Source organism: Chiloscyllium punctatum, chromosome 10 (genome assembly GCF_047496795.1).
Source record: "Chiloscyllium punctatum isolate Juve2018m chromosome 10, sChiPun1.3, whole genome shotgun sequence".
Lineage (NCBI taxonomy): Eukaryota > Metazoa > Chordata > Chondrichthyes > Orectolobiformes > Hemiscylliidae > Chiloscyllium > Chiloscyllium punctatum.
In genome coordinates, this window is record NC_092748.1 from 50,283,057 (window position 1) to 50,571,414 (window position 288,358).

The 288,358-nt window shown below is 40.7% G+C and overlaps 1 protein-coding gene across 3 annotated transcripts; it reads right to left on the reverse strand.

The window, feature by feature from the left end:
* Window positions 1-48,450: 48,450 nt before the first annotated feature.
* ube2e3 (ubiquitin-conjugating enzyme E2E 3 (UBC4/5 homolog, yeast)) lies at window positions 48,451-186,943 on the reverse strand. 3 transcript variants are annotated; one of them, XM_072579093.1, is made up of 6 exons: window positions 186,889-186,943; window positions 185,753-185,942; window positions 185,272-185,322; window positions 78,979-79,111; window positions 77,220-77,367; window positions 48,451-49,094 (listed from the first exon to the last, which is right to left on the reverse strand). In XM_072579093.1, the coding sequence occupies exons 2-6, from the start codon at window positions 185,935-185,937 to the stop codon at window positions 48,997-48,999; spliced, it is 615 nt and encodes a 204-aa protein (XP_072435194.1). In that variant the 5' UTR covers window positions 185,938-185,942; window positions 186,889-186,943; the 3' UTR covers window positions 48,451-48,996. The 3 variants fall into 3 exon arrangements, with proteins under 3 accessions (XP_072435194.1, XP_072435192.1, XP_072435193.1); XM_072579091.1 differs by lacking the exon at window positions 186,889-186,943 and adding an exon at window positions 186,619-186,878; XM_072579092.1 differs by lacking the exon at window positions 186,889-186,943 and adding an exon at window positions 186,032-186,401.
* Window positions 186,944-288,358: the final 101,415 nt, after the last annotated feature.

Here is a 288,358-nt window from a genome sequence, read left to right on the forward strand (position 1 = left end):
TACACTCCTTCCTAATTGTATCAATATTACTAAATCTGTCTCCTATGTTAATCCTTTTTTTTACATGTTTTATTGTTTATCCTCACAATATTTCCCCATTATCATCTTTAGTGCACTTTGTCTGTCCAGCTGAAAAGTAACTTTAATATAATTAAATTCAACTCCTCACAAAGGAAATCCTCTAACCAAGACTAATCTTGTAAGTACTTGACTTTTATACCAAAGGATAGGTTTTTGACAAGTGGCAACAAAACTTCCAAAAAGACACCTATGCTGACTTCAGAAAGGTGTGAAATGCTACAAATTTAATATAGCTTTTTAATTTTTCACCTCAACATTGGGCAAAAGGACCAGAGGGAATGTAATTTTATTTAAAATGTAGTGAATTGTAGTGACTTACACTGTATTTTCTGAAGGGGTTTTGGATCCAAATTTAAAGGTAGGTTTGAAAGGAATTTTGATAAACATTAGAAGGGAAAAATTTGTGGAGTAAGGGGAAAGACCAGGAGAGTGGAGAACAATTTGTATAGGTATGATGGAGCACTTGTGCTCCTCCGGTGGTGCATCATTGTATAATTCCCTTCAACATTTGTTCTTCATTCTAAACTTTACAGAATAAAAATGATCAGTTGACTGTTTTCTGCATTTTACATTAAAGTCTGTAGATCATATATTGTTGAGTTTATTAAACTCTCAATCATTTACATATTATTGATGAGTTTTATAAAATGCTGTGTTATCACATAGCTTCATAATTCTATATCATTTCTGAGGAATCCTTCACACCAGCAAACATTTACTGTCATATGGGTGTGCTGAGAGGTAGCAGCAATGGAATGTGAGATTCAAGAGGTTTCTCACAAAGTACAGAGAAAGATTTTGCAATGTTCAGTAAGGAAACACATATACAGTTGTTTGCTTGTGTAAGCACAGCTTAAGATGTATTATACAAAGTCTTTCATTTGTTTGCTTAAGCGTTTGATGCATTTAATAATACCATTGTGAACGTAGATTTGTTGTCATTTCATGCACACTTGTGCAATCTCAGCATATCTAACTTGATAAGAGGGACATCAGGAGAATCACGTATGAAACATAACTCCAAGTCATTGCAGTCCTAGAGTTCAGTCTCATGTGATTTGCTGTGGCCTATTCATTCAATAAAGTAATTGCCTTTTGTATGTGAGTTGCATCACCTTGATAATGACAGTCCAAGAGTGTCAGGTCATTCACTTATTTATAGCAATGAATAGAAGAATTACTTAATTGTTTCTTCACAGTAGCAGTGTGTATATTGCAATAGCTCAGAAATGTATTTACTAGAATCTTCACACACTTATTATGAAGCGCTTGTGTTTCAGAATGGTGTTTCCTTTGCAGGGTGTCAGTTACACACACTTGCATCGTCTGAGATAACGTAAACTGATCAGTTTGGGGTTACGCATGCAAATCCTAAAATTAAAACCACTCAGTGAATGCAATAATAACTAGTAAAGGCCTTGAGTATAAAAAAAAGAGAAAGGTGAAAGCTAAACAAGGAAGCTGTCTCGAAAAATTAACAGACATACCACAATACTCTTTTGGAAAAGGTTCAAGTTAGTCTTGGGATGCAGGTCAAATAAGTGTTTAATGTAATAGTTCATCAGTCAATGCACAAAAGAAAACATTGTATTGAAGCCAGACAAATCCAAAATCACATGTTTTAAATTATTTTGTATGCTACTATATGACATTGAAAATTGAATTCTATTGTAGCTCATTAGAGGAAATACACTTAGAGTATTGATTGCACATTTGAGAAGCACTCCATCAAAAGGGCTTCAAAACTTGAAATGGAGATTTGGAAGGAGTAACAAGAAAGATTTGAGCTTTTGTATACAATCAGTTCATTGATGGTTCCGTTCTTGTGTAACCCCCGTGTTATAGAAAAATTGTGCTTTAGAATCAGCATTCCGAATTCATCAATCGCGTTACAGCGAATTTGTGTTGTCAAAACATGCATTATAGCAGAATGACCTGTATTAAGTTAGGAAGAAGGGTCAATTATTTAATTGGAGTTTCTTTTGTTACAGATTGGTGAATTGACCACTAGATGGCAGCATGAATTATAACTCTTAAAAGTAAATTGGATTTCAAGGTGTTAAGCCAATATTTTTTTGGAAAAATAACAGCATCCCTTATCATTATACAAAGCAATGAGGAAAATTAGAAGGGAAGGGAAACATGAGTTGCAAATCTCCAGAATGTGTTGGTTTACTCTGCCCTTTCCTTTGAACAAGTAACATCTTGTCCTTCATCTTCCCAATATGTTTAATAACTTGCTACATTTTTAATCAACCTGTTTGGACAAGTTCTAATAAGTCTCTGAGGCAGATGGGACTTGAACCCAGGATCTGTGGCCCAAAGATAGAGTCACTACCACTGAAATACAACACCCATATTTAAGAACAAACCAGACCTGCAATATTAATTGTGCATTTAACTGAACCAAAAAAAGTTATGTCTGATTATTAATAGTTCGTGTCTTTTTAAATCATATAATAATTATTATTGCAATATGTCAATCAAACATCTAGCCTAGAAATTGAACAATTTAAACTACAGAGTTTCAGTCTTTTGAGTGATCAACTGTTCTTAGAAGATTATAAAACATTAAAATCTTAAGTATTTACATTTTGCTTTCATACCTGACATATTTCCATTAAGTATAACTGGATAGTAATCTGAAGTAGAAAGCTTCACCTTTTTTTTAAACACACATATAACTGTAAACAGGGACCATCATGTACCTGCATGTAGCTTGCATTAACTTTTCAAGACAAGATGGAGGTGTCACTATCAGAATATTTGAGTTCTTTTCTGCATTGAAGCAATTGAGCTATATTTAAATATTGTGTTTGAGATTAAGAATTTGTGAACAGGATTAATTTAAGCAAATGGCTTGCATGAAATTTATTGCACAGTCATTGAAATTTACAGCACAGAAACAGACCCTTCGGTGCAACTCGTCCATGCCGACCAGATATCCCAACCTAATCTAGTCTCATTTGCCAGCACTAGGCCCATATCCCTGAAAACCCTTCCAATTCATATACGCATCCAGATGCCTTTTTAATGCTTTATTTGTACCGGCTCAACCCCCTCGCCTGGCAGCTCATTCCATACACGCACTACACTCTACTTGAAAAAGTTGCCCCTTAGATCACTTTTAAATCTTTCCCCTCTAACCTTAAACTTACGTCCTCTAGTTCTGGACTCCCCTACCCTGGGGAAAAGACCTTGACTATTCATCCTATTCATGCCCCTCATGATTTTGTAAACCTCTATAAGGTCACCCTTCAGCCTCTGATGCTCCAGGGAAAACAGCCCCAGCCTATTCAGCCCCTCCCTATAGCTCAAACCCTCCAATCCTGGCAACATCCTTGTAAATCTTTTCTGAACCCTTCAAGTTTCACATTTTCCCTATAGCAGGAAGACCAGAATTGAAAGCAATATTCCAAAAGTGGCCTAACTAATGTCCTGTAAAGCTGCAACTTGATGTCCCAACTCCTATACTCAGTGCATTGACCAATAAAGGCAAGTGTACCAAACACCTTCTTCACTACCTGTGTAACTGCAAGTCCAGTTTTAAGGAACTACGAACCAAGGAACTCCAAGATTTCTTTGATTGACAATACTCCCCAAGTCCTTACCATTAAGTATATGATCCTGCTCTGATTTGTCTTTCCAAAATGCAGCACCTCACATTTAAACTCCATCTGCCACTCCACGCCAATCTGATCAAGATCCTGTTGTACGCAGAGGTAAACTTCTTCGATGTCCACTACATCTTCAATTTTGGTGCTATCTGCAAACTTACTAACTATACCTCCTCTGTTCACATCCAAATCATTTATATAAATGACAAAATAGGTCACTGCCAAATGACCCAGCACTGATCCTTGTGACTCACCACTGATCATAAGCCTTCAGTCTGAAAATCACTCTTCACCCTCTGTTTCCTATTTTTGAATCAAATTTATATCCAAATGGCTAGTTCTCCCCTTATTCCATGTTATCTATCATCTCAAATGCTTTACTGAATCCACATATCCTCTGTCATTTCCGCCACCTCCAAACAGACCCCACCACCAGGGATATATTTCCCTCCCCACCCCTATCAGCTTTCCGGAGAGACCACTCCCTCCGCGACTCCCTCGTCAGGTCCACACCCCCTACCAACCCAACCTCCACTCCTGGCACCTTCCCCTGCAACCGCAAGAAGTGCAAAACTTGCGCCCACACCTCCCCCCAAGGCCCCAATGGATCCTTCCATATCCGTTGCAAATTCACCTGCACCTCCACACACATCATTTATTGCATCCGCTGCACCCGATATGGCCTCCTCTACATTGGGGAGACAGCCACCTACTTGCGGAACATTTCAGGGAACACCTCTGGGACACCCGCACCAACCAACCCAACCGTCCTGTGGCTGAACACTTTAACTCCCCCATGCAGGTCCTTGGCCTCCTCCATCGTCAGACTCTGACCACACGATGCCTGGAGAAAGAGCACCTCATCTTCTGCCTAGGAAACCTCCAACCACATGGGATGAACGTAGATTTCTCAAGCTTCCTCATTTCCCCTCCCTCCACCTATCTCAGTCCCAAACCCCGCATTCACTGCCCTCTTGACCTGCAATCTTCTTCCTGACCTCTCCGCCCCCACCCCCTCTCCGACCTATCACCCTCACCCTGACCTCCTTCCACCTATCATATTTCCAGCGCTCCTCCCCCAAATTCCCTCCCCCCTACCTTTTATCTCAGCCAGCCTGGCACACCAGCCTCATTCCTGATTCTCCTGCTCCTTGGATGCTGCCTGGCCTGCTGTGTTTTTCCAGCACCACATTTTTCAACAACTGAAATCCACAGACAACATCCACTGCTCTGCCCTCATCAATCCTCTTTGTCACTTCTTCAAAAAACTCAATCAATTTAGTGAGACATGATTTCCCATGCACAAGGCCATGTTGACTATCCCTAATGAGTCCTTGCCTTTCCAAATGAATGTAAATCCTGTCCCTCAGAATCCCCTCCAACAACTTGCCCATCACTGATATCAGGCTCACAAGTCTATAGTTCCCTGGCTTTAGATTACCAACTTTCTTAAATAGTAGAACTATGTTAGCCAACCTTTAGTCTTCCAGCATCTCACCTTTGGCTAAAATTATACAAATATCTCAGCAAGGGGTCCAGCAATCACTTCCTTACCTTCCCACAATATTCTAGGGTACACCTGATCCAGTCCTAGAAATTTATCCATCTTTATGCAATGTAAAACATCCAGCACTGTCGCCTCTGTAATATGGACACTTGCAAGATGTCACTATTTATTTCCACAAGTTCTCTAGCTTCCATATCCTTCACTACAGTAAACACTGATGGAAAATATTCATTTCGTATCTCACTCATCTCCTGCAACTCTACACATAGACAGCCTTGTTGATCTTTTAAGGGCCCTATTCCCTCCCTAGTTACCTTTTTGTCATTAACCATATGGCAAAAACCCTATGGATTCTCCTTAACCCTATTTGTCAAAGCTATCGCACGTCCCCTTTTTGTCCTCCTGATTTCCCTCTTAAGTATACTCCTACTGCTCATACTCATCTAGGGATCCACTGTTTATACCTGACAAATGTTTTCTTTTTCTTGATTAGAACATCAATTTCTCTAGTCATCCAGCATTCACTACAACTAGCAGCCTTGCCCTTCATGTGTAATAACCACTAACATGTCACCTTATCTTACACTTTTAAAAATCCAAATGCATAATGCCACCTGGTTACCCTTTCTCCAGCCTTCTGGGCACAATCTTGAAAAAGTCTTTGCTGTTTTGTCAAACATGATTTCCTTTTCATACATCTCTGTTGTTTCAACTTCATGACCTAAGTGCCTTGTTAACTAAGTAGTAGATTTTAACATATGCCTGCCAGTGATGTAAGAATAAGTGGTCAAGTGATGCGTATTTTTGTCTTTTCCACTTTCTTAAATAGTGGGATTAGCTTCACTACCTTCCAGTTCTTGAGAACTATTTTAAAGACTTCTGGAAAATCACAATCAAGTGTTAACTCTGTTTCTCTCTCCACAGATGCAGCCAGACCTTCTCAATGCTTGTAGCATTTTCTGTGATTTTTTTTTAACGTATGCCCTATATATTCTGAATTGGTGTTAATTACTGTAATAGGAAGCTGAATTAATAGTTCTAACTTCAGTATGAGTCATAAGATCTGTACTGCTAAGCAGTATTTGCTATCAGAAAGGGAATGATCAGAGTTATCAGTGCTTCATAAACAAGAAGTGTTAACATCAGGAATTCCGTGCAGATGGAAGTTGTGCTGAGTGGGAGAAGACATTGCTGTTTATTCTTCTCTTGTCTCCAGTATCTAGTGTTTTTCTTATGAGTCCAAGTTAGTACAAGATTTGAAAACACAGAAGACATAAAGATCGTGAAGCAAGGATTTTTAAAATTCCATATGCTCTGAGTTTATTGCAATCCTGAAGGGAAATTAAAATTAAACAAGGAAGTGTTTAGCGTATTTACATTGAAATAAGCCTGTGGCTTACAGTGGTTGAAGAATCTTTTGTCTGTCGGATTATAGCCTCCTTCCTCCAAGGACACACATCTTTATCTGAGAGGCTCTGTTCAACTGCTCCACATGCCCTTTATGACCCAGGCCAGGCCCCCTCAAAACATTTCAAGAAGGTAGCCCAGACCCTAAAATTGCTCGTCGTTTTAAGGAGATATAACACGTGTATTCCAGGAGGGATGCAGCTGGTCAAGCCATTTAGTTTTAAACAAAACAGAATTTATTTACAAGATTACCAAATGAAACACAAACAAAAGAGAACAGAATACTGAATAACTTAACTTATCCAAAAACCCAGTAGATCATCCCAAATTATTGATGCTGTTCCAAATACTTAGAACAATCCCCATAAACACCCCTTGGCACAAAAGATAAAATCAAGCACAGGGTGTTACTGGAGAGATGTCAGAGAACTTAAAACTGTGTTGCTGGAAAAGCACAGCAGGTCAGGCAGCATCAAAGGAATAGGAGAATCGACGTTTCAGGCATAAGCCCTTCTTCAGGAATCAGATGTCAGAGAACACCAGCCTGGATCTGCTTCTTTGGGTCCAGCAGCTTTTTCAACTGCCTGACCGCTTTCAGTGAATAACCAGACTGACAAAACTAAATCAAACCAGAAAGAAGCTGAACTGAGAGAACTGGTCACTCTCCTCTGAAAACTTGAAAGCCTTTTCTGAGGCAGTATCTGTTAGCTATAATCAAATTGGCCCTAAAACCCATCCAATTCCAGACCTTTCAGAGTCTGTCTTTTATGATTTCTCTGATAACAATGCCAAAGACAATATAACCTTGTTAAATGAGTAGCATCATCACACCTTGTGCACTGCTGCTAACTGCTGGTTGACAACTGCCCATTCTCCCCTGTTCAATGCCCTCAATCATATTGCAGTCAATCACTGGAGGTTCCATTACACGATGAAACTGTAATTTTTAATTATTCCATTATATTAGTAACTAGATAATCAAAGAGTTAAATGAATAAAGTTATATAGGTATAGCAGTGCTATAGTGTCAAGAGTGTGGTGCTGGAAAAGCACAGCAGAGCAGACAGAATCCGAGGAGCAGGAGAATCAGCATTTTGGGCAAAAGCCCCGCATCAGGAAAGTACGTGGAAAGTATTGGGAGATACAGTAAGTGTCAGCAACTTGAGAAAATTTAACTCAGTGTTGTTGCTCAGGGTTCTGAGCTGCAGACATTGCGGTGCTCTAGTGCAGGGAGAGGTAATTATCCACTTTGCTCCAAAGAGTGTGAAATCCCTGAGGATGAGTAGAAATTTAGAGTTGGTCAGTGTGTGTATGAAGGGCGTTTGCCCGAAACATCGATTTCGAAGCTACTTGGATGCTGCCTGAACTGCTGTGCTCTTCCAGCACCACTAATCCAGTGTGTGTCTGAGTTAGACAATTGTGCAGATCCAGGATGCAGTGATGAAAGACTCTCAGTCCTTGATTTTGACCATCAGGTGCGAGGTACTTGCAACCTAAGTGAACAAGGACATGAAATGCAGGATGGCAGCAAGTACTGACCATAACATTAAGGTTCGGGAAGATAACCAAAGTGTAAAGGAAAGTGTTAGTGATCAGGGATCATTTTGACAGGGAAATGTACACTGTCCTCCGCAAGCACAACCTGGGATTCCAGGATTTTGTTGCCTAGTCGATGTCAGAGTTAAAAAAAATCTACTCAAGATGGAGGTGCACTTGGAATAGGAAGGGAGACATTGGTTGTTGTGGTCTGTGTATGAACCAATGACATAACAGAACATAATTTCTGGTTCTGCCTAAGAAATGTTGTGCATTTGGGTCCATATCAAAGGGAATAATTTCCTGCCTGAACCCTAAACCAACCAGCAGACGTACAAGCAGATGGGTGATTATCACATGGCTCAAAGAGTGGTGTGGGAAGAAGCAGTTTTAATTCATGGGGCACCTGTACCATTTCTGAGGAAAGACAGCACAGTTCTTCAGAATAGGCTCCACTTAAGCAGGCTAAGCGTGGGAAGGCACAGAGAGTTTAATGGAAACAGTGGATCAGCAAATAATATCCTTGTAAAGAACAATGGTTTTTTAAAAATGCTTTATATCTGAGTGCAGTAATCACTCATAACAAGCTGACTCATAACATGGATGCAGAAAGGTTGCTGTCCCTTGTAGGAGAGTCTAGGATGAGAGAATAATATCGGAAAAAGGGGTCACACATTGAAGAGTGTGATGAGGAGGAATTTCTTCTCTCAGAGTGTTCTGAATCTGTGAAATTCTTTATCACATTAAGCTGTTGAGACTGGGTCATTTAGTATATTCAAGGTTCCCATAGACAGATTTTAAATCAGCAAGGGAATCAAGAGTTATGAGAAAAAGCAGGAAAATGAAGTCAAAGATGACCAGATCAGCCATGATCTCCATGAATGGCAAAGCAGACTTGATGGGCTGATTGGCTTACTTCTGCTCCTATGTCTGATGGTCTTAAGATAGACAATCTAGCAACAAATATGGAGGTGAATCACTTTGATAATAATTACTGCTAAAGTGATATGATTGCAAAGACCAAGGATGGGTAATGAATATTCCAGAATGCAGAACAATAGACTGAATAGAAAAGGAGGACTAGCCTGGATAATAAAGTATGACAACGACACAGCATAAAGAAAGGAACTTGACGCAGGAGATCAGAAAAGAGAATCAGTATGGAAGCGGTTTAGGATAGTTTAGGTTGCGGGGATCGTTTATAGGCCTTGTAACAGTTATTATACCATTGAACAGAGCACTAAGCAATAAGAGTTACCACCAAAGCCATTATGATAATCATGGGGGCATTAATCTTCATATAGGCTGGCCAAATCAAATTGGCAAAGGTAACTTGGAAGATGGGTTTGTAGACTGCAATCACAACTATTTCCTTGAACAATTCATTATGGAAACAGTTTGAAATATAGCTATTTTAGATCTACAGATGGGTAATGAATCAGAATTAAGTTGTAGTCTCACAGAACAAGTGTTTCTGGAAAAAAAAGTGTTCATAATATTGTTGAAATTCCTATTTAGCTTGAAAGTGATACCATATCAAAAATAAGGAATGTTAAATATAAAAACAGCCAATTACATAAATACAAGCAAAGTGACTAAAGGTAAGTGAACAACTAAAATAAAACATTTGACAGTAAATAAAGAATGGAAACATTTAAAGAAATAATACAAATTTTCAACAAAAATTATTCAACAGGAAGCAAAAGCTCAGTGAGAAAAATCCATCCTTACTTTTTTAGGAAAGTTAAGGATAGCATCAGATTAAAGAGAAAGAGGTTTTCAGAATTTTGAAGAGTATCATGAGGTTTGGGAGAATTTTAGAAACCAAAGTGTGACTGAAAAGTTGACAAAAATACAAAAATAGAATGAGATTAATATCACCAGGAATATGAAGGTGGATTATCATAATTTTTATGAGTTTATGATGTTAGAATAAACTTGCTAGAAGCAAAAACTGGAGAAGTCATCATGGGCTATGAAGAAATGGCAGAAATATTTTTATTCATCCTCACAATCAAACAAAAAAAATAGAAAAATCTGGGGCAAATAAGAATAGAAGACATAAAATAATTAACAATTAATTAATTAACAATTAATAATAACCAAAAATAGAGAGAAACCTAAGAGAATACAAGTCAAAAGGTCCTTCTGACAGCCAAATTCTAAGAGAGACTCATATGAGATAATGGATGGTGAGATAATGGCAATGGTTTTGGTCAGGTTAGATTTAACTTTTTTCAGCAGAGATAAGGGAAGTGGAACATAAACTATGGAATTCCCTACTCCCAGCATTCCTGTATGTCCACCCAAGTATTGGATGACTAATTAGTGGCTATTCAAAAGGAAATAAGCCAATCATAAACGCAAAGGAAATTTACTTCCGAACCACAAACCTTTCCACTAGCTCCCTTCCAACCTTGTAGTTGATGTCAGAATCAATTTCTTTCATTGTCCTTATTTACTCATTTGTGGGAGGTGGGTGTCACTGGCTGGCTAGCATTTATTGCCCATACTTACTTGCCCTTAAGAAGGTGGTGGTGAGCTGCCCCAGTCCATCTGCTGTGGGTTGACCAAAATGCCATTGAGGAGGGAATTCCAGGATTTTGACCCAGCAACAGTGAAGGAACAGTGATAACTTCCAAGTCAGGATGGTGTGTGGCTTGGAGGGGAACTTGAAGGTGGTGGTGTTCCCATATATCTGCGGCCCTTGTCCTTCAACATGGAAATAGTCATGGGTTTGGAAGGTGCTGTGTGAGGACCTTTGGTGAATTTCTGCAGTGCTTCTTGTAGATAGTACACACAGCTACTGAGCATCAGTGGTGGAGTGAGTTGATGCTTTTGGATGCAGTGTTAATCAAACAGGCTGTTTTGTCCTAGGTGGGGTCAAGCTTCTTGAGTGTTGTTGGAGCTGCATCCATCTAGGCAAGTGGGGAGTATTCCATCACAATCCTGACTTGTGACATGTAGATGGTGGACAGGCTTTGGGGAGTCGGGTGAGTTACTCACTGCAATATTCCTAACCTCTGACCTGCTCTTACAGCCACTGAGTTAATATGATGTGTTCAGTTGAGTTTCTTGTCAATGATAACACCCAGGATGTTGATAGTGGGGAATTCAGTGACGGTGACACCATTGAACATCAAGGGGCAGTGGTTATGTTGTCTCTTATTGGTGATGGTCATAGCCTGGTATTTGTGTGGCTTGAATGTTACTTGCCACTTGTCTGCCTAAGCTTGGATGTTGTCCAGATTTTGTTGCATTTGAACACAGACTGCTTCAATATCTGACGAGTCACAAATGGTGCTAAACATTGTGTAGTGAACATCTCCACTTCGAAACTTATGATGTAGGCAAGATCATTGATGAAGCAGCTGAAGATGGTTGGCCCTGGGACACTACCTTGAGGAACGGTGGGCGGCACGGTGGCACAGTGGTTAGCACTGCTGCCTCACAGCGCCTGAGACCCAGGTTCAATTCCCGCCTCAGGCGACTGACTGTGTGGAGTTTGCACATTCTCCCCGTGTCTGCGTGGGTTTCCTCCGGGTGCTCCGGTTTCCTCCCACACTCCAAAGGTGTGCAGGCCAGGTGAATTGGCCATGCTAAATTGCCCATAGTGTTAGGTAAGGGGTAAATGTAGATGTAAATGTAGATGTAGATGTAGGGGTATGGGTGGGTTACGCTTCGGCGGGGCGGTGTGGACTTGTTGGGCCGAAGGGCCTGTTTCCACACTGTAAGTAATCTAATCATCTAAAAAAAAACTCCTGAGGAAATGTTCTGGAGCTGAGATGACTGACCTCCAAGAACCATGACCATCTTCCTATGTAGCCTCTTTATAGATACTTTATGTTGCTATGATAAAAATGAGGGCCTGAAATTCTCAGTAGAGATAATGTTGAGTGGACTTCTACTATGGCCAAATCTGTTGCTTCAGAATCTTCTGTTTGGAGTGGAGGACAGCTGGGTAAAGGCAGATTATTCTTTTTACAGCACCAGCTGCCATCTGATAAGATTAAAGGTCCAGTCATTGCATGTGAGTGAATGGATGAGTGGATGAATGAGTGGTGGAGTGATTGGATGAGTGAGTGGAAAGGTGAGCAGCTGCTGTGGTGGGATTTGAACCCATGACCCCAAACATTAGCTCTCGATTACTAGTCCAACAGCATCTTTAAGGATCAGTGGCATAGTGGTTAAGTACTCGGAGATCAGTGTTGAGACTTCAGCTATTTGCAATTTTTTTTATGACATAGATGAAGAACAAAGAGTAAAATATCCAAATGTGCTGGCATGACATAGTAAGTTGAAAGTTAGAACATTAACGTCACAGAAGGAGGTCCTTAAGCCAATAAGGTCTATGTTGGTCTGGAAAGAGTTACCCATAATTAGTAAGTCCATAACCCGGCAAGTCACAATTCTTCAAGCAGACACCAAACATACTTTATAATTGCAAGGAGACAATAGGTTCCAACATCCACTGGATGAAAAAATGTTTCCTCATTTCTCCTCTTAACACTCTTACTAATTACTAATCTCATTAAAACATACAAGATTCTGACAGGGTAGACAGGCTTTCTCCATCTCAGAATCCAGAACATATGGGTACAGCCACAAGATAAGAGGTCAACCATTTAGGACTGAGTTGAGGAGAAATTCTTTCAAGGTAAAAACAATGACTGCAGATGCTGAAAACCAAATACTGGATTAGTGATGCTGGAAGAGCACAGCAGTTCAGGCAGCATCCAACGAGCAGCGAAATCGACGTTTTGGGCAAAAGCCCGCTTCCTGAAGAAGGGCTTTTGCCCGAAACGTCGATTTCGCTGCTCGTTGGATGCTGCCTGAACTGCTGTGCTCTTCCAGCACCACTAATCCGAGAAATTCTTTCACTCAGGGGATTACGAACATAAAACATTACAGCGCAGTGCAGGCCCTTCGGTCTTGACGTTGCGCCACCCTATGGAACCAATCTGAAGCTTATCTATCCTACAATATCCCATTCTCATCCATGTGCCTATAAAGTTGATGAGTCTACAACTGTTGCAGGCAGTGCGTTCCACACCCCTACTACTCTGAGTAAAGAAACTACCTCTGACATCTGTCCTATATCTATCACCCTTCAATTTGAAGCTATGCCCCCTTGTGCTAGCCATCATCATCTTCGGAAAAAGGCTCTCACTGTCCACTCACTCTTACCCTCTAATTATCTTATGTGTCTTAGTTAAGTCACTTCTCAACCTCCTTCTCTCTAATGAAAACAGCCTCAAGTCCCTCAATCTTTCCTCGTAAGATGGTTCCTCCATACTAGGCAACATCCTAGTAAATCTCCTCTGAACCTTTCCAAAGCTTCCACACCCTTCCCATATTGCGGTGACCAGAACTGCACTTAATACTCCAAGTGTGGCCACACCAGAGTTTTGTACAGCTACAGCATGACCTCATGGTTCCAAAACAGTCCTTCTGTTAATAAAAGCTAATACACCGTATGCCTTCTTAACAGCCCTATCAACCTGGGTGGCAATTTTGAGGGATCTATGCACATGGACACAGAGATCTCGTTGCTCATTTCCACTACCAAGAATCTTACCATTCGCCCAGTACTCTGCACCTTTGGAATTGTCTACCATGGAGGGTTGAGGGTCATCTTTGAGCATATTCATAGCTAGACTAAACATAAATTTGATCTCGCAGGGAATCAAGAGATATAGGGAGCTAATGGGAAAGTGCCGCTGAGGCAAAAGAGCAGCTAAAATCATTTTGAACGGTGAAACAGGCACAAGAGACCAAATGATTTACCCCTGCTCTTATTTCTAATGTTCTGGTGCTCTTGCCAAATGATCAATTCCACTTGAGTATTATTGCTGCTACAATTTGTTTTAGTTCCATCATTTTGCATACTAAGCAGAAAAATCCTCTATAGATTACAATTTTTTAAAATTTTGGCTATGTGCAGCCTTGTTCAAATAAATTAATTTTGGTGCTGTAAAATATAAATTAAAATCTTGGAATAACAGTCATTATGTCACATTACAACATGTTTGGGATACTTAGTCATAGTGGTGACTATTAAATAAACCTTTATGCAAATGACAGGTAAGGGCTGTGTCAATTACATGTCAGTCTGGTTGGTATTTTAACAATAATGCTATTTATTATTCTTATGTTCTTTCTTTAAACAATGTTTCCATAACTTTCTTTAAACAATGTTTCCATAACTTTATTTTGCAAGGCTTAGTATCTATTAAGCAATAGCAGCATCAAAAATGTCAAAATATTGTTAATCCAGCAAACTGAGTCAATTAGAAAACCAAATTTTAAGCAACAAACTACAAGTTCTCACTGAGGAACTTATCAGTGCACTAATTAAGAACATTTTAAAGTATGCAATATGTTACAATCCCATAAAGACCAACAACAAAAAAAGGAATCCCCATGAAGCCAATGTTAAGAAAACTGCTGAACAAGATTCCACTTTCTAAAATGTGTATTGAAATAATTCAACTAAAATCCATTTATTTAAATATTCATTAACAGATGGTGATTTCAAATATCAACATAAATTTCACTTTAAGCAGTGGATAAAACAAAGATCTACCTCACAAACTTGTAAGCACGTGTGACAGCAAACTCTCTGTCTTTCCAACACAGCCTTCATTTTGCTACATTTCTCACTTCCTATCCAATCATTTCAGTCTTTGAGTCACATTTGCCAGCAGCCTATATAAGCCAAAGCCTCCAGATATAGCTATCACCTGGGTTATAGCGATCCTGATGATACAAAATTCCCAAAGTTTCCCTTTCCTTTAAATAGTCTGGTATACTCCGATAATCCTTCAACAATTGCAGTTAGTGTTATCCAAACCATTATTCCTCATCATTCTTGACTTGAGTGTTCAGTCCTTTCCAACAGTACTAACTCACCAGAATCTTCTATTATGTCATGTAAGTCTAGAGGTGGGCCTTTAAGTGGGTGTCACTACTGCTTGGAAAGTCGGGTTGGGCTTTCTCACAGAATCATATGGCATTCAGCTTATTACGTATGCATGTCTGTTTTCTTTTGTTGGAGAGTGTACCTCCAACCTGCTATTGTTGAATGCGCAGACAGAGAGACAGATTTAGATATGGGTAAGTGCATGTTCAGCAGCTAATTCTTTCTCTTCTCCACCCCAAGTGCTAACAGCAAATGAAATAAAAAGATGACTTAGCCTCCCTCCACCATCACCATATCTGAGGATGATGTCCCCATGAACCTCCGGATCCAATGGCATGGCAAATCTCTTGTACGCTCCACCAGCTCAGGGACTTTGATTTCAGTGAATCAATTGTATGGATCAGATTCAGGGGCAAAACTAAAAAGCATGCCACTGACACTGGTCCACAGCTACTGGAGTAAGCAAGGGTTGATGTCTCTGACACCTAGAGGACAGCCTTAGCTCAGCTATTGTAGATGACCAGCCTCTGTACTTAGACATAAGTGAATATTGGAGGTGTGAAAACAGCCAGAGGTTCCTTCACCTCAAGGAGGTGCCATTGAGCACCGGGGGTGAGGGGACTGGGGGAGTAGCAGCCAGACACTTGAGGAGATTCACCACAGGATACTGCACTGGCTGTCCACCTCCCCTCGAGCAATGATTCTATTGCCTCAAGCAAATCAGGCCAAGGAGTGTGTAGCAGCATCTGTGCAGAGGTTCGAGCAACTGGTGCCCTCTTTGTCTCAAGTCCCCAGAGGTCATCCATTAAAGTCAGCGTGAATCAGGGAGCGTCAGGTCAGTGGGGCCATGGATCCAGGTGGAGAACTAGGTATCAATATTAAATTGGGGGAGGGGGGTGGGAAATGGGCCAAGTTAAGAATTATTCAAGTGTTGGAGCAGATTTTAATCTCTCTAAATTGATCTCGGTAACTATCCAGGTGAGTCAGTCAGAACCTTCCAAAGTTTCCACCTTATGATTCAGAATTGAATTCTTCTTTACTGAACAATTCCAAGAAGTCTGTGCATCAGGAACTGAGAGTTTCCAATGTGGTCAGGATACTTCGCTAAACTGACTGTTTGCCAATCTGAAGATCCGGACCACTGATGCACATCCCAAATATGATGCAGAGGGCTCCCAGAAATTGGGTTTTAAATGCCATAACGGAAGCAATCGGTGTCTTTAGCTCATTTGGCATAGAATTTGACACTGAGTCTGCCTGCCTTGTCTGACCATCACCATTATGCCTGTCTGGCAGAAAACATGGCTTACATCATGCCCACTGCCTTCCCCTCCCATCTCTTTCTCTCCAAAGATACCTCCCTTATGTTGAGCAAAGCTGCGTGGTGGGTGCAGCACACCACAATGTTGTAGGAGATCCTTTCTAAGGTATATAGAGGGATATGAACAACATTCCAATTATAGTTCTAAGTCAGAAGGTGGAAAGAGAAACAACTCAGTGAAATTACAATCACTATGGACTTCATTTTCAGTCTTGAAGGTGCATTCATTAAATTTTGGAAAGCTATCATCAGACTGGCAAGTAACAAATGTAACTCCTCTTTTCGAGAAAGGGAACAAGGCAGTAAACAAGAAACAATAGGCTAGTTAATCTGAGGTCTGTTACGAAGACCACAATAGAATTGTTCAATGAGGGGGCTATATCTGGGCACAAAGAAAACTGAAGCTGATTGGAAATAGGTAACATGTTTTTCAAAGGGGAAATCATGTTTGACCAATGCAGTAGAATTCTTTGAAGGAGTAGCATCCACTGAGGATATTGGGGAGTCTGCAGACACTATGTTTGGGTTCTCAAAAAGCATTTGACAGGCTATTACATAAAAGGCTAATGTGCAAAGTAGGAGCTTATGGTTAAGAGGGTAACAGAGCAGCACAGAAAGAAGATCGGTAGGTTGGCAGAAAACAGAGTAGGCAAAAGTTTTTTTTTGTTTGGTAGGACGTGACAAGTAGAGTCCCACAGAGGTCTATGCGAGGATCTCAGCTTTTTACAACTTATATCGATAACTTAGATGAGAGAAGCGAAGGCATAGTGGCTACCATTGCAGATGATATAAAGATAGGTAAGAAAGTATGTTTTAAAGAGATCATCAGGAGGATGTAGCTCGATATAGATAGATTGTTTGAATGGGCAAAAATCTGCCAGATGGAATGTAATGTGGGAAGATATGAACTTGTTCACTAATTGGCTGGAAGAACAATAAAGCAGAATATTACTTAAATGGAGACCAACAGCAGAATTCTGAGCTGTAGAGAGACCTAGCTGTTTTAGTCGCAAATGTTTGTTAACAGGTAATTAGGATAATTAAGATGACTATTCGGATGCTAGTCTTTATTACGCGAGGAATTGAACATAAAAACATAAAACAAAATGCTGCAGATGCTGGAAATCTGAAACAAATGCAGAGAACACTGGAAAAATTCAGCAGATCTAGTGCATCTATGAAGAAAGAAGCAGAATTAACATTTCAACTCTGTGATGACTATTTTTCTGAAGAAGACCTGTAACCAAAAAATGACAATAGAACCTTCACCATGTATGAGTGATCCAAAATGTAGGAATTGAGAAAGCTCTTGTCCCTGTGATAGTAACACAGTAGTTGCACATTATAGGATTGGGAACCTTTTCTGTTCACAAAGATAGCTGGCTGATCTCAGGGAATTTTAATGGCATTTTCTGAAAAGATCAGTGACCTTCCAGATACACTAATGATTGGCTGACTGTGAGATTCTGCAGAGTTCCCAGTGGAACCCTGGAATGAACAACTTCTGAAGAAAGTCTGTGGCTACCTTTAAAGCAAACAGCATAATGTTACGACATGGAGGTGAACGCCTCTGTTAATTAAGGTCGAGAGTGTGGTGCTGGAAAAGCACAGATCAAGCTGCATCCGAGGAGCAGGCAAGTCGACGCCTTGGGCAAAAGCCCTTCAACAGGAAGTCCTCACTTTTGCCTCTGTTAATTAAACCAAACACCCAGAAAAGTTCCCTTTTTTCATAATTTGTTAAAATATGAGTGACAGAAAACTCACAAATTCCACTATTTAAAGAAAATAACATCAATTTATTCTTTAACTCTAAAAGTGAACATTAAACTATTCACAACTCTAAGCCCCTCTTTCTCTTAACTGCTTATTATCTGCCTCCAACTCTATAACAATATGCTGTTCCAGTAAGACACTTATTAAAATTACATTAACTTAATTTCAAAACCACACAGCCTCTGTCACCTTCTGTGTCTGTCTTCTTCTGGCCAAAGATCTCCCTGGGTCACCTTCTTGCTTTTTACTGCAAGTATGTTTCATGTGAAAAGGTATTTTTGATAGAGAATGTTTCCTAATCTCTTGGGTCTCTCTCAATGGCAGTTGCTCTCTCTACAATTTTCAAAATGTCTGCATTTTTATATCCCCAAGACTGGATTGTCTTATTGGTTTGATGTTGGCAAAACAATAAATTCATACTTGATTGGGTTTTATTTCCTGGGGCATAATTTAAACTGATTAGTTAAATTCAAATTGTTGTCAAAACAGCAACCAAAACTCAGGTATCAATTTCACAGCCAAATGTTACATATTTTCAATTTTCCAGTCCACTCCAGTCATATACACAGGTGCTTGTAACCTCTGTTCAGAACAGCATTCACTCTCTTAAAATTACAGTACACACCTTCAACTTTATAACAATATGACTGCCTTTCAGTGCTCGTGCCTCTGCAGTCCTGTCCCACTCTATGACTGCAGTTGCTTTAACTCGATCCTTCTATGGCACTACCCTCAGCTGCAAAACGGCCTGAATAAAATGATAAATATTGTTCTGACAATATAGATTAGATTTGATTACTTACAGTGTGGAAACAGGCCCTTTGGCCCAACAAGTCTACACCGACCCGCCGAAGCACAACCCACCTAGACCCATTCCCCTACATTTAACACTACGGGCATTTAGCATGGCCAATTCACCTAACCTGCACATCTTTGGACTGTGGGAGGAAACCCACGCAGACACGGGGAGAACGTGCAAACTCCACACAGAGTGGTGTCTGAGGCGGGAATTGAACCCGGGTGTCTGGCACTGTGAGGCAGCAGTGCTAAACACTGTGCCACCATACCACAATACTGCAGATTTTAGGAATACATGCATTGAAGCACACAGTCATTAATTTACTTTGATGTTTGAACTCCAAACCTGCTCTAAAACACCCCAAATTTCTCAACCTAGCATCGTTCCTCCTTCCCACCCAGCATGCCCATTACGGTGAGCTCCACCTTGTGCAGTCCCAGACAAGACTTTCAAGAATATGGAAATATTACTCACTCTCTAGAGTACTAAAAGCATGTATGCCCACTTCCCTGTACACAACTGTCAGCTTCTCATCAGAGGGGTTTCAACACAACCTTTGTAAGCTTGCCTAGTCACGATAGAACTATTCCCTTCATCCCCCTTACCAACCCCATCCCCAGTTTCCAGTCTCGGAGATTGTTGCTGCCCAACATCTGGGCTCTTTAAGATCAGACAAAAGGAAAATACATGCTCCAAAAGCACACTGGTCGTGACAATTAGTGAAAGTTAACTTAGTGACTTTGTAATTCTTTTCTAATTTTCCAATGAATTACCAAAAGATTGCTTTACTCTCAATCCCAGCACATCTTCACTTTGACTCAGCCACTGCTAAAGCTATTTTCCCTCAAAATTGATTATTTTAAAGTAGTACTGGGGAAATCTGTAACAAGAAAGAATAAATTAGTTGTTGTAAAACAGACATTTTAATTTGCTCAATCTTTTCTATCAAGTTGTGACTTGAACTTTGAAAGGTTTGTAGAGGATTTTTGTTGGCAGTGATATGGAGTTCAGTGTTCTCAGAATTAGCACTGGGTTGCTGAATCTGTAATTTGTCCCAAAGTAAACTAACCATAACTACAATGATAGTTCCTACAAAAGAAAAAATTCTGTTTAAGGATTATTATGCCACAGATTTTGTAGACATCTGTCTGTAATCACAGTAAAATTGGAAGCCAAAATCTCCAGTCTATAAGATTTTTAGAAAGGGCATGGGAATTTGGAAATGAGTGAGAATATTGATAAAAATTTAATTAACATAGCAGAAAGAAGGTAATTCAATTAAAAATAATCCAGGCAGTGAAAACACTATGAGTACATTTAAGGTGCAATCAAAGTTCTCAGATGTTTCCAGGCTTACTGATAGTGGTGACGTGATAGTTTTTGGAGGTGCAAGGGATGGGGTGGATGTATAAAGTGAAGTTATGGAGAAACAAAACAAAAATGATGTCATTATATGGGAAGATATTGAAACTTTTAAGCCCCAAAGTGTGAAAAGGTGATGTCCTACCCACCTTTCTATCAAACAATGATTACACAAGAGAAGTCAGGAATGTCAAAAGGTTGATTGGCCCATTTGAAGCTTGTTTAGAACAGTGGCCAATAAAATGGTATAGGCTAACAAGTAACAGATGTTGTTAGCTGGATTTATCATTTTCATGTGTTAATTAAATATTATTACTATTCAATGTTATTCCAAACAAGTTGATGGAAATGTAGTAATACTCCCTACAGGACAGGTGAGATCAGAGCGAACAGGCATGTCAATACTGTGGCTAAGGTACAAGTTACCATTGTCTTCCCAAAACAGCTGACTGCTCTCTGAGACAACTGGTGATGCTTTAACCTGAGGGTCATCATGCCTCAGAGATGTGGAGAGGTTGAGAAGGAGAGTACTTCATGGTAACCTCAGCCATCATGGGAATTGAAACCACACTGTTGATATTGCTAACAAGCCATCCAGCTAACTCAGCAAACTGACCCTCTTTGTGCTTAAGGACATGTAATTGGATTAAAGTTTTGCAAAATGAGATCTGAATAGGAAGTGCAAAGATAAGGTGGAAAGATTTAAAGAGGATCTAGGGGTAATGTTTTCATGTAGAGGGTGGTGAGTGTATGGAATGAGCTGCCATTTGAAGAGGTGGAGGGTGTACAGTTACAACATTTAAGTAGCATTTGGATGGGTATTTGAATAAGAAGAGTTTAGAGGGATATGGGCCTAACGCTAGCAAATGGGACTAGGTCAGTTTGGGATGTCTGGTCTGCACTGACAGGTTGGACCAAAGCGTCTGTTTCTGTGCTGTACGCACCTAAAACTCTATTTAATTTTCATAGTCTAGAAAACATAGAATAGCTCACCTTCATTGTATTTGGGACAGTTTTTGAGAACAATATATTTTAGAACTGGCAAGCTATTGCAAATTCCTCATCGCTTCTATTTGTCTCTCCAACCGATCCACTCAATCTGATAAGATTTGCATCCAACAGCATTTATGGCAGATATAATCCGCAGTAACTCTTAAACTCTCTTTAAACTCCCACATCCGACAAGAAGTACATATCACTGCAAAGGCCATTTTTGGTCCTTCACAATCTACAGACCCAGAAAATAACATCGTCTTATTCCTCTACAAACACTGCCCCAGGTTAAATTAATAGCTATGATTTATATTTTAAGTTTAATCAAGAGACTTATCTCCTAAAACATATATCTGGATTAGAGGTGCTGGAAGAGCACAGCAGTTCAGGCAGCATCCAAGTAGCTTCGAAATCGACGTTTCGGGCAAAAGCCCTTCCCTCGTTTTACCTCCAAAAACATATTATCAAGAAAGAATCCACTATACTCACTACTGCAGTCTTTCTCTTGGACAGACTTAAAACAACAATTAACTTATCTGATTTTGTGCTGTGAACTTCGCCCAACAGTTCCTCCAAGATTAGTTGTGAATTTCACTGTTCGTTAATTTTCCCAGATGCACTCCGATGTCCAGCGATACACGAATTCAAACAGCAAAGGCGGTAACTGTGCAGGTTTTCTCTTTCTCTCTCTCTCTCTCTCCTGGACTGTCCTCACCATGTGCTTCCTTTGTCTGCCCTTCTCTCTTTTAAACTGGTGTTATTTTGATATTTTTTTTCCCAAAGTTCCAAAACAATGCAACAGCAAATAAACAGTAATTACTGCTCCTGGAATTTGAGGAAATCACCTCCAACACCTAAAATGCCTCAAAAAAAGGAGCAGCTCTTACAGCCAGAAAATTTTCACGTCCTCCATCTTGGATTATCCAGAATTCTGATCTTATGTCTTTTTAAATATCTCTCCTCTTGCTTTAAAAATGTGCCCACTAATCTTAAAATTCCCCATCTTTGGGAAAAGACTCTATCTATACCTCTCATGGTTTTATACACCATTATCAGATTATCTCTCAACCTCCTGTGCTCCACCAGACTTGTAGACTGCTCATTGCAGATTGTAACAACTTGTTGAAAAATTGTCTCCATATTTCCTATATGAAGAGTTTGAAGTATTCAGAATCAAAAATGGAAGACTGTCTTCATTATCTGTTTAATTTGTATCATGCCTAATATCCACACATTGCCACAATACCATGGATGTAGTGTGTACTATTTATAGGGTGCAATAACAGCTAATTTTGACAGTGATATCCAAAAATGATTTTATTTTAAATCTTCTGAGTATTCTCAACCATTTATCCATTGAATACCTTGAGATGTTTCATGACATTAATGGCGTGACACCAATGCAAGTTGTTAATACTTCAACCCAATACTGTGGTCAATCTATTTTTAATTTATTTGAAATTTGTCTTATTTTAAATTTGAAGCATTGTTTTGAGAGTTTTCTCTCACATCTGTTATCAAATTTAATGATGTTTTGGGCACTTGATATTAGGAAAAATGCCCTTTTATCATTAGATGGTGAACTAATTCTTATTTCTCATCACTAAATCCAGCATGTCTACAGTTATAGAAAAGGGGAAAGTCTCAGATAGATTTTCCACTGGTTTTGTGATTGGAAACCTCATCCTGATCAAATTAATCAGATTTTGTATTTCCCACGAGTAGTACTTGACTACAGCTCTTCAAGTTGTAGTTATAGGAATGGGGGAAAGTCTTAGGTACAGTCACAGAGATGGGTTAACTCCAGGAAGGGTGAGAGAGGTCGGCATCTAGGGCAGGAGTCTTTTGTGGATATACCCATTTCAAACAGGTATACTGTTTTGGAAAATGTAGGGGGTGATGGATTCTCAGGGGAACGTAGCACGAACAGCCAAGTTTCTGGTATTGAGACTGGCTCTAATGCAACGAGGGGTACGTCGGCTTCCAAGAGATCAATTGTGTTAGGGGATTCTGTAGTCAGAGGTACAGACAGACGTTTCTGTGGCCAGCAGAGAAAAAGCAGAATGGGGTGTTTTTCCCTGGTGCCAGGATCAAGGATGTCTCAGAGAGGGTTCAGAATGTTCTCACGAGGGAGAGGGGCCAGCAGGAGGTCATTGTCCACATTGGAACCAACGACATTGGAAGGGAAAAGGTTGAGAACTCTGAAGGGAGATTACAGAGAGTTAGGTAGAATTTTAAAAAGGAGGTCCTCAAGGGTAGTAATATCTGGATTACTCCCAGTGCTATGAGCTAGTGAGGGCAGGAATAGGAGGATAGAGCAGATGAATGCATGGTTGAGGAGCTGGTGTATGGGAGAAGGATTCACATTTTTGGATCATTGGAATCTCTTTTGGGGTAGAAGTGACCTGTACAAGAAGGATGGATTGCACCTAAACTGGAAGGGGACTAATATACTGGCAGGGACATTTGATAGAACTGCTTGGGAGGATTTAAACTAGTAAGGGGGGGGGGGGGGGGGGGAGGGGGGGAACCCAGGGAGATACTGAGGAAAGAGATCAGTCTGAGACAGGTACAGCTGAGAACAGAAGTGAGTCAAACAGTCAGGGCAGGGAGGGACAAGGTAGGACTAATCAATTAAACTGCATTTATTTCAATGCAAGGGGCCTAACAGGGAAAGCAGATGAACTCAGGGCATGGTTAGGAACATGGGACTGGGATATCATAGCAATTACGGAAACATGGCTCAGGGATGGGCAGGACTGGCAGCTGAATGTTCCAGGATACAAATGCTACAGGAAGGATAGAAAGGGAGGCAAAAGAGGACGGGGCGTGGCATTTTTGATAAGCATTATCAAAATTTTGTTAAGCATTACAGCTGTGCTAAGGGAGGATATTCCCGGAAATACATCCAGGGAAGTTATTTGGGTGGAACTGAGAAATAAGAAAGGAATGATAACCTTATTGGGATTGTATAATAGACCCCCCAGTAGTCAGAGGGAAATTGAGAAACAAACTTGTAAGGAGATCTCAGCTATCTGTAAGAATAATAGGGTGGTTATGGTAGGGGATTTTAACTCTCCAAGCATCAACTGGGACTGCCATAGTGTTAAAGGTTTAGATGGAGAGGAATTTCTTAAGTGTGTACAAGACAATTTTCTGATTCAGTATGTGGATGTACTGACTAGAGAAGGTGCAAAACTTGACTTACTCTTGGGAAATAAGGCAGGGCAAGTGACTGAGGTGTCAGTGGGGGAGCACTTTGGGGCCAGCGACCATAATTCTATTTGATTTAAAATAGTGATGGAAAAGGATAGACCAGATCTAAACGTTGAAGTTCTAAATTGGAGAAAGGCCAATTTTGACAGTATTAGGCAAGAACTTTCAAAAGCTGATTGGAGACAGATGTTCGCAGGTAAAGGGATGGCTGGAAAATGGGAAGCCTTCAGAAATGAGATAACAAGAATCCAGAGAAAGTATATTCCTGTCAGGGCGAAAGGGAAGGCTGGTAACTATAGGGAATGCTGGATGACTAAAGAAATTGAGGGTTTGGTTAAGAAAAAGAAGCAAGCATATGTCAGGTACAGACAGGATAGATTGAGTGAATCCTTACAAGAGTATAAAGAAAGTAGGAGTATACTTAAGAGGGAAATCAGGAGGGCAAAACGTAGACATGAGATAGCTTTGGCAAATAGAATTAAGGAGAATCCAAAGGGTTTTTACAAATATATTAAGGACAAAAGGGTAACCAGGAAGAGAATAGGGCTCCTCAAAGATCAGCATGGTGGCCTTTGTGTGGAGCCACAGAAAATGGGGGAGATACTAAATGAATATTTTGCATCAGTATTTACTGTGGAAAAGTTTAGGGAAGATACAGACTGTAGGGAAATAGATGGTGACATCTTGCAAAATGTCCATATTACAGAGGAGGAAGTGCTGGATGTCTTGAAACGGTTAAAGGTGGATAAATCCCCAGGACCTAATCAGGTGTAACCAAGAACTCTGTGGGAAGCTAGACAAGTGATTGCTGGGCCTCTTCCTGAGATATTTGTATCATCGATAGTCACAGGTGAGGTGCTGGAAGACTGGAGGTTGGCAAACGTGGTGCCACTATTTAAGAAGGGTGGTAAGGACAAGCCAGGGAACTATAGACCAGTGAGCCTGACGTCGGTGGTGGACAAGTTATTGGAGGGAATCCTGAGGGACAGGATTTATATGTATTTAGAAAGGCAAGGACTGATTTGGGATAGTCAACGTGGCTTTGTGTGTGGGAAATCATGTCTCACAAACTTGATTGAGTTTTTTGATGAAGTAACAAAGAAGATTGATGAGGGCAGAGCAGTTGATGTGATCTATATGGACTTCAGTATGGCGTTCAATAAGGTTCCCCATGAGAGACTGGTTAGCAAGGTTAGATCTCATGGAATACAGGGAGAACTAGCCATTTGGACACAGAACTGGCTCAAAAGGTAGAAGACAGAGGGTTGTGGTGGAGGGTTGTTTTTCAGACCGGAGGCTTGTGACCAATGGAGTGCCACAAGGATCGGTGCTGGGCACTCTACTTTTTGTCATTTACATAAATGATTTGGATGCGAGGATAAGAGGTACAGTTAGTAAGTTTGCAGATGACACCAAAATTGGAGGTGTAGTGGACAGCGAAGAGGGTTACCTCAGATTACAACAGGATCTTGACCAGATGGGCCAATGGGTTGAGAAGTTGCAAATGGAGTTTAATTCAGATAAATGAGAGGTGCTGCATTTTGAGAAAGCAAATCTTAGCAGGACTTATACACTTCATGGTAAGACCCTAGGGAGTGTTGCTGAACAAAGAGACCTTGGAGTGCAGGTTCATAACTCCTTGAAAGTGGAGTTGCAGGTAAATAGGATAGTGAAGAAGGCGTTTGGTATGCTTTCCTTTATTGGTCAGAGTATTGAGTACAGGAGTTGGGAGGTCATGTTGCGACTGTACAGGACATTGGTTAGGCTACTATTGGAATATTGCGTGCACATCTGGTCTCCTTCCTATTGGAAAGATGCTGTGAAACTTGAAAGGGTTCAGAAAAGATTTACAAGGATGTTGCCAGGGTTGGAGGATTTGACCTATAGGAAGAGGCTGAACAGGCTGGGGCTGTTTTCCCTGGAGCGTCGGAGACTGAGGGGTGACCTTATAGAGGTTTACAAAATGATGAGGGGCATGGATAGGATAAATAGACAAAGTCTTTTCCCTGTGGTCGAGGAGTCCAGAACTAGAGGGCATAGGTTTAGGGTGAGAGGGCAAAGTTATAAAAGAGACCTAAGGGGCAACCTTTCCACATAGAGGATGATACGTGTATGGAATGAGCTGCCAGCGGATGTGGTGGAGGCTGGTACAACTGGAACATTTAAGAGGCATTTGGATGGGTTTATGAATAGGAAGGGTTTGGAGGGATATGAGCTGGGTGCTGGCAGGTGGGACTAGATTGGGTTGGGATATCTGGTCGGCATGGACCGGTTGGACCAAAGGGTCTGTTTCCGTGCTGTACATCTCTATGACTCGACGCAAATGTTTTACACAGAGGGTGGTTCGAGTGTGGAATGAAATTCCTGAGGAAGTGGTGGATGCAGGCACAATTACAACATTTAAAAGATATTTGGATGGATACATAACTAGGAAGGATTTGGAGTATTATGGACCAGGAGCAGGCAGTTAAAACTAGTTTGATTTGGGATTGTGTTTGGCATGGACTGGTTGGATTGAAGGGTCTGTATCCATGCTGTACAACTCTATGTAAGAAAAAAAGCTTCAATAGTAACTTTCAGATGGAATTAGAATAACTTTCATAAGGGAATACTTTGCAGGGTTACAGTAAAAGCAAGGGCACAGGAGTAATTAGGTATATCTTTCTCAGAGCTGTCACAGGCATATTGGGCTGTATAAAATGTTTTTGCACTAGATGTTTGTATTCTCTACGTTGGGGCGCAGTATAAATAACTTTACCATTACAGAAGACAGCCTTCCCCACAGAAAACATATGCTTTTGTTGTAGTAAGTAATAATTTAACTTCACCTCAGCAGTTCCTTAATACAAAGCATTTCCCAGAATGAAACAACAGTCTAACAAAAGAAGTGGGAAACCAGTGATCTTTTGGTCAGTGGAAGATTTAGACTTAACATAAGTTCATTGGAACTAGACAATAACAGGATCAGAATCAGGTTTCAACTTTTCAATTAGTCTCATTTCTAGCACTTACAATAAACTCTAATGTATTGTCAAATTCCAATCAAAATATAAAAGAATTTCTAAAATGTGACTTCATGTAAACCCAATTTAAAAATTAACATTCTTGATATTACTGACACCAATAACTAACTGAAATGTAAAATGGTACTGCATTTTCAGTGAAATTGACTGATGAGAAACAGAAAGAAAATAGTATATTTTTCCACAGTTTAATATGACCCCCAAAATAAACTAAGATATTTTAACAAAAGTATGATTCTGTCCGTATTGGAAACACTGAAAAAAATCATTTTTGTGATTGCATATAATTCATCAAACCCGATAACAAGAAGGCAAGATGCTCTGAATATTCCACAGCTTTACAATTTCTGTGCTCCATCATGAATTAAGATTCTGAAAGGGAATGTTGTGTGTAAATTATCACAAGCTACCTTTAATTCAGCTACTTACTAAGAAATCTCACAATCAAATACTGAAACAACGATTTAAACTTTATTGCATTCACAACCAAAATAAAATCCTCAAGTAAGCAAGTTAAGCCCCACAATCCAACTTGGCTAATACCTAATTAATGGTGGAATTTAGCTACAATTCCAACCGTCCGTCTGTCTCTGAATGATTCCAGGGGTTGATTCTTGTGCAGTGTTGTTCTTCGAAGGTCTGCTGCTGGTAAGTTCTGAAATTGAATTTTTATACAACCTTCTATTCTTTATGTTTATGGTGTGACATTAGTATCGTTTAGATTCTTTCATCCACAATATTGCAAGTCTGCAGCTTGCCTTCTTATCAGGACTAGTTCCTCTGTTCCTTGTTACATTCAGTATTAGCTGTCTGAAAACTCAGTTTTTCTGCAATTAACTCATTAAATTCTTTTGCAGGGCAATCACTTGTCCTTGTGGCATTGGGCAGCCAGTTATCAAGCAGGTGTTAAAATAGTTTTGTTTATGTAGCTTCGACTCCTCCTTCCAGGCACGGGCTAATTGCTTTCAAATTCCTGTACAACCGTTTGTCATAGAGCCATACAGCATGGAAACAGACTCTTCAGTCTAACTTGTCAATGCTGACCAGATATTCCAAATTAATCTAGTCCCATTTGCCAGCCATTTGGCACATATCCATCAAAACCATTCCTATTCATATATCCCATCCAGGTGTCTTTTAAATGTGGAATTTACACCAGTCTCCACCACTTCCTCTGGCAGCTCATTCCATACATGTACCTCCCTCTGCATGAAAAAGTTGTTCTTTCTTATCTTACCTTAAACCTATGTATGCTCTCTAGTTTTGGACTCCCCCACCCCAGGGAAAAGTCCTTGTCTATTCATTCTAGCCATGTCCCTCATGATTATATAAATCTGTATAAGGTCACCCCTCAAACTCCGACACTCCAGGGAAAAGAGCCTCAGCCTGTTCAGCCTCTCTTTACAGCTCAAACTTTCTAAATCTGGCAAAATCCTTGTAAATCTTTTCTGAACCCTTTCAAGTTTCACAACATCCTTCAGAAAGGAAGGAGACCAGAATTACATGCAGTAATCCAAAATGGTCTAACCAGTGTCCTGTACAACCGCAACAGGACCTCCCTACTCCTAACTCAATGCATTGACCAATAAAGGCAAGCATACCAAACACCTTCTTCACTAACTTGTCTACTTACAACTCTACTTTCATGGAACAATGAACCTGTATTCCAAGATCTCTTTGTTCAGCTACACTCCCCAGGACCTTCCCATTAAATGAATAATCTCCTGCCCTGATTTGTTTTATCAAAATATAGCATCTCAGATTTATCTAAACTCCATTCTCCACTCCTCAGCCCATTGGACAATCTGGCCAAGGTCCCATTGTACTCAGAGGTACCCTTCTTCGTTGTCCACCACACCACCTATTTTGGTGTCATCTGCAAACATACTAACCATACCTCCTACATTCACATCCAAATCACTTATATAAATGACAAAAAGCAGTGGACCCAGCATCAAACCTTGTGAAACATCACTGGTCACAGGCCTCCAGTCTGAAAAGCAACCCTTCACCACCATCCTCTGTCTTCTACCTTCAAGCCAGTTCCATATCAAAATGGCTAGTTCTCCCTGTATTCCATCTAACCATGCCAACTAGTCCTTGTCCCTTTGCAGTTTATTCCAGATATAGTTAATGCTGCTTCTTTAATCCTTGAAGTTATTGAAGTTCTGAGGTTTATGGTATCACAGGAGTTTTAATGCTCATCTTTACCACTTCAACTAACCAATGTGATTTCCCGAAGATGTGTGAACAGTGCTCCTTAGTGATCACTTAAGAGTTCCATGATCTGTAGGAAAATGATCAATTCACGTCCAAGTGCAAGGCAAAGAATTGCAGTTCATTAAGAACATCATTAAACTTTATCTAAGTTGATGTTGATTGCCAATTCAATATTTAAACTGGCAATAGTGTTCCTTTGCAATACTTGATAATATCTTGATTCAATGTTTTGAAGAAGTGACAAAGATTAAACAAGGCAGAGAGGTAGACATTGTCAATATGGACTTCAGCAAGATGCTCGACAGGGTTCTACATGGTAGACTGGTTAGCAAGGTTGGATCGTATGGAATATATTCCCACTTCCCTTTTATGTGAACCAACATTTCACTTAAATGCATCTATACTATTCAGATCAACCAATCCCCTTCGTAGTGAGTCTTGCATTTTCTATTGGAATTAGAGTCATAGAGAGGTACAGCATGGAAACAGACCCTTCGGTCCAACCCGTCTTATGCCGACTAGATGATATCCCAATCCAATCAAGTCCCACCTGCCAGCACCCGGCCCATATCCCTCCAAACCCTTCCTATTCATATATCCATCCAAATGCCTCTTAAATGTTACAATCGTACCAGCCTCCACCACTTCCCCTGGCAGCTTATTCCATACGCGTATCCTATCTGTGTGAAAAAGTTGCCCCTTAGGTCTCTTTTATATCTTTCCCCTCTCACCCTAAAACTATGCCCTCTAGTTCTGGACTCCCCCACCCCCAGGGAAAATACTTTGTCTATTTTTCCTATCCATGCCCCTCATCATTTTGTAAACCTCTATAAGGTCACCCCTCAGCCTCCGATGCTCCAGGGAAAACAGCCCCAGCCTGTTCAGCCTCTCCCTATAGCTCAAATCCTCCAACCCTGGCAACATCCTTGTAAATCTTTTCTGAACCCTTTCAAGTTTCACAGCATCTTTCTGACAGGAAGGAGACCAGAATTGCACGCAATATTCCAACAGTGGCCTAACCAATGTCTTGTAGAGCCGCAACATGACCTCCCAACCCCTGTACTCAATACTCCGACCAATAAAAGAAAGCATACCAAACACCTTCTTCACTGTCCTAACTACCTGCGAATCAACTTTCAAGGATTATGAACCTGTACTCCAAGGTCTCTTTGTTCAACAACACTCCTGACCATTAAGTCTATAAGTCCTGCTAAGATTTACTTTTTCAAAATGCAGCACCTCGCATTTATCTGAATTAAACTCCATTTGCCACTTCTCAGCCCATTGGCCCATCTGATCAAGATCCTGTTGTAATTTGATGTAACCTTCTTCGCTGTCTACTACACCTCCAATTTTGGTGTCATCTGCAAACTTACCAACGGTATCTCCTACGCTCACATCCAAATAATTTATGTAATTGACAAAAAAGTAGAGGACCCAGCACGAATCCTTGTGGCATTCCACTGGTCACAGGCCTCCAGTCTGAAAAACAACCCTCCTCCAACACAACCCTTTGTCTTCTACCTTTGAGCCAGTTCTGTATCCAAATGGCTTGTTCTCCCTGTATTCCATGAGATCTAACCTTGCTAATCAGTCTCCCATGGGGAACCTTGTTGAAGGCCTGACTGAAGTCCATATAGATCACATCTATCGCTCCACCCTCATCAATCCTCTGTTACTTCTTCAAAAAACTCAATCAAGTTTGTGAGACATGATTTCCAATGCACAAAGCCATGTTGACTATCCCTAATCAGTCCTTGCCTTTCCAAATACATGTACATCCTGTCCCTCAGGATTCCCTCCAACAACTTGTCCACCACCGACGTCAGGCTCACTGGTCTATAGTTCCCTGGCTTGTCCTTACCACCCTTCTTAAACAGTGGAATCATGTTAGCCAACCTCCAGTCTTCCAGCACCTCACCTGTGACTATCGATGATACAAATATCTCAGCAAGAGGCCCAGCAATCACTTCTCTAGCTTCCCACAGAGTTCTAGGGTACATCTGATCAGGTCCTGGGGATTTATTCACCTTTATGCATTTCAAGATATCCAGCACTTCCTCCTCTGTAATATGGACATTTTGCAAGGTGTCACCATCTATTTTGTTACTTTCTATATCTTCCATATCCTTTTTCACAATAAATACTGATGCAAAATACTTATTTAGTATCTTCCCCATTTTCTGCAGCTCCACATAAAGGCCGCCTTGTTGATCTTTGAGGGGCCCTATTCTCTCCCTAGTTATCCTTTTGTCCTTAATGTATTTGGATTCTCCTTAATTCTATTTGCCAAAGCTATCTCATGTCCCCTTTTTGCCTTCCTGATTTCCCTCTTAAGTGTACTCCTACTGCCTTTATACTATCCTCACGATTCACTCGATCTATCCTGTGTATACCTTATATATGCTTCCTTATTTTTCTTAACCAAACCCTCAATTTCTTCAGTCATCCAGCACTCCCTATACCTACCAGCCTTCCCTTTCACCCTGACAGGAATATACTTTCTCTGGATTCTCATTATCTTATTTCTGAAGGCTTCCCGTTTTCCAGCCGTACCTTTACCTGTGAAAATCTGCCTCCAATCAGCTTTCGAAAGTTCTTGCCTACTACCGTCAAAATTGGCCTTTCTCCAATTTAGATATTCAACTTTTAGATCTGGTCTATCCTTTTCCATCACTATTTTCAATCTAATAGAATTATAGTCGCAAGCCCCAAGAGTAGGTCAAGTTTTGCACCTTCTCTAGTAGGTACATACTGAATCAGATAATTGTCTTGTACGCACTTAAGAAATTCCTCTCCATCTAAACCTTTAACACTGTGGCAGTCCCAGTCTATGTTTGGAAAGTAAAAATCCCTACCATAACCAACCTATTATTCTTACAGATAGCTGAGATCTCCTTACAAATTTGTTTCTCAATTTCCCTCTGACTATTAGGGGGTCTATAATACATTCCCAATAAGGTTATCATCCCTTTCTTATTTCTCAGTTCCACCCAAATAACTTCCCTGGATGTATTTCCGGGAATATCCTCCCTCAGTAGAGCTGTGATGCTATCCCTTATCAAAAACACCACGCCCCCTCCTCTCCTGCCTCCCTTTCTATCCTTCCTGTAGCATTTGTATCCTGGAACATTAAGCTACCAATCCTGTCCATCCCTGAGCCATGTTTCCGTAATTGCTATGATATCCCAGTCCCATGTTCCTAACCATGCCCTGAGTTCATCTGCCTTCCTTGTTAGGCCCCTTGCATTGAAATAAATGCAGTTTAATTTATTAGTCCTACCTTGTCCCTGCCTGCCCTGACTGTTTGACTCGCTTCTGTTCTCAACTGTACCAGTCTCAGGTTGATCTCTTTCCTCACTATTTCCCTGGGTCCCACCTCCCCCCACCTTACTATTTAAATCCTCCCGAGCAGCTCTAGCAAATTTCTCCGCTAGTATATTAGTCCCCTTCCAATTTAGGTGCAATCTGTCCTTCTTGTATAGGTCACTTCTACCCCAAAAGAGATTCCAATGGTCAAAAAAATGTGAATCCTTCTCCATACACCAGCTCCTCAGCCACACATTCATCTGCTCTGTCCTCCTATTCCTGCCCTCGCTAGCTCATAGCACCGTGAATAATCTAGATATTACTACTCTTGAGGACGTCCTTTTTAAATTCCTGCATAACTCCCTGTAATCTCCCTTCAGAATCTCAACCTTTTCCCTTCCTAGGTCATTGGTTCCAACGTGGACAATGACCTCTTGCTGGCCCCTTTCCCCCTTGAGAACATTCTGCACCCTCGATCTTGGCACCAGGGAAGCAACATACCATTCGAATTTTTCACTTCTTGCCACAGAAATGTCTGTCTGTACCTCTGACTAGAGAGTCCTCTAACACAATTGATCTCTTGGAACCTGATGTACCCCTCGTTGCATTACAGCCAGTCTCAAACTTGGCTGTTCGTGCTATGTCCCCTGAGAATCCATCACACCCTACACTTTCTAAAACAGCATACTTGTTTGAAATGGGTATAGCCACAGAAGGCTCCTGCACTAGCTGCCTGCCTCTCTTACCTTTCCTGGAGTTAACCCATCTATGTGACTGTATCTCAGACTTTCCCCCCTTCCTATAACTACCATCTGTCACATACTGTTGCTGTTGCAATTTCCGCATTTATTCTAAACGTCTCTCCAACCGATCCATTTGATCTGATAAGATTCGCAACCAACAGAGTTTATTGCAGATATAATCTGCAGTAACCCTTAAAACTCCCACATCTGACAAGAAGTGCATATCACTCTGCTAAAGGCCATTTTTGCTCCTTCACAATCTACAGACCCAGAAAATAACACCGTCTTAGTCCTCTACAAAACACTGCCCCAGGTTAAATTAATAGTTATGGCTTATATTTTAAGTTGAATCAGGAGACCTATCTCAAAAAACATATAATCAAGAAAGAACCCACTCTCCTCACTACTTTCTGTAGGTTACACTTAAAAACAATGCACTTATCTGCTTCTGTGCTGTGAACTTCGCCCAAACAGTTCCTCCAAGATCAGTTGTGAATTTCACTGTTTGTTAATTTTCCCAGACGCACTCCAATGTCCAGCGATACATGAATTCAAAGCAGCAAAGGCAGTAACTGTGCAGGTTCACTGCTGTGTCAGTTTCTTTCTCTCTCTCTCCTGCACTGACCTCACCATGTGCTTCCTTTGTCTGTGCTTCTCCCTTTTAAAATTGCTGTTGTTTTGACTTTTTTTCCCCAAAGTTCCAAAACAATGCAACAGCATATAAAACAGTAATTGCTGCTCCTGGAATTCGAGGAAATCACCTCCAACACCTAAAATACCTCAATAAAGGAGCAGCTGTTACAGCCAAATATTTTTTCCCGTCCTCCATCTTAGATGACCCAGAATCCTCATGTTCTTTGTGATTATCTGTTGATATCCATTTATACTCTTCGCTACATTCGGCCTTTTGCACAAGAGGGAATATTCTCTCCATATCCAGTCTTAATAAAACCTTTTAAATCTTGAAGACCTCTCCTATCAGATCTCTATTCAGTAAAAAGATCAAGTCGATCAGTCCTTTCCTGATATGTACACTCATGCATTAATCATTCCTGTAAATTTGTAAAATCTGGAGAACTTCTATATCCTCTCTCATATGTGATGATCGGAACTACACAATACTGTCAAGTATGGTTTAACCAAGGTTTGATATAGGTTTTGCATTTCCACACTTTTTGAAATCAAAGCAAGTTGATTGTTATGTCTGTTTTGTGGCTTTGCTAACCTGTGGTGCAAGCTTGTGATTGATATCAATGTACTCTAAGATTCTCTTGTTTCTTTATCCCAACTAGCCTTACACTTTCCAAAAAGGTAACTATATTCTCCTTATCAGAATGGACTAGCTCACTTCAATATTTTGAAGTTTATTTGCAAAATATTGCTTTATTATTGTCTTCCTAAAATGTGTTGCTGTCCGTTTCAGTATTCACAATGTGCTCCAATTATTTGGCATCCATAAACATAAACATTGTAGGCTGATTTTTTTTTAAGCTCTGACGCAGGTTGAAATGTGGTTGGGAATCTTGTAAAACTTGGAGGCTAGTCCTGGCACCTACTTGCTCACTCCTCTCTACCGTAGGGGAAGCATCAGCAAACTCACCCTTCCATGGTCCCAACTGATACCAAGGACCAATTCCCGCATAACTGCATTTTGTCCCATGGTGAATGGAGGCCAATGCCAAATGTGAAGCCAGGAAACCTATACTGCTAAGGCTGGTGGGCACGCAATGTCAAATGATCTCTTTTGCAGGATGCTTTTGGAGTTCCCACCAAAGTTTACTCCTATCTCCCATTTCCCCCTTCACCCCTGTCCCCTCACACCCCACTTCCTGTGTTCTGCCAGCCTGGCCCTAGCAGTAACCACCAAACATTTAACCTGGTGTCCTTGATCACCTTTAGGATGTGATGGTGAACCAAGCATTGTTCACCAATCCTGATAGCACTGCTTGGAACAGAGAGCTGCCAGCCACTTGGTTGTCTAGTAGCTCTCCATGATAGTACTGTCTTCACAAATGGGGGTGGAAATCCTACCATGAGCTAATTAACTTTAAATGAAGCATCTAATGACTGTGGAACAAGCTGCCAAAGTTCACCACAACATTTACATTGGGATGGGAATTGCAGAAACCCCAGCAGTGTGTAAAATTCTACTGTGTGCTTTTGGTTTTAAAGTCTGAATCATCAACATAAATTGTGAACAGCAGTAGCCACAGTACTGATGCTAGAGGACCAACTCTTCCCACCTTCTGCCACTTTGAACTCCTACCCTTTATTTCCATTTTTTGCCTTTCTGTCTTAAAGCCAGCTGGAAATCTATTCAGTTACTGTATCTGTTTGATATTATTCATGATCATATTCATTATTGGGCATCTTAAGCCTTTTGAAAATTTACATAAACTACATTATCTCTGTCAACTATATCTGTCTTATATATGTATAAAAATTCAATGACATTGGACAAGTAAAGAGTTACCCTTTTAAAATCCACGTTGACTGTTCACTATTGCAGATGATCTTGAGTTTTCTTGTGTTGAATCTCAGGATTTGGCAATAATCATATTTCCCCCATTTCACGTTCACTGAACCGTTCTAAAAAAATCTGGAAGATACTCATCATTATATGTTTTCAAGCACCAAAAGCACTTGTACCAGCTCCTCCCTGCGCTAAAATGAAGTTGAATATTTAAAGTTAAGTTAAAATTGAACAATTTTACTCTGGGAACATTGGTAAGTGCTTGCTAAACCTCCATATACAACCTAAACTATTAATAGATGGTTCCTGGCATGTAGCAAATAATGCACAAACATGTTTGTATTGACAGAAGGATAAATCTGAATAGAGCCATAAAATTTACCAATGCAGAGGGCAATGTCAATTTGCATGTGTGCTATTTAATAAAATGTACAGAGGATAACAGTGTGGAAAAAAAAAGTTTCATGGCATGGAAACAGACCCTTTGGTGCAACTCATCCATGCTCACAAGATATCCTAAACTGATCTAAGCCCAATTTGCCAGCATTTGGCCTATATCCCTTTAAACCCTTCTATTCGTGTACCCAGATGCCTTCTAAATGTCATGATTGTATCCGCCTCCACCATTTCCTCTGGCAGCTTGTTCCGTACATGCATCACCAATGCTTGAAAAAGTTTCTCCTTAAGACCCTTTCAAATAAAACATAAAACAGGCATATCAATTAATTTGCTTTGATTTCAAAAGATATGGAAATGCAAAACCTACATCAAACCTTGGTTAAACCACACTTGAAAATGTTTTGTGTAGTTCCGATCATCATGTAAGAGAGAGGATATAGAGGTCAATGCATGGGTAAACATACCAGCAAAGGATTGACAGACTGGATCTTAGTTCTACTGAAGAGGTCTGATAGGAAGAAGTCTTCAAGATTTTAAAAGGTTTTGCTAGTATTGGAGACAGACAGAATATTTTCTCTTGTGCGAAAGGTCTTCAGGTGGGGAAGAGTATAACTGGATGCCAACAGATAGTCACAAAGAATTCCAATAGAGAATAAACAAACAGTGGTGAGAACTCAGAACACGCTACCATGAATATGTTGATGAATAGTATTTAAGTGAAACCTTGGTAAGCATTTATGAGTGATAGAAATAGATGGTTACAATAATAAGTTTAGATCAGTACAGAGGGTAGGAGACTCAAGTGCAGAGACAATGGCATGGGCTGAACGAGCTGAGTGGCCAGTTTCCGTGCCAACGGAACTATTAATTATCAGCGGTAAGATGATGATCTTCTGCTTAAAAGTATAAAGTATTTCAGTATTCAGCCAGGGACAGTGATGCTCTCTTCTTTGCAGTCACTATCAATTCTACTCATCAAACTAGTAAACAAATAAAACAGAAAAGGGCTATAAAAAGAGTGAGTTCAGCAGTATAAATACACATTCATCTCTTTTGCTACTTTCACTTAGGTTCAAACAAAATACCCTTACACCTTTCCTATAATGACCTCTGTTCAAGGAATTTATCAACAACTACTTGACAAAGTTACGTTCCCTGTTGTAATTTTTGTCATAAAAAGAAGTGATGATTTTCATGGGCCCCTCATTGTGTGAACCTGTTTCTGTGTAATTATTGTGTACAGTTTATAACTATTTTTCTGATCAAAGCAGTGCATATTCAACTGCTAAAATTTCCACTTTATATCTATTCCCAATTATTAATAGATTGTAAGTAATACAACTAAGAATGATTACAAAAGAATTAAACTTCTGTTAGGTTGACATGGATATTACATAGCAGCAAACTAATTTTATTAAATGAACAAGCGAATTTCCAGAATGATAACAAATAACGCTCTTCAACACTCAGTGTCATGAAATGGTATTACCACTATTCATTCAACTCCAAAGATTTACTTTTAATGTTGTGCACTTTAGAATTAGCCAGTTTATTCAACTTACAGCAATGTATTTCAATTAAACTCTACAGCAAAGACAAACTTTCAGATCACTTATAGAATGACTAAACAAAGATGTACACTGCTTTGTTAAATTCATTAATGGGATGGGAGCAATGCTGGTAAGGATGGGTTTTATTGAGAATTCCAAGGTACTCTTAAGAAAGCAGTGAGCTGTCATCTTGAACTGCTGCAGTTTATATACATTCACAGTGTATATACACAACATTGTATTGTTAGGGAAACAGCTCCATAAAGAGGCTTGATTGGTTAGATGCTGAGAATTTGTTTGTCAGGAAATCTAAAATATGGGCGCACAGTCTTAATATAAAGGGCTGATCACTGAGTACAGAGAATAGAGGAAGTAACAACCGTCACAAGTCTGTAAATCTCTGGAATTATCTGTCCCATAGGGTCCATCATTAAATACATTCAAGGTTGAGATACAAAGATTTTTGGTCTCTCGGGGAATAAAGGAATATGCAGAGTGCGCAGAAAAGACAACATGAAGCCCAAAAATCAGCCAGGATCGTATCAAACGGCAGTGTTGATTCAGCGGGCCACATAGCCTGCTTTTATTCTTATTTCTTGCATTCTGGCCCAGCTGGCTGTTGGGTCCTGAGTGGGATTGAATTTCTTGAACGTTTCAGAACAGCATTCATTCAGGCAAACGGCAAGTTTTCAGAAACCAACGTGTGTGTGTGTGTGTGTGTGTGTGTGTGAGAGAGAGTGAGAGTAAGCTACATTTTGTACTCTAATGTCTTCAGAATACAACTCAAACTTCTGAAATCATAGGTTTGTGTTATTATAGCCATTGCTGATACTTAAAATCACTTAAAGTACCCCTCTGGTTCAATACCTAAAGCATTGGAATTTAATTACAATAGAGAATGATTGTATGTACTCTGCATTCTCACTTAATATTTTCCATTGTTAATCAAGATTCCAATAAACTTTCTTCAAGTCTCCAATACCCAAGTTGAATAATATAATTTAGGTAGGAGGACATTATGTAAATTGAACAATAGAAAAATATAGGGAATTCTAAACAGATATATTTTGCACTATTTCTTCATCAGATTTCAGCTGAAGTCAATTTATTTACTCCTTCCAATTGTATTGAGCCTGCCCTTCTAAATCACAGCTCATTTCTTGCAAAGAGCTGCAGATCAAAGACCTACCGACATACATCATCTTCAAATTCAAATTGTAGAGTTTACATCCTCTGTTCAATTACAAGGAACTTGAGGTATATTAACAAAAACACATGGTGCATGCCTGGTGAACAGTTGGAAAATTCAGTAACAAACCTAAATCAAAAATATCTTCAGATAACATTATTTGGTTGTCGCTGAGATTGTAGACTCAATTGTTTATAGGGACATTCTAAAGTACTGATGTATATGTGTATTGTTTAATATTCATGATTTCTCAATAAACTGCACTAAAAGGACATCTTGCCATTTGACATCTCAAATGAATACATTGAAGTTCCTGCACCAATATTGAAGATACTATATGGATTAAAGTTGCCTCAATAAATTAGGCTCACCTATTCCAATCTAAACAAACAGTTAATTGTGCACTCAGTTTGAATAACTATTCTGATACTAATAATTAACTTTTAAAATGCAATGTCCCATTTATTCAGCTTTTAATTTTAATGAACAGTTTGAAATGTTTGTCCCTTAATCTCTGAATCAAATCTTCCTTTGTCTAAAGTTAAAAATCACACAACACCAGGTCATAGTCCAACAGGTTTAATTGGAAGCACACTAGCTTTCGGAGAGTCGCTCCTTCATCAGGTTGCCCAGTCCAACAGTGGCATCTCCAAATCATGACTTCCTTTGTCTCTTTTTGTTTACTACACTTGATGCAATTTAATTCACCATTCCAACTCTCACTTCCCGCACATACTCTGTGTGTTAATGACTCTCAGTTTGATTGGTTAAAGAAACTCATAGTTTTATCCTCTCTTCACACAGGTCTCAGATTTCCCACTGAGGGTGCAACTCTGTTTGGATACCCCTGTGACGCCATTTGCCATTTAAAACTCCAAAACAAGTCTATGAGTGAGTGAAACCAAACACACATTTAACGCACAATAAAATCAGGACCGCTGTGAATAGAATTTGCAAACACCTGATATGTTGAACCAACATTTTATATTTATGCCTGTCATTGGTGACACACAATAAATGTTATTAACTTATCTGAACAATACATCAGTACTTGTCCATACTGGCAGTTTCTTCTACTGATTATGTTTTCAATATTTATTCTTCAAAAATGAAAGATTTGAGAGAATACTTCAGTCCTTTTCTAAAAAAGTCTTTTGATGAGGCACACAATTCAATATTTATCTTACTATTGTGGAACTATGAATTTTATCTGAAGAATGAAATAAGGACAAGGTCTATGAACAACATAGTAAAAACATTAATTGCAACCAATCACGAAATAAAAATAACTTTAAAAACCAGTGCTGTTCAATGATATTTACATTGCAAAATAACCAATTGCACAACACTTGGGCATATTCAATGATGTGTATCTGAAATGAGAATTTCAAGTAATCATGAATCAAGGGAACATCATTCACTCTTTAGTTCAAAGGCTTACCAAGAGCTGCATGTCCCAAGGAAGTTACATGCAATGATATTACGTCATTGATGATAAATTGATGTTCTATTGTCAGGAACCAACAAACATCTTAAGAGGGAGAAATCTTCACCAGACAGTTAAAGTACAGCCGTGATTTCAGTTTAATTGTTACATGTAGGTTTTCAAACCTGTCTAGAAATTGGATCACATTTTTAAAAAGATAGTTCTATGCAATTTCACCAGCAGTGATCTTCTTTAATCTTTTGCTCTGGATGACAGAATTTCTCAATCAAACAGCATGGTCCAAAGTCTGGCTGCTGGTAAAGTCAGTCTTGGTTGAATGATGGAAAGCACAACAGAAATTATCTATTTGATTTTGTCATTCCTGGAAGATTGGAATTTCAAGTTTACATGCTTTCTCCATTGTACTATATTTTTACCAATGTTGAAACAAAAAGGCAGCTTATCTTACACAAGTAAAGTAAAAGAAGCTTTTGAACCTCACACTTACATCACCAAAGCAGTATTTTATCACAGTTACAATAAGATATAGTTTTATGCCATTATCAAGATTCAGACACACTGCAAGCATGGGCTTGATCTTCTGAATCAGCATAAATGAGGCCACCTTATTAGTTTTATTTCATGCTAGCAAAAGCATGCACTTTTAATCCTACCTTTTACTTTTGGGAAACACATTAGCGGTGACATTTTAATATGTAGGAAGTTCAACAGCACTGCAAGGAGGCAAAAGTGAGGACTGCAGATGCTGGAAACCAGAGTTTAGATTAGAGTGGTGCTTGAAAAGCACAGTAGGCAGCAGCCGAGGAGCAGGAAAAATCGACGTTTCAGGCAAAAGCCCTTCATCAGGAATAGAGGCAGGGGCCTCTAGGGTGGAGAGATAAATGGGGAGGCGGGGGGGGGGGGGTGCTAGGGAGAAGGTCGCAATAGGTGGATGGGGGTGGGGTTGGAGGTGATAGGTCAGAGGGGAGGGTGGAGTGGATAGGTGGCATGGGAGATTGGCACCTCTTTGCTACCTTCCCCCACCCTCGCTTTTGACCTATCACCTCTGTCCCCACCCCCATCCACCTATTGTACTCTTTGCTACATTCTCCCCAGCTCACCCCTTCCATTTCTCTCTCCACCCTGGAGGCTCCCTGCCTCTATTCCTGATGAAGGGTTTTTGCCCGAAACATCAATTTTTCTGCTCCTCGGATGCTGCCTGACCTGCTGTGCCTCTCCAGCACTACTCTGATCTAAGTACTGCAAGAAGCCAGAATGTATTCAATGCATGCATTTCACATATATTCAGAATGCTGTGACACTTCCATAATTTGTTTCAGAATCCATAGACACACATATACTGCCAAAGATCAGTATATTCAACAAGATATTGGTCTTTAAAATTTATAGACAGTTTGTTCATTTTGTTTTGGCTTAAAAATACATTTAACAGAATTATGATAATGGGACAGCAGCTACTTAGGTTTAATTGTTTTAAGCATACTAAAAACAAAAGCATTTATTCAAACTTAATTACAATGTGAGAGTGGCACATGTTTAGACTGAAGCAAAAAACAAGGACAATACACGAAAGTGAAAACTTCATCTTTGAAAGGAAAATCTTTTCACGAATCATTTACATTCTATAAATACAGCAAAATTAAAATGGCAGATAAAAGTAATGGCTTATCATGACAATCAACATTGAACTTGCCAAACAGTTAAACAAAGGGCTGCAACAATTTTAATGAATCTAAAGTGTCACAGAAGAGATCGGTTCAAAGCTTAAGATGCATAGCATTGGAGTATGGTGGTGGTCTGAAGGAAAATGACTGGATTCTTCTTGGATTGATAAGACAATGTTAGTGCCCAATGCGTGTATCTTGTTTCAAAGCTCATGACTGATTTAAATATCAAAAATGAAGGAAGATCATTCAGCAAGTGGCATAGCAACTTCAGACAAAAGTACAGGAAACTGCAGGACTTAGATCATGCAGTGGATAGATGCATTATAAATGCAGTTAGTTCAATTATGAAAATATTGCAGTTATGAAATCAAATTCTGGAAAAATATCCAAAACTGTAGAATTTTAAATGGAGGGACCAAAAGATTTGCAGAGACACCAGGCAGAAACCTGAAACACAGACTGTCAATGAAAAACACTATATAACCTGCCACCGTACATTAGTGGGTAACCTCCTTACAACTTATGGTTCACAACAGCATATTTTGAGCCAGCATGAGACACTTTACAGTATACTAAGCAGAATAAACTTGGTTAATGATGAGTTTGAATGTGAAGTACAACCAGATGAGACAGACTGCCTGACAGCATCAAGTTCTACCTCTTGGGCCCTTTGAAAAAGAAGTCTAAAAAAAGTCTCGCTCCTTTAACATTATTTTATCTACGAAAGTCAATCATGGATAAGATTGCATAACATGTGTGTTCCCAAATCATTTGAAGAGTCATGCAAACAATTGTGGGTGTTTACTTCAAAGCTATATTCCTTAGCTAACATCTTCGGCCCTAATTGGTCTCATCTTTTGAGAAGACCAGGATTTATCAGCCATTTTCTTTACTCTAATGGACACCTCTACCTATGTTTATTACCCTTGCCCCAAAGCTGCATTTTAATAATTTATGGTCAATATTATAACTACCTTACATTTCTTTGCACCAGAACCTTTTGCTTCAGACAACAAGCTGTGCATTACTCTCGTGATGCTTGAAAATCAGCCTGATCATTTTGGAAAAAACCTTTTGCCTGCTCCAAGATACAAGGGGAAGGCAGCTCATAGCAGTAATGACACTGGACTGATAATATGCTGATACTTTGGTGAATGGGCTCAATTGCATGTCAGCTAGTAAAATTAGGAATTTAATTTAACAAATCTGCAATTAAAAGTTAGCCTAAGGGCAATCATATAAACATTATCAATTGAACCCATTTTGTTTAATGAGTGTCTTTAAGGAAGGAAGTCTGCCATTTTGATTTGGCTTAGATATGGCTTAACCCACAACCACGTCAATGTGGTTGATTCTTAACTGTCCCCTAAGGCAATGAAGGATGGTCAATAAATGTTGGCGTAGCCAAAGATATCAACATTGCATGAGCAAATAGATAAAAGTATTCAAATATTAACCGTCATCTTCCCAACATACATTTCTTCATGGTGTCCACCACTCATTTCCAGACTTGGATCTCAATTTCACTTTCTGCCAAGTCTGCAGCACTGAGACAATCTAGCCCAACTCAGGTGATGTTCTTTACAATTGCAATCATGATGCACTGAGTTTTGTTTGGTTATAAATGCTTGCAGCATTTGACAATCCCACTTCCTACCACAACTTCTCTTTCTGCCCTTCCACAGTTAGACTAATCTTGACTGTTTGAGGGGCTAACAGTGCAACCAGAGATTTGTCTTCAATCCCCCAAACTGTCATTTCTATATTATCACCAGCATTCATTCTTGGCACATTTCTTTCTTTACATTATCTGTAGGCACATGTTTAGTTATCACACATATGCTGATAATGCTGTTTCTTCTGCAAAAACAGACTGCAGATCCAATAGTAAATGGATGAGCCAATCCTCCTTCCCACTTTATTTGCATTATAACTATAGCCTTGCCCTTGAATCTATCCCCTGTAACTCTCAAAACACACACCAAACCTTGATCTCTGCACCATCCACTTGAAATTGAGCAACTTTACCCCATTTCCAGCTCCAGACCCGATTTCTCCAATATACTACCACCATCCAAAAGGTTCACTCCAATGATCTCTAACATGCACCCAGTTCTACAACCTGCAACTATCCCCAGTCATCTATAGTCTGTATGACATCAATTTGCGATCGCAGTGAAAAAAAAAGAGTATGAAAGGAGACTACCAGCTAGTATAAAGGGAAAGCCAAGTCTTCCATAACTACACAAAAGAGTACTAAGAGGACAAACTGGGTCAATCAAAATTCATTTATTAGTGAGGCAAGTGGTATGGCTGAGGTACTGTTGGAGTACTTGACATCTGTTTCTATGATGGAAAAAAACACTGCCCAAGACTCAGTGAAATAGGAATTAGTGATATACTAGAATGACTAAAAATTGATAGATGTTTTAGAAATCTGCAGTTGAGGTGCATAAACCAACAGGACAAGCTAGAATGCAGGGAACCTTAAGGGAAATAAAAGTTAAAAATTGGAGGTACTGGCCATAATTTACAATGGATATGGAAATGGTGTCAGAGTACTTGGGAATTGGAGTGATGCCAAATAACTGGAGAACTACACATGAAGCATTCTTGTTTTAAAAATGTGCAAGGATAAATCCAGCAACTAAGACCAGTCAGTTTAATCTCATCTGTAGAAATCTTGGTGATGGTAAACTGATACAAAATTAGCAGTGCCTTGGACAAGTGTGGATTAATAAACGAAAGCCAAAAGAAGTTTAGCAGTTAAGTGTTAGTCATCATTAACAGGTGCATTCCCCAGAGTTCATTTGCCACTTGGCACGCTGCACATGAAAATGTTGTCTCTCTTTACTTTGTTATTTCCCAGATAATTGTCCTCAAGCACAAAGCACAAAATATCCTTTTCAGCAATTTTCAAACTTGCAAGTATTGAAAACTCTGCAGATATTGATAGATTCAAAAGATGATATACTGGTGGGCTAGGTGTCACATGGCAGCTGAAATTTAATGCAGAGCTGTGTAGTGTTACACTTTGTAGAAAAAATGAGAGACAATGTAAAACTTGAGACAATTCTCAAAGGGTAGCAGAACAGAACAAAAAATGGATTTGCGGATGCTGGAAATCAGAAACAAAAACAGGAATTGTGAGAAAACTCAGGTGTGCAGCATCTGTGGAGAGAAAGCAAAGTTAATGATACAGGTAAAGTGACCCTTCTTCAGAACGCAATGGAGTAGAATCGAAAAACCTGGATCGCATGCGCATGACACATTGAATAAGGGGTAAGTTAAGAATGCAGTTAGTAAAACATTATAAGAATATATATTGCTCATAAAAGCAAAGACAGTATGATAAACTTGTGTTGAAAGCATTGGTTGGGCCTTAAATTGAAGAATTCCATCTAAACCCAAAGAACCACACTTCAGGAATGACATGAAGGCTTTACAGACAATTCAGAAGGAATTACAATATGAATTCATGGGATGAGGGATTCTGTTATGCAGACAATTCCGGAGAAACTGGACTTATTCCCTTTGGAGAAGGCTGTGAAAGTGATTTGGTAGAGGAATTCAAAATCATTCGAGGCTTTTATATGCCAATTCAAGATTTTCAGTCATACATTCCTTCATGGCTTTATCCCTTTTTACGATTTGAACATTCTCCACCCCAAGGTTTCGATAACTATTTAGTGGCCCTCCAGCTTTGTCTGTTTATACAATTTAGTTCTTCTTTGCTCCAATCGCCAAATTCTCTGCAACAACTCCCCAAATCCCACCATCTTGCTTCTCTTCCTGTAAGCTTCAAAAGCCTCCCAAAATACATTTCATGGCCTATAAATATGTGTATCTTGCCACCTTCATGGAAATGCTTAAGACATAATAAAAATAACTTGCTGAAAGCACTTTTATTTTTTACCTGTTGTCTTCTTTCTCAGCAAATGATTACTTTCCTTCAGGCCATCCACCTCATTTCTAGGATAGATTTAATGTTTTTGGAATAACCATGTATCATGAAGGATTAACTCCACTGTTAATTCTTAATAAACAATTAACTATGTTCTATGTCTGATTATAACCACAATATCTACAAAACAAAATTTCAAAGCACTCCCCGTCCACACCCCCCCATACAGAATTATTGTTTAATGGTGTAAACCACATTAAATGTTAAAATTGACTTTTTTTAAAAAAAAAATCATCCCCAGTACTTATATCTCATTTATTTATAAATGCCCAGTTTAGATTTAGTGTCAGATCGGTTGTTGTGGTTCAGTGTTTTTTTTTAGTTTCGTAATAGTGCCTCTTTCTCTCATTTAAAAAACAGGAATTTGATAAGATCAGAGAGGATGGGAAAACTTCCTATAGGCATTTGTCAAATGAAACAGTTGATGGAGTTTGTGTACAAATTTCAGGAGCATGTAAATTTCTGTGTCATTATACATGTTCTGAATTTTATTGACTGCCTTGAGTAAGGAGTTGACAATGGAAGCCTTCAACAGTCCAAAAATAAAAAAAAGTTTTAATAATTTTACCTGGTTTGAAAGCAAAGCGGATCATTTCGATGTGCTGGGTCATTGCCAAATGGTAACTTTTTATCTCATTAGTTCAATAATTGCGAATGCTTTACATTTAGTTATGGGAATGGTTTAACAAAGTAGTATACCTAACCAAATCGACTGATTATTTCAGCCAAAGGTAACTGTTTCTCTATGGAGGCACTTTTTGTGTGAATTCCCTTGGGTATTGTGACCACAGATTCAGGGACAGAGATTTGATGGTCATCCACTCAGTTTTACTACATAGGTTCTTCTGCTATTTACACTGAATTATGCTGTTTGAGTTGAGTTGGAGCAAAGGTTACAAAATCAGACGAGGTGGATAAGCACATTGTGCGAAATCCAAATAACCTTTTCTGAAGTGCTTCATACATTCACAGAAGCAGCTTGATGTAAGCTTAAAGAACTGTACTTTATCTTTCAATTAAGTACTTTACAGTCTGCTGGATTCAGTATTGAGCTCAATTGCAGACCATAAATTCAGTCTCCCATTTTGTTCCCTTTCTTACACTTGTTTATTTTCTTTCAGTCAGCTTATCTGCTCTAGAGACATCTTTTGATTCTTTTCTTGCTTCACCTCCATTCCTTTAGATCCTAGGAGGGGTAAATTTTGTCATTCACATTTTCTAAAAACTCTCTTCCACCCTATCAGACCTCCCTTTGTCCTAAACCCATCCATCTCTTTCTCAAAACCTATTAGAGCTATGAATTTTTCCTGGTTCTGTATCAAGGTCACAGATCATTCTCTCTCTTGAAATAATGCTGCCTAAACGACTTTTGATATGTAGCATTTTCAGAGTTTTGTCCCCAGCACTTTTGTTTTTTTTAAATTGCAGATTTCCAGCATCTGCAACATTTTGCTTTGGATTTCTGTCTATACCCCCTGTTCAGTTACAACACTTCTAGAGCTACAACACATAATAGTTATGTTAGTCTACTACTGTCAGTATGCATCCTAACAGCTGCATTAAAGCAAAGTTGGTAATAGCACTTGCTCCTTCGTATCAGTAAAATTTTATTAGCACATAATAAAAATAGATAGGGATATGTCCTAAATTATGTTGAGCATAAAATATTGTTTTGCATTAACAAGGAAGTGAAGACACAACTGCCAGCTTGCATGAGTCTTCTGCCACTTATCCACTGTCAACTACTTGCACCAGAACGTTTTAATGACAGCATCAAACCTTAACTTTTCACCCAATAGTCATTTTGAGAGTTATTCTATTCCACCTCTACTTGTTTTTCAGCAGTATTGCAATCTTGAAGAGATCGCCAAACTACATCCAACAATATGACTCAATAACACTATTCTTCCCATCAAAGAAACACACCAAATGTAAAATAAATAAATAACCTCGGAAACAGTTTATTGTGTTTTGAGATGATACATCATATGCTCATTATTTAGAGCTACAAAGGTTTAAATGAAATCTCTTCATTACAAATTGACAAAAAGGTAAAACGGATTCACAACAGCATGTACCACATGATCAGAAATGGAACTGGGTTTAATACGAATGCCAAAATTCTAATAATCTACAGCTATCATAGATTTCATACAGATAATGGATTAGGCTAAAATGCACCATAATATTTGGTTGACTTGAGGAACATTTTCCTTATTACATCACAAAATACATTTTGATATCCCAAAGAAGCAGACTTGCAAGTAGGCATTTAACATAACTAATCTACTGCTACAAAGATCTACTTCAATAGCTTTTACCTTTTATAGGGCCTTTCCCAATCTTCAAAGATAAAAGCAGAGATTAGAATCAGTATAACATATACACAGAAGTCCGTATTGTAAAGGCTATAAAGAATTGTTGCACATTGTAAATAATGCCTCCTGCTCCTTTTCACAACACAGGAAGTGATGCAATTTATGTCGCATATCTCTTGGTCCACTGTCTGGCTATCCTGTCATGTTCTGCTCTGTTGGTCAAATATTGGGTTGCTATGCTCCCAACTAAAGGATCCGCTGTGAAACAGAAAGAATTTTTAATTAATAAACCAACACTGAGAAAATTTAGAAGATGCTTTATTATTCATTTCTTCACCAGTTCCCCAAACTCTGTTGTATTCTTCCATTTACCACATTTTATCCAAGCAACGCAGCTGTGTAATCATTAGTGGACACCATTTAACTGTACTATTACAAAGGAAATCATTAAAATGCTTTTCAAGGCATGCATACAGCAAAGTTGTTACTACAATTAAAAGACCTCCTAAAATGTCAATTTGGAAAGGAATATTAACATAACATAAATTTAAATTGCAGCACTACTTACAAATAGGAATGCCTAGAAAACTGACAATGGAAATTAGTTTTTGTATTTAAACATTGCTTAAAAAAAAAATTAGTTGTAGGATTTTGGCATTGCTGGCTGGTCAGCTAGTATTTATTGCCTGTTCCTTGTTGCCACTAAGGTTTTATGAGCCACCTTGTTGAACTGCTGCAATCCATGTGCTTGCTGTAAGTTAGGCCCGCAGTGCTGTTCAGGAGAGAATCCCAGGATTTTCTGACCAACTGCAAAGGAACAGCGACACATTTGCTGGTCAGGATGGTGAGTGTGTTGAAAAGGAATTTGTTGGTGGTAGTGTTCCCATACAATTTGGGAACAATTATATATTTTACATATTATGCTGCCCTGTCCTTTGAGATGGAAGTGGTCATGTTTTGGGAGGTGCTGCCTAAGGATCTTTAGTGAATTTCCACAGTGCATCTTCTAGATGGTACACATTGCTGCTACTGAGCACTAGTAGTGGAGAGAGTGGCTGCTTGTGGATGAGGTGCCAAACAGGTTGCTTTGTCCTGGATGGTGTCAGGATCTTGAGTATTGTCGGAGCGGCACCGATCCAGGTAAGTGAGGAATATTCCATTACAATCCTGAATTGTGCCTGGTAGATGGTGGATGAGCTTTGGGGAGTCAGAAGGACAGTTACTCACAGTATTCCTAGCTCTTGCAGCAACTGTATTTATATAGCTAACCCAGTTCAGTTTCTGGTCAATGATAACCCCCACGATATTGACAGTAGGGGATTCAGTGATGGTAACACAGTTGATGGTGGTTAAATATTCTCTTATTGGGTTGGTCATTACCTGGCATTTATGTGGCATGAATATTACTTGTTATTTTTTCAACCCAAGTCTAGATATTGTCATGATCTTGTTGCATTTGAATATGGACTGCTTCAGTATCTGTGGAGTCATGAATAGTGCTGAACATTGTGCAATCATTGGCGAACATCCCCATTTCTGGCATAATCTTGGATTGGAAGTTCAGTGATGAAGTAGCTGAAGATGGTTGGATCGAGGACACCACAGACAGGAACGTCTGTAGCGATGTCTTGAAGCTGAGACGAGTGACCTCCTCTAAACCACAACAACCTTTCTCTGTGCAAGGTATGACTCCAATCAGCACAGATTCCCACCTTCCTCTGGCCTGATTCCTATCAATTCCAATTTTGCTAAGAGTCCTTAATGCCACACTCAGTCAAATGCTGCCTTAATATCAAGGGCTCTCTCTCTCACCACACATCTGGAGTTCAATGTTTTTGTCCATGCTTGAACCAAAGCTGAACTCAGGTTAGGAGTTGAGTGGCCCTTGCACAACTCAAACTGGATGTCAGTGAAAAGGCTGTTGTTAAGCAAGTGTTGCTCGATAGCACTGTTCATGACACCTTCCATCATTTTTTTCATGATTGAGAGTAGACTGTCCAGATTGGATTTATCCTGCTTTTTGTATACAGGACATATCTGAACAATTTTAAGTAAGTGCCAGTATGGTCACTGTACTAGAACAGCTTGGCTAGGGGGACAGCAAATTTTGCAATACAGATCTTCAGTACTGTTGCTGCAATGTTGTCAGGACCCAGCAGTATCCAGTGTCTCCAACTATTTCTTGCCATCACGTGGAGGGAGTTGAATCTGAAGACTGCATATATGGTACTGGGAACCACTGAAAGAGGTGGAGATGGATTAGCAATTCGGCACTTCTGGCTAAAGATTGTTGCGAATGCTTCAGCCTTATCTTTTGCACTGAGGTCCTGGACTACGCCATCATTGAGGATAGGGATATTTTTGCACACTCCCTTCTCCAGAGAATTGCAAGAAACCAAACATGGATAGGGACCATCAATTTAAAAGACAAGAGAAAAGATGTTGCTTGGTTGGACCATGGGCAGCATGAAGATTTGGTTAGCTTCAATTCCCTCTCTTTTCTCTCCAGCAATGTTTAAGTGCGTGTATAGTCTGCAAGGTTTTATACTATCACATCCAATCCCATATTTATCATGATTGTGTGGTTAGCAGTAACGCAATCATGCTCATCATTAACAGTGAAGAAGCCATCCATCGTGATTTCACAGGGGTTAATACAATCTCTATCTTGTTGTAACTTTTTGACATTTTAAATCACTGAACGTCAAATAAAGATTGTGGCATAGATATGGGATAAAGCGAGAAACAAAAATCATACATTTTAAATAGCAAGTTACTTTCTTTTATTTTAAGAACTTTTAAATTTTCTTGGAGAAATTGTAAAATAAGTTGCTCAAGACCAAAGAAGCCATACAATAGTAATTTTGATTTATTACATCATAAAAAAATCCTCAGTTTTTCCTGCTTAAGTCAGGCTTAATATTTTCATGGATTCATACAGCTAAAATAGTGGGTGAAAAGTTCATGCCAAATCAGTGTGTAGGTTGTGGGAGCAATGACTACAACAGCATATTCTGTGGAGGAAGTGTTTCACTGACAGCAATTTCCAGATCTCCTGTTTAACCGTGCATGCACAGATGCTAGAAGCGGCTGTCATTTTTAAAGAATAATAATGGTGAATAGAGATGGTCTTTGCTGTCATTCCAACTTCCAAATTCTGGTCGATTAGTACTTTTTCTATATCAAGTGCATCAAACAAGGTGCATTTTTGGTATATTTGACTTTTTAAGATACATTAGGTAACTTATAAAACATAATTCTGTGCCTTGATTTTCTTTTTTTTGTTTCATGTATTCATGTTGCAGAGTAAGAAAGACTGCTCAAGTTATTGATTGCATCAATTCAATGCTGGCATTTGGACTTGATTTCTTTGATCCTTCCTTAATGCTTAATTTACACTAGAACGCACTCTCATTTTAGAGAGTGCAGTCAAATTCCAGAAAGTGTGAACTGCAGGATTCCAGTAAGCAATGTAACAAAAACCTGTCGACCTGAACAATTCATTCTTCCAATGTGCCTTTAAATGAAAATGGCAGAACAATATTCATGGCCCTTGTGTGTCCACAAAAAAACATTCATTAACAGTCCATTCAAAATCTGAATTAGGTAGCATGCATTTTCCTCTCACCTGACCCAAAAGCAGCTCAATTCTATTGAGTACATATTCCAAGAAAGTTCAATGCATGACAATAGCATAGTGCAAATCCCAGTTCAATGCATGGAATTTAGACATCATGCTGCATAAATTCAAGCTGTCAGGTCACACTCAAGGCTTTGAACTCATGTCATGTGAATATACCTTACTGGCACATTATTACTATGCCTAAGTATAGATTAATAATGATATAGCTGCAAGCCTCCACAAATATCTAGGGGTCTTTCAAAGTGCTCAGTGTAGAAATCTTGAACTTTTAAGCCCTATTCCATATAAATATACAATTTTTCACAGCATGAACATACAAAACAAAAGGCAAATAGACAACATAACCAATGTTGTTACTGAGTGTTGTGTTAATGTGCTGTCCTTGAAGCTGAAAAACAATTTTGTAAAAGCTGCAATAACAAATGGTTAACATTTGAATTAGAAAAAGCATATTTACATATGGCTATAAAATCCAAAGGTGTAAGAATATTTAACCATAATTGCATCAGAATATAGCTTAAATACAAAATTCTGATTACAATTATAGTATTTGACAAAGCAAGGAAGCCACATGCAAGGATTTATGGCTTCCTTAATTGGGATGCATTTGAAAAGATGAATAGGGCACAATACTTCTAAGATTATAAGAATGACTGAAAAGCTTAATAGCTACGTCCATACGTGTAAATAAAACAGATACAATCGACAAGAATTTGTTTCCTTGTTGGAGAGTCATTGAGCAACTACATCTTTGATTTCTGTTGACTATACAGTTCATAACTTAAACCTGTTGGAATTTCAAATAGACATGTGTGGAGTTCAGTTGCCATAGAATCAGGCATATTGAAAATGAATCAGTTCAGTCAAAACAGGTGCTGGAATGCAATTTGCCCATGATGCCAGCAAGAAATAACTTTCATAGTTTAGCGATAAATCTGAGAACTGAGATAAAACCACAATTAGAAAGGGTTGAGCAGGCAAAATTTAATAATGACATTCAAGCAGTGCTGGCTTGTGATCCATGTGAGTGAAAACTCTCCTCAGAATTTTAAAAACAATTTTCCTGTGCTTGTAGGGACCAGGGATATATGAATTGCGACAGTAACTTGGGAAATAGCTTAGGTTACTCAAACAGTGAAAGAAAAATGACAAACTCATGTTCTCAGTGTGACAGTCACAATATTCTACAGATCTTCTTGATCACTCATTGAAAAAACACATTAGTCTAAAGGACTGTAGAACAACCTAGAGGAGGAAGACCTTTACCTAAATAGGGTGCCTACAAAAATTCCAACACAAACAAAATAATATGCATGCCAGAAAAAGTTAGTGTTGAGTCAATAAACTTGCATCAGTTTTGCAAAAGGTCGTTGACCAGAATGTTAACTCTGTTTCTGTCGCCACTGATAGTGCCTGATCTGATGAGTAGATCCAGTTTTGTTTTTACAACAAATATTGCTTTGGTTGAAGACAGGACTTCCATCAGTTGAAGAAAAGCTCCTGGAATGTAGCAACTGTACACTCAACTGTTCTTATTTGTGTGCCCACCAAAAGATTGGTCAAAGTGCAGCACTATCATGTTTTAGTGGACAATTTCTGAATCCTCAGGAGATGAACTTAAGCAAATTTAAAAAGCTATTGCAGAACAAGACCATTAAAAAAAACTCCCTTGGGTGATCAGCTTGTGATGTAATTGGACAGGCATTATTCTATATTTAATACTTGCACAGGGTGAGAAGAATTTCATTCAGAGCTTGAGACAAGTAGGAGATTGAGCCAATATCATACATATATTTCATTTTTTCTTACATAGTAGAGAACTTGCAATATGTGTGGTGCAATTGATGCGAGCTATCATGGATGGGAGAATACAGAAACAATATAGCTGTTATTGTCATGAAAAGTTGCAGTCTAGTTTTGAACTTATTAGAGAGTAAAGTAATTTGAAGATTCATAGTGGAAATTTAAGGTATTATGCATTAATTTGAAAAACAAGACTTCAAGGGTGGTAATCAGCACTTTATGAATTTAAGAGAAGCAGACTTTCAGTCAATACATGGCTTGGTTTGGAGGCAGGATGGCTCGCATGAAAGTTTCACATTCTTGGAGAAGCATGGCACAAGAAGCCAAGTTTGAAATTGGCTAAGGAGAGCAAAACTAAAAGCTATTGGAAACGAAACAGCCATGTTAAATGAAATAAATAGTAGAGAAATATCAGAGGATAAATAAAGACAGTCAAATCAGAATGTTATTTTGAGAGAACTGAAATCCTGAAAGTTAAAACTTGTATTTATTTCCCACCAACAATAATTTCAATGATGCCAGGCAGCATTTTAATTTGTCGCCCTCCATGTTGGAACAATCCAACATTGCCCTCCAAGACACGAGGTGAGGCCCTGATTATCTTAAGCCACTCTGGTAAATGGCAAATGAGTCCACAAACAGTGCCAGAGTGATCTGCAGAAAGAATGTTGGGGTATATTTAGGAGACAAAGCAAAAGGGAGAAACACAAACAACCAGTGATAAATTAACCCTCACCATATCAAAGGGCAGGTGATAGCTGAGTGGTATTATCAGCAAACTGTTAGTCCAGAGACCCAGGTAATGTTCTGTGGACCCAGGTTTAAATCCTGATATAGCAGAAGGTGGAATATGAATTCAATAAAAACTTTGAATTAAGAGTCTGATGATGACCACAAATCCATTGCCAACTGTCAGAAAAACCAACCTGGTTGACTAAAGCTCTTTAAAGGAAGCTGCCACCCTTACCTGGTCAGGCCTACATGTGATTCCAGACGCACTGCAATATGGCTGATTCCTAACTGTCCTTTGGGCAATTTAGGGTTGGACACCCTCATCCCATGAATGAATAAAAAAACATGAGAACAAGTTGGGAAAGAATCAAAGAAAATAACTTCAATTTGACACTTCTAATGGCCTCAGGCCTCCCAAAGTGTGTCACAATCTGGTAAGTAAATACTTTCAAAGTAGAAAAATGCAACATCCAATTTTTCTACATTCAAGAATTAAGACTGTCCATTAGCAGGAGCCTGAAAAAAAATCAATGTGCAAATGAAGGCCTTCAAAAGGCATGGCAGCCAGTTAACTTCCAAGAGTTTGCAAGATGGTGGTGGAGTAGCACACTCCAGCTAGAGCTCATCCACTCCAGCACCTTCATAGGGCCCTCCCAGCATGGTGACCTCCCAGTCTGGCACGGTGGTCCGCTGGCCTGGCAACTTTCCAGCCTTCTGCTACAACTTCCCAGCTTGGCGTGTCACTGGCGTGATATGGAGCTAAGGCTCAGTGCAGACTGGAAGCTAAGTGCCAGCAAGGTCTGCTGTACTGAACTCTTTTCTATAATGCTGGACATTTTATTTCTCCAACACATCTTGTATCAAAAGCTGTGCCTAAGTACTTTTGTATCTAAGCCAGCACTAATTGGTGATGTATAAACTTTTCACTATACACATTGAGTGTATATGACAAAGTTATTTTATCCTAACTTCCTTCTGCAGCTACCATGACAAAACTTGAAGTCACTTGACAGAAACTGACAATAGCAAAGTCGATATTTAAATTTGCATTGATGATAAAAGTGGAAGCAGAACAAGCTAGAACCAACAATACTTCATACAAGGTAAAACAAAATCATAGTGATTAAGTTTCTAATTCATACCTTTCTAATCACCAGTAGTAACTATTATTGTTTTGAAACCTTGAAGTTCAGGAGTGTTTCAGGAGACAGTCACAACTCATTCAAATTCAGCCAGTGGACAGGAGGGTGTGACTGTTGAGTGAGGCAGGTCTAGGATCTCGGAAGTAGAGTTGCAGGAGCCTCAGCCTTTGATCAACATGTTCATGAGTCTTGCTCCCTATGTGGATGGGAGTGGGGACTACAGGCAGAATGTGCAGACTGACCGCAGCACTGTGTTGCAGGGAGCCATCCAATTATAGACAATAGGTGCAGGAGTAGGCCATTTGGCCCTTCGAGCCAGCACCACCATTCATTATGATCATGGCTGATCATCCTCAATCAGTATCCTGTTCCTGCCTTATCCCCATAACCCTCGATTCCACTATCCTTAAGAGCTCTTAATTGTGGGGTCGGTGGGGAAGAGCGAGAGCGTGCGTGAGAGAGCAAGAGGAGAAATGTAGTTGTAGTTGGGGTTGGTATAGTTAGGGGCACCGACACTGTTCTTGATCAGCAGGATCAAGAATCCCGAAGGTTGTGTTGCCTACCTGGTGCTCAGGTTCGGGATGTGTCATCTGGGCTGCAGAAGAACCTGGAGTAGGAGGGTAAAGAATCAGTGGTCATGGCCCACAGAGCTACCAACGACATACATAAAACTGGGCAGAGGTGTTGTGAAGGGAGTATGAACAGCTAGAAGCGGAATTAAAAAGCAGAAACAAGATGGCAATAATCTCTGGTTAACGACCTGAGCCATGAGCTAATTGGCACACGGTCAAGAAGATTAAGCAGGTAAATGCATGGCTTAAAGACTGGTTTGGCAGAAATGGGTTTGAATTCATAGGACATTGGCACCAGTACCAGGGATGAAGGGTCAGTCTTCATCTGAATCATGCTGGGACCTAGTGAATCACATAACTAGGGCTGTAGTCGGAGTTTTAAACTAAACAGGGGGAGGATTCAGTTGTTGGGGAAATTAGAAAACCCAAATTTGAGTGGGAGGTAAGAGTGCAGATTAGCGATGTGGCGGATAGTTACCAGTCAATAAAAGGTGAGGGACAAAACAGGTGAATGTTTTATGCACCAAGGAATTACAAAAAAAAAGGGAAATTTACCAGCAGAATAAATTTAAAAGCTTTGTATCTAAAAACACAAATCATTCAAATCAAAATTAATGGGTTAATGACACAATTAGAAACAAAATAGTACAATTTGGTCGTGATTTCTGAAGTATGGTTACAAGGAGACCAGGTCTGGGAACTGAATATTCAAGGGTACTCAGCATTTCAAAGACAGACTGAAAGGAAAAGGAAGTGGTGTAGCTTTGCTGGTGAAGGAAGGGATCAATGCTGTAATGAGAAATGACATAAACATGGGAGATCAAGAACTGGAATCAGTCTGGGTAGAAATAGGAAATAGCAAAGGGAAGTAGTACTTGGTAGGAGTAATCTACAGGTCCCCAAACAGTAGTTCCACAGTGGGACACAGTATAAACCAGGAAATATTAGAAGCTTGCAGAAAAGGTATGGCAATAATCATAAGTGATTTTAACACCCCTATAGATTGGAAGAATCAAATTGGCAAGGGTAGCCTGAAGGCAGAGTTCACTGAATGTATTAGAGATGGTTTCTTGGAGCAATATGTTGTGAAACCAATCAGGGAGCAGACTACTCTAGATTTGGTATTGTGTAATGAAGAGAGATTAATTGGTGACATCACAGTTAAGGATCCTCGAGGGACTAGTGAACAATGTATGATAGAATTTTAAATTCAGTTTGGGGATGAGAAAGTGGAGTCCCACAGTAGTGTTCTGGAATTAAACAAAGGAAATTACATAGGCATGAGGATGGATTTGGCCCAAACAGATTGGACAGGAAGGCTAAAGGGTCAGACAGCGGATGAGCAGTGACAGATGTTTAAGGAACTACTCAATTCCTCACAACTAAAATACACCCCAGTGAGGAAGAAAGATGGTAAGGGGAGTAAAAAACATCCATGGCTAAACAAGGAGGCCAAGGACAATATAGAGTCAAAAACTAAAGCATATCATATTGCAAAGGCCAGAGGCAGGCTGGAAGATTGGGAAGCTTTCAAACATAAAAAAGATACTAAAAAAATTAATAAAAAGAGCGAACGTAAATTATGAAAGAAAACTAGCACAAAATATCAAAAAGGATAGTAAAAACTTCTATAGGTATATAAAAGAAAAGACAATCACTAAGGTGAATGTTGGTCCCTTGGAAGATGAAACTGGAGAGTTAATAATGGGGAAACTGAAATGGCAGAGATGCTAAATCAATACTTTGCCTCAGTTTTCACAGTGAAGGACAACAGAATCATTCCTATTGGAACAGGCAAGTCAGAGGCAATAGAAAGGGTAGAACTTAGAACAATCAATATCGATAGGGAAAAGGTACTTAGCAAACAATTAGGATTGAGGACAGAAAAGTCCCCTGGGTATGATGGCCTACACTCTAAGGTTTTAAAGGATGTGGCGGCAGAGATAGTGGATCAATTGGTTACAATATTTCAAAATTCCCTGGACACAGGAAAGGTTCCAGTGGATTGGAAAAATGTAACGTAACATCCTTATTCAAAAAGGGAGGCAAAAATGTGGGAAATTATAGACCAATTGGTTTAACATCTAGAGTTAAGAAAGTGTTAGTATCCATTATCAAGGAAGCAATGTAAGGTCATTTGGAAAGGCTAAACACTATCCATAAGAGTCAGCATGATTTTATGATTGGCAAATTATGTTTGATTTGCTAGAGTTCTTCAATGATGTAACAAACAAAGTTGTTAATAGGGATTCTGGAGATACAACATATCTGGACTTCTATAAGGCATTTGATAAGGTGCCACACAAAAGGTTAATTCACAAGGTTAGATCATATGAGACTGGGGTAATTTATTAGCTTGGATAGATTACTGGCTGATGGACAGAAGACAGAGTGGAGTTGGGATAAATAGGTTTTTTCCTGGATGGCAAGATGTAACCAGTGGGGTGTCACAGGGTTCAGTCCTTGGACCCCAACTATTTACAATCTACATTAACAACTCGGATACAGGGATAGAAGACTCCATAAACAACTTTGCAGATGACAAAATTAGACTGTACAGTAAATTGCTATGAAGAAATAAGAACCTACAAATGGATATAGATAGGTCAGGAGAGTGGGCCAAAATGTGGCAGATGGAATTTAATGCGGATAAGTGTGAGGTCATGGATTTTGGTTGAAATAAATGGGAAAGCGACCTATTATCTAAATGGGGAGGGGCTTCGGGGTGCTCTGGTAGAGAGGGATCTGGGTGTCCTTAGTCACAAGTTACAGAAAACTAGCATGCAGGTACAAGCAGATAATAAAGAAAGTGAATGGAATGTTAGCTTTTATACCTAAAGAAATAGAATATAAAGGTAAGGAAGCATTGTTGCAAATGTACAAGGCACTAGTGAGACGACACCTGGAGTATTGTGCGTAGTTTTGGTCCCTTTGAGGAAAGATGGAGTGGCATTGGAGATATTCAGAGGACGTTCACCAGATTGATCCCAGAGATGAGGGGTTTGTTATATAAAGAGAGATTGAACAGTTTAGGTTTATCACTCTCTGGAATTTAGAAGAATGAAGAGAGGGAAAATTGAAGTATTCAAGTTGATATGGATAAAATAGATGTGGAGCGCATGCTTCCTCTTGTGGGGTATTCAAGGACTAGAGGTCATAGTCTTAAAAGAAGGGACAGCAAATTTAAAACAGATTTGAAGAGAAACCACTTCTCCCAAAGTGCTGTGAATCTGTGGAATTTGCTACTCCAAAGTGCAGTGGATGCTGAGACAGTGAGTAAATTTTAGGAGGAGTTAGACAGATTTTTAATTGGTAATGGGTTGAAGGCTTATGGGAAGAAGGCAGCAAAAAGGGGGTGAAGAGCATATCAGTATTGATTGAATGGGTAGACTTGATGGGCAAAATGGCCTAATTTTGCTCTTCTATCTTATGAACTTGAATGCATTGAAATGAGGGTTTCCTCACATTCGAGATAAGGAAGTTTTAATGAAATCATTCATTTTTCTGCGACAACAGCATAGTGTTAATATAGAAACATGGATACTTTGAGCATGAAAATGTAACCTGCTGGTTTTTGGAGAACAATCCAAAACTGATAATCACGGATTCACTTTCTCCAGTCGGTCCCTAGCCGCCTTCTGCTTCAAAAGGTAAAATTTACAGTAAAAATATGATGGTCTCTGCCACACAGTTCCACACAAATCAAAAATCCAATGCTCTAACATTAAGAACTTCCATTTACATAATATGTTTAACATCATAATGTCCCAAAATGCCAAACAGGAACAATATCAATCAAAACTGGACTCAGTGAAGTAGCAAGTTAGATGGCTGAAGTTTAGATCACTGAGGTAGATTAAGGGGTGTCTTAAAAGAGAACAGATAGAGACAGATGTTTAGGGGAGGAATTCCAGAGTTAGGGACTTCAGCAGCTGAAGGCAGAGTAACAAGTAGTGCAATGTTTAAAGTTAGGGAGGCACAAGAGACTGGAACAGGCAGGATAATTTGAGGTTTGCAGATTAGAGATAGGATAGGGTGAGGTCAGGGAGGAAATTAAGAAGAAGGATGGCAATTCTTCTTAAATTAAACAAGTGATGGCCTAGTGGAGTTATTGATCAAGAAACTGAGCGAAACCCTGAGCACTTGGGTTTGAATCCTGTCAAGACAGATGGTGGAATTTCTATTCAATAAAATATACCTGGAATTAAGAATCTATTGGTGACCACAAAACCTTTATCGATTGTCAAAAAAATACCCATCTGGCGCTCTAATGTTCTTCAAGGAAAGAAATCTTTCATCCACACTCGGTCTGGCCTGCACGTGACTTCAGATCCATAGCAATGTGGTTGACTCTCAACTGCCCTTTGAAGTGGCCTAGTAAGTTACTCAATTTTACCAATCGCTGTAAAGTCTCAACAAAGAAATGAAACTAGATGGATCACCTGGCAATCGACTTCGGCACCAGAAAAACAGCAGGAACAGTCCTGTCAACCTTGCAAAGTCTTCCTTACCCACATCTGGAGGCTAGTACCAAAATTGGGAGAGCGGTCTCAAAGACTAGTCAAACAACAGCCTGACATAGTCATACTCATGGAATCGTACCTTACAATGTCCTAGACAGCACCATCCCTACCCTTGGATATATCCTGTTCCACCAGCAGGACAGACCCAGCAGAGGTGGCAACATAGTGCTATACAGTTTGGAGGGAATTGCTCTCTGCATCCTTAACACCGACTCGAGATCCCATGAAGTCTCATGGCTTAATGTTAAAAATGGACAAGAAAACCCCCATATACTGTCCTCTCTCAGTTGATTAATCAATACTCCTTCACATTTTCTCTAGGTGTTGCTCAGTGCTCAGGATGGCAAGGGCACAAAACACACTCTGGACAGAGGATTTCTAAGTCCACCACATAGTGGTTCGACAGCAACACTACTAATAGAGCTGGTCACGTTCTAAAGCACATAGCTGCTAGACTGGGTCTGCAGCATATTGAGGGGGAACAAGATACTTGACTTCATCCTTGCCACTCTGCCAGTTGCAGATGCATCTGTCCAAGATAGAATCAGTAAGAGTCTCCACCGCATAGTCCTTGTGGAGGAAAAGACCCACCTTCATGTTGAGAATACCCTCCATGTTGTGTGGCACAATCATGGTAAATCAGACAGACTTCAAATAGATCCAGTAAATCAATATTGAGCATCCATGAGGCTCTGTGGGCCATCAACAGTAGTTGAATTGTCCAGCACAATCTGCAACCTCATGGCCTGGCATATCCCCCATTCCAATACCATCAAGCCAGGGGATCAACCCTGGTTCCAATGAGAATGCAGGAGGGCATGCCAGGAACAGAACTAGGCATAACTGAAAGTGAGATGTCAACCTGGTGAAGCAACTAAACAGCATAACCAGTGTGAAAGGAGCCCCACAGTTAACGGATCAGATCTAACTTCAGCAGTGCTGCCACATCGTGAATGGTGGCAGATTATTAAACAACTTATTGATGAGGAGGATCCAGAAATATCTCCAACCACAATGAAGGAAGAGCCCAACACATCAGTGCGAAAATCAAGGCTGAAGCATTTGCAGCAATCTTCCTGATGAAGGGCTTTTGCCCGAAACGTCGATTTTCCTGCTCCTCGGATGCTGCCTAACCTGCTGTGCTTTTCCAGCATGACTCTAATCTAGAGTTCTGCCAAAAATGCCAAGTGGGGGATGATCCATCTTGGCCTCCTCCAGTGGTACCGAACATTACAGGTACCAGTCTTCAGCCAATTCAAGAACTGGATACTGCAAAAAACTATGGGCCCCGACAACATTCTGGCAATAGTACTAAAAAACCTACGCTCCCCTAGCTAAGCTGCTCCATTACAGTTACAACACTGCATCCACCTGATAATGTGAAAAATTGCACAGTTATGTCCTGTACATACAATCAGGGCAAATCCAAACCGGTCAATTGCCACCCCATTAGTCCCCTCTTGATCATCAGTCTCCTTTCGATCATCAGTAAAGTGATGGAAGGGGTCATCAACAGTGCTATCAAACAGCACCTATTCAGCAATAATCTACTCTGTGACCCCCAGTTTGGATTCCACCAGGGTGACTCAGCTTCTGACCTCCTTAGCCTTGAATCGAACATGGACAAAAGAGCTCGATTCCACAGGTGAGGTCAGGTGAGAGTGAGAGCCCTTGACATCAAGTCTGCATTTGACCAAACGTAACATCCAGGAGCCTTAACAAAACTGCAAATAATAGTATCAGGGGACAAACTTGCTACTGATTGGAGACAAACACGGTACATCAGAAAACTGCTGAGATTGTTAGAGGTCAGTCATTTTTGATCCAGAACATCTCAGGGTATTGCCCTAGGCCCAACCATCTTCAGCTGCTTCAATGATCAGCTCTCCATTGCAAGGTCAGATGTGGGATGTTTGCCAATGATTGCACACTGTTCAGAACCATTCGTGACTCCACTGATAATGAAACTGTCCATGTCCAAGTGCAACAATATCTGGACAATATGCAGGCTTGGACTGACAGGCAATATTTATGCCACACAAATGCTATACAATGACTATCTCCAATTAGAAGTCAATCTTCACCGTCCCTTGACATTCAATGGCGTTACCATCACTGAACTCCCTACTGTCAATATCCTGAGGGCTATCATTGACCAGAAACTCAACTAAACTCACCACTAAACGTAGTACTGCAAGAGCAAGTCAAATGCTAGGAACACTGCATCAAGTAGCTCACCTCCTGACTCCCAAAATCCTGCCCATCTTCTACTAGGTACAAGTCCGGAGTTGATGGAATACTCCCCGCTTGTGTGGGTAGGTGCCAATCCAACAAATCATAAGAGGTTTGACACCATACAAGACAAAGCAGCACACTTGACTTGGACCACATCCACAAGTAATCACTTCTTCCATCACTGACTCTCAGTAGCAGCAGTGTATACCATCGACAAGATAAGTTGCAGAAATTCACCTAATATTCTTAGGCAGCACATTCCAAAACTAAGACCCCTTCCATGTAAAAGGCAAAGGCAGCATACACATGAGAACACGACCATCTGCAAGTTCTCCTCCAAGTTACTCATCATTCTGCCTTCAAAATATATCTCCATTCCTTCACCATTGCTGGGTTAATATTGCAGAATTCCCTGCATAAAGGCATTGCAGGTCAACCTACAGCACGTGAACTGCAGTGTATCAAGACTGCAGATCACCACCACCTTCTCAACGGCAAATCGGAACAGGCAAGAAAATGCTGGCCATGTTCCAAAAGTGAATAAAAAGAAATGACAAAACATTCCTATTAATAAGTTGTTATTCATTAAAAATCTTAAATTTGTCAAGTACAACATTTTTAACAAGTTATCTACTGGCTAACTCAATTCACTCCACAATGATTGTCCAGAACTGGGATTAAACAAGTTGGTCAATTCTTAATTAGTAGTTTGTCCTTCTGTCTCTTCTTTAATAAGGTGTTATATTGGCTACTTAAGAATCCAACTACTTTGAGTCTTGACTTTATTAAATGCATTGGAGTATAGAAGGATACATAGTGTCTTGAACTTATTCCTTTGGAACAGAAGACCACTCAGCCTCTTGAACCTCCATGTTAAGTGGCACTCTTGCCTAATGTAAATCAATCAATTGCAATCTTGAAAGTTCCAATCTTCCAAGCAGCCACAGACTTTTTGGATGTTGAAAGAATTTCAGAGTTCAAATTTCTGCAACATATTGTGAAAAACTGAAGCATGTTTCAGTTTATTCTGTTTATGAACTCAATTCTACTTGATGACATAGCTACTTTTGCCTGAGCAACAACTCATTCAGCTTCTTGAAGGTGTTTAAATGAGATCATAGCTGAAATTCCCACAATACATATTGCTCACAAACATTTTTTAAAAATCAGTCACTGGACTCAGGAGCAGGAGGAGGCCATTTGACCTGAAAGCCAGTTCCACCATTCAAAATCATGGCTGATCCAATTGTCATTTTAGGTCTACTCCCTTGCCTACACCTCAAAATTCTTGATACACTTGCCGGTCAAAAATCTATCCAACTCAGCCATGGTTAAATTGAAGGATCTAGTCTCCACCATCTTCTGGGAAAAGAATTCTGCACTAGAATGAATTTTTGGGAAAAAAAAATTTACAACTTAGTTTAAAAAGAAGAGGCCTCCCATTTAGGGAACGTCCCTTAGCTTTTGCTTCCCCCCAAAAAAAATCTTTCCATTATTCAACCTATCCAATCCTCTCAAGATCATAAGATGTTTCAACAAGATCACCCCTCACTCTCCTAAGTTCCAATACGCTTAGGCCTTACCTGCTTCATAAGGTGAACCTTTCATCGAAGTATGACGTGTGAACATTTTTTGAACTGCTTCAAAAGCAATTACTTCCTACAGGAGTCTAAAGCCATTTGCAGTACTCCAAATGTACCCGGTACATTCGCAATCAACCTTCTCTACTTTTTTGTATCTTCTCCCATGAAGCAAATCACAACATTCCATTTACCTTACTAACTAATTGTTGTATCTACCTGCACAATTTGATACGATGTGTGTCAGGAAACCCACATATCTCTAGCAAGGCAGTGATGTCCACATCCTATTAGAGAATTAAAAAACCTCCGATCTCTTATCATTTAAATAGCATCCTGCTTCTCTATGCTTTGTACCAACATTACCAAGTTCACATTTACCCCCACTCTACTCTATCTAGCTGGCTGATCTCATTGTGAACAGGAGTGATCACATCAGCAGCAAGTGTTGGTTGCTGGTAGAACTCTAGCTCAGAAGCTGATGATCTGGAATCTGAGCTTCAAACACTGCGGCACATTTAGGAGGGGGGGGAGAAAGAGTTACCTGGATGCTTCATTTCAGGAGGCAGTCACACCTGGTTGATCAAGTAATTCAAATTCAGTTAGTGATCAGGGACAACAGGGTGTGATTGCAAGTGAGGCAGGTAAAGGATCCTGAGTTCAGGAGTAGAGGAGCCTCAACTTTTGACCTTATCCAACAGGTTTCAGATTCTTGCTACCCGTGAGGACGAAGTAAAGGGCTGCGGGGAGGATGAGCCAATTGACCATGGCACCATGGTGCAGAAGGCCATTCAAAAGAGGGTGGGGGCAAAAAGACAAGTGGCAATTATAGAGGAATCTATAATTAAAAGGGGCAGATAATATAGTTTGCAAACCAGATCGGGAATCCCACATGGTATGTTGCCTGCCTGGTGCCAAGGTGCAGGACATCTCTGACCAGCTTGACAGGATATTGGAGTGGGAGAGGGAGGATCCAGTTGTTGTGGTCCACATTGGGACTAACAACATAGGCAAGGGTAGAATGGAGGACTTGTTTGGGAATTATTGAGCACAGGAATGAAATTAAGGAACAGGTCCTCAAGGGTCAATCTCCGGATTACTGCTTGAGCCTTGTGCAAATTGGCTTAAGGACAAGAAAATTAGGAAAGTAAGCACGTGGCTAAGAGAATGGTGTGGGAAAGAGGTGTACCATTTCATGGGGCATTGGCATCAGTGTTGAAACTGGGAGGGGGGAGATCTGTACCGATGGGACAGTCTCAATATGAACTGATCTGGAACCAGTGTTCTAGCGAAAAGGATAAATAGGGTGGTCACTACGACTTTAAATTTGAGAGTCGGAGAAGGGAAAGGGAAAGCAACAAGAAGTATCGTGATAAATGAAAAGGTAAGCAGCAGGTTAGCATGTGTGTAGGAGGCTTGAAGTTCAAGGCAGACTATGAAAGAAGCAAAAATGAAGGATAACTCAGGAACCATTAGAGATGTTGTGAATCATGACAGTAAGAAAGCTAGCATAAAGGCACTTTACCTGAACGCTCATAGCATTTGTAATAAGGTTGATTAGTTAATGGCACAAACCAGCGTGAACGAATAAGATTTTATAGCCATCATGGAGTCTTGGTTGCAGAACGGTGATGACTGAAAATTAAATATCCAGGGCACCAGACTATTCTGAAGGACAGACAGGAATGCAAGGGCAGTGGTGTAGCTCTGATATTCAAGGACGACATCAGGGTGGCACTGAGAGATGATATACATTCTATAGAGCATGAAGTTGAATCAATTTGGGCAGAAATTAGGAATTCCAAGAAGAAAACGTCACAGTCGAAAGACCACAAAATAATAATATCACATTGGGTGGGCAACAAACAAGGAAATAACTAATGCCTGCAAAAATGTACGACCATTATTGTGGGGGATTTTAATCTGCATTTAGAACATAGAACAGTACAGCACAGAACAGGCCCTTCAGCCCACGATGCTGTGCCGACCACTGATCCTCATGTATGCACCCTCAAATTTCTGTGACCATATGCATGTCCAGTAGTCTCTTAAATGTCCCCGATGACCTTGCTTCCACAACTGCTGCTGGCAACGCATTCCATGCTCTCACAACTATGTAAAGAACCCGCCTCTGACATCCCCCTCTATACTTTCCTCCAACCAGCTTAAAACTATGACCCCTCATGTTAGTCCTGGGAAATAGTCTCTGGCTATCGACTCTATCTATGCCTTTCATTATCCTGTATACCTCAATTAGGTCCCCTCTCCTCCTCCTTTTGTCCAATGAAAAAAATCCGAGCTCAGTCAACCTCTCTTCATAAGATAAGCCCTCCAGTCCAGGCAGCATCCTGGTAAACCTCCTCTGAACCCTCTCCAAAGCATCCACATCTTTCCTATAATAGGGCGACCAGAACTGGACACAGTATTCCAAGTGCAGTCTAACCAAAGTTTTATAGAGCTGCAATAAGATCTCATAACTCTTAAATTCAATCCCCCTGTTAATGAAAGCCAAAACACCATATGCTTTCTTAACAACCCTGTTCACTTGGGTGGCCATTTTAAGGGATCTATGTACCTGCACACCAAGATCCCTCCGTTCCTCCACACTGCCAAGAATCCTATCCTTAATCCTGTACTCGGCTTTCAAATTCGATCTTCGAAAATGCATCACCTCGCATTTATCCAAGTTGAACTCCATCTGCCACCTCTCAGCCCATCTCTGCATCCTGTCAATGTCCCGCTGCAGCCTACAACAGCCCCCTATACTGTCAACGACACCTCCAACCTTTGTGTCATCTGCAAACTTGCTGACCCATCCTTCAATCCTCTCATCCAAGTCATTAATACAAATTACAAACAATAGAGGCCCAAGGACAGAGCCCTGTGGAACATCACTCACCACAGACTTCCAGGCAGAATATTTTTCTTCTACTACCATTCGCTGTCTTCTGTTGGCCAGCCAATTCTGTATCCAGACAGCGAAGTTTCCCTGTATTCCATTCCTCCTGACCTTCTGAATGAGCCTACCATGGGGAACCTTATCAAATGCCTTGCTGAAGTCCATATACACCACATCCACAGCTCGACCCTCAACTTTTCTAGTTACATCCTCAAAGAACTCGATAAGGTTTGTGAGGCATGACCTGCCCCTCACAAAGCCGTGTTGACTGTAGATTGGTCAAACCAGTTCGGTCAGGGTAGCCTTGAGGAGGAGTTCATTGAGTGTATCCATGATAGTTTTCTTGAACAGTATGTAATGGAACAGACGAGGGTGCAAGCTATCCTAGATCTGGTCCTATGTAATGAGACAGGAAAAATTAATGACCTCATAGTCAGGGATCCTCTTGGAAGAAGTGATCATAGTATGGTTGAATTTAGAATACATTTGGATAGTGAGGAGACAAAATCCAATACCAGAGTCCTGTGCTTGAATAAGGGGGACTATGATAGAATGAGGGAGGACCTGGCTAAAGTAGACTGGAAACAGAGGCTTTGTAGTGCGACAGTTGATGAGCAGTGGAGGACCTTTGAAGAAATTTTTAAGAAGTGCTCAGCAAAAGTACATTCCAATGGGAGGAAAGGACTGTAAGAGGAGGGGTAATCTGCCATGGGTGTCTAAGGAAATAAAAAGAAGGTATACAAAGTGGCTAAAAACAGCAGGAATATAAAAGATTGGAGAAACTTTAAAGGTCAACAGAAAGCCACAAAATGAGCTATAAAGAAAGATAGACTATGAGAAAAAAACTAGCACAGAATATAAAGACAGATAGAAAAATTTCTATAAATATTTAAAATGAAGAGGAGTGGTTAAAGTTAATGTTGGTCATTTAGAGGATGAGAAGGGGCAGTTAGTTATGGGATATGATGAAATAGCTGAGGCATTGAACAGGTACTTGGCATAGATCTTCACAGTGGAGAATACTAATAATATGCCAGTAAATGACAAAGAGACGAACGTAGGTGAGGACCTGGAAACAATTATTATTATAGAAGAGTCTGTGTTGGGTGAGTTAACAAAGCCCTGGCCCTGAGATACTAAAAGAGGTGGCGGGAGAAATATAGATGGATTTGTGGTAATGCTCCAAAATTTGCTGGATTTTGGGACAGTCCCACAAATTGGAAAATAGCAAATGTGACGACATGGTTTAAAAAGGGAAGTAGACAAAAGATGGGGAATTATAGACACCAGTGAGCTTAACATCTGTCAAGGGGATGATGCTTGAGTCCATTATCAAGCAGGGCATCGCGAAAGAAATTGTCCCACTGTACAAACGTAGCAGGGACTCATGAAGGGCAGGTCATGCTTCACAAATCTTTTGGAATTCTATGAAGACATTCCAAACAAGATGGACAATGGGGACGCAGTGGATGTGGTGTATCTAGATTTTCAAAAGGCCTTTCGCAAGATGCAGCACATGAGGCTGCTGCATAAGGATGCATGGTGTTATGGTAGAGTATTAGCATGGATAGAGGATTGGTTGACTGACAGGAAGCAAAAAGTGGGGATAAATGAGTGCTATTCTGGCTGGCAATCAGTGACGAATGGTGTGCCTCAGGGATCGGTGTTGGGACCATAATTATTTACAATTTATATAAATGATTTGGAGTTGGGGCCCACGTGTATGGTGTCAAAATTTGCCAATGACACTTGATGGTTGACAGAGCAAAGTGTGCAGAGGATTGTGAAACTTTTCGGAGGACCATAGATACTTTAAATGAATGGGCAAAAGTCAGGCAGATGGAATACAATGCTAGTAAACATGAAGTTATACATTTTAGTAGGAGTAACAGCAAAATAGATTATTACTTGAATGGTAAAAGGTTGCAGCATGGTGATTTGCAGAGGGACCTGGGTGTTTTTGTGCATGAACTACAGAAGGTTGGACTGCAGGTACAACAAGTTATTAGGAAAGCAAATGGAATTTGTCCTTCATTGCTAAAGGGGTTGAGTTTAAAAGCAGAGAGGTAATGTTGCAGCTGAACAAGGTGCTGTTGAGGACAAACCTGCAGTGCTGCATGCAGATTAGGTTCATTAGGTTAATTCCAGATTTGAGGGAGTTGGTTTATGAGGAGAGGCTGAGGAGATTGGGATTATATTCATTGGAATTCAGAAGAATGAGGGGGTATCTTATAGAAACAGATAATGAAGGGAATTGATAAAATAGAAATAATTAGGATGTTTCCACTGGCAGTCGAGACTAGGGCAAGATGGCATGGCCTCAAGATTAGAGGAAGCAGGTTTAGAATTGAACTGAGAAGGAACTTCTTCACCCAGAGGGTTGTTAATCTTTGGAATTCCATGCCCAGGGAAGTAGTTGATGCTACTTTAGTAATTGCTTTTAAAGGTAAGGTAGGTACTTGTTTGAAAAATAAAGGAATAAGGGATATGGTGAAAACGCGGCTCAGTGGAGGGGAGTCCGCAGAAAGACTAGCCATGATTCTACTGAGTGGCAGAGCAGGCTCGAAGGGCCAAACTATTTCTTTTAAGAATCTGGAATGTAAGCCATCCAGTCCAGGGATTTTTCAACCCTTCGGTTTCATAGCTTTCCTTGGATCCTTTCACTGGTGATGGTAATTACTTTGAGTTCATCCCTTCCTATCAACTCATGATTTTTAGGAGGTTTTCTGAGTCTTCTTTTCCAAAGACAGACCTAAAATACTTGTTCAAAGTCTCTGCTACTTTTTGTTTTTGATCGTTAATTCATCAGACTCTCTCTGGAAGACCAATACTAACTTTAAAAAGAAAAACAAAAACAAAAACAAAAACAAATTGCTGGAGAAACTCAGGTCTGGAAGCAGTTTTGGAGAGAAAGCAGAGTTAATGAGTCCAATGACTTCTTCAGAACTAGTTTAAAATGCTCTTTGAATTTTTGTATCAGTTTTCAAATTACAAGCAATTTTTTTTCATGGTCTGCTTATTGTTTAGTCATTCTTAAGGTTGTTAAGGTTTGTCCAATCCTATGACTACCACCATTGTTTGGAGATTTGCGGAGTGTTCCTTTAAAATTTACTGCTATCCTTAACTCACTTCCTTAGCCACAGACAGTACATGCTTTTCATACAGCCCTTCTTTCTCACAGAGATAAATCTTCATTGTGAGTTATTAAATAGCTCCTTACATCTCTTCCACAGCAATTCTACTGTCCTACCTTTCAACCTAGCTCCAAAGTTTATTTTAACCAATTCTGTGTTCTTAACTTCAGTTACCAGATAGCAACCTTCAATGTTTGAAATCTGCTTCTTTCTTCCAAATAAAACATGAAATTCGATCACATTGTAATCACTGTTACCTAGAGACTCTTGCTATGAGTTTATAGATTCACCCCATCTTACAACACAATCAATATTTTAAAAAATCAGATAGGAATCAACTTTTTGTGGGAGGGAATTCCACACTTTTGCCATCTTCTGCATGAAGAAATATTTCCTAATTTCTCTCCTCAATGGCCTGGCACCAAACCTGTCAAGGCACAGTCAGCAGCAGAAAACCTTTCTTGCTATCCTCCTAATCAATATATTCCAGAATTCTTACAATCTAAAACCAAACCACTTGTAACGGTCTACATTCTAGGGAATACAAACCTGTCTTACTTCTCCTTAAGTCTTAACATTTTGAGCCAGGGTAACAGTCTGGTGAATTTGTGCTGCACTGAATCCAAGGCATACAAAATATGTACAGCTGCAATGCCCAGAACTCTACAGTGATCCAGATTTTATGTAACTAAAGTTCCACTGCTTTATATTCTATTCCTCTAGTTATACAGGCAAACAATTAGAAAATGTTGTTTCATTCCTTTTCGGTCATACCTGAATAACTAAAATATTCCATGGACTACTACAGAGAGATTTTAAGTAAAAAATAAAATATATGAACACGTCTATGTAATAACAGTAATGCAGCAATGGAATGCATAAAACTCACACCCAAGTTCCATAAATGACAAGTTAATCTCCTTTGGTATAGCATACAATGAATCAAGATCAAGGTTAGATTAAAATGTAAAAATGTAAAATTTGACTAGTTCATCATAATTTAAAGCATTGATGAGGTGATTTAATGTTGATATGGATAATATCAGTCAACTCACCATGAGCAATGTTACAAGAGATTCACAAACACTGTCGTAGCCATGAGGCAGGCTCACACACAAGCTATCAATTAATTGTGCAGACAAGTTGAGTTTGTCATGCTGGGTTCACCAGAGTTCCTTTATCTTGGTTCACCCGTCTGTTAGTTATACTTTCTTTGATGAGTGAGAAGTGTGTTTCACAGTATCATCTGTGGATGACTTGCACATTTTTTTCATATTATTGTTTCACAGTTGATGAACAGAATCTACAAAGTGTTAACAGAGCCCCTGATGTACATGCATTAATAATTGTATTTTATAACAATGGTGTTAGTTGTTATATTTTATTGTGGGAGTGCAAGTAGTATATTTTGATCAAGCTTTATTGTTATTTACATTTTCAATTCCAAAATGCTTATATGTTTGCTAGATTATTAACATACTACTTAATATGATGTTTTATTTTAAAAAAGATGAAGTTGCAAGTAATGCTTGTTGAGAAGTTGGGGAAACCATGCAATTACATATAGTTAAGAAGGTGGTGCTGAGGATCCAAGGGGAAAGTGAGGCTTGGCAGGAGGAGAAAGGTTGATAACCACTGCGGAATGTAATAGTGTGTGGGGGAATACTGGATTTCTTTATTCTTTGATAAGATGTATGCATCACTGTTAAGGGCATCATATGCTGTGTTTCTCCAGCTGTCTTTGAACGGAGTGGTTTCACAAACCATTCTCAGAGGGCAGCTCAAAATCAACGACATGGCTGATGGTGCAGAGTCATACAGATACCATACCCATTAGTTGGATGGCAAATTTCCTTTACTGAAGGACACTAGTGAACCAAATGGATTTTCATCAAACCAACGTTGTAAACAGAGTCAATAATCAAGTTTTAAGCACAGTCACTGAACACATTTTTCAATACCTGATTTATTAAATTAAATATGAATTCCACTAGCTGCCATTGAGGGATGTGAAGCTATATCCTTAGAGTTCTAGCATACAATTCTGGGTGACTTGTCCAATGACATGATCACTATACCACTGTCTCCCATATGAAGAGAGTGATCCAAGGTTTGGGAATAGTCTTATTAAGTGTGGAAATGGTGAGGTAGGTATCTGGGTTGTATTAGAGCTGGGATTCAGTGCTAGCATTTATTCTGAAACCACATTATCATCGTCTCACCCCATAATTTTCTTATCTTGTGAGTTAAAGACAGCCTTGGAGTGTAAGTTCCTAGTTCCTTGAAAGTGGAGTCGCAGGTAGACAGGATAGTGAAGGCAGCATTTGATATGCTTTCTCTTACTGGTCAGAGCATAGAGTACAGGAATTGGGAGGTCATGTTGCAGCTGAACAAGACTTTGATTCGGTCACTTTTGGAATATTCTGGTTTCCCTCCTATAAGAAGAATGTTGTGAAACTTGAAAGGACTTAGAAAAGATTTACAAGGATGTTGCCAGGGTTTGACCTGTAGGGAGAGGCTAAATAGGCTGGAGATGTTTTCCTTGGAGTTTTAGGGGCTGAGGGATGACCTTATAGAGCTTTATAAAACCATGAGCGGCATGGATCGGACAAATAGACAAGGTCTTTTCCCTGTGGTGGTGGAGTACAGAACTAGAGGGCATAAATTTAGGGTGAGAGGGAAAAAATTTAAAAGGGACCTAAGGGGCAACTTTTTCACACACAAGGCGGTGCACGTATGGTACGAGCCGCCAGAGGAAGTGTGGAGGCTGGGACAATTACAACATTGAAAAGGCATCTGGATGGGTATATAAATAGGAAAGGGTTGAGAGAGATATGGGCCAAGTGCTGGCAAATGGGACTAGGTTAATTTAGGATATCTGGTCTGCATGGATGAGTTAGACCGAAGGTGCTGTACACATCTATGACTCTATAATTAGAGACAATCTTAAATTTAAATCCCACAGATTGGAATAAGAGGGACTGAGAAAGCAGTAAATAGCTAAGAATCATTAAAACAATATGTACATATGTGGTAAACAAACTTGCTGAAATAATAACAACCGTCAAACTTCATAATGTACCAAAGGGCATAAAAACTGAAAGAACTTTATATATAGTTACTGTTGCAATATAAGGAAACATGGTAACCAATTAGAACACAGTATCCCGCAAAAATTTAGGAGAATAATGAGCAAACACCGCATCAAATGGTTATTTGCCAGCGGCAAGTATCTTTCTGCACTGCTCAGTGAGTCAGCCTGTAAATTTGTTTTTTGTCTCCATGATCACAAAAATTGCTGGTGTGCCAGATTTCATTTCATGACTGCCATAAAGACCTTTTTTTTAAAAAAAAGCTAAAATTCTGCCTATAATAACTGACAGTCTTAGATTGCTATCATTCTTGGAGTTAACTAATTCTCCAATATATTCACGAACAGGTCAACCAAATAGTTAACATTCACTAGCTCAAGGTCAGCCTGATAGCAATGAGAAAAGGACATGAGGCTTGTTTCCCATTTTTAAACTTCCTTTTTCCACAAATCTGGATGGTGATGTCCAAATGGGCTGGTGTCACTTGCAGCTTAAAAACAGGAGTTTTAAACAAAAAAAATGCTTGAAAATTGATCATCTAAATGGCAAGGAGATGGGGCAAGTATGGGCAGAAAAGCAATACGGCACATGAACCTAAGTGGTTCATACAACTGTACCTGTGAAAAGGATGAAATGTAGAATAGTAAGTAAAACATTAGCATGACTTGCCATTATGAATGCAGAGTTAAAAATCATGTCTCAAAAAGGAAGTAATATGGATGCACAACAGTGTATACAAATGCCTCAAATTTACATTTGGTAGGACTTCATGACAATTATATCGCAACATTGTAAGGAACACAAACACACTTCAATTGTTCTCGTTTCTCCGTTGCAGGCAACAAAAATCAAGACCATTAGGCATAAAAGCAAAAACTGAGACTTTAGCTTCAAAAGTATTTGAAAAAATCTTGGAATCCCAAACAATTCAACAGACTGTCATACAGGATAAAACCAATAGTCCCAATTCCAAGTTTTATTTTTATATCTTGTTAAGAATCCAGTAAAAATCTCTAGAACATTATTTTATTCTTATAAAGTATTGCTTGTGTGTCCATTTACTATATGAAAGGAACACTGATTTTGAATACAGTGGCACAGGAATATGAAGGGGTTGTGACAGGAAAATTGTCCAGTAAGACTTCTATTTTATTACAAAAAAAGAATTCAAATATATCATTTTGATATACTTTTCAAATTAAACTTATCCCAATGGCAACTCTCCCAAAGGCAAAATGTGTTAACTTTGTTATTGTGTTGCAATTACAACCGCTCAGATGACAAAACTGGCCAACTGCTACAAATAGTGATTCATCTATTTTTAGGTGGTCCAAGATGTATTGCACAGCATGTAGCTTGCAAAAGTTGTTTTTAAAATCAATAAATATAGAAAAAAATGTACAAGCCAGAAAACACATTTCCATATTTACTGTGGAACGTATCATGACCACACCAGTATGGGAAAAACATTTTTATTGCAGAGGTTAAGCCTCAAGAAATTCTAAATTCCCTTATTAATACTTGACCAGAGATCCAAACTTGTAGATCAAAGATCTGGTCCTGAGAAAGAAACAAACTTGGAAATGCAGAAGAGGCAAATTATGGTATCTAGATCAATGATGCTGACAGCAGTATGGGAGCCAATTTCAGAATCTGTAATCTGCAGATACATCCCTTTGCAAAATCCTGGTATACCCAACATCCCTCCTACGAAAGAATGCTATATTCATTGTAAATTGTGCCAACAATCCTAGCTTTGCAGTATATTTTGGTATTTAATACTGGGTAGCAAGAAATTTTGTAGGAGCAGGGGCTGTATGAATTTCAGTTGTAAGTTCACTAAAAAGCGTCGGACCCATACCTACAAATGAAATGTTTCACCATAACTGGCTTGAGCTAAACATCACCTCACAATGAAATATAGATAAATGAAAATAAACCAGTTTTGAACACGATTTGACAAGAGTCAACTGACCCATTACAAGTTTAAAAAAAATAGATCAACCATGAAGTCCAAGCTACCTCACCTCTGAAAAGCAATGATGCTGACTGAATGTTCATTATAAAGGTTGGGGGTGGGGGTGTTAGGGAAAGGAAAGAAAAAATCACTGCCAATTCTCCAAGTCTCTCCCTCCCGATGACTCACCTACTTTTCTCCAAATTTCACCAAAAAACTGATCAATACACCCTGTCACAGCTCTTCGCCCCATTCTCTCGCAAAGTGCCCAGTTGCCAGCTTACCTCAGTCGAGAGTCATACTACTTCTCCAGCATCAAAATGTGTTCATATTATGATAGAATCTGGGGGAACTGATGTTAATTTAGAATGCCCTGCAGTGTCTGCATAGATGGTTGGTGGAAGAGGATTCAAACTGGTTTTCAAAAGGAAACTGGATAAGCACCTGAGAAGAAATATATGTGTAGGATTGTAGAAAACAAATTAGGGAAGTCGGGCTAGTTCATTTGCTTTTATAATGAGCTGACAGATGTAATGGGTCACCTTTTGTACGGGAAATGTTAAAATTCCTGTAAAATTAGTTGTAATAAAAAGGATAATAATGCTATTTATGCTATGTAGAGGCAAAAGATAACAAATACTTCGTATACAGAAAGATGAAAGGAAGCAGAATCTTTCTTTGGAAGCAACTTTGAGGTAATCAAATTTAAACACAATACTTTGACTATTAGGAGGTGCAACCACCCATTAGGAATTTAGAAGCAAGCATATTGGATTGAACTTGTAAAAAATAAAAATAAAGACAAGTTAATATTGAAGGCCACTAATGTATTGTAGAAGGAACAAAAGAGGCCACCTTCTGGAGAGACAAGGCACTGGAGGGATTGAGGATCAACTGAACAGTTCAAGGCAAATAGATGGGGCTATTGAGTCTAACTGCAATGCCATACATTTTCAATTTAATTTGAAAATGCCAGAGTTACAATATGATCTGCTCCACAAATACGTGACCGAAAAGTTTCTCAAATAAACAAGCTACGAAGTGTAATTACTTAGGTCCTAATTTTCTTACCTGGATTACAGTCTGTCAGGAGTGAGCAAATAGAAAGTAGAACCTTTGAAATGGTCAGAGCTGGGCTCCAGTTGTCTTTCAAGATGTCCAGACAGATTACTCCCTGACTGTTAATATTGCAGTGATAGATTCTGGTCCGGAAAGTTACCTAAAGATAACATGTAAATGTGAAGAATAGTTCTTTATAGCAAACTAAACATTTAATAAGTTTGTCAATGCTGACATAGTTGTCCATAAATTTGGTCAATACCTAGTCTTAATTTGGTTTGAAAAGGAACAGGATAAACAACCTTGAGAAGGAGGAAAATAGACTGAAGTCGAAAGGAATGAAGGGATGAGAAGCCTGCTCAATGCAATTAGAAGTTTTCAATTTTCAAGCTAAACTAATCTCTCAAACCACAGGAAGTAAAACAGTTGTGGAATGAATTGCACATATGCCATATTTGGAATGCAATCTCAACTTCCATACAGAGAACTGATTACAGCATAACCAGCATTTTATTGAAACAAAATATAAATTAACAGAAATTCAGACATACCTATTAGAATTTGTAAAGAAAAAAACAGGTTATAACATATGGATTGTTGATATCTAATAAGGTCTGACAGGGATGCCTGAAGCCATGTTGAACTAAGGATCAAGTGATGGTTTGGTGTAATTGGGTGAGAACCTATATGGCCAAAAATGCGAAACAAGTAATCAGTGAGGTATGGTGTTAGGTTGAGAGAGAGTTAGAATAAAATTCTGACCAGAAAAGCACATGCCTGGACTCTCTCAAACCAACATTTTAATCTCTGGTGTTTATGAAGGTTATAATGATGTATTGGGTACATCTCTTCAGAGAATAATCAGGTAAGTGGGCCAACATTTCTATACAGTAGGCTACTTATAGGGACAGGCATAGGATCCCCACCTCAACAACAGACAGAACTATGCCTTACTTACTGAAGCCATCTGTAGCAATTAGATAAGGTACATAAAATGTCATAGTGCTTTGAAAAGTGGAATTCCATACAGGAAATGCCAATTAGAATGAGAATAAATTAATACATAGAGCTAGCACAGTTATAATGAGCCAATTAGGTCCCTTCATTTCTTCAGAATTCTAATTTAGAGCTTGTTGGAACTTAAAAACTAATCAACTTTAATTATAAAACATCACTAACAGCTAATAGTGAAAGCTGCAAAACCAAAGGCAAGCGTTGCAGGAATTTGATTAATTTTGCATAAGAACTGCGATGCAAGATGGGAAATAAAAACAGAAAACAAAGGATAAATAACATTATACAAAACTTCATTAAATTAAGCCAAGGGAATTTTTTTTAATGAACCTTATCTTCTAAAACAATTACAATGACATGGTCTTGTTACATATGATACAGAGGCATGTGATAGAAAGACCCTTAGAATGTAGGAAAGTTTTATTAGGGTTTCCAAGGTGGAGGTGGGACAACAAGCTAAAATTATGGGGTTGTGAGATACAAGGCAATGGGGTGCCACAAATCTGTCCCTCTCCCATCCCAACAACCCGAAACTGTCAATTATCTTTGCTTCCGATCCCAAGATCTTCTCTGCCTCCCCCTCCACGTTGCAGTTTTCAATGAGGGGTTACAGTAATTTTCAAGCTTTGTATGGGGTCACAGAGAGAAAAAGCTTTTGAAGCTCTGGGATAAACATTCACACATCATTTAGAATTTCGCATGGCCAACCACTCAAACTATTTGAAATGTATTTAGATAATGTAACATGAAGAATTACCTTTGGTGGTTTGAATGGATAATCAGATGAGAAAGTGATGTCCAGAAAAAAAACACCTCCCTCATAAACTGAACCAGGAGGACCTAGTATGGTAGATCGCCACTCATATATATTGTCGCCTTTTGGACCAGCACTGAAATAAATTCATTGAAAGTATATTAAACATATTACTTGCAAAAACTCATAAGAATTGTCTTGTATCAAGGCGTTGTTTGCATGTGATATCTTATACACTAGACAGGACTGCAACACCTTGCACAATAAACAGAACTAGTGATCAAAGACATAATGGACAAACTCTGCACAAGTTCAGATAAATTACCTAGCACCCATGTTGCACATCACATTACACGTTCTGGGTTTCATAAATTCTTTCTATCAAAGTCCATTACTTTCATTGGTACAACATTGTCTATTTTACCCCATTACCTCAATTGCTTTTCTGATAAATTTCCTTCGTTCCTTCATGGCCTTTCACTAACAACCTTCCAAAATTCCAAATTGTCAGAAGCATTTTTGTACTTTTCCGATCCTGTACCAAATCTCAGTCTTTACTAATGTCATCAAGGATATAAACTAGCTCTGCAATCCTTCTGCACTAAATCTATGGCTTAACAGCGTTAGATGTTGCAATCCTCACCAACCCGACACCCACTCATTGAATTCTATACCCGATTTCAGTCTTTTATGCATCTGGTTCCCTTCTATTTCCCAATCGTTGATGGCAGAGCCATGTGCCACCATTCTGTACTCTCTCCCATAAACTTTGCTGCTTCTCTGCATTTCTTTCTCGCTTTGTTAAAAGGTGGTTCATGAAAACCCAGATTTGATCAAGCTTTTGATCATACCTCCTAATTCCCCTTCTTGTTCTGAAATATGTTTAAATTTTGCATTAATGGCACAGAATTTTGTCACAATATGTATGCTGTATGATGCTATTGGTGTTTAATATTCAAAGCTAAAAAAAACTTGATAATTATAAGTAACCTTAAGTAGAACTGAATTCTACAAATATTAGTAATTAGCATCCCCATCCACCCATTCATGAGCTCCAAAACCTGAAGTGCAACATTTCCCATTGATTCCATATGCAGTCAAAATTGGAATCAGAGTATCGAAACAGACCCTTCGGTCAGTCCAATTAATTCATGCTGACCATAATCCCGAACTAAACTAGTCCCACCTGCCTTCTCCTGGTCCATATCCCTCCAAACATTTCTTATTCATGTACTTTACGGAATGTCTTTTAAATCATATACCCGCACCTACCTCTTCCTTGGGAAGTTCATTCCATTCAATGAAAAAAAAATGTCCCCTCATGTCTTTTTTTAAATCTTTCTCCTCTCATCTTAAAATCTCCACATCTTGAAATCCCCCACCCTTGGGAAAAGATCCCTGCCATTACTTTATAAACCTTTTTAAGATCATCTCTCAATCTCTCCTACACTCCAGTGAGAAAGTTTCTGTCTCTATATATAATTTAGACCCTCCATTCTCAGCAACATCTCTTCATGGTAAATTTCTTTTATCAGGTTGTCAGATCGTTCCAAAATTTCAGTGTGTTTGAAAGAAATGACAAGACAGAGGAAGCTTGTCAAAAATCCCATTTTCTCCACAGTGCTTTTCACGAACACTGACAGTAAGCCTCCAAACTGACACTGACTGTCAGGTCTTTGGAAGATTTAGGCCAATAAAGAGTCAAGAGAGCAATACAGCCTGTTAGAATGACATCATGGTAAATTTGTAACAGAGGGCTGGTACAAGCTAAGTCAAATGCTTATGTACAACCTGAAACTTGTCAGTACATGATTCCATTGCTGCACTGCTGCCTTTGGAAGTTGATGCAATAGAATGCCATAGAAAGTGATGGCACTGTGAAAGAAACTTCATGCAACACAACCTGCATTTCATTAAATTAGTTAAATTAGCTTTCAGTTCACATCACTGCATTGCATTTTATGATGAGTGAACTGACTATGTCATTTTTTTTAAACAGAGCGGTGAGGAGCGGGGGCGGAGAGAAGCAAGGACTGCCGGGAAGGTTAATTTTTCTTACTTAAAAAGAGACTTACCTCAGGAGTCAGGTCTCCGTTTTTGACAGAGTGGCAAGGAAAGAGGGCAGAGAGAAGCAAGGACTGCCAAGAAGGGTAAGTGATTTTTTTTTAAGTAGGTGAGATCTAAACTCCAGACCCTGTAGGTCTTCCTCCTACCCACCTCCTCTAACCTTAATAAGAGTCTGTAAACTTGGTAAGTTCTTCAGGCTTTTTTTCTTTCTTGTTTCGTCCTGTGTGGGCTTTCAGATTAGCAGAGTATGGCTGATAGGGCAGTTGCATGTTCCTCCCGCAGAATGTGGCAGGTGAGAGACATGACACGTCTTTACTGATCACACCTGTGGGAGTGCACCCAACTCCAGTTCCTCGAAAACCGAGTTAGGGAACTGAAGCTGGTGATGAATGAACTGTGGATCATCCGGGAGGCGGAGGGAAAAATTGAGGGGATGTTAAAGACAGTTGGGTTACAGTCAGGGGGAGGAAAGGGAACCGACACACAGCCGTTTCCCCTCAGCAATAAGTATACAGTTTTGAATACTGCTGGTGGGCAACAGCCTACCGGGGAAAGCCATAGTTGTCAGGTCTCTGGTACTGAGGCTCAGAAGGGAAGGAGGGAGAATAGAGAAGTGCTAGTGGCAGGGGACTCAATACCTAGATGGATTGACAGGCGATTTTGTGGTCAGGAATGGAACTCCCGGAAAGTACGTTGTGTCCCCGGTGCCAGGGTGCGGGATGTCGCTGATCAGCTTTACAGGATTCTGAAGGGGGACAGTGAGCAGCCAGAAATCGTGGTACATATTGACACCAATGATATAGCCAGGAAAAGGTTTGAGGATCTGAAAAGTGACTAGAGAGCGCTCGTTTGGAAGCTGAAGAACAGGACGAGTAGTGTTCTCAGGTTTGCTACCTGTACCACGAGATAGTGAGGTGAGGAACAGGCACCGAGTGCAGCTTAATATGTGGCTGCACAGCTGGTGCAGGAGGGTGCGCTTCAGATACTCAGACCATTGGGATGCCTTCTGGGGAAGGTGGGACCTGTACACAAAGGACGAGTTGCACCTGAACTGGAGGGGCTCAAATGTCCTGGGTAGGAGATTTGTTTGTGCGATTTGGGAGGGTTTAAACTAGTTTGGCATGGGGGTGGGAACCAGACCTACATATCTGAGAGGGGGTAGTTGTAGATGGGGCAGTGACAGGATATAGTGAATCTAACAGAGATGTGATGAAACAAAGGAATCAGTTAAAGTGTGTCTGCTTTAATGCAAGGAGTGTCAGAAATAAGAGAGTGATGAACTTAGTCCCAAGTACTGATCCATGCTCTATGTTGTTGTGGCCATAAGGGAGATGCGAACTTCACAGGGGCAGGAATGGTTGCTTGATGTTCCAGGGTTTAGAACATTTAAAAAGAACCGGGGGGGGGGGGGGGGGGGGGGGAAGAGAGAAGAGGAGGGGGTGTAGCATTGCTCATTAAAGCATGCATCACAGCTACAGAGATGAAGGTTGTTGAGGAAGGTTTGACTACTGAGTCAGCATGGGTGGAAGTCAGCATGAGGGAGCAGCCACCTCATTGGGGGTTTTCTACAGACCCTCTAATAGCAGTAGGGAGATCGAAGAACTCATAGGCCGGCAGATCTTGGAAAAATGCAGATGTAGCAGGGTTATTGTTATGGGTGACTTCAACTTTCCCTGTGTAGATGGTTTGGGTGGACCAATTTGTGTCAGGTGTGTTCAAGAGGGTTTCCTTACTCAGTATGTCGACAGGCCGATGAGGGAAGGGGCCATTTTGGATTTGGTGCTCGACAATGAGTCAAGGCAGGTGTCAGATCCCATGGTGGGAGAACACTTAGGCGACAGTGACCACAACTGCCTCACATTAACATAGCCATGGAGAGGGAAAGGAGCAGTTACCATGTGAAGATATTTAATTGAGGAAAAATAAATTATGACGCTATCAGACGGGAGTTGGGAAGTACAGATTGGGAGCAAATGTTCCATAGAAAGGGCACAACAGACATGTGGAGACTGTTTAAGGAACAGTTGTTGCGAATGATGCATAAATTTGTTCACCTGAGACAGACAAGGAGGGGTAAGATTAAGGAGCCTTGGATGATGAGAACAGAGGAGCTTCTCGTCAAAAGGAAGAAGGCAGCTTACATAAGGTGGAGGAAGCAAGGATCTAGCCCAGCTCTACAGGATTAGACTTACTAGAAAGGAGCTCAGAAATGAACCTAGAAGAGCCAGGAGGGGGCACAAAAAAGGTTTGGCAGGAAGGATTAGGGAGAACCCAAAGGCATTTTACTTATACGTGAGTAATAATAGAATGATCAGGGAGAAGGTAGGGCTGGTCAGGGACAGCATAGGGAACTTGTGCGTGGAGTCTGAGCAGATAGGGGAAGCCCTAAATGAGTTTTTTTGCTTCAGTTTTCAGTAAGGAAAGGGATCTTGTTGTGAATGAGAACTTTGAGGAGCCAGGAAACAGGCTTGAACAGATTGAGATTGAGGAAGTTGATGTGCTGGAAATTTAGACTAGATTTATCCTAGGTTGTTCTTGGAAGCAAGAAAAGAGCTTGCCATGCCGCTGGAGAATCTTTGCTTCGTCACTCTCCACAGGAGTCGTACCAGAGGATTGGAGGGACGCGAATGTTATTCCTCTTTTCAAGAAGGGTAATAGGGAAATCCCTGGCAATTACAGACCAGCCAGTCTTAAGTCTGTGGTCAGCAAGGTTTTGGAAAGAATTCTGAGGGATAGAATTTATGACTATTTGGAAAAGCAGAGTGTGATTAAAAGCAGTCAGCATGGCTTTGTGAGGGGCAAATCATGCTTCACAAATCTTACTGAGCTCTTCAAGGAGGTGACAAGACAGGTTGACGAAGGTCGGGCAGTGGGTGTGGTGTATATGGACTTCAACAAGGCATTTGATAAGGTTCCCCATGGTTGGCTCATTGAGAAAGTTAAGAGATGTGGGATACAGGGGAATTTGGCTCTCTGGATTTAGAATTGTTTGGCTGACAGAAGGCAGAGAGTGGTTGTAAATGGAAAATTCTGCCTGGAGGTCAGTGGTGAGTGTTGCCCCGCAGAGTTCTGTTCTTGGGCCTCTGCTCTATGTACTTTTTATAAAATGACTTGGATGGAGAAGGTTCAGGGGTGGGTTTGTAAATTTGCCGATGCCACAAAAGTTGGAGGTGCCGTTGATAGTATCGAGGGCTATTGCAGGCTGCAACGCAACATTGACAGGATGCAGAGCTGGGCTGAGTAACGGTAGATGGAGTTCAACTTGGATAAATGCGAAGTGATGCATTTTGGAAGGTCGAACTCAAATGCTGAATATAGGAATATAGGATTAAAGACAGGATTCTTGGCAGTGTGGAGGAACACAGGGATCTTGGTGTCCAAGTGGATAGGGGTGTTAAGATAGCATATAGTGTTTTGGCATTCATTAACAGGGTGATTGTATTTAAGAGCCACGAGATTTTGCTGCAGTGCTACAAAACCCTGGTGAGACCACACTTGGAATACTGTATCCAGTTCTGATCACCTTATTATAGGAAAGATGCAGTGGCTTTGGAGAGGTTGTAAAAAAGGTTTACCAGAATGCGGCCTGGACTGGAGGGCTTGTCTTATGAAGAGAGGTTGACTAAGCTCGGACTTTTCTCTCTGGAGAGGAGGAGGGAGAGAGGTGATCTGATTGAGGTAATGAGAAGCATAGATAGAGTCAATAACCAGAGACTTTGGCTCAGGGCAGGATTGACTGCCACGAAGGGTTATAGTTTTAAGGTGTGAGGAGGAAGGTAGAGAGGAGATGTCAAAGGTAGGTTCTTTACACAGAGTTGTGAATGCATGGAATGCATTGCCAGCAGTGGTGGTGGAAGGAGAGTCATTAGGGACATTTAAGCAACTGCTGGACATGCACATGGAGAGCAGTGAATTGAGGGGTGCGTAGGTAAGGTTATTTTATTTTCTATTCGGATTAATCCTTGGCACAACATAGTGGCTGAAGGGCCTATTCTGTGCTGTACTTTTCTATGTTCTATATGTTCTATATCCTGTCCTGCAATGTTCAGTCAGCCTAAAGGTGGTGTTTTTGTTATTACTCCATAGTTGAAATAGGGATCCTAACAGTTTGCCTTGGTTTTACATAATTTGATGGCCTACCAAGGTGCAAGAAGTGGACAATTCAACATTCAGCTCTGCTGGCGATGGAAGAAATTGTTTTCTGTAATGGCAGTAAAAATTGCTGGTTTCCATAATCTAATGCAATCCTGACAATTTAAGACTCAGAAAACAGTAGTTACTCATTTCAGCAACAGGACAACAGACAGCTCGTGTTCTTCACACACTACACAAATTGATACAGCATATGTTAACATTGCTGAATAGCTCATTGAAAAAATGGAGACCTGTGATGGTCGTCCATTCATGTATTGTAGAAAATGTAAACTATCAAACAAGAGAATATGGGAGGCTGATGCAAACACAGAATGCTGGAGAAACGTTGGAGGTCTGGCAGCATCTATGGAGAGAGAAACAGGAGTTAATGTTTTAACTCATTTTCATCAGAATCTGTTCAGAACCTTTTATAAAGAAGTAATATTGGACTTAAAATATTAACTGCTTCTCTCTCTCCACAAATGCTGTCTCACCTGCTGAGCTTCTCCAGCATTGTGTTTGTTTATGACTTCCAGCACCTGTAGAATTTAGATTTATTTAATGTTGTTATTTGTACTTAGCTACACTAAAAAGTGTATAATGTTGTTACACGCCTGCACAATCTTGAATTACACAATAAATTAGTGAATAAAATGTATTGTAAAATACTGAACAAATTAATATTAAATTGATACGATTTAAACTGAAACATCTTCAAAAGTTTATCTTTCCTTCTCCATAGCTTTCACCCCATCCGCTCCTCCAGTTACCACTGTCGAACATTGTCCCCAACAGCACAGCAATGTGCTACTTTCCTGCCACCATTGGTGCTGTCACTTCTGTCCACCACCTCCATGCTGGACACTACCATTTGCATATGTCCTACACTTCTCTGATGCTGGACTTCGACCAATAGAGTCCTGATTCAACTCTTTCAATGATCCTTCAATGCCACCACCCAAGATGGAGCAAGTTTGAAGATATGCAGGATCCCAGCCTCCAGCATCAGGACACCCCAGGACAACCAAAACTAAAATAGAAACATTACTGAACTGGAGATAAAAGATGAATCTGGGTGGATGCAGCCGGACCAGCTGCATAAGCCCATGGGCGGCTGAGCCCCGCACTCAAGAGCTGAATGCTGCTGTCCGCGCCGCCATCTTTAACAGACATATCTTCTCTTTATGGTAGGATAGCATCATTTGCAATTCTAGAAATTTTTCTGATGTTAGATCGCAGTGAACATGGAAGGTTGGCATAAGCATTTTCTCACCAACTTGTTCAGAGATGTTATTGCATACTTCTGAAGCAGGTGAGTCTTGAACATGGGCCTCCTGGCTCAAAGGTAGGACCGCTGCACCACAAAGCCCTGGGAGGAGACTGGTACAAACTTAGTTCCACAACTTGTCAAATTGAGTATCACTTGCTTAAACAGTTACTGATTGTTCCACAAGACTACACAAGGCCCTAAGAGACCAAGGGGTGGAGGTACATAATTCTTTGAAGTTTGCATTACATATAGACAGGGTGGTTAAAAATGCAATTAGCATGCTTGGCTTCATTGCTCAGGCCTCTGAATATATGAGTTGGGAAGTCATGTTGAGGCTGCACAAGACATTGACGAGGCCAGGATATTATTAAGCCAGAAAGGGGTCAGAAGAGATTTACCAGGATGCTGCCAGGTTTGAGTTATAAAGAAAAACTGGATGGGCTGGGAATGTTTCTCCCCCCACTGGAGTGGAGGTGGCTGGGAGGCGACCTGATAAAAGTTTATAAAATCATGGGAAGTATAGATAGCATTAATGGCAGTTGTTTTTTCTCTAGGATGGGTGATTTCAAGACTAGGGGGCACATTTTCTAAGGCAAGAGGAGAAGGATTTTAAAAAAAACATGAGGGGCAAATGTTTTTACAGAGGGTGGCTTGTGTGTGGAATAAACTTCCTGACGAAGTGGTGTATGTGGATACAATTACAATGTTGAAAGACATTTGGATAAGAATAACAATAGGAAAGGTTTGGAGGGAGAGGGTGGGACTAGTTTAGTTTGGAATTGTGTTCAGAATAGATTGGTTGGACTGAAGAGTCTGTTTCTATGAAATGTGACTCCATATAGCATGCGATTGAAAGAACTGATGACTTTAGTCAAAGATTTACATGTTCTCTCAACCGTCCTATCTTCCCTCTTAACCCAATGTGGTTAAACACGGTATGACTTTCAAGTTAAGGTGCTGAATTTATTTTTTCAAGACTTGAAAACATTTGATAGTGCACGGTTATGACATACAAAAAGGATTTTAAAAACATTTAAGCGCACCAACTGATGTTAAGCAACAACAAAAAGGAAAATCAAAAAGCCATCCAATGGAAAAAGCCAGTGTTCCAGGGAAATCCTACCAACACAATGAACTTCTGAAGTTCTGCCCAATTTTTTTTTACATACTTTCGTAAATTGCTGGTAAATTACACAACATGACAGACTCCATACAAATGCAAATCTGTTTTCCTTTCTTACTGAAATTAAGTCTTGTACACAATGTTGCATACTGCAGTTAAAACATTTATCAGGAAATATGAGATCCTTTAGCATTAAAGGGCGGCACGATGGCGTCATGGTTAGCACTGCTGGCTCACCGCACCAGGGTCCCAGGTTTGATTCCAGCCTCGGCCGACTGTCAATGTAGAGTTTGCGCATTCTCCCAGTGTCTGCGTGGGTTTTCTCCGGGTGCTCTGGTTTCCTCCCACAGACCAAAGATGTGCAGGCCAGGTGAATTGGCCATGCTAAATTGCCCATAGTGCTAGATGCATTAGGCAGAGGGAAATGGGTCTGGGTGGGTTGCTCTCCGGAGGGTCGGTGTGGACTGGTTGGGCTGAAGGGCCTGTTTCCACACTGTAGGGAATCTAATCTAATTAAGTCAGACCTTCTGAGTGTTAGCATGAGTGTGCATCAAGAAACAAATTTGGTACAGACATTTCATAACTTCGTAAAACACCAAAAAAAACTGCAGATGCTGGAAATCAGGAATTAAGACAGAAACTGCTGGAAAAACTCACGCCTGGCAGCATCTTTGGAGAAAAACCAGAGTTAATGTTTTGGGTCCAGTGGTCAATCTTCAGAACTGTTCTATGCAGTTCTGAAGGGTCACCGGAACCAAAAGGTCAACTTTTGATTTCTCTCCACAGATGCTGGCAGACTGGAGTTTTTCCAGTAATTTGTTTTTATTTCACAACTTCGTATTGATAGAAATACCAGAACACATAGATAAATCAAGAGAACTGATGCTTTTCATTAAATACTTCAGTGAAGGTAGAAAAACCGAGCTTCAAACCAATTCAAAAATTAGTTTTTAATCATACACAAAGCAGCCAAATTTGATGAGCTCAAAATTATCCTGTGATCTACTGGTGAAACATTCACTCTGTAAACGTTAAATCTTTCCTAAACATGGAACTTATTTAATATGGTGTGGCAATGCAGTTTGGTGAGCAAATTAGTCATGTTTGGGATGGATGGATCCTTGGCAGCATGAACTAGAAGTTGACTAAAACTTAGGAAACAGAGGATAGGTGCAGATGAGCATTTCTCAGATTGGAGACAAAGTTGACAGTGGTGTTTGCAGGCTTCGGTGTTGGGACCCTTTTTTGGATTTATACACATGATTTGAACATAGGCATTAAGGGCAAAATCTCTCAATTTACAGATAATGCTAAGCTACGGAGAATAGTGAATCGTGAGGATGACACTGAGTGACTTCAGAAGGACATTGACAAATTGTGCAAAATGGGAGACATCTGGCAGATGAATTTCTTTGCAGAGACATAGGGGGTAATGCAAAAGAAGAAACACAGAGACAAAATACAGGCTGAATGATACAACTTTGAGGGGTGTACAAGAGCAGAGGGACCTCAAGGTTCATGCCCATAATTCTCTGAAGTTGGCCAGGCAAGTTGAAAGAGTTATTCAGGCGGCTTAGAAGATCCTTGGATTTACAAATAGAGGCACAGGATAGAATAGCAAGAAAGTAATGCTACACTTACACAAACCATTGGTCATACCACATTTGGAGTTGTATGTTCAGTTCTGGCCACCTTATTAAGGATGGATGTTGAATCTCTGGAGAGAATTCGAAGGTGATTAACTAAAATGATACCAGGAATTAGGGATTTTAGATACAAGGAATGATTACATAAATTGGCTTATTCTCCTTGAAGCAGGGAAGATTAAGAGGTGAGCTTACTGAGGTGCTGAAAATTATGAACAATGTTGATAGGGTAAAGGATGATATTCTGTTTCCATTAGTTGGTATGAGTGTAACTTGGGTTCACAATTTCAAGGTCATCAGTGAGAGGAAGAGAAATTTCATTAGAATTGTTAGGATTTGGAAGGCAATGCCCGAAAGTGGTCGAAGCAGATTTCCACAGAGGTTTCAAAAGAAAGCTGGACATATATTTGAAAGCAATGAATTTTGAGGGCTACAAAAAAAGTCCTAGAGAATGGGACTAGGTGGATAGTTCTTTTGGGAGACATACAGACACGATTGGTTGAATAGTCCCCTTCAGTACTGTAAAGTTCTTCAATTCTTTGATTCTAGAAACCAACAGGGGAAAGAGAAAATCAATGCCTGTTATTATGGTCTAATATATAGAGTACAAGGTTTTTGATACCTTCCCAGATGGAATTAATTCAGCATTAATCTTCCCAGCAGGACTAAGTGGTGTCTAAACCCGTGAGTTTAAGTACAGAATTTCCAAAAGTGACAAAACTAAAACTGAACCAAACAATTAATGATCATCAGAACAGAGGGGAGAAACAGTTGATCTTGACATGACTGTCACATTGAGTTCTAAATATAAAGACCATTAATAAACCATTATGGAATCCAATATGAAAGAAAACTTTTTAGCAAATTAATTAAGTTTTTGCAGCTGAAAGTGTAGTCAGGGACTGTGTAATTTTTGCCTAATTCTCATAACTGTTGGAATAGGTGTTACAAAGGACACTAAATAGACAAGGGTACTAATCGGTTAAGTAAAATGATTTTTGTAAACACTTGAGACTACAGCACACATTTGGAAACATAATAAATACTTGCTTCTGCTCATTTAACCTCAACAACCTGCTTTTAAAGTAGCATTTTCGGCATGATGCAATGTGCCAAAGTTTTGCAGAGGAACATTATCAACGACTGAGTCACACAAAGCAATATTTGTGCACATGAAGAAAAGCTTGAAAGCATCTTTAAAGGAGGAAAGAGAGGCAAAGTGGCAGAGGTTGAACAATTCTAATGTTTCGGGCCTGGGAAAATGGAACACTTAAAATTACAGGCGCATGAAGAAATGAAAGCCCATAGATTGTTTGGAGGACTATATTACCAGAGGAGATTATATAGTTCAAGAGTGGCAAGGTAAAGATTTGAAAGCAAGAGTGAACATTTTTAAACTGATGCAAGGAACCAATGTACATGACTAAATGTAGGGTGATGAGTAAACAGAAATTGTTGAGAGTTAGAATACAGCCAGAATCTGAGCTCAGGTTTATGCAGGGCAGAAGATAGAGGCCAAACAAACAACTGAAATAATGAAATCTTGACAAAAAAGCACAAGAGGATTTCACCAGCAAATCTCAAATATCTGCCATAATGGAGGGTTGACATACCCACCAATCCTTTGCAATATCACCCAATTCCATTGTTCTTGCTGGCAAGATCGTGTGGTGCTACAAAGCTGATCAGCCTGAGAAAAACTCTTTCATGTGCCTGTCAAACCTATGACAGCCGAACAGCAAGTCAAAAACAAACAATCCTGTTTCAAAATGCACCTTGCCCCAAATAACAGATGGCTGTTAACAATTGTCATTCAATTGACATTTTCTGATGATCTAGAAAAGATGGTAGTTTCAAAAGTCAATGCTTTGCTTGTAAAGTGCATAATTGACATTTTATTTTACATTTTCCAGCTCCTTTGAGCTCAATATGCATTTGGGTAGCAACAGTATGGCTGAAAGTAATCCAGTCATTTAGTGCTCACTTATTTAGCAGGCACATCATTGAGACTGGTGTGACAGGAACAATCCTTGAAAACTGTTAATTACAGGCTGCTGACTGAACCAAGAACTGGAAAAAAAGTGTAGGTTAACTGGTCAAATTTATGGGAATGATTATAACATTATTAATGATACTTTTACATGCCAAACTAGATCTCAAGTTGGTTTTTCATTCTGAAGTAACCATCTTTGAGATAGTTACAAACGACTGCCATGCAAAAAAATTGACTCATTGCCTTGAATCCTTATGCTATTCCTGGAATGGGCTGCTCACTTCAAAACATTACACTATATTGTCAGAAACAGATGCATCATGAGTAGCCATTGCTGGCAAGAAGCTGTAGCAATCTCTACTTACTCTAGTGGAGACTGTGGAAAGTCTGTAGAGAGTGTTCCATATAAAGTATTACAGCAAGAAAAAAGGATAACACTTTTTATCATGGGGTGAACTTACATAAAATTACGAGGTTTTCAGTACAACTTCCAAAAAAGTCCTCAAACAGACAAGCTGCAGATATGGATGTTGATTATTACTCAAGAAAAGTTAGTAAGAGTAAATTTGTTTCGAGAAAGCAGAATGGTGACAGAACATACTGGCCAGTCAGGTTATGAATTTATTGTTACACATTGGGTTCCATTTAATTCTTATTCATTCAATTAAAGTATTATATGTTAAGTGCCTTTCTAACTCCTGCACTACTAAAGCACACCACAATAACTCAAATCAGAGAGGTTTAATAAAACGAGCTTCATATTTTATATGGACCGAACCAATTTCTGTGCAAACAGTAACAAACCGTGACTAGCCATGTGTGCACTTAGAGTCAGGAAATTCAATTTCTTCAAAGAAAGCAACATCTTCTGTATTTTCCTAACGATGTAAAGTTAATTTCCTGTAAAATATGAATCATGTGCTTGACAAAAACCATGCCATCTGAGCATTATTTTCTTTGATTTAGAGATGCCGGTATTGGACTGGGGTGTACAAAGTTAAAAATCACACAACATCAGGTTATAGTCCAACAGGTTTAATTGCTCCTTCATCAGGTGGTTGTGGAGGACACAATTATAAGACACAGAATTTATAGCAAAAGCTGACAGTGTGACGTAACTGAAATTATACATTGAAATATACCTTGATTGTTTGTTGAGTCTTTCATCTGTTTGAATACGAAGATAGTTTCACTTCTTTCATGTGTAAATCACAATTTTTTTTTAAAGTTGCATTCTCAGGTTAACTGTAACAATTGGTGTTAGCTAGACAATACGTTGAAGGCGTTAGCCCCCTGGTTACATTTCCAACATGAATTTATGCAGTTTTTGAGCAAAGTATAATGTAACTCCGCAAGTACAAATTCACCCCACGAACGTATGTGTGCGTGTGTGTGTGTCTGTCTGTCTGGGTTGGTGGATTGTGCGTGAGAGTGTGTATATGTGTGCGTATGTGAGTGTATTCTTTTCCCTCAAATCTGATGCCTTTCCCAATTTTTCAGTTAACCATGGATGTTTGATATTCCTTTTAGAAATTTTCTCCAATATCGGAATGTACTTAATTGGAGTCAAATGAAATGCCTAACATATCTTGTCATTGTGTCTCTTTTGATCTATCCTCCAGTTGAATTTCATGCTCACACAGTTGCCCTTAGTTAGGTTTCAAATACAAGTCTTCACCCCAGTCTTCTCGCATTCAAACTGTATAAAATCAAAACTCCCAATTAAGATTTACAGAAAAAATCAAATGTTAAAACTAGCCAGTGGTCAAATCTCCTCTTTGTCAGTAGGTTGGCTCTCCAGGTCAGTGTTGAGGTTTATCTCTGAGCAAACTTCTTCTCTTGACAGGTACCTCTCAGAGGGTTCTGACGAGCAATCTACACCTGTTGGTCTGGTGGTAGTTCTCCTCCCAACTGTTCAACCTTCCCCAGTCTCACACCCCAATGCATCCGATTGTCAATCTTTAAAAGCCAATGACACAATGTATTCAATTCAACTTGATTGGAACTTTGGTATTTTTCAGAATATAATTTAAACTAATTGGCCTAATTCAAATCTGTTTTGTCATTTCCAGGCAACCACCAGTACACCCACATGTTCATAACAACAGTCAATCCCTTGGACTAGTGCTGGAGGCAGCCCTTGACCTACAGGGCTGAGACACCTTGTCGTCCCATTTTCCCCCTCAGTCAAAGCAAAACGCTCAGACACAGTATGGCTTTACCACCTTTGTCTTTATTCTGAGTTATAGACAGAGAGAGAGGGAGGAGAGGGAGAGGGAGAGGGAGAGGGAGAGGAAGGAGAGGGAATGATCGGTCATGTGCACAGAGACACGAGTTCTCTGTCTTCTTTCGAACAGTTTCTTGATGAATTACATCGTCATTTGCAGGGAGGAGCATCCAGATAAGGCAACAGACATATTGATTGGGTGACCGTTACAATCAATCAGAGTGTCAATAGCAGAAATTAACTCATCATTAAGTTAATTCAGTTAAGTTCTTATCTGATCTGAGTCATGCTCAGCTGAACCTCTTGTCTCACAAACCCAGAATTTAATTCTTTCCCTACCTGCTCATACCTTCTACACTTTCTCCACCTGATTTACAAATGCTCCAAGGTGTTTGGTGAGGCTTACTCCTGTAAGATTTTTAGAAATAGTTACTTGCTTGCTTGGTACACATGCCACATAAGTTGCTGATACATTGACAAGTCACACAGTCGTACATCAACTTTGACACAGAATTATTGACCAATAAGGAAAACTGCCTGATTATGAGTGCACACGAAAAGGCACTCACCTTAACTCTCAATTTAATTCATCTGGAATCACCATTTATCTCCAGAAAATAACATTGTAACACTGTGATGTGGGAGTCAGATTTGGATTTGAATTTAGCACCATTGCCCCTAATCCAAACTCCATGGGTAGCCAGCTTAATCTGATTCCATATACTTTGCAGCAGCAATCACTGAATAGTGATCAAATTTCATTTTCTTTTGAGTATACTTGCTCTGCCTGTCTCCTGGTCAGAAGGGCCAATTTTGCTCCCCAGAAAGATCAGAAATGTTTGTGTGAATTACCACTATAGCACAAGCACTTTGGAGTCAACTCCAGTGCCATGCGAGAGAATCATTTGTAATACCTTTCCACAAAGTTGAGAAGAAGTGATATGAATGATTGACAGGAAAAACTACTAAATATACATTTGTGCTTCATACTCACACACAAAGTTGTGTAAACATCTCAGTGCCAAAATGAACCAGACTCTTATAATTCATTGCCACATCCCTTGCTCTCATTGGAACTGTGGCATCATAGCAGATCATGGAGGCCACAGCTTGGGATCAGGCATGGGGGAAGAGGTCACCCCCTTTTTTTGAGGTGGGGGACAAGCAGCTTTCGGAAAAGTATCTTTAATCTCAATAAGATTAGTGGTCCCATGACCTCATCTATATTAAAGTAAAACAACATTACATGGACTCACTGTTAGTGCCCTCAGCTCAATCATCTTCAGCTGCTTCAATGAACTTTCCTCAAATATAAAGGTCAGAAATGGGGATGTTCGCCATTAACTGCACAATGTTCAGGCCTGAGCTGTTAAGTGTAAGTAACATTCATACTACAGAAGAGTCATACAACAGAACAAGAAAGAAAGAATCCAATCAACACTTCTTTACATTCAATGCATCACCATTGCTGAATGCCCCACTATCAATCTACTAGACCAGAAATTGGACTGGACATTTCAATTCTATGGCAACAAGAATTGATTACAGGCTGGAAGACTCTGCTGAGCAACGGTCCACCATCTACAAAGCATGAGTTAGGATTATGATGGACTGCTCTTCATTTGGGTGAACGAATGTCACTCCACGATGAATGTCACTCCACGAGCTTTCATAAAGCTCACAGCAAAGATATAAACCACAAACTTTATTACCTGGAAAGACATATGCAATAGCTGCATGGGAACATCACCACTTTCAAGTTCCCTACCAAGCTGTACGTTGTCCCACAAAGACATATCTTCACTGTGGCGAGGTCCAAATGCTAGAATGGATGCCCTAACAGCACCGTGGATGAACCTAAATTACATTAAATGTGGTGATTGAAGAATCAACTCACAATTACACAAAGGGTATTTTGGGATTGGCATAAATTGTAACTCATCCAACAATGCCCAAATTCCATGAATAAATTAAGAGAGACATACCTATAGGAGATGGACTGAAGTGATTCAAGGAGGCAGTTCACCACCACCATTTTCTCAAAAGCAATTCAGGATGGACTACAGATGATGGCCTTACAAATAATGTTCACATGAAACAAACAAAATATGATAATAAATCCTTTTTTCCAGTACTCATCAGTAAAGTCCATTTTAAATTGCTGTATAACTTATCTTTTTCCCTTGGTTTTTGAAATATATTTTTATTGAACAGAAACTTGCATTTTCAAATTCTACAGCAGCTTCCTTTGAGACACATGGCTGTTTTGCAGTCTAGATAAATGGATGAACTTTACCTATCAATACCATTACTTAGATCTGCAAATGTTGCTATTAAAATCCAGTTGCTGTTAATATACCAACAGATGGATACATGAATCGCAAGGGTTTAGATGGATACGGGCCAAGTGCTGGAAAATGGGACAAGATTAGTTTAAGGTATCTGGTCGACATGGATGAGTTGGACTGAAGCGTCAGTTTCTGTGCTGTACATCTCTATGATTCAATTTGTGTTTTATCCTATTGCAGTTAGCAAGTACGTATTGAAAATACTTTTATTGCATCAAATGAATCATTCTGCAATTATTAATTGCATTGATCTCGTAAAAGACTAGAAATTTATTCTACAGAAGGACACAAAATAATCAGGCCTCAACTCAGTTGAGTTATTCGTACCAGACTGTGACCGCTAAATATCATCTGGAATTCCAACAGAAATACAGGGTTCAAAATATTTTTTGAGGTCAAAAGTATAGAAAACATTCCTTCAAGCAGCTGGTGACAAGTGTCTGATCATCGCACTTAACAACTCGAAGTGCATTCAACGTTAAGGCTAATTTTACTTTTCAAGTATTAATTTCACACAGAAATAAATAGATTTGAATAGAACTTGAGATTTTGCATCAAGTGTTAAATGTTTGTATGAAACACAATAGAAAATCTTGATGAACAGTATGAAAATAATTACAGAACATTTCAATGTTTAAATTAAGCATTTCCTTAAAACATCAGTTACTAATTGGTCTAATCAGTTGTTTAACTTGTTCATGTTTTAAAAACAAAAAAAAATCAATCATTTTCAGGAAATACGAAATCAGGAACGGCAGAAAATCACAAGTGTCTAATCTGATTCTCCAGTCAAGGTTATGTTTCACCATCAAACAGGTAGTAGAATCCTTTTCAGGAACATCACATGAAGTTAGGAAGCTAATTTTTATGACCAAGAAGTAACTTATGTTTAGAACTGGAGTCAAAATATTACAACAGCCTGAATTCAAACTTGTGGGTTGCAACGATGTTTTATGAGCCAACAGCAACTATTTTGCTTGACAAATGCATTTTTGGTCAGGGTAGCCATGAGTGAAGTTGGGTTGGGATTTGGAGTCAAGAGGATTGAGGGGCCAAGTGCTTTCCACTGAAAATCTCTGCCCAAATTTTGCTATTTGTAGTGAAACAGCAGCATAAACTTCTCCTTGCACTTAGCCACAAATTGTAGAAGTTGATATTATTGTCAGTCAACTACTAGAAGGTACAGTGCCATCTGCAGGATATTTGAGTCTTGTGTAAACAAAGCAAGCAACTCTATCTTCTTAAGTAAACATATTAAAGAATTGCAGAGGAGTACAAGGTCTAAACTCAGAAGACTGAACAAAAATTTAGGATTGGGGGTGGGGGGAGAAAGAGGAACAAATACCGTATATACTTCAGTAATAGTTGAATTTTTTGAAACAGACAAGGTCTTTTCCCTGGTGTGGGGGAGTCCAGAATTAGAGGGCATAGGTTTCGGGTGAGAGGGGGAAATATAAGAGAGACCTAAGGGGCAACCTTTTCACACAGAGGGTGGTGCATGTACGGAATGAACTGCCAGAGGAAGTGGAGGAGGCTGGTACAATTGCAACATTTAAAAGGCATCTGGATGGTATATGAATAAGGAGGGTTTACAGGGATATGGGCCAGCTAGCACATGAGATATCTGGTCGACATGGACAAGTTGGACCGAAGGGTCTGTTCCATGCTCTACATCTTGATGACTCTATGACTACATTTTAAAGGTTAAATTTATGAGGTCGACAATTACATGGATGCTATTTTTGAGGGGCTGAAATTCATACTCGTCAAAATTCATACTGTAGCATTAGCAGTATGAATGCTACATAAGGGGGAAAAAAAATTGAATTATGGTAACCCTGAGAACCCAGAGCAGAATCAACAGCCAGCGGACTGGAAGACCAGGAGCGGAATGGAACAACTGGCAGACTGGAAAGCTGGAGCAGAACATGACGGCCAGCACACTGACTCAAACATTGATCTGGTATCTGTGAACAACTAGGGTCAACTTTTACACAAGATATGGAAAATTCCAGATTATTTGGGCGGCACAATGGGTAGCACTGTTGCCTCACAGCGCCAGAGACCTGGGTTCAATTACCACCTCAGGCAAGTGTCTGTGTGCAGTTTGCACATTCTCCCAGAGTCTGCATGGGTTTCCTCCGGGTGCTCCTGTTTTCTCCCACAGTCCAAAAATGTGCATGTTAGGTGAATTGGCCATGCTAAATTGCTCGTAGTGTTAGGTGAAGGGGTAAATGTAGGAGAATGGGTCTGGGTGGGTTGCTCTTCGGAGGGTCAGTGTGAACTTGTTGGGCCGAAGGGCCTGTCTTCACACTGTAAGTAATCTAATCTAAATAAAACTGCATGATTCTCCATTAAAAAACTTTGCTCCACTGGTATTTTGCCTAGAGTATCAGCATTGAAACAGGTGAGGGGATTGAATTTGTAGAACTGAACAATTAGATCCGACTAACAGTTCGGGCTTGCTAATTGAAGTGCTAGCAATCTTTACAACACTGATAAATATTAATGGTTTCCAAAAACACCTTTGGCACTGAACATGCATTTAGACTAACATGGAGTCTCAAAATCTGCTTTTAATTGGGAGATGGAAAAAAAATTTTGGACTTGTTTTCCCCTCCTTTCATGCTCAATCTCATTCCACTTTCCACATCTATGTTTTGTTTGCTGTACATAATTTAAATCTGAATTAAATATTCTAATTTTAATTTTATAGTTTACACACTATACCTCTCAGGAAGAATGCTTTAATCTGATGGAAAATACACTATTATTTACCTTTGTCGTCGTTCTTTGCTGTCTATAGATTTTTTTATGTGCCAAGTTGATAATCACAAAAGATGCTATTCAAAATCCGTAAAACATGTGGGCATCTTTCAGCATAATGAAAAGCAATGCTTCTCATTTGCCACTGACAAAACCAAAACTATAAATCTCTTAGCAGTAGGGGCCAAAATCCAAATTTCCCTTAATACTGTACCAAAATAAGACAAAACAAAGAGATATAACATTTAGTCAGTATGTTCTTATGCAAGTGACAGCACACAGTACAGTACACAAGGTGGGTGAGAGAGATCAGTGGGCTTGAATTATCAAGTTGATCAGTCATTAGTTTAAGAAAATAAGTGACAGGATTCCAGTGTAGAATTGAAACACCAAAAAACCTCTATAGTACAAACCTGAACAAAACCAAAGAACAGGTAATAGCATGCTCTAACCACATACGCAACTTAGACTCAAACGTTTAGGATGAACATGAATTAACACAATGAACAGACACACGTGATCTCAAAGTGATTCTTCCAAATTAAAGGGTCACAACCAAGTGGAACAGTTTTCTTGATTACATAACCAAAAAGCAAACCTTCTTTATGTCTGAAAACAGATCTTAGCTGAATCCTCTTCATTAAATCAAAAGTGCCGAAATTGATCATACCTTCTCTTAGATAAAGGCTTTAATTCCTGGTATCAATTTAATGAATCTTTCCCACATCAACACAATAGCCTCAAATGAAGCACAAATAACAACTGGGAGATCCAATAACAGCACAGAACTTCAGTGAAAGAAAATGGAGAATTAAGACCTTTAAACATGCACTGTCAGTTGATGAGATTATGACGAATCTAAGCCTGAAACCAATTGACTAATTTCTGCTCCATAATTACCTGCCACTCTTAAATAGTGACAAGATAAAAAAATTCTTGCATGTTTTTCTTTAAATCTAAAGTGGAAGACCTTGCACTAGCCCAATGTCAAATCCGTCTGCTGTAACGTTACCTACTAAATTAATCTGTGTTCCTTCATAATCTTTCTTTCCCATTTATACTAAACTAGGAGCGCTGGAATAAAGCATAAGTTTTAGCTGTAAAGATTGAAATGCTTAAGCATTTACTGCATATTGCAACTTCTGCAGGGAGAACTAACCTATTCCTCCTCATGGTAACATGAATTTTGCAAGCTGAGGCTGCAAATCAGTTTTGCATTATGTATGTCTCATTAACTTATTTGGAATGGAAGTGGACTGGATCACAATAGTTACAAGCACAGAAGACAACCATTCAGCATGTTTTGACCATGCTCACACTCTTCCTTCAACGCCAACAGTTTCTCATCTCCCGGAGCAACTGACCACATTGAACCGTCAAATCAAAAATCAAATCAGTCAACATAATACCGAATATTCTTCTAAAATGGTTAGATTTGCCATATCATTTAAAAATAGTTTCAGATAAAAGAAGTCCACCAGCCTGTAAGAGTTTGTCAAGCTCTTCATTCTATTGGGAACGTAAAAATACAACATCAGCTCTGATTTAAATCATTGTCTTAGTTTAAATGCATTTCTGTTCCTTCAGACCTGAATGATAAACCAGGCACCTGAGTAGGCTGAACATGCAGGAGCTGATTATTTGCCCTTCAAGCCTACTCGATGAATTGTCAACATCATGGCTCATCTATTTGTGGCCTCAACTCTATTTTTCTGTTTGCTCCACAACCCTAATCTCCTTGTCTCTCAAAAGTCCATCCAAGTCAGCCCTGAAAAAGAATTCAATGACCCAGCTTCAGAGTTTTCTGGCTATGAGAATTCTACAGATGAATGATTCTCTGTATCACTAAGAAAATCTGTGCATCTGCCTTAAAAGTGCGATCTAATTCTTAAACTGTGTCCCCGAGCTCTTTTGCACCCACAAGAGAAAATATCCTTCTACTATGTTCTCTAACAAGTCTCCTGAGATTTCATGTTCCACGAAGATCAATGCTCACTCTTCTAAACTCTAATAGGTACATGCCCAATCTTTCTCATACACGAGAAGGTTTTCATTCTAGAAATATGTGAATATTAATATGATGCATGGTATCTTAATTATATCATTTAATCAAATAAGCCCAAAACTGCATAGACATTGCCTCACTAGCAAAACTCTCTACATTTTAATTCTATTTCACTTGCAATAAGTGCCAAAATTTCATTTGTCCTTCACTTGCTTTATCATAACATTCCTGTGTGCAATTCATGTCCCAGGGTACCCAGATGACCTTCTTTACTTCAAAATTCACGAGTCTCTCTCCATTTCGATAAAACACTGCTTTTCTAATTTTCCTGCCAAAATGAACAAGTTCACACCTGTCACATTATACTCCATGTGCAAAACTTCTGATCACCCACTTATCGAAATCAATTTTCAGGCTCTTTACCTCCTCTTGACAACTTATTTTCCTACCAGGAAAATGTTTTTGATGGTGCAGGAGTCCAGAACCAGCAGTCATAGTTTAAGGATAAGGGTTAACACTTTTGGGACCAAGAAGAGTAGAGATCTCTTCAAGACTGTGGTGAACCACAGAAAATGATTGAGGCCAAAACATTATGTATTTTCAAGGCGGAGGTAGATACAGCTGTTGAAGTTAAAGGATTCAAAGAATATGGAGGGACTGGGATTAAGGTATTGAGCACAATGATCAGCTACAATATTCTGAATTACACTGCAGGCTTGAGTGGTTGAATGGCTTACTCCTGGCTCCTACTTTTTATGTTTCTACATCCCAATCTCGGGTCGTTGGAAAATTTAGCTACCACCCATTCAGTCCCTTTGACCAGGTCATTGATATAGATAATAAACAGTTGACAATCCAGTAATGATCTCTACAGTGCTTCACAACTAACAGTTTGCCAAACTGAAAACAATCCTTCATCCCCACATTCCAGTTAATGTCAGCTGACTTAACCATTATCCATCCTAATGTTACTCATTACACCATGTGCTCTTCTCTTGTGTCGTTCCATTTAATGGGTCATGTTGTCAAATGCTTTTTGGAAATCCAAAAAAACACATTGACAAATTCCCCTTTATCAACATTGCTTGTTACCTGCTTTACAAAATTCGACAAACTGATGAAACATAATTTCTTTTGCACAAAACAACTGTATTTGCTTCATTTGGATCTTTTGTTTGAGATAAAACTATCATATGCACAAATGACAGTACGTGACCTGGTTTTCCTCTAAGCTTTCTTGATACCAGATTATTTGCAATTCAGTGACACAATTCTGCTTGTATGAAGAGAGACTGGTCCAGTTAGTACTATATTGCCAGGAATTTAGAAGAATGAAGGAAGATAGAGTCATAGAGATGTACAGCATGGAAACAGACCCTTTGGTCCAACCCATCCATGCCAACCAGATATCCCAACCCAATCTAGTCCCACCTGCCAGCACCCGGCCCATATCCCTCCAAACTCTTCCTATTCATATACCCATCCAAATGCCTTTCAAATGTTGCAATTGTACCATCCTCCACCACTTCCTCTGGCAGATCATTCCATACACATACCACCCTGTGTGTGAAAAAGTTGCCTCGTAGGTCTCTTTTATATCTTTCCGCTCTCACCCTAAGATTATGCCCTCTAGTTCTGGACTCCCCGACCCCAGGGAAAAGATTTTGCCTATTTACCCTATCGATGCCCCTCAATTTTGTAAGCCTCTGTAAGGTCACCCCTCAGCCTCCGACGCTCCAAGGAAAACAGTCCCAGCCTGTTCAGCCTCTCCCTATAGTTCAAATCCTCCAACCCTGGCAGCATCCTTGCAAATCTTTTCTGAACCCTTTCAAGTTTCACAACATCTTTCCGATAGGAAGAAACCAGAAGTGCATGCAATATTCCAACAGTGGCCTAACCAATGTCCTGTACATGACCTCCCAACTCCTGTACTCAATACTCTGACCAATAAAGGAAAGCATACCAAATGCCTTCTTCACTGTCCTATCTACCTGCGACTCCACTTTCAAGGAGCTATGAACCTGCACTCCAAGGTCTCTTTGTTCAGCAACACCCCCGAGGATCTTACCATTAAGACTTGCTTGCCCAAAATGCAGCACCTCTCATTTATCTGAATTAAACTCCATCTGCCACTTCTCAGTCTATTGTCCCATCTGGTCAAGATCCTGTTGTAATCTGTGGTAACCCTCTTCGCTGTCCACTACACCTCCAATTTTGGTGTCATTTGCAAACTTACTCACTGTACCTCTTATGCTCACATCCAAATAGTTTATGTAAATGACAAAAAGTAGAGGACCCAGCACTGATCCTTGTGGCACTCCACTGGTCACAGGCCTCCAGTCTGAAAAACAATCCTCTCCCAGCACCCTCTGTCCTCTACCTTTGAGCCAGTTCTGTATTCAAATGGCGAATTCTCCTTGTATTCCGTGAAATCTAACCTTGCTAACCAGTGTCCCATGGGGAACCTTGTCGAACGCCTTACTGAAGTCCATATAGATCACATCTACCGCTCTGCCCTCATCAATCCTCTTTGTTAGGACTTCAAAAAAACTCACTCAAGTTTGAGAGACAGGATTTCCCACGCACAAAACCATGTTGACTATCCCAAATCAGTCCATGCCTTTCCAAATACATGTACATCCTGTCCCTCAGGATTCCCTCCAACAACCTGACCACCACCGAAGTCAGGCTCACTGGTCTATAGTTCCCTGGCTTGTCCTTACCACCCTTCTTAAACAGTGCGACCATGTTAGCCAACCTCCAGTCTTCCAGCATCTCACCTGTGACTATTGAAGATACAAATATCTCAGCAAGAGGCCCAGCAATCACTTCTCTAGCTTCCCACAAAGTTCTAGGGTACACCCGATCAGGTCCTGGGAATTTATCCACTTTTATGCGTTTCAGGACATCCAGCACTTCCTCCTCTGGAATATGGACATTTTTCAAGATGTCACCATCTATTTCCCTTCATTCTATATCTTCCATATCCTTTTCCACAGTAAATACTGATGCAAAATACTCATTTAGTATCTCCCCCATTTTCTGCAGCTTCACACAAAGGCCACCTTGCTGATCTTTGAGAGGACCTATTCTCTCCCTAGTTACCCTTTTGTCCTTAATGTATTTATAAAAACTCTATGGATTCTCCTTAATTCTATTTGCCAAAGCTATCTCATGTCTCCTTTTTGCACTCTAACAGGACTAGACAGGTTAAACACAGGAAGGATTTTCCCAATGAATGGGGAGCCCACAATCAGGGTTCAGTCTGAGGCTATGGGAAAAGCGATTTAGGATTAAATTGAGAAAGGAACTTCTTCCCTCACAGGGTGATGAACTTGTGAATTCGCTGCTACAGAAAATGGTTTATGCCAAAACATTCCATCTCTTCAAGGAGATAGCTAGATCTTGTTCTTGGTGCTAAAGATATTGGCTTAGTAGTATTGTTGCTGGACCATTAATCCAGAGACCCAGCTAATGCTCTGGGGAGCCAGGTTCGAATTCCACCATGGCAGATCTTGGAATTTGAATTGAATAATAATCTGTGATTAAGAGTCTAATGATCATGAAACCACGGTCGACTGTTTGAAAAAGCCCATCTGGTTCACTAATGCTCTTTAGGGAAGGAAATTGTCATCTTTATCTGGTCTAACCTGCACATGACTCTAAACTGCTCTCTGAGCAAGTAGGGATGGGCAATAAATGCTGGCCTAGCCAGTGAAGCTTCCATCCTGCGAATGAATAATGAAAAAAAGAGGACATTTGGAGAAAGCAGTAACAGGGAATTGAGTTGCCTGATTGGCCACAATCATATTGAATAGTGGAGCAGGCTCAAAAGGGCCGAACAGCCTATATCGTTTATAGGTTGCTATGTAAATAGGTGGTGTAGCCACAAGTTTGTGTCAATTAGTCATAAGTTTTTTTTAAAAAGTACTGCTCACTGGGATATACGCACAAAGCCAGATAAAAATTGGTACACAAGAACAGAGACGAAAAGGTAATTCTGCTTCCAAGTACTCCATGTAACTGAATGGCATGTACATTATCCATGGTTGGCATTAAAGTGCTTATCTCAAGGGATGTTGGTTTCACTTTCCTACTTCACAGCCTTATTTTAAAAAATGAGGTGCAATGATCAGTTGACGCTGTCCCTGTGTATAGTGATTTCATAGCTTCAAATACTTGTATTTTCCTCTTCTGACACTCAGGTTTTTATATAAGACATTCATGCTGGATATTACAAAGTCAATTACTTGCACTTGCAAAAATGGCATTGGCCACATTAGCCACACCGTAAAAGATGATGATTCCTTTGTTATGAACAAATCCTTGATGGACATTTATCAAATGACGACAATGGAAAATTAGTGAACAAGATTTCACTTTTGTTCTTGAAATTGTCAAATCAAAGTTAGTTTAAATTAAACATTATACATTGGATACAAAGTTACATCATAGCTTATTTCAAAGCAATCTGCAAACAATCTATGCTGAATGATCTGCTGCAATTATGTCGACTGCAAGTTCAGATCTTAGCCAAGTCTCATGTCTAAAGAGGATAAAATGCCATCTCTTCAAAAATCACCAAATCATAAAACGTCAAATGCTGCTTTTACTATTAAAATGGAGCCTAGCACCCATGCAAACATATTTTCCAATCCACATGTTAACAGCTGCAGACAAATGTTTACATCTCTACAAAAGAAAATGGTACACTAAGTAAATGAGTTTAACTAACATGTAGTCATGATGAAGCAAAGCAACTACTGCTGTAAAAGCCAAAGACTTCAGGTTTAACAACTAAGCTGGATGGTTGAATAAGTTATTTACATTAACAAGGGGACAGAATCAATAAGACTTTTGGAAATTTACCTAACAAGTAGTAAATGAGATGGGCCTTGCTGGTGAAAGTTTAATCAGGAAGACTTGACCAAGTGGAATGACTTTTGCATTGTAAATTTTGCAGCAAGATGATGGAGGCCTACAGGCAATTTTGGACTTCGTCTTGTCAGACTGCATGTTTGCCAGAAACAGCACATAGCACTTCGCTTCTCTTTGTTAACACAATAATACTTTTTTTAAGTTTAGTTAATTGATGCCTGTTAAGTAATGGTTCATGCATTGATTTAGTTTGTTTCAGTAAATTTCGTCCTTCTGATAACTTCTGTCAATTGCTAGGAAACTCATCCCTTGGACAACTCATTGGTCACAATCAGAATTCTAACAGGTTGTTCCAGTCCTACTCAGAATCATGGCCTTCACCATCATAACCTGTTCCTCTCAATACATTGATGGCTTTATCAGAGCCATTTCCTGCACTTGCACTGAGTAGAAAAACTTGATGAACTTAGCTTTCAATTCCTACTACACTCTCATCATGGCCCAGCTTAGAAACATTGTTTCTTTTCTGATGGGTAGGCAGTAGCCCAGTCCTATTATCGCTCAAGTATTAATGGGTGACATGGTGACACAGTGGTTAGCACAGCTGCCTCACAGCGCCAGAGACCAGGGTTCAATTCTCGCCTCGGGCAACATTCTCCGTCTGCGTGGGTTTCCTCTGGGTGCTCCGGTTTCCTCCCACACTCCAAAGATGTGCAGGTCAGGTGAATTGGCCATGGTAAATTGCCCGTAGTGTTAGGTGAAGGGGTAAATGTAGGGGAATGGGTCTGGGTGGGCTGCTCTTCGGAGGGTCGGTGTGGACTTGTTGGGCCGAAGGGCCTGTTTCCACACTGTCAGTAATCTAATCTAATTCAGAGGTCCTGGTAAATGTTCTGGATTTGAATCCCACTATGGCAAATGATGGAATTTGAATTCAATAATAATCCGGCAAGGAGAGTCTGATGAAGGGCTTCTGCCCGAAACGTCGATTTTCCTGCTCCTTGGATGCTGCCTGACCGGCTGTGCTTTTCCAACACCATTCTAATCTAGAGTCTAATGCTGCTCCTTGGATGCTGCCTGAACTGCTGTGCTCTTCCAGCACCACTAATCCAAAATCCAAGAAATCATTGTTGATTGTTGAAAAAACCATTTGGTTCACTCAGGTCCTTTAAGTAAGGAAATCTGCCATCCTTACCTGGTCTAGCTTATGTGACTCCAGACCCAGACCAAAAGCATTATGGTTGACTGTTAACTGCTTCTGGGCAATCAGAGATGAGCAATAAATGCTCGCACAGCTATTGATGCCTAAATCCTATGGATGAAAATAAAAACTTTATTCTTTTACTAGGGACAGGCAAATAATAAATTTTAACCATAAGCCCAACTTGCACACCTCCTCACATCTTCCTCCAGGGAAGACGCAACCTTGTCTCAGTTTCTCCATCACATATGTTTTGTTAATGTTAGCTCCTAGATCAACGATATCTTCCATTCTTCTCTAAACCCGCCATAAGTGGGCAGCATCTATCTGCTTCGTAACATGACTCCCATTTTCTATCATTTTAACTCTAATTCTGAAAAGTTATATTCTTAAACGTATTAACTACAAATATAATAGGTTTAACATCATGACAAAATTTGATGCCAAATGCTGTCTTAGTAATTTCTTTTTACTGATTGCATTGAGTTGCCATTTAAGTTCAAAGGACAGTTAGGTCAAACATACTAGTATGGGGCTGAAATCAGGCTTACTCAAAACTGAGCAAGACCAACAGATTTCGTTCACTTAAAAAAAACTGGTGAACAAGTGGGCCTTCACAGTCACTAAAACAAAGAGGTCTGTGATAACTGAAGGTGTGCAGGTATCCATAAAATTTACCTGATTATCCTGGACACCAAGCCGTGAGGAACAGCTTGGATCCTCAAACGGATAGGCGTAATAAATTATAAGCTAATATCTATGTTCTATAAAAACATAACTTAAAGAGGTGGTGTCCATTTTGTTCATTGAAAAACATTAAGTGGATTTGATTGTGGATATAACACCACTTTCCTATCTGCCCTGAGAACCTTTGACTTTCTTGTAGATGAGTAATCTGACTAATTCAGTCTTGAACACATGGAATACATTCAACGATTTGTCCTTAACTGTTCCCTCGGATGTTGAACGTTAAATGATTTAACAAACATCGGAGAGGCAAAATTTCTCCTCTTCCCCAGAGTTCTACATTCTTCTCTCCATTAAGGGTAACATTCAAACAGCACAGACTCTGTCAAAGCCCCTTAGAAAAGTAGGTTTCAATAAGATCAGCTGTCATTACTATCAACTCCAATCAGTGTGGTCTCAATCTACTCAAACCTTCCTTACACACTAAGAACTTCTGAGTTTGTGAGCTTTCCCTGAATTGCCTCTAATGGAAGTACATCCTTACTTAACAAACACAATGTGCACAATACTCCAGGTGCTCTCTCAGTAATGCCCGGTACAATTGCAGCAAAACATGGTTATTTCAATAGTCTGCATCCCCTTGCAATAAAAAGCCAACCTTCCATTTGCTTTCCTAATTACTCAATGGATCTTCATACCAACTTTCTGTTATTTATGTAGCTGGTCACCCTAATGTCTCTGAATCACATTCTGCCGTCTGTCTGTTGAAATAATTCACTATTGTAAGAACACCACGTTTATCTCAGAGACCAACAAAACGCATGTCATGAGATCAGCATTTTTCCTGCAACATCACCCCAATTCCTCTTCATTCAGTGGGCGGCACGGTGGCACAGTGGTTAGCACTGCTGCCTCACAGCGCCAGAGACCCGGGTTCATTTCCCGCCTCAGGCGACTCTCTGTGTGGATTTTGCACATTCTCCCCGTGTCTGCGTGGGTTTCCTCCGGGTGCTCCGGTTTCCTCCCACACTCCAAAGATGTGCCGGTCAGGTGAATTGGCCATGCTAAATTGCCCGTAGTGTTAGGAAAGGGGTAGATGTAGGGGTATGGGTGGGTTGCGCTTCGGCGGGGCGGTGTGGACTTGTTGGGCCGAAGGGCCTGTTTCCACACTGTAAGTAATCTAATCTAATCTAATCTAATTGTCAAAAACACTGAAATTGGTCAATACATCCACAACTTTTAAAAGAAAGCACACATTTGGCAGACCATCAAAGCATACAGTTGAAACCGGAGGACCAAACATGTCTAACCATGTTTAATTTTTAACACAAATGGAGAGTTCTTCAGGTTCACTGTTGCAATAAGGCTATGAATAAATGGTACCACATGGCTCAGATAATTTGTGATTAACATTGTATAACAAATTACGTTAAATATTTCTGGAATCTGGATTCCAAAATAGGTGCAAATGGGCACTAGTTGACTTCTGCAAAAGTTTTTCATTTCAAATAAAAGTTAGACAGACCTTCCAGAACAGTGATTTAAACAACTTCTATCAGAGGGCAAGTGAATGTGAATTTATGTGATGTTAACAGGATGATGTTTCTAATCATCTTGCTGGCTAGTAGAGTGGACATGTGTGATCATTGGGTAAAAACAAGGACTGCAGATGCTGGAAACCAGAGTCTAGATTAGAGTGGTGCTGGAAAAGCACAGCAGGTCAGGCAGCATCCGAGGAGCAGGAAAATTGACATTTTGGGCAAAAGTCCTTCATCAGGAATAGAGGCAAGAAACCTGCAGAGTGGAGAAATAAATGAGAGGGGGATGGGGCTGGGGGAGAAAGTAGCAGAGAGTACAACAGGTGAGTGGGGGTGGGGATGGAGGTGATAGGTCAGAGAGGAGGATGGGGGAAGGTAGGAAAGAGTACAATGGGTGAATGGGGGTGGGGATGAAGGCGATAGGTCAGGGAGGAGGGTGGAGTGGATAGGTGGGAAGGAAGATAGGCAGGTAGGACAATTCATGAGGGTGGTGCTGAGCTGGAAGGCTGGAGCTGGGGTGAGGTGGGGGAAGGGGAAATGAGGAAATTGGTGAAATCCACATTGATGCCATGGGGTTGAAGTGTTCCAATGCGGAAGATGAGGCGTTCTTCCTCCAGGCGTCAGGTGGTGAGGGAGCGGCGGTGTCCTCGGCAGATTGGGAGGGGGAGTTGAAGTTGAAATGTTGGGCCACGGGGTGATGGGATTGATTGGTGTGAGTGTCCCGGAGATGTTCCCTAAAGTGCTCTGCTTGGAGGCGCCCAGTCTCCCCAATGTAGGAGAAGACCTCATCGCGAGCAACGGATACAATAAATGATATTGGTGGATGTGCAGGTAAAAACTTTGATGGATGTGGAAGGCACCTTTGGGGCCTTGGATGGAGGCGAGGGGGGAGGTGTGGGCACAGGTTTTGCAATTCCTGCAGTGGCAGGGGAGGGTGCCAGGACGGGAGGGTGGGTTATTGGGGGGCATGGACCTGGCCAGGTAGTCATAGAGGGAACGGTCTTTGCAGAAAGCGGAAATGGGTGGGGAGGGAAATATATGCCTGGTGGTGGGGTCCGTTGGGAGGTGGTAGAAATGTCAGCGGATGATGCAGTTTATGCGAAGGTTGATGGTCATGTCTGATCTCATCTCAGGCTGAACTCCACTCTTCTGTCGACTCTCTATCACCCTTCAATCTGTCAATTATCTACCTATCTCCTTCAATTAACTCAATATCCCAGCAGCCACCATACTGAGGGAGTGAATTCCACAGATTCACAAACATTAGAGAGAAATAATTTCTCCTCTGCTACCACTTAGCTGAAAATTATGACCTCTCAACTTACATTGTTCCATATTCTTTCTACATTTACTTTGTCAATCCCCTTGGCACCTTGAATTCTCTCACAGGATATGGACTTCGCAGGCTGGCCAGCATTTTGTGCCCATCCATAGCTGTCCTTGAGAAATTGGTGGTGAGCTGCCTTGCTTCATTACTGCAGTCTATGAGCTGTAGATAAACCCACAATGCCATTAGAAAGAGGATTCCCATATTTTGGCCCAGCGACAGTGAAAGAACAGTGGTATCACTCCAAGTTAGGATGGAGTGTGGCTGGAAGGAAAACTTGCAGGTGACAGTGACAGATACGACAATTAGATTTCCATCATTCTTCAGAACCCCACAGCATACAGGGTTAAATTGTTCAAGCTCTCTTCGTAAGATAAACCCTTCATCTTTGGTATCAATTCAGTGAACCTCCTCCAATATAACTACAACCCTCAAATAAGAGGACCAAAATTCTATGCAATACTCCAGATGCAGTCTCTCTAACACCTTGTACAGTTGCAGCAACACTTCCCTATTTTTATACTCTGTTCCATTAGTCATAAACGTCAAAATTCCCTTTGCCTTCCTTATTACCTGCTGATTGTTTAATTTGTGAAACTTTCAATACAGGAGAGCACAGTTTGAAATCTGCAGGATATTAAAATGGAAAAGGTTTAGGTGCTCAGTTATGTCGTTAAAGTTCGTATCATGATTTGTAAAAGGAATCATGACAGTTTTTTTGTCTTCACAATCCACAGCAATCAGGACTCAGTTATGTAGGATCCCAAAAGATTAGAGATACCACAATGACTTTCCTTGACTCGAGTCCCTGTAATGGACAGTGTTGGGAAACAGGATGAATTGTTGTTTCACTGCATGGTGCAAGAGCATTCCAACTGCCTTTTCTATTTGGACAGCTTGTATTTTTTCCAGATCTTCCTTTGTGTAATAAACTTTAGTTCTGAAAATGTTCAACCTCGTGTGAATGCCTCAGTGATGAACTATCACTTGAATTAACTCCACAAAACAAATAAACGTATGATTATCAAGGTGGGCTTTTTTGGAATCTCACCTGTACCACCATACTTACAGCTGGGATCATCAAAAGAACAAAAGCATCAATCTTAAGAAAACATGTCCTTTTGTTCCATTACCTCTGCAGGACTAATTCTTGTCATTCACTCCTGCCTTCCACCCTCTCAGAACATTCTTTTTACCCTTTTTCCACTTGCTCTTTGCTCAAATTCTACCGCATCTCTAACTTTTCCCAGTTCTGATTAAACATCATTTAAGTTATCAGAGGAAAGATGATGAATAGCAGTCATGCCAAGAGTTACCAGGTAAATATTTTTTGATCAACTTGTTCAGAGGGGTTATGACATATGAAAATTAAATGAAGCATTATTTTTATTCCATCTAAATCAGTCAATTCAGGAATGGCCTTCAACCATAGAATATCTTTGGTCTGCATGATCCAGTTTCTTCATAAAATGCAGAAAGTAAAACAGATTGATATCTCACTTTCCAAGCAGCAAAAACAGATGCAAAATAAAAGATACTAAGCTCTGCTTTCCTTCACTTCAGTTGTCAATTCTCAAACTGGGACTTAAAAACAAGTTTTAAAAAAAAATTCATGAAAGGCTAATTTCTCAGGCTGAACTCTCACCTGTAGATTTAAACATTTAATAACATAAATATGGTGCAAGATAAAAAGTTACTTGAATAGTGTATGATTACACATCAGTTCACCTTTAGTAATCCCAAGATACCAGTGGCTGTATGTATTCACTGGTTATCACTGGTTTTGCCAGAGAGGCAATCATTCCGTCTTCTGGTAGGTGTACAATGAATTCCCCCTCAATTCTCAATTAGCTTGCTTTATTTTAGACTATTCTCACCTAAAACCCAACTGCCATGCAGAGTTTTCTATCTCCAATTTGTTTTGGTAATCAAATTGGTTTTGTTTAGTCTCTGAAGTGCCTATAATACTATTGAAGTTGCGATAAGAATGCTTGCGATTGAAATGAATTGATGAAGCAATTCCAATGCAGTTGGCTTAATCACGTTGACCTTTATCAATTTAATGCCTTGCACTTTTGACTTCATTTTAATGGATTGTATCTCTTTGTATGCTAATTTTTTTGAATATGATGGAATTCTGTATCAAAGCCAAAATAATACATTAAAGCTGCAAAGCTGAACAGATGTTGGAAGGCTGTGCCACTTTCCTACATAACAACAGAAACGCAATGCGAAAGTACTTTGTCCACCAAGTGCTTTAGTGCCCTGAGGTTCCAAAAGGGTTGTTATAAATGTAAATCATTTCTATTGAAAGGCAAAACAGAGCATTTAAGGTGAATGAACTGATGGGAAACTGAAACAGATTTCAAATGATCCTTAAACTGTACTAACAGGTCTAATAAATAGAGGCAAGACTATTGCTTGGTTGAGACCCTGGTCACATCACTGGACACAATAACTCGGAGACTTATTTCAAGCATGTCCAAGACAGGGTGTCAGCAGAAAAAAATCAATTGTATGTGTTCATCAAATTCAATACAACAGATTCAACTGTAGCCAAGGCAAAAGGACAAAAGCAAAATTGTAGCCTCAGACACATCGCAGATTCCATTACAGGTTTCGTCCAACATAATCATGATTAGAAAAGGTATCTTCCATTGTATAAGATTTAACCATAAATATGAAAAGACCATCAATACGTTAACCTCAGGATTGATAATCCCCTTAGACAACAGGGGTCAAACAGAAGAACTTAGACACGTTGCTACAGCATATTTGCATTCTCTCCAAGATGAGAACACATCAAGGTAACAGACAAGATAGGCAATAGATTAACTATTTAATTAAAATACATGGAAGATGTTTACCCAAAAAACTTGTACCTACAAAGACCTTCAACAAGTGAAGAGAGCATCCAAAAATGCTTTACAAGTGATGCAGTCCTTTAAAGCATAGTCATTGGTGTACAGACAAACGCAACCATCAATATATAGTGTTGTAGAACAGAGAACCTAGTGGTTCAGGTTTGCAATTTTTTTGAAATTTGCATCACATGTTGGCAAGGTGGTTAAGAAGACATTTAGCATACTTGCCTTCATTGCTCAGATCTTTGAATATAGGAGTTGGTATATTATGTTGAGGCTGGACAGGATGTTGGTCAGGCCTCTACTGGAGTACTGTGTCCAGTTCTGATCGCCCTGTTTTACGAAGAATATCTTTAAACTGAAGAGAGTTCAAAAAAGATTTAACACAATTTTGCAGGAAATGGGAGAGTTCAAGTTTTGAGGATAGGTTGGGACTTTTTTTGACTGGAGTGGAGGAGGTTGAGGGGCAACTTTCTCAATCATGCGGGGTATAGATAAGGTGAACAACAAAGGTCTTCTCCCTAGGATGGGCGAGTTCAAAACTAAGGGGCATATTTTGAAGGTGAGTGCAGGAAGATTTAAGAAAGGATATGAGGGACAACGTTTTTACAGAGTGACTCATATGTGGAATGAATTGCCAGAGGAAGTGGTGGATGCAGGTTCGGTTACAACATGTATATGAAATTTGTATCAATACATGAATAGCAAAGGTTTGGAGGAATATGGGCCAAATGCAGGTAAATGGGGCTAGTTTGGTTTCAGAACATGGTCAGTGTGGATGAGTTGGACCGAAGGATCTATTCCTATGCTCTATGACCTGACAGCAATAAATTCAACTCTTTTGGGTAATACTGTCAATACAAGAACCAAAAATCCAGAACAAGTTTACAAATGCAGTTAATAATTGAAGATACAAACATTTTGCACAACACATTGTATACTTAAAGTCATGAAAAGGTAATACCGAGAGATATAATGTAAGTTGTAACAGCTTTTGGGTGGGTGGTGAATTGTTATGGTTACGATACAACAGTCTGTTTGGCAAGATAATGAAATAGAAGAACAACAAATCACAATGAAAAGCACACCGTGTGCTTATCACTAAAGTTAGGTTGGACAACCAAAAAGTGTAGCGAAGATAAATATTTTAAAACCATCACTTCATCCTAATTCTCAAGACAGATCAAATTGGTACAACTATAATTTTCTTTTGAAAATGGCTGCTTGGCCACTTGTGATGGAAGCAGTGAAACTCATCCAACCTCCTGTCAAATATTCCACCAATCCATTCCCTCAGAATTGTTAGTTACCCCTTCTGCAGCCATATCTGTATAATAGTTATCAGACCCTACATATTTATTTTAACATGAACTGACAGTTCCTCCACTGCATTATGAGTGCTTCATGCATTCTTCTGGTCTTGTTTTTGAAACATCTGGTCTTATTTTCAGGCACACTCCTAAATTTGTATGTTCTGTTATCACCTATCATGTAGGTGTCAAATGATCATTATACTCATTGCTATCTTGATCACTTGTCTTCTCCCCTTAACTAATAATGTCTTACCTCACTCAACCCATCACTCCCCGAATTTGGTTTAAGCCCTCTATATCACTCCAGTCATCAGAACACTGGTCCAAGCATGGTATCCTGTAGAACTAAGTATAGGAGTCTTAGTAAATTCTAACAACAGGACTGTATCATCATCATTGCATCCAGAGTGTTTTATGCTGATTGCTCTTTTACAATGTCTGAACAGTATCAAGCATGAATCAATCAACATCTGTTGCTATTTCAACACAACAGTTCCTGAAAAGTGTCATCCATTTTCAATTTTTAGATATTTTCTAAACTGACTGTTTAGAGCAGATGACGGTTGAACCTGGTCTCCTAGTCCAGAGGTTGGGACACACCACAAGATTTCCAATTTGTCTGCTTAGGGTTATATACTTCACTTAACTAAGATGTTGGATTTTACTCTTCACCTTCATCCTCATGTTTTGCAGTGATTTGAACCAGTTGCATCTTGTTCACTACACAATCCTTGATTGGGTATGGTAATCTGGACTAATCAGGAAAGCCCTGACTAACCAATATAACCAGGAGAAAGAGCACACAGTATCCACCAACACCCTGGAGTTGTTCAGGGAGAGGTGGCACCACAGGGAGTGGAATGCATTATTTCCCCCTCCAACTCTATTTTGATTTAATCCCTGCCCTCCTCTCCACTGTTTGATCACACAGCATTGCCCTTTGACGTGAAGGGTACTGCTTGTCACTCGCCACTTGGGTGCTTCCTTTCTTCCTGGTGGTAGAAATTGAATAAAGATTTGTACAACTTGTGTCTTTCACTATGTCTCACACCTGCACATACAAATGGGTGCTGGGGAAAAATTTTTAAAAAAGAAAAAAAGAACAGGAGTGTCAGAGGTTCTGAAAGCAAAAAAAGAACAAGAGAGTCAGAGATTCTGTTATAAAAAAAACAAAAGTTGGCAGGCTGCCTTAGAGTGACTGGAAGGTGGGAGGGACTATGGCTTGCTGGGGGTCTGTATTGTATGCACCGTTTTTATGTAATTGGACTGTCTTATATGTACTTACTGTTTTGTAATGATTGAAACTGGGGATTTGAGGTTTGTCCTCATTTCCCTGAAAACTGGTTGAACGGTAGGATCTGGGCCTGGTTTTGCCATTCCTCTCCCTTGTAAAATTGCGGTTTCTCCGTATACAGCTGTTTCTGTTACTTATTTTGTAAACTGTGTATTGTTTAATAAAATAAAAGTATAACCAGGAGATTTAGAATCTCCTCAGTTCAGGGGACTGACTCAGAGCTGGCTGGCCACAGCCAGGATACTGTGCACAAGTAAATACAGGGTGACTTGCCGACAGGATACCGGTGTTTTTGCAGCTCTCTCATGTTTGCAGCTCTAAATCCAACAATCACTGTTTCAAGCTCTGTATCTATATGCTTCTCAACTGAATTCCCACATAACAATCACACCCACACAAAATTCAACACAATTAATGGATTCCCTTCACTGTGCTTAACTAAGTTAGATTGTATACGCACACCCAATATTTCAGAACAATAAAGTCAAAAATATTCAAATTCTGTCGCAATTAAGTACACTGTAAGATTTCCCTATACCAGGATTGGGTTTTTTTTCGGTTCAAGCATAATGGAAGAAAAACACTTGGTCTTGTGTAATCCATTTAATTTCGGAACTGTCTTCTCACTCCTGCACAAGTTTGAAGTCACCTGGATCTCACTCCCTTTCAGTTTGCAGTCTACCTCATCTATGAATAGTTATCAAACATAGAAATGGATATACTACCTTCAGTAAATTCCTTGGAATTCCTGATGAAGGGTTTTTGCCCGAAGAGTCAATTTTCCTGCTTCTCGGATGCTGCCTGACCTGTTGTGCTTTTCCAGCACCACTCTCATCTAGACTCTGTTGGACGATAACGTGGCGCTGTGTGGTTTTTAATTTAGTGCACCCCCAGTCCAACACTGACACCTCCACATCTGTAACAGCCAATATTTCCACAGCAGTCACTGGTGTAGCATGCCATTAATCAAGTTCTGCTATTCCTTGAATCATGCCAAATGTTCAAGTTTATTGTTTGAAGTATGTAGTGTACCCCAATTCACCTGACTTTCAGTCCTATGTTGATAGAAAGTGTGGATAAGGAGTCAGTCCTGGACAAAAAGTACTTATAGGAGAAAGTGAGGACTGCAGATGCTGGAGATCAGAGCTGAAAATGTGTTGCTGGAAAAGCACAGGTCAGGCAGCATCCAAGGAGCAGGAGAATCGATGTTTCGGGCATGAGTCTTTCTTCAGGAGCACTCCATCAAACGTTTTCATGATCTCTAACCTCCCTATCAAATTTCGTCATCCTTTTGCAATTCTCCAGTTATCTGCACCACTCTGAAGGAAAATTAGTAATGCGACCAAAGCCCCCACAATTACAGTCATAGAGTCAAAGAGATGCACAGCACGGAAACAGACCCTTTTGGTCAAACTCGTCCACGCCGACCAGATATCCCAACCTAATGTAGTCCCACCTGCCAGCACCCGGCCCATATCCCTCCAAACCCTTCCTATTCATATACCCATCAGGATGCCTTTCAAATGTTGTAATTGTACCAGCCTCCACCACTTCCTCTGGCAGCTCAGTCCATACACATAGCACCTTCTGAATGAAAAGATTGCCCCTTAGGATTCTTTTATATCTTTCCCCTCTCAACCTAAACCTATGCCCTCTAGTTCTGGACTCCCCGACACCAGGGAAAAGACTGTCTCTGTTGTGGTTCTGTTCGCCGAGCTGGGAATTTGTCTTGCAAAAGTTTCGTCCCCTGTCTAGGTGACATCCTCAGTGCTTGGGAGCCTCCTGTGAAGCGCTTCTGTGTTGTTTCCTCCGGCATTTATAGTGGCCTGTCTCTGCCGCTTCCGGTTGTCAGTTCGAGCTGTCCACTGTAGTGGCCGGTATATTGAGACCAGGACCCAATATACTGGCCACTACAGCGGACAGCTCGAACTGACAACCGGAAGCAACAGAGACAGGCCACTATAAATGCCGGAGGAAACAGCACAGAAGCGCTTCACAGGAGGCTCCCAAGCACTGAGGATGTCACCTAGACAGGGGACGAAACGTTTGCAAGACAAATTCCCAGCTCGGCGAACAAAACCACAACAACGAGCACCCGAGCTATAAGTCTTCTCCCAAACTTTAAAGACTTTGCCTATTTATCTATCCATGCCCCTCATGATTTTGTAAACCTCGATAAGGTCACCCCTCAGCCTCCAACGCTCCAGGGAAAACAGACCAAGCCTATTCAACCTCTCCCTAAAGCTCAAATCCTCCAATCCTGGCAACATCCTTGTAAATCTTATTTGAACCCTTTCAAGTTTCACAACATCTTTCCGATAGAAAGGAAACCAGAATTGCACGCAATATTCCAACAGTGGCCTAACCGATGTCCTGTACAGCCGCAATGTGACCTCCCAACTCCTGAAAATACTCTGACCAATAAAGGAAAGCATACCAAACGCCTTCTTAACACTCATATCTACCTGTGACTCCACTTTCAAAGAGCTATGAACCTTAATTCCAAGGTCCTTTTGTTCAGCAACATTCCCAAGGACTTCACTATTAAGTGTACAAGTCCTGCTAAGATTTGCTTTCCCAAAATGCAGCACCTCGCATTTATCGAAATTAAACTTCATCTGCCACTTCTCAGCCCACTGGTCTATCTAATCAAGATCCTGTTGTCATCTTCGCTATCCACTACGTCCAATTTTGGTGTCATCTGCAAACTTACTAACTACACCTCTTATGCTCACATCCAAATCATTTAAGTAAATGACAAAAGCGTAGTAGAGGACCCAGCACCAATCCTTGTGGCATTCCACTGGTCACAGGCCTCCAGTCTGAAAAACAACCCTCCACCACCACCACCCTCTGTCTTCTACCTTTGGGCAGTTCTGAATCCAAATGGCTAGTTTTCCCTGTATTCTGTGAGATCTCATCTTGCTAATCAGTCTCCCATGGGGAACCTTGTCAAACGCCTTACTGAAGTCCATACAGATCACATCTACTGCTCTGCCCTCATCTATTCTCTTTGTTACTTCTTGAGAAAAACTCAAACAAGTTTGTGAGACATGATTTCCCACACATCAAGCCATGTTGACTATCCCTAATCAGTCCTTGCCTTTCCAAAGGCATGTACATCCAGTCCCTCAGGATTCCCTCCAACAACTTGCCCACCACCGAGGTCAGGCTCACTGCTCTATAGTTCCCTGGCTTGTCCTTACCACCTTTCTTAAACAGTGGCACCACGTTACACAACCTCCAGTCTTCTGGCATCTCACCTGTGACTATCAATGATACAAATATCTCAGCAAGAGGCCCAGCAATCATTTCTCTATGTTCCCACAGAGCTCTGGGGTACACCTGATCAGGTCCTGGGGATTTATCCAATTTTATGCGTTTCAAGACATCCAGCACTTCCTCCTCTGTAATATGGACATTTTTTAAAATGTCACCATTTAGTTCCCTAAATTCTATATCTTCCATGTCCTTTTCCACAGTAAATAATGATGCAAAATACTCGTTTAGTATCTGCCCAATCTCCTGCGGCTCCACACAGAGGCCGCCTTGCTGATCTTTGAGGGGTCCTATTCTCTCCCTAGTTACCCTTTTGTCCTTAAATGTATTTGTAAAAACTCTATTTGCCAAAGCAATCTCACATCCCCTTTTCGCCCTCCTGATTTCTCTCAAGTATACCCCTGGTGCCTTTATACTCTAAGGATTCACATGATCTATCCTGTCTATACCTATGCTTCCTTCATTTTCTTATGTCAGCCAGCATTCCCTATACATACAAGTCTTTCCTTTCACTCTAACAGGAATATACTTTCTCTGGACTCTCGTTATTTCATTTCCGATGGCTTCCCATTTTCCAGCCGTCCCTTTGCCTGCGAACATCTGCCTCCAATCAGCTTTTGAAAGTTCTTGCCTAATACCGTCAAAATTGGCCTTTCTCAAATGTAGAACTTCAACTTTTAGATCTGGTCTATCCTTTTCCATCACTATTTTCAATCTAATAGAATTATGGTCGTTGACCCCCAAGTGTTCCCTCACTGACACCTCAAGTCACCTACTCTGCCCGATTTCCCCAGAGTAGGTCAAGTTTTGCATCTTCTCTAGACAGTACATCCACATACTGAATCAGAAAATTTTCTTGTACACACTTAAATTCCTCTCCATCTAAACCCTTAACACTATGGCAGTCCCAGTCTATGTTTGGAAAGTTAAAATCCCTGACCATAACCACCCTATTATTCTTACAAATAACTGAGATCTCCTTACAAGTTTGTTCTCAATTTCCTTCTGACTATTAAGGGGTCTATAATACAATCCCAATGAGATAACCATCCTGTTCTTATTTCTCAGTTTCACCCAAATAACTTTCCTGGATGTATTTCCAGGAATGTTATCCCTCAGTACAGCTGTAATGCTGTCCCTAATCAAAAACGTCACTCCCCCCTCCTCGCCTGCCTCCCTTTCTGTCCTTCCTGTAGTATTTGTATCCTGGAACATTAAGTTGCCAGTCCTGTCCGTCTCTGAGCCATGTTTCTGTAATTGCCATGATATCCCATTTCATGTTCCTTGTCATGCCCAGTTCTCTTACCAAGCTAGGATTCATCTCATTCAGAACAGGGGAGTTGCCAATGTTTGGGTGTTAACAATCTTTCAAGTACCTTTTTTTATCCAATTGCATTTCTCAACTGGCATTTCTTTCATAAGGATATTATATCGGTCTTCACCAAGAGACGTGCCACTTTGCCCTCAGGCTTCACAAATATTTACTAACTGCACTTGAGAAAGACTTATTTTTGAGATGTTTTTATTAGGTTCTTATTTTTATTATGTTATTCTGTTCACTACTTCTTAAGCTCTCCTCTGTACCTTTTGTCTTCAATCTGGTTCTCCATTGATCTAACATTTATCATGAAACTCGATAATAATTTCAACAGTTATTCAGGGACTCTACTCTTGGTTGCTATTATTCATGGCAATGTGTCTCATCAAATGTCTAACAATGGTATCGCCTCTCTGAAGACTCAAATCAATGAGAGGGGGGATGGAGTGCATTCTGCATTCATGCAATAATGCAGTTCTTAATTCTGGTCTAGAGTATATCCTTAGAATTGCAGAAACTCACTAAAATTTAAAATATTGCTATCCGTAAATTTTAAAACTTCTCTCAGGGATGCACGTGACACTGACTGTGCCAGCATTTATTGTCCATCCCTAATTGCCCTTGAGAAGATGGCAGTGAGCTACCTTCTTGAACTGCTGCAGTCCATGTGCTGTAGAGATACACAATGCCCTTCGGAAGGGAATTCCAGGACTTTGACCCAGTTTACAGCAACCCTGCCAATCCCTTATTGATTAACCTGTTAATACTCATCAATAATAATAAAGCTCACCATTGCTGAAAATGCTTTGCCAGTAATAATAAACTTTCCTGTTATTAAACCTTACTAATCAAAAGAATTCCTGCTAATACTTGACGAAACCTGATACTTTTCTATAGTTTTGATTGTGAACGGAAAGGGGAAAAAAAGAACAGTGAACATACAAAAACTGAAGGATTGCTGCACTTTTTCAAAGTAACCTCACATAGTGCGTAAAGCTTTTCTTGCAGATGAGCTGGAGCCAGAGTGTATGTATGAGTGGAGCTTCAGATGACAAAGTAGCTGATTGATAATTGGCCATTAGTCTCCACACAAAGGCTACCCGTCTGCTAATAACTGAGGGGTGGTGTGGTGTGAATGTTTGGGAGATGCCATCAGGTCTCCAAAAGGAGGAGCTACATTAATCTGCAGTTAAAACCATCTTAACCCTGAAGGAAGACAATGTATTTCTTTCCTCAGCAGTTACTGTAAGCTGTGGCTCTCAACCATTAAGTCAGAATGTGAACCAGCCACCCTGTACCTTCTCCAAAATTAAGTACCTGGAGAAGGGGAATAAAGGAGCAGCATCTCATTACAAATTAAAAAGAACACCTCAATGAACCCTGAGACTATTGAACTGCCTTCACTACTTTTCCCTCCACCCATTACACAAATTTCTTCCCTGTATAAGTGTTTGTGTGTACATTTTGGGGGTGGGGGTGAACTTGTAAGGGAAGAGTTTAATCTAGTGGAGGTCAATGCTGAGATTTCGTTATAGTTTATCTGTAGCTGGAATCTATTTACTTATAATAAATCGTAATTCCTGTTTTGTAGAGAAACTTGGTTTGTTCTTTTTCTCAACATGGGTCTGAAAGAAAAATTGGGAAATTCTGTGTACATTTAAAAAAACTTTAACTTACATGATGACTCTGGGAGTAGAAGGACTTGATTTTCAGTGCATTGTTTCAGTGAGACATAACACAATAAATAGAGTTTTAAGAAAGAAACGATCAAAATACTCATTCATCGTCCACTTACTTGCTTCCTTATGAAGTCAAGTTTTCATTTTCTGGCAATGTAGCTGGTCCTCAGCGATTCACCTTCCCCTCTTCTTCTCCCCAGCCATAGAAACCTCATTCCATTTCTCCCATCATCACAAAGCACATCTCCCTACCCAAAAACAAAGGCTGTGTCCTTCATTTTCAGGGCTGCCTGATGCTGCTCCTGTTGATGGCCCACAGTACCTCATGGATGCCCAGTTTTGAGTTGCTCGATCTGTTCAGAGTCTGATTCATGAAGCATGGTGGTCATGCCACACAACACAATGGAAGATATTCTCAATGTGAAGGCGGGACTTGGTCTCCACAAGGACTGTGCAGTAGTCACTCTTACTGATACTATCAAGTGAGTTTGCCAACTGAACACAAAGTTGGCTTAATTTTAGGGGACACACAAAGTGATGAAGGGTTGTTTTTCAGACTGGAGATCTGTGACCAGCAGTGTCCCACAGGGATCGGTGCTGCTCTACTTTTGTTTGGAATTTGTACAAATTATTTAGGTGAGAATATAGAAAGCATAGTTAGTAAGTCTGCGATGACACCAAGATTGGTGGTTTTGTGGACAGTGAAGATTATCTAAGATTACAAAGAGATCTTAAGCAATTGGGTCAATGGGCTGAAGAGTGGCAAATGGTGTTTAACTTGGATAAATGAGAAGTATTACATTTTGGTAACAAACAAAGACAAGACTTATACAATTAAATGTACGGCTTTGGGCAGTGTTATAGAATAGAGACCTAGGGGTTCAGGTATATAATTCCTTGAAGCTTGCATCACATATGTATAGGATGGTTAAGAAGGTATTTAGCATCCTTGCCTTTACTGCTCAGACATTTGAATATAGAAGTTGGGACATTATATTGAGGTTGTACAGGATGCTAGTGAAGCCACTTCTGGAGTATTGTGTCCAACTCTAGTCATCCTGTTATAGGAAGGACATTATTAAGTTGGAGAAGGTTCAGAAGACATTTATCAGCATGTTGGCGGGAATGGAGGGTTTGAGTTAGAAAAAGGGGCTGGATAAGCTTGGACTGTTTTTTCTCTTGAGCGTAGGAGGTTGAGCAGTGTCCTTAAAATAGATAAGGTGATTGGCAGGTGTCTTTTCTCTAGCATGGGAGATTTCAGGACTATGGCACACAGTTTTCAGGTGAGAGGGGAAAGATTTTAAAAAGATATGAGAGGCAAGTTATTTACACAGTAGTTTTGAGAATGTGTATAGGGTGTAAGCAAGCAGGGAAAGAGTTAAGTTTTTAGTTTTGTGAAACAAGAGGTTCAGCTGAGCATGATTCAGATCAGATAAGAATCAGCAACACTGGCTCAGTAGTTAGCACTGCTGCCAGGGACCCAGGTTCAATTCCAGCCTCGGGCGACTGTTCGTAAGGAGTTTGCACACTCTCCCTGTGCCTGCATGGGTTTCCTCCCATGGTCCAAAGATGTACAAGTTAAGTGAATTGGCCATGCTAACTTGTCCACAGTGCTGTATAGGTTAGATGCATTAGTCAGGGGAAATGTAGGGTAATGGGTCTGGGTGAGATACTGTTCGGAGGGGCAGTGTGGACTTGTTGGGCCAAAGGTTCTTCACTGTAGAAGTTCTAATTCTAAAAAAGAACTTACAGTTAACAATGGAGTGCTATTATGTAGAGCCATTTAACAAGATTAGAAGCATTCAGTATGTAAGGTCACTTTAACAAGGTGAAAAGTATTCATTATGTGAAGCCAGTTTAGGTTAAGAACATTCATTGTGTAACAGCAGATGGCTTAATCTTTACTGTTGACACTCGCTGATTGTAACGGTCACCCCAATCAATATGTATGTTGCCTTATCTGGATACTCCTCCCTGTAAAATTACTATATAATTCATTAAGAAACTGCTCTTCCAGAGAAGACTGAGAACTCGTGTCCCTGTGCACATAGGGGACCATTCTCTCTCTCCCTCCAGGGCCTGGAATAAAGATGAAGGTGGTAAAACTGTACTGTGTCACTGAGCGTTTTGCTTTGAATGAGGGGGGAGATATGAAATCACTGTAATGTGATTAACGAATTGGGCACACAGTTTCTAAAGCATGAACTTTTACTATGTGTGTTAGCTATAACTCGAGTCCATCACCACACTTAAAGTACTGTTTCTGAAGCTTGATTCTTCCATAATGCAGGGTTGCACAGGAACGCAACCATGATGTTATGGAAGAACTACCCATACAGTTAACACTAGATTCCTTTTCTAATTAAACTTCTCTCTCTCAGCCTTTAATATACTTAAATGACCCACCTCATGTGCCCTTTTGTAGTGAAGAATTTCTCAGATTTACCACCCTTAAGAAATTCCTCCTCATTCATTCATATAATAAGTGTTACATAAATCCTGTCCAGCCAAGTATTATTTACTTGAGCAAGAAGCCAAATTTAGAATGATATCCAAATGTCCACTTCGAAATACTTTTTCATATTATTTGATATATTAAGCATTTTCACTCTAAGTTTTCACTTTTATAAGTTTCCACTTTTTAAACACTGAACATTCCTGATCATAGTAATTTAAATTATGGAATATTCACAGAGAATCACACCCAAGTTGATTTTGAAACTAAAGTTAAGTAATTGTGACATCCTGAATACAACAATGTGAATCTTCTGATGTCACAACGCATGACCCTAGTTGATTTTAGATAATTTTTAATCATTGTCATCTCCAGGTGGGAACTAATAATTTTAGACATGATAGCCCTGGTAAGCCACTGAAGACCATAATTACACAGAGACTGACTGTTTAAGTTTAAATTATCAGTTGCAAGTGGTTGACATTTATCATCTGGTCATTATTTATACATGTGGTTACGCATCAGGTTTTTTCTGATCATTTTTCTACTGTTACTTATTGAAGCTAAATGCAAATTCAAGTCCCAAGATAGAAGAGTTTCTTTTCACGTGACAAACCTAATTCATAACATTTCCTCATACACGATAAATAAATCCAAATTGGACGTAACAGAAAACATAATATCACATTTCTGAGTGAAGCACTTTGTACTCTTAGAGGTATCTCAATCCAAATACAAATTGAAACTACGGGCATTTCAGTACAACCATATAGCCTGAGGGGTTCTCAAAGTTAACAGTCCTTCGGTCTATAACTATAGACGGTGACATTTTATGACACGTTTTTGTGGAAGCTGCCCCAAGCTTTGATGTCTCTCAACATAAAGTCCTAGATTTTGGAATGTGTCAGTTTGCAATATTTAGCCGAGGGCAACTCTTTGCACCCAAAGACCAAAATGCATCTTTAACTGAGTTTACGGTCCTTCAGGCATTGTTGACAGCTACGTTAGCATGCAGTCCAAGGAACAGCCTGTAGAATCCAGCAATGCCAAGCTGCTCACAACAAAAATGACAGCATCTCTCCAGACCTTCTTTCCAAAAGCACATTTGAAAAAGAAATGCATGACAGTCTCTTCGCTGCAGCCATCTTCAGAACAGCATACTGCAGCAGAGAGTCTTGGTGTGCGTGAACAACCTGATGGGGTGTGCCCTTCTCACCACAAGCCAAATTCTGGTGATGAGGCACATTGCCAACTGACTTCAACAGTGTACTCAGGGAACTACCCGACAAGAAAGATCCAGACAGAAGACAGTTAACAAGTTAAACTGAAGTAAATTGCCTTGAGACGAAACGATAACCAATTCATCAGCTTTTGTTTTAAGGAATCAAGAGACAACTCCTAACCATGTAATGGAAAGCCTTTTGCGTCTGAATCTGCCTGTTAATGACCTTAGTAAAAAGAGGTCACAATATAAATTATTCACCATTTTTAATATTGTAGCCATACTTATTAATTTGCTATAATACTGAGTGCAAGTATTCAATCTTCTCTAATTCTATCTTCCTTGATCATTGAAGTTGTTGAACACAGTACAAATTACTTGCTTGACAAAGTAAAGTTTTTACAGTTCCTCCAAACTGTGTCAAAAAGATATAGAAATATACATTTCTCAATTTCTCTCAGTTCAGGGATAAAACTGAAACATGAAACAAAGATTCGGCTTCAGTTTAATTCGAGTATTTAATGAGACCTCAGGGTCTGCTCCATTTCACTTTCACACAATTTGCTTTAGCAAACTATCTAACAAGCAAAAACAATGTTCATGCAGTCAAGAAACTACTTGCTTTTTAAAGTCTGAGAATTGTGGATTCCATATGAAGTTCTTATAAAGAGCTAACAGCTCTAACTGATTTTCTCCTTTGATGTGTGACTGGAGGTGGTGAAGAATGCTTGCACCAAGATAAGAACATACATACTCCTTAATCTTAATGGTCTATTACCTTAGAGCTTTTTTGGGAACGAGAGACTGAGATTGATTGCCAGAGACTCCCACAATCAACATGTTCGAGATTCAGGTTTAATGTGGTAACATCATTCTGCATAGTATATGGCTGCTTTGTTGATGACTTCATTGTCCAGGGAGCAAATTACTGTAAGTAAAGCAACTCTTAATCATCATAGAATCTGTCCAGAGTGGAAGCAGGTCATTCAGCTCATTAAGTGCACATTGACCCTCCGAAGAGAACTCCACCCAGACCCACTCCCCTATCTTACCCCTGTAATCCTGGATGCTCTGGGCAATTTAACATAGCCAATCCATACAACCTCCACATCTTTGGACTGTGGGGGGGAAAAAATAATTGAGCAGCCGGAGGAAACCCATGCACAAATGGGGAGAATGCTCAAACTCCAAAGAGACAGTCGCCCAAGGGTGGAATACAATCGGGTCCTTGGCGCTGAGAAGCAGCAGTGTTAAACACTGAGCCACCGTGCTCTCTTTGGGTATATATCTTAACAAGATACTCCAGAATACACAAGGATTATGCACGTCTCTGGATACTGTGTGGGCAATTTAGCATGACCAATCCGTCCAACCCGCACATTTTGGACTGTGGGAGAAAAAAACCCGAGGACCTGGAAGAAGCCCATGCAGACATAGGGAGAATGTGCAAACTCCAAACAGACAGTTGCTCAAGGGTGGAATTGAATCTGGGTCCCTGTCGCTGAGAGGCAGCAGTGCTAACCACTGAACTACCGTGCCACCCTTTGGGTATACATCTTAACAGGATACTCAGGAATGCACAAGGATGATCACTTACTGGATCAAAAACAAAACTCAAAGTACAATTACTTGCTGATTTACTAAAAAGAGTTTGAACAAATTGAAAATATTTCTGAATTAACTGAATCGATCTGCATGGACAATAAAGCTATTTTAGATTGCAAGAAACTGCAATCCTAACTTGCCAGAAATATTCAACATGTTCACTCACTCATGTCCAAAACATGATCTCTTCAATCAGCAGAAAGGTATATTCTACATATCCGTAAGTGCAACATCCAAATTAAGAGGTTTCTGCATACCCCATGTGCATCCTTTAAGGATTATTCAAATGAAATTCTAACATTCTTGTTTCCAATTCTTCCAAACTCAGCTGTTTCCTTCCTGTCTACTTGGAATCCAATCAATACCTCAAAACTTGTCATAGTTTTGAGTTTCAACTTTTGAGTTTAATCTTGCCTCATATGTGCAGCTTCTGAAGGCTCTAACTCTCTCCAAAATCATGACTTCTTGGACCCCAAACTCTATGGAAACCCTTGCCTCATTATTAAAGACTCAACCTTTTGCATTTGAAAATTCCCTCTAGAACGCAATTCAAGGAATATTCAGAGAATGACAATCATTCAAATTTTTGACTCTACTAGGAATTACCTCCCTACATTTTTCTTTCATCAATTCTACAAGAAGGATTGCCACATTTTGTCATAAAAGATACATTCTGGTTCTTCTGTTGCTGCCCTCCCTTCAACTTACTCAAATTCCCTTGCCAGGGGCCAAATCTGGGAAACTTTTCCTTGCTCTAATTTCTCTGCCCCTTCCACACCTTGGTAAATACCTTGGCTTTGGGTTCATCTAATCCAAAAATGGTAACCACTGGTAAAGCCAAGGACCCCACACTTTCAGCCCACAAATACCCAAATAAATGCTTCCATCCATTATATGGGACTTTCATTTTTCTATGCTCATGGGGGTGTGAACCCTGATATGCTTGATCTCTTGCCAAACTGCAAACACAGGTCAACGGAGGCCAAACGTGGGTGAACCAATATTCACCCATTTTCCAACCCTTGCTTATGATTCCAAATAGATATTTAAGCTCTTATAACGATCTTGCGTTACAGAAAAATTGGACGATAGCTGCTCCATTTAAACGAATGGGGCCGGAATCGTGTTACAGCCAATACAGCTAAGGAAATTTTGCATTCTACAAATAATAGTCTAAATTCTTCAAACGCATAAGAAACAATTTGCATTATAAAAAAAACACGTTATAGCAGAACCAACTGCAGCTGACTGAGTACACCAATGGTCATAGCCTAAGATTGATTCAATTCAAATCAAAGCAAAGAGTTTTCGTTTAGTCATCTTAAAAACTGTGCACGCACACAGTGAAGAAGCAAGAGAGACATTTTATGGTGACATCCTGAAATGTTTTCACCAAACTGAAATCAACCTTTATGACAGTTGCAACAGATAATGTCCAAGTTAAAACTGGGAAGAGAACATAGCCAAAAGACCTTGAAGCCAACAATGAGGAGCGAAACTGATACAACTTGGTCTGATGGTGGCAAACAGTGGTCCATCTGTTTCCCCCCACACCCTCCATGCAGCCTGACTTGCAGCTTCTTTTTGGTCGATTTGTGGAGAATGGGAAATGAAATGTCATGAGTTTGAGGGGGAGGGGGTGGAATTGCAGCATGGGGAGGGGGAGAAAGCAAAGAGTAAGAGATTGTGGGGAGGGGCAAAAAACAGCAGGGAGATTGTAACGGAGATACATTTGCCATGTCCTCACCAGTTTGTGCAAGGCGTGTTTAGGGTGAAGACCTTTTGATATATTAGTACAAGTACATCATTTATTTCTTGGTATTAAATTTCTGTTGCTAACGAATGCCTGTTGTCTTCTGTCAATTTAAGCACCTTGCTATATAATAAACTGATGTTCATGTGTTGTGGCTTCAAATTTAATGGAGGTTGCTGATTAGGATAATGATTAATTATTTTAATTCTCCTCCTGTTAAGAGTCCAAATATTCGATGAGTCAACACAACTACAAGGAGGCCCTATTATGTGACTACACCATCAAATAAATGAAAATGAAAAATTTAGCCCTGAAATCAAAATACAGTCCAAGAAAATCTCAAGACAGACGGAGAACATCAAAGATCAAATAAAACTTCCACATTTAAAATACTGATTGCAAATACTCAACAGACAAAAACAATTATAAAGGCAGGCTGAAGTAAAGGCTGAAATAGGTGACATCACACTGAAATAAGTAGATCTGTTTATCTATTTAGGACATACAACAACAAAAGATGGCAGATGTGAGGCAGAAGTTCAAAAGGTGAATAAAGAAGACCAGAGTTAGTCGTGTGAATATGAACAACATAATAACAAGTAAACTCAAGCCTGTAAGAAAGGTAAAAAATAATGCAGTATATCCTATCAACTTTGTCTGCCACAGAAACCTTGGCCATAATCATTAAGATTATATTAAGAAACATGGGCATCAGCAACACGGATGCAAAAATATAAGCTAAAACTTCCACATACAGGTTGTGACACATTGTGAACACAAATTTGCTACAACTCGATTGCTGAATTGCGGACACTGTTTCTAAAGTATGAACTTTTAAAACATGTGTTGGCTGTAATGCAATTAAATCGCGAACATCCGAAGCACTGTTCTTAAAGCAAGATTTTTCTGTCACGCGGAGTTGAACAAGAACGCAACCATTGAGTTATAGAAAAACTACCTCTACTGGAGAAATCAGGGGACACTTGATATGAAAGCACAAACTAAACATGGAAAAGAAAAGGACAACTGGTAAAGAAAATGTCAGTATTTTGACCCTTGGATTAGAGCTGAAGAACTAGCTACGTCTTCTGGGGGTGAAGTACAGGGCAACAGCAAGAGGGGTTGATCTACAGTCAATGTCTGAGGATAGTGCAAGACAGACAAGCATGTCATACCTTCACAGATTAACTGACTAGAGTAGCACTACTGACAGTAATTTGGGCACCAAAGGAGATTTTATGCCCATGATTTTGATCAGCAGACAGGCATCATCAATGCATAAACAAAATGCAAATCTAACTCGAACACACTGAGTCTGACAAACATCTCTCTCTTCTCCAGTAATTGTATCCATTTCATTTACAGAGGAGCCTCGATTATTCAATATTCAATTATCCAAAAATCAGATTATCCGGCAAGATTGCAGGTCCCGATGCTTGGCTAAACTATGTAATCCAGCATTCCGATAATCCAGAATTCAATTAACTGAACAAAATACTCCCCGCCTGCGTCCTTCAAGGTAATCAAGGTTCCTCTGTAATATGAACCACAATTCAAACCTTAAAATGTTCACACGCTGACTGCAATCCCTTACTTACAGCAGTGCCAAGCAATGATCTCTAAGTGAGCACATACTTCCAGCTGTTCAATTTAAATATTCATCATAATTAATCAATATTCAGTGATTCATAATAAAGACGTACATCAGCAGGAGGGGCATTAGGATGAGCTGACCTTCTTGGCACCAACATAGGGAAGAACTACAGCAGTAGTCATCTGTATTGCTGAAGTCACCCAAGATGATCTGTTCCAGCTCATTCATGCTCTCAAATTACAAATAAGAATTGTGGTGGCCAAATTACAAATAAGAATTGCGAAACATGGTACAAATGGTCATCAAGAAAAGCATGGATTAAACAACGACAGTTGGAATGAATTTGTTAAGGGATGGTCATGTCTGATCAACTTGAATCAATTTTGTTTTTAGAGAGAAAAACAAAGACAGTCAATGACAGAAGTATGCTTTATGGAAACATTTGCATGGTGATAATGCTATTTGGACAAAGATCTAAAAGCCTAGACTCAGCAGCTACAAGTGGAAATTGCACTGTGTTTGAGGCTGGAATTTAAATTAAATGAACTACCCCAACCACTGAAAGAAGACAGAGGTTTTTTCCCATTTGTTAAAATGAAAATTGAAACCAAATCCTCAAGACCAGTGCCCCGCAAGGCTAAATACTCAGCCCCTTACAATACTCCTTACATGCTCATGATTGAGAGACCAAATTGAGCTCCAACTCCATTTGCAGATGAACCTCGATTATCTGAACATCAATTATCCAAAAGAGATCTCTTGGTCCTGATAGAAATATTACATCAAAAATACATGTTTCCAACACTCACTGCGTCTTTTGTTTGCAGTGATTAAAAGTGAACTTGGCTTACTGAAATGTTGCCGAGAACATCCCTGGACATCGATGGGAGCCCAGGCACCGTCACTGAATCGATGGGAGCCCACCCTCTTTCTCTCCCCCCACACTTTTCCTGGAGTTCCACACAGGTGTGAACCCGAAACCCCCCTTACCCAGATAATCTCTCTAACTTTATCCTGTACAGGGCAAAGGTGAAACCTATCAACAAACTGCAGGAAAAAGGTGTGTGTCTGTGTGTGTATGCATGCGCTACTTGGAGACTCACCCCCCCAAAAAGTGGCAGCAGTTGTCTTGTTATTGGTGTCCAGTCTGGCTGCCCCGGAGAAGGGGCGGGGTGTGGGCGCAGGTGGGGGTGGACGGGGATGATATTGGATGGGGTTGGGATGGGTTTGAGGGTGTGGGCGCGGCATTGGACGGGGTTGCGGGCGGTGTTGGACAGGGTTGGGAATGGGCAGGGCGGGGTCAGGCGGGTGATTTCGAAGCTACTTGGATGCTGCCTGAACTGCTGTGCTCTTCCAGCACCACTAATCCAGGGGGGTTGTGTTGGACAGGGTTGGTGCGGGCGCTCGCGCGTGGTGTGCTGCTGCTTGGTCTCCGGAACAGGGAGCGGACTGAACAGAAAACTCAGAGCCCCAGAGGAAAGGCATTGAATCAATTAATCGAATAATCAATCAATTATCCGAATGGAATAGTGCCTGCCCATCTCATTCAGATAATTGAGGTTCCTCTGGGCAAATTTGTTAATAACACCACGATAGTGGGTCAGATCTCAAACAATGACAAGACAGAGCACAGGAAAGAGGTAGAGAGCTTTGTGGCATAGTGACAAGATAACAATCACTCCCTCAATGTCAGTAAAATGATTTCAGGAAGCAGAGTGGAGGACAGATCCCTGTATATAGCAATGGTGACAAGATAGACACGATTGAGAGCTTCAAGCTCCCTGAAGTAAATATCACCAATCTGTCCTGGCCTAATCAGACGAAGCAACCATCAAGAAAGCACCCCAATTACTTTCTCAGAAGGCTAAGGAAATTTGGCGTGTCCATAATGACTCTGACCAATATTTATAGATGCAACATAGAAAGCACCCTATCCAGATACATCACAGTTTGGTAATGGCAACTGCTCTGCCTAAGACCATAAGAAATTCCAGAGAGTTATGAACACATCCCAATCCATCACAAAAACCAGTCTTCCTCCCACTGATTCCATCTATCCTTCCTGCTGCCTCAGCAAGGAGTCAATATAATCAAAGACTGCGCCCACCCCGGTTATACTTCTTCCACCCTCTTCCAACTGGCAGAAGATACAAAACTTTGAAAACACGTACCAGCAGATTCAATAACAGTTTCTTCCCTGTTGTTGTCAGACTTATGAATGAACCTCTCCTATTAATGATCTTTCTCTGCATCTTCTATGCAGCTGTAACTTTATCTCCTGCATTCTGTTCTATTATCCGAATGTACTTTGTCTGGCTTGCATACAAAACAATATTTTTCACTGTATCTTGGTACAATTAACAAAAATGAATCTAATCAAAGACAGTAGGATTCAGATGGAAGACAGGAAAATATTGCAACAAATGGACATTTCAGAGTGGCAGGTCGTAACTAGCTACATATCAAATATCTGCTGACTGTGTACAATGTCAGTTTCACCTTTTACACCCAAGGCAGCAATTCTATGCTGGAGCACTTGATGCCAGAAACCAAAAGGCTGTCATATTTTCTTTCATAAATAAGGTAATGAGATCCGTTAAAATTCAAGTTCACCATTCACAATTGTCCTCAAGTCCTTCATGTATCGTCATTTATCATGTATCTTGCTTGGCTTCAATTTAACCTGATCTTTTGCCTGTATCGATGAAGCATTTTATTTCCAATTAATTTTAAAATAAACATTGCTTTTAAAGCTTTATGCAATTCATATAAATGTCTCATTCCCCTTTCTTATGCCACTTATTTGTGAAACCAAACTAATCAACCGTGCATTTCAGTTCAATTCCCCAATCTTAAAAAAACTCAAACAATGTCGATCTTGCCTTCCCAAAACGACAATCTCACATATGCCATTATCCAAAGCCAATCAAACCACTTCCCTGTAAATATCCAATGCTTCTAACTATCTAACAATCGCACTTATAGGAGACTCACAAGTACATCATATCATGCCATAGTTGTGCTTCCGTGTGATGCCGTGTTGCAGAAAATCATTCAATATAAACAATGGGGCCTTTGGGGAAAACAGGGTTGGGGGCGAACCATCAGAAATACCAGTAAAAATTGAAACAAATGATAGCACAGTCGAAATAAATTGTGACCTGTTCTAACTGATCTTTTATGTGGTACTGTACACTGCAATTCTCATAATATTCAACTAATTTCTCTAGATTGGCATCTATACCTGCTGGCTGCAACTACATTCTAGCCAGTCCTCTGATCCCATCCAATGGTAACACTGTACAAGACAGATCCCAGAATGAAACCCGCCTTGATAAATCAAGGGTTGATTCTTTATTTCTTTCGCTAAGTATCAGTTCGGTCAGGTTTTTGAGAAGATTTCACATTGTGATGCTTGGTGACGTCCATCACCTTATTTTACAAAACCTGCCTGATTTATTACCTACCCCACTCTTTGCTACCCAGAGCACCATCATGTGCTATTTGTGAAACAACTCACCACTTCCTGGATATCCTAGAATTGACCAAAAACCAGAGTGCAGGACCACCTTTAAAAGATATTGTGCACCCAGACAAGAGCTGTCAGTCCGGAGCTGCCTGCATGGTTCCTGACTTTGTCTGCCAGGTTGCAAATTTGCTTGCTGAGTGGTAGATTTGTTCTCAGGCATTTTGTCACCATGCTAGGAACATCAGTGAGCCTCCGGTGATGCATTGTTGTTCTGCCCCGCTTGGTATTTACCTGTCTCGGTTTGTTGTGGTAGGTGATATCATTTCTGGTTCTGTCCGAGAGGTTGGTAAATGGGATCCAAATCTATATGTATGTTAAAGGAGTTCGTGTTTGAACGACAAGCCTCTAGGAATTCCCGTGCGTGTATTTGTTTCGCTTGTCCCAGGATGGATGTATTATAGTCTGTTCGTATAGGTACCAATGATAGTTGGTTATTGTCTTTTGGTGACTCGTTGGTGCTCATGTATTCTGGTGGCTAGTTTCCTGCCCAATTGTCCAAAGTACTGTTTGTTGCAGTTCTTGCAGGATATTTTGTATATGACGTTCGTTCTGCTGGTTATTGGTACGGGGTCCTTTAAATTCATCAGAAGCTGTTTCAGTGTGGTGGTAGGTTTATGGGCTACCATGATACAACTAGGGGCCGGAGTAGTCTGGTTGTCATCTCTGAGATATCTTTGATGTTTTGGAGGGTGGCTAGAGTCTCTGGGCATGTTGTGTCTTCTTGTTTAGATCTACTGTACAGGAATTGGCAGACTGCGCTTATCAGATACCTGTTGTTCCTGAATATGTCGTACTGGTGCTTTTCCCCGGCTTTTCATAATTCCTGGGTGCTGCAGTGTTTCTCCAAAATCGCAAACACCTACAGGTGCAATATGCTCAAATTAGCCTGAAGGTGGGAAACCAATGCCATCCCACTGAGTACCACCCACCAACAATTGTACTTGCCATACAAATGCCTCAGGAAACAATGCGTCAAACGCAAACCACCTCTCAAGCCAGGAGAACAGCAGATCACAATTCCCGCAAAATGTTACGAGAAATGATAAATGATGCACACAACCAACTCCACAAATACAAATAAGAGATTTTGTGTCCAAAAACTCTGTACACTAATACAACTAACTATGAATGGACAAGTACGCTAGAACAAGCCATCAAACACGAAACAACAGCAGACCAAGACAAAGAAAAGTCTAGTCCTACAACAAAAACTAGCCAAACTCTCACACAGCAATAACATGGACAATTCAGAGACTTGGATAAAGAACCTGTTTGACTGACCACTAACAGACAAGGAAAAAGCCGTCCGAGTATGAGGAATGAACTTCAATCACAGGGACGTAGGAAAAGTAAAAGCACTTCCTAGCAGCACTCAAACCCACCCTGAAAGGCAATGGACTTACAGAAAAAAACCAGCAGGCCAAACAGAAGGAGCACCAACAATAAGCTGAAAGAAGGGAACACCGTCAACACACTGGAAAGGAAAGCCCAGGAAGGATTCAGAACAGCACAGTGGCTCAGTGGTTAGCATTGTTGCCTCACAGCGCCAGACAACCAGGTTCAATTCCCGCCTCAGGCAACCGTCTGTGTGGAGTTTGCACATTCTCCCTGTGTCTGCGTGGGTTTCCTCCAGGTGCTCCGATTTCCTCCCACAGTCCAAAGGTGTGCAGGTCAGGTGAATTGGCCATGCTAAATTGCCCGTAGTGTTGGGTAAGGAGTAAATACAGGGGTATGAGTGGGTTGCGCTTTGGCGGGGTGGTGTGGATTTGTTGGGCCGAAGGGCCTGTTTCCACACTAAGTAATCTAATCTAATCTATCTAACCTAATCATCTCAGACGGTATTTTAATTTAATAAGTTTCTGTTTTGTTCTATCAGTTTCCGTTAGACTGTTAATTTGTGTTTGATTTCCATATGGTGCCTCAGCAGGGACAATTTCATTATTAATTTTGGCTTCCTAATAAAAGAAATAAAGGGAGGTTTATTCCATACCTGGCCCATGAGTGTTTGATGCGTTATGGTGTTGAGGGAACTTAAGTGTCTGTTTCTTTTCAGTTTTAGAAGAGTAGAGAGAACTTTAACTTCGGTCTACTTTAAGTTTAGGAGAGTAGTTAGAGCTTTACTTCCAGTTTTCCTTCAGTTAAAAAAAAGTAGAGGATCTTTTACTCTGTATCCAACCCTCTGTTGTCAGTCTTGGGAGAGTTTAACAGGGACAGTGTTAGGATAATTTTACATTCAGTTTAAAAGAATATAACGTCTTTGAATTTTCAACACATTGAAAAACGTAGAAAAGTCGGATATCCAACAAACAAGGGCTCGCGATCTGATTTTAAAAATTCTTGAAAAGTCACATGGTAAAAATATGTTTTCAACATTATTATAAACTCGGTTTGCAAAATGTTAAAGGAATGAAAGTCCAACACAATTGACAAATTTCCTTAAAATGCCAAATGACTAAACACAAGACGATAACACTTAAGGGATTTATTACAGGCTTCATTATCAAGGGACTTTCTGATTGGTTTAATGCATCAAAATGTAAATTTAATTAGCATGCACTGTATCAAAAACTTCCTTACAGCTTGCCTTCAACATTTTGAGCACAAACCTTCATATGGCTTCCACTATTGTCACATTATTATCACAGTATTTGTTAAGACATTGTGGGGGAAAAAAAATTCTTCTCCATAAAAGCTTTATGAATAAAGAAGCACCATGCAGCACAGGTTTAAAAAAAAAGTTGATCACAAGGAATGTTTTGCTCCTTTACTGAAGTTTGGCATTAACAAGTCTGAAGTTCCCAAAATATGAGCGGTGCTATTCATTACTTCCAACCTGAAGAGGAATGTAGTTAGCAGAGGTTGATTCCTCAGAAAAGAAGACTCTTATCCAAGAGAAAAGTGCAAATCTACACAAAAAAATACTGTCCACTTTTTGTCGGGTCACAGAAATGAAGGTCCAATTTTGCACAACATAGCGAAGACTCTGCAACAGTTTCCCGGTTTCAATTCCTTTAATTCTCTTTCTGCTCATCCAACAACACAAACTGTGCTAGCTAACATCACCAGCAATGCTTTATGGCCAAGGGTGGCCCTCAACAACCTCTGCTTTACTTACAATAATTCTTAATAGCCTTGAATATATTAGTGATATATTAATCCCAATATACAATAAAATTTCCTTAATTTTCAAAACATGGGTTGCTCTCGAGATGCTCCTATGAAAGCTGATTGCATTTAGGTATACAGAAAAGACCTTGGCTATCTTTTGCACAAAGTAAATTGAACACCAAAACACAGAAAATAGAAAGAACAGGCCATTCAGCCCTTGGAACCTTGTTTGCTACCATGGTTGATCATCCAACTCAGTACTCAGTTCTTGTTTGCTCCCCCCACCATTTGATCCCTTTAGTCCTAAAACTATATCTAACTCCTTCCTGAAAACATTAAAAGGTTTGGCCTCAACGACTTTCTGTGGCACAGAATTCCACAAACTTGCCATTCTCTGTGTGATGATGACAATGTTTACCCAAAATGTTTTATCACTCTATACTACTTAGTAATCAAAAGCACCAACAAACACTGAAATCTATTTATGCATCTTCTCTCTTCTTTTGTGTGGGGTGTGGGATGCAAGATAGTCCTTAATTGAGTTGAATTAATCTGTCAATATCATTAGCTCTGAAGTAATTTGCCAACATGTGCATCCTGAGCACAATTCTTTCAGAGAACATACTTCTGACATTGTGCACTGTAGTCTCAAAACTTTTGACCTATTAACAAGAGAAATTTTCATTCTACCTATTTTACATAGCACATACAAAAGTGAATGGCAAGCACCAGAGGTTTTTCATTAGCCTTGATAAGCCAAGTGTATTAACTAATTGCTTGGAAATGTTGTGTGCAATAAGTCACCACATTCTAACCTGAAGTACACTCAGAGGTCATAATACTTACAGGTGTCAACATGCATTCACATGACCCATTTAGATTAGATTCCTTACAGTGTGGAAACAGGCCCTTCGGCCCAACAAGTCCACACTGACCCTCCGAAGAGCAACCCACCCAGACCCATTCCCCGACATTTAACCCTTCACCTAACACTATGGGCAATTTAGCATGGCCAATTCACCTGACCTGCACATTTTTGGACTGTGGGAGGAAACCGGAGCACCTGAAGGAAACCCACGCAGACACGGGGAGAATGTGCAAACTCCACACAGACAGTTGCCTGAGGTGGGAATTGAACTCTGGTTAGCACTGCTGCCTCACAGCACCAGAAACCACTGTGCCACCAAACAGACTCTTCAGCCCAACTGGTCTGTGCTGAACATAATCCCAAACTAAACTAGTCCCACTTGCCTGCTCCTGGCCCATATCCCTCGACCTTTCGCAAACATTTACAGAACAACATCGATCGTCCCAAAAAGACAGGAAGGGAAGTATTTGGCTTGGATAACTGATCTGATCATAGACAAAGGAAGCCATACGGGACCTGGAGATCTTGTTCGAATAATCCAAAATTCAGATAACTGATGTTTGGATAACCAAGATTGTTCTGTACTTATCCAAATATCTTTGGAATGTTGTAACTGTACCCACATCCACCACTTCCTCGAAGTTAATTCCACACGCAAACCAGCCTGTACAAAAAATTTGCCTCACGTCTTTTTTAAAATCTCTCCTCCCCTTAAAAATGTACCCCCAGTCTTGAAATGCCCCAACCTAAGGAATACCCCTCATTTTATAAAATTCTTTCAGGTCACCTCAAATTCCTATGATAGTCCAGGCTCTCTTTATGACAGAGAGATGATTTGGAACGTAACCTGGAGCTACTTCAGGTCAGCATGTTCCAGGGAAATTAATTTCATTCAAAACTAAGGTAATGTTGCATCCTCTGGACATCAATTTTATAGTGGTCGAGTCTCATTTTCTTTGAGAGAAAGTGAAGATGACAGATGTTGGAGATCAGATTCGAAAAGTGTGGCACTGGTAGGGGTGGGGGTGGGGGTGGGGGAATGGCTATGATCTTGCAGTAGATGCAGGTTGGGGGTGGGGGGAGGTGGGGAAAGGTGGTGATGATAGTCATAGGTCACTATCTCAGACACTTCCCTCCCATTCTTACACCTCTCCGTCTCCATCTCCAGTGACCGACTCAACACAGACATCTACTTCAAATCCAACAACTCCCACAACTACCTAGACTAAATCTCCTCCCACCACGCCCTCTCCTGTAAAAACGCTATCTCTTTCTCCCAATACCTCTGCCATATCTGTTCCTAGGAGAAGCAATTCCACTCTAGAACAATCCAGAAGGCCTATTTCAAGGACCACAAATATCTCCCCCCACAGGATCAACAATGCCCTCTAGCACACCAACTCCACTTCCCGCACCTCCGCCCTTGATATTCACCCTTCCAACTGCAACAAGGATAGAACCCTCCGGGTCCTCACTTTACACCCCACTAATCTCTCAAACCAGTGCATTATCCTCCATTTCTGCCACCTACAATCAGACCATACCATAAGAGATAATTTCCCTTTCCATCCCTATCTGCATTCCATTGAGACCAATCCCTCAGTGACTCCCATGTTAGGTCCACACCAACTCACCCTCCACTCCTAGAAGCTTCCCTTGCCGCTGCAAGAGGTGTAAAATCTGCACCCACACCTTTCCACTCACCTCCATGCAAGGGCCCAAAGGATCATTTCACACCCGGCAAAGATTTTTCTGCACATCTAACACCTCATCGACTGTGTCCTTTGCTCTTGATGTGGTCTCCTCGACACTGGGGAGACAGGAGGCCAACTCACAAATGTTTCAGGAAACATCTCTGGAATACACACACCAACTAACCACACATCCCTGTGGCTGACCATTTCAACTCCCCCTCCCACTCCACCCAGGACATGCAAGTCCTGGGCCTCCTCCATTGCCAAATCCAAGCCACCCAACGACTGGAGGAAGAACACCTCACCTTCTGCCTTCAGACCCTCGAACCACACAGCATCAACGTCGATTTCACCAGTTTCCTTATCTCCCCTCCCCCAACCCTCCAACACTGCCCTCTTGAACTACCCTACCTGCCCATCTTCCTTCCCACCTCTCCACTCTACCTTCCCTCTTCGATCTATCACCATTACCCCCACCTGCATCTACCTGTTGTCTTGCCAGCTTCTTGCCAGCTACTTTCCTCCTGCCTGAGATGTTAAAGGCTTCATTCGTTCTGCTGACCTGCAAGAAATTGGATGTCCTGAAAGTAGGGTGATATGTCTGTCTTACGGGTAGAATGTAAGGAATTTACATTCCTATCCCTTGCCATTCAGAGCCATTTGCATGGCCATCTCCTAATTATTCAAAGTAAAAGAATTTCATTATCATCCCCCATTCAGAAATCAAAATGAACATTTCCATTAAAATTCTGACTACTCCCTGCAGTTAAACAAAATGATTCACAACAGATCTGGCCATTAAGGGATGATTTACATTAAAATGTGATAACTACATTGTATCTTGAATGGCATGTGACTGTGAGGGAATGACTGGGGGTTGTCTTGTGGGCATTACTGACTGTAATGTGAAACTCTTGTTCTGCATCAAGGAAGGACTGTTTCTTTTGTTCAGAGAGCTTCTCTCGACACGCTTTACAGGCATTGCGAAGAGAGTGTTAAGTGATCCTCCAAAGCTTGTACTTAGTCATAGAGACGTACAGCATGGAAACTGACCCTTTGGTCCAACCCATCCATGCCGGCCAGATATCCCAACCCAATCTAGTCCCACCTGCCATCACCTGGCCCATATCCCTCCAAACCCTTCCTATTCATATACCCATCCAAATGCCTCTTAAATGTTGCAATTGTACCAGCCTCTGGCAGCTCATTCCATACACATACCACCCTCTGCATGAAAAAGTTGACCCTTAGGTCTCTTTTATATCCTTCCCCTCTCTCCCTATATTTTGGCTGTTCATAGAAATTGGCAGACTGAAGTTGCATCAAGTGTGTAGGAATCTCAAGAAAAAAGAACTCAACATTTGGTGGCAGTTTTTTTTAACTGCAGGGAGAAGTCAGAATTTTAACTGTAATGTTCATTTTGATCTCTGAAAAGAGGGATGACAATGTAACTCTTTTACTCTGAAAAACTAGGAAATGGCTCAGAACAGCAAGAGGTAGGAATGTAAATTTCTTACATTCTACCTGTAAGACAGAAACTTACCACCCTCCCCTCGGGACATCCAATTTCTTGCAGATCAGCAGAACAAATTAATCCTAACATCTTACATCCTCCTATTTATCTCTCAACCACCCTTCCACTCTTACCGCCCCCTTCCTGGTAAAGGGCTTATGCCCAAAAGATCGACTCTCCTACTCCTCAGATGCTGCCTGACCTGCTGTGCTTTTCCAATGCCACACTTTTGGACTCTTATTTTCCTGGAGCCAGTGTGTTCACTAGTTAAAATCAGTTATCCAGGTAGATTCTGAAATTGGCTCGACTTCTCCTTGAAACTGCTTGCAAACTCACTCTGAACCTTTCAATCTTGCTCTCACCACAATTATCTCAGCAACACCTTCAACTGCTTTCCAAAATTTTAATACTTTATACTCTCTTGGGAGGGTAATTTAACTGTATTGCTTTGGCATTAAAAGAGTAGATGGTGCAGCTGGTCTTCATAGATAATGACTGCAGTGTGCAGTTTGTTAATTTGCTCATGGCCAGGATGCCAACGTTGTTGACCCAAGTACAAACCATTAATGGGAGATAAAAATCATTTAAGTAATTACGTCACGATCAGTAAACATGCTGTTGCTGAAACAGCATCCTCAACATGACCAGAAATATTTACAGCAGTGAGATAGATAGATTTATGTTTGTAATAACATCACAACACCAGTGATTTCATAAACCAAATGTAGAACACTACAGCACAGCAACAGGCCCTTCTGCCCACCATGTCTGTGCAAAGCATGAAGCCATTCTCAAGTAATTCCATCTCCTCCACATGGTCCAATCCAATTAGACTGGCCATGTTTTCCTCCAAATCATTTATGCAGCCCACGTACAGCAGAGATCCCAGCACTAATTCCTGTGGAACATCACTATTCAAAACCCTCCATTCCAAATATACGAGTTAAGATTTAGCTTGATCTCTCTCCTTAACCGACCACTCATCAAACCCTCAACCCCTAGAACTCTGTGGTGACAGAATCTGAGTTAACTTACGAGCTTGCATGCCAATGATTTCAATATCATAAGCTATTGGGAAGGGAGGTTAAAGTCCATCCTTCCACCGCTACTCTCTATCTCCTATGACGAAGCCAGTTCTGTAACCATCTTGCCAGCTTACCCTTGATACCACGTACCAGTCTGCCATGAGGGACCTTGTCAAAGGCTTTCCTGAAGTCCATGTAAACATCAAACTGCTTTTCCCTCATCTGTCACCTCCTCAAAAAACTCAATCATGCTAGTGAGGCACAACCTCCTTGGCACAAAACCATGCTGTCTATCACTAACAAATCCATTTGCTTCTAAATGCATATTAGATCTTGTCTGAGAATCTTCTCCACCACTGACGTGAGGCTCACGGGCCTCTAACTTCCTGGATTACCCTGCTACGCTTTTTAAACAATGGGCCAACATCTGTTTTCTCCAGTCCACTGGGACGTCACCTGTGGCCAAAATGATGATACAAAGATGTCTGCCAAAGCTCCAGTAAATTGTTCTCTTGCTTCCCTCAATATTCTGGGATTGATCCCATCAAGTCCCAGGGACTTATCTACCTTTATACGTAAGACAAACAATACCTCTTTCCTTTTAATAGCAACTTAGAAATTTGACATTCCCTTCCCAGAGATCATCCTCCACCAATTCCTTCTCTTTGGTGAATACTGGCACGAAGTATTCCTTTAGGACCTCCCCTACCTCTTCTGGTCCCACACAGATTCCCTGTTTTGTCCTGGAGTGGGCCAATCCTCTCCCTGGCTACCCTTTTGCTTTTTTAAAAAATATGTAAAAATACTTAGGGATTTAGTTTAATCCTGTTTGCTAATGACCGTTCATGACCCCTTTCAGCCCTTCTAATTCCTTGTCTAAGTTCTTTCCTACTTATTCGGTAAATGTATTGTGGAACAGAAGGACCTAGGTTATTTGAAAGTGGCATTACAAGTAGACAGGGTAGTGAAGGAGGCATCTGGCATGCCAGCCTTGATTGGTCGAGGCACTGAGCATAGCAGTTGGGACATTATGTTACAGTCGTATAAGTCACTGGTAAGGCCGAACTTCGAGTATTATGTACAGTTGGCCAGGATAGAACTTTATTCCTTGGAATGCAGGAGTGTGAGGGGTAACCTTATTGAGGTGTATAAACTCATGAGGGACATAGATAGAATAAATGCATTAGTCTTTTTCCCAGGGACAGGCAATTGTAAACGAGAAGGCATTGGTTTAAGGTGAGAGAGGAAGAATTTAAGAAGGTCGTGAGGGACAACTGCTTCACACAGAGTGATGCGCAAGTGGAATGGACTGTCAAGAGAAAGTGGTCGAGGCAGGTACAAAAGCAACATTTAAAAGATATTTGGATAGGTACGTGGACGGGAAGGATTTAGAGGGTTAAGGACCAAATGCAGACAACTGGAACTAGCTGAGCGGGCACCAAGAGCATGAACCAGCTTGGGCCAAAGGGCCTGTTTCTATGCTGTACTCTGATAGTAAAGAGCTAATTTGCTCATCTGACCTGCAAGAAATTAAATGCCCTGGGGACAGGGTGAGATGTCTCTGTTGTACAGGTAGAATGTAAGTGAATTTACATTCCCATCCCTCGCCATTCAGAGCCATTTACATGGCCATCTATTATTCAGTGATAATTTACATTTGCATCATCATTATCATATTCAAAATCAACAACTACTCCGGTAGTTTAAAAAAAAATTGCAACAGATTTGACCATTAAGGGATGATTTACATTATACTGTTTCTGGTGATGATTAGGTCACTTAGGTGTCTTGAGTGGCATGTGACTGTGAGAGAGCGGCTGGGGGTTGTCTTGTGCGCACTAATGACTGATACAAATATTTTGTATAAAGGAAGAACTGCTTCCTTTGTTCAGGGAGACCTCTTGACATGTTTCACAAGCATGCTGAAGAGTGTGTTAAGAGTTTCTCCACAGTTTGAACTGTATTTGCTTCATAAAATTGTTGTTCACAGAAGTTGGCGTATTGCAGTTGCATCAAGTATGTGAGAACCTCAAAAAAGTTAACCGTATTACTCAATGACTCTATCTGTATATTGTGTTTTGATTGTTAAGAACTATGTGACAGTCATCACTGCCTCACCGTGCAATCCTACTTGAGGTCACAAACTCTACTTTGTAAAGTCCGAAGCTAATTATTCCAAGTGTTGTAAACTTGTGAATCCTCTTCCAACTTTCCAAAAATGAACAGTCTCCAACAGGCAAATGCCAGGAAGAACACAGAGGACCAAACCAAGACAGAGGGAACAGGATTGGTTTCCTCCACTACAGCTCATGATGCTACCATACACGAGTCTGTTGAATAATAATGAATAAGATGAAAGTACGTCAAAGCAAGCCATTCAGGTCTGCAGTGCCATTCGATGAAATGACTGATTTGATCATTCTCAACTCCAATTTCCTGCCTTTCCCATACCGTCATTTCCCTTTACATTACAGCCATACCAAGTTGTATCAGACTTGAATTATTAACTCTTTCTCTCTGCACAGATACTACCAGATCAGGGAAGTTCCATTGTGTTTTCTGTTTTTGTTGCAGATTTTTAGCATCTGCAGTATCTTGCTTTGTAAATTCATTATAATTTTAATATCATTTTAATAGGGGCGTTTGGGGCTGGCACGAAGGAATTTGAACACCACGTGTTGAAGTTCAATGGCATTTCCAGGATAAGAAAGTTCAAGTAGGCAAACTTCATCCATTAGCACTTGAAACTGTTCAACGAGGTCAAATACTTAGTTAATCATATACCTATATGTAGCATCAACATTGAAAGAACAATGACAACTCTAAACCAAATTTAAATTCTTACGTTATAAAGTTGTTAATCTTAAAATGCAGTACAATATGACAACTAAAAACAATTCCTCATACAACAACAGAATGGAACTGAACAGTGAACTATCTTGCTTGCTCTCAAAACATTGAAAAAAAGAAAGCTTGGAAACTTCCCAAAAGCCACGAGCCAAAGGCACCAGAGATGGCTTCAATTTTTTAATCAATCAACAGAACAGAAGCAAGGTCACAAAGTGGTCAGCTATTACTGCTAGCTGCTCCTTTGTTCTGGCAGTGCACAGAGTTAGAGAATCCAAGAGGTCTACAGCACAGATAAAGCCCCTTCTATACTCCACAGAAACGACTAAACTATTCCAACCCCATTTTTCATGGTTTCACCTACAGCCTTGTAGGCCTTCGCATCTAAATACTACCCAGATGTTATGAGAATTCCTACCTCTCTCAAACTTACAGCCACTGAGTTCCGGATTCCTATTACATCTCCTCTAAAAACTTTCTGCCCCTACCATAAAACTATGCCTTTTGGATCACTGATTGTTCCATCAGGGAAAGATTTCTTCCTGTTTCCTCTGTGCCCCTCAATTTTATAGATCTCAAATATGTCCCCTTCCAATCTCTGCTCCAGGAAAACAACCCCAGTCTACCCAATCTTTGCACACAACCGCACCTCTCCAGCTCAGTGAACATCCCAGTAAATTTCTTCTGCACACACTTTAGCGTAATCACATCCCTCCAATCATGAAGATTCCAAAACTGCACACAATAACACTAGTTGTTGTATCCCCAGTTTCCTATACAGTTCCAGCACTTAAACTCTACATCTTGGCATGAAAGAGCATCCCATATGCCTTCTAAACCACTTTATCACCATCTCCCACTACCTGAAGGGTCAGTTGTAGTGAGACAGCAGAACTGGAATGTTTGCTTATCTGTAAGCAGGTGACAGTGAAGTGAGAAAAGTGATGTATGCACAAATCTCTACTTATTTTGTCCGAATGTTGGAAAAAAATTCAAATAGGGCAAAGCAGAAACTGTTGAAACAGCAAAATATAAAAGCAAGACAGCAATTGCCACGACAAAATCAGAGATTAGCTTTCATATCAATTACATTTGCTAAGAACTGACAGATGATCACTGACCAGAAACCCAAATTGTTTCTCTCTCCAGAAATACTGTCTGACCTTTTCAGTGTTTCCAACATTTGTTTTTCCAAATTTGAAGCATTCATAATACTTTGTTTTTGAAAATACAAAAAAAAACTTAGGTGCCAAGGGAGATTACAAAGAGTTAGACAGAAATTTTAAAAAGATCCTCGAGTGTAATAATATCCGGATTACTCCCAGGGCTACGAGCTAGTGAGGGCAGGAAGAGGAGGATAGAGCAGATGAATGCGTGGCTGAGGAGCTGGTGTATGGGAGAAGGATTCACATTTTTGGATTATTGGAATCTCTTTTGGGGTAGAAGTGACCTGTACAAGAAGGACGGATTGCACCTAAATTGCAAGGGGACTAATATACTAGCAGGGAAATTTGCTAGAGCTGCTCGGGAGGATTTATACTAGTAAGGTGGGGGGTGGGGGACAGGGAGATAGTAAGGAAAGGAGATCAATCTGAGACTGGTACAGTTGAGAACACAAGTGAGTCAAACAGTCAGGGCAGGCAGGGACAAGGTAGGACCAATAAATTAAACTGCATTTATTTCAATGCAAGGGGCCTAACAGGGAAGGCAGATGAACTCAGGGCATGGTTAGGAACATGGGACTGGGATATCATAGCAATTACAGAAACACAGCTCAGGGATGGGCAAGATTGGCAGCTTAATGTTCCAGAATACAAATGCGACAGGAAGGACAGAAAGGGAGGCGAGAGAGGAGGGGGAGTGGCATTTTTGATAAGGGATAGCACTATAGCTGTGCTGAGGGAGGATATTCCCAGAAATACATCCAGGGAAGTTATTTGGGTGGAACTGAAAAATAAGAAAGGGATGATAACCTTATTGGGATTGTATTATAGACCCCCTTAATAGTCAAAAGGAAATTGAGAAACAATTGCAAGGAGATCTCAGCTATCTGTAAAGGATAATAGGGTAGTTACGGTAGGGGGTTTTAACTTTCCAAACATAGACTGGGACTGCCATAGTGTTAAGGGTTTAGATGGAGAGGAATTTACTAAGTGTACACAAGAAAATTTTCTGATTTATTATGTGGATGTGCCTACGAGAGGAGGTGCAAAACTTGACCTACTCATGGGAAATAAGACAGGGCAGGTGACTGAGGTGTCAGTGGGGAAGCACTTTGGGGCCAGTGAACATAATTCTATTAGATTTAAAATAGTTATGGAAAAGACCAGATCTAAAAGTTGAAGTTCTAAATTGGAGAAAGGCCAATTTTGATGGTATTAGGCAAGAAATTTCAAAAGCTGATTGGAGGCAAATGTTTGCAGGTAAAGGGACGGCTGGAAAATGGGAAGCCTTCAGAAAGGAGATAACAAGAATCCAGAGAAAGTACATTCCTGTTAGGGTGAAAGGAAAGGCTGGTAGGTATGGGGAATGCTGGATGACTAAAGAAATTGAGGGTTTGGTTAAGAAAAAGAAGGAAGCATGAGTCAGATATAGATAGGATAGATCAAGTGAATCCTAAGAAAAGTATAAAAGAAGTTGGCGCATACATAAGAGGGAAATCAGGAGGGCAAAAAGGAGATATGAGATAGATTTAGCAAATAGAATTAAGGAGAATCCAAAGAGTTTTTACAAATACATTAAGGACAAAAGGGTAACTAGGGAGAGAATAGGGCCCCTCAAAGATCAGCAAGGCGGCCTTTGTGTGAAGCTGCAGAAAATGGGGGAGATACTAAATGAGTATTTTGCATCAGTATTTACTGTGGAAAAGGATATGGAAGTAGGGAAATAGATGGTGACATCTTGCAAAATGTCCATATTACAGAGGAGGAAGTGCTGGATGTCTTGAAACAGGTAAAAGTGGATAAATCCCCAGGACCTGATCAGGTGTACCCGAGAACTCTGTGGGAAGCTAGAGAAGTGATTGCTGGGCCTTTTGCTGAGATATTTGTATCACTGATAGTCACAGGTGTGGTGCCGGAAGACTGGAGGTTGGCTAACGTGGTGCCACTGTTTAAAAAGGGCGGTAAGGACAAGCCAGGGAACTATAGACCAGTGAGCCTGACATTGGTGGTGGGCAAGTTGTTGGAGGGAATCCTGAGGGACAGGATTTACATGTATTTGGAAAGGCAAGGACTGATTTGGTATAGTCAACATGGCTTTGTGCGTGGGAAATCATGTCTCACAAACTAGATTGAGTTTTTGGATGAAGTAACAAGGAAGATTGATGAGGACAGAGCGGTAGATGTGATCTATATGGACTTCAGTAAGGCTTTCGACAAGGTTCCCCATGGGAGACTGATTAGCAAGGTTCGATTTCAAGGAATACAGAACTGGCCCAAAGGTAGAAGACAGAGGGCGGTGGTGGTGGAGGGTTGCTTTTCAGACTGGAGGCCTGTGACCAGTGGAGTGCCACAAGGATCGGTGCTGGGTCCTCTACTTTTTGTCATTTACATAAATTATTTGGATGCGAGCATAAGGGGTACAGTTAGCAAATTTGCAGATGACACCAAAATTGGAGGTGTAGCGGACAGTGAAGAGGGTTACCTCAGATTACAACAGGATCTTGACCAGATGAGCCAATGGGCTGAGAAGCGGCAGATGGAATTTAATTCAGATAAATGCAAGGCGCTGCATTTTGGGAAAGCAAATCTTAGCAGGACTTATACACTTAATGGTCTGGTCCTAGAGAGTGTTGCTGAACAAAGAGACCTTGGAGTGCAGCTTCATATCTCCTTGAAAGTGGAGTCACAGGTAGATAGGATAGTGAAGGCGACATTTGGTATGCTTTCCTTTATTGGTCAGAGTACTGAGTACAGGAATTGGAAGGTCATGTTGCGGCTGTACAGGACATTGGTCAGGCCACTGTTGGAATATTATGCGCAGGTTTGGTCTCCTTCCTATCAGAAAGGTGTTGTGAAACATGAAAGGGTTCAGAAAAGATTTACAAGGACGTTGCCAGGGCTGGATGATTTGAGCTATAGGGAGAGGCAGTACAGGTTGGGGCTGTTTTCCCTGCAACGTCAGAGGCTGAGGGATGACCTTATAGAGGTTTACAAAATCATATAAAAGGGATCGAAGGGGAAACCTTTTCACACCGAGAGTGGTAAGTGTATGGAATGAGTTGCCAGAGGAAGTGGTGGAGGCTGGTACAATTGCAACATTTAAGAAGCATTTGGATGGGTATACGAGTAGGAATGGTTTGGAGGGATATGGGCTGGGTGCTACCATGTGGGACAAGATTGGGTTGGGATATCTGGTCGGCATGGACGGGTTGGACCAAAGGGTCTGTTTTCATGCTGCACATCTTCGTGTCTCTATGACTCCAATCGTTAGGTGTTATTCAAACCACTGTCTTGATGAGCTACAGGAGAAAAATGTACTTAAAAGTACTATAAAATTTAGTGTTATAATGAAATGGAAATTAAACTACAGCTCTCCACTGTATTCAACATCAAGGTTTCCTCCAAATTTGCACAGAAAAAAGTAATCTGAGCACAAAAACATTACATAGCTCAAAAGAACATCAAATTTTGGGCATAAAAGCAGAACGACAATATATCCAAGCCTTCCTGAGATGTCTATCAGACCATCCTTGACTGAATCACGGTGCGTAGAACTGGCCATAAAGCAGTTTCAAGTTTAAAGCTTCCTACAGGTCGTCTCTCAGCAAGCACGCAGACGTTCAAGCACAATAGGAAAGCGTCTTTTTTTTGGTCTAAATGCAATTTGACTCCCCTCGGTCCCCCCACAATTTTAACTGAACAATGATCTATTCTGTACTTTGCCTCCTGCAATGTATTTTATCAGTGTAGGTTGCATTAAAATTTATGTTTGCAGGTCCTTAAATAAACTATGTCTGGAGTAGATAAGGTTTAAGATTAAAAAACGGTAAAGCAAAAATCAAAATATTTTTGAAAGTAGTGTTGGGGGTCAATTTCTTAGTGCTGCCTTTTTTAAAAAAAATCTGCCCAATAGCAAAAACAAGGCATCAGACAACAAACTCATGTGATCATATGCCAATTCACTAAAATGCAAATTTACTGCAAAGCAATTCTCCTCTTCAGCTGCTAGTCTTGCTAACTGGTATGTCAGAACAAAACTAAAGTTATAAGTCAATAATTTTTTAAAACTAAGTAGGAAAGCAGATTGTCCTGTCATTTGTGGAAAACATTAGGTGATCATACCACCTCTCAAGGCTGCAGCACAGTACTAATTTACCAAGAAAAGTATTTCACTCAAATTAAGCCGAAATATAATTGAACCTTAGAAGTGGAGAACAAGTACAGTGAAACCAAGCTGTCGAATCAAGTAGCACAATTTCTCCATGAGTTGTAAATTACAATTGACAATTTCTGTTCAGACGTACAGAGACGTTGGAGTGGAATGTCATAAATTTGTAGTGCTGATGTTTGGGAGGTTAGGGCAGGCTGAGGCAATAAACCAAGTTGGAAGAATTTGGAACAGCTAAAGATGGAAAGCATAGAGTAAGCAAAGGAGTCATTCAGATTTTAGCAGTTGATGGCTGAAAGGGTAGGAGAAGGAAGTACAACTTCATAAGAAATTAGCTGTCTGCACAATGCAGACAATAAGAATTATAATTAGGATCTAAAGGCATGCTAATGATTCAAACACAACCTGGCTCTGTCAAGTGAGATGTCCAACGAAAGGGATGGTGTCAGTAAAAATAATATAATTTGGTCTGCGGTCATAATGAACATCTTCCCTATGTTGAGATGAAGACAGAATCTTGAAGCAGCAGTTTAACAGCAAAGGTAGCAAGAGGAAGTTAGAGGAAAGTGGAGTATTATCAGTAGATATGTCAAGTTCTGTACATTAATTTCTTGTTAAAAAGGGCCATGTAGATGAGTGGATCAAAGATTGATCAGACATTTCTGAAGAATCAATGATATGGTAAGACATTCAGTGAATTGGTTTGGCTGCTACTGGACTGACAAGACTGGAACTAACCACTGGGCTGTGAATCAGAGGAGAAAGCTACATGCAGTTAAGTAGATGAAAGACCATAGAGATAAAGAGAAAAATGCACCATTATCACAGAGAATGAGAGAACTTGGTGCAGTGAGAGAAATATACACCTGAAAGAAGGTAATTCAAATCAGAGTTATGAGAGAAGTAATCACTAACCCGAGATAGGAACACATTCAAGAACTTGAGAACACACTGGAGATTGGACAATAGTTTATAAATAAATAGGGTTGAGGACTGATCTTTGCGAGGATATGAGCAATGTACTTTGAAAAAGGAGGTTATGGTATTTTGTTGTGTAGCAGAAAGCACCAAAACTGATTCAACAATGTTTCACTTACTTTCAGGACAGCAGAAAACAGAAGCAGAAGTTGGCTACTGGAGTTGGCCCCTCAAGTACCATTCAATTATATCATCTCTGATCTGTGTACGAACTTCATACACCCACCTTGACCTTGTAAATATTTCAAGGTTAAATCTCAAATTTTAAACTTAATTGATCAAACATAATGGGTCTCCAGAAGAATTCTAAACTGTCACCATTTTATATGAAGAAGCATTTCCTGATTTCACTCCTGAATATTTGACTTGAATTTTTGGATGATACTCGGGGCGGCACAGTGGTTAGCACTGCTGCCTCACAGCGCCAGAGACCCGGGTTCAATTCCCACCTTGGGCAACTGTCTGTGTGGAGTTTGCACATTCTCCCCGTGTCTGCATGGGTTTCCTCCGGGTGCTCCAGTTTCCTCCCACAGTCCAAAGATGTGCAGGTTAGGTGAATTGGCCACGTTAAATTGCCATAGTGTTAGGTGGATTAGTCAGCAGTAAATGTAGGGGGATGGGTTGCTCTTCGGAGGGTCGATGTGGACTTGTTGGACCGAAGGGCATGTTTCCACACTGTAGGTAACTTTTTTTCAAAATTTATGTTTGTTGTCGACTCCTCAATTTTCAAAAGTACGAAAGATTAAGAACAACTCTGGGTCAGTTAAGCTTAACTTAAATCACCTATAACGTTTTGAATTCCAGAGAGAAAGCAGTTTATATAATCACTCTTCGTAATCAGAGTTGAAATATCATACTGGTAAATTTATGCTGCCATATCAAAAATCAATACTCCTTAGATGTAATTAACAAGAATTCCTGAGTACTACAGTTATGATCTAACCATTCTTGATTCTACCTCCTTTTTCAGTCCTTCAAATATTCAAACATTTCATTACTCCAATTACAAAAAGAGAGATTAGAGAAACTACAGATGCTTTGTTCACTGGAATTTTAATTATTTTCTGTTGCTGTTCAAGGCATTTTCACAATCAATGCACCTGCAATTGTAAATTCTATCATTGCTCTGCTCAACATCTTTCATCCAAGTGCAAAATTAATTTTGTTTTGTGCAGTGACAAATATAACGTGTGGATGAGTGCGACCAGGAGAAAAAAAAAAGAAAAATTTTGAAAATAATCATAGATATTGAAGTATCCCACCTTGACTCAGTAACATGGTTGTCCATAATTCACCAGGTCAATCAAATTCAACTTGAAATCTACTGTGACTGCACTTAAACTCATGACCTAATGATAAGATCATACCATAACCATTAAATTACCACACATAAGAAATGTATTTATTCATTTTCATAATGTTGATTGCAATTTAGTCATCGAACAGAAGGAAAATTGAATTGGTGAGAATGGCTCAAGATAAGGATATTTTGTTTCAATTTGAGAAGTTCAATATAGAAAGGGTTGAGCAAGCATGCTATTCAAGCTAGTAGAAAATGAGCATGCAGCAACATTTTTTTCAGCTTCAGGGTTTTCTTTCATTTAACCCGCAATGAATAGAGAGGAAGTAGCTCAGTAATTTCTTCAAAAATAACCAGACAGATATGAAGCATGCCTAGGAACTTGCAGTGAAGTTTGCTCTTATGAACTGGAAGGCTAAAACCATAACTTCCATTTACAGTGAATATTTCAGATGGACAGCTACATCTGGAAATTGGAGAAGAGAAAACTGTGATGTGGAGAGAATAGAATCTCAGGGAAAGAAAAATCATTGTGGTTTTTGACTAAAGAGGACTATTCATATAATTCACATTTTTTTTCGATAGTAAGAATCTATGCACGATACGTCACAGAATCATAAAGCTTAGAACATTTATGGCATGGAAAAAGGCCACTTGGTCCATCGAGTTTGCATCAGATGAAATATTAACTGCTCAGCTTAATCCCATTTTCCAACATTTGGTTCAGAGTCCTACCAGTTGTAACACATTTTCAAAGAGTTTAGAGTTGCTGCTTCAACCACCATTCCCTGCAATGGGTTTCAGACGCCAAAAATGAATTTATGTTGATCCTTCAATCTTTTCACCAATTGCCCTAAATCTATCGTCCATAGTCACTGACGTCTCAGCTAAGACAACTTCGTCCCTCTCAATTTCATCCAACCCAATAGCATCTTATGTTTCCCTTATTCCAATGATAACAACCCCAGCCCCGCAGCTGCATTGTCAAATCCTGACAACATTCGCATAAATCTCTCATGCAATTACATCCTTACTATAATGAGGTGACCAGAACTGCTCAGTGCTCAAATTATGGTCTAACTAATGATTTGCACAATTCCAGCAGAGTTTCCTTGCCTTTTGAATCTTGGTTAAAGGATAAAGGAAACCACACACTTTGTAAATCACTTTGTTAACCTGTCCTTCTACCTTCAAGGATTACAAAATCACAATTGTCATGGTGCACAAAAAGGCCATTCAGCACTATCATATCTGCGCAGTCTGTGTGCTTCAAATTACTGCCAATGCCCAGCCTTTCCCCCATAATCCTGCACATTATTTAAATCTGATAAGCCAGTGTACTGCTGAATGAAGTTGTAGACACTTGCATTGCAGAAATATATCATGGCAATCTGGACCCACTATTGTGTGGATCTCGCAGTTGAGTTTAATTTTAACAATACCATGTTTGCCCAAATTGATGGTTTTGCCCTGGGAATATCTCTTGGCTCTGCTTTTGCAAGCAAATTTGTTGAATTCTGTAAGAAACGAGCCTTAAAGGGAATGACACTTAACATCTGCTTGCATATGTCCATTGTGTGGATGATGGATTTATTATATTTGAATCTGCAGTTGCATTTAAGGATTTCCTTGCATGTTTTAATCAGCTCTATCTTGTGCTGAAATTCACCTTTTGAGATGGACCACTCAAATGAACTCCCTCACCTTGAACCAGTTGAGAAATCAGCCAGAGGTTCTGCACTACTGTCTAACTGAATCCTACTTTCGCTGAGCAACATGAGTTGTGATTCATATACTTGCATGCCCTGAGATTTGCTTTAATCAGTCCCAAATAAGTCCGAGGCAGCAGCAGTCTTGTGGTTGGTGTACAGAGTGGCTGCCCCAGAAAGGGCACGGTGGGGGGCGGTGTTGGACAGGGTTGCGGGGTGGGGGCAGGGGCCTTGCGTGCTGTGCTGTCTCCTGAATGGGGAGCAGACTTTAAAAACTCCAAGCCCCAGATTAAAGGCTTTTCGCAGCAGAGAGCGGCGGGAGCTGGGCGGAAGTTCAGACGGAGCGCAAAGCTGGTCGGGTAGGTAAGTGATTGTTATATAAAGAACTTACCTCGACGCCAACGGTCTTTTCGCAGCAGAGAGCGGCGGGAGCTGGGCGGAAGTTCAGACGGAGCGCAAAGCTGGTCGGGTAGGTAAGTGATTGTTATTAGAGTGGGTGTATTAGAGTGCGCACATTCAGCAATTGACCGAGCATATTGCAGCACTGACGAAAGAACTCGAAGACCTTAGGCTCATCCGAGAGAACGAGATCTTTCTGGACAAGACCTTCAGTGATGTTATTACACCAATCATGCCAGAAGAGAGCAGAAGAGTGCAGACGATGAGGAAGGCAGAGAGGAGACAGGTGCAAGAGACGCCGGGAGAAGTACCTGTCAGGAACAAGTTGAAGCTTTTGGAAACAGTAGAGTCTGATGACACTACCAGTTCGCAAGACGGCCATGTTTGTCCATCAAAAGTTGCCGCAGAAGCAGAGCGGAAGAGTCGGACATCACATAGAGCCGTGGTAATAGGGGACTCCATCGTGAGAGGAACTGACCGGGGTTTTTGTGGCAGCAGACGGGATTTAAGGATGGTGTGTTGCTTTCCTGGTGCTAGAGTGAAAGACATCGCGGACAGAGTGCAGGACATCCTCAAGGACGAGGGTGAAGAGCCCGAGGTGGTGGTACACGTCGGCACAAATGATGTCGGGAAGAAGAGGAGGAACATACTACAGCGAGACTTCGCAGAACTAGGAAGAAGGCTAAAAAGCAGGACGTCCAAGGTGGTTATCTCCAGTTTGCTTCCAGTTCCTCGGGCTAGTGTGGCCAGAAACCAGGAGATAATGGACTTGAACGTGTGGTTGGGGAACTGGTGCAGGAAGCAAGGTTTCAAGTTCTTGGATCACTGGGGTATATTTTATGGTAACCATAAATTCTACAAGAGAGATGGCTTGCACCTTAATAGAACAGGGATCGGCATTCTGGCAGGCAGGTTTTCTGCTGCAACACCGCTACATTTAAACTAAGTAGCGGGGGGGAGGGGACAAGCTGGATGTTTAAAAAGGAAATTGAAGGGGTAGTTAGAACAAGAGAAGTCAAGAAAGACAACTGTATCAAGGAGGCAGAAAACTGGAAAAGGCATCATGCTGTAAAGTTGAGTGAAATAAGGGTTGAGGGGAAGGGTGAGAGCAGTAACAAATTAAAAATTCTATATATGAATGCACGAAGCATTAGACACAAGGTGGATGAGCTTGAGGCTCTTTTGGAAATTGGCAGATACGATATTGTGGGGATAACTGAGACGTGGCTTCATGGGGACAGGGCCTGGGAAATGAATATTCAAGGCTACATGTGTTATCGTAAGGATAGACTGACGGGCAGAGGGGGTGGGGTGGCCTTGTTGGTAAGGGAGGATATTCAGTCCCTTGCGCGGGCGGACCTAGAGTCAGGGGATGTAGAGTCAGTGTGGATAGAGCTTCGAAACACTAAGGGTAAAAAGACCCTCATGGGAGTCATCTACAGGCCCCCAAACAGTAGTCTGGATGTTGGAGGTAAGTTGAATCAGGAGCTGAAATTGGCTTGTCGCAAAGATGTTACTACAGTTGTTATGGGGGATTTTAACATGCAGGTAGACTGGGAGAATCAGGATGGTATCGGGCCTCAAGAAAGAGACTTTGTGGAGTGCCTCAGAGATGGATTTTTAGTGCAGCTGGTGCTGGAGCCGACCAGGGATAAGGCGATTCTGGATCTGGTATTGTGTAACGAACCAGAATTGGTCAGTGACCTCGAAGTGAAGGAGCCGTTGGGAAGTAGTGACCATAATACAATAAGCTTCAATCTGCAATTTGAGAGGGAGTGGGTACAATCTGAAGTGACAATATTTCAGTTGAATAAAGGGAAATATGGAGCTATGAGGGAGCAACTGGCCAAAGTTCAATGGTATAATACCTTAACAGGGAAGACCGTGGAGGAACAATGGCAGATATTTCTGTGTATAATGCAGAAGATGCAGGATCAGTTCATTCCTAAAAGGAAGAAAGATCCCAGGAGGAGACATGGGCGGCCGTGGCTGACAAGGGAAGTAAAGAAGCATATAAGGTTAAAAGAGAAAAAGTATAACTTAGCGAAGATAAGCGGGAAAACGGAGGACTGGGAAGCTTTTAAAGAACAACAGAGGATTAGTAAGAAGGAAATACACAGAGAAAAAATGAGGTACGAAGGTAAACTGGCCAAGAATATAAAGGAGGATAGTAAAAGCTTTTTTAGGTATGTCCAAGGCAAAAAAATGGTTAGGACAAAAATTGGGCCCTTGAAGACAGAAGCAGGGGAATATATTACTGGGAACGAAGAAATGGCAGAGGAATTAAATGAGTACTTCAGATCTGTGTTCACTGGGGAAGACACAAGCAATCTCCCTGAGGTAACAGTGGCTGAAGGACCTGAACTTAAGGGAATTTCTATTTGCCAGGATTTGGTGTTGGAGAGACTGTTAGGTCTGAAGGTTGATAAGTCTCCGGGACCTGATGGCCTGCATCCCAGGGTACTGAAGGAGGTGGCTCGGGAAATCGTGGATGCGCTGGTGATTATTTTCCAGAGTTCAATAGAATCGGGGTTGATTCCTGAGGATTGGAGGGCGGCTAATGTTGTGCCACTTTTTAAGAAGGGTGGGCGGGAGAAAGCAGGAAATTATAGACCAGTTAGTCTGACCTCAGTGGTGGGAAAGATGCTGGAGTCTATTATAAAGGATGAAATTACGGCACATCTGGATAATAGTAACAGGATAGGACAGAGTCAGCATGGATTTATGAAGGGGAAATCATGCTTGACTAATCTTCTTGAATTTTTTGAGGATGTAACTCGGAAGATGGACGAGGGAGATCCAGTGGATGTAGTGTACCTGAACTTTCAGAAAGCTTTTGATAAAGTCCCACACAAGAGGTTAGTGAGTAAAATTAGGGCGCACGGGATTGGGGGCAAAGTACTAGATTGGATAGAGAATTGGTTGGCTAATAGGAAACAAAGGGTAGTGATTAACGGCTCCATTTCGAAATGGCAGGCAGTGACCAGTGGGGTACCGCAGGGATCCGTGCTGGGACCGCAGCTTTTTACAATATATGTAAATGATATAGAAGATGGTATCAGCAATAACATTAGCAAATTTGCTGATGACACAAAGCTAGGTGGTAGGGTAAAATGTGATGAGGATGTTAGGGGATTACAGGGTGACCTGGACAAGTTAGGTGAGTGGGCAGATGCATGGCAGATGCAGTTTAATGTGGATAAATGTCTGGTTATCCACTTTGGTGGCAAGAACAGGAAGGCAGATTACTACCTCAATGGTATCAAATTAGGTAAAGGGGCTGTTCAGAGAGATCTGGGTGTTCTTGTCCACCAGTCAATGAAGGCAAGCATGCAGGTACAGCAGGTCGTGAAGAAGGCTAATAGCATGCTGGCCTTCATAACAAGAGGGATTGAGTATAGAAGCAAAGAGGTGCTTCTGCAGCTGTACAGGGCCCTGGTGAGACCACACCTGGAGTACTGTGTACAGTTCTGGTCTCCAAATTTGAGGAAAGACATTCTGGCTATTGAGGGAGTGCAGCGTAGGTTCACGAGGTCAATTCCTGGAATGGCAGGATTGCCTTACACGGAAAGACTGAAGCGACTGGGCTTGTATACCCTTGAGTTTAGAAGACTGAGAGGGGATCTGATTGAAACGTATAGGCTTATGAAAGGATTGGACACTCTGGCAGGAGGGAACATATTTCCGTTGATGGGGGAGTGCCGAACTAGAGGACACAACTTAAAAATACGGGGTAGACCATTTAGGACAGAGATGAGGAGAAACTACTTCACCCAGAGAGTGGTGGCTGTGTGGAATGCTCTGCCCCAGAGGGCAGTGGAGGCCCAGTCTCTGGATTCTTTTAAGAAAGAATTGGATAGAGCTCTTAAAGATAGTGGAGTCAAGGGGTACGGAGATAAGGCTGGAACAGGATACTAATTAGGAATGATCAGCCATGATCATATTGAATGGCGGTGCAGGCTCGAAGGGCAGAATGGCCTACTCCTGCATCTATTGTCTATTGTCTATTGTCTATTTAATTGATTAACGAAATAATCGATTATCCGAATGAAAGTGCCCGCCCATCTTGTTTCTATAAGAGGTTCCCCTGTAATCAGGGATATTTAACATTCAGTCTCCCTTTTCTTAAACCAGGCCTCCATCATCACATTGAGATATTAAAGAGTTAATTTGCTATACTGACTTGCAAGAAATTGAATGCCCCAGGGGTAAGGTGGGGCGTCTTTGCCTTCCTTATAAGTGGAATGTGGGAGGTTTACATGGCCATTTCCTTGCCATTCAGGGATGATTTACATTTTCATCCAGCAATCAATAAGAATATTACAGTTGAATTTTGACTAGTCCCCTATAGTTACAAAATACTATTTGCAACAGAGTTGACCATTAAGGGATGATTTGCATTACATGGTTTCTGGGAGGTGGGGTGGTCATTCTATTGTATCTTGAGTGGATAACAGTTTAGGTAAAAACAATGACTGCAGATGCTGGAAACCAGATTCTGGATTAGTGGTGCTGGAAGAGCACAGCAGTTCAGGCAGCATCCAAGGAGCAATAAAATAACAGTTTACTTGAGCAGTGTTAGGTTCCCTTCTGGAGATTCTTATATTCTTGATGCAACTGCAATAGACCAACTTTTATGAACAGCCACAATTTATTTAAGCAAATACAAACTTTTGTAAGATCACTTAACACTCTTATGGATGCTTGCAGAGCGTCAAGCAAGGCTCCCCGAACAAGGGAATCGTCCTCCCTTGATACGGGGTTTTACATTACAGTCAATCATGCATGCAAGACACAACCCCCTGCCACTCCCCTGTGATATTAATGTGTTAACTTGTCTGCTGACCTGCAGGAAAATGGATGCCCCGAGGCTAGGGTGGGATCCCTCTCACTTACAGATTGATTGTCAGAAATTACATCATCGCCTATTATTCAGAACCACTTACATGGCCATTTTCTTGCCATTCAGAGCCATTTACATCATCATGTCCTACTATTTACATTTTCATCCCCTATTCAGAATCAATAAGAACACTGCAGTTTGAATTTGACTACTCCCCTATAGCTACCAAAATATACAAATCACACCAGATCTGGCCATTAAGGGATGATTTGCATTACATTGTTTCCGGAGATGATGTGGTCATTGCATTGTCTCTTGAGTGGCATATGACTGTGAGGGGGATGGTTGGGGAGTTGTCTTGTAGGCATCACTAATTGTGATGTAAAGATTTCTTATAAAGGAAGAACTGTTTCCTTTGTTCGGGGAGAGCTTTGATAAGAGTCCACAAGCCCTGCAAGGTGTGTGTTCAAAGTTCGAGAAAGTTTGTACTGTATTGTGCTTAATAAAATTTTGGTTGTTCACAGAAGTTGGTGTGGTGTGTTGCAGTTGCATCAAGTATGTAAGAATCTCAGGAAAAAAGAACAGAACACCCCCACAGTCACATGCCACCCAAAAACAATGTAAAGTGATTAGATTATTTCCAGAAACAATGTGTGATTAAGTTATTCCTTAAACTGCAGCATTTACAGGAGTATGATTAGATTGTCACATCTTGCCTGCAAGACAGAAGAAACACTCTTCCTCTCCACGCCGCCCCCCCCCCCCCGTCCGAGACATCCAATTTCTTACATGTCAGCAGAACAAATTAACCATTTAACATCTCATAGGGACCTTGTGATCTTGCTGTATAATCTGATATTCAGATAATCGAATGCTGGAGAATCAAGGTTCCTATGCAAATAGAATAGCCGACATTCAGTCCTGAATCTGTTCGGATGCAATCCGTCTGGCTTGCACAGGTGCTATCTCCATCATAGCCAGGTTTAGTGTCCCAGGTATCTAAAACCCTCTCCCCAACATGATCTTTCCACCTATGTGCTCATCTGTCTTATGTTCCTATTTCTGTACTCACTTGCACGTGGCACTGGGAGTAATCCAAAAGATAAACTATTTTAGAGATCCTGTTAATTTTCTACTTAGCTCCCTGAAGTCTGATTGAAGGTCCACATCCCATTTCCTACTTTGGTCATTTGAGTTAAAGTATACCATGATGTCTGGATGTTTGCACTCTTCAAGAACATCTGGCAGCTATTCTGTGATATATCTGATCAAAGCATGAGAGGTGAAACAAACTATCCTGGAGTCACACTGATGGCCACAGAAGTATCTACCGTCCCCTAGCAGTACTGCCCTTGTGCAAAGTTGGTCACCAGTAGTGCCAGGGCTTGATTCTGTGTTGCAATCCTTGAAGGATCCATCACCCGCACCAATATCCAGAACAGAAACCATGGTAGCAAATGGAGACTTCTGCATAACAAGACCGTTTCTCTTGGATTGTCAAGTGGTTATCTATTACCCATTTGGCTGCTGGCCCCTAATCTCATCACCTCCCTGAAGAGTCAAGATTAGAGTGGTGCTGGAAAAGCAAAGCAGGTCAGGCAGCATCCGAGGAGCAGGAAAATCGAGGTTTCGGGCAAAAGCCCTTCATCACCTCCCTGAAGATGCTACCCAAACAATTCTCTCACGACTGCACCTCAGTGGCACTAGCTGCCAAGTGAGATCTGAAACAAGCAGCATGAACTTCTCAGCCAGTGACATGGACCCCTCTCAGTTTCAATGACTCCCTATATGCCACGAGGTGGGGATTTCACTTCACCAAGCTGCCCAACAACAACTTCAACTTACTTTACTCTCATTACGTTAACCTTATTTTTGCATTATTACTGCTAGCTCAATTGGCTGGATGGCAATATAGCAAAACTATAAACTAAAAACTGAACATTGGTATTCTGTTGAAATTCTTCTCTCTTACTCACAAATTAGCTCGCTCCACCTTCTTATGCCAATTTAGAAATTTATGTTTTTCAAAATTACAGACCTGAAGCAGTCCCGAAAAAGCAGCTGCTCAGTCAATCAACTCAACAGGGGAAGCGATGGCCCAATGGTATTATTGCTAAACTGTTAATCCAGAGATCCAGGCAATGTTCTGGGGACTCGGGTTTGAATCCCACCACGGCAGATTTAGAGTTGTATGATGACCATGAATACATTGTCAATTGTTGGATAAACCCATCTGGTTCACTGATGTCCCAGAGAAAAGAAAACTGCTATTTTTACCTGGTCTGAACTGCATGTGACTCCAGACCAACAGCAATGTGGTTGACTCTCAACTGCCCTCTGAGCAATTAGGATAGAATGAATGCTGGCTGAGCCAGCAAGACCAATATCCCATGAACGAAGAAAAAAACTCCTGTGCTATGACTTTTACAACTTTTTGTTCTTCTCATTATTTTATCTTTTGTCCACTCTTCCTCTTCTGTACTCATAACTGTCTCTAGGTCTTGCTCTCTCTCACTCCCATTACTTGAAAGTCTCTTATGAATTGTGCATTCTGTTGCCTTTTTTGACCTCACCAAAAATGCATCACCTCACATTTCTCAAAGTCAAATCCTGTTTCCCACTTTTCCACCCAGCTGACGAGTGTATTTTTATCTTCCTCAAATCTCCAGTTAACTCCCTTGTCATCAACTGCAGAGTCAAAATTTGGGGTCATAAGCTAGCTACTTGATCATGTCCCTTACATTTGCATCCAAATAATATCTACACCACAGAAGACATGAGAACAGCACTGAGCCCTGTGGAGCCTTTTTTTTCTCATTTGAAGGAGATGGGTGTCGCTGGCTGACCATCATTTATTGCTTCTGTCTAGTTGGAGTTGAGGACGTGGTGATGAGGTGTCTTCTTGAACCATTACAGTCCATGAGTTTGGAAATAGCCAGTTGTACAAACACAATTATCCTTGGATTTCTAAGCCAGTTTTGCAGCCAACTTGCTCCATTCCTTAGATCCCATGAGTTTATATTTATTTTGCACTAGTGTTTCAATATGGGAATTTGTCAAAAGCCTTGCTGAAGATAACAACAGTAACCTCATCAATCCTCATTACTTGCTCAAAAATTTCAATCAAATTAGTCAGACATCATTTTTCCTGAGAAAATCTATGCTGACTATTCTTGACTAATCCATGTCTTTCTGGATAACAGCTTATCCTGCCTCTCAACAGTGATTCTCATTGTTTGGCACACTGAGGTTATACTAACTGATTACTTTTTTTTTCCATTTTATTCCTCAGTCTCTTTCAAAACCAAGATACAACGTAAGCTATTGTCTAATCCTTCGGTACCACACTGTGTGCAGTAAGGAGGGGAAGATCACAGTCAAATCTTGCACTACTTCCATCTTGGTGTTTTGAACAAGATAGGATACATTTCATTTGGCCCATAAGTATTAATTAAGAAGCACACTCAACATTTTTTGCCTCAACACATTACTTTTTCAATTCCAAAAAGGAATTCAAATCATTTGTAAAGAGACAAAAGGTGACTCATCATGTCACTGACATTTGGGTGGGATCTATCTTAAAAGCAATCATTTAAACTGTGCTGTCAGAAGATGTCAATTAATCATATTAACTTCATGTTAATTCCAGCTGTTGAAGTATTAAGTGAGCTAACAAAATGCATATTTATACAGATTGGATAGTCATGTTTATTTTACTTGTTTCCAAACTGTGGAAGCTTGTGGCTTTATTCTCTTATAAGGCATCTCGACATCTTTATCTGTTTAAAACAAAACACAAGTTACTGGTCCCTGGTCAGATCATGACAAACATTTCGCTATCTCATCTGGAATCGTAACAGGAGTTAGAAGTTACATTTTTTGAAAAATGGAAAAAAAACTTCTACATTTCAAATAAAATAGGAGGTAACTTAGCTAAGCATGGTAGTCTCAATAAACACAACCATACAATTGTGCCATTATTTTAAAAGTTAATCTTTAATATCAAGTCCACAATAAATTATGCAATTCTTGTGCTTATTCAAGCTGCAGTAAAAAAATTCATGCATCAGGGTAAAATGTATGTATATGAGGAGAGAAAGAGAGAGAATGAATGTCATATTTGTCAATATAAATTCAATGGGCTGAAAGGCCTCTCCCGCTCTGCTTAATTGTATGCCTCAATTTCCAAAATATGAAATACCTAAGTGTGAAATGTGTCTCACTTGAGCTTAACTCAACACACAAAAATTTGATCTCCATTAAAAAAAACAAATCCATAATCAGATTGTTAACTCAGCTGTTCACAGTGTCAGCACCAGCAGGCAAGGCAGTAGCTCAAAAATGAACACTGTTCATCAGTTGAACCCCCTTAGTTACAGATCCCTCAAACGGTAGCACTACAGGCAGATAAAGTGGGACAAATAGACTTCTTCCACACCTTTAGATTCTATTCTTCAAATCTATAGCACTATGTAGAAAGCTGCTGAACCATTGCCATACAAGCATGCTTTACATCATTTCTGAAGCAGTTAACAACAAACTGGAAACAACTAACATCTAATTAGAATGAACTTTAAGTGTCAAACAAATGAAACTTTCTTAAAAAAAACATGCTTATTCAATTATTGAAGCACACTTGATAATTCCACAGGAATATTAACAAAAGGCAGAGATATATATTGAACTTTTCCAACAATTACAGCGCCAAAAATATTTGTAGTGTCCGATTTCTCTGATCTCAGTTTAGATCTATTTGTTTCATGGCAGCAGTTCTTAAGACAGTAATTAGTGAATGCAATAACATCACCAACTTTTATAAGGCCTTCATGAAGAAGACATGAATGAAGAATGGAGAATGCACCAAATGACATTAGTAATGAATTCCAAAACTAAAATTAATGGGATGGGAACAAGAGAGATGCTGAACATTTAAAAAATGTGACTAAGCATTTAAGAACATGGTGCTCCAGAGGAGAGATGCAAATATTGTGATTTGAATCTAAACCAGCAACCATTTTAAGGCTTTTAACAGGTACTACAGATAAATGTAAATTATCCAAAGCAATCAATACTGGGCAATCGGAGCAGCATCAACAATCCTTGATGAAGTCACCAAATCTTTCGAATGCCCTGGAATCTATCAGACTTGCCTTTAAAAACAATCCGAGAGTTTTTTTAATGCAATGCATCATTTGGATCTTAGAAGATCTTACACTGGTAAGATATGAGTCAGAATGGAAATTGCACAGCTGCAGCGGGCAGGGACAGATCAAGTCCTGTGCCACTGTAGCACCACAGACGCATTGTGCATTGAACATTTCCACGTTCTGCAAACGGTGGTCCTCTCACACTGCATCGTTCTGTCGGAAACAATACTTTACTTTTGTTGAGATCCATCTGCCAGTGAAAGGTGTTGGTTTAACCATCCATATCACTTAAATGGAAAACTGAGATCTTGAAGATTTGCATCACAGCAGTTGCAACTGTTGCCAGATTCGATGCGCGATTAACTCGCCGTTTTACTACCTTGCAGTATTAAATATAACTTCTAACACTAGAAGGTAGAGTACAACTCAGGTTGAAAGCCAGAATCAACATTTAAAGAGGCCCAAAGTGGTTATGCGGAGAACAAAACGGAGAGATCAGAAAAATAAGTAGAGAAAAACTGAATTCTGTAAAGCAACCAAGGGAATTGGGGTGGTTGAGAAATTGGGTTAGTGAGAAATTCATCCATTTGCGTCGCAGCACTGGCGTTCCGTGACATTATTTCTGTCATAGTCAACTGAAACATGTCTAACCTGTGTGGGCAACACTCAGGTCGACCGCATGAAGGCCTTTCAACAATTTTTTTCACCTACTCCAGACAAACGTTACTTGCAATTTAACACGAATGATGATTTTTTTTCCGTTTCCGGGCTTAAAACCTTTATGGCTACACAAGATTATTGCTTATTTAGAATTTAAAGTAAAAGATTTTAACTCTGGATTTTGGTTAAAAAAAAACCTGGGCACAGAATGGAAGACATATCGTTTGTACCATATATCTACACAGAATGACCGCTGACAACTTATTTAATGAAGTCCAAATAAATAAGGGCTGATCTGCTATTCTGAAATTCCAACATTCAGGCAAATTTTGTAAGCACGAAATATAAAAACATGAACAAATACAACTACATTTTTATCATGTGGATCAATTATGCAACATACAAATAGTAAATAGGAGTGGCTCCAAATGTGGAATATATGTATTCCTGGGATACATCTGTGGGTACTCAGGAGACATTCTGTAATGACAGGTGCTCCATTTAAGCATGCTACGTTCCAAGATTAACACATTTTCATTTTAGCACAATTCACGTGCATGCCTAATCATAAAGAACATTCCACAGCTTGGCTCATCACTTCCTCACCAACCAATTCCTTCTCTCAGGCCTCCCACTCACTGCTTCCCTTCTTCCCCACTTAATGTACATCTCCTGAGCTCTTACTCACAGCAATTAAAGGGAGAGAGCAAGGATCAGGAAAAGGGCATCTAGAGGCAAACAGGAGACTCTAACAAATTTGTTCGTCACATTAATTCTAAGTTAAATTGTATTGACACAAACATTATCTGTATTGTTTAACTATAAAATGGGGTCATTAGAGGTGTAGTGGGAAAGTAAATGCTTGTAGGGTACACAAACATTAAAAATCTGAATAAAGATACACAACTAAATACGTTTGAAAGCCACTACGTACTCTATTTTCCAAATGCAGGGTAAGAATTTTATGAAAAAGTCAACCCATATCCATTTGAAAGGAAGTGGCTGAAAAGCAAGGCATTTAATGCAACTTCAAATTTAACAAAGTTTATCTTTTGTTGATGTTCTGAAACCAACAGTTCTTTGGGAAATAACTGCAACATTTGAAGTTATACCACAAAGGGAAGGACAGTCAAAGGAAACATGTTACACGCACACCACACATGTATAGAGAAAAAGACACAACAACTGATCATTCTCAAAGCAAGCTAATGATATCACTACCCGAAAAGGAAACGGCTGATGCATATTCTTACAAAGAGAAAAGCATCTCTGGGAACAGGTTGGCGCAGGAGTTTAAACACTGCTGAAAATGTGTTGCTGGAAAAGCGCAGGTCAGGCAGCATCCAAGGAGCAGGAGAGTCGATGTTTCGGGCATAAGCCCTTCTTCAGGAAGGGCTGAAGAAGGGCTCATGCCCGAAATGTCGATTCTCCTGCTCCTTGGATGCTGCCTGACTTGCTGCGCTTTTCCAGCAACACATTTTCAGCTCTGATCTCCAGCATCTGCAGTCCTCACTTTCTCCTACAAGAATTTAGACACTGGCCTTGCAAGATTGGATTCATTTCTTTCCACATGAATAGAATCAAAATTGCTTCTATCTAATGGCCAAAGATTTTTAGGAACTTTGGAAAACTGAATCCAGGGTCATGTAGTTTTAGATTGTCGGATAAAACTAGCCCAATAAACATGAATTGACCGAATTACTCAAATGCCAGGAGGATAACTTCTTGTGGAAATAAAAAGTTATACAATTCTGCAGTTTACTGGACGTTTCATAGCAGTACAATCCAAATCTGATGAGATTTGTCTATTGATATTGGGTGACTGAAATGCTGTCCCAGCAGCATCATCCTTGTACGTTAAAAAGAAATCTACATTTATGAATGGGTATTTCAATTAAGGGCAATTTTAAACAATAATCACCTGCGCCTCAATTCATGGCCCTAAAATAAGCATCTCCAATCTTCAACTGTCATGTTGCATGACACACAATACTTGGCACCTTATGCTAAATTTATTGCATTGATTGCCCAACAGATTCCCACAAATCACTCAAACTGTTCCTACACTTTTCCTAACTTCAAAAAAAAATCCCAAAAATGATTAAACAAACCAGAAAGTGATGTTTTTCTGTACCTTTTGGTCCTTACAGTTTACATGAAATCTTTTGTTTCTTTTAATTGGCATTCTGCACTGAGCACACCAGTTCTTTATTCTCCAAACTCCTTCATTGCATTTAGGCTGTCAAGACCACCTGTTCAGCATCCAGTCACAGATGAAACTTAAATTTCCTCCAGTAAACACCAAGACAACGAAAACTATCACTTCTGGCAGCTCCTACAACGATCAGTCATCAGCATCGTTGCTGCCCACGTAAGAGTCTGAATCGGTCTGCAACTCAACCATAAACTGAGTTACCAACCCCATACTCATTCCATCACAAACACTACATTCGCCCATCCATCTCATTCCATAATATACCTCTGAGCTAGCATCAATCAATTTGCTCCAAAATTCTCGTATCATGCATTTTTTGCCTCAAAATCCACCGACTCTAACGGTTTCCTGGTCAGACTCCTATCCTCGTTGTTCATTTGGCATTCTACCAGGAACACCTGTCTTCATGCTTCAGTGTCACCTTGATTCAAACACAGACAAAGCACCTGAGTTCCACAGGTCCAAGCAGGATTATCCTTGGAGATCAAAGTAAGAACAAGTGATATATACCAAGTGTGAAGTCACTGGGAAAAATTACACTGGCTGCAGTGATACCTAGCAGAAAAAAAAAGGATGCCAGAGCTTGTTTAAATCAATGACCTTACCCTGTAGGAGTTTTTAAAGGGCAGTGTTCTGAAAGAACATCTTCAGCTGCTTCAATGATCTACTCAACCCCTTCCCCACAATGAAAAAATCCAAATTGGGGATGTTCCATTGTGTATGCACAGTTTGTTTTGTGATATGCAGAGTCGCAAATGTAACTATGTTCCTATGCTGCAAGATCTGGACAGCATCCAGGCTCCAGATGATAAGTGGTAAGTAATATTCATTCCATACAAGTCCTAGGCAATCATTTCAAACAAGTGTGAATTTAGCCATCTACCCTTGACATTAACTGGAATTACGTTGGTGAATCCCTACTGTCAATATCCTTGGTCTCACAACTAAATGAAACATGAACTGGACTAGCTACATGTCACTGTGACACAAAGTAATATTCCTACCACTGGACTGGAAGGTCCAGGTTCAAGTCTCAACTGCTTCAGAGGTCTAATAATATATCTGAACAGGTAAATTATAACAAATGGGCCACATAAAAATAAGTAAATCAACATTGTGCCAGCTAGAACATGCACAAGTGTGGGGATTCCACACTAAGTAACTCATCTTTCAACTCCTCAAAGCCTTTCCACCATCTACAAGTCGACATTCCCCACATGCGTGAAAGTTGTTCAACACTATTCAGGGCAAAGAAACCAACTTAACTGACATTCTAGATTACCATTACAAGTCACAATGAAAAAATGAACGTAATCTATTCCTTTTATCTTTTACATTTTAAACTGAGGATTCTGAGGTTGTGGTTCTCTTTATGATTGATATAACAAGTAACTAATAAATTCACAACATTTTTTCTGGACAACTTACATCATGAAACTCCCAAACAAGTGAAACTTCAAATTAAGACACATTATCTTGTGAACATTGACATGTGACAAAATGTGCCACACATGATTTGAGCCTCGAATACGGCTCAATTAGAACAAGGAACAGAGATTGCAATGGAATGAAGTGTTACAAATAAAATGAGGCTATTTTGCTTACAAATGTTGGGTTAATCTGTTTACAAACTGCTAAGCCAATTCTGGTTCCAAGAGTTGGTTTTTCAACATAATTAGAGCATTTTTTAAAACAAGCAGTCCACATTCATTTTAACCATAATAACTTTATATTGTTAATTAATCCAAATTACTTGGCAAATGAGCATTTGGATTGGTAGTTAATACTTTGTAAATTTATGTCACGAACTTATTTTATAGTACAATGGGCATAAATCATTTTCATGTTTTTGATGCAGTACCACATTACTTAGCATCACAAAGTTCAAGTTCTATTTGTTTCAGCACATGAGCTAACTGTACTGACAAAGATGCTGAATTTCAAACAGCTTCTCAATTAGGCATAGAATAGTCAATGGTAACAGTTCTCTGGTGTCTCTATGTTGAGACCTGAATTATTTCAACCATAAAATGAAGAGACCTATAATCAGACCGATGATCTCAGCCTTGGTAACAAAAATGTTCTATGATTTTGTTACAAGAAAATTATCTTTCTGGAGTTTGGAAACTCAACTAACAACTAACTAAGGTTTTGTCTTTTCGTATGAAGGTGTATTATAATTAACTTGGTCAGTCTTTTTCAAATCATAATCTTAAATCAGAGTGGGTAAAATAGCAGATAGCTGAGGATTCTTGATGTGTTCATGGCATTTCACAACACACTGGTAAGATGTGCGACAGGAGTTGAGGGGGTACCCTACGAGGACAGGCTGAGCCGCCTGGATCTGTACTCGCTAGAATTTGGAAGAATGAGAGGGGATCTTGCAGAAGCATATAAAATTATGAAAGGGATAGATAAGAGGCAGGCAAGTAGTTTCTGCTAGTGGGGGAAGACTCTGACTAGGGGACACAGCCTCAAAATTAGAGGGGAATAGATTTAGGACAGATAAATAGGAACTGCTTTACCTAAAGAGTAGTGAATCTATGAACTTCTCTGCCCAAGGAAGCAGTAGAGGCAGCTTCATTAAATATATTCAAGACACAGTTGGATGAGTTTTTGCATGGTAGAGGAATTAAGGGTTATGGGGATAATGCAGGTAGGAGGAGCTGAGACGATGGATGGATCAGCCTTTATCTTAAATGAATGGCGAAGCTGGCTCGACGGGCCAAATAGCCTACTCCTGCTTCTGTTACTATAAAATTAAGCCATTATTTTAGCAGATGTTAGGACAAGCATTTTTTTAAAAAATTGAGTTAAAAGGCTTTAAGTTCAGTTCAAGAATAGTTTTGCCTGGAACACTTAAATGAATAAGCTCTCAGTTTAAGGGTTATAGCTTGCAAAAATGTCCAAGTTAAAAGGAAGTCTTTGGTTAAAACCCTGCAGATTATTAAAGAACTGAGGAAGTTTAAGTTTTAAAAAGTGAGGGTGGTCAAGGGAAGACTGTTTGAAGCTCACAGAACCAAAACCGAAAAAAAAACATTTAAGTCCAAAATACAAATCTGAAAAGGAAGGATAATTTCCATGGATTTTGATTAACTGTAAAATGGTGATATCTGCATTCTGGCAGGTGTTTAAATCTTCAAACACTGACATGTTGGCTTGTTTCATTTTCTTTTTTGTATTTAACAAACTTCTGTTCACTTGATAAAACCAAAATTCCATTCTGGCACACTTAAGTTTCATTAACGACCACCATTGTTAAGTTAAAAACAAGAAAATATAGTGTATCAAACCAAATTTGACGTATCCAAAAATAACATTGGCTAGGAAAATTACACCAGCACATTACTGGAGTTCCTCAAGGTATATGTCATCAGTCCAACAATATTCAATGTTGTTCCCTCCAAAGTCTGATGTGAGAATGATCACTGGTAATTGCATGGTGTTTTTTTTTGACACAATTCCTTAGATTGATCAATATCCATACTTAATTGCACTGCTAAGTATCAAGCAACATTCCTCAAACAAGTGCCAGGCAATAATATTCTCAAACGAGACAGAGTAAACACTTGCCACATACCATTCAACAGCATTACAGTGATGAGAAAAAGTTACAATTGTTCTAGAGGACCGGAGAGAGAGACGAGAGAGCTAGGGCAAGAAATTACTGATGGTGGATGAACCGGAGAGCCACCACGCCTCAGACAAGGAGTGTAGTCAAGAAAGTGGGATCTTCCTGGTGACCTCAACTAGTACAGAAACTTAACACCCTAGCGTTTCACATCATTCTGCATTGCCATCCAGATGTTTAGTCAACGGTGCTAACCCACCCCATCACGAGTGCCTTTGTCATTCATATCTGGAGCTCACTGCTGACAAAAAATTCCACTGGACCAGCTATGTAAATACTGTGGTTAAAACCATGTTTTGGAGTTAGTTATTGTACGACAAATGATGTATTTTCTAACTCAGCACAGCCTGTGCACCATCCACAAAAGGCTCAAGGCAAGGGTATCATGGAATATTTTGTACTTACCTGGAAGAATGCAGTGCCAATACCACATCCACCATCGGGTTCATTCCCTACATTGTTACAAAACAGCTGCAGCATGCATCATCGCAAGATACAGTGCAACAAATTTGCAAGCCATGTTTTATTGCACCTCCCTATGAGCTCCACCACCTATGAAGATAGGGCAGCAGGAACATGGGAATACCACAAACTGCAGGTTCACATCCATGCGACACAACATCCTGATTTGGGAACAAACATTTCCTCCTTCATCTCCGATTCAAAAGACCTCTTATCCTGCATTCAGGACATAGTGTTTCAAGAAAGTTGCTCACCAACACCACCAAAGGCAACTTGGATGGGCAATAAATGCTAGCAACACCCACATAATACAATAAAATAGAAACCTGTTTATTAATATTACAACGACTTTAAAACATTGATGTTTGCAAATTGTCTGGCAAACTAATTGTAACTGTAACAACACATATTGCCAAAGAGCCATTTTGGATGTTAAGAGGTTCTGAAAAGCACAATATAATGGCATTTCCTTCCTTTCCATTGTAATCAGTGTTTACATATTGATAGAATATCAATTCTATCCCACCAAAAATATTGTACTTCGTTGGTTGCAAGTGTGGTACTAGTCATTATATTTTATACAGAAGTTTCAAATCATGGCTGAACTATTATACAGAGAGAATTCAATTGCTGTTGTTTCCCAGACCATAAAATACCCTGCTGCCAATCCAGAAAATGCTCAATAAATACTACACTGTTGCTGACCACGTGACTTGCTTATTCCACTTGCCTGGAGAACAATAGTATCGTCGTCTTAAATAGTATCAGCAGGCTCAGAGATGTAACAGGTTGCTAAAAACACCCCACTATAAGACCAGACATTTTACATTTCAGTTTGCTGATGACATTGCTAATTATTGTCTCAGGTTTCAGGCCTAACTGTTAAGTTGATCTGTGGTTTTAAGATTGTTGCTCAAAGTTACACAATAATTACTATATAGGATACTACAGTTGCTTGTTGTGGAACCTAATAATTCCAACATAGGTCAGTCACAATTTCAAAGTCATACATCCTTTATATTACTATCATAAATCTCTACGTCCACACAGGGATTTCATTATGCTTCAGAAACTTGCAATACTGCAATTTCACCCTCCTGAAGGTGCTGACCCCAGTATGACATTTACACTGTTCTAGGTGTATAAATTAGATTTCAACAAGCACAAGCAGTTATAACAATTTTCATGTTTAACTGTTACATGTTCCATGGCATTGCTCACTGCCAGTCAGGGAATTTGTTGATTTCTGACAATATAGGTATCAACCCCCATGGGGATAACATCTTGGTCACTGATTCATTGTAAGATATTAGATAAAATGTTTACAGGAACACGATTCAAATCAACTTAGAAAAGCATCCAAATGTAGAAAGAAAGCATATTTTTCTGCGAACATCCAATTATTGTTAGCTTTGTGATTGATTACTTTTAATTAACTTTGTTTATATTCAAGACACATATTTTTAAGTTAATATCAATTTAAAAAACACAACATAATTGCAATGAAGAATAATAGAGATTATATTCGAATTAAAGTAATTAATTACTTTCTTGTCCTATAAATTTTATTCAAAATTCAGCATCCACCATTCTCACTCCATTCCGATCACACAAACTAAAATCAGCTTAGACTCTCAGGTTCAGGTAAGAAAACCAGGTCCAAACCATTGTGAGAAATTCCAAACTGCAGGCATCAAAAAGAACTTGCAAAAAAAAAAACAATAAAATTTGCAACATTAGTAAAAATCAAATTGCTTCAACATTTATCTTGAGCATGGGAAGTTTTACTTACTTGGAAAACAAGTTATGTTTTGATTTAAAGAAAGGGACTGGCATAATTTATGGGATTACAGTGAAAACTCAAATGTGAGCAATATGGACTTACAATGGCAATAAAAAGCTAAATGTTATAAAGAAACAATCACAAATCAGGCAAATAGGGATTGCAAGCAGACCAAGAGCAATAATCAAAACCTTCCTTCTTCAATGGAATATGGAAAAGGAGCTGTGGTCTGAGTTACATTGATGGCAGCTTTAAGATTTAGAAGAATTGGGAGGGATCTCACAGATTAACAGCTCTGAAAGAATACAAAGCGTTTTGCTTCATAAGGAGATAATTAAATCTGATGGAAGAAACCTGAGACTTAACATGACAAAGTGACGTGATAAATATACAAAGAGGAAGAGACATGATTTGTAATTGTAAATTTATTTCACCCAAGGGGCAACTTTTTCACACAGAGGGTGGTATGGATATGGAATGAGCTGCCAGAGGAAGTGATGGAGGCTAGTACAATTGCAACATTTAAAAGGCATTTGGATGAGTATATGAATTGGAAGGGCTTGGAGGGATATGGGCCGGGTGCTGGCAGGTGGAACGAGACTGGGTTGGGATATTTGGTCGGCATGGATGGGTTGGACCAAAGGGTCTGTTTTCATGCCGTACATCTCTATGACACTATCATGTGCAGTTTCCCAATGATCAAACATTGCATGGTTTTGAACTGAATGGTGACTTTGTCTGTTTATAAATATCAGATTCAGTTGTTTTTGGAGTTTGTACATTAGAGTCAGAAAAGCAAAAACATTCTTTTTATGAAAGCAAGGGGAAGGAAGGATTAAATAGCTTGCACTGGTAAAGCTGATGTCTGAAGTATACAAAAGGTCAGTTAGTCCTTGTTACTGTTTGTCAAACATTAAAGCTAACTGGACACAAAATAGGAACTTGAAGCTTTAGTTATAAACAAGCATGAACACCTTATAAATGCTCAAATTTTAAGAAGCATTTATAGAGATTTGTTAAACAACAAATTATTGACAAATATGTCCAAAGAAAAAAAAATTAATTGCAAAAGAACCAATTTCGATGGGGTGTAATGGATCAGTTTCAAGTAAGTTGGAATCAAAAACGACTGGCAGGCAAACTGAAAGAAACACTTCAGGTGCAGTGATAGCCACAAAAGGGAAGGCATGGCAAAAACAAACCTCCCTGTATGCTCAAACAAATAATCAAATCAGGTGATTCATAAATAGGGTGCCTATGACAAATGTCAGGTTGATAGCACTAGTGGAGAACCATGATGAAAACAAGGCTCAGAGGGAGCGGCAGAAAATAAATCAGAGGGTAAAAGACTGTTAGAAGACATGGCAACTTTCATAAAAATCAATAAATAAGTTTTTAAATGCACCTAAATGGTAAAAGGGTAGTAACAGAATAAATGGAATGGATTCAAAAGGCAATTTTGGTACGGAGGCAGAGGGCATGAATGAGGACCAATATTAGTACTTTGCATCCACGTACAGGGGAAAAAAAAAGAAAGATGCAATCAAAGTCAAAGTGAAGGAGGAGTTAGTGGAGACACTAATGAGCCAAAAATTAGTTGAAGATAATGTATTAAACAGGCAGGCTGTAGTTGAGGTTACAAAGTCACCAAGACACAATTGATGTATCTGGGAACTACCAAGAGAAGTAATGCCAGAATTAATGGAAGCCTTGACCATAATCTACTAAGAGGTGTCACCATAGAAATGCAGAACGATAAATATTATAAATTGGTTCAAAAATGTTATGCAGAGAAAGATGTGAAAAGTGATATATTTTGGTGGGAAAAGTAAGGACAGGCAATACAAAATTAAGCATAGATTTTTAAAGCAGTTGTAGGAACAGAGGGAACTTATAGTGAGTGTACAAATTGTTGAAGCTAGTAATCAGGGCTGAGGAAGTGATTAATACAGCACAGGGCATTTTGAACTGCAGGATGAGAACACAAACTCAAGTGAACTATGGTGAACCTTAGATAAGACACTTGCTGGACCTCATCTGGAATACTGTGCACTGTTGTGGGTGTCAGATTACAGAAAAGACGTGAAATCATTCAAGAAGGGATTCTAATCTTCTAATCTAAACTGCATAAGTGATTTATAAGAATGGTTCCATGAGGATAGATTGAACAAGTTGGGACTGATCTCCTCAGAGAGAAACTCGAGAGGAAATTTGTTACAAGTTTTCAAAATCATGACTGGGCTGAGTACAACAGATAGAAAGAAGCTGTTCTTACTTGTAAAAGCAACGAAAATGGAAAGTCATTGATTTAAAAGGGATACACAAAAGAAGAGTAATGTGAGCAAAATGTTTTCACACAGCAAATAGTTAGTGTATGAATGCACTGCCTGATGTTGTGGTGGAGGCAGGTTCAACTGAAGCATTTGAGAGGGCATTAAATTGTTTTTTGGATCATAATGGTGTGCAGGAATGTGGGAACCAAGCAGGAGTTTGGCAGTAGATAATATAGCCATCAAGCAGGCATGATGGCTAAGGATTTGGAAAGAATACAGGAGATTGTTATCACGTAGTGAAGCTCATTTGGTGGCAGGCACGATGGACTGAATGGCCTCCCTCTAACCCCTAACAATTACATGATTCTATATGATTTGCGAAAACTTTGGTTGTACCTCTGGACATCATACTTTACGAAAACATGGAGAGGATGTAGAAAAGACTTGAGAATGGCTCCAGAAATTAGCTGCTTCCGCTGCATAGATAACAAGGAAAATTTGAGACTATTCTCCTTAGAGAGAAGAACATCGACAGGACTTTGCCATAGGCTTCAAAGTGATGAGGTGGCTGGACATACTGAGTCGAAAGAATGTGTTTGTTGGCAGAAGGATCAAAAACCAAACAACACAAATTTCGGCTGAATACGAAAACAAAAAACTGTGCTCAAAATGAAGAAAATCCTTCTCAATCAATAAGCTTTAAGGATTGGAAACACTGCTTGAGAGCAGTGGAGGCAAAGTCAATTGTCGCTTTCAAAAGGGTATTGAATAGCTGTCTGAAAAGGCAAAATTTGCAGAGTTATAGGGAAAATCCAGGTGAGTGAGACTAGCCTATTTGCTCTTGCAGAGACATGTGAACAGACGAAATTAGCTATCTGTGCAATACCATTTTGTGGTACAAGGATATGATGCACAATGTGAATTCTTATTAATGACTTGGATGAGGGAGTCGAAGGGTGGGTCAGTAAATTTGCAGATGATACGAAGATAGGTGGAGGACAGTGAGGAGGGCACTTGTCGTTTGCAAAGGGACTTATTATGATGCAGAGCTGGGCTGAGGAGTGGCAGATGGAGTTCAACCCTGCCAAGTGTGAGGTTGTCCATTTTGGAAGAACAAATAAGAATGCGGAATACAGGGTTAATGGTAGGGTTCTTAGTCAGGTGGAGGAACAGAGCGATCTTGGGGTCTATGTACATAGATCTTTGAAAGTTGCCACTCAGGTGGATAGAGTTTGTAAGAAGGCCTATGGTGTATTATCGTTCATTAGCAGAGGGATTGAATTCAAGAGTCGTGAAGTGATGTTGCAGCTGTACAGAACTTTGGTTAGGCCACATTTGGAGTACTGTGTGCAGGTCTGGTCGCCTCACTTTAGGAAAGATGTGGAAGCTTTGGAGAGGGTGCAGAGAAGATTTACCAGGATGTTGCCTGGAATGGAGAATAGGTCGTACGAGGATAGGTTGAGAGTTCTCGGCCTTTTCTCGTTGGAATGGCGAAGGACGAGGGGTGACTTGATGAGGTTTATAAGATGATCAGGGGAATAGATAGAGTAGACAGCCAGAAACTTTTTCCCCGGGTACAACAGAGTGTTACAAGGGGACATAAATTTAAGGTGAAGGGTGGAAGGTATAGGGGAGATGTCAGGGGTGGGTTCTTTACCCAGAGAGTGGTGGGGGCATGGAATGCGCTGCCCGTGGGAGTGGTAGAGTCAGAATCATTGGCTACCTTTAAGCGGCATTTGGGGGCCTGTTCTGTGCTGTATTGTTCTATGTTCTATATTATGTGCCTAGAACCAAAGTACACAAATCTACTAGAAAGCAAAAAATGGACTCATTTGCATCAACACACCGCACAGTGGTGGATTTTTGAAGTGGAAACTGTTAAATCGGTAGACTAATCAATGTACACAGAGCTTCCCGGTGGCTGTATGTCCTCTCAGCTTTAAGCAAACATTGATTTATATTGTCCATACTGCCAGACAATTAAAGAGATGCCATACAAAAAACTTTCTACATTGCTTCAGGCTCTAAATACCATTCTATCAGGATACAATACAATTCAAAAAGTCACAAAATTTTAATTTTCTTCTTTTGCCAAATAAAATTCAACATTGGCATCAAATTGTTCAATTTTTAACAAAAGCAAACTGAAAGCCAAGGGCGACTTGCGATAGAGAAAAATCTCAGCTCTATTCTAAAAGAATTACGTTTAACTTTTAAGTAGTACAGAACTAATCTTGCACTGAACCAGAATTAGTTACAAGAACAAGCAGTGCTAACTTTCTTCTGTAATGCTGGAACTTAAAAAGCATTTTAAAAGAGGAATAATAAACTAAAACAGCTTAAAACCCAAGCGTCACTTGGTATCGGAATAGATTATAAACACTGCATGAATACAGTACAAGTGATAAGCATAAACTAGCAGCAACATTTGTCTAAAGTATTCAAACAGCTTTTTTCAAACTTTATTTTTAATTAATTTACATAACTGTCTTTCAAATTAAAGAGACAATACAAACATAGATATTTTGAAATGGTCAATTACCCTGATGGTTTCATGCAATTACAAAATATAAATTTTTTGAAATGGTCTTAACATGTTCCCAGTATAAGTAATGTTCTGCTCAAAAAAGACATTGTTGAAGCTTTTCATCTTACAATTTTCAAGGTAACTCCTAAGGGGGAACAGCACTTATGTACTGTATAAGAACAGCATGCTGATTGGTTGACAGTGGACTCTTGACTGGTAAAATGTATTTTCATGAAAAATGAATCAGTTTGATGATAACTGACAGATAACTGCCAAGGATTGCTCTAAATTTATTTAGTTTGTTTTTAAAAACAAGGAAGATCAACACTGATTGGTCAAAGCAGTGCACCGAGGAATGAATCAGAGAATGACGGTAATTTTGTAAGTAACAGGTCCATGTTTAATAATATGTAGTTTCCTGTATTCACAGGTGAGCTAAACTGCAGGCCTAACTGAAAATCTTAATTTGATTGTTAGTGTCATTCTTAGCACACAAGATTGTTGCCTCACTACAGCATAATATCTAACATTAGACACACCATTTGTGAATAACCATGTCTTTTGGACATAGGCCTATGTAGCTTCACATAGAAATTCGTATGTAACATTGATTGTGTGATGGGTAGTACATCTTTTTGGCAACATTCAGTTAATGGCAGATACCAGACATGTTGCTGCTACACAAGTTATAGCTTGAACCATTTTCAACTGTTGCTTAAATTTTTGCCATATTTTACCCCTAAATCGGAGGTGGATTGGTTATTTTTCAGGACCAAATGTTGCAGCCTTAGGCCTGTTCAAGAGTTTGCAATATATAGCAAGAGATGATACATTGTCTTGTAAACTAGATTTGAAATACTGTGTTTTAGCATCAAGCTTGCATGGTGAACAAAATAATAGAATCCCTACAGCGTGGAAACAGGTCACCTGGCCTGACAGGTCCAGACTGACCCTCTGAAGAGCAACCCACCCAAACCTAAACCCCCACCCCACAGCTCTACATTTCCCTTGACTAATGCACCTAACCTACAAACCTCTGAATGCTTTTCCACAAAGAAACACATAATTTTTAGGTGAAAACGAATCACTGTTCTGAACAGCACACACTTGTTCCCAACACCAGGGTTTTATACCAAGATTCCCCCCTAAAGAAGTCACTTTATTTCACCATGACATTAGACTATAGAAATTAGCTATTGTGTTTGTTAACAGGAATATAACAAAAATAGTTGGTTGTGAATCATTAATGAAGGCTCAGAGGTTGTGAAAGAGAACAGAAAATTAAAAACCTTGCCATTTTCCTACAATAGACATAATTGGAAGAAAAAATAAGTTTTCCCAAATATTTTCTTTCCCCTTCAAGTGACAAAAAGAGTAGGATATTTATCTTACATCAGGTTTCAGATACATTTTGATGATCCAGGTATGCAAAAGGAAAACTTAAAAAACATTTTTAGAAACTAGATAATTGGTCTTCTCAAAAAAAAAGTCAAATCTTCAGTCTGGCTGTAATGTCAAACTCCCTCGCAACCCTTGACTGGGTTGCTGCATCCCAAATCATGGTGAAGGTGAGGACTGCAGATGCTGGAGATCAGAGTTAAGATTAGAGTGGTGCTGAAAAAGCACAGCTGGTCAGGCAGCATCTGAGGAGCAGGAAAATCGACGTTTTGGACAAAAGCCCTTCATCAGGAATGAGGCAGGGAGCCTCCGGGGTGGAAAGATAAATGGGATGGGGTGGGGCTGGGGAGCAGGTAGCTAAGAGTGCAATAGGTGGATGGAGGTAGGGGTGAAGGTGATAGGTCGGAGACGAGGGTGGAGCGGATGGGTGGGAAGGAAGATGTACAGATAGGGCAGGTCATGAGGATGGTACTGAGCTGACATGTTGGAACCGGGGTAAGGTGGGGGGGGGGGGGGGTGGAGAGAAGAGAGAGACAGAGAGACAGAGAGACAGAGAGACAGAGAGACAGAGAGAGAGAGAGACAGAGAGAGAGAGAGACAGAGAGAGAGAGAGACAGAGAGAGAGAGAGACAGAGAGAGAGAGAGAGAGACAGACAGAGAGAGAGAGACAGAGAGAGAGAGACAGAGAGAGAGAGACAGAGAGAGAGAGACAGAGAGAGAGAGACAGAGAGAGAGAGACAGAGAGAGAGAGACAGAGAGAGAGAGAGAGACAGAGAGAGAGAGAGACAGAGAGAGAGAGAGAAAGAAAATGAGGAAACTGGTGAAGTCCTGGGGTTGAAGTGTTCCTAGACGGAAGATGAGGCATTCTTCCTCCAGGTATAGGGTGTTGGAGGCAGCCCAGGACCTGCATGTCCACGGCAGAGTGGGAGGGGCAGTTGAAATGTTTGGCCACGGGGCGGTGAGGTTGTTTGGGGCGGGTTCTCAAAGATGTTCCCTAAAGCCCACTGCAAGAAGGTGTCCAGTTTCCCCAATGTGAAGGAGACTGCATTGGGAGCAACGGATACAATAAATGACATTGGTGGATAGGCAGGTGAAATTTTGATGGATGTGGAAGGCTCCTTTGGGACCTTGGATGGGGGGGGGCGTGGGTGCAGGTTTTGCAATTCCTGTGGTGGCAGAGGATGGTGCCAGGAGGGTAGGTTGTTGGGGGGGGTTGTGGACCTGACCAGGTAGTCACGGAGGGAACAGTCTTTGTGGAAAGCGGATAGGGGTGGCGAGGGAAAGATATCCCTGGTGGTGGAGTCCGTTTGTAGGTGGCAGAAATGTCAGCAGAGGATGCGGTTTATGCAGATTGGTGGGGTGGAAGGTGAGTGGAAGGTGAGAACCAGGAGGGTTCTGTCCTTGTTGCAGTTGGAGGAGTGGGGTTTGAGGGTGGAAGTGGAGGACATGGATGAGATGCATTGGAGGACATCTTCAACCACGTGGGAAGGGAAATTACGGTCTTTAAAGGAGGCGGCCATCTGGTGTGTTCTGTGGTGGAACTGATTCACCTGGGAGCAGATATAGAGCAGAGTCGGAGGAATTGGGAATGAGATAGCATTTTTGCAGGAGGTAGGGTGGGAAGAGGTATAATCCAGGTAGCTGTGGGAGTTGGTGGGTTTGTAAAAAATGTCAGTGTTGAGTCGGTCGTCATTGATGGAGATGGAGCAGTCCAGGAAGGGGAGGTAGGTGTCAGAGGTGGTGCAGGTGAACTAAGGTCGGGGTGGAATGTGTTGAAGTTGATGAACTGCTCAACCTCCTCACAGGAGCACGAGGTGTCGCCGATGCAGTCATCAATGTAGCGGAGGAAGAGTTGGGGAGTGGTGCCAGTGTAACTACAGAAGATGGACTGTTCTACATAGCCAAAGAGACAGGCATAGCTGGGGCCCAAGCAGGTGCCCATGGCTTTCGTCTGGAGGAAGTGGGAGGATTCGAAGGAGAAATTATTAAGGATGATAACTTAGCTTTTCCAATCTTGATTCTAACTTTCACAAGAATGAAACTGCCCCAATAAGGACAACAAAGCACAGTCTATGTGACTGAGACCAAAAGGTACGATCCATTTCATACTGTTTACAGTCTTGGACGAGGCTGATCCACATAATCTACCCTCCGACTCTACTTATCCTACCATCCACGGTTTTTATTCACTGTCCAGTTATATTGAAATAATTTCCCTGCAATGACCTTCCTTTGCACATCAGTAATCTCCTAGCGTTTCCTGTGAATTCTTCAAATTTTAGCCTGTGACATCACTTTCCTTGGTTACCTTAGTATCACTTGTACCTTCTCTAGAATTCCATCAAGACCACCATGCGTCTCTTTGCTCCTATGAAATTTACTGGTCCTCGTTTTTAATTCCTTCAATCTAATGTTAACTTGTTCCGATTACATTCCTGTGAAGTGCATTAGGATACTAATTAAGTCCCGTAAAAAAGGAACTTCAAATTGCATAACAGCATGAATCAGAGAATGAATCATATAATGGTGACAACATTCAATCTTTTGCCCCCATGCCGAAACTCTGCAGAAGCAATTCACCTCACATCACTCACCGTTCTCTCCCCAACCTACACAACATAGCACTGTCAGTTTCCTTTTTGGAGAATAATCTAGCTCCTTTCCCAAAGCCTTGATTGACCCTGCTTCCACCACAGTCAGGCATCACAAGGCAGATCCTCAGCACTCTGTGATAAGACTTTTTTTCCTTAATTACCTTATATTTGTGACTGCTAATGCTCAATACTTTCACCAATGGTAATACTTGTTTCTCCATTTACTTCCCATGTCTTCCCGTCACAACCCAGCGAACCATAAATGGAATTTTCCCACTAAAATGGATACATTTTCCAAAGATTATGATGGCAGTTCCCTTCTCCATTTGCCATGGTGGAATTCAAACGAGAGTCTCCAGAATATTGCCCGAGTCTTTGGATTAACAGTCTAGCAATAATAGCACTAGGCCATCACCTCCCAAGTATCAGATCAGTTGTCATGATTTATGAAAAATCAAAAAGCTACAACATATATTGAGTGAAACGACCACATGGCATTGGTGGAATGATGGCCAATGAAATTGGAATGCTACAAATTATATTTCAACACAGGAGGCATCATATATTCAAATATATGGTCAAAGTTCACAGTCATCCTTCACATCTGAATCTCTACTTTCTTGAGAAGGAGTGCCCTTTGTTTCTGGGCTCTTGGAACTGGTCAAACCACTGGTCCAAAACTAAACAACTGTCAACCACCCAATCAAGAGGCAAACAGGAGAATTTTTTTCATGCTTTCTAACCTAATTGTAGAACCCAAAAAAGCAGAATCTTTTTAAGATTACTACAGTGGTATAATAGAAATATCTCATACGACTGGGATGCAGTGGCCAGCAAGACCAAAGAAGCACAACGGAATTTGACAACAGAAAAGGAGTGACCAACTCTGCTACCATTCACCAGTATTGTGTTGAAGGATGGTGAAATCAAGAGTCCAGAGTTGGCTGAGAACACATACTTTCAGCACCAATAACACTTCACCATCACAGACAACTTAAAAGTATATTGCAATGTAGCGTAAGACTAGTCATTCAAGCTCCCCTTCAGGAAGTGTATTGAAAGAACGCATCAAGGACACTTGTGCTATCCAGGTGTACAGCCAGGGCTCAGGTAGTGATATAGTTGCCAGAGATCTTAAGAAATTGAGAATCTCAAATCATTATGAAAAATGAAATTATACACACACAAGTTGGGCCGAAGGACTTGTTTCCTTGCTGTATGACTCTTATAAATATGAATAAGAAAAGCTTGCCAGCCAGTCAACTTGTTCAGCTCATCATTCCATTGGAATGTAAAAATTAAAAATCATGAACATAATTTAACCAAAATGAATATATCAGAGCACAGAGAGAAATGCAAAATTATTCCCAATTTAAAATGGATCTGACAGTTTAAATGCGTTCATTGCTATTTTATTCAGAACTGGATAATGAACTTAACAGCTTAGAATTTCAACATGAACATTCACATTGAACAAATCTGAAGGTATGTATTTATCTAAATGCATTAAAGAAGGCTTCAATAGGTCATTGCTTTTAGGCTTGAGGCTTATCTTATTATGCTGATACATTGTGAAAATTGTAATGCATCAAGAGAGAAAGCAGTGATGAAGTCAAGGTTTAATGCCAACTTGAGGTTAAACCTGACACAAGGACCTCATTTGTGGTTACAACTAACTTAAAATTTTTCAACTTCAAAATTTGCCTTTGAAGGCCAAGAAACCTGATTAACATAAAACATATTTACTTCATAATAAAAACCCAACATTAAACATTAACTGTCAATATTACCAGCAAAACTTCCCAATTCCATGTCAAAGATTAGAACAGCAAAGAGCACAATACAAGAATGTCCATTTACACTGGTATCAAAACAAGAATTCAGTTATCATAAAATCAATGGGTTAATATCAACTCCTTCTTTGTTACATTTTTCACATGTACTGCAAATCAGAATAGCAACAGAATGGAAACAATTACTTTTTTTAAAAAAATCTAGATATTTGTGGAAGTAGGCTTCAAAGTTTGAGATGATTTCCATACTTCTTACTGATTCAACATTTGAAAGACAAGTATCTCTTTACTTGGATCATAAAAAGTGAGTACTATCCGATTTGATTTATTACTGTCACATATATTAAGATACAAGCAAATCAGGGTAATTTAACAGAATGCAGAATATAGGGTTTTTCAAAACAAAGTCAAACACACTCCAACATCTCTCAAAAGCACAAATGGAACTTTACAATAAAATTATTCATGACATTTACAGACACAAAAATTAAAGCCTCTATGGTATCCAAGAAAGGTTTCACTCAGAAATAACCATACTCTGCTTATCTGCCACAACGAACTTTTACATTTCAGGCAAAACTAAGATGCATTACAATATTGATCGTTGACAGCAACTAAGTGTCAGAAGTCCTACTCCAAATACTCAAACTCCAGTCCAACCAATCCAGTGACTACAGTTAACAGTACTTCTCTCTTCCCACCTTAAAGATAAACTTCCTGTTTATTTCTTTCCCAGCCATAGAAAACTAGCAATGTACACTACAATAATCAATTTCAACAGACAACAACACCTGAGAACATTGAACCGTTTAGATATCTTAAGAAATCAGCATGCTTTCAGGCTGAGACAGGTGCCCATCACATATTGTTCCAAATATTTATTATTTACAAACAAGTTTATCACTCCCCATAATTTATGCCTCTTCCCCTGCCCATCTGAAGATGCTAATTGCCTATCACAAGCCTCTGTGTCCAGGAAACTACAATGGACATGTTTTCACTGGCACCACACATTTACTTAAATGGCATCATTGTTAGGTGACTTAATCACATTTTACAACATGTTAATTGATCAAGCTCACTTACCTGCAGTTCGGAGGCGGATCCAATGTGATTTCTGCTAATTCCTTTTGAATTCTGAAAAAAAGAAATATTTAGTGCAAAATACTGTGCTGCATTTAGATGTAAAAGAACGATTATAGTGCCCTCTATCACCATCCGTTTCTCAGCAGCTCACCCAACCAGACTGGAAAACATGGCTGCTTCCTCTTTGTTCTCAACAGCGTTAGACCCAAATCCCATAACAGGACAAGTTTTGACAAATTTTCACTACCTGTCGCTTTCCAATTTACACAATTCAGCCGAAAACGGGTAGAAGGGTGTATTAAAGATGCAAACAAAGAAAATTCGTCCCGCCTAAGAGCGGTTTTTCATGTTTTTTTCTCTTTTCAAGCTTATATGCAAATGAGAGGAGTGTTTATATTGACATATTTGATAAGGACTTTAAAGGAGTGTAACCGGGATTGGCAAAATGCCGGTGCTCGAGTTCAGAAACAGGCATCTTTACCTTTTAGCACTGGTGGAGAGTTTCGCTGTGGTTTTGCTGGATACCTTAGGGTCTTTCTTTTTCGGTTGTTGCTGAGAGGATGGCTCTTTCCTCTCTTCTTGCGGGTTGTCACGCTGGTCGGCATCCGAGCTCCCACTGCTTGTGCTCGGACTCTCGTCGTCAGACCTCTGCCTGTCGCTGGACATCTTCCCTGAAGCGTCAAAAGAAGTCACAAAATTACCACATTCACCAAGAGAGGGGAAAGCCGAAGTACCGTGGAAAAAGAAACTAACGACTCACATAGACACCAAGAAGCAATGCTCGTGGCCAGAGCGGACAGGCAGCAGCTTCCCTCTCTTCCCTCCCCCTTCTTCTCCAAAGATTTAAAAACACGCTTTGCATTGGATTTACATACGGTAGACGGATGTTGGGGACATAAACTACAGACCGGTGGTGCTCAATTTTTTTTTAAAAAATCAAGTTGTCTTTGTGTTTGTGCGTGGAGGGGGGGTTGGAGAGGGAGGTCATGGGGTGTCTGCTGTAAAACGAGGTTTTGTTGTGTAAGGTGGCACTGCTCGGAATTTTAACATTACACGATCTTGACGGTCATTTCAAGGAAGGATGGACTAAACAGAAGCCGGACACCGTCAAGTCTCAAGGAGGCCAGGATCGAAAATGTGTGGCAGGTTTGGGTGACTGCTTTTAAGAATTATTTCGAATCGTCCTTTTAAAAAGCGGGGCGCTCCAATCAGCGTGGCACAGTAACTGATGCGTAAACTCTGATCTCTGGCCAACCGCTTAACAATGAGGAGGAATTTGTTAAGTTTCCCGACCAAATTGTCTATCTCTTTTTCGTAAAAAAAACTGACGGCCAACTTCCTCCTTACCTTAGGGTGATCCGAGCCCGAGGCCTGTGGCCGAAATGGACGGGGTGGGCAGCCGATGTTTAAGGCAAGAATTTTTTTTTCCTCAATAAAAACAGCAAATTTTTGTCGGGGGGGGGGGGAAGGAACGAATCCAAGGGGAGGGGGTGGGGAGGAAGGAAATTAAAAAGTGTCAGAAGCCCACGGTCTGAATCATTGAGTCGGAAAGCGAGCTGTAATTTCTCCTCAGTCAGTCAGTCAGACAGACAGAGACACGCTCGCTCACTCACTCACTCGGCTGTTTAATTCGCCTCCCGCCGCCGGCGCACGGATCGCGCCGAGTCAGCAGCAGCAGCGGTGGCGGCGGCGGCGACCCGCGCTGCGCATGCGTGAGGGGGGGAGTGGTTGGGGGGAAGCTGTTGGTTGCTGGGGCCCTGGCGCGCGGCCGACACTAACGGCTTCGCGTTCTTCCCCTGCACTTTGAAACGGTGACCGCCTCCCGGATCACATCACATCACACACACACACCACATACCGGTCAAAAACAATAATTGTCCCGAGGCTATCCAAAAACCACGTCCGCTTGGAACTCGCATCTCGTTCTCCTTCACTCAAGAACATCCGTTTTGGAAAGAAGGCACAGTTGGGCTGGAAGTGGGTGTGAGTGCTGGAGATTTGAGCGGTGGGGTGGTAATCGGTTCTCAATCTAGCTCAGAAACTGTTTATATTTATTCGCATTGACCTGTTGGAACGATCTTGTCAAAACACAGACTCGAAGCGACTCCGGCATGAGTCAACTTCTTTTTTCATCCCGCCGTGGTGATCCTGTGCGATTTGAGCTGACAACCGAAGAGGTGAGCGTATTTTCTGACCTTTTAATCGCAGATGTGGCATGCGGTTTGTAGCCGATCCTAATTTGTTTACATGTGGTCAGTGGCTTGACTTGCCTTTCTGAAAACGGATGTATCAAAGTCGTGCGGCTTGACTTCAAATGGGTCCGTCACCTGTGCGAAACTTATTCTTGATCAAAGTTGCTGGGTTCTGATACGCCCTTGGGTGAGGGAGCTCATTATCTGTTGCTTTGATGAAATTTTATGGAATTCTGAATTCCTCCAGGATTGTTGTTGGCAGGTTGAAATAGTGAATAATATTCCGCCGACTCCAATATACGAAAATGAGAATAATGGTGGGGGGGGATAAAATAAATAAATAGGACTCGAGACAACGTCTCAGGTGTGGAGTTTGCACATTCTCCCCGTGTCTGCGGGGGTTTCCTCCGGGTACTCCGGTTTCCTCCCACAGTCCACAAATGTGCCGGTCAGGTGAACTGGCCATGCTAAATTGCCCGTAGTGTTAGGTGAAGGGATAAATGTAGGGGAATGGGTCTGGGTGGGTTGCTCTTCAGAGGGTCATTGTGAACTTGTTGGGCTGAAGGGCCTGTTTCCATACTGTAAGTAATCTAATCTAAAGAAAACCCAACCAAGTACTCCTCAAGTATTGTAGTGTTACGATGTAAAGGAGAATATCCCACAAACAGCAACAGGATAAATGAATAGATGATCAGTCCTTTCATTGATAAAGTGATTGAGAGGTAACCATCAGCCAGAATATTACAAAGTATCTTGAAATATATGGGTTTGCATTTTTGGTTCAGTTATCCCTTCCACTATCTATTTGTGATGCACAACATAGACATACCCAGGGCCCTTGAAAGGAATTGGTGGACCTGGTATATCATTTTGTTTTGTTGTCTATGATTTCAGTAACAAAAAATGTTTGCTCAGTGCCCTGGAAAAGATACACTCCTGATGCCCTCATGACAACGTTTGTTACATTTGTACAATTTAATAAATAATGACAGGGACTTTTACACATGTTGTTAAGGTATTTTCCTGAGGTTTCACACACGTGATGTGATATGCACACACCACCTTCTGCAAACAGTTAAAGTTTGTTTATTAAAGCCTGTACAAGCTAGGTTATCCCCTTTGACACTCTTTGCATGTGTGAAAAATCTATTCAAAAGAGGCCCCAAACAAAGAAAACCCATTCCCTTTATATGGGTCAGTTGGTAATTCTCATAGATACTCCAGCCACTCCCCTGCCCAATAACCACATGTTACCCCAGGTGAGGTCATCCTCCGAGATAATGTAAATATAAATGCCCTAATCCTGGGGAATCGTTATGCAAACAATTACTACGTGGGGGGGTGGAAGTATGTCACCTCCTCCTTCCACCCCCCGCCCCCCCCTTTTAGACTGTTCAGCTTCTTGGAGAAAGACAGTACAGTTTAACCCTCTAACATTATATTAATGTCCAGCGAGATAGTACAACTTAATCTTTTAACATTACAATATGAACATCTGCTTTTCTGTTCCTAATCATGTACTTTACCTTTTCTGTTAATAATCATATACTTTATCTTTTCTCTTAATAATGAAGTACTTTATCTACATCTTTCTCAGTTTGCTACCATAATATAAATTTCGTTATCAGTGGTAAAAGTATTTATTCATTTTATGTACTTTCATTTTTAATGTCCAAGTCATTTTTGGATTTCAGGTTCTGAATGTTTGGAGAATTGTGTGCACTTTTGGTCTCCCTGCTATAAGAAGGAAGTTGTGACATTTGAAAGGTTTCGGAAAGCATTTACAAGGATGTTGCCAGGGTTGGAGGGTTTGAGCTATGGAGAGAGACTGAATAGGCTGTGGCTACTTTCCTTGGAGCCTCAGAGGCTGAGGGGTTACCATGTAGATGTTTATAAAATCATGAGGGGCATGGGTCGGGTAAATAGACAAAGTCTATTCCCTTAATAGGGGGAGTCCAGAACTCGAGGGCATAGGTTTAAGTTGAGAGAGGAAAGATTTTTAAAATGTCCTATGGGTCAGCTTTTTCAAGCATGGGGGTGGTGCTTGTATGGAATGAGCTGCCAGATGAAGTGGGGGAGACTGGTACAATTAGAAACCTGGATGGTTATATGAATAGCAAGAGTTTACAGGGAGCCAAATGCGAGCAAATGGGACTAGATTAATATAGGATATCTGGTCAGCCTGGATGAGTTGGACTGAAGGGTGTGTTTTTGTGCTGTATATCTCTATGATTATATACAAAAACAACTATCATGTATATGTATATTTATGTCCATAGAAGCCACGTAACATTAGCCAAACTCCAGTTGAGAGGGAAAAAGAGGACTGCAAATGCTGGGCCCTCAACTCTCATATTCCTCAGATGCTGCCTGACCTGCTGTGCTTTCTCAGCACCACACTTTTCAACTCTAACTTCCAGTTGAGAGCCTAATCAGAAATGTTTCCAAAAAAATGTAATTTAGTGGAGATAGCTTTTCACAAAAAAGATCATTGTTTTCATAACCAAAAATGGGCTGGTTGTCAGTAGGGCATCGTCTTTGTGCAGTTGAATTGGGAACAGAAAATAGCTCAGGCAAACTTGGGTATAACGTGACATTTTTCTCTTCCCTTCCTTAATATTTGTATTAATGGTTTGCAGAAATTTGAGGAATTGTTCAAGTGAGAGATAAACAAATTACTTTTTGCTAAAGGGGTGAATTCGGTTTCAAACATGAAATAGCTCCACAGCAGCCTGCATCCCAATACCAAGTCACCCATTTATTTATACTTGCATAATACTTGTTACTGCTCAAGCTTCCTCAGAGCCAGCTCTCAGAGTGAACAGACGCTTTGACACTCCTGTTTATTTTAGTTTTTTTCTTTTTTTGTGTGTGCACGTGTGAGACACAGTGAAAGACAACAGGTGTCCAAAACTTTATTCAATTTCCACCACCAGGAAGAAACACTCAAGTGGCCAGTGACAAGCATTGCCCTTCATGTCACAGGGTAATGCTGTGTGATCAAACAGTGAAGGGGAGGGCAGGGATTAAATCAAAATAGAATTGGGCAGGGAAATAATACACTCCACTCCCTGTGGCACCCACCTCTCCCTGAAATCTCAAGGGTGTTGGTGGACACCACGTGCTCCTTCTTCAGACACACATGGGCTCTAACGTAACCACGGAAAAGGGGCAGGCAGTCGGCCCTAACAACTCCCTCCATGGCCCGCTGCCTGGACCTGTTTATGGCCAGGTTGGCCAGGCCCAGGAGCAGACCCACGAGGAGGTGCTCAGACCTGCCCTCACCCCTCCGTACCAAGTGCCCAAACATCAGGAGCGTGGAACTGAAGTGCAACCAAAAACAAGAAGGTTTTTTAGAAAATCAAAAAGGGAGTGCAAGCGCACACACATATGGTCCACAGACTCCACAGAACAAACAGTTGGGCTGGGTGTCTGTGAACTATCGTAATCTGCGATTGCAGGGGACCACCGTGTGCAGCACCCCTCCACCCCAGATCCCTGAGAGAAATGGGGAGGGTCCCTGCCAAGGCGTGTCTGGGCAGAGGATGAGGGAGAAGAGGTGGACGGTGTGCAGCAGTAGTCAATACAAGGGCCTGCTGTTTTAGGTCCCGAATAGGGGTAAAACTACACTCCTGTTTATTTTTTTTTCCTGGTTAGAATATTTTATTAAACAATAAACATTAACAGTTGTATACAGAGTAACAGCAATTTTACAAGGGAGAGGAATGGCAAAGCCAGGCCCCAAACCCTACCATTCAACCAGTTTTCAGGAAAATGAGGACGAACCTCAAATCCTAGTTTCAATCATTACAAAACAGTAACAATGACATTTGTACATACAAGGCAGTCCAATTACATAAAAAACAGTGGGTACAATACAGACACCCCCAGAACCCCAGCAAGCCCCCCGTCCCTCCCACCTTCCATCCACTCTAAAGCAGCCCGTCCCTACACACCTTCCGGCTCTCAGTCCACCCCATGCCCCTTCCAGTTCTCGGTCTGCCCTGACACGTCTTTTGACCACCTGTAGGACAGCCCGCCCTGGTACCTGCCTGAGGTGACAGTGGTCAGGATGGCCCACCCACATTCTGGCTTCCCTAATCACCCTCAGCACCTTCTAGCCACCTCTAAAACAGCCTGCCCCGGTACCCGCCCAGGGTGACAGCGCTGAGGGCGGCCTACCCACCTTACTCCTGTTTATGTTTTTGCATTTTTTTTTCTTTTGAACGGGATGTCTGACACTTTTTTTCCCCTTTTTTTTTACCTACACTACCGCCTAACTGCAGTAGTGCTTATTTTTTCCCAGCACTCATGTTGTGTGTGTGCAGGTGTGAGACACAGTGAAAGACACAAAGTGTATGAATCTTTTTTCAAATTCCGCTACCACTCCTGTTTATTTTTTTCCTTCTTCCTTCTCCCATCTCCCTTTTTCCTTCTTCGCAGAGTATACTGGATGTGGGCAGCTAGTTTGGGGTTAGACCCCTCCTCTGATACAACAAAGGAGAGTCCTTCACATACTGGTCCAGCTTCTTCAAGAGCCAGCTTTCAGAGTGAACAGGATGTTTCACGTTCCTGTTTTTTTTTCTTTTTTTCCCCCACACTACCACCTAACTGCAGTAGTACTTATTTTTTACCCAACACCCATGTTGTGTGTGTGCAGGTGTGAGACACAGTGAAAGACACAAGGTGCATGAATCTTCATTCAAATTTCCACCTCACCACTCTTATTTATTTTTCTTCTTCAACACTGATCCCCAGAGCCAGCTCCCAGAGTGAACAGGATGTGTGACAGTCCTGTTCTTTTTTTTAATGCCTGACACTCCTGGTTTTTTTTTAACCCCCCACACTCCCGCCTAACTGCGGTAGTACTTATTTTTTTCCCCAGCACCCATGTTGTGTGTGTGCAGGTGTGAGACTCAGTGAAAGACACAAGTTGCACGAATCTTTATTCAAATTTCCACCACACCACTCTTGTTTATTTCAAAAATTTTTTTTTTTTCTTTTTACCCGTGTGTGTGCAGGTGTGAGACACAGCGAAAGACATCGCCTGTTTGTTTTTTTCTCTTTTCTTTTTTCCTGTTTTTTTCTGGGGCCCACGCGGGTGCCCATGGCTACTCCTTTGGTTTGGGCCCCAACTATGTATCCTCTTCGTAGGATATGTGGAACAGTCCATCTTCCGCAGCTACACTGGCACCACCCCCCACCTTTTCCTCCACTACATCGATGACTGTATCGGCGCTGCCTCGTGCTCCCATGAGGAGGTTGAACAGTTCATCCACTTTACCAACACCTTCCACCCCGACCTCCAATTTACCTGAACCGTCTCAGACTCCTCCCTCCCCTTCCTAGACCTCTCCATTTCTATCTCGGGCGACCGAATCAACTTGGACATTTACTATAAACCGACCGACTCCCACAGACTACACCTCCTCCCACCCTGCCCCCTGTAAAAATGCCATCCCATATTCCCAATTCCTTCGTCTCCACCACATCTGCTCCCAGGAGGACTCGTTCCAATACCGAACAACCCAGATAGCCTCCTTCTTCAAAGACCACAATTTCTCCCCTGACGTGATCGACGATGCCCTCCACCGCATCTCCTCCACTTCCTGCTCCTCCGCCCTTGAGCCCTGCCCCTCCAATCGCCACCAGGACAGAACCCCACTGGTCCTCACCTACCACTCCACCAACCTCCATATACATCATATCATCCATCGTCATTTCCGCCACCTCCAAACAGACCCCACCACCAGGGATATATTTCCCTCCCCTCCCCTATCAGCGTTCTGAAAAGACCACTCCCTCCGTGACTCCCTTGTCAAGTCCACACCCCCCCACCAATCCAACCTCCACTCTTGGCACCTTCCCCTGCAACCGCAAGAAATGCAAAACTTGCACCCACACCTCCCCCCTCACTTCCCTCCAAGGCCCCAAGGATATGGACTCGAGATTGTGAAAGAGGCCCACAAGGTTTCTGAACTGATCAGGAGAACTCATAGGAGAAAGTCAGGACTGCAGATGCTGGAGATCAGAGCTGAAAATCCGCCACAAATTCACCTGCACCTCCACACACATCATTTGCTGCATCCGCTGCACTCGATGTGGCCTCCTCTATATTGGAGAGACAGGCCGCCTACTTGTGGAACATTTCAGAGAACACCTCTGGGACACCCGGACCAACCAACCCAACCACCCCGTGGCTCAACATTTCAACTCCCCCTCCTACTCCACTAAGGACATGCAAGTCCTTGGACTCCTCCATCGCCAAACCATAGCAACATGATGGCTGGAGGAAGAGTGCCTCATCTTCTGCCTAGGAACTCTTCAACCACAAGGGATGAACTCAGATTTCTCCAGTTTCCACATTTCCCTTCCCCCCCCCACCTTGTCTCAGTCACAACCCTCGAACTCAGCACCACCTTCTTAACCTGCAAACTTCTTCCTGACCTCTCTGCCCCCACCCCCACTCCGGCCTATCACCCTCACCTTAACCTCCTTCCACCTATCGCATTTCCAACGCCCCTCCCCCAAGTCCCTCCTCCCTACCTTTTATCTTAGGCTGCTTGGCACACTCTCCTCATTCCTGAAGAAGGGCTCATGCCCGAAACGTCGATTCTCCTGCTCCTTGGATGCTGCCTGACCTGCACTTTTCCAGCAACACATTTTCAGCTCTGATCTCCAGCATCTGCAGTCCTGACTTTCTCCTATGAGTTCTCCTGATCAGTTCAGAAACCTTGTGGGCCTCTTTCACAATCTCGAGTCCATACCAGCAGCAAGTACAATGGCTTACCAGCCCCGATCCTGAAGAAATTGTTCATCATTTAGTCGAGGCTTGGCTTTGTATTGGGTGGGGTTTTCATGTGGGCTTGCCTAGAATCCCTCTGATCAGGATATTTCCTGAGTGAGGCATTCACTCAAGTGGTGACCTCCAAGCTCATTTGGCCTGGCGAGCAAGTCCACTTCCATCAGCATACACTATAACTTTTAAGTTCCACTTGCCACACCTCTAATGACAAAGCCAGTAATAGTGTTTGCTTGAAGTCCAAATGGGTTGCTTTTTTAGGAAGATAGGAAAACACCCGAGTGGCCAGTGACAAGCAGTGCCCTTCACATCAAAGGGCAATTCTCCTGTTTATATTTTTTTTTCTTTTTTTTTTACAGTGAGACATTCCTGTTTATTTTTTTTTCTCGCCTAACTGCGGTAGTGTTTATTTTTTTCCCCAGCACCCATGGTGTGTGTATCTCCTGTTTATTCTCTTTTTTTTTCTTTTTCAAAACAGTGAAGGGGACGAACCGCGTCCCGAACCCAAATCCCAAATGGGTTGCAGCCAGTATGTGCTTTTTTATGATTGGTACATGGGATTAATGACGCAAACAGTCTTTCAGCATCTCATTAAGGGTTAAACCAAAGTCACATTTCTCTGCCAGACGTCTTAATCTCGTCAAAAGTCCTGACACAGATTCCCCTGATTCTTGAACTGTTAAGTAAAACCAGTAGTGTCTCAGAATTGAAGAGGGCGTGGGGTTGGAATATTCCTTAACTAACAACATCAACCCTTGAAAGGTTTTAGTATTTGATGCCTCAGGAAAGTTAGCTCCTAATAGGTCCAAAAGGTGTCAGGAGAATTATTCGTTGCTTTTCATCTGCCCTTCATTTGCCTAGCAAAAATAAAGCATTCTTTTACCATACTGGGCCCAGTCTTCAGCAGGAGCAAATGAGTCAAATTTCCCAAATAAAGGCACAATGCCAGAAATGCTTACCTCAACTCAAAGTTGACTGTTGTGAGCAAAATTCTTTCGAAATTATCTTCTCTCATCACCACTTAAGTAACCGCACAGTCACCTTTGCATCCTTTATTTGCACACAGAGTCCTTGACCCTGATCTGGCTTCATGAGAGCAGCTCTGAGAGTGAACAGAATCTTTGACTCACCTGTTTATTTCTGCCAGCCAGGGCTCCCAGTTTGGACCTGGTTAACAGCCCCAATCTGGGCACTCATTATGACATGCACCTGACTGAGCTTGTTACAATCACTAAAAAAAACTATGACTCTGCAAAATTAGACAGTCACATTTCCTTTGCTCTACTTCAAGTATGAGGTAACTATCAAAGATTAGTGCAAAGCTACACTCGCACACGAGTAACAGTAGTATCTGGTTTATCAATTAGGTGAAAGACACTCTTTGGTCTGCACAAAGCATGATGGTCATTCTGTGCAAAAATTTGCCTTCAACTGACTGCTGCAAACTGATAAATTTGATGATTCAGGACTAAGTGCTGAGAAACACACGAAAGCTTGCAGCCCTGCAATGGTGTAATGAAGAAATGTGGCTGTTTTAATCTTTTCAGCTGCAGTGCACAGTGGGGATGGAAACTGTGGAACTGTGTACAGGACGGTGAAAAAACACACAAATATAGAAGAGTACTGAAATATATAGGGGCACCACAAGAGTGAACCTTAGTGCACGGGGGAAAATTTGAACTCCATTTCACTTTCTGCAATTTTCCACTTGAAATGGTTTACCTTTAGGCTGTATGTTTGACATAAAATGTATATTGTAAATAGTAAGAAGACTATAATTGTGTTGATGCACCTTCAAGTGCCATCTGATCTTTGGAGAAAAGTTGACTTATATTCTAAATTCAGTATTTTATTTTCCATTGGTTGCAGTGTACTCCTATTCCTAACAGTTTTAAAGTCCGATTTTTGGGAGAAAAGTGATAGAATCATGTCCTAGGTAATCATGTTTATGTATGATTGTTGTGAATCTGTGAATTACCCAAAGGATTACATATAAATGGGAAATTAATAGAAAATTATGTTGTTGAAGAAGAGAAAGACTGAGCTATTGACTCATTTTGCAACTTATTCATATAACAGTACTTGCTGGAAGATATAATCCAGCAGGTGATAACCCCATGCATTGAGAACAATTTTGAAAGGCGGTATGGCAAATTATGGTCACACAAAGCAGGACAAAAAGAAGATGCTGTGTGTTCAGACATGTTTAGTCCTTGACACCTGGGCGAAGGATCAGGACAGAAGCAGCGGAGAGGGTCATTGAGAGAAACACCACCTTATCACAACAATATAAAATTCAACAAAGAACTGCAGATGCTGGAGATATGAAACAGACAGAAGTAGCCATTTCTGAAGAAACTCAGCAATTCTGACTGTATCTGTGGCGCAAGAAGCAGAGTTCATATTTTGAATCCAGTCACCCTTCTTGAGAACCTGGATTCAGGATGTTAACTTTGCTTCTTTCTCTGTAGATGCTGTCAGACCTGCTGAACCACATCATCATACGATGAGATTAACAATGCAGACTTTGGAACAGAAAAATAAAGACTGATGAGGGTAGGAGTCTGATGTAAAGCAGATACTGTTACATACTGTTCACATGCAAATACTGATCCAGCAAATAAAAGTTTGGCAAGTAAAGATCTGGCCACACAAGGAATTAAATACCAAAAAAATGCAAGACTAATTGGTAATGGGAAAGACGGGTTCTCCAAAGCCAGCAATAAAATAGGTGACTTCCAGGATCTTTATGGCAAGGGGAGCTATTATGGTTTCTATAATGTCATAGCACAATGGAGACAGAAACAAAGAAAACAATCTCAATTCTAAAACCATTTGGATTTGGATTTAGGTTACATAGAATATTACATGCAGGACAGACTCTTTGGTCGTCGCTGTTGCGTCGATCTGTGGAATCAATTTGAAACCCATCTAACTTACACTATTCCATTCTCATCCATATGCCTATCCAATGACCAGTTAAATGCTCTTAAAGTTGGCGAATCTACTACTGTTGCAGGCAGTGTGTTCCACACCCCTAATACTCTCTGAGTAAAGAAACTACCTCTGACATCTGTCCTATATCCATCACCTCTCAATTTAAAGCTATGTCCCCTCCTGCTAGCCATCGCCATCCGAGGAAAAAAGCCATCACTGTCAAATTTATCTAACCCTCTGATTATCTTACATGTCTCAATAAAGTCACCTCTCAATCTTTTTCTCTCCAAAGGAAACGGTCTCAAGTCCCTCAGTCTTTCCTCATAAGACCTTCCCTCCATACCAGTCAACATCCTAGTAAATCTCTGAACCCTTTCAACAGCTTCCACATCCATCCTACAATACGGTGACCAGAACTTTATGCAATACTCCAAATGTGGCCGCACCAGAATTTTGTACAGCTGCAGCATGATCCATGGTTCCGAAACTCAATCCCTCTACCAATAAAAGGGAGCACACCATGTGCCTTCTTATTAACAACCCTATCAACCTGGGTGGCAACTTTCAAGGATCTATGTACCTGGACATCGAGATCTCTCTGCTCATCTACACTATCAAGAATCTTACCATTAGCCCAGTACTCTGCATTCCTGTTACTCCTCCCAAAGTGAATCACCTCACACTGTGCTGCATTAAACTCCATTTGCCACCTCTCAGCCCAGCTCTGCAGCTTATCTATGTCTCTCTGTAACCTACAACATCCTTCATCACTATCTCCAACTCTACTGACCTTAGTGTCATCCGCAAATTTACTAATCCATTCTTCTGTGCCCTCAACCAGGTCATTTGTAAAAATGACAAACAACAGAGGACCCAAAACAGATCTTTGCGGTACTCCACTAGTAACTGAACTCCAGGGTTTTCACTGCCTTGGTACACGTGACAATAAATTCAATTCAACCAATTCAGGATGAATATTTTCCATCAACCACCAGCCTCTGTTGTCTTTCAGCTAGCCAATTTCAGATCCAAACCACGAAATCATCCTCAATTCCTTGCCTCTGTATTTTGTGCAATAGCCTACTTTGGTGAACTTCATCAAACGTCTTACTGAAATCCATACACATCACATCAACTGCTTTACCCTCATCCACCTGTTTGGCCACCTTCTCAAAGAACTCAATAAGGTTTGTGAGGCACAACCTACCCTTCACAAAACTGTGCTGACTATCCCTAATCAACTTACTCCTTTCTAGATGATTATAAATCCTATCTCTTATAACCCTTTCCAACACTTTACCCACAACTGAAGTAAGGCTCACAGGTCTGTAATTCCCAGGGTTGTCTCTACTCCTCTTCTTGAACAAGGGAACAACATTTGCTATCCTCCAGTCTTCTGGCACTAATCCTGTTGACAATGACGACATAAAGATCAAAGCCAAAGGCTCAGCAATTTCCCTGGCTTCCCAGAGAATCCTGGTATAAATCTCATCTGGCCCAGGAAACCTATGTATTTTTACACTTTCCAAAATTGCTAACATCTCATCCACCTCATCCCATCTAGTCTAGTAACCTGTATATCAGTATTCTCCTTGACCACAATGTCTTTTGCTAGTGTGAATACTAACGAAAAGTATTCATTTAGCACTTTCCTTGTCTCCTCGGACTGCACACACAACTTTGCACTACTATGGTTACTTGACCCTAATCTTACTCTAGTCGTTCTTTTATTCCTGATATACCTAGAGAAAGCCTTAGGGTTTTCCTTGATCCTATCTGCCAACGACTTGTTATGTCCCCTCCTGGCTCTTCTAAGCTCTCTCTTTAGGGCTTTCCTGGCTAACTTGTCATTCTCAAGCGCCATAACTGAGCCATCGCATCTCATCCTAACGTAAGCTTTCTTCTTCCTCTTGACAAGAGATTCATTTTCTTTGTAAACCACGGCTCCCACACTCGACAACTTCCTTACTGACTGACCCGTGCATATTTATCAAGGACCCACAGTAACTGGTCCTTGAACAAGCTCCACATTTCAATTGTGCCCATCCCCTGCAGTTTCCTTCCCCATCCTAAGCATCCTAAATCTTGCTACATTGCACCATAATCGCTTTTCCCCCAACTGTAACTCTTGACCTATGGTATATACCTGTCCCTTTCCATCACTGAAATAAACATAACCGAATTGCGGTCACTAATACCAAAGTGCTCACCTACCTCCAAATCTAACACCTGGCCGGGTTCATTACCCAGTACCAAATCTAATGTGGCCTTGCCCCTTGCTGTGTCAGGAAACCCTCCTGCACACGTTGGACAAAAACTGACTCATCTAAAGTACTTGAACTATGGTATTCCCAGTCAATGTTAGGAAAGTTAAAGTCTGTCATTGCAACTACCCTATCACTCTCGCTCCTATCAGGGATCATCTTTGCTATCCTATCCTCTACATCTCTGGAATTATTTGGAGGCCGATAGAAAACTCCCAACAGGGTAACCTGTCCTGTTTCTAAACTTAGCCCATCCTACCTCAGTAGATGAGTCCTCAAAAGTCCTGCAACCATAATACTGTCCTTCGGGCTCGCCATGCTTCGACGCCTATCTCAGTCATGATCTCAACATTTAGACAGACGTTGAGGAGCTGATTGGCTGTTAAGTAGAAAACCTGCATGATGAGGCAGGAGTTACAGATTGTCCTCAGCAATTAAAGATCAGAAGGTGTGCTTAATAAGATCTTGTGAAGAGGAGGAACAGTGGGATAGAGTCCACATTCCAATGTTGGAAGAATGAGTGAAGAGCTTGCAGGCTGAGAGATTCTAAAAATCACAGCAAGTGAAGCAGAGCACAGCAGGATTGCTTCAGGCAGTGTTTCTGAAACAATGGTTAGGACTGCTGCCTCACAGTGCCAGGGACCCTGGTTTGATTCCACCCTCGGGGAACTATCTTCGTGGAGTTTGCACATTCTCCCCATGTCTCTGTGGGTTTTCTCCCACAGTCCAAAGGTGTTAGAATTGGCCATGCTAAATTGTGCACAGTATCAAGGGATGTACAGGCTAGGTGGGTTAGCCAAGGGAAATGCAGGGTTATGGGGATAAGGCAGGCAAGTGGTCTGGGTGAGATCCTCTTTCGAAGATCAGTGTGGACTTGATGGGCCAAATGGCCTGCTTTCACATTAAGGATTCTATAAGTTTTATGTCTGTCATAATATGAGCGTTATACAAATGTTCTGCATGTTCAGTGTGTTTCAATAATTAGTTTTTTAAGAATGCAGATATTTACTTACAGACAGCGAGATGAATGGGATTGCTTAATTCTTCTTTTAAATACCTTCACTTGATGACCACTCTATTTTATAACCAACGGCTTAAGAAGCCAGAGGAATCACTCCTGTTTCTTGCCACAAGCAGTGCTGAAATAAATATGCAGCTGCAGTGGGCAGCTCTTACCATTATTTCTTCTACTACCTGATTTCTCACTCCCTGGAAAATGTGGCCTACAGTTGTTCAATTACTGTTAAAATCTGAGGCACGTACTCTATTTAAATATTATAATCAGCAACCTCCTGTCAAGTGCATTTTTCATCCATACCCAAACCCGTTCCAGTTAAAGCAGAAGTAGGTCAGTTCATGTGGGACTGGAGTGGGCAGTTTTGCATTTTAACAATTTAATCCCCCTACCCACACTGTCATGTCAACCCTGAAATCTTAAAATTATTCCATTTAGAATCATATAGAACACCTACAGTGTGGAACCAGACCATTTGGCCCGCTGAGTCCACTGACCCTCCGAACAGCATCCTACCCAGACCCCCCACCCTACCCCTGTATACCTGCATGTTTACCATGACTAATCTACCTAACCTAAATATCCCTGGACACTGTCGGCAATTTAACATTGCCAATCCACCTAACCTGCAGATCTTTGGACTGTGTGAGGAACCCGGAAGAAACCCATGCAGATGGGGAGAATGTGCAAAGCCCACACAGACAGTTGCCTCAGGGTGGGTCCTTGGTGCTGTGCAGCAGCAATGCGAAAAACTGAGCCACCGTGCTGCCCTACTGGCAGACTACTCACCTTGTCTTTCCATTATCCAAGAAGTTATAATTAATCATCTGAACTTGCTATTTGTAAAGTTATGTTTTGAGGCTACCTCTAATAAAAATGGAAGATTGATAGGAATCATTTACCCTGCTCCGAATACTACTGGACAAAAGAACTTGAGTGGTTTAGGTTTTTATATTTACTTTCGGGATGGTGGTGTCGCTAGCTGGGCAGACATTTATTACTCATCCTTGTTTAGCTTGAGAAAATGATGGTGGGCTGTCTTCTTGAACCACTGCAGTTCATTTGGTCTAAGTACACTCACATTGCCATAAGGAAGTGAGTTCCAGAATTCTGACAAGCAGCATTGAAGAAATGGTAATATGTTTCCAAATCTGGATGGTGAGATGACTTGGAGGGGAGCTTGTAGGTACTGGTGTTCATCCGTTTCTGCAGCCCTTGTTCTTCAAGATGGTTGTAGTTGTGAGTGTAGGTTTGAAAGGATCTATCTAAGGAGACTAGATGAATTTCTGCAGTGCATCTTGTAGATGGTACTCACTGCTACTCAGGACCATTGATGCTGGAGAGACTGAATGTTTATGGATGTGATTCCAATCAAGCAAGCTGCTTTGTTCTGGATGGCATCAAGCTGCTTCAGTTTTGTAGAGTTGCATTCACCTAGGCTAGTGGGGAATATTTCATCACACTCCTGACTTGTGCTTTGTACATGGTGGACAGGTTTTTGATAGGCTTTGACAGGCTTTGGAGAGTTAAGAGGTGAGTAACTTGCTGCGAAATAGTAAATTCGTGGTCAATGGGCAATGGTTAGATTCTTTCCAGTTGGAAATGGTCATTGCTTTGCATTTGTGTGACACAAATGTTACTTGCCACTTTTCAGTCTCAGCCAGGATATTGTCTGGGTCTTGCTGAATTTGGGCATGCTTCAGTATCTGAGGAGTTGCACAGAATCATAGAGTTGCACAGCATGGAACCAGACCCTTTGGTACAACCAGCCCATGCCAACCATAATCCCAAACTAATATCACCTGTCTACATTTGGCCCATATCCCTCCAAACATTTCTTATTCATGTGCATATCCAAATGTCTTTTAAACGTTGTAACTGTACCAGCATCCACCACTACTTCTGATGGTTTATTCATCTCACAAACCACTCTCTTCTGGCAAAAGTAAAGGTACCATCCATGCCCTTTTTAAATCTTTCTGCTCTCACCTTAAAAATATGCCTTCTCTTTTTGAAATGCCTCAGCCTAGGGAAAAAAAGACACCTGCCATTCATCTTATCTATACCCTTCATTATTTTATAAACCTCTTTGGTCATCTTTCAACCTCTTACACTCCACATCATCTAAGTGACACAAGTCCCAGCCTATCCACCCCCTCCTCATAACTCAAACCCTCCCTTCTTGGCAGTATCCTGGTAAATCTCTTGTCAGATCTTTCCCAAATTTCATTCGTTTGAAAAAAATGGCAAGACAGAGCAAGCCTGTCAAAAATCTCATTTTTTTCCACAAAGACGGGACGGTCTTTGAAAGATTTGGGCCAACAAGGAGTCAAGAGATTAGTACTGCCTGTTATAACGACATCATGGTAAATTTGTAACAGAGGGCTGATACAAGCTAAGTCAAATGATCATCTATAACCTGAAACTTGTCAACACATCATTTCATTACTGTACTGCAGTCTTTTGAAGTTGGTGCCACGGAATGCCATAGAAAGTAATGGACTATGAGCAAACTTCATGCAATACAAAGTACATTTCATTAAATTAACTTTCAGTTGTTGTCACTGTGGTGTTGAACGTTGTGCAGTCAACAAGCAAACATCCCCACTTCTGATCTTATGGTGGAGGGAAGGTCATTGATGAAGCAGCTGAGGATGGTTGGGCAAGGATATTACCTTGAGGAACACCAGGATAGATATCTTGGAACTGGGATAATTGGCCATCAACCACTACAACCATCATCCTTTGTGCCAGGTATAACTTTAACCAACAGAGAATTTTCCCACCGATTCCCATTGACTCGAGCTCCTTGATGCCACATTTGGTCCAAAGCAGCCTTGATGTTAAAGGCAGCCCCTTCTATTTCACCTCTGGAATTTAGCTCTTTTGTCCATGTTTGCACCTACACTGGAATGAGGTCAGGAGCTGTGGCCTTGGCGGAACATTAACTGAGCCTCAGTGACTGGGTTATTACTAAGCAAATGCTGCTTGAAAGCTCTGTTGATGACATCTTCCATCTCTTTGCTGATGATTGAGAGCAGACTAGTGGGCGATACTTGGCCAGGTTGGAGCTGTCGTGCTTTTTCTGTAGAGAGCATACCAGGACAATTTTCTAAATGGTCGGTTAGATGTCAACATTGGAACAATACTGGAACTGCTTGGCAAAGTGTGTAGCAAGTTCTGGAGCATAAATCATTGGTAGAGTTGCCTGAATGTTGTCAGGGTTCATAGCTTTTACGATACCTATTGCCTCCAACCATTTTTTGAGATCATGTGAAGTGAGTTAAATTAGATGAAGATTGGTGATGCTGGGAACATTGAGAGGAGCTGCGATGGATTATCCTCAGCACTTCTGGTTGAAGATTATTGTGAATGCTTCATTCTTGTCTTTTATACTGATATGATTAGTTTAGATTACTTACAGTGTGGAAACAGGCCCTTCGGCCCAACAAGTCCACACCGACCTGCCAAGGCGCAACCCACCCCCTATATTTACCCCTGTACCTAACACTACGGGTGATTTAGCATGGCCAATTCACCTAAACCAGCATATTTTTGGACTGTGGGAGGAAACCGGAGCACCCGGAGGAAACCCAAGCAGACACGGAGAGAATGTGCAAACTCCATACAGTCAGTTGCCTGAGGCGGGAATTGAACCCAGGTCTCTGGTGCTGTGAGACAGCAGTGCTAACCACTGTGCCACCGTGCCGCCCTCAAATATTGTGGACCTTGTTGAGGAAAACCAGCCCTTCAAATAAAAAAAAAAAATCTCAATTTGTGCAATTTGGACAATTGTTGGACTCCCCTGTTGTTAAGGAAGTGGAAATATGTGGAGTCTCCTTCTCCAATTAGTTGTTTAGTTGTCCACCACTATTCACAACTAAATGTGACAGGATTGCAGGGTTTAGGTCTGATGTGTTTGTAGTGGTATCATTTAGCTCTGTCTATCACTTGGTGCTTATGCTGTTTGGCATGTAAGTAATCCTGTTTCATAGCTTCACCAGCTTGACACCTAATGTTTAGGTGTGCTTGGTACTGTTACTGGCATGCTCTCCTGCACACTTCATTTTACCAATGTTAATCCCCTGGCTTGATGTTAATGGTAGAGTGGGGTATATGCAGGACCATGAGGTTGCAGATTGTGCTTGGAACATAACTCAGCTCTTCCTGATGGCCTGCAATGCCTCATGGATGCTCATTATTCAGTTGCTTGATCTGTTCAAAGTCTATGTTATTCAGAATAATGATACCCCCACACAAAATGTGATAAATAATTGCGATTAGTTGGTACTAATGACTCAATCAATCCCAGGTGATTTCATTTTTTTCCCAGCAGTTGATACCAGACCATTTCAGAGGACATTGAAGAGTTGACCACAGTGGTATGGATCTGGAATTATGTGTAGCCAGATTAGGTAAGGATGACAATATTTTTCCTTAAAGGGCATTAATGAATTAGATATGCCCTCATCATTAGTCATGCCAGATGTTTGTTCAATTCAAATTTCACCGACCTTGGCAGGATTCAAACCCAGCACTCTAGAACATTACCAGACTATCTGGATTATGAGTATAGTAACAAAACCACCAGCATTACCTCCACCTTTAAAGTTCTTAAAGGTCAAAGATTGGCCCAGATTGCATTACTGGGAAGATGATGCTAATAGTTCACACCTGTATTTCACAGCGAGAATAAGTGTGTTAACTGTAGATAGACTTCTTTGTATCCAGGTTTCACAGGAAGGTGTTAAGAATGTCAGTTTTTACATACTTTCAGCTCTCTGTATTACAGTGTAGACCATTGCAAAGGATCCTACAAAATAGCTAATGAGCACTGCTGTCAGAATACTCGGCTCATGTGAGAGAAATGCCATGCAGGTGAGCTTTGAGAAGAGAAAAGTCAAGAGAAAGTTAATATAATACCAGGTTATAGGGTATCTAAGACACCTTTAAACACAGACACTAGCCAGTCAGCAGCCATCTGAGAAGCAGAAAGCTGGAGATAGAAGCAACTAGTCCAGCACATGAAGGAGAGAAAATGCTGATCCAGTTGTTCAGCATGTGGAAGGTGGGTGAGTACTCACACTTCGATTTAAGAAACCAATATCATGAGGATATCAAAGGAGGTTGGAAGATTTGCCTAAGTTGGAATAAGAATCTCCAATTCAACCTGATTAAAGTAAATTCTGAGATTAGGGGTTACCTGTCTAGGACAAAAAAAAGGATGCGGGCCCACAGGAGAACAGCTTTGGAATTGTACAAGGAAAAATAACTTTGGGGCAGTGTAAATTATAACTATGGCAAAAGATGTTCAGTCCTGATAGCTTGTCATTTAGAGTATAAATTGCCCACAAAATATGTTTAGTCAATGTTGCTTTTCTGTGATTTTTGCTGCAACAAATTAAAACTTTAAATCAAGTGTGATTTTTCTGTCTTCTGTTTGGCAGTTCCTCAGGATCACAGATGACTTTCTTCCAGTCTGGATTTGTGGGTCCTGAGATGACTAAATAATCCAATACTATTTCCGCAAGCCCCTTCACAGGAGGTCAGTAGGAGTTTGCTGAAGGGGTGATGCTGTAAATTTTCACATGCTCTATGTAGGCTATTGGATTTGCTCAATGGTTGGTTCTTTGCAGATGCATCTTATCCAGTTTCAGTAATCTTGGGCTGGAGATTTCCAGAAATCAGGGGAGGGTAATGCATTTTTTCAGGGAGAATTAAAAGATATCTTTGAAGCATTTTCTCTGCTTGCCGTGATGAAGTTCAGAGTAGAGAGCTTGTTTTGGAAGTCTTATGTTAGGCAAGCAAAAAGTGTGGCCCACACAATGCAGCAAATTGCCAATACCCAGTCCTTCAATACTGGGAATGCTGGTCTCAGAGAGGTCACTAATATTGGAGTCCTTTCCAACCGTGGATATGCAGAATCTGTGAACGCCTCAACAACAGTTTGGAGCTCAGGTTCAGTGTCTGCACCTGCAAATATTGTTTACATACTGTAGCTTAATGACACATTGGGATAGCAGTTCTGGACTAGAGTTGCAAGTTTAACAGTTTCCTAACTGTCCTCTCGATCTGTTCAACACCAGTGGGAAGCCTCATGGATAGGGTTGGATTGTTTCAGCAAAGAAGATGGAAAAGAGCACTGGTGTCAATGCGCAGTCTTGCTTGAACCCAAATTAGTCACACAAATTAGTCACATTGTGTCTGTGGTGGATCAGTTGTGAGGATCATTGCTGCCCTTTTGCATGAGGGGAGGATGGTAATGAATTTCTGAGAGCAACAAGATTGAAGACAATGCTCCAGAGCCCTTCTTGGTTAACAGAATTTAAGGCCTTTGAGTTCAAGAAAGCCAAAGTGCAGAGGCATTTGGTTGCTGTATTCCATACTGCCTTTTGCTGTTTAAGATCTCTATTGCAACTCCAAAAAGAATTCTTCACGCTCTGAGAGGAAGCAACTGAAGAGGATTTTTACAATTACCTTCCATATTGCAGATGCAGGTTTGCCTCTCGACAGTTTTACAAATCAGTCTAATCTTCCTTCAAGCTTTCTTCAAGTTCACAATTATAGCATCAGAGATCACCCAGCGTGCTTCTCTTACCAGATGAAGTATATAAGAGCCATTTGTGTATTTTTAACAAAGTTCTGGCTCACTGGCAACTTTATTCGCTTTCAGTTACGATTACCATGTTAAACCTCATTTGTGCTGAGAAGTATTTTGTGGAATGTGATAGTGGGCACTCAAATCAAGGACTGAGTCTTAATTGGGGGATTCTTGAAGCCCTCCTTCCAATCAGTGCTAACTGCCTCTCTGTCATTGAATGCCATTCCATTTCTGCCCCTCCATAGGATAGGTACTTGGGTGTTTGAAGCCCACATGTTCTGGATTGAATCATCATAGAATCCCTACAGTATGCAAACAGGCCATTTGACCCTTCAAAGTGTACCCCACCCAGACCCATCCCCCTGGCTAATGCACCAAACCTACATATCCCTGAACACTATGCACAACTTAGCATGGCCACTTCACCTAAGCTGCACATCTTTGGACTGTGGAACAAAACCGGAGCACCCGAGGAAAACCACGCAGGCACAGGGAGAATATACAAACTTCACACAGACTGTCGCCCAAGGCTGGAATCGAACCCGGGTCCCTGGCTTTGTGAGGCAGCAGTGCTAACCAGTGAGCCACCATGCCACCCTTGGGCTGAAGAATCCACACATGTCATGACTGGAAACATGTTGCCATATTTCCTGTGCATTGCCAATCTGTTGTTTCGAATATTGTTTTTTTGGTGGACTTCGACCTTCATTTGTCTGTTTCTGGGTTGAGGTGAACCATAAGGTTATGAGACATTAACTCATCACATGCAGTGTTGAGGTCACGGAGACCATTAACCAATTTTTTCTAATGGTAATACCAAACCCATAATGTCAATTTTCTTCCTCCGACTTATCACTCCAGAGGATGTAATAACCACTTCGTTCTTTGAGTTAACTTTCTTCTGCCCACCATGTTTCACTTAGAACAATGTCATCATTGTCATAGTGCCAAATTTTCTCAGCTTTAATAGCAGTGAGACATTCAGATTTGTTGCTGCTAGAGTTGTGCAGTAGAGAGCTGATGTTTCAAGCCCAAACTTTATTTTTATGGCTTTCAAGATGTCTGCCCATGGGATCTTTTAATATAGGGTAGCATTGGGTAAACACAGACTACCACATCATTCTGGTGGAGCAAGGTCTTTGTCCAATGAAAGGAATAACCAAAACGTTTGGAGACTAGGCTCCAGTGCAAGCAAAATCATTTGAAAGTCATCTTTTTAAAATAATACCAGTTTTCTAATGAAATTGAAACACTCAGGAAATATTTTCCTTTTACGATATTTGTCCAAATTCCTCTTGAAGTCCAATAATCTTCCTTGATAAACTGATTCATAATATGTATCACTTCGAGTGAAATAACATATTTTACTTATTTCCTGAACTTGCCTGTCTATAACTTGCCCTTAGGTGTGCACCACCCCTCGTTCCAGGATCTTGTTGCAAAGCAAATTGCTGGATGATGCTGTCTGTCCCTGAATATCCATTTTTTACACCCCTCAATGCTTTTCCCTACAGATGATATTTGTACACATGCTTTTCAGTCCAAGTCAGTTGTACTACAACTCAAAACTCAGTCTGAAAAACATGTCCAGGGTACGAATTTGGTGGCCTGAGAAGAATTTTTATTAATCATGCTAACTTGGCTGTTTAGAAAATGAAAATCTTATGGTTTGATTGCAGTGCTGTGTACTCCTGAACCCTTGTATTCCAACATCAAGCATTGAAACAAAAATGAGGTTTGGATTGCTGAGCTCTTCGGTTGGGGGGGTGGGGGTACATGCCTAGACTGAGATAGTCAAGTTGTGGTTGTTGAAGGTAACAGGAATAATGTAATGTCTTTAAGACTTAAATTTATTTTCCTTTTATCCCCAAAAGAACGAACAATTGGTAAAATTCTGATGTGAAGTGTCTACCTGAAACATTTTGTTTTCCTTGATTGGTTTTGAAGCCAATTGAATGCTTAGATGCTTTGTAATCAATTCATTAATTATTTTCAAATTATAATTACTTAACCAACTGTACTATTCACATAATTTGCAAAAATGCTCTGGAGAGTCAGTCCACCAGCTTTTACTGAGACATCGACTTAGTGACTTAGTGACATCATAAGAAATCAGAACAGGAGTGGACAGTTCGGCCCCTTGAGCCTGCTGTACCACTCAATAGGATAATGCTGATTGGACACATGTCATGCCCACTTTCCTGCCCTTTCTCATTAATCCTTGTTTCCCAACCTCACCCTTAAATATACGCTAGGACTCTGGCCCCATGGCTCTCTGGGGCAAGGAGTTCCAAGATTCCAATCCTCTGAGATAAGAAATTCTTTCTCATCTCTGGTCTAGGCTCTCCTATTAGGAGAAGCATTCTCTCAGCATTTATTTTGTCAAGCCCCTTAACAATTCAGTATGTTTCAATGAGATCACTTTTCATTCTTCTGAATTCCAGTGAGTCAAGTCCCAACTTATTTAACCTTTGCTCAAAAGACAATCCTCCATATTGTCTTATGAATAAACCGTCTCTGGGCTGCTTCTGATGCAATGATACACTTCTTTAAAATAAGGGGATCAAAACTGTTCACAGTATCCAGATGTGGTCTCACCAGCACCTTTTACAATCGCAGTGAGACTTCCTTACTCTTATACTCGAGCCTCCTTGAAATGAGAGCCAATATTCCTTAAGCCTTCCTGACTACCTGCTGCACCTGTGTGCAAGCTTTCTGCTGCTTTTCTCCATTTAACTGCTATATTCTTACTTTTTTAAGTCCAGTGCAGATTTTTTTTCAGAAATAAATCATTGACAACTTAATTTCCCAAATACAGGTTGCACTTCAGAAGTTAAAAATTTTACTAAGCTGAGCGTTCCATGTAGCCTGGTTGCTCTAAGTTCACTGGAAGGCAAATTTCACCAGGTCACTTCAAGGTCCGAGCCAATTACAAGGAAATATGAGATGGAGCCTCAAACGTTCATTGTAGCAACTTGTTTTAAAATCTATCCCAACCTTGCTACTTTTCATTTCTGTAACCTCCTTTATGACCTCTGTCAAAACTCTTCACTCCTCCAATTTTTGCCTGTGACACATTCATGAATATAATCACTCCACAACTGGAAGTCATGTCTCTAACTTCCTATGCTCCAAACTCTAATCCCCTCAAAACGTTTTCACCTGAATAGCTTTCCCCTTCAAGATGCTCCTTAGAGTTTGCCTCTTACCAGAATCTTTTTAACTTAGTTTAATATGTGATCTGGTTCAATGTTAAAATTTATGAAGCACCTTTGGGCATCTAGCACTACCCAAATATACATTGTTGCTATTGTGCTTCCTGTAATGTAGAAAACATAACAAGAATAAAAAATAATCACATGTAGGAATGACAGGTACCTAAGGGACATATTATGAAATGCATAATCTGTATACTAAATCTAACATGCAAGTTAGGAGTAATGTGTTCATTTCTGGGCACATATTTAAGGAAGGATATTAAAGCCCTGGAGAGACTGCGAAGAAAATTTACTCGAATGTATGAAAAATGAGGGATTTTAGATTCAAGGAAAGAGTAGAGAAATGGGGATCTTTCTTGTTGAAGAACAGAAGATTAAGAGGTGACCTTATTGCAGTGTTCAAAATTATGAACAATTTCGGCAGGGTAAAGAAGGAGAATCTGTTGTTTGTCAGTAACTAGGGTTCACAATTTCAAGTATGTAAGCAAGACAGCGAAGAGTGAGACGAAGATAAACTTCCTTACTCAGAGAGTCATTTGGATTGGAAATGCAATGCCTGGGAGAATGGTGGAGATAGATTCCATACAAGGTTACAAAGAACTGGATATGCATTTGAAAGTGATGAATTTAGAGTGCTACGGAGATAAGACTGAGACAAGATGGGTAGCTCTTTCAGGAGCCGGTACAGACATGATGGATTGAATGGCCTTTTTCTATCCTGTAAAATTCTTTGTTTCTAGTCAATCTACTGCACTAGTGCACACACTGTAAAAATATGACTTGCCTTAACTATCTCTGTGACATTGTTTCTCTTACTTCTATCTATATTTTCTTCTCCACTGCTTACCTTTTTTGAACTTCCATTTTTCCCATTCATGGGGTGAGGGATGGTGCTGCATATTGTGACAGGAAACCAGTGGCTACAGACTACATTAGGATGGAGTGAGGTGCAGAAAAAGTTTAGCTGCTTGGCATTCCCTCCCAAAATCATTTTAAGCACTTCTCTATCCCCTTATCTGATCATGTTCCTTACTTCTTGCATGTCCCATGTGATTAACCATTCTTCTATGCCTCACTTCCATTATGATATCTATTCTTTCTCTTTTGAATTGCCCTTCAAGCCCTACATCATCTGACAAATTCCTTTGCTATCATTAAGCTGATTCCAAGACACTCATCCATCCCCACACAATCTACTAGGAATAATAAGTTCAAAGGCTTTCTCCCCCTTGCTCTTTCCATCCCATTTTCTCTTCTAACTATATCATTCAAAGAGATATTTCTTTTCAAATTTAAAATGGAAAGAAATATGGAGTAAAGATCCAATTTTGTCATAAGGTGAGAAGGAAAGTGATGAAGAAAAATAGTACTGGCAAATTGAGAATGAAGATGGAATGGCACTTGACATGTAGCCCAAAGGGAAGGTTTTTTGGAAAGGCTGACCTGCTCAGATATAAAAATCACACAAACCAGTTTATAGTCCAACAGGTTTATTTGAATGTACAAGCTTTCGGAGCACTGATCCTTCGTCAGGTAGCTCGTAGCTCCACTCTGAAAGCTTGTACTTCCGAATAAACCTGGTGGACTATAAACTGCTGTTTGATTTTTGTGCACCCCAGTCCAACACTGGCACCCCCACATCCTGCTTAGAATGTCACAGCACGGAGACAGGCCCTTTGGCCCAAAAGAGTACAGGAGTTGGGCGGTCATGTTGCGGCTGTACAGGACATTGGTTAGGCCACTGTTGCAATATTGCGTGCAATTCTGGTCTCCTTCCTATCGGAAAGATGTTGTGAAACTTGAAGGGTTCAGAAAAGATTTACAATGATGTTGCCAGGGTTGAAGGATTTGAGGTATAGGGAGAGGCTGAACAGGCAGGGGCTGTTGTCCCTGGAGTGTTGGAGGCTGAGGGGTGACCTTATAGAGGTTTACAAAATTATGAGGTGCATGGATAGGGTAAATAGGCAAAGTCTTTTCCCTGGGGTGGGGGAGTCCAGAACAAGAGGGCATAGGTTTAGGGTGAGAGGAGAAAGATATAAAAGAGACCTAAGGGGCAACTTTTTCACACAGTATAGTACGTGTATGGAATGAGCTGCCAGAGGAAGTGGTGGAGGCTAGTACAATTGTAACATTTAAGAGGCATTTGGATGGGTATATGAATAGGAAGGGTTTGGAGGGATATGGGCCGGGTGCTGGCAGGTGGGACGAGATTGGGTTGGGATATCTGATCGGCATGGACGGGTTGGACCGAAGGGTCTGTTTCCATGCTGTACATCTCTTATGACTCTATGGTCCATGCTGACCAAAATGTCTGTCCATGCGAACCTTATTTCCCGCACTTGGCCTCGATCATTCTAAGTCAAGATTAGAGTGGTGCCTTTCACAACCTCAGCAGTATATCCCTGCTCTTGATTTCTTGACCTCTTAAAATGACTGCTACCATTACACTTGCCGACTGAATCTGCACCTTGCCCTTAAGAGAATCCTGACCCAGAACTACCAAAACCCTTTATGCTTCAGATTTCTGAAGTTCTTTCTGTTCAGAAAATAGTCAATGCGACTTCTTCCAACCAACTTCTTCTAACCTCATACTTCTCACATTGTTTTCCATCTTGGCCAACCACAGAGGAGGTCAAAGAATTGAGAAGTGGAAAATGTTAAGTCTCTTGTTCAAGACAAGTGTGTAGAACATTCCTAGTAATTATAGACTGATCAGTTTAACATCCGTGATGTCTGAAGTTTGAGCACCAATTATCATGAAAATTTAACAGGCAGTTGTAGAGGTTCAAATTAATTACAGAGACCCAGATTGATTGGGAAAAAAAATTGTGCTTGGGAAATCTGTTTTATATTTGATAGAATTGACAGAGGAGGTTGTTGAAGGGAATGCAGTTGATGTTTTCTGCAGGCGTTTGATCTGTGATCAAACATAAGAAAATGTTTGACAAATTACCACAAATATAAGCTGGTTAGCAAACTGTAGGTTCATGCAACAGGATGGTCAGTGTTAGTTTTGATTAAGGATTGCTTTAAGGACAGAAAAGAATAAATTGTCATATTCAGACTAGATATTTAAAGGCAGTGCATTCCTATGGTCAGTGCTCTTTGTAGAATGACCTGAGTAGTTGAATGGAGTAAAATGGCAAAGGTTGCTGATGATACCAAAGTTGGACATGTGCCAAACAGTGAGATTTATGCCAATCAACTACACAGGGCATGAATAGACAAACAACTGGGTAGATAAGTGGCTAATGGAATCTAACATATGCACCTTGGCAAATGAAATTGGCAGTGCCTGAATGACACAGTTCTAAAGAGAATAAAGGGACAGAAACTCAGTGAGTCTCAGTGAAAGAACAGTTGTTTTTTGAGACATAAGCAGACGAAAGAAATGATTCCTGCTATGAAGAGCAAATTGTTTGTAAGCTTTTTTTTATTCAAAAGGAAAGGAACAGAAATTTTCGCAAATCCCATTTGTTAAGGTTCAAGAGTTACCAAGGTAGTCCCACTGGTGGAAATCAGATCTGAAGGTTCCAGCTGAGTGGAATGACTTTCAGAAACACTAAGTTTGCAACCTTGATGGCAGAGAAAATTGAGCTGACCAGAGAGCTGAAAGGCATATTGGGCTTCTTCTTGTTCTGCTGTACATCTACCAGAAATTTGGTTTATAGTGAAATGGGGGTAGTAAGGTATATCTCATTTGCATTTGTTACTTAACATCAAAAAATCTTGTGCTTCATTTGGTGTATTATTTGCTATGTAATGTTTGTCATTGTAGGTATTAATTTCATTTGTTGCAGTAAAAGTCTTAAAATGTTACAAATTTATACCATTTAAAACATTCAGTCTCTAGTCACGGTATGAAATGCGCTTACTGGGCAATCATAGTACCAGATTGATAAACCAGACATTTGAGTTTACATGCTACCATGTCACATGAAATTGAATTCAATAAGTAGTTTGTGGAAGAGAGAGTCATAATGAGTTTTTTTTTAATAACTATCCAGCCTTTGGCAGTCCATCTGTCGCAATACATTGAGGGGGCTGGGGGTGGGCTTTAAGGAAGCTTTTGAGGATGTCAAATGCCCTGTGGGATTGTTAACTGTGGAGAAAAGTGTGTGGAAAAGATGCATAAACCCCATGGAACTGTCCATCCTGTCAAGTATTTTTTTATATATGTGAGGGTACTTTTCTCGACACATTATAGTCTGCAGTTTAGAATTCAGTCATGCCTCATTTGGGTAGCAGTGTTTGATTGCCTTCTTGTTCTTAAAATCTGGCACAAAATATTGCTTTGTCTGTGTTGGCCACGTCTTCAGATCAATTTTTTTGAAAAACTGACAAATTACCCAGGCTAATCTGAAGGTGATAACCTATATAAAAACATTCATAACATCCCAAATAGGGAATAGTTAGTTGAAACGAGATACATAGTTGTGGTTTTATTACTGACAAACCATGTTGCAGAGCCAAGAATGTAATAGGACCCATATATTTTTCTATCCTTTACAAATGAGGAAATAGAGCCTAGTCATGCATTTCTAAGTACTTCAGAATAAAAGAGAAAACATCATCCAGTAAATTGAAGCTTACAGCAGAGACAAATTATCAACAATTCAAGTGATGTGTTTTTGAATAAATAAAAATAAGTTTCATGTTGTATTTGAAAAGCCAATACTTTCCTGAAAGACACTGTTTAAATACAATTTCACATTGTAACTTTTTATAATGTCTCATTGCCATTGCAGTTATTAAACCAAAAAAAAGTATGTCTGACTAACATATAAGTTATACTAACAATCAGTCAGAAAGATTACCTGAATGCCAACATGTTTCCAGCGTTATTTTTATTTCCGAAGTATTGTATCTAGAGTATATTGATTTTGCTATGAAGTGAAGGCTTATGTCAAGAAAATCACTGTAATTAATCTCTTTCATGAATGAAATTCAAAGGAAAAACTCTCAATCTGATTTCATTTTGTCTTGGCTTTGGAGTCAGTTTCATTTTTGCAATGCAGCAATATGACTTTGAAAGTGAATTTCAAAGGTACTTGTATGAATATGTTGAACAGATCTAAGTTTTGTGTGCATTTGAACCAGCATAATGTTTGTTTTGTTCACTACACAGGCAGTGTGGTGCACATAACTAAAATCAATGATTTTTCTTGAAATGAAAGTGTGATAAAACTTTGACTCATCTTGACTCTGGGATGTGAAATATGTGTGTAAAAGCTGAAACACATATATCTGAATTTCCCTTTTAAGGTTACAACAGTGGTGTTAACCCACATTAAAATTCAACATAATGGGTCAAATTTTACCAACCCTCTGGGAACAGTCTAGGAGTTAGGAAGCTTGGATGACGTGCCCAACATCTTCCCACTACCATGCCATTTTGCCAGAGGTGAGAAAGCTTGCAGACAGCCTGTCCGTTTGGAACCAATTGTCACAATTAAGGGTTTCTTCTTAATTGCACTAGCATTTTACCATCCATTAATCGAATTTAATTTAATAGAATTAAATTAACTTTATTGTCACGTGCACTCAAATGAGTATAGTGAAAAGTTTATAAGTTGTCACTTCCAACACCATCTTGGGTACAATGCTGAGTTATAGAACAGAGAAATGAAGAAAAAAAAAGTTACATTACAGCTCTACTCTGTACAACTATAAGTCAGAAAAACAAGAAGCAAAGTTAAAAAGACAAACATCACAGTCTAATTCCAAAGCCTGTGCACAGGGGCCTGTTGTTTTAGGAAAACACATGTTCAACCCCTGATTGCAACCCCAGCCTAGCAATAGCATGATTGAGCATCTGGCCCTCTGCCCTGACTGTCAACCTTAGCATGGATTATGTTGGCAGAAGTAACATTCTGACAAAAGCATTGCAAGCAAGCCTTAAAATTATTTCAATTGTACGGAACAGATAGAAATTATGCTACAGCATTTAACGATGAACTGTAAAACAGACAAAGCCATTTTACACTTCTTTTAAACTCTTCCTGCTTCCAATGGTTTACGCTAGCTGGTGCAATATCCAACAGCTGCTAAATTCTGGCTGCCTCCATGAAAACTAAAAATCTTATCTCGGGCAGGTTTTCAATGAACCCATAACACTGGAGCGGCAGGTTTCAGTACTCATTCCGTCAACCTACTCTCATGAATATAGCCAAGGGCAAAAGCAGATATCCCAGCCACCTGAGTCAGTGGCCATTTTTTTTTCAGGCTGATCTCTGTTTTGTGTTGATTGGGATCATGAACATAAAAATTGTAGAACTGTAAATATAACTGCATCTGTAGCCTTTGCTTTGAATTCTAATATAAATCCCAGAGAAACCATTTAATTAAATTGAAATTAACTTGATATAAGCAGGATCTTTTCCCATCAAAACAGTCTTCTTATGTTAATAGGGTGTACACAAAATTCAGACAAAATTTTAAAGCAACACAGATTTGAGAAGGGACTTTGTGCAAGAATCTCTGTCAGGAGTATGAATTTTGGGTATTTTTAAAGAAACTTTTTTTCATAGAAGTAAGGAAGTCGCAGCCAAAGCAATCAAGAAATCTACAGCTGACAGCAAAGCACTGCACAGGATAGAGCTCTCAGGAACTGGAGTTTGATACAGGTTTAATTTTAGGAAGGGAGTTTGTAAAGTCATTTACAAGCGCACCATGATTCAAGTTGAAAGGGGAACGAGTTACTGATGTTTGTAAATTTATCAATGTTACAATAAACTGTTGAAGGAAGAAACATGAGCCTTTATCCATTTCTGCACTCGGACAGGTTCTGACTAAATCTTGACGATTGAACGATCAGTTGTGAGATCACTGACTAACAACATCATCAGCTAAAGTGGACGCTTATGACTATCTTCATTAACTGTCTTTTGGAAGGTCACATAAATAACATACAAATGTATGAATTGAGGACAGGATTTGGCCAATCAAACTTGTGCTGCCATTTCATAAATTCATAGCTGATCTGATTACACTACATTTCTCCCTCTCACCAATAACCATTCCTGCCCTTGCTTATCAAGAATTTCAAAAGCCTCTGCCTCAAAACTATTCAAAGGCATGTATTTTAAGCAGGGCTTCTCTGCAGATGTTTTACTTGTGTTAAAAACAAAATTCAATAAAATTTAGACGAGACCACCAAAGCTGGAAGCAAGACAATTTATTCTACGATCTTGCAAGAAAGGACCCCAATTGCAGAGAGCAATTGAAGTGATGATTATTCAAACTACTACGCAGTTATACTTTTGAGCTTCATGAGGTCACCTCTCCCAACTCCTGCATTACCCAATCTCTCTTAGTATTTTGCCTCTGCCCATCTATGCTCCATGCCCATTGCCCCCTTCCCCAGGTTGGCAACTTTCCTCTCTGTAAGTGCTGACACACACATTATTTTGTCAACAGTACATCAAGATCTGGTTTAACATTTTGTATAAATTCTGCTGGTACATTCCATCCTCGGACATTTCATTAACTTGTATCATTTTGTATAGCCCAAGCATTTCAGTAATCTCAGCTTTTTGCTGAAAACATAATTTTTAAAAAGAACTTATTTGCTATAATAATTACACACCAAAGTTAGTATTTAATTAACCACAATTATACACTGAAAAGTAGAGATACTCTTCCCTAAATACCTGCAGAGTTAATAGTTCTCTTGCTGTACCCCTTTTCTGTATGCTTTTTCTATATCTGCAAAAACAACACTTTTCCCCATTTCTTTTCTTTTACCATTTGTTGTTTTTGCAATTTTATTTTCTGCCCTCTTTTCACTCAATGGTGCGGAGGTTCACAATTTTGCCATTACTGTCCTAAATCTGTCTTTTTCAAACTCCAGGAGTAATCTGCTACTCTCTCTTTCTTGCGCTTGTATTGTTGTCCTCCCAAAGTCATTACCAGCTTAGTCATTATCCATTTTAACACATTGAATCCTTTCAGTAAACCTACAATTATTAGTAATACATGTATGGCTAAATTCGCTAACCATTTTCCCCAACCGGTCAGTCTCCAGTCACCCCATCCCTATCTTTCATCTTCTTGGAGTTCATCCACAATTTCTCTTATATTGCTTATCTTTTTCTTTACCAGTTCTGTCTTATCCTCCACTATGGAAGAGGTGTCTGGGATGAAGGTGCAGCATTCCTTACCGATCAGCGCACAAGTTCCCCCTTTTTCGGCCAAGCGATAGTCTAAAGCCATTCGATTCTATAAAGCTGTTAGTCTTGTTGCTATCATTTCGGTGGTTATGGCTGATATCTGGGTTGAGTTTCTCCCATTGCGCCGGAGGTATCATTAATTAAATTTTCAAGGGCAGCCGCCAGTTTAGAGTTCTGAGAGAGGTGGCTGAAGAAATAGCGGAGACATTGGTTGAGATCTTTCAAGAGTCACTGGAGTCACAGAAAGTCACGGATGTTTGGAAGATTGCGGTTGTAACCCCATTGTTCAAGAAAGGATCAAGACAAAAGATGGAAAATTATAGGCCAATTAGCCTAACCTCGGTTGTTGGTAAAATTCTAGAATCCATCATTAAGGATGAGGTTTCTAAATTCTTAGAAGAGCAGAGTCTGATGAGAACAAGTCAACATGGATTTAGTAAGGGGAGGTCATGCCTGACAAATCTGTTGGTATTCTTTGAAGAGGTGACAAGTAGGTTAGACCAGGGAAACCCAGTGGATGTGGTCTATCTAGACTTCCAAAAGGCCTTTGATAAGGTGCCACACGGGAGGCTGCTGAGCAAGGTGAGGGTCCATGGTGTTCGAGGTGAGCTACTGGGATGGATTGAGGATTGGCTGTCTGACAGAAGGCAGAGAGTTGGGATAAAAGGTTCTTTTTCAGAATGGCAGCCGGTGACGAGCGGTGTCCCGCAGGGTTCAGTGTTGGGGCCACAGCTGTTCGCATTATATATTAATGATCTGGATGAAGGGACTGGGGAAATTCTAGCAAAGTTTGCAGATGATACGAAGTTAGGTGGACAGGCAGGTAGTACTGAGGAAGTGGGGAGGCTGCAGAAGGATCTAGACAGTTTGGGAGAGTGGTCCAGGAAATGGCTGATGGAATTCAATGTGAACAAATGCGAGGTCTTGCACTTTGGCAAAAAGAATAAAAGCACAGACTACTTTCTAAATGGTGAGAAAATTCGTAAAGCCAAAGTACAAAGGGATCTGGGAGTGCTAGTCGAGGATTCTCTAAAGGTCAACATGCAGGTTAAGTCTGTGATTAAGAAAGCGAATGCAATGTTGTCACTTATCTCAAGAGGGTTGGAATATAAAAGCACCATTGTGCTACTGAGACTTTATAAAGCTCTGGTTAGGCCCCATTTGGAGTACTGTGTCCAGTTTTGGTCCCCACATCTCAGGAAGGACATACTGGCACTGGAACGTGTCCAGCGGAGATTCACACGGATGATCCCTGGAATGGCAGGTCTAACATACGAGGAACGGCTGAGGATCCTGGGATTGTATTCATTGGAGTTTAGAAGATTAAGGGGAGACTTAATAGAGATGTACAAGATAATACATGGCTTGGAAAGGGTGGATGCTAGGAAATTGTTTCCGCTGGGTGAGGAGACTAGGACCCGTGGACATAGCCTTAGAATTAGAGGGGGTAAATTCAGAACAGAAATGCGGAGACATTTCTTCAGCCAGAGAGTGGTGGGCCTGTGGAATTCATTGCCGCAGAGTGCAGTGGAGGCCAGGACGCTAAAGGTCTTCAAGGCAGAGATTGATAGATTCTTGTTGTCTCAGGGAATTAAGGGCTACGGGGAGAATGCGGGTAAGTGGAATTGAAATGCCCATCAGCCATGATTGAATGGCGGAGTGGACTCGATGGGCTGAATGGCCTTACTTTCACTCCTATGTCTTATGGTCTTATAGTTTCTGTAGTTCCACCCCTGCCCTTGTAGTGCTGTAGTTTGGGAGTAGTGTCCACAGCAGACGGTCTCCTTCAGGGACCTTTTGGGTCTTACATCTTATTCCCCCCCCCGCCTTTCTTAGGTTGGGCTAATGTTTTTCTATTCGGAGGTGAGGGACTATATAAGCAAGGTAACAGCAACCACTCTAGCCTTTCTTGTTTTAATGCAATCCTTCATCAATTTCAATACATGCATATATTTCCACACATTCGGTCACACGAATGTATTTTTCCCCGGGAATAAATGGATAGTCCTTCAGACCACATACCCAATATGTCCCGTTCAATACTTGGGGAGTGTTCGTGGCAGTGGCTTGGTTGGTATGGACGCAAGATGATTTTCCTAATTGGAAGGGTGCGGCGTCATTCCGATTATAGAAACAGGTGGTATTCACTGCTCCTTTTGGTGGGGAAATTCTAAGGCTATCAATAACACCCTAGGTTTTCAGGGCTGGCCTTGGGAACCATCCCGCAAAGTTATATTTTCTCCTTTCAGATTCCCACTTTGTATTATTTAAGCCCGAGTCAAATTGTTGTACATCGTATATTTCTCTATTGGTGAGCGGTATTACCGAGGTGGGGATCCCAGATTCGCCATGGTGCGGAACCTGTGCACAGACCCAACAGTTGGCAAGTCCCTCTTGTTTGGCATAATTTTGGCATAGTGTAGTGAAGTGATTTTTCCCGCTTCCGATTATAGTCGTAATACTATACCAGTACGCACCCATCTCTGAACCCTGCCTATCATCCTATCTTAATCTTTTAGGCGCCAGGGAGAGGTGAGTCCATGCAACCCTTATAATCAATACCATATATATCATCAAACATTAAAAGAGTCTTTTATCTTAGTTCATTCCCTCTTTCTCAGCTTAACTTTCAGAGGGTTGTCTGTAGGATGAGCGTGCCACTCCGCCGATGGGGCATTCACAGGACCTTTGACGTGAGTGTGATGACTCCACCCTTTCTCGGCAGTCCAGATAGCTGTCTCAGTAGTCAGGAGGGTTAGGAATGGTCCCTCCCAGCTCAGGTGGAGTTTGGTATCTTTCTCGGTCTTGATCAGGACCCAATCACCCTGTTGTCGAACTCAAGTGGAGGTATCTGGTTCAACAGTCCCTTCTTCCTAAGGACAGACAAAGAAGAGCCGAGCACCACAATGTAGTTCTTTAAAAACTTATCATTGAACTCTACAGTTGGTAATTCCCCTCTTCCACCCAAGAAAGGTAATCCAAATATCATCTTATAAGGAGAGAGGCCTATATCATGTCTAGGAACAGTCCTAATATGTAGCAATGCGATAGGTAAACATTTTGTCCATGGTAATCGTGCCTCTAAGACTAGCTTAAATATTTGTTTTTTTTAGATTTGATTTATTCGTTCCACCCGCCTAGAGGAGGGTGAGTGCCAAGGGGGTGTGGAATTCTTGCCATTACTTCTTGTAGAATCTTGGAAGTAAAATGGCTACCTTGGTCTGAATCTATACTTTCCACTATTCCATATCGTGGGATGATATGTTCAAGGAGGGTTTTCACCACTCCTTTTGAGGTGGCTAATGACATTGGGAAAGCTTCCACCCACCTGGTTAAGTGGTCTTCTAAGACCAACAGGTACTTCTGTTTTCCCACTGGGGGTAGTTCGGTGTAATCCACCTGTATACTTTGGAAGGGTCTCACTCCTGGGTTCCTTCCTCCTTTGAACCGTTCCCTTATTATTTTATACATATTTAGAATCAGTGTAAATTGTCCCATCCCGATTCTCTAAGTGTTTTAAAGCTTGATTTAATGCGTACAATTCATAGGTCTGGGCTGACCATGTGTTTGGCAGCCGGTCTGCCTCCACTGTTTGGTTTTTGTTACCGTCCACTACTGCATATCCATTGTGTCTTTTTCCTTCCTCTACTCTCGATGATCCATCTATAAACAATCTATCCCCATCATGTAAAGGTAGATCTCTCAGGTCCTGTCTAATTTTGGTTTGATACTCTATGATATTTAAACAGTCATGTTCTAATTCTCATTTGTCTAGAGGTTCTCCCTTCCATAAGAAGGTTGCTGGGTTTAGACAGGTGTCTGTTGTTAACACCAGGTCATCTTCTTCCATCAGGATGGCCTCGTCAACCATCTCCCTGCCTTTTGGTTTAACACAGTTCTGACTTGATGTGGGGGGGGTGTACTAACTACTATAAGGCTGTTCCATCTGCTGTCTTTGCAGCTCCTAAATCTTTTAGTCCCTTTTCCCCCTTTGCAGTAAATAACGGGGCACCCTGAAGATCTGACATTGTAGGTATTAGGGAATATATCACTGCTCCTTGTGGATTCAGGGTCGCTTCTTTTGCTACCTCATCGACCAGTCTATTTCCTCTTACTTCCGGTTCATTCCCCTTCTGATGTCCGTTTATATGAACCATTGCTATTCCTCTGGGGAGTAATAGGGATTCCAGCACTTGTTTTATCAATTCCTCATGTGTTAGTTCTTTTCCTCTGCTATTTATCAGTCCTCTTCCTTACCAATTTTTTTTTGAAGGTATGTGCACTCCAAACGCATATTTGGAGTCTGTACATATTGTTCCTTTTTGTTTTCTAAGGTTCTGAGAGCTCTTTCTCGGGCAAGGAGTTCACAAGTTTGGGCTGACCAGCCGTTAGGCAGTCTTTCAGCCTCGATAATGCTTCCCTCTATCCCGTCTACTACAGCATATCCATTATGCCTTTTACCCTCAATCATCCGGGAGGACCCATAGACCTTGATTTTTAAAGAACTATTGCTTTGAAATCCACTATAATTACCCGGTTTTAGTCCCTTGATCCAAAATTAGTTTTCTTAAGTAGTCCTAACCAGTCATTGCTCAATTACAATGCTATAGGTCATTAAAAAAATTCCTAATGCATGAATAATGGCCGAATCCAAAGTCACCAATTTTAACCATAGGATTTTCTTTATTTTTGCTTTATTACAATCTAATGTTGAACTGAGACTTCAACTGTCCTCCACAAATCGCTTTTATGTAAGGATAAAAGAGATGAGTTAAAAACTAATAGTCAGGTAGTCATGACCTGTAAAAAGAGCAGGAATTAACATTTTATTTCATAATCTTGCAAAATTCTTAACCTTAAAAGAAATCATGTTAAAATTTCCATAATAGAAATCAGATTCAAAACAGTCCCGGATCTCAAGCTGTAGGGAACATTCAATCACCAACAAACAAATGTGCATTCAGACTGAATCACAAAGGGTTAAACTTTCTACTAGCTGTACAGCTCTTTTTTCTCTCTCTCTCTCTCTCTCTCTCTCTCTCTCTCTCTCTCTCTCTCACTCACACACTCTCACACACACCACACACACACACACAGACATTTTGAGCTTCCCGCAACGACTCCTCTAGGTTTTGAATATTTTCCTGGATGTCTGGCTATAAATTAGTTACGAAGTGTACCCTCAGTAGTCCTTCAGCTACTAGCCCTTCTGACATGAAGCATAGTCTGATTCCTCCTGACTGTAAGGCTGTTTTCAATTGAAATTTTATCATTTTTTTATCATTTCCTCACGTCTGAGGATTGTACTTCCAATCTCTTAACATTTTTCCTCGGACGTCCCTCTCATATCTCCTTCGACACCTAAACAACTAATACTCAGCCGTTTCTTTATGTAATTTAATTAACCTTACTGAGATCCGGTGTCACCTTCTTCCACACCCACTTCAGGGTCCTGACCTTCGCGTGGGGGATTTCCCCTCTTAACAACCGGTCTAAGACTAGGTGGTCGAATCACATGGACACCTCACTCATCAGATTAATTTAGCCAGTTAAATACCTTAATTTATGTGTTGCTAATTCCCCGTACTTCTCTTACGTGCCCGACCACCAAGGCAATACTTAAAGGTCCATTTTCATACCTTGGTCTGTGCACAAGAGTTACCTGGTCGAATGCGGCCAGTCCCGCGGCAATACCTGGGAGCAACCACCCCGTTGCTTGCCCTAGGCAACTATCACTACCTATCCCGGCTGCCCGGATACCCGGGTCTTGTATACACAAGAGTTGATCTGACCAAGCTGCTGCGTTTCAGCGTGCCCTGTCCCACAGCAATGGTGGCAGCAACAACCGCTGCTTGCCCGGTCGCCCAGAGATATACAGATATATCTTACCCCGGTCTTCCGTCCACAAAAATTACCCGACCAAACCCCTCGTATGCCACCCACGGCAATAGCAGCAACAACCGTTGCTTGCCCCGGTCACCCGGAGATATATATCTTACCCGGGTTTTGTGTATAAAAGAGTTACCTGACCAAACCCGCCCGCGTGTCAGCGCGTTCCTCCCCGCAGTGATGGCAGCAAATACCGTTGCCTACCCCGGTCGCCAGGATAATACTTATTCAAGACCTTTTTCTTACCCGGGTCCTGTGCACAAGAGTTACCGACCGAACCCGCCACGTCTCAACCCGTCTTGTTTCCAGGGTCTCTCAGTCCGGATCTCGCTCGCCCGAGCCGCTACGGCAAAGAGGGAAACTAAAGACCTTGGAAATCAGCGAGGTGCACCTTCTCCATTTTCCCAACAATTGCCAAGCGACCAGAGCTTGGGATCCCAGACGAGCCCCCAAATCTGTTAGAAACAAAATTCAATAAAAGTTAGACAAGACCACCAAAGCTGGAAACAAGACAATTTATTCTACGATCTTGCAAGAAAGGACCCCAATTGCAGAGAGCAATTGAAGTGATGATTATTCAAGCTACTACACAGTTATACTTTTGAGCTGCGTGAGGTCACCTCTCCCGACTCCTGCATTACCCAATCTCTTAGTATTTTGCCTCTGCCCATCTATGCTCCACGCCCATTGCCCCTGTCCCCAGGTTGGCAACCTTCCTCTCTGTAAGTGCTGATACACACATTATTTTGTTGACAGTACATCAAGATCTGGTTTAACATTTTGTATTAATTCTGCTGGTACATTCCATCCTCGGACATTTCATTAACTTGTATCATTTTGTATAGCCCAAGCATTTCGGTTATCTCAGCTTTTTGCTGAAAATATAATTTTTAAAAAGAACTTATTTGCTATTAATTAACCACAATTATACACTGAAAAGTAGAGATACTCTTCCCTAAATACCTGCAGAGTTTGATAAATTCTTGATGTCACAAGGAATTAAGGGCTACGGGGAGAATGCGGGTAAGTGGAGTTGAAATGCCCATCAGCCATGATTGAATGGCGGAGTGGCCTCGATGGGCCGAATGACCTTACTGATGGTCCTATGTCTGATGGTCTTATGGTCTTATAGAGTTAATAGTTCTCTTGCTGTACCCCTTTTCAGTATGCTTTTTCTATATCTGCAAAAAACAACACTTTTCCCCATTTCTAACACTTGTGAGTTTCAGTTTCTCTTTTCCTGATTCATTTCCACCTTTCATCGTTGCCTTCAGTTGTTTTACGTAAAGCATGATCTCTGACTATAATTATACTCTGTTCCATTTGTTTGTTTTTGAATTATTATTTAGACAGCCATTTCTAGTTGATTCAAGCTCTTTACTAGTGGAGATATCCTCAATTATCCTTTCCATCAAGACTCTGGTTCTAAGTCTGATTCAGATGGAATGATGTTGGATTTTTTTCTTTCTTTCTTTTGTTCTGACACAGTTCAATGTCCAATGAAATGGGACTCATCTTTATGACATAACTCCTTAAGCCACTTTGAACATGTCTTGGGTAATCCAGAAATTTGTAACTATTGCAGTATTGTCCTTCAATTCAGCACCTAGTTACTGATACTTCCTGACAGGACCTGTTGCCTGTGTTTCCCTGTGTTGTTTCACGTGATCAATGCAGCATAGATCTCACTACCTAGACCTTCCCTCTCCCTTCCCAGTGTCTTTTCAAATCAGTTTCAGGTGTTCCTCACTCTCACAATACTATGTCTGCTCACATATAATGTTATCCATTTCCCTAGTTATAGAATCCCCTCAACCTTGCACATGACCCTTCACTGCTTTGGACAGACTCCAGCTTCAGGGTGATGTGGTCAATATTCTGCCTGTCCTTCTGGCAGTCTTTATTATCTTCCTCACAAATTGTCAGTATATTTTATCTCATAGAATCATTGAGATGTACAGCATGGAAACAGACCCTTCAGTCCAACTTGTCCATGCCATGCCAACCAGATGTCCTGAACTAATCTAGTCCCATTTGCCAGCATTTTGCCAATATCCCTCTAAACCTTTCCTATTCATATACCCTATCCAGATGCCTTTTAAATGTTGTAATTGTACCAGCCTCCACCACTTCCTCTGGCAGCTCATTCCACACATACACCACTTTCTGTGCAAAAAGGTTGTCCCTTAGGTCTCTTTTAAATTTTTTCCCTCTCACCGTAAATCTATGCCCTCTAGTTCTGGACTCACTCACCCCAGGGAAAAAGACCCTCGCTATTTATCTGACCCATGCCCGTCATCATTTTATAAACTTCTATAAGGTCACCCCTCACCCTCTGATGCTCCAGGTAAAACAATCCCAGCCTATTCAGCCTCTCCCCATAGCTCAAATCCTCCAACCCTAGCAACATCCTTGTAAATCTTTTCTGAACCCTTTCAAGTTTCACAACATCCTTCTGGTAGGAGGGAGACCAGAATTGCATACAATATTTCAAAAATGGTCTAACCAATGTCCTGTACAGCTGCAACACGGCCTCCCAACTCCTATACTCAATGCTCTGACCAATAAGGGGAAGCGTACCAAATGCCTTCTTCACTACGTTATCTACCTTTGACTCCACTTTTGAGGAACTATGAACCTGCACTCCAATATCTCTTTGTTCAGCAACACTCCCCAGGACCTTACCATTAAGTGTATAAATCCTGGTCTGATTTACCTTTCCAAAATGCAGCACCTCACTTTTATCTAAATTAAATTTCATCTGGTACTCCTCAGCCCATTGGCCCATCTGATCAAGGTCCCATTGTACTCTGAATACCCTTCTTCGCTGTCCACTACACCACAAATTTTGGCATCATCTGCAAATTTGCTAACTATACCTGCTATGTTTACATACAAATCATTTATGTAAATGATGAAAAGCAGTGGATCCAGCACTGATCCTTGTGACACACCACTATCACAGGCCTCCAGTCTGAAAGGCAACCCTTCACCAAGCTAGTTCTGTATCAAAATGACAAGTTCTCCCTGTATTCCATGTGATCTAACCTTACTAACGAGTCTACCATAAAGAACCTTGTCGAATGCCTTACTAAAATTTTCTTGTACACACTGAACAAGTCCATATAGATCACATTCACCGCTCTGCCTTCATCAATCCTCTTCGTTACTTCTTCAAAAAACTCAAAACAAGTTTGTGAGATATGATTCCTACCTCAAAGCCATGCTAACTATCCCTAATCAGTCCTTGCCTTTCTAAATACATGTAAATCGTGCTCGTCAGGCTCACCAGTCTATAGTTTCCTGGCTTTTCCTTACCGTTTTTCTTGTATAGTGGCACCACTTTAGCCACCCTCCAGTCTTCCAGCACCTGACCAGTGACTATTTATGATGCAAATATCTCAGCAAGGGGCCCAGCAATCACTTCCCTAGCTTCCCACAGCGTTCTAGGGTACACTTGACCAGGTCAAGGGGATTTATTCACCTTTATGCATTTTAAGACATCCAGCACCACCTCCTGTGTAATATGGACATTTTTCAAGATGTCACCATTTATTTCTCCATATTCTATATCTTCCATTCCCTTCTCCACAGTAAACACTGATGCAAAGTACTAGTTTAGTATCTTTCCCATCTCCTGCAGTTCGATAAATAGGCTGTCTTCCTGATCTTTGAGGGGCGCTATTCTCTCCCCAGTTACCTTTTTGTCCTTAATGTATTTATAAAATCCCTTTGGATTCTCCTTAACGCTATGTTCCAAAGCTATCTCATGTCCCCTTTTTACCCTCCTGATTTCCCTCTTAAGGATTTACTGGACCTCTGGGGTCGAATACAGACATATGCTTCCTTCTTTTTCTTAAGCAAACCCTCAATTTTTCTAGTCATTCAGCATTCCCTACACCTACCAGCCTTTCCTTTCATCCTGGCAGGAATATCCTGTCCCTGGACTCTCATTACATCATTTTTGAAGACTTGCCATTTTCTAGCTATCCCTTTACCTGCGAACATCTGCCTCCAATCAACTTTTGAAAGTTCTTGTCTAATATTGTCAAAATTGGCCTTCCTCCAATTTACAACTTCAACTTTTAGATCTGGTCTATTCTTTTCCATGATTGTTTTAAAATTAATAGTATATGGTCACTGGCCCCAAAGTGCTCCCCCACTAACATTTCAGTCACTTGCCCTGCCTTAATTCCCAAGAGTAGGTCAAGTTTTGTACCTTCTCTCATAGGTACATCCACATACTGAATCAGAAAATTTTCTTATACACACTTAACAAATTCCTCTCCATCCAAACCCTTAACTCTACAGCAGTCCCAGCTTATATTTGGAAAGTTAACATTCCCTGCCATAACCACCCTATTATTCTTAGAGGTAACTGAGATCTTACAAATTTGTTTCTGAATTTCCCTCTGACAATTGGGGGGTCTATAATACAATTCCAAGAAGGTCATCATCCCTTTCTTTTACTCAGTTCCACCCAAATAACTTGCCTGGATGTATTCCCAGGAATATCCTCCCAAGGTACAGCTGTAATCCCTTATCAAAAATGCCACTGCCACTCCCCCTCCTCCATTGCCCCCCTTTCTATCCTTCATATAGCATTTATATCCTGGAACAATAAGCTGCCAGTCCTGTCCAACCTTGAGCTACATCTCTGCAATTACAATGATAACATGACCCTAACTATGCCCTGAGTTCATCTGCCTTCCTTGTTAGGCCTCTTGCAGTTCAATTTATCAGTCTTACTTTGTTCTCTGCTTTGTTCATGCCAATCCTGACTGTTTGACTCGCTCCTTTTCCCAACTGTACCAGTCTCAGATTGATTTCTTTCCTCAGTATTTTTCTAGGTCTCACCACCCCCACCCCCCACCCCCCAACCTTAATAGTTTAAATCCTTCTGAGCAGCTCTCACAAATCTCCCTGCCAGTATATAAGTCTCCTTCCAATCCACGTGCAAACGCCCATCTTGAACAGGTCACTTCTACACCACAAGAGATTCCAATGATCAAAAAATGTGAACCCTTCTCCTCCGCATAAACTCCTCAGCCATGGATTCATTTGCTCTATCCTCATTTCCAACCCTCACCAGCTCATAGCACCCGGAGTAATCCAGATATTACTACTCTCGAGGACCTGTTTTTAAATTCCTGCCCAACTTTCTGAATTCTTCCTTCAGAGTCTCATTCTTTTCCCTGCTATGTTGTTAGTTCCAATGTGTACAACAATGTCCTGTTGGTCCCTCTCTCCTTTGAGAACATTCTGTAACCTCTCTGAGTTAACCTTGATCCTGACACCAGGGAGGTGACATTATTCTGATTTTTCACTGCCAGCTGCAGAAAGTCTGTCTGTGCCTCTGACTAGAAAGTCCCCTATCACAATCAATCGCTTGGAACCCAACATACCCCTCATTACATCAGAGCGATTCTTTGGACCAAAAGTTTGGCTGTTTGTGCTACATTCCCTCTACATTTTCCAAAGCAGCGTACTTGTTTGTAATGGGGAGAACCGCAGGAGACCCCTGCATTACCTGCCTATCTCTCCTACCTTTCCTGGTGCTAACCCATCGACCTGACTATGTCTGTGGCTTTTCTCCCTTCCTATAACTGCCATCCATCACACCCCTTAACTCCTGTAAATTCCTTATTGTCTCTAACTGCCGCTCCAACTGATCAGTGCGATATGATTGGATTCACAACCAAAGACACTTCCAACATACGTAATCATCAGTAGCATGGAAACTCTCCCTAAATGCCTACACCTTACAGGAAGAGCATATCACTCTACTAAAGGCCAGCTTTGGCCCTTCACAAACTACAGACCCAGAGAGTAGCACCGTCTTATTGCTCTAAAAAGACGGACTTTCTCAAATGCCAGACTTTCTCAATCAAGATATGCCCTTCTTTTCACAATACTCTATGCGTCAATAGACATTGTCTTTTTTCAAGAAAATAAGACAACTATGGTTACAAGAGATCTTAAACAAGCAAAATCAGAAATTGCTGTAGAAACTCAAGAGGTCTCGCACCCATTTAGGGAGAGAAAAAGAGTCACCATTTCAAGAAGTGTTATTGGACTCAAAATAATAATTCTGTTTTCTCTCCACATATGCTGCCAGGCCTGCTGAATTTCTCCAACAATTTTTGTTTTTGCTTGTTTCAAACATCTTTTTGAACCACTCCACTGTAGTTGCAAGTGCTGAGTTCGATTTCTATAAATAAAAATTAGCACCTATCTAATCATCACTTTCATTGATGATTTAACTGCTAATAACAGGCAATTTTTGGTTTCTCCTGTGCAGTTTTTAAAAAAAAATCAACATATTAAACCAAATTTCAGTTTGAGAAATACTCATTCATATGTACCAAAGATTTCCCGGTGACTCTATAGCTTTCATTTCTCAACCACTCTGGACCTGAGGATTTGTTGGCTTTTCATCCCATTAATTTCTCAAGTACATTTTCTCCACTGAGATTAGTAATGAAGTTCCTGTGTCGATGCTAGATTGTTATTGTTTCACTTTGGTTTGGAAGTATTCTGTGAAAATAGGCATTAGTTCATATTTCATTACTACCTGCTGTCCCTTTCAAGCTAGAAAGCCTATTGGCTCTCCAGCTTTTAAAACCTTTAAACAGATACCCACTTGGGTCTTAGTTCTGCCTTTTTCTCGTCCTCTTGGGCCTCTATCCACATCCTTTCTCTGGTACGTCAGTGACAGCATCGGTGATGCTTCCTGCTCTCATTCAGAAATGGAAACAAAATCATAATTTTTTCATCAAATTTTCATCCTTCTTTCACCTTCACCTGGTTTATTTATTTCTTTCCCTTCTTTAACTTCTCTGTTTCCATATTTGGGTACAGACTATCTACCAAATCCATTTCAAATCCATAGACTCCCGCAGTTACCATGACTATAGTTCCTCACACCTTGCTTCTTGTCAGGATGTAATTCTGTTCTTCCAGCTCTCCATATCCATCACATTTGTTCCAAAGATGCCACCTTCCATAGAAGTGCTTCCAACGTCTTCCTTTTTCCTCAACAAAGGATTCCTACCCTTCACTCCTCATCCCTCAGTTGGCAGGACTTTTGACTGTATTCTACTCATTCTGCCTTCACCCCTTCTCCTTTGTCTCAGAACAACAATCTGGTTCTACTTTTTGTCAAAGGATCATTCTCTACCATTTCTGTCAACTACAGCAAGATGCCATGGCTGAACACATTTAACCCTCCCTTCTCCTGTTATTTTTCCCAGGGATTGTTCTCTCATGACAACTTAGTCCATTTTTCCATCATTCCCAAAATCTCTTCAGCTCTCCCATGGCACTTTCCATGCGAACATCAAAGGTGACATGCTTGTCCCTTTCACTATTCCTTCTTCACCATCTAAGGTCTCCAACATACTTCAGGTAAAGCAGTAATATATATACCCCTACCTCTTTTAATCTAGTCGACTGTGCTCAGAGTAGGGTCTCCTCCACAATGGCAACATTAAATGCAGGCTGAGTGATTGCTGAACAAACAGTAGCTTTCTGTCCAAAAAATGATCCCATCTATCTTCTGCTTACCATTTCAACAGACCTAACTTGATTTCACACTAACATTTCTGTCCCAGGCCTGCTGCAGTTTTCCAGTGAAGCCCAACTTAAGCTCGAGGAACAACAATTCATTTTCCACTTTGTCACTCGACAGTCTTCAGGACAGAACTCTGAGTTCAAAAAAATCAGACTTATGAACTCTGTCCTCCATTTTGCTCATTTCTCCACTCCAACCCCACCTTCCGAAATGTTTTGTTTGCCTGGTTTTGCTCTCAGCAGAGCCGACTCATTCTTTGCTTTTAACACCTACTATTCACAACTACCTTTCAACTGTGAACCTTCCTACAACTACAGAACTCCCTTTAAACTTACCATCTGTTCTACTTCCTCCATCTTTCTCAACCATTTAAAATCCACCATTTTCCCAACCCCTTTCAGATCCACAGAAGAGTTATATCAAACTCAAAAAAAATTACTGTTTCCCTCTCCACAGATGCTGCCAGAATGGGTGAGTTTGTGTGGCAAGTTATGTTTCATTCAAGTATTATTTTGGTAAACCTTCTCCGAAATGCTTGTGATGCATTTACATCTTTTATTTAATAAGGTGACCCTAATACTGTACATAGTACTCCAGATACACTCTCATCACTGCCCTACATAACTGAAGTATATACTGGCAAATGGATTAGGTTGAGTGTCTAGTCAGTATGGACAAGTTGGAGTAAGGTGTCTTTTTTTGTGCTATATGCCACTATGACTCTCTACTTTTGCATTCATTTCTCTTGTGATAAATAATAATGTCATTTTCACTTTCCAAATTACTTGCCATACCTGAACATTAACTTTTTGCGATTCATGCACTAAGACACACAAATCTTTCTACAACCCAGATCTCTGTAATCTCTCATGATTTAGATAAACTGCTTCTTTGTAATTCTCCCTGCCAAAACAAAGAATTTCACATTTGCTACATTATATTCCATTTCCCAAATCTTTTGTCATTCACTTAAATGATCTACATCTCTTGTAGCTTCCTCATGTCTTCTTCACAACTTATTTCCCACTTATCTTTGTGTCATCAGCAAATTTGACAATGATGCCTACTATCCCTTCATATAAATAATTCATACAGAATGTAAACAGTTGAGATCCCAGCACTGATCTTGTAGCTCACAACTTGTTACATCTTGCCAATCTGAAAAGCACCTATTTATGCCTAATAGCTGTTTCCTGTTATCCAGTCAATCTTCTCGCCATGTCAATATGCTACCTCCTACACCTGGAGATTTTATTTTCTGAAGTAATATTTAAAGTGGCACTTTATCAAATTTTGGAAATCTAAGTACAAAACATCCACTGATTCATGGTTGTCCACACCACTTTACCTCCTCAAAGCATTCCTCTACATCACATGATTTCCATTTCACAAATGAGATTGACTCTGTTGATGACCTTGAACTTATAGAGGTTCCCCTCTTATTTTAGTGATAGTGTCAACATTTTCCCAATGACAGATGTCAAGATAACTAGCCCTGAGGTACCTGCGATCTAACTCCATTTTTCTTGAATAAAGGATTTGCATGTGTTTTCTTCTAATTTCAGGACACCTTACCGAAATCAGTAGAATTTTGGAAAATTAAAACCAGTATATCAACAATCTCACTCGTCACTTCTCTTTCGACCTGACAAAGAAGTCCATCAGCACTGGTGCATTTGTCAGCCCACAGCTCCAGCAATTTACTCAGTACCACTTCTCTGGTGATAATGACTTTTCAGAGTTCCTCCCTCCCTAAATTTCCTGATTTATCACTTTGAATGGGATGTTACTTGTATTGTTAGTAATGGAGGCTGATGCACAATACTTGTTTAATTCATCTGAAATTTCCTTATTTACCATTTTTACTTCTCCAGATTCACTTTCTGTTAGGCCAACACTCACTCTGTTAACTCTTTTCTTCTAAAAATATTTATAGAAACTCCTATCTATAAGCATACATAAATGTGAAACTGGATCAGAAGTACACCATTCAGTCCCTCAAGACTACCCAACTTCTAATTAAGATTATGGCTGATCTGTCTGTATTTGAAATTCCGTGTTCCATCTACTCTGAGAACCTTTGATTTTCCTACCTACCAAGAGTCTATCCAAACTCTCTTAAAATATTCAATCGTTTTAACTTTCTGGTTCACATTCCCTTATGCTCTAATTCTATTTTTATTTTGCTCATTCTTTGTTTTCTGTATATTCTCTTCATTCTGCTGACATGCCCCCACCTGTCTTTGCACAATTATATGCTTTTCCTTTCAGTTTGATACTACCTTTATCATTTCATAGTTAACCACCGATCCCTTGGAATTTTTCTTCATCTTTAGAATGAATCTATTCCGTGTATTCTGATATATCCTCTTAATTGTCTGCCACTACCAATCTATTGTCCCAACCTTTAGTCTGTCACATTTTTAGGTTACACTCTCCTCTCTCTGAACACTGAACACAAGAAATGACCCAATCCGAAGAGGTGTGACTTTCTCCTGGTGCAACTACTTCAGGTTGCACTCTCCTCCCTTGCTTGCAAACTCTGAGTACCTTAAAATATTTGCTGAAGACATGTTTACCATGGAACAAGTCAGCATCCAGGAACTCCAACGTATTGCATCTGTGATACAGCATATTACATATCATGCTCCACATCATTTCACTGAAAGTGCCAACTTCTGTCCCACATTTTTGCCTTATAGCGGGATTTAGGGAGTATCCTACAAATGACAAAGAAGCATTTGAAAAAGGCATGAGCCATTATCTCTCCAGTATCTTTCGACTTAAATCGTAAACTGCTTTTGACCTTGTGTGTCAGTGTATATATCACCAGTTCAAGATTGCTGAAACCAAGTTTAACAAAAGCACCTCAGTGACTGAAGCTCCAGTTTCAAATATACATGACCAGTTTAAACAGGATTTAAACAGTATTAGTCATTTTCAGGTTGTACTTTTTTTAAAACCTTCCACTGTGGAGTAGAGCGAGCTCTCTACAGGATTGTCTCTGACCACTGTAGCCAACTGGACTTGCTTAAAGAGTTAACTTCCCAATCTGTCACAAGGGGTTCACGTACTGGTAGTTAAATGGCCCTGCCCCCTGTACTGCAGGCTGGCAAGAAAGAATCAGTTGGCCTTATAAATGGTCACGAACTCCTTGTTCACCTGCTGCATGCTGGCAGATAGCCCCATTGACCCTCAATACCCATCCCATCTGCAGTGGACAGTGAGAGCTGGGGTAATATTTCTTATTGGGGGCCCTACTGAAGCACTCCTCACCCTACCCAATATCCCTTCCACATGTGGTTATGTCGCTGGTGCCCAACCATCTCACCTATTCCCAACACCTGCTATTCCTGATCCCAATTGAATATCCTCCACCTGCTGAATTTGTCTATCTTGGTCGTTGCTGAGGCTCAATGCAGTCCCAGAAGTAGCCACTTCTTCAGAGGTCCAGAAATCTGCCAACCAATCAGTTTGGCTGTCAGCTTTTGAGGGCAGGATTTCCTCCCAGTTGGGAGCTAAAAAATGTCTCAAGCCACTTAATGCTCCTCAGAGTGTTAAATTGTTCTGGGCAGTTCCGCAGAATGGAGGTGCATTTTATGGTGGCTACTCAGAATATGAGTGCTTGCTGTACACTTCTGTTTCTGATCTCTCATGCAGGTCAGGTAGAAGGACAAAGAGGTAGTGTGAGTGGAGGTGAGTGGAGCAATCTACATTTCAAGATGAGAGAGAGAATCTTAGAAGATGAACTGTCACACCATTCTCCCCGCATTCAGCACCAACTCAGATAATCCATTTTGGTAGGTAATAGTTCAGGTATAGATTCAGAGACATAACCTGCTAAGCATAGTGCAGAGCAGTAGACAGAGACTGTAACAGTTAAGATTACAATCACCTGTGGGAGACTAGGCTGATAGTGAGTCTCTGGCATCATTGGCAACATGACATTGCAGCTGCAGCAAGTAGTGAGGCAAAATCACCAAGCATGAACACTGGAGTTGTCCATCCAAAACCTTGAGTACTGTCACGCTCTGGAACAACCAGCGAATCTTACCGAGAGCCAGATCCAGCAGATGAATCAGTGGATCTGGAAAATGCATGCAGACCTGTTTTTCTCCACAAACTCTGTGCAATAATGGGTGAGTGACATGTCGGGTCAACAACAGGTTGCTACACTTCTCAGCTCAGCATGGTTGCCTTGCAAGTAAGGAAGAATGACTACTTGTTGCATACAACATAGAAAAGTACAGCACAGAACAGGCCTTTTGGCCCACGGTGTTGTGCCAAGATTTAATCCTAATGTAAAATATAGTCACAGCCTACACATCCCTCAACTCACTGCTATCCATGTGCTTGTCCAGCAGTTGCTTAAATGTCCCCAATGACTCTGCTTCCACCACCACCACTGGTAATGCATTCACAACTCTCTGTGTAAAAAACCGACCTCTGACATCTCCTTTATACCTTCCTCCTAACATCTTCAAACTATGACTTCTCGTACCAGTCAATCCTGCCCCGGGGAAAAGTCTCTGTTTATTGACTCTATCTATTTCTATTATTATTTTGTACACCTCGATCAGGTCTCCTCTCTTCCTCCTTCTCTCCAGAGAGAAAAATCTGAACCTATTTAACCTTTCTTCATAAGGCAAGCCCTCCAGTCCAGGCAGCATCCTTGTATACCTTCTTTGCACCCTCTCCAAAGCCTCTGCATCTTTCCTATAGTAGGGCGACCAGAACTGGACACAATATTCCAAGTGTGGCCTCACTAGGGACTTGTAGAGCCGCAACAAAACCTCACAGCTCTTAAACTCTATCCCCCTGTTGATGAAAGCCAAAACACCATATGCTTTCTTAACAACCCTATCCACTTGGGTGGCAACTTTGAGGGATCTATGTACTTGCACACCCAGATCCCTCTGTTCCTCCACACTGCCAAGAATCCTGTCTTTAATTCTATATTCAGCATTTGAGTTCAACCTTCCAAAATGCATCACTTCGCATTTATCCAGGTTGAACTCCATCTGCCATTTCTCAGCCCAGCTCTACATTCTGTCTTTGTCACGCTGCAGCCTGCAATAGCCCTCTGTACTATCGATGACACCTCCAACCTTTGTGTCATCTGCAAATTTACTAACCCACCCCTCAACCTCCTCATCCAAGTCATTTATAAAAACTACAAAGAGCAGAGGACCAAGTACAGAGCCCTGCGGGACCCCACTCAACACTGACCTCCAGACAAAATGCTTTCCATCTACAACCACTCTCTGCCTTCTGTCAGCCAGCCAATTCTGAATCCAGATAGCCAAATCTTCTTGTATCCCATATTTCCTGACTTTATGAATGAGCCTACCATGGGGAACCCTATCAAATGCCTTGCAGAAATCCATATATACCACATCCACTGCTCGACCGAAATCGACCTGTCTTGACACCTCCTCAAAGAACTCAATAAGATTTGTGAGGCATGACCTGCCCCTCACAAAGCCATGCTGACTGCCTTTAATCACACTATGCTTTGCCAAATAGTCATAAATCCTATCCCTCAGAATTCTTTCCAAAACTTTGCTGACCACAGACGTAAGACTGACTGGTCTGTAATTGCCAGCGATTTCCCTATTACCTTTCTTAAAAAGAGGAACAACATTCGCCTCCTTCCAATCCTCCAGTACGACTCCCGTGGAGAGTGAGGAGCCAAATATCCTCGCCAGCGGCCTAGCAACTTCCTTTCTCGCTTCCCGGAGCAGCCTAGGATAAATCTGGTCTGGCCCTGGGGACTTATTAATCTTAATATTTTCCAAAATTTCTAGCACATCAACTTCATCAATCTTGATCTGGTCAAGACTGTATCCCAGCTCCTCTAAGTTTTCATTTATAACAAGTTCCCTTTCCTTGGTGAAAACTGAAGCAAAAAACTCATTTAAGGCTTCCCCTATCTGTTCAGACTCCACGCACAAGTTTCCTCCGCTATCCCTGATTGGCCCTACCTTCTCCCTGATCATTCTCTTATTCCTCATGTATTAGTAAAATGTCCTTGGGTTCTCCCTAATTCTTCTTGCCAAGCCTTTATCGTGCCTCCTCCTGGCTCTCCTAGTCCATTTCTGAGCTCCTTTCTAGCAAGCCTGTAATCCTCTAAAGCTGTGCTAGCTCCTTGCTCCCTCCACCTTACATAAGTTGCCTTCTTCCTTTTGACGAGCAGTTCCTCTGTTCTCGTCATCCAAGGTTCCTTAATCTTACCTCTTCTTACCTGCCTCAGAGGAACAAATTTGTGCATCACTCACAACAACTGCTCCGTAAATATGGGCGGCACGGTGACACAGTGGTTAGCACTGCTGCCTCACAGGGCCTGAGACCCAGGTTCAGTTCCTGCCTCAGGCGACTGACTGTGTGGAGTTTGCACATTCTCCCCGTGTCTGCGTCGGTTTCCTCCGGGTGCTACAGTATCCTCCCACAGTCCAAAAATGTGCCGGTCAGGTGAATTGGCCATGCTAAACCGCCATAGTGTTAGGTGAGGGGGTTAATGTAGGGGAGTGAGTCTGGATAGGTCGCACTTCAGCGGGTCGATGTGGACTTGTTGGGCTGAAGGGCCTGTTTCCACACTGTAAGTAATCTATGTCAGTAATCTAATCTAAATAGTCTCCACGTGTCTGCTGTGCCCTTCCTGTGGAACAATTGCCCACAGTCTATACTTCCCAACTCCTGTCTGATAGCGTCATAATTTCTTTTTCCCCAATTGAATATCTTCCCTCGGTAATTGCTCCTTTCACTTTCCAAAGCAATGCTAAATGTGGGACAGTTGTGATCACTGTCACCAAAGTGCTCTCCCACCGCGAGATCTGACACCTGTCCTGGCTCATTGCCGAGCACCAAATCCAAAATGGCCTCTCCCCTCATCGGTCTGTCGACATACTGAGTAAGGAAACCCTCCTGAACACACCTGACAAAATTGGCTCCATCCAAACCATCGACACTTAGGAGGTTCCAGTTGATATTGGGAAAGTTGAAATCACCCATAACAACAACCCTGCTACTTTTGCACTTTTCCAGAATCTGCCCGCCTATGAGATCTTCAATCTCTCTACTGCTATTAGGTGGTCTGTAGAAAACCCCCAATCCGGTGGCTGTTCCCTTGCTGTTCCTAACTTCCACCCATACTGACTCAGTAAATAAACCTTCCTCAACAACCTTTGTTTCTGTAGCTGTAATGCATTCTCTGATTAGCAGCTACACCCCCTCCTCTTTTTTCCACCCTTCCTGTTCTTTATAAACATTCTAAACCCTGGAACATCCAGCAACCATTCCTGCCCCAGTGAAACCCATGTCTCTGTTATGGCCACAACATCGTAGTCGCAAGTACTGATCCATGCTCTAAGTTCATCAGTCTTATTTCGGACATTCCTTGCATTAAAGCATGCACAGTTAAACCGATCCCTTTGTTTCATCGCGTGAGAAAACTTCCTTTTAGATTCAATATATCCTGTCACTGTCACGTCTGCAACTGACCCCCTCTCAGACATGTGGCTCTGATTCCCACTCCCCTGCCAAATTAGTTTAAAGCCTCCCGAATCACCTGAGCAAATCTCCCACCCAGGACATTTATACCCCTCCAGTTCAGGTGCAACCCGTCCTTCATGTACAGGTCCCATCTTCCCCAGAAGGTATCCCAATGGTCTAGGTATCTGAAGCCCTCCCTCCTGCACCAGTCTCTCAGCCATGTGTGAAGTTGCATTCGCTGACTGTTCCTCATCTCACTATCTCGTGGCACTGGTAGCAAACCCGAAATCACTACTCTGTTCGTCCTGCTCTTCACCTTCCAACCTAACTGTCTGTAGTCACTTTTCAGATCCTCAATCCCTTTCCTGGCTATATCATTGGTGCCAATGTGTACCATGATTTCTGGCTGCTCTCCCTCCCCCTTCAGAATCTTGTAAACCCGATCGGCAACATCCCGGATCCTGGCACCAGGGAGGCAACATACCTTCCGGGAGTCCCGTTCCTGACCACAAAATCTCCTGTCAATCCTCTGACTATTAAGTCCCCTACCACTAGCGCTTTTCTATTTTCTCCCCTTCCCTTCTGAGCCACAGTGCCAGGCTCAGTGCCAGAGACCTGACAACTGTGGCTTACCCCTGGTAGGCTGTCCCCACCAGCAGTATCCAAAATGGTATACTTATTGCTGAGTGGAATGGCCACAGGGGATCCCTGCTCTGACCGTCGGTTCTCTTTCTTCCCCCAGACAGTAACGCAACTGTCCTTATCCTGTGTCTGGGGAGTGACCACCTCTCTGTATATCCTCTCAATTCCCCCCTCAGCCTCCCAGACGATCCATAGTTCATCCAGCTCCAGTTCCCTAACTCGGTTTTCGAGGAGCTAGAGTTGGGTGCACTTCCTGCAGATGTAGTCGGCAGAGACATGAGACATGCCACATTCTGCAGGAGGAACATGCAACTGCCCTAACGTCCATAACCTGTTACTCTGATAGCCTGCACATAACTAAACAAAGTAAGAGAAGAAAAAACAAAGAAACCTGAAAACTTACCTAGTTTACAGACTCTTAGTAAGGTTAGAGGAGTTGGGTGGGAGGGAGGCTGTACGATGTAGGCTCTCGGGTTTAGATCTCACCCACTTAAAAAAGGGTTTTTTGTCAGGGCATTGCTGGTGGTGGGCAATGGAGCCTCAACTGCTCTGCTAGTGATCCCAATGATTTCAACAGTCATGATAATAGAGGATCAAGTACGCACTTCTTTTGTTAGTTTTGACTCAATAAGTAATACTCTTACCTCTAAACCATGGAGTTCCAAGATTAAGTCCCATTCCAGGGCTTGAGCACATAAAAATCAATGTTGCCATTCTAGGAAGTTGAGAGAGACTGCTGCCCTGCTGAAAGGGACTATTGATTAATTTAAAAAAAGTGTCTTAACAATAATCTTAAATAATGTCACTGATGTGGAGATTGTGTAAAATGTTGGCAAAATTTTGGTTCTGATCAAATTGTTCATTCTCATTTACAAAAAGATCATTGAACAACTTTAAATTAGCTAATTAGAATGGGGAGGGAGAAGAAGAGAATGGAAAATAGAGAGAAAGCAAGGGTTAGGTTTTATTATATTTGCTGTATTGTAACAGTCACAAGTTGTTGCAAAATATACAAAGCGTTAATCAGCAAAGGTACCACATCCTATTGGCATTTACACTATACTAGAAAGATTTAGAAGGAGCTGTCTATAGAAAATGGATGTACTGCTGCAGTACTTGTAGGTGGTAAACATGCTGGCACTATGTATCGGTGTTGATGAGAGTGAATGTTAAAGGTAGTGGATAGGGAGCCTTTAAGAAGGATGCTTTCTCCTTTATAGTATTGAACCCCTTGACAGATACTGGAGCTGCAAACATCCAGACAAGTAGACAATATTCTCTGACTAGAAAAGCATTTTTAACTCATTTCAATTTGTAAGAAGTTAAATGCACAGCATATAATGGCAGGCAATGAATTTTTAATTACACTTTTTGAGGAGGTGATAAAGGTGTTGGATGAAGGTAGAGCAATGGGTGTTGTCTGTGTGGATTTTACTAAGGCTTTCGACAAGGTCCATCATGGTAAATTCATCCAGAAGATTAAGATGCATGGGATCTACAGTGACTTGGCTGCTTGGATTCAGAATTGGCTTGCTCATAGATGGCAGAGGGTAGTGGTGGATTGGTGTTTCTCTAGCTGGAGGTCTGTGATTAGTGGCGTTATGCAGGGATCCAGACTGGAATCGCTACTCTTTGTGATATATATATATATATATATATATATATAGGATGAAAAACATAGATGGGTGAGTTAGTAAGTATGCAGACGACACAAATATTAGTGAAGTTGTGGATAGTACAGATTTGGTAAACTTTATTGGTCGGGGCATTGAGTACGAGAGTTAGGATCTCATGTTGCAGCTTTATAAGACTTCAGTTAGGCAGCATACAGAGTATTGCATTCAGTTCTGGCCGCCACATTGCAGGAAGGATGTGGAGGCTTTGGACAGGGCGCAGAAGAGAATGCTGCTTGATTAGGGTCCTGTATGTAGAGGCTAGAGAGAGTAGGTTTGTTTTCTCTCGAGTGGCAGAGGCTGAGGGGTAACTTAATGGAAGTTTATAAAATTATGAGATGTATAGATGGGTTTGACAGTCAGAATCTTTTTCCTAGAGTTGAAATGTATAATACTAGGAGGCATGCATTTAAGGTGAGAGGGGAAATTTCAAAGGAGATGTGAGGGGCAAGTATTTTTACATAGAATGTGGCAGGAGTCGAGAACACACTGCCAGGGATGATAAGGGCCTTTAGGGTGCTTTTAGATAAGCATGTGAATATGTAAAGAATGGAGGGATATGAACTAAAGCCAGGCAGGAGGGATTAGTTTAATTTGGCCTCATGTTTGGCACAACATCATGGTCCAAATGGCCCATTCCTGTGCTGTATTGTTCTATACTTGACATGCTAATTAAATTCAAGTCAAGTGCATTCTGTATTTTGAAATACACTATGTGGAGAATATTTTTCAACAGTGCATCTTATAGTGAAGCCAATTTCTATAGCAAAATTAGAAATTAAATCAAACGATCATTCTGATGCATCTTTAATTGCTGTTTGCATTCAAAAAAATTAGAGGGATAGGCTTTTCATCCACCTGAGAAAGTGCAAACAGGAGGAGAAGAGAATTTGGGAAATAAATATTTTAAGTTTGAGATGACAGAAATTTTTTCATGAAACTATGAATTGCTATGAACACAGAAGCATATGATATTATGTGATATTAATAGTGCTGTTTGTAGTGCAAAACCTTGGACAACATCAAGAAGAGAGGAAGAACAATTCGATACTCATGAGTTATGGATGTTGAGATTAATATATTCAAGACTAAAAAAGGACACATAATAAGAAAGAACTAACACACTAGTGATCAGAGAAGACAATGGAGGCATCGGAGAAAATAGACAAAGTGAGATTGAAATGTTATGGTCAGGGATTCCATTTGTGACATGCTGTATTATGCATACTTCGTATTTTCTGACAGCCAGCTAATCTTTATGTGCAGCTGATCTTCTTGCATATTTGATTTCTTGGGGTCAGTAATGGAGGAACTGCATTATGGATGGTCCTTCTAGTTAAAACAATCCAGACCAATGAATCAAGTTGAATGGAACTTCTTGACATACAATTCTGTTTTCACTCTACACACTACCCTAAATCTGTCCTCAACACAATCTCCTGCTTTCAACACAAGCCTTGATAAAAACCCAAACAGAAATCTCTTACCACCACTGCTTTCCATACCTCCACTGATGAGCATCAAAACATCCCATCACCATAACAAGAATAGACAGAGAGACATAGTAGAAGACCGAGAGACAGATAAGAATAATCCAGTTGGAGGGCAGAAACCAGTACAAAGAAAAGGGAAAATAAGAGCTCAGTAAGAAGAATTACCAATGTGGAAATAATGAATACAAACAAGAAAGAGAGAGGTCTTGTGACACAATATGAAATATTTCTGCCTCTGAGCCAAAAGGTCCAGGTTCAAATTCTTAAACTTGATGGCTAACGAAGGTGTGCTTATAATGCGCACTTATTTCCAATGTACAGCAATGGCAGGCAGTAAGAATAGGAGACATTCCTAGCCACCCATGTGATGAAAACGAAATATTGGAATCTCTGCTATTGCTGCTCAAATCTCTGGACTACAACACAAATGTAAAAGTGTTGGTTCACACAATTTTGATTTCTTTTTAGAGCTGAATGCCTCAGTTGCCTGGACAGATGTAGATCAGGTTGACATCAATAGCATTTGGAGCATGTTTGGGACCTGGCTCCTGGCTGTGCCCATGTTGTGGTTGCAGCACTGTGGATTAGACCTGCTTTCAGGCAAAGAACTGAAGAAGAAGGAACTGGTGATGTATCCTGCAGCTTATCACAAGCAACACAATTACTACTGACATTCAACATGTCTGCCTCTTTGTTGTTATTTCTTTTTCTGTTCATGAAGCTGTATGAATTAGGGTATTTATAGTTAAACTTACGGTACCATATACTTAATCTTTTCAAATGTGTTTGCTCGATGCAACATCATAATCCAGCATTAGTTTGCCGATGGAGATTATAATTCCCATAATGATATTAGCCATAATACTAACCCCAGATAACAAATAAAACAACAAATTTTTAAATGACAAATTTACAACTCTATATGCAAATCAATCATTTTAATTGATAAGATTCATGACAAATCCCTGATTCCACTGAAGTAAATGAATTATAGCTAATGAAATTAATACAAGAAGCAAACATTTTATACCATAGTTTCTTTGAGTGGAATTTAATATGTGGCATGCAAGCCCAACCAACAAAATCAGAAGAGGACATCACTTTGAGTTTAGTGTCAGAGACTGGCACCCATACAAATCATGCAAAGCTTTAAAGCGCTTGATGTATGTAATTTTTTGCTGGTGATGGGTTTCAGTTGGTGGATTCTGCCATTGGTTACACCCGAAACGTCAACTTCTCCACTTCCTGATGCTCCCTGGCTTGCTGTGTTCTTCCAGATCCTGACTATTGACTTTAAATTCCAGCAAGTGCAGTTTTTTTGTTTCTAATTGGGTAACAATTCAGCTGGTCCGGAGAAGGGTGCTATGGGAACAATAAAAGAGCCACTTGGACAAGCAGAGAGGCTTGTGTCAATGGCCCCAAACTTCTCGCACACCACCTTTTTATTAGTTATCCATACCAATTATTCAGTACGCTATTTCATCCAGCTCAGGTCCCCTCAAACGTCTTTCTTCCACCATGCTCCCATGTTATTTAAATATTTTTTGCCCTGGAACCACACTGTTACATCCAAATGTCAGAGCTAGGACAAAGAATGGCCTCACATATCAGCAATATATCTGTGAAGATTCTTGCTGGGCTGTCAGGGAATAGTGAGAGATACTTTTCCTAAGTGTCAGCAGTAGGAGACGCACCTACTGTCCCATGGCAGCCGGGATGGAAATTTCAGATAAGTTATTAACCATGGGTCCGCCATGGGTCCAGTGCAGGCAAAGATCATTGAAGTTATTTGATCCACTTGGTAGGTGTCATGGTAGCATGGGGACTGTCTCCCAAGTAGGTATTGGGCTATGTATTTGTGCAAGTATGCAGTTAAATTGTTAGATGAACGTGTGATGAACTTCAGGGCAAGATGGCACTTGAAGCTCAACAATAGTCGATATCGTCAACAAGTCAGTATAACTGATGGGCATGTATGCAGACAAGACAGTTAATTGGCCTTTGTCAGATCATTAAAGTTCCAATTGCTTCTACAAGACGAACACACCCATAACCAGAAGGAAATGATAAGGACAGGAAGATGGGTGCCTGACCAAGGTTCTCACCACTGTTGAAGAACGAATCATCCAAATTGTAGTCAACAGTGGGTCTCAGCAACAGTTGACGGCAAGCCTAGAGTGATAAGGCATCAAACTTGGTAATACTATGCTCATCAGCAGGTAAGGTGAGAGACTCACAGACTGGGTTGCTTTTTCTTTTTTACAGGTGGCCTTAGTCTAAATGCCAGGCCTCAGTCACTCCTGGAGAATGAGAAAGATGATATAAGTGATCCCAAGGATGCACCATCACCTGCCCCTCCCACACCATCCGCGAGGTGAGGTACACCCACGTATGTCACAAGGGGTCAAATTTACAATCAAAGCCTCATTCTTGTGAGCAGCTATATTTCAGAACTCAGGCTGTGAGACCTGAGGTCCTAGACACTCAGAGAATTGCTAGAGTACATGCACCCTACTGAGGTGTACACTGCTGATGAGCTTCTGGTCATGGGCACAACAAGCCCACTGGTGATTTACAAGAGGCTAGGGAACCATATGGCAGAAATGCCTGGGATTATGCACAATCTCAAGGATTATGGAGGAGTCCATGATAGCCATGGGTTTTGTAATTTCTCAGGTATGTGAGGGCATGGTTTCCTTTATGGAGTGGTTGGTGACATATGGAGAGTCAGGTTGAGCTGCGATCCCATATGCACTTTGCTTTCACTCCATGGCTCCAGATATGGGCTCAGAAATGTAGTGCTTAGGTATGATCCGCATGGTTGTAAAATATACAGACCCCAATCCTGACGGCTAGGTTCCCGAATCTAAATTCTTCAGTTGTGCTCTTACCCTGGAATATTGGATTCAATTAGATCTAGAATAGAGAGCTGACCTAATAGTGGTTATGTAACCATTGCTGATTATTGTAAAAGCCCATCAGGCTCACTCATGTCTTTGGGAAGTAAATCTGCCATCCTTTTCAGGCCTGATCTACATGTGACTCCAGACCCACAACGTTGACTCTTAATTTTGCTTTGGGCATTGAGGAAAAGCAATAAATGCTAGTCTAGCCAGCAATGCCCACATTCCATGAATGAATAAAATAAAACCCACTTGCCTTTGGCAAAAAAAATCCTCAACTTGTCTGGCACTGTCAGACCCAAACACCCTTCAGTTCACTCAACCAAACCTCCAAGGCCAAGAGGCTCCACAACTGAGCAGACTCACTCCATCCTGCTCTGGAACCTGGGACAATTGAAACATAGTGCGAGAGAGAAAAAGAAAACCCATTGAGAGCACTTCAGTGATACAGGTGAGAGGGAACTTTGCATGAAGTGTCACGTATGTAAAAACTTGATTGTCTGTTCATGTGACTCTGTGCAGCCCTGAATGTAACTCTGGCCCTATGATTTTTAACTTCATGTCCATGCAGAATATACCCAGGATTGATGTTTGTGCTGAGATCCTGCTGAAGCATGTGGAAGCAAGGTGTATATAGTGCTATCATTTTTGCTGGCACCAATGTTCCCTCTCAGCTGTTTGGAGGTTCCTTGCAAGCTGATCAATGTGCTGACACATTGATTCCTGATTCCAGAAGCCGCTGCTGCACATGCACCTCAGAGGTCCCTTTAGCGGGGAAAGCAATTACAGGGAGCATAGGTTGATATCAGTGGCCATTGTACTGAAACATCCCCATATTTTGCCAGGCTCTGTGTCCAAAGGTGTTGCTGTGAATGAGTTGTTCAACAATGCAGGGAGGTGCACAGTTTACGGACAGCTAATACATTAAGTTCACCAGTGATGAGAGACCTCATGGATCCGTGTTCTCTACAGTGCATGGTCTGTATATAATGCTCTTTCTCTTTAAAGGGCCTCACTTCAGAGAATCCTAAAACTCTCTCCCTGACAGATCAAGATACTGACCCTTGGTGTTCAGGTGTATCTGTAGCCATTTTCCTTCCCTTTATGTATTTTTGATTTCTAGAACAATGGAAAGTTCGGGAAGCACGCTGCAGCCAGTGCTTTCCAAACTTCATCTCGATATGTCAGTGACACCTGAATACCCAGATCCCTCTCCTGATAGCCCTCCCTGTGTAACCACCTCTGGTCCCCATACATGAGCCTGTACTTACCCACCTTCCTGACCTAGCCCCTCGTGTGTGAGATGAGCATACCAGCTATGGTCATATATAGCCCTTTCCCCCCAGACCATGGATAAACACTTCTTTTTGCATTATCCTCTTCCTATCCATTCTGTAATGTAACACCCTTTACAAATATAATTTCTCACTTCATAATTGTCAACCCCCTTCCCGCCATCCAGCAGATCCCAAATAGGTACCCAAGTCTTACTCTGGCAACTGGGGCCCGTTTTGTATCCCAACCCCACTTCTTTGGACAGACTGAGGACTGTTCATGGCACATCCCCTTGTGAGACCTAACCAAGCTGGTATCAGATGCTGCCCTTGACCCACTATGTCAGAACCCCCTGACTGACCAGTGCCTCCATGCACTTTGATGACATGGGCTGCTCCCCTAAGACATTGTGACATGGCTGCTTGCTTGCTGCATATGCAGTGTGTTTCTCGTGTAAGCTGCTGACACATGGTGTAGGTGTGAGATTGTTCTAGTTCACTGCGATACAGCAAAGATTTAAACCCCCTTGATGGAGAGTTGCTGATTAGCAACACAACATTGGTTAACTATATTAGGTTAGATTCCCTACAGTGTGGAAACAGGCCCTTCAGCCCAACCAGTCCACACCGACCCTCCGAAGAGTAACCCATCAAGACCCATTTCCCTCTGACTATTGCACCTAACACTATGGGCAATTTAGCATTGTCAATTCACCTAGCCTGCACGTCTTTGGACTGTGGGAGGAAGCTGGAGGACCCGGAGGAAACCCATGCAGACACGGGGAGAATGTGCAAACTCCACACAGACAGTTGCCCGAGGCTGGAATCGAACTTGGGACCCTAGTGCTGTGAGGCAGTAGTGCTAACCACTGACCCACCGTGCCGCTCCAAGGTGGCAAGGAAAGGCATGGATGCTGCAAGCATAAGGCAGGTGCCAAATGAAAAAGTGAGAGCTGGTAAGCAAGAAGGCATTCCTTAATGCATCCTGGCCAAATCTATGAGTTAGGTGCTTCTCCCGGTATACAGAAACCTTTCATTGCTAGTTGCCGGTGTGGCCTGTAATGGAAGTCTGTTGCTTTCAGAGTAGTCTGCCAGTGTATCAAAGAGGTGCCATGATGGTCGTGCAAGGTTGGCAAATGTCTGATGCCAGTGTTCATTGACAGGAATGGGTGTGGATTATGCCTATGGATCATGCCCCAAGTTGCTATTTAATGCTGAGCAACATTCAAGCTCCCCTCAGCTAGTGACAAACTGAAGTCACTAAGTATCCACTTTGATTTCCATGTTGGGAATTCTCAATGTCTAGCTTGTTCGCGGCATTTAGGATGACCGGAAGCTGCATATTAAGTGAGACAAGTTATGGCATTGACAAACAGATTTTCAAGTAATGCCTCCCCCGCCCCCTAATTGAAACTTTTTACTACCTTGTATGAAAAATGCAGCAAGTTGCTCCTGACATCATGATGGACGCTGCTGGACTTCTCAACTGATCCTGCCACAGACCTCCCTATAGCTCATATCACTTACGTTTCTATCAGATTGCACCCACAAAATTTTAAATCAGTCAACATTCATAGAATGCAAATATATTCCAAGTAGATGTGAAGCCCAAACTAACACTCCACTGACTTAATTTTGCCGTCTGAACCTATTATAATAATTTTGAAACTTCAAATCTTGCATTGTTATCTCACCTGTTTGTAATATTTCGTACACCCAGAATCAACATTTAACGTCCACACCTTTGAATCATATTCATGATTATTGCTATGAAATGTGATAATTTTTTGTCTTTTATAGGTATCAGAAAAAAATCTCAGTGTATTAGAAATCAGTTCTTCTCTTCAATCAGGATTTCAAGTCAGTTGATAGCCTAAGCTGTGAATTGCTGCTGTTTGATGTTCCATGACCCTGAATTCAATTTCATCTTGTTTAACAGTAAACTAATTACATAGAAATCCCATATGGATGCAAATGTTGATGGCTCAGAGCAGCCTTTTATGGTTTAGAAAGAAAACTGCTGGAAATATTTAATTTGTGTTGTTCTTCCAAGACCCATTCAAATTCTCTTGATATCACAGCAACAATTGGTAATGTGTCCACAGCCTCAGAGAAACAACGATATGACAAGCATTTAACACCATTCCACTTCAGATTTTTGTTTCAAAATTGACTAAGCTAGTCATTACGTTTGCCATGTTTCTTCTAAGAAATCAATAAACAATTTACAGATGGATTTGTGGTTTTTGTTAAAAAACACTGCATGGTACATTGCATTGCATTTGCAGTAAGGGAATATGGTAACCCAGATTTTGCTGTCAGATTAACAGTGAGACTAAAGGCATTTAAAAGTATTTATTTGAAAATGGTATCAGATAAAGAAGGCTGAGCACTGAAATGCCAATATCTAAAAGCTACTATCTGAGGTATACAGCTCCACTGTTATCTTTACAAAACAGCACTTCACTCTCTGCCTCACCATTGACAAGTATTAACTGATACAACTTAGTTTAAGGGAGATATGAACTCAACCCATCACAGCTATTCCAATTAGTGATTACATATAAAAGTCTTTCTTAGTGATGTGATAAATATTGCTAAAAAGACACATTTTATTGAAGCATTTCATCTTGCATTCATCAGGATTAGATTACTTACAGTGTGGAAACAGGCCCTTCAGCCCAACAAGTCCACACCGACCCTCCGAAGAGCAACCCACCCAGACCCATTCCCTGACATTTACCCCTTCACCTATCACTATGAGCAATGTAGCATGGCCAATTCACCTAACCTGCACATGTTTGGACTGTGGGAGGAAACCAGAGCACCTGGAGGAAACCCACGCAGAGAACGTGCAAACTCCACACAGACAGTTACCCAAGGTAGGAATTGAACCCAGGTCTCTGGCACTGTGAGGCAGCAGTGCTAACCACTGCACCATCATGCCACCCAGATAATTCACAATAATTCCAATAACAAGGAAGCTGCATATTGGAGTTGTTGGGGATATGGTGTTAATTGGTTGGCACCAATCTGATTAGTAGAGAAGTTGCTGTGGAACGTGGTTCAGTTAGAAAATGACTGATAGTTAAATGCCAAACTTTATCTAAATTTAAACCAAGCAGGTTGATTCTGATTAGTCAAGGTATTTCCCGAAGAAATGAACTGGAATATGGCTGTTACCAATTTTATCCAGTTGAAACAGACACAGTGTGTATATATATGTTTATTCAGTCTGCAAAAAACAGATCACATATTCAAACATATATCTTCCAGTATGCCCAAGAGCACCACACTGCAAGCCAACTGACAACCTTAAATTGGTTGTCAGCATCAGACCTATCATATTCAGGGTCATTCAGTCAGTGTCCAATAATCAAATCACATCTGCTGTTCAGTTTTGCTAGCACAGGTTGATTGGATACTATCAAAACTGAGCTTGTTATGAACAACCAAAGGAGCATTCTGTTTGATACAATCTGCCAGTCTTTGGACATGCGGCCTATATACCGGGCATCACACTGGTGCTGAAGCTCATTGACTACATTTCTTATTTATGTGAGAGGTAAAACTTGTTATTCACTTCATGATGGCCTCCTGTTAGTGGCAAACACCATTCATGTTGCTGTTAGATATTAGCAGCGTGAACCAGTGAGGTTCAACTGGTGCTCAAATTTATCACATACATGTCTCTTGCCTTGGTAATTTGAATTTGACTGGGCCATTTTTCATATTCAGAGTGGCAGCTTTAGGCCCGTTCATGGGTTTGCACAATATAGAGCAAGAAGTTTCTCAATTCATTCAGTTTTTTTATCTTCCAGGTTAACTGGACGTAGACTGGGCACTTCTCAGGACCTTACTTTCAAGGCTGCTAACAAAAACAATCTTACATCATGTGAAGCTGTCAGAATCTCAACAACCCAGTGACAATAAGTAGACAGTGGAGGAAACACCGTTAGAGTTTTCTCAACCAGCACATGAAGCAAAGGGATGGGAGTAGTCAACCGTAATAAACATGGCTTTATCATCAAAATACATACCATTCTTAACAATTGTTGCAATTTTGTATTCATTGGAGCTGCTGCCAAATGTGTCTTGAAAGCCTTGCTCAGAACAAGCAAAAAAATGCTTCTTAGATTTATAAAAGAGCAATGAGCTGTCGTGTGATATATACGATAGGGTTCATCCTCACAATTCACTGCATCCTTGTATGTGGGCTGCCCAACACACTTAAAGGTGATGTCCCTTCAGGCTTTATTGTATCTATGATCCATTCTGTACAACGTGAATTGGCCGAATTGTTGGGCAATTTGCCATATCCACTTGTTCAACATACACAATGAAGGATTCATTCATATTTGCTGAGACCTTATAGGACTTGCATATCAATAACAATTAAGTGCCCAGGTGCTTCTTCAACATTGCAAGCCAATTCATCAAAGCACCACTTAAAGAAACCATATACTTTTGCACTGCTGCACCCGTCATGTCATGACAATCTAAACCTGATAGCATTCTGTGAATCAGCATTCACTGAACTTATGAAACTGATGAATTTACCTCACAAAAGGTTAAGTAATAACATAAGAACACACCGTGTCAGAGGTAGGTATTAGCATGAATAGAAAATTAGCTCTTGGCAGGAATCTATGAGTGGGGATAAGGGATTCTTTTCCAGGTTGGCAGTCTGTAACCAGTGGGGTTCCACAGGGTTCAGTGCTGTGACAGCAACTGTTTACAAGATAAATATATGACTTGAAGGAAGCAAGTGAATACTGTAACTGATTTTGCTGATGATAAAAAATAGAACGTAGAACAATACAGCACAGGAACAGGTCCTTTGGCATACTATGTCTACTCCAAACATTATGTTATTCCAAAGTAATCCCATCTGCCTGCACATGGTCCAGATCTTACTATTCTTTGTCTGTCTGTTTTTGCCTAAATGCTCTTAAATGTTGTGATAGTATCTACTTCTACCAGCTCTCGTGGCAGCACTTCCCAGGCACTACCACTCTGTGTAAAAACCTTTCCTTGCACACCTTTAAACTTTCCCCCTCTCACCTGAAATCAATGCACCCAAGTTTTTGACATTTCCAACTTGGGAAAGAAACTCCAACTATCGACATAAAGCACGCCCATCATAATTTTACATACTTCTTTCAAGTTGACCCTCAGGCTCTGATGCTTTAGCGAAAATAATCTAAGTTTGTCCAACCTTTCCTTATAGGCAACACACTCCAATTCAGGGAACATTCTGTAAACCTCCTCAGCACCCTGTCAAAAAATTCCGCATCCTTCCCATTATGTGACAACGAGAACTACACACAGTATTCCATAGTGGGCTAACGAAAGTTTCATATCGCGATAAAACTTGCCAATTTTTATATTCAATGAAGGAATACTGAATGCCTTCTTTACCAACTTATCCACGTGTTGCCATTTCCATGGAGCTATGAACTTGGGCCACAAGATCTCTGTGTATATCAATGCTCCTAAGAGTCAGCCATTTACTATATATTTCCCTTTGCATTTAACTCTCAAAATTCATCAACTCACAACTGTTAATGGATGGATTAAACTCCATCTACCATTTCTCTGCCCAACTTTCCAACTGACCTATATCCTGCTGCATCATTTGATATCCTTCCTCACAATCCACAATGCCACCAATTCTTGTGTCATCTGCAAAGTTACTAATCAGGCTATTGACATTTTTAGATCTGATGCTTATTAAATTGGAGAGGATTCAGAAAAGATTTACCAGGATGTTGCTGGGGAATGGAGGATTTGAGGTATGAAAATAGGCTGCATAGACTGTGACATTGTAGGAGATTGAGGGTGACCTTGTAGAGGTTTATAAAATCATGAGGGGCATAGATAAGGTGAATAGCAAAGTTCATTTCCTGAGGGTGGGAATGTTCAAAATTAGAGGACCTATTTTTAAGGTGAGACGATAAAGTTTTACAGAGGAAATGAGAGGCAATTTATTTTACACAGAGAGTAGTCTGTGTATGGAATGAACTTCCAGAAGAAGTGTTTAGTGCAAGTACAATTGCAACATTTAAAAGACATTGGGATAAGTGTATTAATTGGAAAGGTTTAGAGGGATATGGGCCAAATGTAGGCAAGTGGGACTTGTTTAGTTTGGGAACATTGTCGGCTTGGACTATTTGGATCCAAGGGCTTATTTCCATGCTCCATATCTCTACCAAGAGACGTCTATCAAGAGAGGTTCCAGCGCTGATCCTTGTGGACACCACTGGTCAAAGACATTCAATCAGAAAAACACCCCTCAGCCAATTTTGTTCCAATTTACAAACTCACCATGGATTCCATATGATTTGATCTCTTTAACCAGTCTACCATGAGGTACCTTGTCAAATGCTTCAGTAAAGTCCATGCAGAAAACACTCATTGCATTACCCTAATGAATCATCTTTGTCACTTCCTCAAAATATAAAGTTTGTGAAACAAGACGTCCCCTGCATAAAACCTTGCTGACTATCCCCAATAAATCAATTATTCTCCAAATGCAAGTAAATGTTGTCCTGAACAATCTTCTCCAGTAATTTCCTTACTACTGATGTAGGTCTTACTGGCTTATAATTTCCTGGATGATCCTTATCGCCCTTCTTGTACAGAGGAACAACATTGGCTATTTTCCAGTCTTCTGGGAGCTTGCCTGTGGCTAAAGGGGACATAATAATCTCTGACAAGGCCTCAGCAATCCTGTCCCTCACCTCCTTCAGTACCCTCGAGTAAAGCCCATCATGCCTGGCAGGCTTGCCTACCTTCATGATTTTCAAGACATTCACCATTTCTTCTTTCTTAATGTTGACGTGCCTCAGGCTAGCAATGCTCTCTCTAAACTTACCACCATCTTCATCTTTCTCCTTGCTGGATATCATGATGTGCTCATTAAGGGCCTTACTTACTTGTTCTCAATGCCAGCAAAACCAAGGAACTCATTATTGACTTTCGGTGGGATGTTACTCATGTCCCCTACAAATTAACAGCACAGAGGTGGAATGAGTGGAGAGTACCAAGCTCCTGGGAGTGGTCATGCACAACAAGCTTTCTTGGACTCTTCATGTCGATGCACTGGTCACAAAGGTCCAACAATGTCTCTTCTTCCTCAGGCAGCTGAGGAAATTTGGCATGAGGGTGAATACCCTTGCCAACTTTTATAGGTGCACCATCGAGAGCAATCTGTGTGGATGGATCACTACCTGGTATGTCAACTGTCACAGTCAAGATCAGAGATGGTTATAGAGAGTGGTGAACATGGCCCGGACAATCACAAAGGCCAACCTCCCACCTATAGAATCCATCTACCAGGCCTACTGTCAAGGAAAGGCTGCCAGCATTCTCAAAGATCCATCTCACCTTGGCAATGCTTTTCTATAGCTCTACCATCAGGGAGAAGGTACAGAACCTTGAACACACGCACCAGCCAATTTCAAAACCATTTCTACCCTACTGTTGTTAGAATACTAAATGGATTCACAAACTTAACATTTGCCTGTACCTTTTTTTTGGTTTTGCTGCTGTTTACCTATTATTTACTTATCTATGCTACTTAACTCTGTGATCTGCCTGTATTGCTCGCAAGACAAAGCTTTTCGGTGTGCCTTGGTACACGTGACAATAAATTCAATTCAATTCAATTTAAATTCCCTCCTTTGTCCTTGAGTGGATCTACCCTTTCTCTAGTTATCCTTTTGCTCCACATGGCCATATTAAGTGCCTTGGGATTCTTCTTAGTCCTACTTACTGTCAATATTTCATGGCCCCTTCGAGCCCCACAAATTTCTTTAATTTCAATTGTGACAGGACTTTGTAAAATGTAAGCTCACATGGACTGGTGACTGTTCTCCAAATATAGAAAATTCTAAATGTTTCTCATGAGTGCGACTTCAAAGCTCATGTTTCAATCATTCCTTCCCTATTTTTCTTAAGAAACAATCCTTCTAGCTTCAAAAATGGATGCAAAGATTGAGATGGGAAAAACTATCAGAAGAACATGATTGCACTGAAGAGGGTGCAAAGGAGATTCAACAGGATGTTGCCTAAGATGAGAAGTCTCAGTTATGAGGAGAGCTTGGTTAGCCTGGGTTTGTTTTCCTTGGAGCAGAGGAAGCTGGGGTTGGGGGCTCGTGGGAGCAAGGTTGGTGTTTGGGGTTTCTGTGGGGATCTGATTTGCGATAGACAAAATTATGAGAGGTACAGAGTAGATCAGGAGAATCTCCTCCCCATGGCTAAAGTTTCTAAGACCAAAAGGCATAAGTTCGTGGGGAATACGTGGTTTAGAGGAGTTCCTAGAAAGGGTGGGAGATATATGGAACATGCTGCCTAAGAGAGTGTTGGAGGTAAGTACTCTTGCAACACTTAAGAAGCATATCCTGACCAATGAGATTTGAGGACTGAGAAATAACAGTGGAAGCACTGAGGAGAGTGAATTGGAGTTCATGAAATCAACGCCAAGTCAGTTACAGAAGATATAAAGCTGGATAATTGGGGATTGAAAATCTTCTTGGAGATATATATTGAAATGTGATCGTGATATAGATAAAGCAATTAATCATGATTCATTGCATAATTATTGCCAATCATTACAATAAAATAAAGTATCAAATAATAAAGGTTTGCATTAAAGTGACTATTTTAACAGTTTTAACTCACTGACCTGGAAATGTTAGAGGGATTAAAACCTGCCTTAAGTCCTGAAAAATCATAAAACTGAACTAATCAATACATAACTGACATCCCAACTCCAAATCAACCAAATGCCCCAACCCCAACTGAACACATATCCCCTAACTTATGCTCCCCCACTACCAACACTACAAATCGACTCGCCTCTATTCTGCCATTCTATATTCCCCATTTATCCTCTTACTCTTTTGCCACCTTACGCCTCATCCATGTACCTGTAAATTCTACATCATCCTCAGCACACCAGCCTAGGCCTTCAGCCAATTGTCACTCTATTACTCGCCCAATTTAAATGTTACCCCATTCCCTCACCCACTTGGCTGACCATCACTCCATAGCCTGTCAAAGTGCATTTGAGATCTTTAGATCCTGGATTACAGAAGTTATTATAATAAAAGTAAGGTGTGTCTTTGCTTCCAACACTGATTTAGCAATGGAAGATTCCCAGAATATATCAGTCCATTTGGGAAGTGGGACCAGAAATGTGGAGCTCCTGACCAAGAGGAGAAAAAAAAATGGACATTCAACAGTAATTGCCACTCCTCAGAAAATTTGGCCCAATCTTCATTTTAGATTTGAACTGGGGAGCAGAACATCTGGACTTGATGTCATATGATATAGAAAGCTTTTATATCACTTAGTTCAGTGTAAAGTGGTGGTTGTATAATTCATAAATATTATGAAGGGAGTTGTAGTACTGATCCCTGGACAATGCTCCTAGCTACAGCATTACAATTATTTCGTTAATAACAGCCCATTTTCTGTTAACTAGCTAATTTATTATTCAATTTACAACAGCCTTCTATTTTCATTTCGTGAATTTGATTTCCCAATTTACCACTCAGGTATTGAGATTACAGCTAAATTTCTTAAGATTTTGCTTTTACATTTTTATGATCAGAACAATTGGGACCATCATTGATTTTTTTTTTCTACATTCCTGTATCTAATTAAGTACAACAAAAAGTTCTGTCACAATTGCCTTTCTAATTTTTTTAAAAATAGATTTTGTTCTCTTGCTATAGATAATTGAATCATTGCAATTTTTCCTCCTAAATGTGGCTTTTTTAAAACAACGATGCAGCCAAACTTGGTACTGGATCGCTTTATCCTATCCATAATAATGGATTTAATGTAATTATTATGTTTCCACTAGCTCTAATTTCCAGTATGAAATTTCTTTGTGTCCCTTTCTCTCGTCTTAAGAGGTTCTGCATCAGTTTGATGTTTCCTACTGAATTAACACGCATTAATTCAAAATAACTACCAACTTTTGAACATTGGAAATCATAGAACAGCAATAGTTAAATCCAAGATATTGTTTATTGTTCTGAATTGTGCCCGTATTCACTTATCTAATCTTCTGAGAAAAGTTCTGTATTGATGGTCAATGATCAACAAAGGTCATGAGACAAATATCCAAAATATTGTCTTTCCTACTTATTCCACAATTCAACCCTGATTGATAAATTTCAGTAACATATCGCACAAACCTTTATGCCTTGTGAAGCATTTTGTCATTAGGCTACAGTTAATCCTGTATTTCTCAAATATTACCATATGGTATCAATAATTCATATTTTCTTTTTCCACAACATACCATTTATTTTAATGGCTTAACATTAAATTCCACTTATTTGATACAACATATTTGCTGTTTTGCTTCATGAGTCTCTCGTAATCAACAGTTGTTAATTCCCTTCCCTTAATGCTACAAGTTTGCTGCCAAATTAATTCAGATTCCAAAATTTCCAAAGATACATCAACATTTCATTATTCACAACACCCCTTGTAACAGCAACAATGATCTGTCATTAAGTTAGTTATGGCAGAACTCTCTGCTGCCTTGAGCAATATGGATAATGGCAAGAAAGAGAGAGTGGGAGAATACAAGAAAACAAAATTAGATTCTCGATGTTGAGGAAAGAATTTCTGATTTTCTCCTTAGGGTTTAAATGGAAAGTTTCGAATGTCTCTAATCAGCAACATCTATTTTATTTCCATGTATTTGCATCTCATTATGAGCTAATCTCGCTTCATTTCTAAGCAGTTCCCTCTTCTTCTTTCTTCCCCAAGAAAGCAGATGGTGCCAATTCCTGATATGAATGTCAGTGTAGTTACCTGGTGGAATCAGCTCCCCACTTGCTTCTCTGGGTCTTCATCCAAATTTACCATCAACACCATTTCCCTGCATGTTCGAGGCCACTGTTAACCTTTACTTTTCAAAGGTAGAAGAGATTATCACAAAACCACCAGCCTCACCACATCATCATGGCTCTTTTTGGACTAACCCGCATACTATTTCAGCCCTTAAGCACTTTACATTGGAGCTGAGGGAGTCTTATATTGTGCTTGCTTCTCTAAGTTTGTTTTGGCTGCAGACACACACAGTCCCTCATGCATATTTATGTGATGCATGTGATGGTCCATAGCTTATTTTCTTCACACTCACTCAATCAGTTTGTGTTGTCTTGGAAACTGCCAGCCTCTCTGGCTTGAATTGCTTTTTTATTGCAAAGTTAAAAATCACGCAACATCAGGTTCTAGTCCAATAGGTTTGCTTGGAAGCACTGGCTTTCGGAGCGCTGCTCCTTTATCAGGAGCAAACCTGTTGGACTACAACCTGGTGTTGTATGATTTTTAACTTTGTACACCTCAGTCTAACACCAACACCTCCAAATCATTTTTTTTTATTGGAGAAGGAGATGTAGGCAACTTGACACTGTTGAGAGCACTAAACTGTCAAGGGGGTGGTCGTGTTGCTGCATGGCACTGTACTATATCAATCTCACACATGCACCATGTGCTAACAGTTTCCATGGCAAACACACAGAATGTGCTGCAACCAAATGACCATGTCTGAAAGCCAAAAGAGACCGGTCCTTTTTTGAGTGAAGCAAGGCTAAGATCAGTCAGGGCTGTTGTCACAGTCAGTCCAGGGGCTCGTCCGAGCTCAGTCCAGGGTTTTGGCCATGGTCAGGTATTTGGTCCAATCAGGGTCTGGGGATCAGTCTCCTCCCAGTATTGGAATTGGGCAATGGTCAGTCCGGCAAGTGTTGTGAAACTTGAAAGGGTTCAGAAAAGATTTACAAGGATGTTGCCAGGGTTGGAGTGTTTGAGCTATAGGGAGAGGCTGAATAAGCTGCAACTGTTTATCTGGAGTGTCAGAGGCTGAGGGGTGACCTTATAGAGGTGTATAAAATCATGAGAGGCATGAATAGGTAAATAGACAAGGTATTTTCTGTGGGATGGGGGTCCAGAACTAGAGGGCATAGGTTTAAGGTGAGAGGGGAAAGATTTAAAAGGGACCTAAAGGGCAACTTTTTCACACCGGGTGGTGCGTGTATGGAATAAGCTGCCATAGGAAGTGATGGAGGCTGGTACAATTGCAACATTTAAAAGGCATCTGAATGGGTATATGAATTGGAAGGGTTTAGCGGAATATGGGCCAAATGCTGCCAACCGAGACTACTTTAATTTAGGATATCTGGTCAGAATGGACGAGTTGGACCAAAGAGTCTGTTTCCGTTCCATACATCTCCATGACTATGACTCTATATCCTGGGAGCCGCACTGATGTTTACATCCAAGACAACTCTCAGGTTTTGTGTCCTTCCAAAATCCACAGGTCGTACAGGGATGGTTTCAAGGAAACAGGGATACCTCCTCCTGACATGGCTGGTGACACTTACAAAATCCTCAGCCTGATGCAAAATAGAGAGACAATGTTGCCTGCGCATCCATCAGGACCGTAGCAGAACGAACCATCGACCATCTTACGATGAGATTTCAACATGTGGATTGTTCCAGTTGCAGTGCAGCCAAGACAGGGAAATGTTCATGATACAACTGAAATAAGTGTACAGAGGCTGGTATCCCATCACCAAGTGACCTTTTATTTACTGGTGCACTGTACACTGGCTGTGTGGCCAGCTAGCTCGAAGTCAATCCTCAACAAAAGAGATTCTAATCTTCTGGTTATATTTCTTTCTCGGAGTCAGAATAACCAACATTACATGTTTTTTTAATTCTTACCCCTGCACCACCACCAAACAATGGTAGTGCTTATTTATTCCCCAGCACCCATGTTGTGTGTGTGTAGATGTAGGACAAGGTGAAAAAATAGAGTGCAGAAAACTTTGTTCATATTCCACCACCAGCAAAAAAGGAAACACCAGAGTGGCCAGTGACAAACAATGCCCCTCTCAACAAAGAGCAACATCTAAGTGATTGAAAACATGAAGGTGGAGTGGCAGGGATCAAATCAAAATAGAACCAAAGGAGGAAATAAAATGCTGCACTCCCTGCGGTGTCCACCTCTCCCACAAAACCCCGAGAGCATTGGTAGACACTGCTCCTTCTCCAGGGAAACCCAGGCCCGAACATAACCGTGGAAGAGGAGCAGGCAATCGGCACTGGTGACCACCTCCATGGCCCACTACCTGGACCTGTTAATGGCCAGCCTGGTTAGTCCCAGGAGCAGACCCATGAGGAGATCCTCGAACCTGACCTGCCCTCCCTCCTCTGCAGCGGGTGCCCAAGGGTCAAGAGCATGGGGTCTCCCTGGTTATACTTTTTTAATTTTATGAAACCATACAAAATGCAAACCGTTGGCAATAAACAAAAAGCAGCAGTTCACACGAAAAAAAGCACTATTTACAGGGAAGGGCAAGCAAGGCCAAACTCCACACCCCACCGTGATACAGTTCATGAGGGCAAGCCTCAAATTCCAATTTAAGTCATCAAAAAGTAAACAGTAACAAACACAGCCAAGCCAGTTCAATCAGTGAAAACAGTGCACAGAACACAGACCATCACAACCCCCTCCCTCCCACCCCCGGCAACCCTGCAAGTCACCTGGCCCTCCCACCTTCCACCACAAGGCAACCCCTTCTCCCTTGTTATATATATTTTATATTATGACACTGTACAAAATACAAACAGTTGACAATAAACAAAAAGCAGCAGTTTCTCCCTGGTTATTTTGTATTTTATGTCGTGTGTGTGCAGGTGTAGGGCACAGTGAAAAATAACAGGTGTGTAAATCTTGATTTATATTCAACCACCAGGAAGAAAGGAAACACCCGCATGGCCAGTGACAAGCAGTGCCCTTCTCAGAGGGCAATGCTGTGTAATCAAACATGAAGTGGAGGACAATGTTTAAATAAAAATAGAGTTGGAGGGGGAAATAATACACTCCACTCCCTGTTGTGCCCACCTTTTCCTGAAAATCTCAAGGGTATTGGTGGACACCATGTGCTCCTTCTCCAGGGACACTCGGGCTCTGACATACCCGTGGAAGAGGGGCAGGCAATCAGCCCTAACAACCCCCTCAATGGCCTGCTACCTGGACCTGTTTATGACCAGTTTGGCCATGCCCAGGAACAGACCCACATGGAGATCCACTGACTTACTCTCCCCCTCCGCACCAGGTGCCCAAAGATCAGAAGTGTGGGACTGAAGTGCTCGTGCTGGTTTTATCTTTTTTCTTTCTTTTTTTTTCTTTTGTAGGTGTGAGACACAGTGAAAGACAACAGGTACACAAATCTTTATTCAATTTCCACCACCAGGAAGAAAGGAAACACCCGAATGACCAGTGGCAAGCAGTGTCCTTCACATCAAACAGTGAAGGGGAGGGCAGGGATTAAATCAAAATAGAGTTGGGGAGGAGGTAAAACACTCCACTCCCTGTGGTGCCCACCTCTCCCTGAACAGCACTAGGGTGTTGGTAGATACCACATACTCCTTCTCCAGGGACACTGGGGCTCAGACATAGCCACGGAAGACGGGAAGGCAGTCGGCCCTAACAACCCCCTCCGCAGTGCACTGCCTGGACCTCTTTATGGCCAGTTTGGCCAGGCCCAGGAGCAGACCCACGAGGAGATCCTCTTACCTACCCTCCCCCCTCTGCACTGGGTGCCCAAAGATCAGGAACATGGAACTGAAGTGCTCTCCCTGGTTGTACATTTTTTTACTTTCTTACAGAAAAAACACAGCAAAAAATAATAAAGAAAACCCAAAGAACAAATGCCTTCCCTAAACAAGGCGAAAGAAAAAGAAAACTTTCCTCCTCCAAAAACAAAGCAGAAACCAACAGGATCAGGAACATGCTTGCTGGAGCACCAGCCAGCACAGAGTTAGTCGCCTAAATCAAGGTCCTCTGCTTATTTTTGTTTTGTTTTACCCCCACACTACCATCTAACTGTGGCAGTGCTTGTATTTTCCTCAGCACCCGTGTTGTGTGTGTGTGTGTGTGTAGGTGTGAGACACAGTGAAAGACAACAGGCGTACAAAACTTTATTCAATTTCCACCACCAGGAAGAAAGGAAACATCAAAGGGCAATGCTACGTGATCAAAAAAGTGAAGGGAAGGGTAGGGATTAAATCAAAATAGAGTTGGAGGGAAAAATAAAGCACTCCATTCCCCGCTGTGCCCACCCCTCCCTGAATGGCTCGAGGAAGTTGAAAGATACCGCGTGATCCTTCTCCAGAGACACCCGGGCTCGGACGTAGCCTCGGATGAGGGTTAGGCAATCGACCCTAATGACCCTCTCCACAGGCCGCTGCCTGGATTTGTTTATAGTGAGTTTGGACAGGCCCAGAAGCAGGAGCAGGACCACGAGGAGGTCCGCTGACCTACCCCCCCCCGCACCGGATGCCCGAAGATAAGGAGCGTGGGACTGAAGTGTTCTGCCTGGTTATTGAAAAAAAGTAACAAGTGCTCGCCAGTTCTGAATATATCATTTGTTTCAAACAAAGTAAGATCATGTGTAGAATAGTTGTATTTTTCTTGTTTATTTTGCTTCTCTGTAATCTTTATTCACATAAATAAATTTGCCTTGAAGCATAGCCTTAATGATGATGGATGAAGTCTGCTGCACCTTTGAGAAAATATAGAGTGTCATAGAGTCATGGAGATGTACAGAATGGAAACAGATCCTTCGGTCCAACCCACCCATGCCGACCAGATATCCCAACCCAATCTAGTCCCACCTGCCAGCACCCAGCCCATATCCTTCCAAACCCTTCCTATTCATATACCCATCCAAATGCCTCTTAAATGTTGCAATTGTACCAGCCTCCACCACTTCCTCTGGCAGTTCATTCCATACACGTACCACCCTCTGTGTGAAAAAGTTGCCACTTAGGTCTCTTTTATATCTTTCCCCTCTCACCCTAAACCTATGCCTTCTAGTTCTGGACTCCCCAACCCCAGGGAAAAGACTTTGTCAATTTATCCTATCCATACCCTTCATAATTTTGTAAACCTCTATAAGGTCATCCCTCAGTCTCCGACACTCCAGGGAAAACAGCTCCAGCCTGTTCAACATCTCCCTTTTGCTCAAATCCTCCAACCCTGGCAACATCCTTGTCAATCTTTTCTGAACCCTTTCAAGTTTCACAACATCTTTCCGATAGGAAGGAGATCAGAATCGCATGCAATATTCCAACAGTGGCCTAACCAATGTCCTGTACAGCCGCAACATGACCTCCCAACTGCTGTACTCAATACTCAGACCAATAAAAGAAGACATACCAAACACATTCTTCACTATCCTATCTACCTGCGACTCCACTTTCAAGGAACTATGAACCTGCACTCCAAGGTCTCTTTGTTCAGCAACACTCCCTAGAACCTTACCATTAAGTGTATAAGTCCTGCTAAGATTTGCTTTCTCAAAATGCAGCACATTGCATTTATCTGAATTAAACTCCATCTGCCACTTCTCAGCCCATTGGCTCATCTGGTCCAGATCCTGTTGTAATCTGAGGTAACCTTCTTCGCTGTCCACTACACCTCCAATTTTGGTGTCATCTGCAAACTTACTAACTGTACCTCTTATGCTCACATCCAAACAATTAATGAAAATGACAAAAGGTAGAGTGCCCAGCACCGATCCTTGTGGCACTCCATTGGTCACAGGCCTCCAGTTTGAAGAACAACCCTCCACCACCACCCTCTGTCTTCTACCTTTGAGCCAATTCTGGATCCAAATGACTAGTTCTCCCTGTATTCCGTGAGATCTAACCTTGCTAATCAGTCTCCCATAGGGAACCTTATTGAACGCCTTACTGAAGTCCATATAGATCACATCTACCGCTCTGCCCTCATCAATCCTTTGTTACTTCTTCAAAAAACTCAATCAAGTTTGTGGGACATGATTTCTCATGCACAAAACCATGTTGACTATCCCGAATCAGTCCTTGCCTTTCCAAATACATGTACATCCTGTCCCTCAGGATTCCCTCCAAAAACTTGCCTACCACCGACATCCGGCTCACTGGTCTATAGTTCCCTGGCTTGTCCTTACCACCCTTCTTAAACAGTGGCACCACATTTGCCATCTTCCAGTCTTCCGGCATCTCACCTGTGACTATCAATGACACAAATATCTCAGCAAAAGGCCCAGCAATCACTTCTCTAGCTTCCCACAGAGTTCTCGGGTACACCTGATCAGGTCCTGGGGATTTATCCACCTTTACCCATTTCAAGACATCCAGCACTTCCTCCTCTGTAATATGGACATTTTGCAAGATGTCACCATCTATTTCCCTATAGCCTATATCTTCTATATCCTTTTCCACAGTATATACTGATGCAAAATACTCATTTAGTATCTCCCCCATTTTCTGCAGCTTCACACAAAGGCCGCCTTTCTGATCTTTGAGAGGCCCTATTCTCTCCCTAGTTTCCCTTTTATACTTAATGTATTTGTAAAAACCCTTTGGAATCTCCTTAATTCTATTTGCCAAAACTATCTCATGTCCCCTTCTTGCCCTTTGATTTCCCTCTTAAGTATACTCCTACTTCCTTTATACTCTTTTAAGGATTCACTCAATCTACCCTATCTATACCTTACATATGCTTCCTTCTTTTTCTTAACCAAACCCTCAATTTCTTTAGTCATCCAGTATTCCCTATACCTACCAGCCTTTCCTTTCGCCCTGACAGGAATATATTTTTTCTGGATTCTCGTTATCTCATTTCTGAAGGCTTCCCATCTTTCAGCTGTCCCTTTACTTGCCCCCATTAACTTTCGAAAGTTCTTGCCTAATACCGTCAAAATTGGCCTTTCTCCAATTTAGAACTTCAACTTTTAGATCTGGTCTATCCTTTTCCATCACTATTTTAAAACTAATAGAATTATGGTTGCTGGCCCCAAGGTGCTCCCCCACTGACACCTCAGTCACCTCCCCTGCCTTATTTCCCAAGAGTAAGTCAAGTTTTGCACTTTCTCTGGTAGGTACATCCACATACTGAATCAGAAAATTGACATGTACACACTTAACAAATTCCTCTCCATCTAAACCTTTAACACTATGGCAGTCCCAGTCTATGTTTGGAAAGTTAAAATCCCCTACCGTAACCACCCTATTATTCTTACAGATAGCTGAGATCTCCTTACAAGTTTGTTTCTCAATTTCCCTCTGACTATTAGGGGGTCTATAATACAATCCTAATAAGGGATTGTATTATAATCCCTTTTTTATTTCTCAGTTCCACCCAAATAACTTCCCTGGATGTATTTCCGGGAATATCCTCCCTCAGCATAGCTGTAATGCTATCCCTTATCAAAAATGCCACTCACCCTCCTCTCTTGCCTCCCTTTCATTAAACAGCTTGTAGATTTATTGTATGGCAATTCTCAGTAAAAGGGTAATTATTGATTTTGAAGTTGTCTTTTGGGAGAGTGAATGATTAGGAATGTTTGACTTTGAAGTATATTAAAACTTTCTGTGTGCAACCATGAGATAATTTTAAACTCATCAGCCCTGTTGAAATTGGGAAAATGGGTCGTTAAAATAACTCAATATTTATTCTTTGACAAACAGCCAGCAATTCACTGTTCCAAAGTGTAACATACTTTATTGAGCAAGCAGCAAAGGCGACCATTCAGTGACGACAGAGTTAATTTCTTCTTGCATTGGTGAATGAGAGATTCACTGGGACTGATTGCCTGAGTATGAATGTCATGGTAGTTTGCCCAATCAAGGGGAGAGAGTGAAAATAAAAGCCAGGATCAGTAAGTCTTATGGATAGGGGTAGGGGGACAGGGAGGCAGGATGTAATTTCCATATGTGGAAAATATGAATTTAGCACAGTCATTTTAACTCAGTGCCGAGTTCCAGTAGACCCCATTTTCACTGGAATAAGGACCTTATCCCACAATGTGGGAGGTACAAATCTTTCAACAAGTTGTAAATGCTCACAAAGGGGGATAACTTGTATAGAACTGCCAGTTGTTATGTTATTTAAATGGCTGCCTTTTAACAATTGAAATAATGCCTTCCTATGTCTGTGAGAACTCAATAAAATCTATTCCAGCGGTTTCAATAGCTGTTAGTTGATATAACCCTAAGTGCTATCACAATAGAATTATTAATGCTTGACTACTTTCTGACACTATCCTTCTCACAAGAGGGGTGGTAATTTCAATTTGATTGACAGCTCAAAGAAGTTATTTACGAACAGCTGTCTTTGATGTGGGATTATGAATAAGATGTTTTTATTAAGAATTAAGCACTTGAAGGAATCTAAATTATTTTAAATTTTAATGGCTGAATGTTTTGTTTTGCTACATAATGTGTACTCTGGGAAACATTTTGGATTTTATTTGATTTTCTCTCAGCATAGTACCTGAGCGCTGCCCAAATGGATATTGAGTGAGTTAGTCTGGAAAATGTAAGGCCAAAGAGTGGTAGATGGAGTGGCAAAAATTAGAATCAAGTTGACATCAGGGCTATCAAGGGCAATAGGGTTGGATGGGGAGTATAAGACAGTATTTATGGATGGGGAAGTGAGTGGGATTTTGAAAGAGTATGAGCAATGATGGCTAGAGGGTCCAGTGTTTCAGTTAACAACTGGGACAAAGTGCCAGAGAACTGAGGTGGACCTTTTAATCAGTATATCATGGCATTTGGCATCAGTTCTGGCCATGACCGATCTCTATCCGCAGACTTGACCGACCCACATGGTGTCTACACCGGAACAACAATCTCACTATACAGGGCACTTTTAGCTGAGGGAAATGTGGGGAACTGCTCAGAACAACAATCCAAGCAAAAGGGTCATTATGGAATCAGTTTATTCAGTCCATATTGTTTCTCAGTAGAGCAATTCAGTCAATCCAATTCCTGCTCCATTTCCATCGACATGTAACCTTATTTCTCTCAAATGCCTATCTGATTTCCTTTTGAAATCCTTGATCTTCTAATTTGCACCATCCTCTTTGGTAGCATGTTCAAGGTCAATAGCACTTGCTGTATAAAAACATTCTTCCACATGTCCCCCTGCATTTCATAGGGTCCTTACACTGTGGAAGCATAGGCCTATTAAGTCCACACCAACACTCTGAACAGCATCCCACCTAGACCCACAACCCTATCCCATGACTAACCCATCCAGCCTGCACATGCCAGCATGGCCAACCTCCCTAACCTATAGATCTTTGGACCATGGGAGAAACTGGAGCACCTCAGAGGAAACCCACACAAACATGGGGGGATCTTGCAAACCAAGCAAACAGTTGCTTGAGGCTGGAATTGAACCTGGACCCCTAGTGCTGTGAGGCAGCAGTGCTAACCACTGAACTACCATCCCACCATATTTCTTGCCCAAACCTTAAATGTGTGTCCTCTCATCCTTGTTCCACATTAAATGTCTCCATTGTCCATTTTATGCCAGTCATTAGAAAATTCAATCTTTTACTGAAACATTTTCTCAATTTCCACACTGATCCTTCAGACTTTTATCACCATAAATTATCAGCTCTTCTTATGCTTTGTGGGTCAGTTTGGCTCTCTTGGCTGGTTGGTTGGTTTGCAATGCAGAGAGGTGGTTCAATATCTGCACCAGCTGAGGTTACCGTTAAGGATTCTCCTTCTCAACCTTGCTCAGAATATAGTGACCCTCAGGTTAAGCCACTACCAGTTGTTTCTCTCTCTCTCTCTCTCTCTCTCTCTAAAGAGAGAGCAGCCTTACGACCTGGTAGGATGACAGTAACTTTATATTCTGTTTTGTTTTAGCCTGTTACAAATCAGAATGAAAACGGACATGAATGCTTTCTTAAAATCTTGGAGCAATTTTCTCATATTTCATTTTGGAAACTTTAGCGCCATTAATCTATCTGATTTCTCTGACCCCAAAATCACAACATGACAGCGACATGAGACAGATCATTCACTCCATTCTATGATATTTCCCTTAACTTCACACACCAACTCAACCAAAAATTCAATTATGGTTTCTCTGCAGTAATTAGTATTACACTTCCTCTATCTCCTCAGTTGGAACCTTGTTTGCTGTATACTTCTCCAAATATTTACTACTTCTCTATTTTCATTTTCCACAATGTTAACTGTTCATATTTCACAATTTTATTTCATATCTATTTAACATTGCAAGTTCATAAACAGAACCTCAGTCAGGCGTTATCTTCCTGTAATTAATTTATTTTTTTTCCCTTCGCCCTTAACAGGACTCCGAAGTATACCAAATCAAAATTGCATACAAATGTTCCTGTAATAAGATGTAAATTAGGTTAATAAATGTATGCAGAATACACATGGGAAAATGAAAATGACATCAACCCTGCAATGCTGCTCAATTCATAAATGACCTTTCTTCACTAATCTGACATCCTCCTTTAGGTGATAGGTTTTCCAATACAGGAATTCACTTATTACACAGACATAAAAATACATTTGTACATTCAACAATTGTCTTCTCTTTTCAGAGAAACATTACAGTTTTTATTATTTCTAAACATTCTACCAGCATTTCTTAATTAACCAGTACAAACATAATGATCTCAAGAGGAAGAGAATAAACTCCAATTTCCTATTGTTTTTCTAAACTCATTATAATAAATCTAACTTTCAGTAATGACCCATTAGATCATCTGTGACGAAATGACACAAAGGTCTTTGTTTTCTTTAATTTAACCAATCGGGATTTTGGAATTTTCAACATTTGTTTTTTTTTTTTAAATTCACATTCCCCAGTTTAGACTGAATTTTCATTTTTGTGACATATTTACTTCAGATATTCATTTGCTTCCTGTTAAAACAGCATTTGGTGGAAATAACTTTCTTCACATGGAGATTGTGTCCATAAATTTGGGAGCAACTAAATGTCCACACACATACTATTAAATGTATTGTTTGCCACAAATGTCAGCATCTCCACAAAACAAGAACACTGACTGTTCTGTCTTTTTAAGACCAATTTCAATCTCACATGCTTTCAAGGATTATTTTTATAGATCTTTGAGGCCAATTGAGGGGAAATGAATCCATAATTAATATCAATTCTTGTAATAATGGATTAGTTGATATAAAGAATAATCACGATGTAACTTATGAAAGCAGAGTAAAATCAGTCATTTTATAGAATCTAGTCAATGGTTTATGTGTTTACAGTTCTCTGGATCTAATGATTGAGCATGTTAAGCATTTATATCGACATCAATTTGAATTTATTTAATGTGTCATATACAAATATTCCAAAACATTTCAGCTTGGATATTGGAAATTATCTTTAAGTCAATGGAAGCGATTTTGAAAATGAGCTGAAAGTAAAGATGAAAATTATACATTGGCAGAAGCCTATGAAAGAGAAATAGAAGAATGGAACAATAAGCAGGTTTTAAAATAAAGATTCTGAGAGAAGAGCCTGGGAACCGAGGGTACACCACCTGGATTGGAGGAAATGCAGAGAGAAATGAATTGTAGATGTGAAATCAAGGAGCGAAGTATCCCAGAAAGGATATAGTAATACTGTGAAAAGATAGATAAATGGATTAATGATGAGGATAAAGATTTCAGCAACATGTGTTGAGAGACATATCAACAAGGATTGGATGATACAAGAATGTAGACTTAGCATGGGAGCAGACATGAACAGTAGCATGACACAAATTTCGGATTATAGAGTGCAGACAATATGATGCCAGAAAACTGGTTGTTAAAATGATTATTTGGAAGTGACAACAACATAATGAAAAGAAAGACATGAAGTCAACAATGAGTGAGCAACCTTGATGATCAATGAGTTGAGTGATTTAAAGCTCAGCTCAATATGACAAGCTGTGCAAGACTATGTAATCTTATTCAGTTTGAAAAGTCTCCTGGGATTAATATTTCTATCAATGTCTGGATAGCAAGGTCTATCATGGTGGTCAAAGTAAAATAGTTTGATCTTTTTCATGCTGAGCTGGAAAGAGTTAGGGTTTACCTAGAATTAGAGCTCATGGGAAATGAATTAAAGGAGAAACACAGTCACTGTACCTTGAATGTTCATCTCATGTCTGTAAATGATGTTTACCAAAGGGAAGTATGAAGGTCAAAACTAGATGTAGGCTGAAACTAGATCACTGGAGGAATCTAGATGTAATAGTGTAAAGAAGGGAAGGAGAGCTGTATCTTAAAATGTATTCATTCTGTTCAGATAGGGAAGATCAGAACCAAATAAATCAGAACCAAAGATGGACAACCATGGAGATGTTGACAGCATGAGCAACTATTCTTGTGCTGCAGATTGGATCAGAAAAATAGGAAGAAAACAAGCACTACAGATATCCTGATATTTTTACAACAAAATGATAATTTCTTGAGGTTCAGTCATTCATTTTATGAGCAAACACTGATTAGAGAGGTAAATGAATATCTCAAAGATTGGTGTGGAAAAATGGTTTCTGATTCCTGGGCACTGGCACTGTTGTTGGGGAAATTGTTCCTTCGGGATAGGTTTCATTTAAACCATGCTGGGATCAGTGTCCTGGTGTTTCATATAAATAGGGCTGTAGATAGGACTTTAAACTATTTAGTGAGGGGAAGGGTTCAATGAAAGGAAGTTTAAATACAATAAACAAGAGTACAGAGTTTCAGGGTAGTGAAGAGGCAAATGATCATCAAATTGTAATAGAAAGGGGGACTAAATCCATGCAAAAGAATGCAGCAGAAGTTCAAACCAGATTAAGTAATAATGATAAAATGTCAAAGCTCTTTATCAGAATACAGACAGCATTTCTAACAAGGTAGATGAGTTGATGACACAAATAGAAATGAATGAAAATGACTTGCTAGCTGTTGTGGAGATATAGTTGCAAGGTTACCAAGAGTGAGAATTCAATATTCAAGGATATTCGACACTCTGGAAAAGTATGCAAAAAGGAAAAGGAGATGGGTAACTTTGTTAAGAAAGGAAGGTATCAGTACAGTGGTGAGTAGTGGCTGATGAAATAGATTGTGATGTGGAATCTGTTTGGTTGGAACTAAGGAATAGTAAGGGAAGAAAGTCATGGGTGGGAGTCATCTACAGGACCTGAAAGAGATGCCTCACTACAGGATAAGTTGGGAAATAACAGAGACGATAATAACGTTAGAAGGGCAGCACAGTTGTCATGGATGGTTTTAATCTGCATATTGACTGAACAAATCATAGGGGGAAGAGTAACATGGAAAATGAATTTGTAGAATGAATCAATGATTGTTTTTTAAAGGAATAAACTGTAGAACCTATCCGAGAACGGGTTATTTTAGATCTAATAATGTGTAATGAGGTATGATCAATAAGAGATCTTGTATTTAAGGATTCTGTTGGGGGCAGCATTTACAACATGGTAAAGTTTCAAATTCAGCTTGAGGGAGAGCATGTCAGGGCTCAAACCAGTGTCCTCAACTTAAATAAGGATAATTATAGAGGTATAAACAAAGAGGTGGGAGAAATTGATTATAAATGTAAGCTGGTTAGAAATATAAAAATAAATTACAAGAGCTTCCATGAGTAAAGAAAGAAAGTTGCTGAAATAAGTGTGGGATCCTTGAAGGATGCAACTGGGAAATTAATAATAGGGAACAAGGAAATAGCAGAGAATTTAAACCATATAACACAAAACTTCATGTTGGAGGACATTATAAACATTCCAAAGATAATGGGTAAGCAAGGTGCTAATGAGAGGTAAGATCTTGTAACATTTTCTATCATGATGTACAAAGTAATTAACAAACTAATGGGACAAAAAGTAGACAAGTCTCCAGGATGTGATGGCCCTCATCCAAGCATTTCAAAGGAAGTGGCTGCAGAGGTAGAGGAGGTATTTATTGAAATATTCTAAACTCACTGAATTCTGGGAGATTGCCAAGAGATTGGAAAACCAAACAAGAAAACCTGTTCAAGAAGGGAAGGAGACAGAAAACAAGAATTTATAGACAAATGTGCCTCATGTCTGTCAGTGCAAAACTACCAGAAGAAATTTATTAAGGGAGAAATAACAGGACATTTACAGAAGCTTTATACAATCAGAGTCAATATGTTTTTGTGAAACAGAAATGGTATTTGACAAATCTGCTGGAATTGTTTGAGGGTGTAAGGAACAGAGTTGATAAAGGGGAACCAGTGGAAGTACTGTGTTTTGGATTTTGACAAGACATTCAATAAGGTGCCACATAAAATGTCATGCACAAGTTAGGAGCTTACAGAATTGTTATACTTCATTGAGGTAACACACTGAAAGTCAACACCCAGAGTCATCACAAAAGTTAGAGATATTTACCTGTCCTTTCGAAGATGAATGTATGGACCAGGTTTCAGTATTTAGCAAGAATTATTATTTGTACAAGTAAGTAGATTCTAACTATAAATAAAGAATTATAAACTATCAGCATATAGGTCTATGAGTTAACATTCTAATTCCTTATAATAGCTACCCAGACACAAACATATAGACATTCACAGACAGATATAAAAACGGATGTTATGGGCAGAGAGAAATACTGGGAAGGCAGTTCAATGATCTCTGTCCACAGGATTCACTGAGATGACCCTTCCAGCTTGTTGCTCCTCAATTTTTCTTTCCCAAATACTTTCATTTGCTTACAGGAGGCACAGAGTGACTGGTTCACACTTACAAAATCTCTGACTTAATTTTTTAAAGCTATAGCTTATAGTAACTCATAAGGGGAAATAAATTGGTTTTCTTCAGACTTAATTGGTTGGTCTACTGCAGCGGAAAGTGCAGCACCTCCCATTCCAGAGGTATGACAACTTCTGATCAAACATTCACAGACACCAACTCTTTAGCTACCTGGGAGACAATCATATACTTGTTAGCAAGCAGAAGGCCTTTCTCATCAATACCTGATTACCATTCCACAGACCAGTCAGCTACTTGTTGCTGGCTGAACATCCTTTATTTGAACCCTGGTTCAAACTTGTCTGGAACTAAACCTCCCCAATGCTTGAACAAACAGAAGTGTTAGCAATACTTCGAACAAGTATTTTTGAAAATAAATAGTGATCCTTTCCACAATCCTTGTTTTTGTAAAACAGTTCTTTTACTATCTCAGTTCACAGTTGAAAATACAGAAATATATTTACATTATTCTGGGTAATTTTTTGCATGAGCGAGAATTGATTCACACAGAGAAGATGGAGAGATGGATTACTGAGTCTTTTTCACATAGCAAGTATGTAACTCGAGCCACAAGTCTTGGGATCTCAATTATTTACTGTGGGGAAGGTAGAGTATGATGTGTCCAAATTTGCTGATGATACAGAACTAGTGGGGGTGGGAATTCTGTGATGAGGGCAAAAGGAATCTGTAATAGGTGTAGATAGATTGAGTGAGTGGGCAAAACCTTGGCCGATAGAGTTTAATATAGGGAAGGGTAAGGGCATGTGCTTTGGTAGAATAATTAAAAAGCAGGCTCATTTAAATTGAGAGAGATTCCAAAATAGAGTGCAACACAGAGGAATCTGACTATTACTGTGTACGAAAATGTTTGTTTGTCAGTGCAGCAAGTAATTAAGAAGACAGATAAAATTTTGGAATTGCTGCTCAGGGAGTTTAAAAATATGGAAGTCTTATTAAAATTGTGTGCAGAGTGTTGGTTAGGCTGCAACTGGAGTACCATGTGCTGTTTTAGATCCCATATTTAAGACATTTCTGTTTAGAAAGAGATTCACTAGGCTGATTCCTAGGATGAAGGGGTTAACTTATCAAGAACAACTTAACAGGTTAAGTCTTTATTGCTTAGAGTTGAGAAGAATGAGGGGTGATCTTGTTGAAATGTCAGATTTTGAGGCAGCTTGACATGCTAATTATTGATAAAGTGTTTCCACTAGTGATGAAACCTTAAACTAGAGGACATGGTGACGGAATAAATTCATTAAAGATTGAGATCTGGAGGAATTTCTTCTCTCAGTGGGTGCAGAATGTTTGAAATTCTCCACTGGGAGTGTTATGGAGACTAGATCACTGGGAGTATTTAAAGAAGATGTAAATAGATTTTTGAAATATTGTGGGGTAGGTGAGGGATTGCGAAATAGGAGTTGAGTCCTAGGACAGATCAGCCATGATCTGATAGAATCACAACTGAGCTTAAAGGGCTGAATGCTCCAGTTTCTTAGGATCTTATGTTCAGAAGACATCTGGAACTTTGTCTCCTAAAAAGCTGTCAAAAACGTCAAATCTGAGATTGATAGATTTTTATGAGGCAACAATTTAAAAATACAGAACCGCAACAAGTCAATGCAGACAAGATGATTGTATCTCAGTAAAAGTGTTTTTTTATGCTGAAAACAGGGGGTGGGGGAAATGTGGGAAAGGACTACACAGTAGGTAGAAATGGAACCCAGAAAAAAAGAGCAATTGGTCAGACAAAGGGATGGAAAGCTAGGGAGGAAAAAAAGCTGCCAACGTGGACCATTAGTGCTGGCAGCACTGGAAGCAACCCATGTGATGACTGGGCCAGGGCTATGGGTATGTGTGGGTAAAGGACATAAAAGAAGGTGTTCAGGCCTTAAAATTACTGAATTTGACATTGTGGCCTAAAGGCTGCAGCGTCCTAAAGTGGTAATTGAGGTTCAGTTCTTACAGCTCGCTCTGAGCCTTGCTGCAACAGGATTAAGACAGAAACTTTGGCCAGGGAACACAGTGGTGTGCTGAAGTGGTAGACAACCAGAAGTTCTGAGTCACTTTTTGCGAACAAAATGTAGGTGTTCCACAAAGCTATCACACATTCTGTGTTTCATCTCCTCTGCGTAGAGAAGACCACATTGTGGACAGCAAATACAGTAGTCTTCATTGAGTGAAGTACAGGTAAATTGCTGCTTCAAGATGCGTCTGGAACCATGGATAGTGAGGAGGGAAGAAGTAAGCGTGTAAATGTTGCACTGTCTCCAATTCCATGGAGTTTTGGGTAGGTTTTGGGAGTGAAGGAGGGGTGAACCAGGATGTCCTGAAGGGAACAGTCCTGCAGAATGCTAGCAAGGGAGGAGAGGGAAATATGTGCCTGGTGGTAGCATCATCCTGGAGATGGTGGAAATGACAGCTTATGATCTGTTGGGTGTAAATGCTGCTGGGGTGGTAAGTGAGGACCAGGAGGACACTATCATTGTTGTGGGAGGAAAGAGAAGGGGTGATGGAAGAAGAGTGGAAAATGGTAGTGGGGAATCCTCAGTGGACATTTCTGAGGCACCCCAGTGGAAGTTGCCATCATTGGAACAGATGCAACAGAAATGGAGAAACTGAGAGCATGCAATTAAGTCTTTTCAGGAAGCAGGGCGAGGGAATGTATAGTCCAAGTAACTGTGGGACTCAGTGGGATTGTAGTGGATATTGGTAGCCAGCCTAACTGCAGAAATGGAAACAGAGATGTTGAGGAAGAGTAGGGAGAAGTCAGAGATGGACCAGGTGAAGAGCAAAGTGGAAATTGAAAGATAAATTGATAAACGTTCCCAATTCCAAATGAGTGAGGGAAGGAACACCAATAATGTTATTGATGTAACAGCTAAAGAGTTATGGGGAGGGACCAGAGTAGGTTTGGAACAAGGAATGTTCATACCCCACAAAGAGACAGGCATGGCTGGTGCCCATGTGGGTAGCCATGGCCAACCCTTTAACCTGAAGAAATTGAGAGGAGTTAAAGGAGAAGTGGTCAAAATGAGGACAAGCTCGTATTGGCAGAGGAGGGTGGTGTTGGATGGGGATGGTTTAGGCCCTTTTTCCTGGAAGGAGTGGAGAGCCTTGAGATCATCCTGATAAGTGTTCGACATGTAAAGGGATTGCATGTCTATGGTGAAAAGAAGGCAGCTGGAGCATGTGAACTGGAAATTCTGAAACTGATGTAAAGTGTCAGAAGAATAAAATGGGATAGAAATGTATTGTTGCATGTACTTTTATGTGAAAAATACAGTGTAAAGTCTTATACGTCATCTCACCATAGTGCCTACATCAATGACAGAAGTCATACAGAATAATATAAAAAAACTAAAATTAAGACAACGTTCATCACAGTTCAGTTAACGGCTCCTGGGGTTGGAGAAAGCTAATTAAGGAACAATGGAATACCCTGAAGACTTAGTTATGATGAGAATGCTATTCCAATACAAGATCACCATTCCAGGACAAGACCATGGTACCAAGGCTCTGGACACTGGGCTGGAATCCACTGCTGAAAAAGATCGCCACAGCGGGCTGACACCGCCACTCCTGGATGTGACACCTACCGGGTTACTGGAATACCTGGAAGCCAAAGAAGAAGAAGACCTCCACATGGGGACGAGACCTCCACGCTGGGACAAAAATGCCATGCCAGGACAAGACCACCACACCAAGAGACCTGCCACGCTGTGCCAAGACCACAACTTCTCTTCCTTCAGGTGCCGAGGCCTAGCCATGGACCTGGAAACTGCGAGTTCAGAGGGAGTCAGCATGGGATCTGCTCCTCACTTACCGGGAGACCCTGGGCTGGAAGGGAGTTGTGTCTGCCTCACCCTGGCATAGCTGCTGCTGCTGCTGCCAGAGGCCTCCTTCTTCACTTGCCACTCTCCAGACTTTAAAGAAAAGAAAACGAAGGGAAAGGAAAAGGAAAAGGGAAAAAAGTGCTCAAGAAAACAGAAAAGAATAAAATAAAGCCAATGGGAATGGAAGAGCCCTCAACTCAGCCCATCACCTCTGCCATCACCTTTGGTAATCAGGATTACCTACCAAATCATGGATGTAAGTGGGAAGGAACTGGAAAAGGGCGGAAAAAATTGAGTCAAGTAGGAAGAAATAAGTTCTGTGAAGCAGGAAGAGACAACAACAATCAGCCTGCCTGGTCAACCTTATTGGTGGACTTTGGGAAGAAGGTGGAAGCAGATTGTGCAGAATTGGGGCTCTGTTATTTGGAAATGATGGGGGAGATCCCCAGATGAGATGAGATGAGTGATTGTTGTGGACCCAATTGCCTGGTGTTCGATGGTGGCGTCAAGGCCCAAGGGGAGGTAAGAGGATGTATCTGAGAGCTGTTGCTAAGCCTCCACAATGGAGTGGTCAATACACCAGACAACAACATCACATCCTTATCAGCAGGCTTGTTGACAAAATCAGGGAGATAGGTTCAGTTGGGTGAGGGGGGTGCTGGGGGGCAGAGAAACTTAGGCGAACAATGTCACGTCGACAGTTCTCAATGAATAGGTTGAGTGCAGGTAAAATGCCATAAAGGTAACAGGGAAGGTATCTCCTCTTTTCAAAATTTTCAACCAGAAGAAAGTTTTGAGTTCTTTGTAGCATGAGACTACACCTGTTTCCAATTAAACCACAGTTAACTCATTTTTACTGTATTAGTATGAAGCTAATTGTAAGTCTTTCTTGAGTGAAATAAAGGACAATTTTATCACATGCTAACCCTGAGAAAAATCATGAAGTTACAACATTAAGCATTTGCCTTTGTGCAGTCACTCAGGTTCATTCCAGTGCCGAACTGACCTGCATGTGAAGCAAAAGATTGTGATTTGAGATCAGGACACATTCTTGACTGCATTTATTTTGCGAACACATGGATTAGGAGTAGGACCAGGCAAATCTATCTAACTCATAAAACATATCAGGGCTTTAGTTTCAATTGCTTTTGAAGAAGAGTTCCAAATTCTCACAACCTTCTGTGAGAAAACAGATTTTCTTATCTCTATCTGAAATGGGTAATTCCATATTTAAATTTCCCCACAAGAGAAAACACCCTTTTGTCATACACTCTGTAAGATCCCTCAGGATCTTCTATGTTTCAATCAAGTAGCCCCTTATTCCTCTAAACCCCAATAGATACTAGCCTGGACTTCCAACCTTTCCTCATTAGATAACCCACCTATTCCAGGATTAGTATTGTTAGTATTGGCATTATAATTAATACAGTAAATCTTCTCTGAAATGCTTCCAGTGCATTTACCCATTCCTTTAATAAAGAGATTAATTCTGGACACAATACTCCAGATGTGGTCTTACCAAATCTCTGTATAAGTGAAACATGACATGCCTACATGTATTCAATTCCTTGCAATAAACAATAACTTCATACCAATTTTCCTCAGTACATGCTTTATCTACAAAATAATATTTGTGATTCAATCAGCAGGACTCCCAAATCCCTCTGCATGTCAAAGCTTTGCATCTCTCACCTTTGAGATAATAAGCTTCTTTTTTGATTTTTCTCTTTGAAAATGGACAATTTCACATTTTATCACTTAAGCTCCATTTGGTAAAGCTTTTCCCACTTAGAGAATATATGTGTCCTATATTAGTCTTCTTATGTTCTCTTCGCAACTCATATTTACAGCAACCTTAGTATTATCAGCAAACTTAGCAGCCACGCCTTCAGTTCCTTCATCCGTCACTTATATAAATTGTGAAAACTTGTGGCCCTAGCACTGACTCCTATGGACATGACTCATTCCATTTTGTTGAACCAGATAATGACTTCAATGTTCTCAACTCACTCACACTTCTCTTTCATTTTCCTGAGAACTGGACCAGTGTCTTTAAGACAGAGAAAAAGAGAAGTAGAGACATCAGCTGCCCGTCCAGTAAGCTCTGGGAAATCTCTGAGTCTCTCTTGAACTATTCATTGCAGTGTTTTTTCCAAAAAAATTATTTTTCAGTGGGTTGATCTGTAGAAACCATGATGTCAATGTCCCATACTTTCCATTTGTTTATATCTTCTTGAAACCATGGCACGGTGGCACAGTGGTTAGCACTGCTGCCTCACAGCACCTGAGACCCGGGTTCAATTCCCGCCTCAGGCGACTGACTGTGTGGAGTTTGCACGTTCTCCCCGTGTCTGCGTGGGTTTCCTCCGGGTGCTCCGGTTTCCTCCCACAGTCCAAAGATGTGCAGGCCAGGTGAATTGGCCATGCTAAATTGCCCATAGTGTTAGGTAAGGGGTAAATGTAGATGTAGGGGTATGGGTGGGTTACGCTTCGGCGGGGTGGTGTGGACTTGTTGGGCCGAAGGGCCTGTTTCCACACTGTAAGTAATCTAATCTAATAATATGTTTCAGTCATTGTAAACTGGTTTATATGGAGTCTTTTTTTCACACCCCTCATGAAAGCACTTCATTTTTTTATTTCATGTCGATCTGAGGGTGGCTTTGCATTCTTAAATAGTTTATCTTCTCTCAATTCAATTCACAATAGTTCCAACACACTGAAAGATTTGAATTATTATCTTTAAAATCCAAGTGTATAGTTTTTTGACACATTATAGTCATCAATCACACCCAACTCCTTAAAGGATAGTTTGTCTGCTCCACAAAGGAGCAAGTGTCAAGGTGTTAAAAAAAAACACTAAACCAATAGACCTGAGGATTGGGAACATATCAGAAGTCAACAAAGGAGGACCAAGGGATTGATTCAAAAAGGGAAATAAAATGTGAGAGTAAGCTTGCAGGAAACACAAGAACTGATGATAAAGTTTCTGATAAAGTCAGGATAAAATGATTGGTGAAACTTTTGTTGGTTCTTTACAGTCAGAAACCATGTAATCTATAATGGGGAACAAAGAAATGGCTGATAGACTCAATTCATACTTAGAGTCTTAGAATCATGGGGATATACATCCTGTCCCTCAAGATTCCCTCCAACAACTTGCCCACCACCAATGTCAGGCTCACTGGTCGATAGTTCCCTGTCTTGTCTTTACCACATTTCTTAAACAGTGGCACCACGTTAGCCAACCTCCAGTCTTCCCATACCTCACCTGTGACTATCAATGATACAAATATCTCAGTAAGAGGCCGAGCAATCACTTCCCTAGCTTCCCACAGAATTATAGGGTACATCCTGATTAGGTCATAGAGTCATAGAGATGTACAGCACGGAAGCAAACTATTGTGAATCGGTCCAACCTGTCCATGCCGACCAGATATCCCAACCCAATCTACTCCCACCTGCCAGCACCTGGTCCATATCCCTCCAAACCCTTCCTTTTCATATACCCATCCAAATGCCTCTTAAATATTGCAATTGTACCAGCCTCCACCACTTCCTCTGGCAATTCATTCCATACACGTACCACCCTCTGTGTGAAAAAGTTGCCCCTTAGGTCTCTTTTATATCTTTCCCCTCTCACCCTAAACCTATGCCCTCTACCAAACCCCAACCCCAGGGAAAAGACTATGTCTATGTATCCTATCCATGCCCCTCATAATTTTATAAACCTCAGCCTCCAATGCTCCTGGGAAAACAGCCCCAGCCTTTTCAGCCTCTCCCTGTAGCTCAGATCCTCCAACCCTGGCAACATCCTTGTCAATCTTTTCTGAACCCTTTCAAGTTTCACAACATCTTCCCGATAAGAAGGAGATCAGAATTGCACACAATATTCCAACAGTGGCCTAACCAATGTCCTGTACAGCCACAACATGACCTCGCAACTCCTGTACTCAATACTCTAACCAATAAAAGAAAGCATACCTAACGCCTTCTTCACTGTCCTATCAACCTGTGACTCCACTTTCAAGGAGCTATTAACCTGCACTTCAAGGTCTCTTTGTTCAGCAACTCTCCCTAGGACCTTACCATTAAGTATGTAAGTCCTGCTAAGACTTGCTTTCCCAAAATGCAGCACCCTTGCATTTATCTGAATTAAACTCCATCTGCCAGTTCTTAGCCCATTGGCCCATCTGATCAAGATCCCGTTGTAATCTTAGGTAACCTTTCTCGCTGTCCACTACATCTCCAATTTTGGTGTCATCTGCAAACTTACTAACTGTACCTCTTATGCTCACATCCAAATCATTTATATAAATGATGAAAAGTAGAGGATCCAGCACCAATCCTTGTGGTACTCCACTGGTCACAGGCCTCCAGTCTGAAAAACAACCCTCTACCACCACTCTATCTGCTACCTTTGAGCCAATTCTGTATCCAATGGCTAGTTCTCCCTCTATTCCATGAGACCTAAACTTGCTAACCAGTGTCCCAATGACAATAGACAATAGACAATAGACAATAGATGCAGGAGTAGGCCATTCAGCCCTTCGAGCCTGCACCGCCATTCAATATGATCATGGCTGATCATTCCCAATCAGTATCCTGTTCCAGCCTTATCTCCATAACCCTTGACTCCACTATCTTTAAGAGCTCTATCCAATTCTTTCTTAAATGAATCCAGAGACTGGGCCTCCACTGCCCTCTGGGGCAGAGCATTCCACACAGCCACCAATAGGAACCTTGTCAAATGCCTTACTGAAGTCCATATAGATCACATCTACTGCTCTGCCCTCATCAATCCTCTTTGTTACTTCTTCAAAAAACTCAATCAAGTTTGAGACAATTTCCCATGCATAAAGCCATGTGGACTATCCCTAATCAGTCCTTGCTTTTCCAAATACATGTACATCCTGTCCCTCAGGACTCCCTCCAACAACTTGCCCACCACGGTGATCAGGCTCACCGGTCTATAGTTCCCTGGCTTGTCCTTACCACCCTTCTTTTAAACAGTGGCACCATGTTTGCCAACCTCCAATCTTCCGGCACCTCACCTGTGACTATCAATGATACAAATATCTCAGTAAGTGGCCCAGCAATCACTTCCCTAGGTTTCCACAGACTTCAAGACTACGTCTGATCAGGTCCTGGGGGAACACAGGGTTTAATGAGAGGGGAGAACTGTAGCAAATCTGTATTTAGTACAGAAATAGCATTGGAGAAATGGCGGGATTGGAGCTGATAAATCCTCAGACTTGATAATCTACATTCCAGAGTACTTGAGGAAGTGGCCCTAGAAATTGTGAATGTATTGTGGTCATCTTCCAAGATTCTATCGACTCTGGAAAAGCTCCTACAGAATGAAGGGAAGCTAATGTAACCATACTATATAAAAATGGAAGCAGAGAGCAAACAGGGAATTATAGACCAGGGAGTCTGAATTCTGATGTGGGGAAGACACTAGAGCCCATTATCAAGGAGTTTTAGAGCAATTAGAAAAGTCATACAATCAGATATAGTTGGCATGGATTTACAAAAGGGAAATCACGCTTGACAAATCAACTGGAATTCATTGAAAATGTAACTAATGGGGTTGATCAAGGGAGCCAATTGATGTGGTTTCTTTGGACTTTCAAAAGGCTTTTGACGAAGTCGCACATAAGAGATTAACATGTAAAATTAAAGCACATGGGATTGGGAACAATGTATTGAGATGGATGAAAAATTCATTAGCAGCAGGAAACAAAAAGAAGGATTTTTGTTTTCTGAATGGCAGGCAGTGACTAATGTGATATTACAGGACAATCCCTGTGTAAGAGGATCCTACCTATTCTCAATGTATGTTAATGATTTAGTTGAGGGAACTGAATGGAATATCTCAAAAATTGCAGATGACACAAAACTGGGTGGAAGGGTAAGCAGTGCAGAGGGTGCAGAGATGTGGCAATGTGATTTGGACAGACTTAGTGAGTGGGCAAATACATGGCAGATGCAGTATAACGTGGATAAATGTGAGGTTCTCCACTTCAGTAGCAAAAACAGGAAGGCAGATTATTATTTGAATGACTATAAATTGAGAGGGGAATGTTCAACAAGACCTGGGTGTTCTCATGCACCAGTTGCTGAAATTAAGTGCAGAGGTGCAGCAGGCAGTAAAGAAGGCAACCAATATGTTGGCCATCATAGCAAGAGAATTCAATACAGGAATGTCTTGCTGCAATTGTACAAGGCATTGGCGAGGCCACAGCTGGAATATTGTGTGCAGTTATGGTTGCTATACCTGAGGAACAACATTCTTGTTAGAGAGGGAATACAGTCAAGGTTTACCAAATTAATTCCTGGGATGGCAGGAGGAGAGATTAAGTTGGCTAAGACCGTATTCACTAGAGTTTAGAAGAATGAGAGGTGATTTCATGGAAGTTGTTAAAATTCTGAAAGGACTAGACAGGTGAAACGCCAGATGTTTTCTCCTCATGGTGGAGAAGTCGAGAACCAGGGGTCAGGTTCATGGATAAGGACTGGATCTTTTAGGACTGAGATGAGGAGGAATTCCTTCACCTTGAGCATGATTAGCCTCTGGAATTCACTACCACAGAAAATGGTTGAGACCAACAGTTATGTGTTGCCAAGAAGAAGGTAGGTATAGTTCTTGTGGCTAAATGGATCAAGGGACAGGGGGAAGGGTGGGATTAGGATATTGAGCTCAATAATCAGCCATGATCATGTAGAATGGTGGAGGAGTCCTGAGGGGCTGAATGGCTTGTTCCTGCTCTTACCTTCTGTTTCTCTGACCTCCAATGCCATTCTATGAGCAGTAATCCATCATCAATGGGAGTACAAATAAATTTAAGATTTAAGGTATTGGCATTGAAACAATTCCTTTCTACAGGCTGATTTATTTTATAATGTCACCATTATCAAATCATTCTATTTTCTCTTTTTTTGTCTACAATGACCAAGCACAGATGTATTTGCTATTTGTCATATCAGTCACTAAAAATGATTACAGCCCTTGTTGAAGTGGCAATGAAATCAGAATCTTTACAGTTCCAGGAGTAGTCATTGCTAAAATTGACTGATTATCTGATAGTGATTTTGTGGTAAAGTGATTTATTCTGAGCATTTCCCAGAGGAAAACTATATCATATTACAGTCAACTGCTGTTACTGTCACATTAGACTCATTTTTGGGCTGGCTTACAAAAATAAAAATAGCACAAATCAATTTCCCTACATGATGGATCTATTATTTCCGCATCAATGCAGGGTTAGCAGCAATATTTCAATTAGTAATAACAGATCAGCATGTCGGTTCAATATGTCACTGATCTGTCTTGTGACTTAGTAATATCTCATAGCTGCTGAAGTAAGTAACAGCTGCTCAGTCCATCACTAACCTAAGGTGCAGCTACAATCTATTTATATGACAACATTTCAAGCACAGAAATGTTAAAACTACTGACACCTGTAGGAAAATGATCAATTTGCTTAAGTACTGTGACAGAGTAAAATATCCACGACTTTAACAACATTGAATTTTCGAAAAGGATCTCAGCATATTTTTCATTTGACTCCAAATTGTATTAGCTTCATGCTATTGAGAAATGAATCCTGTTATTGATTTTAATCTATCTAAGATATTCTCTGTGTTACCATGACACTAGTAATTTTTGTATATGGAGCAAGTATCCAACTGACTTTGTGATCCAACATTGTCTGACATCTAATTAGACAAGATGCTAATGATAAATCCATCAGACCTGAAATGGTAGAGAGCTGTTGCGATGCTGTGTAGGTGTTCCTAAGTCTCAACCTTGAGACCTGGGTTCAAGTTCTAACTGCTCAGAGGCGTGTAATAGTAATACTGGACAGGTTGATTTGCAAAATACAAAAATAAATGTAATGGATGTCATGTCTTTTGTGTGTATGTGGCCGTGTATGTGTTTGTCCAATCTTTCTGAAGGCAGATGAACCCATTACTAAGATGAGACTGATGTGAGCCATTTATATTAATTTTATATTGCATAAGACAAGGAAGGTGAGTGTCGGAACACATTCAACTGTTCTCTGAACTATAGGCTATCTTGCGCCCTCAATGCATCATGCTCCTCCTCTTCTTGTCCATGCTTTTGCACTTCTTTCAAGAGTCACAGAGTTGTTAAAGACACAGAATGAGGCTATTTGGCTCATTGATTTCACAGTGGGTCTCCACAGAACAATTCAATTTCATTCCATTCCAAGTCAGTTCCATTCCCTGTCTCCCTGTAAATTTATTTCCAAAAGGTGCCCATCAATTTCCTTTTGAAATCACAGATTGTTTCCATAAACACCATCTTTGTGAGTTACAGGCATCAGGACACTGCCACTCGTTGTAGAACAAAAGTTCTTCCTCGCATGTTATGTGAGAGTTCTGACACATTGGTTCAAATGCTAGTCGTTTAATTTTCACCCAGATCCTTCATCTAATTTCTTAATCTTTAGCCAGGTCCACCTCATTCCTCCTATATTTTGACTTAATTGAAGTTTAACATTCCCATGCTGGGCTTTACGTGACTCTCAATTTCAATGAGAAATCCTTTAATTTCATATATGATTTATAAATATAACACTTCAGAAGATCCTCCACTGCAGAAGTACAAATTAATACTGTCTCATTACACATAGCAAGCCCTTCTTAAATTCCTGTCGTCTATCCCCTGGTTGTTCCATATGCATTGTTCCAAGAAACAGTTTTGAATGTTATTCATGAATTCTTTTTCCCAACTACTTTTACTTTCCCTGATTTCTCTGTACCAATTGAAGAGTCAAGTTATTGTATTGCCTTTGTTACAAGCTCTTCTCATTTCTTGATAAATGTATTTAGTGGATATGTTTTACACATTGAATGTGTAAAGAGTCAGTTTGTGTTCTCACATAGCGTTGGAGATCACATGACAATAGGCTCTGGACACAAAAGGCACTGCATTAAACTAAGGGTTGAAGCTTCCATTGTGACACATTGCAAGGATGTTCAATCAAAGGTCATCTTATCAATGGCCTGGCATTTGTCAGCTTTGATAGATTCTGAGCAAGGAAACACCTTCCCTCTAACACCCACAAACACATTAACAGATAAACAGCATTGATTCAAGCACCCATTGCCATCTACTATTACGATGACAAACTTTAAATGGCAGGCAAGAGATGTGCATGCAATTTCCACCAGAGGTTTGTCAGCTGAAAATTGGAATAAAGACAAATAAGAGACACTTTTATCAGTGCCAAAAACATTTGTAGGTGAGGGGCCGAATGTTCACTAACAGCTCTTCATGCCAGTGCTATTGTGGACCTTGTTGAGGAAAACCAGCCCTTCAAATAAAAAAAAATCTCAATTTGTGCAATTTTTGATCCTAATCTCTGTAATCATTGGCCCTAACCTCCACATCCTTGGGCTCAACATCAACATATTTTTGTTCATTTGCAGGATATGGGTATCCCTGATGAGGCCAGGATTTATTAGGAGAAAGTGAGGACTGCAAGATGCTGGAGACCAGAGTCAAGGAGTGTGGTGCTGGAAAGCATAGCAGGTCAGGCAGCATCCGAGGAGCAGGAGAATCAATGTTTCAGGCAAAAGCCCATCTCTAATTGCCTTCGATAAGATGGCGATGAGCGACCTTCTAGAATTGCTGCTCCATATAGTGTGGGTATTGTTTTGGAGGGGATTCCAGGATTTTGACCCATTGACATAGAAGGCTTGGTAAGATTGTTCCTTGTCAGGATGCTCTGTGATTTGGAGGGAAACTTGCAAATGGTGGTGCTCGATGTATCTGCTGCCCTTAATCTTCCTGGGGAGAAGTCTCAGCTTGAAAGGTGCTGTCTAAGAACATGTTACATTTCATCTTGTAGATAGAGCACACTGCTGCCACCATGTGTTATTCATGGATAGAGTGAAAGTTGAAGGCATCAGCAGTTGACCCCGACCCCCCATAATCTCAAGCCTGGCCTTGCCTTATCCCTCAATAACAAACTCCATGTGACTGAAACTACTTGCATCCCAATCCAACCTGTAGGGCAAAACCCATGCCACCAAAGTTTTTTCTTTCTTCCCCTCCCACTATATCTTTGTGTTGCCTTAGGTTCTAAGTTGGGTTGGAGGGAGCCTGCTCAGTGGTGGAGTTTGACCAGGCAACCCTGGAGTACTTGTGAATGGACACCCACAAAAGACTGAACATCTTATTGTCTCCATGGCTTCAGCTTCCAAGGATTGGAGGGGTCAGGCCCAGATGGGAGGCCCAGTCACCTCTGGAATGTCCTGAAAGAAGGCATCTGAGGGGGCTATGTGTGGTTTCGCCTCCAGCCGGGTCCCTCCTGGCACCACCATGTCTCTTTGTGAGGAAGGTGCATCTGGAGTCGAGATGCCTCCTGGAAAAGCCCGGCAGGTCAGGCAGCATCCGATGAGCAGGAAAATCAACGTTTCGGACATAAGCCCTTCAAGGGCATCTGGAGTGTGCATTAGATTCCCCTTTCTCCTGTTCCCACGCCTTTAGTCCTGAGGACTAATAGCTTGGGCAATGGAGTGCAGGTGTGTGCATCTATTCAGCAGACTCTGAAGGTGCTGGATCTGGCAGGACACGGTAGCCACTAATGGAGGCAGACAGATGATTGCATGTTTGAAGTAACTGGGTCCCCATAATATATCTGCAGTCCTGCAGCTTCTGGTCACTGAAGGGAATTGCCTCCTAAATACCTATGTCTGCTCCTATTCCTCCTTCTACAATTCTGATGAACCAACACCACAAGATTATCTCCTGCTTGGGGCTGAGCAGGCGCCTGTCTCCAGCAATTTTCTGAGGGGCAGCAGCCTGGGGCATTTCTTGCTTTGCCAGGGTGGAGTCATTGCAGTGAGGTACTCTCCAGATTTGTGGTCCCAAATGTTCTAACACTGACATTCACTCCAAGGTGGAGTTGGAACTCTTGTTCTCCGAGGTTGAGGATGTGGCTTCTGGTGGACCAGCCTGTTTCTCTGCCAAAGCCGTTGATGCCCCACTGTTACCTACAAGACATAAGGAAGAGAAGGTATCATGGCGAATGTTTAGAAGTAGCATGCAATAAATGAGATGGACAGTGGGATCGCTGTGAGAGTGGCAGTAGAATGAAGAATAGTTCTTACTAAGTTGATAAGACTTGGATGTCTGGGCATACCCACAGCAATGGTCCTGTTTTCTCCAGTAATAGACAGGATTTTCTCCTTATAAAGGTTGAGGTGCCTAATGTTGGCCATTTCTCCACCCATCCTGTCTCCCTGTCCTGTTCTGGGCTGTCTATTCCTGTAATGAGAGCAAGGGAATGACTGAAAGAGATGCCAGTAGATGATATAGCTGTTAGTGGTGATGTCAGTGGTTAAAACATGGTGAAGTGACGTGAGTGAGTAAATAAGCAGCGCAAAGGCCATGCAGGGTTTGTGGCGTGTGGAGTGAGGAAAGATGTTGCAAGCAATCATGAGAATG

Excerpts from the sequence above, each read along its gene's own strand:
- ube2e3 (XM_072579093.1), bottom strand. The coding sequence starts at position 185,937 with ATGTCCAGCGACAGGCAGAGGTCTGACGACGAGAGTCCGAGCACAAGC. Across the intron at positions 79,112-185,271 it reads GATCCGCCTCCGAACTGCAG|TGCTGGTCCAAAAGGCGACA; the intron begins GTAAGTGAGCTT and ends AATTTATTTCAG. Across the intron at positions 49,095-77,219 it reads CCTGACAGACTGTAATCCAG|CGGATCCTTTAGTTGGGAGC; the intron begins GTAAGAAAATTA and ends TCTGTTTCACAG.